Source organism: Mercenaria mercenaria, chromosome 12, assembly GCF_021730395.1.
Source record: "Mercenaria mercenaria strain notata chromosome 12, MADL_Memer_1, whole genome shotgun sequence".
NCBI classification, from domain to species: domain Eukaryota; kingdom Metazoa; phylum Mollusca; class Bivalvia; order Venerida; family Veneridae; genus Mercenaria; species Mercenaria mercenaria.
In genome coordinates, this window is record NC_069372.1 from 72,225,735 (window position 1) to 72,447,997 (window position 222,263).

Below are 222,263 nucleotides of genomic sequence, written 5' to 3' on the forward strand. Positions count from 1 at the left end.
TTGTGAACATAAAAAAGGCCAACAGAGTAGGGTCACCAGGCTAAATTGTATGTTAAATACAACACCTGTTCAGACGAAAAAATCGCCTGAACTTGACTAAATTGATTATATCTGCTAGAAGTTAAAAAAAAGCTTAATCCTTTATATGATTTGAAAAGAGATATTGTCTTATCAACACAAAGTTAATCGTGTAACATCATATATACAATACTGTCTTTGTACTCAAATGTACTGTCAAAACACATCCACAAATGGAAAGTTGCATGATACATGTCAGGCATGATACATGTCAATACAATATAAACCAGTATCAACATTTGATTGCTGATAAAACTTACTGAAAAATGTTATTTTATACAAGATTCATCATATTTAAGATTGTCTATTGATCACATGTTTCATCAAATGTTGACTTCACTTCACTTTTTCCCTAAATAGTATCATCGCAAAAGATCCGCATAAAAACAATAGGAATTCCCTTTAAATGTCTGTAACTTATATTTTCTTGAAGAATATTCTCAGTGCTGAATAAATATCAAAAGTAAAGCAGGGGTCATGATTGATGCAAGAAAAATAGTTTCAGTCAAATTCATGAACTGAAAAAAAAAAGCTAAAGAATGACACCCCAAATGTATGATCTAAGTAAGATAAGATAAAATGACATTAATTCGTGAATATATCTGTCATAGTAATCACAAAATATCACAGGCAGTTATCACAAAGTTCACATAGTTAACATATTTGATACAAATATTATTACATTATAGGAAATGGAGCTAATTAATAAGTTTAGAGACATATATATAGCACATATATATAGCACATGATACCCCATTAAAGTTTTGTAACATATTTGCAATGGGGTCCTTTCCAATAAGTATCCATGACAAATTCTGTCATGTTATTATTTCATTATGGAAATGCAAACTACATGTCAAGCATAGATCAGGCAGGTGTTTTAGCAAAATATTGCAAAGAAAATAAGGAAAATAGCCCTACAGAGCAAAAAAAAAAAAAAAAAAAAAAAAAAAAAAAAAAAAACTGAAGGTTCATCGATCGTTCAGATTCTTAAATATTTGACGCCTTCATCGTCCAATCCCCACTGAACTCTTATTATCCATGAATATCAAAAAATAAAATAAATAAGAAAATATGTACCACCATTTAAAAGGTATTACAAGGTAATTTATCTATATTAATTTTAATATTTTGGAAGAGTTTGTAATGTATAGCAATACTTTTTTTTGTAATCTACATTTTAGATACATTTTTTGTAAGATTTGCAGGTATTTTGTAGTTCTTTGCGCAGTTTTATTGTGAAAATGCTTCCAGATGCTACCATAGACGTTCTAGAAAAAAAATATTTACCGGACCCCTAAAGATCATCTGCGTACACATTTCCGAAGTCATAGCTATATAGCCCTATCACTGAACGTCTGTTGTGATCACATATGTGACTAAAGCATATATATAGATAAAAGGACACATATGTAACTATATAGAAAAAACCCGACGTAGCACAAATGTAACAAAGCGCACACATATGTAACCAAAATCCTATATGTAACTGAAACAGGCATATATGTAACTACTAACTACCATACCATAGTTCTGACGAACACTATGTAATTTAACATATCAATCATGATGTTTCTCTGGCGAAAATTGTATATGGTTTCGTTTTAAGAAAAATCGATTAATTGCATACATTTTTGATATATTAGGATTTTTTCTATCATTTAATAATAATAATAATAAAGAAAATGATAATAAATTCATCTAAAGAAGATAAAAAATTTGGCTGTAGCCAGTCTTACATATGGTCCTCTAACAAAATATGTAAAAATTCATCCTAAGTACGTAACAATGTATATGTAGTCAATGAAGTAAAAGGCATGAATCAAAATAACGTATTATGAACAAATTAATTCTTAGTGGCATAAACAGTATTAAGTACAATGAATAGAAATTATGATAAGATACAATTTTGTAAAAGTGATGAAAGAATAAATATCATTTGTAATCCGCGCATCAAAACCCTAAAAAGTAAAAACTCATATGTGAGAAAAATAGATTACATTTAAAGAAATCATATTGTTATTATGTCACACATGTAATAATAGAAATAGACTAAAGAAAAAATAACAACACATGGTCTAAAAATGTGAACAGTGCAAGGCTATTACATTTTGTGATAAAACATAAAGAGAGAAAAATATAAACGAGAAAGAAAAATAATGAAAAAAAAAATACAAATAGGAAAGAAAATAAAATGTTGTGACAGAATTGTCATATGAATTATACAACACTATGTCACTAAGTAAACGAAGTAAAAAAAAAAGAAGATGTGAAGAGAATAATGAATACATATATGTTTTGATAAATGTATATAAGAATGACTTTTCGTGAAACTTACAATATCTGAGAACTAATGAGTGGGAAAAATGAACAATATATACCTATGATTGATATTGTTGATGGTGGTGGTCAGAGAAATGATATGCACAAATCAGGAAATAAAGAAACGAACATCCATAACAGCACCCTTCCCCTTGAGGCTATCTTACCCCCATTACCGGATACCAGTGATTAAAGCCTTATATGGTACACCCAGACGGGCTGCATATAGAGGTACAACCTGCTGGTTAATGGTGCCATCACATATTATTTAAAAAAACGACACACTACCGCATGAGGTTACAATATCCGTAGATTCTATTCCAGCAAGTATGGAAAACATATAAATATGACACTGCAACACATTAATAAATTGTTCACAAATGTTTTCTACTCTCACAACAGAATTAAGGTCAGTCACAAATGAATATCTGAAAGTTCCTAGATCGAAAAAAGAAGACGCCAGTGGTTATCCCAATTATGTCAAAACCCAGGCTGATAAAGATATTTTCAAAATAGGAGAGACTATGTTCAGGCCGAAGGTGTCATCCTTGAACATGTGGAAAAGAATCCAGACAAAAGGGCCGTGGCTGAAGCCATGTTCAGTTGTCCCCCGGGGAAGAATGTCTAACAAATACTTGATGTATTCCTTATAGACAATGTTGCTCCATTCCTTTAAGTGACACATTTGATACACTTCAAGGACCTTGTAACTTAGGTTTAAAGACTTATTCAATTTCACCGAGGTCAAAACACTAACCAAGCCCCATTCCTCCTCTGAATGAGAACGGGTCTGAAGTTCTTTCTCTGTACATGTACGACACATGGTGTACACCATTTTCTTGTAGGACTGGTAACCATAAATCTTAAAGAGGTAACATCTTACACTTGGCCAAGCCAATGTATTTCTTTAGATTTGTGATATCAATTTCCTCATGACTAAGAATGACAGACTCCTGGAGGGAATACTTTTTGTATTTTTTCACAAAGGGATACAGTGAACAAATATCAACATACATGACCACTTAATTTGTGCTTTCATGTACTTCATGGTAATTGTAAGTATTTTCGTTATATATACTTGTAGCAAATTGAAGTAGTCCGTTGAAAACGGATTTCTAGGTTGGCTGAAGAGTTTCGGGAAATTAAGTCACGTCAATATAGATGCCCCTCGCAGTTGTAGGTTTGAACCACCATTTCTTTGATTTTGTCTTTCCTATTTGTTGGGTTTAACGTCACAACAAGACAATTCTAGGTCATACGGCGACATTCCGGCTTTTTATGATTCTGGAATGTCGCATGCTCCTTTGTGCATAATTTCAGGGACAAGCTGGAACCTGAGTAGAGCCATCGACCAACCGTAAGCCAGCTGGATGGCTTTTTCACATGAAATGATTTTACAACCAAAGTGTAATGTATAACAAACTGTTAACATACTGTTAACGCAGTAAAAGGGTTCAATTTTGAAAACAAAAAAAATCTCTTCTTGTTTTTTTTTTATTACTTAACGAACAGAATGGATTTTCTAAGGTATAAGATAATCTTATTCCCAGTAAGTTCTCGATTATATCAGACTACAATGAAATGAAAGTGATAGTTACGTCACGAGTTAATGGACTACTGTTGCGGCGTCCTGTGGGACTGTCGTGGCGGCGAGGCTCCTGTGTTGTAAAGGGGTGTATATTAACAATATAACACAAACTTATATTACTGTAATATAACGATTATAAACACATAATGGCAATTTCTTGTGATCCTATTTATGTTTATACTGGTATATGAATGTTCTAGTCAAAATCATTAGAGATGGTGCCAATTATTTGTTGAAGGTAGTCGGTATAGGACTACCTAAGGTTACTATGTGTTGGGTAGGGGTTTGTGGGTTTGTATTTGCTGGCGCCTTCGGTCCCTATACTGGAATATGTGCTTTTTGAGCACAGGCTATTACAGGGTTTTGGTGCTGGCATGTGTATGTGCGTAGTCTCTTGCTTTAGAGGTCATTGAATTGTGATGCATGTAATATTTGGTTATGTGTTTCTAATTACGGATGTTATGCGTTCGTGCACATGTGTTTAGTTCATGTGAATTGCTATGTAATGCAGTTTTTAAACTGTGTGCAAAGAGAGACTTTTAGTCTTCTATATGTAAATAGTTGTCCCTTGCGACAGTACAGTACAGTATTTTAATCAAATCGCGAGTATACTCTTCTAGAGTGAGACGATTACTGATGATGATGATGGTGATGTTGATGATACTTTGCTATGTAAATGTTATTATTTATACATGATTAGGGAACACAAATTGTTTTCCCATAAATTTCCATTATAACATTTTGGCGTGTACGGCCTTCCATAAATCGAAACATGTATATCTAATCACATTTTTTTCAAGAACTACTAGTATTCATAAAATGTAGTCAGAATAGTCGCCTTGATGAAATCTAGGTCAAGTTTGAATATGGGTAATCTGGGGTAAAAAACTAGATCGCTAGGTCGCTAGGTTAAATCAAAGAAAAACCTTGTGTATGCAATAGGGACTTGTACACTGGATCTTCATGAAATTTGATCACAATGTTTGTCTGGATAAAATCTAGGTCAAGTTTGAATATGGGTAATCTGTTAGTCCAACACCTCGCAGTATTAGCCTGATTTGCTTCAGATTTTCGCAAATGAACATGCTTGATGTGCAGATAACCATGAAGAAAGCACTTTTTTCTGTGACTATTTTACCGCAGTTACGACCCTTTGTGCTATATAAAATCTTGAAGAAACTCTTGTGTGTCCAACTCCTCCCACACTATTAGCTTGGTTTGCTTCAAACTTTCACAGATGAACAAGCTTGATGTGCAGTGCAGATGACCATAAAGGAAGGAACTTTTGCTATGACTATATTTTACTGCAGTAATGACCCTTTGATAGTTTTGTATATATATTACTCCGGGGTCTCCAGGGCCGAGTGGTTAAGGTAGCTGACTTCAAATCAATTCTTCTTGTGAGGAAGCCAACCAGATAGCTTATGGAAGGTCGATGGTTCTACCCAGGTGCCCGCTCGTGATAAAATAATGCACGGAGTGGCACCTGGGGTCTTTCTCCCCCATCAAAGCTGGAAAGTCGCCATATGACCTATGCTTGTGTCGGTGCGACGTTAACCCAACAATAAAAAAATAAATATATATATTATTCCAGTTATACACCTTTAACGGCATCCTTATTTTTTTCTGATAAAATATCGAGTTCTCACGCTGTCATTTAAGACAACTATTATTTGTTTGGTGTTTGCCGCTCAGTTTCAATAGTTTCGATTTTGACTAACAGTGTTATACTTCTGATGTAACGAAACACATCACCTGCCCTTCACCGATGTGGATTCGATCCTCACTCGGGGGGTTGATGAAATATTGCACGGAGGGCACCTGGGATTTTCCTTTACCACCATTAAAGCTGGAAAGTCGCCATATGATCTGTGATTGTGTCAGTGCGATGTTAAACCCAACAAAAATAAAAACAATACATAAACACAAACGTCGAAATAGCATTTTATTCTGGTTAACGTTACATTATCTACACAATAACAATACAAATATACAATGCATTTTATATCAGTGATCTTTTTAATTAAGTTTACAATTTTGAAAAATGAGAAAAAGGATAAAATTATTGATAATAATATATTATAATGGAATACGTCAGCAAATAGTTGAAGTCTTCGAGTCCTTTAATTACAATCACATGTTGTATCTTACGTATTTATTTTAGCATATGCCTTACAGGTTCACATTGCCTTGATTTATTACGTGGCTGACAATTTATTGTTACGAATATATATAACATGTATATAACTGTTCCTTATATATTTGTCATAGGTTTGAATATTTGACTTATATTGTAGGAAATATCCCTTAGTTCATTGCTTTTATAACCACCTTAAGGCTTTGACTATTATAAATTGTACAAGGAAATCATATATTACAATATTAAATACAAGTATTTAAACAATATTAAATACAAGTACGGGGAAATATTTTACGGCCGTCACACGGCACTTATACTGTTGTGATAGTTCTCTAAGAAGATCTTTTGAAAGCGTAGAATGCAACCAAGCAAAATAGTGGCAGACTTGGTATGAGCCTGTTCGTGAGCGGTAATAAAATGTGCAACATCCCTCACGTCCCTTGAAAGTAGTTTTTTCATCATGAATTTTACACATTCTCACATTTGGACAGCTGCTATATCTGTTTTGATGTAAAATTAAAAGGCAAATGGAACTTTAAGACTTATTCACAGTGTTTAAACATTTATGTAGAATTGCCCAATTTTACCGTTTTTACATAGTACGTCACTTCTTTTGTAGAATCAACATTAATAGCATTCAATTCATTTATCATTCCAAACACACCTTAACACCCGAACGATATAAGAGTTCTAAACGGACCCTATTATTCTTTTAAATATATTTTAATTTCATTCAAATTTTGATTATCAAAAAATTACGGAAAGAAATACCGTGTCTTGATACACTCAGCATCGTCTTTACATATTGCCTAGATACTTGTACTGATAACGAAAACAATAAAATAAAATTTATAACAAAAAATCTGAATAAATATTATATATTCTATGACAAGATGGCCATGATGGCCCTACATCGCTCACCCGAGTTGCTTGCACGAACAGTTAAAAGTTTCTACTAAATAAATAGAGGCACGTAATAAATATGGGCGTTGAGGTGGGGTAAGACATTGGGAAATGATGTGATATGGCAATACCATAATGAAGATTTTTTAAGTTTCCACTACAAAAATAAGGGGTAAAGTGATCCGACTTCCTAGTGGCTTTTTTCTGAGGAAACAGAATAATTTCTACAGTTTTCGTTAAGGGTCACTCAAGAAACGTTTGTGTAAAATTATTTTAAAACTGGACTTGTTTTTCTTCTGCTTCTGTGTGAGGTAGTGCGTCCTTGTGTCTTGGGCGGTACCCAACAGTGTTGTTATATCTTACTTGTCTTGTTTATCTATATGCGATGGTTGTGAGTGCGTGCGTACGTGTGTGTGTATGTGTCTTTTGTACGTAAGTGTTTGCGCTGCTGTGGTTTATGTTGTAGGTTTAGTGTGATTAAGGAACGTAGCATTTCCTTTTGAATATTCATCCTTGTTCCATTTTCCCCTTCAACCCCTATCCTTTCTACCCCTACACCTTCCTTCCCTTTTTCTATATTTTGAATAAAATTAAAATGTACTTGTTGAATTTTTTAAGCAACCCGTCTTTTTCCGTTACAGCTTCTTTTTGTTTTGAGCCATCTTTGCAAATGTCTGGCTCTAAGGCTGTGTTTGTGGTGCTCTGTTCTTCCGAGAAATCTACCCTTACCTATTATCTTTTGCTGTTTCTGACAGGAATATTTTAGAAGTTTCCAATATATGCATAAAGGGGTGAATGGCCATATTCCCTGGCGACCATGTTTTTCAACGAATCAAAATAACTTGAACAATCTTAGTAGTGGATCACACAAGGCCCATACGTGTGAAATTATTTCAAAAACGAGCCAGCAGTTTCATACTTCAGATTTTTAACATTTCCAATATAACATATCGTGGAAAATGACAATGTCCCCTGGCGGCCGTGTCCTTTTGACGAATCGGAATAATTTTAACATAACTAGTAAAGGATCACTCAATGACCAATTGTGTGAAATTATTACAAAATCGGGCCAGCAGTTTCATACAAGAAGATTTCCAAAATTTCCACTATATACATATAGGGAAAAATGGACATACCCTTTGGCAGCCATGTTTCCTTTTGACAAATCAGAATAATCTAAATAATCTTGGTAGAGGACCACACAAGGACCATTTGTTTAAAATTATTTTAAAATCTGGCCATCAGTTTAATATAAGAATATTTTTTAAAGCTTCCAATGAATCAAAATAATTTGAACAATCTAAGTAGTGAATCACACAAGGCCCACTCAAAAGGCCCATTTCAAAATCGAGGCAGTTTCATACCTCAGATTTTTAAAATTTCGACTATAACATATAGCGGAAAGTGACCACGCGCCTAGCAGCCTAGTTTATTGACGAAGCGTTTGAACCACTTTGAAAGAAAACCACCCAAGAAACATCAAGGCCAAGTTTCACAAAATGGTTTCAAACCGCCTCGGTAGCCTAGTGGTAGAGCGTCCGCTTCGAGTGCGGGAGGTCGTGGGTTCGATCCCCGGCCGCGTCATACCAAAGACGTAAAAAATGGTACTAGTAGCTTCCTCGCTTGGCGCTCAGCATTAAGAGGATAGTACTAGGACTGGTCAGCCCGGTGTCAGTATAATGTGACTGGGCGGGGTATCATGTCATGTGTCTACGGCGTGATATTCCAGTGAGGCAGCACTATAAAGTTGGGCATTGTGCTCACTGCTACAAGTAGACACCGTCGTTCATATGACCGAAAAATTGTTGAGAAAGGCGTTAAACCCGAACACACACACACACACACACACACAAAATGGTTTCAGAGGGAGGAGTTGTTGTTTGAAAAGGTGTGGACGGACGACGGACGGACGGACGGACGCGGCCGAACGGTAAGCGATCACAATTCCTCATCCTGAGCGCAATTTGCTCAGGTGTGCTAAAAATAAATGAATAATAGAAAAGAAACATATTAGACGATTGAAGTGACATTCTATAAAAATAAGATATATACACTGACATAACATATTGTTTCTTTTTATATAATTATAGACAATCTCCGATTAAATATGGATATTCTAGTTATAAGGACACTTTAATTACAATAAGGCTTAAAGACTACCCAATAAGCATATTTCATAGTTCTCATATTTTAGCAATCGATTTCTGATATATCTGAGTGTACATTGGCATGGGACTGTTTAGACTTTCTTAACTTCCCATGCTTTGCTTTTAGTACCCTTGGCACCTTTAAAGGTGTTCCTCCAGTATCGGTTGAGGCAGCATATCTACTGACGACATTTTTATTTTGATGATGTGGTGGAAGCAGCCCTCCTATCGGTGCACTCAAAGAAGAGAAGGCGCTTATGTCAACCTCTTTATCCTTATTAAACCCGTTAGGATTTCTCCAGATATTAGGTGTATGGGACCTACTGTCCGTCTCCTCAACTGTATGATCCTCTGTGTCGACCTCAATCGAACTACTTGTCAATGGTCTTGAATCTAGTTCATATGTTTTCTCAAAAGCACCAGGTTGTAGATTTGTACTATTGAAAAGAAATTGTAAGTACATAACTAAACTTTCATGACTTCATAATTTCATGCAAGCGTGGTTAAGGTAGCTTGTTTTGAATAACTTTTTACCTAAGCTATGTGATTTCAGGTTTCGCTCGGGCCGTGGTATGAGGATGCCATTCAGACTGCTTACAAAATGGTTCTATCCAGGCGCATAACAGTTCCTGACATGATGTTCTAAACATTACCCAGGGTCTTCCACTATCGCTAAAACTTGGAAATCACCATTTGAACTGAATTGTGTAAGTGTAATTCAAACCCAAGATTTTGCAACTGATTTATCTTTGTCCTGAAGTAGGAAAGAAAGCAAATTATAAAGCTATTATTGTACCTGCTTTGTGAAACCTTATTTCTTCTGAACTTTTTGCACCGTTTTCTCATAATTAACAAAATTCCCATCATCGCAATTATTGAACAACCTAGTATTGCTACCAGTTTAGGTATGTTGATGTTGCATCTGGAAAAGAAAAAACAAAAGTTATAGGTTGATTTCCTGGAAGAACAGAGCACATCAAACTCGGCTAGAGCCATGTATGGAAAATCAGCCATGCAGCAAGCTGCAGTTTAGAGATATAGCAGACTGATTCTTTCAAAAGGCAAACAGAAGTAATTATATGAAAGATACAAAACTTAGATATAAAAGGGGTTTTGATCTGGGGAAGGGAAAAAGCAAGGACGCATACAAGACAACACCCCCCCCCCCCCGCCACCCCTCCCCAAAGCATGAATACAGACAAGTCGTACAAAACAAACAAACAAACAAAGGAATACAGTGGGTCACCGGCAGCAAATAGAAAACACATTTTTGATCTTAGTTTTACAGGTAACATTTTATTATAGAGAAAGGTTCTTTTAATTAGTATGTTTTCATACATACCAGGTAAACTCTGTCGATGTATAATGATATCAAGTTAAGGTTTCAAACAGCACAGACGAGTTCTTTTAATGGAAGCTATTCATCTGAACAGTGAAACATTGTGGGTGTATCAAAGCGGTTAGAAAATCTGTGGTATTTCTACTACTGTCAAATCATATTGAAAGACATATCTTAAAAATCTATAGAATAATCAATTCGTCTCAAAGAAAGCCTCTTTACATGTTTAATCTTAGAGAAATAATGCGAAGTTTATAGCTTTTTCAACGTTGCACAAAAAGACTTGCCTGAACTTCCCTAGTGAAGTTCTCGTCTAGATTACAAAACTGTTCTGATTGACTGATGTTAAACTGTATGTCAGTCGTCGTTTAACTACACGAATATGCTAAAATTGCAGCATAATTGTGCAAAATGAATTTTAAGAAAAAAGTGCAGATATACACCATTGTATGATTTAAATTAAAAATCATTCATCATTTCGAGTTTTATTGTAAAACTGTGAATAGTTTGCACTCTGTGTTTATTTACATTTCGCCTAACATGTGCACACTGCTGTAACCTCTAGACCGGATGTTCATTAGGAAAGTTCACGCAATTTTTTTCTGTAACGTTGACGAAAGCATAGAATATGAGGAGTATCTCTGCAATATGTAATATTGAAATAATGTGACGTGCGCTTTCCCGTTCATGACCATAGTTAGAGATGGGGTATAACAAAAAAGAGGCGTTTTCTTTCTTGTCTGGTGCATGTGCGTACCTGTAATCGTTTGTTAAATCTTCGCAGTCATACATCAATGCACAAGGTTCAGGGGCGCATTCGTTTATATTATCCTGACACCACGCCCCATTAAATCCAGGATGGCAGTGGCAGAAGAAACCATCAAAAGAAGTAGCTCTGTTCTGACTGTCGCAAGTATGTGTTCCGTCAACATGGTCGCAATAACCATTTACACAAGGATTAGCAAGAACATAAACGTCAATAGTTACACTTGGACTGAAAATCCCATTTGCAGTGATGCCTATAAATTTCAGAGTCATATGGCCGTTGATATTTGGTGAAAATTTAAACGTAATATTGTAAGATGCTACGCTTCTAAATCTTGTGGGCAAGAACTTTCTATTTTGAATGAGTTTTCCCCCAACAGTTTCGTTTATTGAAAATGTTGAATTGCCAAGTGGGCTAAATAAAACATGTTTTGTAAATGTTTCATTTCCGTCCACATCACATAAAACAATAGTTCCTGCAAATATTGTGTCCGTACCGTTCGCTTCCACTGTAATCATATGAGAAAATGCAGGCCTTTTCTCACGAAATATGTTCCCTTTGTTGTCAATGAATACCCTTTCTGTTGAGTCTTCTTCAGGAAGGATAATCATTTTAATTGTTTGTTCTACAACATTAGCTGATATTGAAGAGGGAACATTTGTTTCATTAACTCTAATTATAATTTCATCTGTTCCATAAAAGTCAGCTTCAGTTTTACAATCTAAAATACCTACATCGTCTATCTTGCAAAAACTATGTAATGGCTGTTTTGCAATACTGAAAGCTACACTGTCATTTTCCTTGTCAGCAACTGGTATGGTAATTGGATCAAATTCGTCTTCCTTCACATAAATACTCGTCAGTGTAACAAATGGTTTTGTGTTCTGTATTAGATTTGCTATTCGGACGAGCTCGATGTTTCTGTATTGAGTTAAAGGGTCTGTTGTAGAACTTTTACCACCCCTTAGTACTTTTAGTTTCTGAAGACACAGCTGAAAGTAAAAAAAAAATAATTGCCATTCCGTTATAATGTACTATATTATAAATTGAATGGTCAAGGTTGCTAGCTTCGAATAACTTGCCTTTCTCCGTCGTCATGTTAGACTGTCATTCAGCCTGCTTGTGATTTTATCCTAGTGTTACTTTGTAGTTCCCGAAAGAGTTCTACAAGTGTTTTGTTTGTACATGAAATTGTTACCCATGATGACCCTATATTGCTAATTTAAATCTGAACAAAACTGGGTAAAGTTAGCAATATAAATTTTATAATTATGTGAACCAAATTTTCTGCAATTTACAACAGAAGAATATAAATATGGTAGACGATTTATTGCCAAAATGTTAACAAATTTCATGGTAGATTGGATCCACAATGGCAACCTGTGTACAGCAACCCTCTAATAGTCAGAATCTCGTTGGCCACCGTTGCTCGAATGCCGCATCACATTCGTAGCGCATGGATGAAAATGGTCGAATTGCGCTGATGTTTTTGGGTTTCAAATAACACGGTCTCTAACTTCTGTACGTTTCGTAGCTAATGTTGTAAACGTTGTACATGCCTGCCGTAGCACATCCCAAATGTGCTTTTTGGGGTTCAAATCAGAATACTTCTTAACGCATCACATTAACATTGTAATGTTTTACGAATCGTTCCGTGCTTCTGGCTGTATAACTGGCTGCCACATCTTGTATAACTTAAGCCCATTTTAAGCGGTTTGCGGCAATGTGGGAAAATAATATCATCTTGATAGGATATGCTTGCTATGCATTTTTTATTACCTTGCACTGGTATAGGAGCCGTTCCAGAGTTTATAGAAATTCCCAAACAAACTACAACTGAGTCGGTCAAGCCAAACTGACATTATCTATTACACAATAATTCTGGGCAAATCTTACTTTAGACTATAGACCCTAACACGCCTTTCAGCATGGGATAATGAAATCGGCTTCCGTCTGTGAACAACACATTTGACCAGTCTCTCCTATAAAAGCGCAGATTCTGCCCTATTTTGTAGACCTTGGCGCTGTAAAACTATCTCATGGTAAGGTCGTCAGCACGGATTTCTCGCTCATGGCGTCTATTTCAAACAGTTTTGATCTAATATACTGCGAATGTGAATTCCTATTGTGTTGGCAGCTGTAGAAGTGTCGTCCTAAATCGTTGGCGCACGTGCTGGATAACTGGTCTAGTTGTTACCCTTCTCCTTGGTTGCCGGGGTAAATTCTGTACATTTCATGTTCTTGCATACTTGTTGTGTAAAGGTTGTAGATACCGCCCAAGCATCCTAGAATTCTGAAATCATAGAATGTTGATAATTATTATTTCTGGCTGAACCAGCAGTGCTTTAACATTGCAATTTCTGTGAAGTAGAGAGACGGGAAGAGAACTTTTAATATATCGCAATATCATGCCAACATCTTATTACAAAACAGTTATGAACAATATCGATGTTTTAGCTACATTTACTGATCTGGTTCAATATATTCATATGCAGCCCGCACCCAAGCTGAACACTGGACATGTGCGACCCGGCCATAAACCATCATATGTTATATTCGTTTGTTTTAATGAGTTTTCACTTTTCGATTTCAAAATCAATGAAAAAGACATTAATGTAGGTAAAGTAATCAGGATACCTGTAAGGGAGACATCCAAGCACGGACCGTGCCTATTGCTCTCGCCCGTCTTTCAGTATTTAAACTTGTCATATTGAAATGTTTGTGTTTTTTTCCTTGCAAAAAGCGTGCTCGAAGATTTATTACGAAATGCATGTGTATTTCATGGTCAGAATTGTGAATGTGGTAGAACTTTTCTTTCCCCAAAAATAACACAAGGAAAGGCCAGTAGTGTGTATTCGTATGGCTTCTAGTATAAAGATGTTGCAATGTAAAAAAATCTATTAAGATGGTTTGTTTAGTATATATGAGAAGTCCAAGGTAATAGTCGAATTAAATATACCGTACTCAAACCGTACTCAAACAACGCAGTTTGCCTTAACCGAAAGTGAACGCGAGAGTGTTACCAAACATATTCAGATTCAGACAAACCGAGTCTACTATTATTTGGCTGCGTTCTATTCTTCCAAAATATCTACTCAAATTAGTTTTCAACCAACGGACATTTTTCTGATACACTATTACGAAGTCTGGACAATAGTAGCTGGTATGAATATTTTGAATTGCTAAAGAGAAATCTGCCTGGATTGCAGAGATTTGAATGTATCTGCAAAAGGGTCATCGAGTTAATTTTCCTTCAAAGTTTGTTGCACTGGTTTAGAGGACGAAATTGTTTGAAATAAATTGTTCTCAATGTACGACTAAAAACGGACAACAGACACAGGGCAATCAACAAAATATGGCACAAAATGTCTCAAATTAGCAGCGACAAACAAACATATCAAATATATCTAAAGGGGTTTTTGTATATACACACCTCTGCAGAGTAAACTTCTCCAAGGATATTGGAAGAGAGAATATCTCGACAGCCTTCATCTATGTGCATCCACTCCTTGGTGACTAATAAAATTATAAATAAAATATAACTATTGTAGCTGTATGTGGTCATGGGATTATAGAGTGTGCCAGATTGAAGAAACTTGAAAACACAAGATGGATATTTGATATGTACATAATAGTTTTGAAACTTTGCCCTTTACAATAATTCCAATTTATACGGTGTCTCTTTATTTTTTCTTTTAATATCATATTTTTAGAATCCGATCACTTTATATAACAACAACTGCATACGAATATTCTGATTTGTTGCATTGCGCATATGCACGTCTATTGATTAAATAACTACGTTAAGTGATATATGACATATGTTACCTGTACCTGGAATTGTCATGATTTGTTTCAGTAAAAAATACATTTATAAGATCACATTTAAGAAAAGGATATTTAAAAGATAGCTTTGTATTTGATGAAGTAAGTCTGAAATCAAAAATCTTCTTTGAAATATAGGCATTGAATATCAAAATTAGGCGGCCACCATTCTATGATCACATGACAAAAATAGGTGAACAAGTATACTGTGAGACGACTAATTTAATATCAACATATCCGATATTTATGTATACGAAAATATATATTTTGAAGTGTGATTTTCACATAAACCGCCATTACGAAACGTGTCGAGGGCCCAACATTGTTGAAATCGATAACATACCTACGGTGGCATATTTCTGCCAACACTAAACCAATCAGTTTTCAAGATATATATCTAGCATGTTGAAACTCGAAAACCTTCATGAAAACTAGAAAATTATCTTAACAAGAATGTTTGTTGTTAACTGACACCATATAATAAGTAAATAATTAGATTTTTACACGAAACTTGTTATTAACTAGAATGTTTTAGTATAACCTGTTATTCCAAAAAACTTATTTCATTAAATAAATTGGAAACCAGATATTTTTCACGAAACCAGTCACTTAACATGAAAGTTAAGTAGAAATTTCGATGATTGTCTTGATATCACTTACCTAACATGAAAGTTTTAACGTTACCAGTTTTGCGAAACGAAACGAGATATCTATAAATAGAATCACTGATGCTCAATTCTCTGGGCGGTGATGAGGATGTTCAGATGTTTTAAGCGGTTAAGTGGTATCATGAAAAGTATCAAGTTAATAACAGGCTTCGTAAAAAATCTAGTTATCCGCTATTATGTGGTGTCAGTTTATGGCACTAACAAGCAAAAATTCTTGTTAAGATAATTATCTAGTTTTCATGAGAGTTTTCGTGTTTCCACTTGCTAGATATATATCTTACATATCCGCCAATCGTGGTTAAGTGGTGACAGAAATATGCCACCATACATACCAGTTCATTTATATCTTATGCATACTAAGTATAAGAGTCGAAGAGTCGAAACGGAAACATAAACTTGTTCTTTTATTACCGTAGTTCCAGTATATAAGTCCAGGTTGATGTTCAGTATCCGCATGGCAGTCTTTTCTGAGTGAAATGTTTAATTGCATATGTTCCACCTGAGCAAACGGGGCCGGGGATACGAAAAAAGACGTATTACAAAACCGTTCAATTCTGTAAAAAGAAACAAAATACATTTCTGACCAAATATGTTTGTTGGTTTGTTTGTTTTGGGTTTAACGCCGTTTTTCAACAGTATTTCAGTTATGTATCGGCGGGCAGTTAACCTAACCAGTGTTCTTGGATTGCGTATCAGTACAAACCTGTTCTCCGCAAGTAACTGCCAACTTCTCCACATGAATCAGAAATGGAGGACGAATGATTTGAGACACAATGTCTGTTATCAAATCGTCACGGAGAACATATGCCTAGCCCAGGGCTCGAACTCGCGGCCCCGCGATCCGTAGATCTGCGCCCTCCCTACTGAGCTAAGTGGGCGGGCTGACCAAATATGGGTAACACTCCTTAATCATGTATAATACTTTTGAAGTACATTCTATGCTTCCAAAGGATCTTTTTACAGCTACTGATGCTAATTTTCACGTTTTCACTTAACATATGGGATTCAACCAACCACATTTTCTTTTAGTTTTTCAGATGGGGCATGATTTGCGGTCCAAAAAAGTCATTGGCAGACGAGAAAATACAGTACGATGTCCGCACAGAAATATATGATTTGCCCGAGCGGTGGTAGAGTATTTTGAAAAGTACTGACCATTGTTAAGTATGCCCGAAATTAAGAATAAATGATTAAATCTAAAATGTATTGACGTGGTTATTACATAATGTAGCATTTTACACTAGATAAAATAATTGCTAATCAGCTATACAAAATTATTTCGAAACTTGTATTTTTGCTGCGTGAGCCTACTTTGTGACGATCACTCATATATCAGAATATGTATATAGTGGATTTTATATGAGTATCTTTTCTTATTGAATTTATAAAACGAGTTGAATAAAATACGAGGCTCTGCAGGCATTTTATCGGTTTTATTCAACGAGTTGAATAAATTAAATGTGGAAAGACACAAATTTAATATTCTTTTTATCAAATGTAAGCTTTTCCTTTTGAATCATCAAACTTTCTTCCTTCTTTACCTACTATAGACCAAGCAAATACAACCAACGTCTCTTATAAATAAACGACGTCAATATCAAAGTTTTATTACACTACTACAGTAGCGTATTATCAAATTTATGTAATGTCATTATTTCACTCCCACGGCGTCAAACATATGATAAATGTATATAATTGTGAGAATTCCTTATCCGGTGTCAAGATTAATAGTAGAAATAACAGATACTTTCTGGTAACATGAAAACAATTGAAATACATGTTTGACGTCACGGGAATGAAATATACCCATCACATAAATTTGATAATACACTAGTGTAATGAAACTTTGACATCGACATCGTTTATAGTATAGTATAGACTTGTTTATAAAAGTTAAAGAAGAAGAATGGTTGCAGTTTCAGCAGGAAAAGCTAACATTTGATATAAAAAATATTACATTTGTGACTTTCACATAGAATTTATTAAACTTGTTGAATATAATTGATAAAATGTTCGGCAAAGCCTCGCATTTTATTATTTCATTCAACACGTTTAATAAATTCAATACGAAAAGACACTTATATAATATTATCTTTAAAAGTAAACATGTATTAAGAAGAACAAATATTCAGAGAGTTCTATAAAAAATTCATACCGGTTCCGTAAAAGCCTTGACGTTTGGGAAGCAGTCAGTTTTGGATCGGTTATGTATGGTTGGTATTCTGTTGACGCCGCACTTCCGTACATCTGTGTTTTGTCAACTTCCGTGATTGTTCCAAACATTAGCCTTCCATTAGTTACTTTTGATGTATAAAGAACGACTTGTTAGATGATAATTTTTAAGTTTAAGTAATAAGCATTCATATAAACAATTCTTAATTCCATACACAATTCCACGCTAAAATTATCATAAGAAATCGTAAAATATAAAATAAAATAATTCCAATAATCGTGTCAGTGTGTCGGAATGCCCGATCAGTGGATCTGTTGGTACTAATTAAGTACAACATTGCACAAAAATTCAATGTAATTTATCCGCATAACGTGCATAATGGAGTAAGATGTCAGGGATGTGCTTACTTTCTGCACAAGACTAACCTTTAGATTCTATTACTATTTCACTTCCTTCCATGGTGAAATTGCCAGTCTTCCATTTATTTGACCCCATTGATTTTGATGCAATGACCACTGAATGTGAGATGTTTTTCAGGAGTACGTCGTCTGGACCTATTATAAATTAAAACAAGACAATGCAAGAACATATTAAACGAAATAACAGAGAGGTTCCGATTTCACACCGATTTCCTTCTTTATTTAAATAAGCCTCAGAACAGTTATAAAGCATTAAACGTATAAGCGTTAGGTTGAAAGAAAACTATATTTACTTGTAACGCGCGAATCAATCGAAGTTATGGGACAATTTTTGCAGACTTATATTTTTATTTATTTTATGTATTAATATATTTAACAAAATACAGCACACGATATTTAGCGCACATGGATAACATTTTATAACGTTAAAACATCGTAGTTTGTACTTTTGCATCTGTGTGTGTGTGTGTGTGTGTGTGCGTGCGTGCGTGCGTGCGTGCGTGCGTGCGTGTGTGTGTGTGTGTGTGTGTGTGTGTGTGTGATATGTCGGACCAATTTCAGAAACGGTTTGTCGACACAAGTCCAACAAGCCACTCGGTGCTAGGTTAGACATTGAGTGCTATTATATTTACTTACCAATTTCAGATTTCGTACTATACACTTATTAAACAGCAACGCCGGACCTTTGGTAGTTATTAGTACGATTAAGCATACGTTTGCACGAGCTTCTGGCCCGAATGCAAAATATATGTTTACGAGTGCTAATACCACATAATGAAAATTATATCCGTTTAAAAATGCATTGTCCGTGATATACATAAACATAACATAGATTTCTAGATTTTAAGAATAAATTAAACCAGATTAGATATCGATGTTAACGAATTATCGCGACGATATCGGGTAAAATGTCAAAACTGGCGTCAAAACTGACGTCACTCATCCCTGGCGGTCCAATAACAGGCTACTGTGTCCGCTTACGATTTTCCGGTCTTGATTTCAGGATTCTGTCCTTAGCAATTTTATTACTATTAATATTAACAGTATGGTATCTAATAATGAAATATACGCACTTGTCCATAGATGTTATACTATTTCATTAGATTTTAATAAATAACTCAGGAATAAATCATAATACCAAAAGAAAAAATCCGTGTAACAGTAACTTACGTCGGACACAAATTGTACGAGATCTTATTTTTTGTCGCAAATGTGACCATCCTAAAGCATATAAAGACTGATATACACAACGACCGGGCTCTAGCATAAAATGCGATTTTTTAATAGCGCTTTTATTTCCGTTGGCTTCCATCTCTTTGTATGTCACATTTCCTGATTTTACGAAATCGGCAACTTTGAAATTGCTGTCCTTTCCGCCAATCTTCAGATGCCCCGAAACTATTGCTACAGAACCTTTCGGCGTATCTGCGACTGTACTTAGAGGGAAAATATCATCTTCATCTGTTTCGGAACCAACTTGCCATTCTAAAATATATGTAAAATCATTAATTTTATTTAACGTTTAAGACATACACATCAGTAGAGGTACACCAAAAGCCTAGAAGGAGGTTTTATAGTCGGATTCAAAATTAATTTAAAGTTGAAACTGTCTCAGCGGTCAACTGTCCCTTAAGTAGCCAGACAACTAACTCTCCAAACTGAACTTTTGTTCTAATTTCAACAGACTTAAGCAGCTGTCTGCCTTAAGCTGTCATTCTGTATCGTTCCCATGGCTAGCTGCTAAATACAGGTTTGTCTATATATTAAAATATGTATCATCGTGAAGTTACAAAACGCCCAGTGGATATCACATGCCCAATACTTAGGAAAGAATAAGTCATAAAATCTATTCACAAAACCATGAACAACAGTTGCAGAGTGGGTTTGATTCATACTGTTCAGCGAGTTTATAACATATGCAACACAACTCGCGTGTCTGGAAAATTTGTACCTTCAATACATACTCTACATCAAGAAAGAATAATTAATTGCAGTTTCTTGACTGAAATATTATAAACCTAAACTGAACGGGGCACTGGCTGTAAACTGTACAACTGCCAATCAGGAATATTGAGGGTAATCTAATTCATTAAATAAGAAGACGTGATGCTACATATATTGTACTGCTACGAAATAATACATACGATAAAAGCGTGTATCGTTATTTCCTCCACTCCATGTTAGCCCAATTTCTGTCTGAGATGACGTTACAGACGGAATATCTTCACTTGCTTCATCAACGTCTTCATCTTCTGCGAAAAGGGCTCCATATATGATATTGTCGGCATTTGGTGGAAATAAATCTACGGAAACTTGACAGCTATCAACTGCCTTCAAACCTGCTGTATTTGTTGCTTCTATTATAACTCGATATTCCTTCCCATGATGAAATGTTGCATTACCGAAGGTAAAATTAACACGTCTCTTTAATCCTACAAATGTGTTATTCATTACATTTTCCTTTGGAGAAACCTGCGTAATTGACACCGAATAGTATTCAATTTGACTTATATCCTCAGCACAGTTCCAGTACGCACCTATAACCGAGTTAGAACCCAAACGATCTGTCGGCTCGTTGTTACTATTTAAAGGATCTAAACACTTAACGTATTCGAATGTGGGTGCTGTTTGATCAATCTGAACTGGATTTGAATGCACTACTGTCGATAACCCAGCAAAGTTAACAACTTTTACGGACAGCAAGTATGATGATATATTACATGCCAGGGGATCATTAGTTTCATTTAAGCACGAGAGTGTTGTATTGTCTATGACCTCAAGTTGCAACCCAGAAATTGAAAGGTCGATTAATTCGAATGTGCCTACGCCTATCTGACTGCACTTGCTTTTATTAGTGATCTCGCATTCTTCTGCGCCTTTATAACAGAAAGTTTTATATAGTTGCATTGGTGAGATGTTGCCTCCGAAGTGTTCATTACTGGACACACCCAACCAAATTTCTTTAATAGAACTTTCGGGATCATAGAATCCCTTTCCATAAAGACATGCTTTGGATTCCGACTTTGGTATTTTAACAGACCAGAGAATAGCCTCAGTATAGAAAGGTGAATAGATATCAGTAACTGGTGGTTCAAAATCTTCTTCCATCCATGTCAATACAGCTGGTGTTATGGCAGTAGATACAAAATCAAGACCGCGTATAGATTTCATTTCTCTTTCGTTAATATAGAGTTTTAGATCAACATAAGTCCTCAAATTCTTTGAGCGCTTTTGAATACTTATAATATAATTTAACGCTTTATCTGTAGGGTTTATGTCCATGTCAAACCATACATAGGTATAAGCATACGTATTCCATGCCCAAAGAACATGTGACCATTTTGTTTTATTCTTAGTTTTGTAGCCTAAGATATGTATACCAAATCCATGCGGATTTCTTCCTAAGTATTGGTTGTCATAATTTGAAGATGCTTGCTGGTCAATACTGCTTTGTTCCTGCCTAGTGTTATTTCTTTCACTGATACTTTCATCAAGTGAATTCATTTTTATCTTCATGGAGTTGTCCTTCAGAGTAAAGGGAATGATTTCAATTTCAGTTACTGCGGCTACTGTTGTTATAACTTTATTGCCGCATCCGGCTTGTAAAACAAAAGAATAATTCCCAGTATTTAGTTCAAATTTATCATTTAGCATTCCAGATTTTATAATTTTGGTAAAGTCAGAGTTATACCCGATTCCTAACCGAGTGAATGTTTTATCAAATTTAATAAAGTCACTGGAAAAATTGTAACTGGGCACTTTCCACATGCCTTCATAAGACAGAGGAAAAAGATCCATTTGATTCGCGCAAACATAGTCATCTTCCGAGAAAGCTATTGCTAACTGTCCCGAAATATCTGTATTAGACCACTGGAAGAATTTTGGCTTTCCCCAGGTGTCCGATATATAAATCTCGCCAGGAAATGGAGCAATCAAATCGATTTCTATTGGTGGAGACAAGATGGAAGTAATCAGTTGGGCTTGATTCTTTACGCGGAGGTTGAGCACATACGTATAGACAAAGGACAGCTGGAGATCATAAAAAGAAGCTATGTTATTTGTACCTGTGTCAACCGATGAAATAACAGTACAAATATTCATAGGGTGTTGAGCTTCAGTACAGTTTCGACACTGGTAGAGTTTAGCCTCAAATGATTTTATGTCGGATTCCGGATCAACAAAGTCTGACCATCTGAAATGCAGCTCTGTCTTATCCGTAGCAAAATTTATATCATCATTTTCCATTCCATTTACTGCTATTTTTCCTGCAATCGGTGGCGTTGTATCAACTAAAATAGACGGGGACGTCACAGCTATGCACATTCCTGCTTCATCATAAGCTAGGACGGTGGTATAGTAAAATGTATTATGTTGCAGAGACAAGTTTTCCAATTTAAGGTTTTCATTAATGCCAACATCTCTCAGCTTACTTACATCAAATAAACTATGATTATTTTCAAATGTTTCGCAGTCAATTGTATCATTTGTTATAAAGTTTAAATGACTACTAGTTGCCACCGAATATTTTCGTATACCTAAATCAGAGTAAAAACCCTTCCAAGATATTTTTATTTCTTTTGTAGAAGACTGGTATTGATTTGTCAAGATGACTCCAGGTATTATAGCCTCAGAAAAGCCGACACGAATTCCGTTTGATGTACTTTCAGAAAAGCCACCGACTTTACTATATCCCCTTACTGTTACGTAATATCGTACTAGCTTTGCCGTTAGATTTAAATTTGAAAAGGTATATGACCGATTTAGTCCTACATTTACTGAAAAGTGTACATTTGATCTTGTTTTTTCATACCGCCTGTCGTTACCTATACTTATTTCATAATGTTCAATGACTTGTGTGGGATCATTTGTGTTCGTGTCTCCAAAGGCATCCCAATTGGCTGAAAGTTCGTATGTTGAATGTTGATAATCAAATTCTTCATTCTTACCATCTCTCACGCTCCCAGGAACTGGCGGTTGAATACGAACCGTAAACCCATCAGATCTCCCAACTTTAGTTCTATTCAAATGGTCAATAGTTTTTATTGCAATAAAATACTTCCTTCCATTTTGCAAATTCAGCTCGTCATTGTAAAACTCATGTACTGCGGAAATGATAGGCTGGTAGTCCTTTATTATTAAAGAATTGGAATCATAAATCATCCAATGAGCTTCGCGAATCAAACATTTATCAGAATATCTCCAAGATCCCTGGATAATGTTAGGCTTGGACACAAAATCTATATCTTCTATCTCGTTTCCGTCTTTCACCAACACTTCTGGCATAAGACTAATAACAACAGAGTCAGATGTTATGTCACTATAAAGACCAGCATTGTTATATATCCTCATTGTAACATAAATAAAATACCTTGAGGCAATGAAAGGTTTTTGATAAAAAATTGTCCATCAGCACGTTTCGTTGCTGGCGTAAATTGTTGAAGATCAGTACCATAACGCTTAGTTCCAAGCGCCACTACGTATCTGCAGTAAAGGAAACCTATATATTTTTAAAGCTTTGCTACGGAATATTTCGTTACTAATTCTATTTTACTTAACCTAACAAAAAGATATGGTTAATATATTGGTGAACATCTACATTTTAAACAAACTTGTCCAATGAAGTTAGTAGACGCATTCAGAATTTGTATGTTTTTCTTGCTATCTTTACAAATTCGTGTTTCATGTAACTTTAAAATATTTTTAAGATTCATAGCCATGTATGATATTACTATAATATTTATATAATGACTTCGTTCAGAATTGTAACAAACCATGGTATAAAGTGTTACAAAAACAACCAAATTGTAAAGTTTAAGTGGTCTACCATTAAAAGGCGAAGTACACAACTGTTCAGTCCGCCAGCTTAGCTCAAAAGAGAGAGCACAGATCTATGGATTGCGGGGTCTTAAGTTCGATCCCCGGGCACGGCGTGTGTTCTCCGTGACGATTTGATAAAAGACAATGTGTCTAAAATTTTACGTCCTCCACATCTGATTCATGTGTGGAAGTTGACAGTTACATGCAGAGAACAGGTTTTTACTGGTACAGAATCCTGGAACACTGGATAGGTTCACTGTCCACCGTTACATAACTGAAATACTGTTAAAACGGCGTTAAACCCGAAACAAACAAACAAACAACCATAACTGTTCAAAACGGTATTCGTTATAAACACGTACGAGGGCAGAAAATGTCATAGTGCATAAAATGTTACCTTGTATGGTCAATATTCGATTCTTCATCTACTTCATTATCTATAATCAATTCTACGTATTCTGTCGGTTCTTGACAAAACTGATGAAGTATATTCTTCCTCTGTCCTGTACTTGTTACAACAATTAACTTATTCGCTTTCGGAGTTGTATGATCAACTGCTACCTTTTCTCCATACGTCGTGCTTAGTTTCAAAACATTTTCTATCGTAATTAAAACATTAATTGCTGAAATATCTTTCTTTATGTAATCATACATATCTCTTAAAAATGTACGCTGATTCGAGGGAATGATGTAATTGTGTATTATATACAGACTGTCATTATTTTGAATGTCGTTCGAAATAAGCGAAACCTTAATAGAATCTATTTCGCTCTGTCTTTCAACTGACATGTCCCAATCACAATTAAGCATAGTGTTTAAATAAGACAAATATTCTGTGCATTGCAGATTTTGTAATGCTGGCGCTGATCCGTCTGTTGTTATTACGTCAGAAAATGACAGTTTTTCGTTTCTTGCTTCGTCCGTTACAAAAGCTGACAATAATATCGAAACACCGTCGGATATATTAACGTCTTTATCTATTAATGACCGAAAACTTTTGAACGATCCATGACTGCTCAGGGTAAGAGATGCCGAATTTAATGACCATTCGGCAGAGGCAGTTTTGATATTTTCAGAAATATTAATATCTACATCATCGATGTCAAACGATTTTTTGTAAGTAACATCTTTGTGTAGTCTACTAACAAATGCTCTACCGTTTCTTATGTTCTGTGTAAAGTCTACACTAGGCGCAATGGTGTCCACTGTTATACCGTCTGAACTTGATACAATATATTCTTGAGTGCAACCTGTTACAGCTCTGACAGTAATGAAATATTTTGTGTCTTCGAATAATTCTATATTAATTTGGCATTGGCCATGGGTAGCGTTTATCATTACAAGACCAAACTTAGTGAACTCTAAAATATCAGTCCTATATTCCGATGTGCCAACAGCCCACTGATAATTTATTATTCCACAACTCTCACTTTCAAAGCCATAGAAAGATGCTGCCAGGGACGACCGATCATTTGTAAATTTTTCGTCTTCGAACAGTTCGCGCCCATCAAAAACTATTCCTGGGACATTTGCCTTTTGAACGAAAATTTTTCTTGAGTAACCTTTATGAGACATTAAATTTGCGCCATTTGTCGCTGTTACTGAAACAACATACAATGTCTTTGAAGAACTAAACGGTTCTAGATAAATGTTGTCAATATATGCGGACGTTTCTGTACCATGATTTCTAAACGAACACACAGACTCCTCATCGGCCTCAGTTCCAACGGCAACGATGTAAGATATTATCTGACTTTCAGGGTCAGTCGAATGCCAGCTTACTCTTATTCCTTTCTCGTCGTTATGTAAAACGTTTCCTTCCTCATTTAATTCTTCATCCTCCTCAACGTTGCCTATGTGTACCTATCGAATTAATACCATTTTAGGGGAAATCTTACGATCTTACATGAACTATGGAATGCAAATAAAGGAAAATTATATTTGTTTTACAGGCAATGAAGCATGCTTATCTATTTACTTCAATCAAGAAAAAACAATATTCGTATAATTTGTTATCATATTAACCTGTTAAAACTTAATTTAAGTTTTAAAACAAAAATAATTACAATTAAGAATTCCAGTGTTTGACAAATACTCGAATTATTATAGGACACAAACAAGTTAAATTCCATAACATATTTTGAATAGATCCATTTGCTCAGAGCAATTTGTTGTTTTACCTGGATATTACGGCTATCTCGCATAGCCTTCATCAGCTGACTGCACTGAGTTCTGGTCAGTGGGTGTCACATGACTTTGAATCGTCACGTGACACCAGGAGAGGACTGTACACCGCTTGAAGCTCCAACCCCTCGTTCCGATTGAGCGATGGTCGCCGCTGCTTGATGAGTATGGCTTCTTTCGCCGTTTGAGATGAATGTCCTCTGACGTCAAGACTTCAGTGTTTGAGGATCAATGTGGTGTCCAGTTTGTGCACAGTGTTCATGTAGTGCCGAGTTGGATCGAAACAAATGCTCTTTCATTCTTGTTTCTAAAGCTCTTCCGGTTTCACCTACGTGACCGTTCTTTCATTGTTTACATTTTACATAGTAAACAACCCTACATTTCTTCATCTTGTCTGTTTTATCTTTCACATGTGTGACCTGCGAGCGAATAGAATTGAATGGCCGATGGTACATATTCATCCCATGTTTCTTAAAGTTCCTGTGTAAGTCCTCCAAGTTCCTCGAATGTAAGGAATGTTGAAATTTGGTATTTTCTGGTGTAATCGTTGGTGTGTTTTATTGTCTTTCTTGGTAGGTCTATTTGGAATAACATACATCCACTCTTGGCCCTTAAAGAACCGTTGATATGTTCTTTTTCCGCTTTCTTGTCCGAATCGTCCGGGTCTAGTTTTTCGGCCCGATGGAACAGGGTTCTCAAACAGATCTCTTATGTTCTAGATGGTGGCTGGAATCAAAATTGAGGCACTGGTCTGTATGACTGGGCTTTCTAGATACTGTGACTTTTGTAGAACCGTCATCATTGACATGAACACTAGTGTCCAGACATTGAATCCTTTTCAATGGCGTTCAGGTTGTTGGAAAACTCCTGTTTGTGGTATTCGTGGAGTTTGGTCATTGTGTCGTCCACGTATCTGAACCATAGGGAAGTATCCAACGCCTCTTTCTCAAAAAGCTTCATGTAGAGCTTTGCTACAATGGGAGAGACCGAGGTCCCCAAAGTCATGTGACCTTCACTGACCAGAAATCAGCCGATGAAGGCTATGCGAGATAGAACCATGTTCACCTGTTGCATATGTGAAGCTAAGCAATTGTTTACAACGATCAGTACTGGAAAAGGAGAACACATTAGTAAAATATGGAAAATATGAATTACAAATACCTCTGGCTTCGAAGGTGGTGTTGTATCTACTGTCACGCCTTTAGACTCACGAGTTGTTGAAAGCAGTGCCTTGTTAAATGCTATGACTTTCACTGAGAAAGTTGATCCGTCTTCCATATTAATGTCAGTTACGTTTAAATGCATTTGTCCATTATAAGTAATAAGTGGTTTCAATATGATGAATGACGAAAAAGCTGGCCATACTTTAGTTTTAACACCATACTTACTTTCGAAAATAGACAAGCGATACTCTTCAATGCCTGATTCATCGTCATGAAATTTCCAGTTCAAGAACATCGATTTATTTTGATTTTGAAATGACGCATCACCTAGATTGTCTGAAAGACCGTCATTTATTGGTGGCGTATGATCCACAACAAAACCATCACTACTTTTTGGCCAACTTAACCCGGCCCCATTAATTCCAAAGACATTAAACCGTACTTTATCTAAGTGCTGCATGGAAACTGTACGATCTTCAAACTCGTTTACATTTGCAAGGCTGAAGGACTGAAGCTTTTCGTTGTTTATATAAACATCAACATTATATTCTCGAATCCCACTTTCAGGGTCATGATAGCCTGACCACCTGACATTCTTTATGACTGTTTCTGACGTGAAATCTAAATCTTTTCCCACTTTGCCATCATGGACATAACCAGAAATTGGTGGGGTGAGATCTACAAGCACTGAATACAAATAAATACACTGAAATAATTGAAACATATACCAGGTTGTTAGATTTGAGTTAATTTCATTCAAAAACCTAGACTTTTCTGTTCTATCAATTTAATATTGGATTGATAAGTGTTTTTCCGGGATTCATAAATGCAAACAAATCAAAATATTTGCCGAATGTCTGAGAAAGAGCTTAAAACTGTATAGAAAAATATGTAAGTAAAACAATGAGTAGCCACACTAATGCTTATTACTTCGAAATAAGAAAGTAAGGAAGTTGTTGTAAATTTCCAAATATTTTACTTTCCATTCCACGAAAGCAAGAACGTCAAATTGACCATTATTCCAAATAAAACAACACACAGTGCAACTGATAGGTGAAATTTGCCGCATTTAACAGAATATGCCGTTTGAAAAGTAGTTTATCTTGATCTTTATCCGTCATGGCGTTTATTAATCTAGCCACATAATATATATTTGACCAATTAAACGCCTTGGTATAATCCTCATTAAAATACAAATACATCACCGTAGCAACAAAAAGATAAGAAGCCAGCAATATTCAACAAGACAAGATAGGACTATAAAACGTTACCTACCTCCATCAGACGTGTTATTTGTTGACTTCGAATTTAGTGCGTTGTTATAGGAAAATATAGTCACATAATATGTGACGTTATGCAACAATCTCGCTTTTGCACATTTTGATTTTTCGTACCTCGTCAGATTTGTAAACGGAACTATATCATCAAGAAACGGCTTTGTTCCAGCTCCGAATATGAATCTTAAAAATAAAAGTTATACTATTTATAAAGTGTAAAAGAACATATGAATTAGTCAAGACCGATTAGACTTCGAAACATGAACCCGTCAGTAATATATGTCGTTTTTTTATGTACTAAACATATCCAATATCCAAGCGTTCAACACTCTGCTACGTCATTGCTTATTAGTATTAAATGTGAGTTTCAAATTGCTGGAAGATAAATAAATTACAATTGATCTCGACAGCATGAAAATCAAAATCTAGCATTTATGCCACTAAGTATGGAGCACGATATCACATACCTATTTATTCCAGATTCCGGGTCGAAAAACTCAATCCACTGCGCGCAAACACGATCATTTTCTGATTGGTACATAGAATCTCGTCCAATGGCTGTCCCATCAAGAACTTGACCAGCTATCGGTGGTGATTTATCTATTAATATAGGCTCCTTCCCGTGTCCAGCAGTAAAAAGGTTCACTTTAAAAAACGTAACATGTATAAAGATTCATGACATGAGGTAATAGTATTATCCAGTTTTTGTCTATGAAGCTCAATACTTTAAGAGTATTTCTATATATTTCAAACTGATACTTTTGAAATACTGAATATTATTTGCATGTAAAAATCATAATGGGATAATAACAAATTAAAAGATAAGTTATACGTTAAAAACGGTAATTAAACTAATCTAATCATTGTTGAACGCGTAATGCTTAATCTAGTTATTAAGTGTTATTCTTTAACTAATCGACAGTAGCAAATCAAAACTTTTTAATGCATGCCAGTGGTGATAAATGTTCTTTCATACTTTTGAACAAGTGACAAGTGTTTGATCCAGATTTCAAACACTTGCTAGCAACAAATGTACGAGAGCTTCAAATTTAAACGAACCGTTATTTGTTACTCTAACTCTTATCCAGGCCGGTATTCCTTCTTGCAAACCAAGTTCTTCTATAGCCATGAACGGATCTTCCTCTCCTAATCTCCCATGTACATTATACGGCTTAAGCTGAACGTCATATTTTGTTTTTCCTAGTCCAAATTCTGCGACCGATATATTTGATAGTAAATCAAACGCATCGTAATAAATCGCAATTAAATCGAAATCTTCATCATAGATAATGTCAGTGACACTGTTAAAAACTGGTGCCGTAGTGTCAACGGTGAAAGGTGTTGAATGGCAAACAGTTGTAACCAGAGAGCCTCCAAGTTCAACACCATTTAACGCTTGAACTGTGATATAGTAGCGCCCATCTTCAAGATGAATATTTTTGCGTAGGACTGAATTTGTCCAGAACTTTCTGTTTGTTAAGTGGGCAAAAGGATCTTCAAACTGGACTGTATCATCTTGGCATACATTTGTCCCTACCGCAAAGGTATATCCCCAGATACCGCTCTCAGCATCATGAAATCCTTTCCAGTTTGCTACAAAATCGGAATGTAGCATACTCAAACCAAAAATAAGGAAATTGGCATATTATTGAATATTCTAACTATTTACATCAAATTGCGTGATTCACATTTTATTCGATTATCATAATTAGGAAAATATATGAATATCTAGAAAATCGTTTTAGAAATTTTTATCTCTACTTATTTGACTCAGTTTTCTGAGAGCAAATAAAATATTTCCATGTGAAAAATCTTGCGGATGAGTTACAAACGCAACCACAAAATACAAACGCAACCACAAAAGTTACTTTTATTTGTGTATTTATCAAAACAACAACAAATTCATAATAGACCAAACATTTGATAAAAATGGGTGTATGAAGTTAAGTCTGGATAAATGTGTTTTAATTATAAAACTAACACCCATTTGTTAAAATGCAGAACAACACAAGTATATATAAGTTAGCTAACCAATATATTACCACAAAACTTGCATGTTTAAAAGCAAGAACGTTCATACCGATAGTGTATGACGGAAGCAAGGACATTTGTGTTTTATGGAAATAATTCATTTAACGACACAAACACACTTCTGAATGTAAGATAAATTCATTACCAGCTGCATAGTGGTTGACCAATGTATACAATCTGTCCACAGCCCCTTCACTACCACTGAATACAGTTTCCGATCCCAATCCATCAACTATTATTCTTGAAGTAAAATAAAAAAAATAAAAAGTCCAACAGTTCATCCACTCGAACTCGGATTGCTCGAAGACTTCTTTTCAAATGCCTTTGTTCTGTCTCAGATCCCTCGAACACGGACGCCGGGATCTCTTTAACTATATCTCATATTTTAGTATAGATCACATCCTTTGGTTCGAACGAACAAAAATTGTGAGTCTAATCTCGAATATTTCAATCAATAGACAGGCTTTTAAATTCTCAAACAGACATGTTTTAATACCCTATCGGATGTTCAATTAAAATGCATGATTTGTAACCTATGTTCAATTCCCTGCAATAAGCTATTTCTAAAATACTGCAGTTACGATATCTACATGTTTTATGAACCAGAGTTTTAATTTACATAATTTTATAATCAAATTGCACATTATGAGGCCAAGAATTAAATTATTAGAATTTATTGATTGATATTTTTCTAAATCCGATACAACAATAATTTGGAACAGTGTTAACAACGTCCTTCGCCTAGATATTTTTCACAAAATATATTGCATGCCAATACAACATCTTCTTCTATCTAAATACGGGGGAAACATACTAACAATGTTTATAAATCATGACTATATAACATAAAATTAACGAGGAGCTTATGTAGTTTGAAAATATCTGGAAATCTATAATTGGTGAATACTCTTAAATGTTAGTATTTTTAAATTGGTAAGTTAAAAACATACAAATATAATTGAATATTTGATCTTATTAAAGGGAGGTAATTAATAAACAAATAAAATGAATGACATTTGCATGGTACTGAAAGGTGTTCTAACCTTACACAACAGACAAAGTTAAAACCAGGGTTGGTCAATGCAGAGTTGCACTACATATCAATCTAATGTATTGCGATCATAATAATGCTTTATTAACCTATATATACCATAAAATTTTAACTTGTGCCTGCTGGGTTTGCATTCTGGAAGTATGCAATTGTTAATAGCATTTTGTATCTATCAACACATATATCTTACTTCATCATATATAAAAGAAAAATAATTTCAAGTACCTACAAAAGGGAGGGATAACTTGGGTATCTGTGTCCTTGACATCAAAAAGGTCTTCTCCCCAAGCGTGACCTTGATCTTGACATAGAGGCCTGAGTCTTACATACGACTTATCCATTTATTATGGTGAATATTTGTGTCAAATTACTTGAATATCCACCCATGCAAAGTAAAGTTACTGACTAAACAAAAACAAAATGACATATCATCTTTGATCTCTAAGTATGACCGTGACCTTGAATTGGGGGTTGAGTCTAACAGGTGACATGTCGTCTTTTTATGGGATTTTGTTTGCCAAGTGAAGTTAAAATCCCTTGATGAATGTTACAGCTATAGACCGGAAAAGAAACTGATAAACCTGTGACCTCCAATTGTAATTTTAACCTTGGAACTAGTGGTCTGCTGCGTCTTACGCATGACACGTCGTCTCATTACAGGGAACTTCTATTCAAAGTAATATCAAAGTCCCTTGATGAATGGCAGACTTATTGACCAGACACGAAATATGCCCTGTAACCTTTGACGTCTAAGAATGAACTTGACCTTGGAGCTCTTGTGCATGACATGTTGTCTTATTGTATTTGTGCAAAATTATTTTAAAATACCTTCATTGATGGCAGAGTTATGGAGCGGATACGAAGTGTGACGGACGAACGGAAGGACAGACGGACAGACGTTTCTACATATGGTTTTTATGTGGGTACTCTTTTGTTCTCACTTTTGTTTCTTTAGCCACGTAAAAGAAAAATAGCCACATAAAGGCTTACGGAATGAATGGCATCAAGAAAAAGTACAGGTTCCGATTGTTCCTATATCCACCTAAGTATGCAAATGTAAACTCGAACGGAAGGGAGGATGGAAGATCATTTTTATGTTCCCTTCTTTTTCGTTTTTTTTTTTGTTTTTGTTTTTTTTTTTTGTTTTTTTTTTTATTTACTAAGACCTAATTGCTCGATCGGCTAGTTAGTCCATATTTATAACGTTTTGTCTTTGTCTTGCAAATAACATATGAATAGATACAAAAGGTAAAAAATATTTACCTGTGATTTTGTGCCGTTGTACATTCTTTGCAGCGTTGTGTGACTGCAGCTTTGCATCCAACAGCCTCCATACGATCGTTCTTAGCATTTCTTATAACTCCAGGTTCCGGCGGTGTAAAATCTATCATCGTTCCCTTTCCTGATAGATAGCCGATATATCCCAAAGCATTTGTTATTTTGGCGTTTATGAAATATTGTGTTCCGTGTCTAAGATCTAAGTTGTCTATTGTTATGAGGGCGTTGGATCCAGGTGTAAGACGTTCGTAATTATTAAACATCCCATTTACACTCAATTCCGAATCAAGACTTGAAACCCTATCATGGAGCTCACATCTTTCAGAATAGTCTTCATAGTCAAACGATACGCAGGATTTGCCATAATTAATACATTGTTTAGCACACTCTTCAGCAGATGATGTTTTAAATGCCCCTATAGCCTTTATTGTTAGCTTTCCAAAACGCGGTTCAGTGAAATGTTGAAGATTTCCTATTGCATATTTTCTATTGAGATTATTATCAAATGACAAATTTTGCCATCCAGTTAACTGGTTACCATACTCTCCTTGGCAAAGGCCAACCGCCTGAAATTGTGTGTCTTCTAACTGAGAGTCACCAATAACCAAAATAGTTCCATAAAGTTTAAATGGGTGGCTAGAATATCTGAATGGTTGTTCAACCCTCCCTCCCGGTAATTTGCTGTCGTAAGTCTCTAAGGAACAAATCGAAATGACATGTTCTCCTACGGCATTTAAGGCTTTTGTTGTCCAATATAATGGCCTTCCCCCAGGTAATAAAGACGGCATTAGAACTGAATTTCCAGACATTTCCTGCCAAATCTGTAGGTCAGTCCCACCCCTTGATGTACCTATAGCGTAGAAAAATGTCAAATAACCAATTGGATCCTCGGCATACATTTCAATCTTATAAGCGGGATCATAATACGGTCGACCTCGTTGTTGTTTAAGCGCACACCCTCGTTTACTCATTTTTGTCGAAAGTCTGGTCTCTAGCAATTCCACAACCCCATGTCTTACAGGATGTAGTTCTTTGTTAATTAAAGTTTCGACGACAGAGGCTGCTGACCAGCTTGCAAACACTTTTTCTCTAACAACAACACGAAGTAATGGAATACCGACCGCTGCATATCCGCTCAATTCAATTGTAAAAGGTGTACTTACTTTAGTTAGCTGCAACCTGAAAATGTATGTTTGATTTTTTTCTTATCCTTCCGTATATCTGATCAGCAAACAGTATTCCATTCAGAAAGTCAAAGAAAATCAATACATTTAGCAATACATTATATAGTGATCTAAAATACTCATCAAATAAGAACATTAGATTGATTTTATTATACATTTTGATTTTAATAGTAGGATACTGGTTGTGTGAATATTATTTGAAATGGAAACGTCTATTGTTTTATAATAGCATTAAAGTAAGCAATTTCTAACAGTTATTTTACGAAGTTCAGAAAGAGTACTTTTACCAGCGTAAATATTTATTATTTCATTTCACTTAACAATTTCTTCGGAGGAAACAAATAAGACAACAAACGAAAACGCACAAACATTAAGCATAACGAACTAATTAATAACTTCTTTCAAGTAATTGCATGTGAAAACGGATATGATGTTGGATGATAGTGCAATTCATTTTGCAATATTTCAAGGGTGAAAAAAAGAATATAAATAAATTAGTATAGACTAAAAGAATGGAAGAATATTAGATATCTTACAGTTTTAGGTGTCAGTTTGTCATGTGGAGTTGCATTATTAGTTTTGCAAGGACTATACTGATGGACATACAGTTTCACAAGTAAAAAATAGGTTCGATTCCTGGCCGCCGCTAACATCCCCAATGGTCTTCAGTACAGGGTGAAATGCTTAAAATGTTACTCTTCAAGCAATATTTACTGAATACTGCATATTTAAATATGACATTATCCATGGGCGGACATATAGTGTTCCATTCATTCAAGGTGGAGACTTTCTTTAAATTTTATTATTTTTGCGGTGGAACTTAAAAAGTTCATGCAAAATTTAACGTGTATACTTACGATGGCGAGGAATGAATTTTTGCAGCCTTTTTATAATCCAAGTACAGATCAATCGATGGTGTATATTGCGTGTCTAAAACATATCCCGTAAGCTTGAGACCTACCTCCACAAGCAGCAAATCAAGTGATATCGAACCATACACCCCAATCATGCCATGAAATGTAATACCCAGCTTCAAAAAAATATGATATATTTAATAATTTCAAACAAAACATATTCTTTCCGCATCCGTTACGTAAAAAGAAATAGCGATTGATTGCCCTTTCACGCTTCCGTAAAATCGACCATTTATTTTGAAAATATGTTTGAGATCTAGGTCAGCAGCTCTCAAATAACAGGGTGACCTTTGAGCGTGAATATAGACTAATGCAAATGCGACTTTCGATTTCAAGTTCAGCCTGTATACTTTCATTTTAATTACGTCCGGAAAATCTTAAGATCGTCTGACGTCATTTCCTGTGTTTTCACATTCATACATATGACTCTCGAAAGTGTATTTAAATGTATCCGGTGTTCTTAGTATATGTACATTGCAAAACAAGGGAAAAAACTACAGAAAATATATTTTATGTACAGTTTAACGTCAGTTTATTAGTAATTTAAAACCCGTAAAAAACATGTGCTCAAGCTATCCTATCAAAGATGATTTTTAAAAGCTGAATCCCACCTTTGCATTCATTTGGAAAATCCAGACATTGGCTCCTATTTGCAACTGAATCTTTGTTTCGAATCCGGTCGCTGCAATTTGGAAAATCTCAAATAAATAATTATTACATTTTATAATACTACAAACCAGAATAAAGATCCAACAAGAATAGCGATGTTCTAGGAAAGCAGTTTGATTAAGCTTCTATAATTGAAAATTTTGTTTGATTTTGTTTAATTGATGTCAAACAGACATAATGATAATGAGATTATATGGCGACTCTCCAGCTTTTGATAGTAGTGAAAAACTCAAGGAGCCCATTCGAGCATTTTTTTCAGGCATGTGTGAGCTTCTTGGTAGAACGAGCGCCCTTCCGTAAGCAAGTTAGATAACTTCTTCACATAAAAGATTTCTTTACAGGTATTATACCTCAGGCATTAATTCTAACACACCGTTGTGAGGGGCAAACGATTCAAAATCAGTAACCACTCGGCCACAGAGGTTCCGTAAGGAAAAAAATACAAAATATAAATACTCGCCAAATTTAACAGGAACAGGTCCAACAGGAAATACTAACGGTGTTATATCCGTCATAATGTTTAAAACCGGTAGTGTAATTGTCATATGACATTCGAATGTTATGAACTTTTTTTCCAACTCGTCTACTGCATTTGTTATAGAATTGGCTAGTGAGTCCTGAAAGTTAATGTCGAACAAAATAAATGTGAACAGTAAGCCCGTAATATAACGCCAAATAATCAATCTGCACAATTAAACGCTATTTCTGAATTCAAACAATAGTTAAATCATACTGCAGTTAATGGCATATTAGAATAATACCTTATTCGTGCATGAATATTTGAAACCATATAAATTTGTCAGCTTTTTCCAAAACTTTAATACTATATACTTCCAACTATTGTATTTTTTTTATTGTAACAACATAATTCCAGTAAAATCGTGAAAAAATAATTCAGAAAATGGGAAAAGCACAAAACTTGGAACTTAACTACTTTAGGGCAAAACCGAAAAAATGTGCATGAGACCCACACATTTTTGCACAGGCTATCGGGGGAAGGCCACAAGAAATCCGTACGGACGCTACGCGGAGATAATGCGGAAAACGTGTAATTTCAGTGCGGTTGCCATGAAGTCTCTGCAAGCTTCTCGCGGAAATTGTACGATCAACTGGAAAATGTTTTAATCATATCAAGGCAATGTACTTCCGCTGTAGGGTTGTCGCGCAATAATTGATCAATATCGGTTCGATTTCAAGGGTACTGCATGGGCATCGAGCGGCAACGTTGCGGCAGGTAATCGAGGGCCTTGCGAAGGATCAACGGATTGCGCAATGCCATCTGCGACATGTCTATGGGCTATGGGCTTTCGACTTTTCTTTTCAGATTTGTATATGTTTTGGCTATACAAAATCGTAGAGGCTGCGGAAATCGCACTGCCGCCTTCTGCCTATAGGTTTCACGGACGCATCGCAGGCCAAATGTGAAATAGGCATTTCCTGAGATTTTAAGTCAGAAGGAATGAGGCTGACCAGAGATATTTTGACAAATTGGAGCCTTTCTGGTATTCTTGCCTCAATAGCTTCTCAAATATATATGTGCAAACTATACAAAGGTTGTTGAGGAAGATGTAATGCCAAGTGCTGAATGGTCTACACAGCCTTATGCAAATTTACTCATGTTGTCTACCATCTTGTGATAGTGTGTACTCATATATGTACCTTTGTCACTTTGTTGAGTTTTATATATCACAGAATGGTTACTTTGTGTTTTCCAAGTTAGACCATGAAGGCAAATTCAATATTTTCAGACATATTCGTTTTTGTTACACAGTGTGTTTGGCATAATAAATACCAATGTATCATGCAGATATTGTGACAGTCGGTGCATAGTTCTTTCATTTGATTCTACTAGCCTGTCCCTATAATCTATTATAATAAATAGTACATTTTAAGACCCTAACCGAAAAGGGTATTTGTCATATTTGGTAACCACAAGTTTTGAATAGAAACTAAGCTAAAGGACCTGCATATTCTCCAAATTACTTTCCATCTATAAACCAGGTTTCATGAAGAAAACTTTAAAATTTGTTCTTCTAAACTTGTAGAAGAATTCACCATTGTTGACTGATGGACGGACATACAGACGGACGAACGGATTTACAAATTGACAAAATAAGATAGCTATCATGTTCTCACTTTTTCTTTCTATCTATGTACAAATTGTCAAGAAACATCTCCCTTACTTAAGAATTCGCAGGATGACACTTTTTTGTCATTGGACAAGTTTTTGCCATAGCAACCACATTAGTTGCCATAACAACAAATTTCAATGATTTTGGCATTCTCCACATTGTCAGCCATCTATGTACCATGCTTTATAAAAATTATATTGTACTTTTAAAGCTATCGCAGTATCCCACTTTGCATGACTTACGGACTGACAGGTATATGGGGGCAACGTATAAGCCCCCTCCGGCTAAACACTGGTAGGGGAATAACACTTCTGATATGTTGTAGTGGATGAAATATAAGATACATAATAGTACAAACTACATAAACTAAAATAAGATAGAAAAATGAAATATGATAACATGACAAATTTGTTTTGATACTAATGTTGGGTTTCATACCCTGAGCAGCAATGGACAAGTGATTCGTAATTAATCAGCACAGAACCAGGCAAGGTGAACTCGTGGTTTTTAGAATATTCCTGTATCCCTACTCATAAATAAAAGAAATATTTGTTTTGAATTTAATGATAAATAAAAAAGGTCGATTAAATGCAGATAACAACGCTTATAGATATCTCAAATTCAAAACATTTAGATACACTGTTTCAAGTGTTTCCAGGATTTATTCAGTAAGACAGTGTTAAATTCATTTTAAATGTTCAAACAGACTACATGCCTGATTTCAAAACTTTATTGTTTTATAATATTTCCAGTAACACATGTCAATGCAAATATTAATTTCCTTAACGAAAAGCTATCATAAAAGCTGTTTTACATAATAATTGGAGCAAATGCAGCAAGTTACATATCCTTGGTTCTTATACAGTTCAGAAAATGGACATTCAAAGGGAACCACCTTGTGTCCACTCGATCAGAACGGCAACATGATGAGACTCCGGGTTCTTCTACTGTTACGGGACTGGACGTAGAAAAATCACAAATATCAGTTCGGGCCTACAATGATGCCCGCTTATGAGAAAACAATTGTTTTCTCGGGATGACCGGTATGCAATATCCACATGCACGAACCCACTCTACAAAGGCAACCTGATGGGACCCCTTGTTCTTCTATGGTAACCCCTATGCAATCTAATGTTGAAGGAAAAAAAAGCGTTTCGAAGTGTTCCTAGCCAAACACACCAGCTAACCCTTGCTTGGACACAAGAGTTTTCCCGGGATTGCCACCACCTGGGCGTGGTTGACGTCAACCTCTCTACAACGCCTACCCGATGGGACCTCGGGTTCGTCTACAGTTACGGGACTTGACGTTTCGAAGATCCGTTCAGGGGTAACTTTGATGTCCACTCTCTCAGTAGGTTGCCTGTGCCTTTATTTTTAATACTTTACAGCTCTTCTTGTTTCAACTACTAATTAGCCGTTAAATATCAATACATGTAAAGGTCATCTGTGAGTCTTATATGAATAAAGTGCCCGGGTCACAATATGAACCTGTCCTATGCCACTGTACAAATCGGTATTTCCTACTTTCGTTTTAGTGAAATTATATCAGGGGAGGTAATTTCATGACAGGGAAATCCTTCGATGCATTTCCATTGTTGAAAAGTTATAGACAAAGTCTTCTTTTTAAACTAAATTAAATGAAAAATATCATAGGGATCATTGATTTAATTTGTCATCCATGATCGTTGTTGTACATGTACTTTGAATTAAATGTTGTAATTGCCGGCAGTTGTAGCAGTTACCTGCCTAAATGCTGTAACTGTTAACAACCCATTTCTCTTTGATGTCACCCCATGCATTTAACCCTGACAAGGCATACTTTTAGCTAAATGAGCGTGGAAGTAAATGTTACACAGAAAAGTGTATATATGGCCAGGTAGACTATGTTAGAAAATCAAAGGGCCATGGGGTAGTGAAAAACATTCAACCGTAAACCTTTAATATGCGTAGCTAGACTTGCTACTGGTCATTCCTACGAAAATTCCTTCAAATCCCACCAATAGTGTAGAAAAAGTACTCTGGCAAATTTTATTCCGAGCTGGAAGTGCTAACGAAATGCACGACTAAGTTTTATACACCAATCACCACTGTGGAGTTTCTTAGCAGTCTGAACAAGGTTCTAGAGATGATGTGCGGACAAGAATCTCTATGTAGAATGTATGATAATAATAAAATTTTCACAACTCAGGGAAAATCACACAATCTTAAAATCCATAATATATGCGTAACTTCGCTTGGCGCAATTCTATAAAATTTCAGGCAAATCCTACCAATTTTATAAGAGAAGTAAGTGTGAAATGATGAGATAGCGCCTACCGATAGATTCTACATACTACTTTGAGCCCAAGATTTTATTCATTCTCATCCATTAGAGGTTTATCAAAATACAGAGACCAACATTTGATTTCATTTATTTGGTGAACGTGCGCCCTCGTAATTACTAACGGTAGTGGTTTCAGTCAATCAGTGTTTTCCTATATTCTGTCCGCCAAACTGAATTTATGATAAGATATTCTTATGTAAAACTGATCCAGAATCTATATTTATAACAGGGCAAACTTATGAACTGATAGTCTTATTAACCTTTTACAATGCACGTATTCGTGTTTCGTTAAACGGCTTCATATTTGGCTGCATGGCATCAAATTTTGATACGCCGATCCAAATCACACAACACGGTTTCAGTACGCATTAGACGGCGCCAAGCTTTAATGAATCGTTTCATTTTACACTGCACGAACTCATGTTGCGTTAAACGTCTTCACATTGGACTGCATGAAATCAAGTTATTATACACCGCTCTTAATTACTCAAAGCGGTTTCAATATGCATTAGATGGAGTCAAGTTGTAACAAATTAGAGAGTTTGAGATTTCAACCTTCGCCTTCCCCTTCAACGTCTCTTGCGAAGTTAACGTATGAAGTTGAAGTTCGATTAAAATTCCTTGAGATTTCAAACTTTAGAATGAACCTTACTTCTTTTAATCCGTCCATTCAATTTATCTGTTATTATGATCGTTTTTCTCGTGCATTTTGATATCAATTGTCCGAAAGTGCAGGACTTTTACAAGAGGTTTTAGAAATGAAAATTAAATAAAAACATTTCAATTAACATAATTATCGCATGGATATTAGTGCGATTACAAAATAAATAAATAAATAAATTATATAAAAATGATGTCAGTATACAATGCATGATTGTAAATTATACATAAGAGGAAATAAAAATGATAATCATATCAACGTATTCTATTGTTGATGGTGTTCTTGAAAGATATTACAGTTAATATTTTTTAAACAAAAACATGAGACATCAACTACAACAAATGCATTTCTCGATATACTTTGAAGTTAAATACATGAGATAAAGCAAACACAAAAGACTGTTGACTAGTATTTCATAGCTTTTCTTAAAGTTTTTTTTTAATTTGAATTGGTACTTTGTACATCGAATTCCTTAAAAGACGCGCCAATATACACAATTTATAAATACATTTAACAAGCGATTTGAAACAAATGTAAGATACTCTCGTGATATCATACGTTTTGGCATCATGTAACTCAGTTTGACTATGTATAATACCAAACTCTCAGACAGCACAATATAATCGTGCCAAGTCACCATGTATCTAGCGGAACAGTCAAGAACTGTTAGGTGGAGACGAAAATTGTCGCACAAAATAACATGAGGGCATATACACGTATTTGTTTGAATATACTATTTCATAAGTAAAGCATGTGCAGATCAAGGAATTTTGGTTAGAGGGACACCAACTTTAAGAGGGGGTGGGGGGTCACCCATTCGGGGGCGGGGGGGTGGGGGAGAGGGGGTAGTCACACTGAGCTTCAAGACCGATTTTCTTTGTAAAATGTAAGAATCAAAGGGGGATTGACCCAAATGCCCCTCTGCCATGTTCTGGGTCCGTGCATGTAAAGAATGGAGCTATCCCATACGGCTAACAGAAAACCTCTCGCATCATGATATCATAAATCAAAAGTTGTCTGATACTTCAAAAAAAAATCCATCTTAATAGTACCATTTTATGTTTATAATTAAAACGCAATTGTCTTATTAAGGTAATATGCGCCACCTAACGAAAGTCAACGGACCGTTATGAAATTTTGCCGAATCAAAATTAACGATATTTCTGATTGACTGGTATTTTTTTCATTTTTCTGTTATTCTCCATTTTGCTGCTGTAAATCTTCAAACATGACCACTAACGTCATTTTTTCAGCAGAGCGCAAAATGACATACTTAACTAGTTTTTCGATTATCGTTTTTATATACAACTAAAATACAGCAAAAATTCTTTATTTTCAAGTTTATATTAAAATTATCTCTCCAATGATATATAATTTGTCATGTTTATTTCAAAGTCATATCAGAGGCAAACGATTTATGAACGCAAAACACGCAAAACAGACGTCGAGCTTCACCCAAAATTTTGCGTGAAGACGCCTATATTTCAGAAACTGCCAGATAGATTTTTGAATAAATTTGAGCAAGCGTCCAAAATTTCAATCGCTATCGATTCCGTAAAAGAAAAATGGGGGTCACCGTTTTAGATTTCGCTCTATTTACTGTGGCGCTTCCCCTACCCCCAGTAAAAAATAACAACGTTTTATACTTATTTCGTAAATTTTCATAAATTTTAATTCCGTTTCTGTTTCTGTTGGTGGATATAATGCTATTAAATTCCAGTAATGATAAAAAGAAGATATGATTAAATGAAATTATTGAAATAAATGAATGATTTCAGGAAATCGCTCTCCTATACATGACACAGAAACACACAGAGTCCTTTTTATTGAAACAGGATATACGTATCGGTAAAGTGCATTTTAGCCGAAAGTTGTATTCACCTAGAATACGCTGATTTTTATTTGTAGCTGCAGCTTCAGTTCTTAAGCAAACTTTGTTTAAATTTAATAAAATTAAAAATATTTGTCAAAACGCTAAAACCTTAGCAGAAAAGTGAAGCATATCAAATGTTAAAGTTCTCAGCAAAATGTTTGTAGGCAATCTTAAAGAGATTCTATTACCGGATATTTTGGTGTTCATCTAAGATTTCGTTTTAAATTTATTTTCACACAGGTATGCTTCATGCCAGTACTGGATATTTCCATGTCAGTGTATTTTTATCTTACTTTGGTATTCTGTCGAACGCATGATAGGGACAAAAGGAACCGTTCTAGAAAATAATACTGCACATGACTTGTGTGCACAAACCGTTATCTGGAGACGAAACAGGTAAAAGTTCGAACTTCCGGAAGTTCAGTTGGCCGGTTCTTGTGAGGTAAACAAGATTAAATGGTTTATAAGAAAACGCAGAAGACGGTGCAGTCTTAATAAAAATGCAGTTATTTCGATAAATGAGTGCAGTTTTTACATAGGTTCTATTAAAACAATAGATTATCGGGGCTAAAAGTGCAGTTTGGAAATATAAAGACTGATTCTTTGTTCTTACACATTCTTTTTTATATTTTAGTTGCTTTGTCATTCATGCTACTACAGTGACTGTTCAATATCTGTCACCTAAACGTCAAAACATATATGAGCCGCGCCATGAGAAAACCAACATTGTGGCTTTGCGACCAGCATGCGCATCCTAGCAGTCTGGTCAGGATCCATGCTGTTCGCTTTCAAAGCCTATTGCAATCAGAGAAACTGTCAGCGAACAGCATGAACCATGACCAGAATGCGTGGATGCGCAGGCTGGTCTGGGTCCATGCTGGTCGCAAACGCACTTGGATGGTTTTCTCATGGCTTGGCTCAAATGTTAAGATCGTCATCTAGATTGACTACACCGATGAAAGTTTGCGTCTGATATCAGGAGACGTAGGTTCAAACCATACAAATACCACAATTTTAAATGTCTCATTTTAAAGGCATTGAAAGCATGCGCACGGTAGATAGTTTAATTAAGCAAATGTGGCCAGGAAATAAAATGGAGACTTTGTAAAATATGACTGTAGTATAAAATTAAATTATAAAATAGGGTAATATATAAAACCGTGCTCACGTTTTGTGAGCATTTTATTCAATTTACTGCTTAATTTCCAGTAGACGTTTATAATTTTTGTCGGGATATATAGCACATGTACGAACCTGCGTCTTCTGATATCAGGCGGAAACTATCCTCGGTGTTGTTTGTAACATTTGTTTACCGGGATATATAAACAAAACAAGTATTTTGTTAAATTACTCAACATTAATCAAAAGTACCACGAGCGAAACTTTGCTGTGTGAACGTCTTGGAGATACATGTGATTCTTAACACCCTAAATAAACTTATGGGACAAATCCCTTTCACTCCTCATTAGAGTACTGTATGCGTAATCTAAATTTCTGTAAACTGTTTCTATGTAAAGATGGAATCATTAACTGCGCACTCTTCGAAATACTATATAGAGTGCACAGGCACTCAGGCAAAATTGTCTGTAATAAAGCATGTCTGTTTGTCATGTATAGAACATTTTCTAGAAAACATTCATCTGTTTGAAAAATTTAATAAACAAAAAACGTCTTCATTTTATCATTATTGTGATATCATTTCATTATATCCAACAGCAGAAACTGATATTATTTCATTATATCCACCAATAGAAGAAGAAACTGAATTTGAATTAATGGAAATTTACGAAAAAAGTATGAAAACGTCGTTACTTTTACTGGGGGTAGGGGAAGCGCAACGGTAAATAGAGCGAAATCTAAATCGGTGACCCCCATTTTTCTTTTAAGGAATCGATAGCAATTGAAATTTTGTACTTCTGTTGAAATTTGTTCAAAAAACTATCTCACAATTTTAAAGATATAGGCGTTTTTACGCGAAATTTTGGATGAAACTCAACGTCAGTTTTATGTATTTTGCGTTCATAAATCGCTTGCGTCTGATATGACGTTGAAATAAACATGACAAAATTATATATCACTGGAGAGATAATTTTAATATAAACTTGAAAGTAATACAATTTTTGCCATTTTTTAGTTGTATATAAAAACGATAATCGAAAAACCAATCAAGTACGTCATTTTGCGCTCTGCTGAAAAAATGACGTTAGTGGCCATGTTTGAAGATTTACAGCAGCAAAATGGAGAATAACAGAAAAATTAAAAAATTACCAGTCAATTGGAAATATCGTAAATTTTGATTCGGCAAAATTTCATAACGGTCCGTTGACTTTCGTTAGGTGGCGCATATTACCTAAGTGTCCGGCAGAAAATGTTCCACCAAATGATAATCGCGCGTTATCATTCATTTTTCAAGTAAAATGACTGTCATGCCATGTGCCTCCATCCCGATTTTAGTCTTTGATGCCGTGTATGTGGACAGTGTAGATGTACAAAGACTGAAGTTTTGACTTGCGTGATATCACATCTTCGGACGTTCAAAACTTCACTTCTTACGACAAAAAGGCCCATCTGGTATAATCAATACCGCATGAGGACACAAATATGCCGTAGTAGTTAAAGTTTGAACAAAATCTCAAAGTTTCTCAAAATAAGTTGATAACTTCATACTTCCAGGTTCAATTCAATGTATTTAGTTAAAATCATTAGCCAAACAAAACTTCAATATTCTTATACTTATTGATAGTGTTTCACATCAAATTTAGTCCAGTTATACATATGGATAATTGAATAACTTAATAAGCAGAAATCCTGAAACTAAGCTTTTTATTTCACATAGTAATAAAACGAAGTCTTAGGCTTACTTGAAATTACATGGAAAACTTTAGTAGATAAAATACACGCATATTGGTGACGTTTTACCCCAAATATATATGAGAGACGTTGAAGGGGAAGGCGAAGGTTGAAATCTCAAACTCTCTATTATTTCATTTTACACTGCACGTACTTATGTTGTGTTAAACGGCTTCACATTGAGCTGAATGGTCTCATGTTTTGTTGGATGATTTGATAGTACGGTGCATCGCAACAAGTTTTTCAATGCATCGTTCCATGTTTAGATGGATGAAATGAAGTTTTGTGTTAAAAGTTTCAAAATACAGTGCGTTGAATGCAAATTTATTGGACGGGATTGAGTTTTAGACTAGATGGCGTTGAAATGCACTGTACTGACTGATTTGTTTATGAATGGATTGTATATTTACTAATTCTGGCTGTAACCGCCGCCCATACCAATGTCATTCGTTAACAGCTAGGATAAAGAAGGGATATAAATTTACATTTTGTCTGTTAAAAATGCCATGTCACCAGTACAAAACGTAACTTTATACAAAAACAACAACAACAAAACGTTGGAATTCAAATCAAAGACAAAACCTCACTTTGAATTAGTAACTTTTCACTTCATTTTCTTTATAAATATCTCACTTATTAACTGCGCCGTTAATAATATACTTCCGATCTATTTAAAACACCCTATTTTTAACAAAACAAATACGAAGCTATTAAATTAAAGATATGGAAAACAAACACAAATATGTCTCAAACTACTTGAATGGTCAGCTGGCGTTCAGTGATGTAACCAGTGGTTTAATACCTTATCAACGAGAGATCTTCTATAGTCAGTTTGAATGGCGATATATGGCCTTTTTGTGTCGGTTCGCCGTAAAATCTAACTCACTCACATGCTTGGTACGCTTGATCATTGATAATTCATACACGACATTCATGAATATAGCTGTTTGTGGTGCGCATGAACATCTATTTGATGTGATTAGGAATGAAATAAAGATTCCACGATTGTTAGGAGTAGTCCTCTAAGTCTGGTAGCGGGTAAATAAAATATGTTGAACATGCCCTTAAAACTACCAAGAGGTATTTGATATTCTGCAACTGATATTTTTAGATCTGTTAAATGTTTAACTACAGACGTTAAGCATTTGTAACTTTGTTTATTTGAGTAAGAACATTCACTATTGTAGTATTCGAGCTAGGGCTTTTAAGACTAAGCGCGTTTTAGATAGCCCCATGCCTCTTGATAAAATTATAAAAGAAAAAACTTTCATTATCTTTTTAGTTATACTTTCACTTAACCTGTGTTTTCAACATTTACATAAATCGAGAAAAAAAACAATCATATAATTTCATGGTAGTTTTGTAACTTGCTTGCCTCTGAACATGTTGATCTCAAAGAAAAATAATATCTTACTTTCAATGTATCTTGCCCATCTGGTCCAAAAATCCTAAGTGTGTCCCAGACAAACCTAAGCATCTGTACGCTTTGTGACGTTGAATTGAGCTTCCCACTTATGATGTTAACGATTTCCTCACCGATGTTAGATCGACGTTTTATTACATGTCTTTTATTACATGCGAGCTTGATGTGTTCCCCGGTGTCTCCAAACACAAAAAGATAAAACGATGAACCTTTAACAATTTCTTCTCTAACAGTCTTTTTCCTTAACATTGAAGATGGATATTCTGAAAAGGACCAAACGATTGCCATTTTTATATACATAAACACTTCATCGATAGCATAAACAAAATACAAAATGTCATTTAATTTAAACTGCTGTTCATGTCATAAATTAGCTTCTATAACCAAAATAAACATTTTTTTTTCACATTTATAACCCTGTTATAGATCTTTGATTGAAATACCATGGATCGATGATCCACTGAGGTGTTCGTTGACAATATTATCATTACACGACCCCTTTAAAATATAAATAAATATAACATTACCATTAACATTAACCTTGGGTTATATATTCTCCAAACTTTTTAATTTATTAAAGGAACTATATGGAAATTAACAGCGCCGTAAAACTGAGAGAGAGAGAGAGAGAGAGAGAGAGAGAGAGAGAGAGAGGTTATGAACCACTAAACTTTTTTAAATCCCAGAGATGATTTTGCCACTACTCGCTCCATGGTGGTACTTCAGCTTTAGTTAGACCATAGATACACCTCATGAAATTATTTTAGGCACGACCGGGCATTTCGGTTAAACCACCACATCCCAAGCAAGGTTTCGAACATAGAGCAGAGAGAGGTTAGCGATTCGACTGTTATCACTAGCTCACGGAAGACCCCATTTCTGTACAAGTGACTGCATTCTATATATGTTGCGTTCCTGTTGGTCTTTTGTCGTTGTTTTGGGGCGATACAAGAACTAACTATATTGCTCCGTACAATACTGACCTTACAGGCACGATTATCCAATTGCAGGGATGACCGTAATTAGACGGAAATATTGTTACGAACAAATTTTTTGAAGTTCGTTTACCTGTCTTATATAGTAAATATTTAACACTTGTTACCGGCATAAAGCTATGGATTGAGATTACCTTTTGTAGTTTGGAGCAATTTAATATCTTCAAAAATATGTGTTGTTTCAAAGCAACTCATCATGCCATTGCATACATCCATCTCAATAGACAAAGTCATCGTGTTTGCAGCTTTTATTTTGATGTTTAGGAAAAGTTGAAATCCTTCGTAACTTATATTTGTCGGCAAGACAAACTCCTTACCTGTAAAATAAATATTGTTAAACCAATATTTTTGTTCACATACCTTATACTATGTTGAATCGTTAACCGTAATATCATAATAAATAATAAAATCTGTAAAATGATCCATTGGAAGCAAAGAATATATATTTTTCTCTTGTGACGCTCAATGAGATAACAGATTACACCAAATATACTACGAATTTTGAAAAGGGGCATACTTTTATACAAAACATATTTATTGGAGTTTTACATTGCATGCAAGATCATCGCAGTTAACCAGTGTGTGAAATTTCAGTCCATTCCTATTTGTAGATACTGAGATAGCGACACACACGCCTTCTGTTGCCTGGCGGGGATAACATTTATTTACACTGTCTTGTGACTTTGGAACATGGTGGGGGTGAGAGTGAAGTTAGGTGCACCATAAACCGGTTTAAACTCCCCAGTGGTGGTTTTGCCACTAAACGTTCCTAGGCGGTGCCCCACTGTGTTCCTTTATTTGTTTGTTTTGTCCTTGTGTGTTTGTTTTGTGTTTGTGTGGTGTGCGAGTGTTGTTCGTGTGTGCCTTTGAGGAGGCTGCGGTTTTGGAACGTGGCTTTCCCTGTTGGATATTCTTCCTTGTTTGTTTTTTTTTTATATTCAAAAGATAATCATACGTTTCTCAGTCGATATAGGAGTATAAATTTTTTGAATGCAAAATAGAGTTATGGAATCTGTACAATGTAAGATTATCACAATGAACAAATGTGTGAAATTTTTATTGATCCCTACAAGTTACTACTCAGATATCAGCTTACATACAAAACATAATCGAATCCGGACGCTCACGTTGACACCGACAAAAATGGATGAATGCAATAGCTTTAAGTATTTGTCGAGCTAAAACGAAATGCAGTTGAAATTCTGTAAATCGAACTGGCATATGCAAGTTTTCAAATCCTGTCAAATTTGTTATCTCGAGGTAAAATTCTTGATCCCTTAGAAATCGCGATACAGATTTTCAAATGTAATTGAATGATGTATGATATACTACATTCTTGCATAAAAACTACTTTTTTCACTGGATCCGCCCATGTATTAACGGGAGAAAAATCGTGTGCAAACAAGGACATATGTAAGTATTTTTGCGCACACTGATATTTGGCATCGGCGTCTTGTTTCTTCCATAAAACCTCTTCTTGTAGCATTATAGATACAATGTAATCCATAGTCTGTTTAGCTGTATCAGTTTCCAACCCCAAACGTACTACCCCCATCAATGTACGCACTAGCTTCTCTTAGAGTTCACTCCCTTTGTAAAGCGTCTGTTCAGTTATTGTAAATAACTGTGAATAAATAAGTATCGCGTGTAACTTGTGCTGTTGCTCGTTTTTAGGTATTATATTTATGGCTTTTGTTAGTATCAGTCGGTATGTTTTTACCTGATCTTTCGCCGAATTCATATAATAAACCTTGAAAGATAGTCACTACCCTCGTACTCAACCGTACTCTAAATGTGTTCGTACTCAAAATAATTCGAATGAAAATTTATTATTCTTAAAACTGTTCCTGTTAATGAAATTTTTAAGTTATATGCAAAATTATTGGTAATACAACGTTTGTAATAACTAGAAATAAAAATAAGACGCTCAAAAACCTTCAAATCACGCTTTTGGTAGTGTTGTTGATCTGTGTGCCCTGGTTATGGATATTTAAAACATGTTTACCGTTTCCAAGAACAACCGAATGGTAACTAAAAATGTACCGGAATCGCAAAGTCATCACAAATGCAACAATGCATTAAGTCGTCGTGTAATGTTTTTTTTCTTATGCAAGAATAGCGACAATACACGTTTGTTTTATGTATTAACGTCTGCAGAAACCGTTAATACACAAAAAACGTGTATTATCCCTACAATTTGATTGTTATGTGATCAACAATTTTGATCTTCTGGTGTCTTAGGCAGTAACGTTAGTACTTTGTCAAGTGATTCCCTTACACTTATAGTGGCAAATAATAAAATCTATGTTTAACGCAAGAACAAATGTATAAAAAGAATCGTATATATGTGTGTGTATATATGTGTGTATATAAATACCTTTGCAGAAAGCAGAGCCAAACAAACGCTTATACAGATATATTTGAAACAGAAACTTGCAAAACACGGACGAAAGAGCAAGGAGATGCACATTATAAAACGCCGAACGAAACATATCAAAGCTCTTCAGTCACAGTGAGCTTTGATATGATAGAGTGGAATGCCATAAAACAACAGAGATTAACACAAAAAAACTCGATTAATGTCAGAATACTCTGGTTATAACATTTATTGATAACATCTAGTTTTGTAGGTACACTTATCAATAAACAAATACAGTCTAAGCTTCGAGAGTTTTGGTAGTTTTCTAAAAATAAATCACAACCTTTTAAAAGCTTCTGACCATAATTTGATCCATCACATGCATAATAAAAAAGCGATTGTGCTATGCTCAATCATTTCCGATTGAGAAAATGTTTGAAAAATTTATTAAAGATAATTCATACTTTCAGCTGTTATATTGTGCGTTTCTTCTGCAGTTGATATGTATAAGATATTTTCAGCAGGCTCAATCATGACGCTTATCAACAACAAATGAACATATCCGACTGTCTTGACAGGCACATTGCATGTTATGCCTTCACAAGTTGATTTTGCAAAACAGAATATACCGCTGTCTTTGACAGCGCTGTGGAAATGAGGACACACTGAAAAATGGTTAATAATGGTTTTGTTCATAGATAAATTAACATTATGTAACAAAACACTATATACAGTGAAAATTCAGGGTAAAGTGTATGGCAGTATCTTCCTGAGACCACTTTAAATATACAATTTTCAAAGAGGATGTAGTTATATTCTATTCTAATCAGAGCGAGGCGCATTTAATGTTATAGTTCTGCGTACAATAACATTTCTTCGAATTAGAAATAACAAGGTTGGGAGGTTATTAATACAGCATACAGGTTATAATCATTATAGAACAAATATATTTTATCTCCTTTCATAAGATAAATGTAAACAAATGAAATGTAGAATTATGTTTATTGTGACATATTGTATACTTAGACAACAATGGTGCTGTAAATGATAGTTTTCAATTAGCGAGTTGACTACAGATATGTTTTAGTTGAATATCGATATCATTTCTGTTACATTTATGTTTTTTCATAAATGTTATTAAACTTTATGATTCGCATATATCATTGTCTTTAGCAGTAAAACTATCGTTAATGGGGTAAAAAATATTTTTATCTCATGAATACCTTTTTCGTAGAGAAATGGCGTTTCGTCAAATACATTCATTACAGATGCAGAATCATCAATGCGTTTAACGGTTCCCGTTAGAGCTTGAAGCAACCGCATTCTTTTCATTGTCATAGATATTACATTTCTCACCGGTACTGTCATTATTTCTGATACTGTTTTGTCGATTAATTTAAGTAAGGCTTCTTTTTCGTTGGTTTGATCAGAGACAATAGGACATTCTCTACTGACAAATTCTTCAGCGACTGGAAATTTTTAAAGCTCGGAATTCTCGGTCTGTTCATAAGACAATGATAAGAATATATTAATACAATCGCAAACATAGTTGTGTTGGCGGTGGTACAAAGCACGAGTTAGCCCAGAAAGACCAAGGTGATAACTACTTGTATAAAAGAGACAATGAACTTATACAGATATAATGCATTGAATTTATTATCCTGGTCAACTACAACTCTAAATTTCAACTTAAAAAAATACAGTAAATTACTTACAACTTAATATTTTTGAAAAGCTTTGTTTTGTTTTTGCTAAGAATAAATAGCGAGCCTGTATTCATATAAACAAGTGTAAGATTGTACCGCCTTTAAATCAAATAAATGTAAATTCAAAATGGTACAGAATTGGTATATCTTGACGTTGATTTTTCGAACAAAACCAATCAGCAAATACGTTACCCGGTGTCACTGAACAAGCTTGTTTCAAATATGTCGTTGAATATACGTGAGGTAGAAGAAATATTATCAATAATATTTTGCCGAAGAATATCTTTAACATTCAATGTATCCCTTTTGTTCTTTTTTGTCGCAGAGAGAGGGTCAGGCATGTCTTTACCGCATTCACTTGCAGAATCTTTTCTGACCGTTTTTGTTATATACTCGGAAAGGCTATCACATAATTGTCCACTGTCCGACACCTTTCCGAAAAAACTTGGACAGAAAGAGAAAAAGAAAAATAGCAGAATGCAAACTTCAAAAAATGTCTACTTGTAAATGACACCTTAAAGAAAATATCCTTCATGTGACAAACAAAACATTTAATGGTTGTCTCACATTCAGACTTTCATAACTAATAAATAGTAAGTTAAATAAGCAGTCACTATGAATTTCGAAAGAATAGTTATTGTTTTTGCATTTTAATATGATATACAATTATATTTTATTAATTTAGAGGCATCGAACATCTCTATAATTACCTGACCTCATAACTGTTGCACTCCTGGTTCCATTTTACGTCTCGAAGAATATCGTCAAATATTCTGTTTATAAGTCTAGAAGGATCTATAAAACTTCCAGATTGATCAGATCTTTTATTGCGGGTATGATTATATTTCCTATCCGTTTCACGTTCTCGCATGGACAGGTGAATGAAACTCGTCTTGCATATATTTGGCTGAAATGATCTTCCAATAAATATCCCGGATGGTACCCGCTTCATATGTAGCCCTGTATCTGGACTGATATTCTCAATAATAAATTCGAGTTCCCTGAAATCATCTTGCGTTGGTTTAATTATCACTGAAGTGTTTTTGATGAAAATGATGCCATCTACTGGATTAACAATCTGAAAAAAAAATATCGAGAAATTGTATGCTAAATCTATGGCGAATACACCATATAATATGAAATTAATACCTCTGAAAGATGGCACAAATTTATATCACATGTGTGACAGCATTATATTTTAGTGTATATTTCTCCGGTTTGATCATTAAGAGCTTTTACTGCCATCTGTTTCTGAATAACCTTGTACTATGAACAGAAGCTGATAAAGTAATATTTTTTGAAGATATATATGATATTAATGTAAGAAGTATGTTGCCTCGCGGCTGGATACAATGTTTCTAAATTCCTTAAAACGGTGGTTGATATTCTACAGACCTGTAAGAGAATGTGATCTTCTATGTTTGGCTACGTTTTGCAATTAGCAATTTCAGTCAATCATTACTTAAAGGCTAGTACAGGGATGACACATAGACTTAAGCCCAAGGACTATCATAAAACAAGTGTGTCATTTTGATCAGAAGACACACTCATGCCATTTATTGACCTTTCTATTATATACGTTGGTTTCATTTTCATCTTCGCATTTTCTTTTTCATATCGTCAACATAATGACCTGAATGAATTCCGATGCATTCTTATCTTTAAGGAGGACACCAAAGGTGAAACCTACAAGAAAACTTATATATATATATAACTTTGCTTTATAACATTGCCTTTAAAACGCGTAGGCATTCAGGTTTTCCGGGACGTGTGTGGTACACTGCACGATTATAAGTAGCTGAAAGGCAGCCATAATTGCCGTTTCAAATCGAATCTTACGTTATTATTTATTGTAATCTACATAAAGTGTTTTAGAATATGATTTGAGATCTATCAAAAATGCCGTCAAGAAAATCGACTTTCTGCTACAAAATCTGATGTTAACAATGGACGGACAAGCAATACAATGATGTAAGGCCAGCACATATTTAAGTGTGACCCGTGCTAAATTCCGACCCATTATCTTGATCTGTATTAAATACTACTTCGATCTTTCGTGGACTCAAAAACTGTCGTTTATTTGTTTATTTGTTTTTTCTTCTTCTTTTCTGTGCTATTGTATCATTACGAAAAGTAGACATTATTATTGTATCTCGATCCATATCTGCCGCGAAATATTCAAAATTCCATGGTAATTTCTTATCTTACTTATTACCGGGTAATATAGCGGTTATAGATACCATGAACAGACCAATATTTTGTCGGGACATATGACCATGTATATATGGACATGTAAGTATAGGTCCTTGATACAACTGGGCACAAGGAAGCTCATAGAAGGTACAAGGATATTGTTCAATATTATAACTCATTTTTCAATTTTGACCATACCTTGAGATTGACCCTCTATGACCACGATATATACCCATATATTTCTTTGGTGTGGCGTGTAGATGTGGGTCCTGATTACAGTTTAAAACCAAAATCAAAGACCTGTATTACTTTGAAGTTTGGTTCCTGTTACTTTTAATGAATGTCAGGAAATCAAAACACTACGTTTTTTCAACCCTTTTCCAAGTACCTACACGCCGGGCATCTACTATTACTATATATGGGTGAGTAGGTAGATGTATCCGTTGTTCGTTTTACTGTAAATGGGGTGAATGAAATGCATTCGAAGCTCAGAGTGGTCACGTTATTTTTGACGAAAAAAGCTGTTTTATGGAAGAGCGGTGGTACTTACTAAGCTAGCTCAAGCCAAAGGCTATAAGGATTGGATCCAATGGTGATGTATCACTTAGCTGAGATCATTTAAGCCCCGTGGCTACACAATAAATAATATTTAGAAATACTGCTGGACTACGACATATTTCACTGGACGCTTACGGGCCGGTTTGTTATCTAGCTTAATTTGAATCTTCAGTATATCATATAGGTCAATATGACATCAGGTTATGATTCAGAAAACAAAACAAAATACAAATATTAAAACATAACAAAATATGTTTAATAAATTTTTAAGAAATTGAATGACGTCCGATTTATATCTTCTGTTATATCTGTCGGCGGGAACGTATAGGGATTTCATGAACTTAAATAATGTTTTTTACATGAAAACGATTATCACTCTTATGAAATCTAAAATCATCTGAAATAAATGCCAGATGATGAGGTTACATCTTGCTGTGAAATGAGACTCGATTAACTAATTACGTAATAGTGATACGAGGGTAATACATTGATATTTCAATTACCGCATATAGAAATTTAACAAACCGAGCATGCTGCCATGTTGGGCGACCAGCATTTGCCTAAAATTGACGTTAGATTTACAATGGAGTAGAGTTAGGTAATTTCAAATATCTGTTAAAGTAGATCAGGTTTTGTCTTGATATTTTCCTGGCTGGTAGCACTTGATATTATCTAGAAAATATAGATTAAAACAAGAAGAACAAAAAGTATCAAAATTCACCAGTTTTGAACAGTTCTTTCTTAATAGATATCTTAAATGCACGGTGACAGCAACTATTTTTTCTTTTCATTTTGAAGTATTTTGGTGTCATTAAAGCTGCAAAATATTTTGTAATTTTGGTAGATCTAAATACGTTTTCTTCCATTGAAAATAAAGTAGGTGGGTTAATTATGGCAACATGTAAAAATGAAAGAGATTTGTTGGTGACATTTATGCTTATACCATACTAACACCGCCTTGTTTTTATATTAACCTGTAAGACATGAAATCCCTATAACATTAAGTGATATACTATATGTTTTATTAAGTACCACCATTTTTTCAATTTTACAAAATCTCAGAAATGCTTAAACAGTGGGTGAGGAATATGCTCTGTAAAATTCAAACGAGTTCGGTGACCTGTGTTTTTCCTACTCCTGTTTGTCTTAGAAACTAATGTTCTTCAAGCTCACAGAGTATGAAAACATTCTTAACGTCAGATAAACTTTAGAAGGTACAAGGATATTGTTCAATATTTAAAGTCATTTTTCAATTTTACCATACTTGAATTGACCTATACCACGAAATACCCATATATTTCTCACGACATATACCCATATATTTCTTTGGTGTGGCGTGTAGGTGTGGGTCCTGATTACAGTTTAAAACCAAAATTGAAGACCTGTATTACTTTGAAGTTCGGTTCCTGTCACTTTTAATAAATGTCAGGAAATCAAAACACTACGTTTCTTTTTAACCCTTTTCCAAGTACCTACACGCCAGGCATCTACTATTACTATATATAGGAGAGTAGGTAGATGTATCCGTTGTACGTTTTACTGTAAATGGGGTGAATGTAATGCATTCGAAGCTCAGAGTGGTCACGTTATTTTTGACGAAAAAGCTGTTTTATGGAAGAGCGGTGGTACCTACTAAGCTAGCTCAAGCCAAAGGCTATAAGAATTGGATCCAATGGTGATGTATCACTTAGCTGAGATCATTTAAGCCCCGTGGCCACACAATAAATAATATTTAGAAATACTGCTGGACTACGACATATTTCACTGGACGCTTACGGGCCGGTTTGTTATCTAGCTTAATTTGAATCTTCAGTATATCATATAGGTCAATCTGACATCAGGTTATGATTCAGAAAACAACAAAAAAGAAACAAATATTAAAACATAACAAAATATGATTTTACCTGCGAGTTTCCTACGATTTCAAGGTCAATCCCCTCTGTCTTAAAGTTTCCGTCTGTGTTTGTTGGAAAGACGCCTGCAGAACAGAGTTGGTCCGCCTTACGAGTCCGTCTTGGGAAGTCTGGGTGAAACTTTGGTCCGAATATCAAATTTACTCTTGCTTTACAAAAGTCAATTCTAAAATAATAATAAAGCTCTTTGTTCACTAATTGCTACAGTTCTGATATGTGTGTTGAAGGTTATCATATTACATAATGTGTCATACTGCCCATGCTTAATAAAAATAAAATATAATAACTGACACAAGGTTCGAGTCAAAAAGTGTTGAAAGGTAAAAGATAATCAGCTACAATATCCTCTTGTATTTTTGAACTCGTACAATGCAATTAGAAATATTTATAATAATGTACATTTTGACCGCACTGTGAAAACTACGTTAAAGAAATAAAACAATCAAAACAACACTTACGAGGATTTCGTGTTCATGAAGTCTTTTTTTAGTTGTTTTACTAAGTCGGAAAATATTTTGAATTTGTCCAGGAATGACTTTGTTACTCTATGCATCATTTTCAACGGTTCAACTTTCTTAGACAATTTGGTCAAAGTTGAAATAAGCGTGGTAGGGGATACCTACAATTCACATTAAAATACTTATCCATTAATTCAAAACTATGCACTGAGTATGGGTATTATTTCGCCGTTATTTCATTTAGAAGACTATTAAGTAAAACTGAGGTTTGTTTGAAATGTTTTTTGTAAATGTTTTTGTCAGGATTTATACATAAATCATTTACTATTGGGCCATGCTATCTGTATATGAGCTGTCAGATATCATTGCAATGAATGATTGTATGATACGGGTACTTACCGACATGTCCACCCTGTCGTTGAAGTCAAGAATATTTGTTTTCTTCTGAATAATATATTCTGTTTCTTGTCCAAGTTCTTTGAATCTCAAAGCAAGCCTTTGAATTTCTTTCGCGTTTTCAGTCCATGCCGTTCCTCCTGTTGCATAGATACATAAAAACAACAAACTTTTCATCACATATATGACACTTTAAGTAACATTACTGCTATTTTAGTGGTCAATATCTGATATTTCGACTAATGCCATCAACTCTTGACCTGATAATTTATTGTCGTACCGGCTGTATTATAACTTCAATTCAAGAAGCACTTGCAAGCCCTTTCAATTTTAAAGTGTTTTATAGTATACTTAGTATAGAATCTTTGGGTAAAAAAAACATTGAGGGTAGAGTAGTTACACTTTACTACATTCTACAAGTACATTAAATAATTCAACCGAGGAGGTTTTTCATAACTAAAATCTGTCTGAACAATTTAAGACACCTGTTTCATAAATAACATTTCCGTAAGTTAAATTATTTCTGGATTTGTGTTAAGGATATATTACCACAGTATATCATATTGTTCATTTCGAAACTCTCTATCATGCACGGACTATCGGCGATATATGACCATTTTGTGTCGATTCGCCGTGAAACCCAACTCACTCACTCACTGCACGGACTAATATCGTTAAAGGTACAATACTAAGGAAAGTGAACATTTTAATTTCTTTTAAAAAGCACAGAAACTATTTCTTTTTTATTGGAAAATGAAAGTTGGTATGTAGAAATTCGAAATAAATCGCAGTATATGTACAATTATTTTTCTATGAAGTATGAAGAAAGTTAAAAAGACCTGGGGGGTCATTCTGTCGATTCATTGAAATTTCAACATAAAACACATACATTTCTTTGAGTTCCAAAGACCTTCTGTAAATTTTGACCTGCCAATCTTCATTATTTAGTGTCTTGCAGAAGTCTATGCACTGGCTATGAAAAAAATTGCAAACTCACTTTCCCTTGGTAATGGACCTTTAATATCAAAAATATAGTTTAACGATTTAGTACCTTTATTAAATGACAAAGCATTTTCGATTTGTTGTTTAGCATTGGTAAACATTGCAATGGCTGACCGCATGCTGTAATATAAGATCGTATATACTTAGATTTTCTATTACAATTTATTGTCTAAAGGGTATTCTATATGAGACATAACGCTATAGTTTATTTTGTTTTCTTATACTAGCTAAAGGTTCGCTGATTCGATATTCATTTTTAAATTTTTTAATATTTTTCATTAATATTTGTCTGTAAAAAGTCGATGACATTGACAAATGTGTGTATTCTCATTTATGTTTTTTCTCCGGAATTGTAAAGAACATATTTTCAAAAAAAAAAAAAAAATTCAAAACATGTAACTTACTGTGACAATCCACGAGTCATTTTATCGACAGCCTGTGATGGTGAATTTATGACGGATTTCAATGCCGTACTAATTTCATTATAGGACATTACCAACCTTTTATGTGCATACGGAAGGTCCATCGCAATAGGATCAATAATATCCTGTAAATATAACGGTACTTTTAAAATATGTCAGTTTTGTTGTCCTTATTCTGCGTAAAATCTATAATATTGGTTTTAAAAATACTTTGTGAAAGGGCATTGCTGTTGGACATACTAGGTTTACTTTCGTTGTCAATTCATGGATGCTTTCAAAGCAATATATGCAAACATAAAGCTTAAAGCGACTGGCCTCAAGATCGTTCGACAACAAAACAAATATTTTTAGATGTCTTGAAATAAATGCTATATTTCGAAAGAAGACTTTAAAACTTAATTACTGACAAACTTTATTATGTTTATGTTACGGAAACACGTGGGAAACTGCTGTTTTTACTACTTTTTACGATGAAAATCGAAAAGCGTGTGTCACGCTTTTACTCCAAGTAAATTGTCTCGATTATAAATATCTATTATATTTTAAAGTCATAATTCACTACTTCAGCTATAACGCTTTCGGTTACGACGACGGGAAAATGTCTTTATTACTGCGGCGGTCCGGGATCCGATTCCCGACGCTGTCATCTTGTTTCTTTATTTGGAATTTTTAAATACTTTAGAAACAAAAATTCATATTCTAATATTCATAATATGACCAAACTTCAATTTAGAAGAAAGATTATTTTTAGCCAAATCTAGAGGTCACAGCCTTTAAAGATACCGATTGTATATGATTTATGCTTACCATGTACAGGTTAAGACTAGCAGATCGAGAGTCGTCAGCTAAATTTTTCATGCTCATTATAGTGGCTTTTAAGTCTGACTGTTTCGTACTTGGGAGATTTAACTCCTGTAAAGTTTCTTCAACGTAACTTATATTCGCAAAAGCCTCCGAATAGCTTAGTGGTATATCCTCACTTCCGGCTAGTAAGGACTGCACAACTGAATCACTGCCTTGACCTTGAAAAGATTCCAAAGTAGATCTAAATGTCCTAATAGCCACCTTCGTTGGCTCCATGGTCTGGACTATTTCTTCATCGTATCGTTTGATATTGTTCTGCAATTCATCTTTGTTAAAGCCCTGTAGTTGTGTAATAAATATCGATTAACAGAATTGAATTAGCATTAAGATAAATACAAACACAATGGATTCAATGTTTTTATTGCATTTGGATATAACAGCACATACGTTCATATTGTAATTTGTGTACGCCTTTAAGGTCATGAATGATAGAATTAATAATCGTGTCTAACATTTTAAACTTACAGACTACTAGGATTTGTTTCTATTTAAAGTAGATTTCCAACATGTATATATGGATTGTTTAGATATTTGTAGTGTTGAATTATTAACATTTTGGATGCAGTCTATCCCTGTTAAACGAGAATAATGATTATAAAGCTAGGTTACGACCTGTAGTACCATTTATGTTCAGTTTAGTACATATATGTAAATATGACTTCATGCAACTACGCTTATCTCTAAAACACTAAACTATTACCATCCCTTCAAATATTTTCACTGCTACTTTTGATGTGTATATTTAAAAATGATAGAAAAATATAAATATTTTTTATGTGCTTAAAGAAACTACCTATTGAAATGTATAGTTGATATTGATTTAACTTTTATATGTTTTAAAAAGTTCTGAGAGACTCGGTGTTCTGTTATGCAGCCACATTCTTAGTTTTGTGTAGAACTGGTTCGTATAAAAGTTTATTTGGCGAATGGAAACCAATGGTTGACAAATAATATCGCATAAACGCCTATTATAATATGACGACTATGTAATAAAAATAAATACTACCTTTGAAACACTGTAGTCCAGTCTTCCTTTATAGCAAACATCTGTGTGGAATATATTCGCCTCATAGTTAACTAGTCCTAGTAGGAAGTCAATGTCTGCTTTTGTTGATAGATCCACGTTAAATTTCATACTGCTTACATCTTATTAATATAAAATTATGAAGAATTTTAATTCAACATTTCCACACACATTTTATCACTGACGTATGGAATACTACTTAAACTATTTGGAGAAATGTACTGGATAGGCAATATATTGAAATTTACAAATTCTATTAATGTAGAGTTTACACACTCGGTTCCGTGTAATTACGTATTTTAGGCAATTCGGCATACCTCGGACGTAAATGTAGCTCAACTACCTTTATTGCAGCACTTGTTAGGTTGACTTACACCGTTATGTGTTTATTCTTCAATACGTTAACCTGTCACATATGCAGAAAAGTACACATACAATGTCTATGATACGTCTTTACAAAAATTATGAAGTATACACTGATTTTGTACTTTTGCATGTTTATATATTTAAGAATTGAAAAAAAAACATATCTTCTACAAATCGCTTATATTGCAAACAAACTTACCAATGGTGGCATATAGTTCGGCAGTCATGTCATAAGAAACGTCAAGTTTAGCAATATCAATATCAATAATTGATTCGTGGTATGGTATTTGTGTTTTATTTACGATAACATACATATGTTCATTTTCCTGCTTCGACCTTTTTAGCCTTGCTTTGTTAAACCTAGTGCTGCAATAAAAAGTAATTACATTTTTATTTGTTACCTAAACATGTAACACATTAATGTTACAATGCTAGGCATATATTGAATTGATTTAATAGGGAATCGGGATCGAGCCCTTTACGGTAACATGCGATATACCGAATGAGACATATACTATGGAATTAAAAATATGTACTTCCGGTACGTGCACAGAGCGTTTGTCTTGAAATCTTTGGACGAATACGCTTTTTCCTTGTGCCTAATTAGCGTCCACATGTCTAAACAGCAACGTCTTGCACATCAGTATAAATACGGGCAGTGTTGTTTTTATTCCACAATCTACCTTTAAATTGATAGTACAAAACCACGAAAATCGGAATTGATCCCTCTAAGGCAACATGCAATATACCAAATGGAAATTTACTGTGGACTTGGAAAATGTGTATTTCAGTCCTTGCCGTCATTAAATAGTTTCAAATGTTATTGGATGAGTTAAAGTCGGGGTCTATTCCTGATTGAGGCAGTGTATTTCCTATTAGCTTTAAAGATGAAGTAACATACAGTTTTCAACTGTAAATGACACAGGGACTACCAATTAGAGATAAACGTTTGTCTCCATAGAATTGTAGAAGAAATGTTTTACCATAACAAACACAGAACTATATGTTATATGTTTTAATGTAATAATAGACAATTTATACCCAGAGCCTTGTCCTGTTTTCTTGCAAAATAATGCAGAAAAAATGCAATAAAACAATACTTTGCATGTAAGAACAGTCAAACAGGATCTTAAAATTATGCACTGTATTTGCTTAATTCACTAGCATCATGAGAATATCTTTTAATACAAAGAAAGGTAACATTTGAGTAAACTTTATAGATATTATCGATTAAACATTGCGGGGTGTCAGTTACTGACGTTCCCTGTTAAAGAAGTTTTGGACTTACCTTTTCGGATAATAGTCCATGTCTTTAAGTGGATGATTTTTCAATACTTCTTCTGCAACTGATCGTATACTGTCATCTTCATCGAAGATCTTTATAGCCCTTAGAATGTTTGCAGACTAGGCATCCAAATAAAAATTCATGCTGAGTAATGATCACAATTATTTCGACATTTTTAAAAGTAAATATTACTTTCGATAAATAAATACACAGAATGTAATATTCAAACACATGCCAAATATCTTAAACGGTGCATTTTCAACTCTTTGATTTGTTTTAGAGACATTATGTTTTGGAATGTACGCACTCAGGTGGTGAAAAATGATAGGGAAGCGCAATCAAACCTAAATTTTGATTAATCAGTGTTATGAGAGTTCAGGTCACTTAGCGTTTTTCAAAATATACTTGATAAAAATAATATGTAGAGTATTTTGTCTTATTGCTTTCCTCATTTATTTAATGGAATATTATCCAATGAAAATAATTAAGTACATACTAATTTTATCTTACAATCGTTTGATGTAAGACTTACAATGGTCATTTGAGTTTTACAATCATACAGTAAAATAACTAGTATATGAATATTGTATCAGCTCCATCATTCATTATATGTAATTATATATAGAAATTGGCTAATACAACCTTTGACTAGTGATCTAATTTAGAATATAGATTTCACGGAACAAAAACCACTTTAAAGGGGCCAGAATTACGACTTTTGCGCTAGAAAATGTACCCTTTTACTTAGTCCACCTTTAAGCTAAATGATACATTAAATGCTTATTATTATGTTATTTCACAAAATGTTATACCAAATCCTTCTTACGTATTTACCTGTGTCGGTAAAGTGGTCAAGTCAACAATTCTAGAAACTGTATACCACTAGCTTTGTGTAATTGAAATTAAGCCTTTTTTAAACAAATCACTTGATCTTGTAGAGTGTATCAATATCTTTTCTAAAATTAGCGAATGCCTTGTGAAACAATAAATGGCTCAACTGACCTTAATATTTAGACTTTGAATATATATCATGCCAAACTGCATTGTTGACAGGTAATATTAATGTTACCACTAGCTTTGTGTAATTGAAATTAAGCCTTTTTTAAAACAAATCACTTGATCTTGTAGAGTGTATCAATATCTTTTCTAAAATTAGCGAATGCCTTGTGAAACAATAAATGGCTCAACTGACCTTAATATTTAGACTTTGAATATATATCATGCCAAACTGCATTGTTGACAGGTAATATTAATGTTTAGTATTGAAAACAGGTTATCCCGAAGTATGATAGACATAGGCAAGAAATAGACACTCAAGCCATTCTGAAATAAAGTCATGTTCAGACGGTTCCCCAAAAGAAGTCATTTCAAGGTATTTTTAAGATTAACTCTGGGGGCAACAAAACGCCAAGCAGAACCATGTAAGACCGATTTACCAAAATTGATGAATATCCATCAATTGGTTTATGAGAGTAAGTGCTTATTTTTTTCTATTTCAGCATTAGTGGTGACTATGTGCAGTAAGGCGGAACCATTTTAACAAGAGGTTGTCTGGCTAAGATTGGAAAACTATTATGAAGCGTCTCATAAGAACTTTTTAATGTATATGGTTTTCTATATTTTACCTCTATTGCTCGCAATTTGCAGACTAGCCAAACGATTTGAAATGTTTTAAAATGAACCAAAATGCTTTGACCGAATTTTGTAAACATTGATCAAATAGGTTATAAGAAAATGACATTTAAATGTATTTTTCTTATTTTAGCACCAGTAGGATCTCTGGACAATCGGAAGCACAAATTGGAAAATTGAGATATGGTCTTCCCAATATTGTTACAAGAGATGCGGTCAAGCAAAAGTAAGCGAACTAACTTGAGAGAGATACGTGCCAGGATGCTTCAGATCGAGTAAATAAATTAAGTTAGACGGCTCACGATAGACGCCTGATCACCCACCTGTACAAACATCTAACCCTGATGCCTTGGCTAAGCTATGCTTAAAGGTACATTGAATTTCTTGAAAAAAGTATTATAATGAGTTAATAAGACAATAATTCAATATGTTACAATTTCTCCATTAAACAAGCACCTCTGATACGACTGCGTATAAAAATCATATGAAATAAAGAATACCACATTATTAACTTATCACATTATACTTATGTTACGTTTGAACATGCGTTGGAATAAGAAACTAGTAGAATACAAAAACACCTATGAAATGATAATAATAAAGTTACAGTGATGTTTTCTTTGGTCAGCTGAACTGGTTTTATTTCATAGATCACAAGTTTCGGGTCTCGTCATATTTGACAGGGCATCAGGACATCACTTTACACAACGATTTAAGATATTTCAGAATTAGTTTTGAACGAAAACCAGAAAATAATCTTCTTTAAAACATACTTTAGCAACATGTGTCAAAAGGTAGGTGACACATACTATAATGAACTACTGACTGATAATTATTTAGGATTCCATCTATGCCTTACCTGTGTGCATTTATAATTTCTTAAACTTTGCACAGCAGCTTTACGCCACCTTGTTACACCCCTGTTTGGCTGTGCGTATGACGTTAAACATCCAACTGATTGTCGGAGTCCAGCGTTGCCTAAACTATGAATCAGAACAGCTTTATTTTCCACGTATCCGATAGCCTCTTTACTGTATTCTGACAAAGATCTTCGTAATCTTGGACCGATAATTTGTTTAGTATGTGCTGTAAGATGTACAAATATATCTCTATCTATCTTATGTTGACGTCAAACCCCTTGCGGGAACGTAGACGTTTTGCGCGTCAAAATCAAAAAGAGAAAGAATATAGTGATAAAAATTTAGAGTGGAAGAAACTAAAAATAACTTTGGTGATACAAAAGGTTAAAACTTGAATTTGCATGCTAACTAGGGCGAGGCATGGTCAAGGCTGCAAACTGCAGCACTGAACTGCTCCAGGGTAGGGAGATGGGCAACACCGGGGGAAGTTGGTTCCAATGGTACACTGTTCTCGGAAAAAAAGAAAACTTGTAACAGTCAATGGTTGCAGTAATTAACCTATAACTTAGGGAATGGCCATAGCGGACACATCGGGTCATTGGGGTCAGGTAATCTACGATTGGGATAGCAACCAGATTATGATGAATCTTATAGAAGAGTGATAACCTAGAATCTATACGCCTTAAATCCAGTCGACGAAGGTTTAGGGAGTGTAGCATATCTGTTACACTGGAAGTACGGCCGTAGTCAGTCTTGATCCAACGGGCGGCTCTCCTTTGGACGCTTTCAATTTGGTCAATTTGAGTTTGGGTGTGGGGCGACCATACCTCGGAGGCATATTCGAGCTGGGGTCGGACTAGAGGCTGGTAAGCAATGGTCTTAATGGGTTGGGATTTGACCTTAATGTTTCTTCGTAAGAACACTAGGGTTTGGTTAGCTTTCTTGGATGACCTGTTTATGTGATTATCCCATGATAGGTCATTTGCGATATCCATGCCTAGGTATTTAGCTGAGCTGACCGATTCAAGTTGGACTCCATGTAGGTAATACTGGGTAGGGATAGGATGTTTCCTTCTAGTGGCGTGGATCAATTTAGACTTGGAGGGGTTGAACTCCATATCCCACTCCAACTCCCACTTTTCTAGAAGTTTTAGGTCATTTTGGAGAATGACAGATTGGTCTGCAGATGACAAAGTTAGATACCGGTTGCCGTGTCATCTGCAAACAGACAGACTTTGGAACTGACGTTTTGTGGGAGGTCATTTATGTAAGCTAGGAAGAGCAGGGGACCAAGTACAGACCCCTGCGGGACACCTGATGATACTGGGATGGCATCAGAGGTAGTGCCATTTAGGACTACTGATTGGATCCTATTATCTAAGAAGCCTTTGACCCATCATAGTGTGTTACCTCTGACTCCATATTCGTGCATTTTAGAAGGACTTTCTCATGGCTAACCTTGTCGAAAGCCTTACTAAAATCTAGTAGTATAAGATGTACCTGTTTTTTATTATAGACTGAAGTGACCAGATAATTTACTAACATAACTAACTGAGTAACGCATGACCTTTTTTCCCTAAATCCATGCTGTAGGTCATACAGAATACCATGGTTGGTGAAGTGCTTAACAATAGATGAGGAAACAATGTGTTCAAGAACTTTGCATAGGACACATGTCAATAAAATTGGCCTATAATTTACTGGATTTGACCTATCACCTTTTTAAAAATGGGTGCAACATATGCGGTCTTCCACTGGGATGGAAGTGATTCTTCCTATAGGGATTTCTGGAATATGACCTCAAGGATGGGGGATAGTTCTACAGAGAGTGTTTTAAGTATTATAGGCTTGATTTTGTCAGGACCACTGGCAATACCATTTGTGCCTATCCTAATATCTGGCATAGTAGGGACTGAATTACCATCTGGAGTTAGTTTCATTTTGCTGAGCGAGGCGAGGATTAGTGGTTATTTGGGGCTAAAAACAGACTGAAACTGTTTGTCCAGTACTGTTGCCTTAGCTTGATCATCCAGATGGAGTTTATTTTCATACTTAAGGGGAGGGATAGAGGAAGATTCATGTCTCGAGTGTTTAATGAGCGAGTACAGTTTCTTAGTATTTGGTTTATTTGGGAGTGAGGCATCAGTGTTGTTCAAGTTTAGGATGTGCTCAAGATACTGGCTATAAGCCTCTTTTACCTTTTTCCGCACCAGATGCTTTAAGTCTAGAAATTCCTTTCGATCAGAAGATAAGCTAGTTTTCTTAACCTTTTTAAAAGCTCTGTTCCTCCTTCTGATTAGTTTCTTAATGTCCTGATTGGCCCATGGAAGGTGATCTCTTATAGTTGACTGTTTGGATGGAATCCATTTTTCTGTAAGGTTGTTTAGGGTATTTGAGAAATTTTCCCATAACTCTTCTGTGTTTAGTGCGGAGTATTTACATTCATTGGTCATAACCTGGTGGTAGTCAATTGATGACTGTTTTATTTCCTGCCAGTTTGCTTTTTTATACAAGGGAATTTTACGAAGCTTCTGGTAACATATCCTTGCAGATGTATTGACTTTTGCTTCTTCTATATTATGATCACTGATGCCCGGTATAATGTTGACCTGATTTACTAGAGTTGGGTTTGTAGTAAGGAATAAGTATAGAATATTATTTCCTCTAGTTGGTAAGTTGACCACTTGGGTTAGGTTTGAACCATTAAATGTTTCAATAACCTGACGGTAGAAGGTGGGGTGCTTACATTCAGGGGATGGACTGCTGGTGTCCCAGTCCATTTTTGGGAGGTTAAGATCCCCGGCCACCCAGACATTAGAAAACTTTTTATAAACCTTTTCAAGAGATTTAGTAAATTCTGCGAAACTGTCAATGTCTAATTCATGTGACTTGTAATAAGCACCAATAACTAGGGACTTATTACCTACCAGGACTAACTTTATCCAAAGGTCCTCACACTCGGACTGAAGTTCGGGCATTTCTTGGGCTGTGATACAGTTTCTAATTGCAATGAAGACCCCTCCGCCTGCCTGCTTGATTCGGTCGCCACTGAAGATAGAGTAACCTAGGTCTGAGTCAAATACCTCACTAGTGCGATGCTTATGTTTAAGCCAGGACTCGGTACCTATCACAATATCGGGCTTTGTAGAATTTACTAAATTATTAAATTCAAGTTTTTTGTCTACGATTGACCTACAATTAATTACTTGGACTTTAAGTGACCTTCTTATATTATTTTTCTTACCTTTTTGGGGCTTGTTTTTTGTTTGTTGGGTAGGGAGGTGACGCTTTGGAGTGGATGTGTGGGCCATCGAGAAAGACATATCACTCACGTTTGAGTTATCAAGGTTGGCGAAGGGATTCGATGTTTCGAATGAGTCCAGACGGGGGACAGAACCATTTGAGACATTTATATTCTCAAATATACTTGATCTAAATATTTATAATTTTCTGTTCTATCAATAATTATGATTATAACCCTGTTTCCCAAATTAAGGTGAAAAGTTACAGAATTTGATCGATAAATAGGTTAAAACTCCCTGGTGGTGTTTTTGCCACCGATCGTTTAAAGGCGGTGGTACACTGTGTTCCGTAATTTGTTCGTTTTGCCCTCGTGTGTTCACTTTGTGTGTGCACGCATGCGCATGTGTTTGTGTGTGCGTGTGTGTGTTGGTGTGTGTGTGTGATGTCAGCTGCGGTTTAGGGAGGCTGCTTTTTTCGAAAATGGTTTCCCCTGTTTGACATTCATCATGTTTTTTATGTAATCGTAAAAATATGTGTGCATATTGTTAAACGTTTCTTTAAGACTTAAACATGTGGAAGAAACATGTGATTTTAAATAAACATGTTAAACTTTCTCTACATTATTGAAAGACAGTAGGACTAAATGTTAACTTTATTATTATTATTATTATTATTATTATTACACCAGATTTATATAGTGCCCTTTTCATGATAAACACGTTCAAAGGCGCTTTACAGCAACTGCAGCCACACAGAGCGCGAAATCATCACTACTAGTACAGACACAGAGCGATCTGACCAGAGGGACAGAGTGAGATAAAGCCCCCAGAACAGAGAAATTTTCAGATACAGACGTGTCCGGCTAACTTAGCCTAGCTCTTTTCGAATAGACAGTCTGGTTCTTTAACGTGCCCAGTGTATAGCACAGACACACGCGAAGCCGTCTTTCCTGGGAAGAACCAGTACAGGCCTCTAGTTAGGTGGGAGACACTCGAGAGCATCTCAGAAATTCCAGTGCCTGGACCGGGATTGGAACCCCGGACCTCTAGACCACCGGCCCACTTATGTTATGTTACATTTTAAGTATGAAACAAATGTTCTTACAGTCATTGTATGGGGTAAGCCACTGTTCTAGTTTGTTGACTATACGAGCAGCTTCTGTGCTGTTGAAATTATCAATGACACTTGCAATAGATCCCAGAGACAAACATGACATTCTTGTTGTTTTTGGTAAAACATCGTGATATTGCTGATAATATTCAAAGCAAGTATCTTCAAGGTGCTTTACTAAACCCTGGAATGCAAACAATAAAAAGTTAACAAAAGGCTTATTTTGGATAAAATATGTTATCGCAGCATTTGTGATATCAGCGAATGTAAAATGATATAGTATTTTAAAAAATCTTTATCTATTGACAATGCATTTCATATAGGAGATTCAAAAATAAAATGAATAATTATTTGGTTGCATTGACAAAGGGGATTTATTTTTTATTTTATGCTAACTGATGAAATACTGTAATCTATCAGTGAGATATAATCCATATCACTCGCTGCATATCACTCACTTAAATGATATAGCTTTGCCGATCTACTCGTACATTGTGTATCAATTTTAAACCATTCACTTAAAACAGGCTGAAAATTGTAGTCGCACTTTGTTCTTTATAGTATATTTCTCGATTCAAATTATTATACTTAATGAAAATTTCATAACGTTATGTAGCAAGAAATAAAATAAAATGAAACTTTATGTCAATTCAACTTGCAGTTACACTTTTAAAAAAAGCATTTTCCAGGTTAAATGAAGGAATATGCTTTCATCTTTTAAGAATAACAAATATTTATGTCTACATCCAAACTTACTGGAGAGGGGTGAGTAATTCGCGCACAGTGCATAATGCATCTTATGCGATCTTCCTGCGACGTCTCGTTTCTTTCCAAAATATAATCTAAAATTATTCTCTGGGAAATATCACAACCCTTTCCCATAAAGATGTCAATGAACAACTCCCTGTTTTTAATACACTTTTGGTCAGCTGGCGAACACCCTTTAGAGAAGACCTCATCTCCAAATCTCCGTAAATCATCGTCATGTAAAGAAGACACTAACAGGCGCAAGTTGTGAAGACAGTTCGTTTTTAATTGTTCATCTGAATGCAAGGAAAGGGTATTTTTCTCTTACATTCTTGGCTACTGTTCTATTTCAAACATATTCAAATAAGCCAATATCTAAGTAAGATATGAATGGAATTGTGCTGTATTGTCTAAAAAGATGCACAGTATCTAACTTGAGAAATACCATGTCAAACGTAAAATATTTTTACGAAAATATATTATGGTTTGCTATTATTATGTTTTTATTAACTTTTACAATTTATTATCCTATCTCTTAAGTCGCATGTATTTATCTTTTATGTTTTTCGTATAGTTTTCTTTAAAATCATAATTGCAAACTACATTAATATCTTAATATCTCAAATAGAACAAGAAATTTATATGAGTATAAAGAATCTAAAATGCCTTACTTTTATTCGTGCTATGTATGTCTATGCAAGACAAATTAGTCTCTATTTGTTCTCGTATGTCTTGCAAGAACATTCTTATAGGCGGTTTCTAAATATTCCAGTAAAACATAAACAATAATTTTGTTATATTTGGGGAATATGACATTGTTATATAAAATTAGTAGCTACATAAAAGTCCTATTTAGCAATTGTGGAATATATCAAGTGTATCATGTAAATTTGGTTTACTGCCGATTTTCTAACAGTTCAACAGTACTAACCATAGATGGCGTGTAAAAAGGAATTAATGATAAGAAAATTGGACTTGTATTACATAAATATGCTTGTCATGAGTTTTATCAATAAAATGTTCATTCGTACATACCTTCTGTATTTCAAGCGTTTCTTTTGTCATATTCATCAAACTATGAGTATCATATTCTCGAAATGCTCTAAATGTACAATTTATTATTAATACATACATACATATATACAAAAACGAAAGGCCGTCATTAATTAGTAAGAAATAAAGGTTTCTTTGGCTCCATTTTATTTGTTTGGTTTGCATAGGTTTCTTTCAAATTGCAATTGTAAGAAGTTAAAGAGATTTATTACTATTTGTTTGAATATTGTATGTAAATACAGTTCAATTACAAATGCTCTCATAGAATGTGACCGATTTATGTGAACTTTAACGACTGTATACGTACATTTAATACGCGACTATCGACACAAAATGCATACGTATATTTTTATACACACAGCATGTAATGCAATTTAACTGCTTGAGGGCAATCAAAACATACATCTGAAATACGGTATATATATACAGAACTGTAGGCGACTTTCTTCCATGTATGTACATAATCAGATGTCATGTTTCTTTATTACTGTCGGTTCTAAACATTTAAATTGGAATAATTTCAATGCAGTATCATCCCTTCTTTCCCCAAACTTTATAAAAGGTCATTACTTCAAAGGATTCATTCTTTCTTCAGTAAACAAATGCAATTCTTTCATTATGTAAATGGTTCGGGGTATATCAAGCATTTCTATAGCCATTTGATGACTACCTACTCATGTCAATATTGACAAATATGGTGACATGCTTATTAAACAGTCTTTTCGGAACATTATTTTGATAAACTAAATAGAACCGTCTGTATTTGTTCTAAGGCAATTTGAAATAAGTAAAATCTATGTTATTTTCATTTTTGAAATACAGGGCCCTGTTTCATCTTACGAACTTTCTTAAGTATGGACCTTTAATATATACGTAATTCACAGGACATAGTTTGTATCTTTTAAAGAGCGTGTCATTATTCCAGTTTTATGAAAGTTTTACTTTTTTCTTTGGTTCATATTCTAAGAATAGCCGAATTCTACTCAACGTGATGTTCGAGAGGCACTGTAAGTTCATTATTTGTCAAGAATATGCTTTAGAAGCAAAAAGTTCAACCAAGCAATATAACAGCACACTCGGTGTGATTGAGTTTGTTCATGAGAGGCAACGGAAAGTGCAGCAGCCTTCATGCCCCCCTTATGAGCTTCTTGAAGGGGCCCCAGATAATTAACATATATTACATATATAGGCTTTTTAAATATGTATATTTATTTACTAGCAGTTCTTTATTTTGAATGTGTTTTAAATATCTGTGCCCAGGTTAGTACTTTTGGAGAAAATAGCAGCATTTCACCATGTTTTTGAAGCGCTAAATATTTAAAGCATACATATAGAATAACAAAAATATGTAAAATAGAGAAAAGTAGAAACTTCACAGGTCGCTCAACACGACAAAAACGAAAATGTTGCAGGCTCGGTTTGATTGAGCCTGTTCATGGACGGTAGTGGAAATGCAGCCTACCGTCCACGCCCTCTAGCCCCTGGTTGAGCAGAACTCAACATTTACACATGTTGAAAGTACATTAGAAATTTAGAGACATCCGCAGATGTATTCAAACGGCGGTGAACATGGAGCCTTCAATGATACACGTGTTAAGGCGTGTAAGCCGGTTTTAAAGAAATGTGGGCGACTGCAGTTGGAATTTTACTGTACGAAAAATCACAGTGAAAAGTGACGGCATTTGAAGCATAGTTTTAAAACCATACGTATACCTACTACACATGAATATAAACTTTTTTAAAGCAGTCACTATTACCCTGTCTAACAACTAACAGTTTACAGGTAAATATATTTATAGACAGTATGGTACTGGGAACTTTTTATATATTTTTAAATACCCTGTACCACAACAGTTCGTAGAAAACCCAATGTTTGACATGACTACATTTAATTCCAAATAACGTTGTTTTCAAAAAACGATTTTAGTTGTATTCAAATTAAGTGATTTCCTGTTCTCATATTTTTTCATTTATATTAAGATAACATATATGAAGTCATGCAACAATTTTGCTTCATTCATTTCTATAATGATGTTTAGAAAACATATAGTGCCTTTTAAACACTGTTATAAAATAGCTCTAATCTATAATAGCTTACTTACCGTTTAGCAGTAAGTTTCATTTGGCACCTTGAATTCGACGACAAAATTGGAACATCTGAACATACAAAAAGGAACAATAACTCTACAATAACTAAATTTAAAATGTAAGTCTACTTAAAATAAAAATATTCTGATTGTTAATTTAGACTACTCCAACAGTAAAGAAAAGAGAATTATTATAATTAAAATGATATTGATATTAAAAATATATTTACCACCAGTCTGTTTTATAGTTTCACTGCCTCTGCCACTAAAATGATAATCAACAGAGAAATATATAAAACGAAGTGTAATACTCAGACAAACAATTGATCTTAACTAGAGCTAAATGTGATTCATAACCCCGGTAAAAAGCATTGTTTGAAATGGTTATTATGTTCAGTCTGAGAGATAATTTTATATTTATTCAAGAAATAACTATGGTTCTTATAATTTTCATTTTATTTTATTTGTGTCTATCATTGTGTCTAGTTCCATAGAATTCTCTTCATTACCTTAGTCTAAATCATAAAATGTGAAAAAGTAAATAAAAACAAATAATACAACAATAAATATTATTTCAATATCATCACATGTCACTTCAAAGACCCTTCAGTGGATTGAATGTTATTTTTTCTTAAATATCAAAAATGTGAAAAATTAAGTACAATTAGAAATGGACACAATTTTGTATATAAAAATATCAGAGTTATGAAACTTGTTATATGAACTTCGTCCGAGCTAACAAGTTTATTCATAATTCCGATGAAATAACTTCATTTGTCTCACAACTATTAAAACAATTGCCACTACCCACCTAAAACTCTAAAAGGGGAATACCTTCGACAAAAAATGTTTATACATGACACTTGGCCTAGTCTGTAAGTAACTGCATTATGATCCGAGGTGTGTGTGAAGTTTCAATCAAATGCATGCAATACCTTCGTTACTTTCAGGGCATTTAAGGGAAAAAAGGAGATTTTGTCAATAAGTCTACGAAAGTTCAGGATAAATGGGGATTACTATTGTCAGTGTATTTATTGAGTTTGATGTATATATTATTGCATTATGATTCAACGTTTGTGCGAAGTTTCGATCAATTTCATGCATAGGTTTTATAAAAGGAAATTGCACTTTTATGTGCAAGAGAGGAAATTGTTTTATAAAAAAACAGTTACTGGACATTATATATCAACTTGTCTTATGATCCTGTCAACCTGTTTCGAAATTCAATGCTATACTAGCACTAGTTCAAAAGAATTTAAAAGAAAACTTTTGCTACATTATCTAAGTAAAAGTGGGAATACTTTTGTCAAAATAAAAGGCAGAGTTATGGATTTTGATAGATCTATATAAACTAGCATAACTGGTTTCAAAAATTAACAAAGGGATATTTTAAAGTAAAATGAAGGAAAGTTTTGTCAATACAGCTGTCAGAGTTACGAGTAATGAAAGCATCATGATAACGTCATGACGTCGTTAGTGTCGTTGAAAAAAGATTACTGTGTGCCGAGTTCGGGTAAGTGACTGTTGTCGAGGAAGCTTACTCCTCGCTGTATGGTAACAATCACGTCAAATATGCAGTTGTTAGTAGAAAAATTGAGATTCATGATGGTGTTTTTCTTGTTTTAGTTCATTAAAGTATATAAAGACTAGAGAAAAAGTCTACGGTTTTGTTTTTTAACAGCCCTCGTATGGGACCTGCTAATTTGATCTTAAATTATGATCCTTACATATAACCTGTTTTGAAGTTCCAGACGTTGCCCTGGTTTCAGACATGCTAAAAACCCATCAACGTATTTACATTTTCTTAGTTAAAAGGAAGAATTACTTCTGTCAGGATAAAAGGCAAAGTAATGAAACTTGATGCATTAATTTATATTATGTTCTGAAAAGTTTGTATGATATTTCAATCAAATGTATTCATATGTTTCAGAAATATTGAAAAAATAGTTAGTTTTGAGAAATATTTAAAACAAAATAGCGGTATTATTTTGTCAAAAGAATAGTAAGAGTTTTGGCATCTGGTAATTGGCTTCAGAGATGGTACGAGATGGAACAGGAACGCACGGCACGGACGGGACAGGGCAAAACTGATTCCTATATAGCACCCCTAAACAAAGTTTTGCTGGGTAATAAATATAAGGAATTTTCTCTCCAGTGTAAGAATATTGGAAAAGGTATCTGTATGCAGTGCAAGAAGTCTTATTTCTGTTATAACTGTTTAATAAATAGTCATTAACAACTTATAATAATAACTACTTAAAAATATGTAATTATTCATTACTTTTCACAGAAGACTCATCTAAAATGTGGGTATCTGTTTTTATCATGTACTTGTACCAAGCCTTTATGCAATCCTAGTGGTTTCGATTTGTGTTTTAATAGTGGATCTTGAAAAGGTGTGGTTTAAAGCGAACAGAATATACGCAAATACATATAGTCTTATTCAAATAGAAATGTTAATGCGTAATGTGTATGCCACGAAATAAGTAAGACATACCTGACCATTGGGCCCGATCGATGAAATGTAACATTGTCAAATGTTTCAACATGTATAGGTGTCAGTGCATGATCCAGTTTTACATTCTACATAGAAAGAAAATATTTTATAAATATATACATATTCCTTTGACAGTTTATTTATAATGAGAACAGTGTAAGTGAATAGAAAATGGAGACGACAATACAAAATAAACACAACAAAACAAAACAAACAAGAAAAAAAGAACTTTTTCTCTTCCAAGTTTTTTTTTATTATAGAAAATTATTTATCATTTTCTATTTTGTTGCAAACTATAAAACTTCATCACATACAACAAATGATATTTTTGAGAACTTAAAGTAATTTAATATTGTTCTTCTGTAGCATTTAGCTTGATATGTAATTATATGTAGCATGTAATGACCATATTTAAAAGTAAATTATAAGAATAAAGAAAGAAAAGACTAAATTTGTGTCAATAGGACACAGGTGCTCCCACTCCTGTCACTGTACATGGTTTCAGAACTGTATTGGAAATGTTTTATGATTATATGCAACCTAAACTTTTAAGCATATTAAGTTTATTTTTTACTTAATCAATAACCATAACTAGCAGGTGAACAACTTCACACGCTATATTACAATCTTTTGTTTTGTGACTACTTCGAGATATATGGAACTAACTTTTTTTGCCTAAGTCAAGGGTCATAGCTCTGGTCTTGCAGACTTAAATATAAACGTTTATTGAATAATATTCCTACATGGTTTCAAGACCCTTGGTGAAATATTTTAAGATATATGCAACACAAATTTTTGAGCATTTTATTTGTATTTTTCATTAAGTCAAGAGCCATAAATCTGGTCTGGCTAGTATTAATCCCAAACAGAACACAAACAGCACGATTTCACATGCTATGTTGTATGCTATTTACGCATATTTTTTACTTAAAAACACTTGTTGCAGATGGAACAAAAAAGTTCCCAATAATACAATTTGTTCACACTTTATATATGAACACAGTTTCATGGAATGCAAAATCAACCATAGGTCACCGTGCTTGTTTAGGAGTTGTCTGCACTTTAAACTGGATTTTTCTTCAAATTTGCATATTTAAGGGCAGATAACTCCTGGACAAGCACGGTGACCTTCGATTCTTTTCATAATTCTGTTTCTAACATGACACTGTGTTCATATAAAAAGTTTGAACAATATCTATTTTTGGGAAATTGTTTATCTAAAACTGCCGCAACCGTCCTTAATCAAGGACCAAACCTCCCGCCTGAAGGGCAAAACCCAGTGCAAAAGTTCAAATTCTGAATAATATTCCTAATCAATTTCATTAACCTATGTCAAATACGTTAAAGATACGCGCAGCACAAATTTAATGTCATTTATGAATATTTTTGACAAGGGTCATAACTTTAGCCTGGCTGAATGAAATTTCTAACAAAACCCAGGTGCACAACTTCACAGGCTGAAAAATATTTCGGTAATGTTTGAGATACATGCGACACAAATTTATGCCCTTATTATGCATATTATTGACTAAGTCAAGGTTCATAACTTTGGTCTGGCTTTGTGAGATCACAATTTAAACACTATCACGTGCTGAAAAACAATCCTGTGAGGTTAGATGACTCTGGGTTAGAAACTATTTGAAATATGCACGTCACAAATAAATTCGGACGGACAGGGGCAACTTTAGTACCACTCCACCCTTAAAAATTAGGGGGTTGGGGTGGGTGGTCACAACAAGATCATCAATAGATGTTAATGGATTTCATATTATTAACGCTAGCGTTTCCTTTTATCCTAAACTGTGTACCTTTTGTTATATAGTAATATTGTTTTCAGTCATCCTATTTACATTTATACAAATATTGCATTTATATTGTTATTTCACTATATTCCTAACCGTATATAGTTTTGACAGAAACCTTGTTAACAGCAAACTTGACTATCTAACTGAGTATGTAACAACGTTTATGATAGAAATATTTTTACTTTTATGTGATGTCTGTGTACGTCTGACACGCTTTTATGTGTGCGATGGAAGTTGACTCCTCCGGGCTGCATTTCTGCTTGATATATATGCTCAAGGTTACCTTAAATATAAAACAGAGCTTAAATTAAAATGCCTTCAAATACATGGAGAAATGATTAAAAGCTATACGACATCAATAATATTAAGTAAGAGTCATAATTCAAGTCAACATCATGATCAAAGTCAGTACAGTTTGTTTATAAAAGATTGTTCACAGTAATTGCTTCATTCAATTTGTATATTTTGAATCATTTGTTTTGAACAAATTAATACCGATGTGATCCAGGTCCTTTGAAAGAAATGTCCATCTGTTGCCCGGTTTATTTCGCACAATCTAAAAAGTGTTTTCTTGTTTTTATTAAAGTTGCAATGAAGTGACGACATATTGCCTAAATTAAATCATTACACAAACATTACTTATTTGTTTATTTGGAACAAATAACATTTACAAGACTTCATCCAATTACTAAGTGTAAAGTCTGGCATTAAACTCCTGTTTGTTTTCAAGGGGCGTTTAAACAAGAGTAGATGTGTTAATTATTCGTGTCTCATATCGAGACATGAGCGTTTAATTACCCTGCAATTCATGATTAAGACAGGAAATTTCGAAAGGAAATAAACACTTATAGCTTTCATTTCGAGTTTTACAGGTCTTATACCAGAAAGATATGTCATCTCTTCATTGCATGAGAAATAATGCGCGGTTCAATAGTTTGAATACAAACTAATCGAACCGCGATTCGCACTTTCCCCGATTTTATTCAAATTTTATTCTGATAATTCATGTGGGGAAGTTGGCAGTTACTTGCGGAGAACAGGTTTGTACTGGTGCAGAATCCAGGAACACTGGTTAGGTTAACTGCCCGTCGTTACATGACTGCAATACTGTTGAAAAACGGCGTTAAACCCAAAACAAACAAACAAACATAAAACAGGATAAAATTAAGTAGCTTGATTGTGCCCCTTTGTACAGTATAGCATACGTTTCTATGAAAAGTACATAATATTACGCTGTAAATGACTGGAACTAAACATTGTTATTTGTCTTAGAAACGTCATTACGTCCTTCCTGTTTACGGCCGTTGATTTCACACGTTTTATTTAGAAACGCTGCTGTAAAAAATACTTTAAAGAAAAACACACACACTGCTGTAAAGAGTACTTAAAAGAAAAACACACGTCTGATATTTATTAAGTACTATTTTTTAATATGACATGCATAAAACAGTTTGGCAGGGCCTGGTTACCGCCTAAACGGTCACCCTCTAACCATATATTCTCATCTGCACCTACAGCCTGTAAAATAATCTTGTTTTCAAACTTCAAACACTACACTATCGTAGACCTACAGTCATACATTCTATGCGTCACAGCTCTCCCGGACAAAATGACGGTAAATACGTAACTCTAACTAAATAATTATAAAAAAATGAACGCTGTGACATCCAGGGCCCAGTTGTTCGAAATTTTAACGGGCTGTTAAAGGTCCAATACTAAGGAAAGTGAACATTTTAATTTCTTTTAAAAAGCACAGGAACTATTTCATTTTTTTGGAAAATGAAAGTTGGTATGTAGAAATTCGAAATAAATCGCAGTATATGTACAATTATTTTTCTATGAAGTATGAAGAAAGTTAAAAAGATCTGGGGTCATTCTGTCGATTCATTGAAATTTCAACATAATACACATACATTTCTTTGAGTTCCAAATACCTTCTGTAAATTTTGACCTGCCAATCTTCATTATTTAGTGTCTTGCAGAAGTCTATGCACTGGCTATGAAAAAAATTGCCAACTCACTTTCCCTTAGTAATGGACCTTTAAACTAACCGCCTGTTAAATTTTTATTCAAAATACTATTCTTGGTGGGAAGCACTAGTACGATGTTATAATTTTACTGTAAAGACATTTTGGTATTAATAATCATTAGCTCAAACATTTGTTTTTCAAAGTTTTCTAAAATGTCGAAATATACCTCTAAAATTTAATCAGCTGTTAGCTTATTCGCCTGTTAAAGTTTTGAACAACTGCGCCCAGAATATTATATCCCTGAGATCAATAGATTTCAATAAACAATCGCTGTTTATAGTGTCACAGACAGAGACACATTTAGACTGTAAATAGTTTTAAGTTGATCCACAGAAATACATCATTTCCTTGATATCATATGGCACGTAAAATAATTTGTAGTTTCATTCATTGAGTCTAATCTTGAATGTAAGTAAACAAGTAAGTAAGTAAATGTTTTATTATACATGTACTGACATTTGCATTAACAAAATATACAGAAATATACACAAGTGGGCCTATAGGTCAGCTTTACGGATATGTATAAAGATCAGAGCCTACATTTACAAATATGCACATATTTACATCGGATGAAATGATATGGTTAAACTTCTATGACATACTGTTACATATTCTAATGTTTAAAGGGCACAACTCCAGCATCCTTATGATTATGTTCTTCATACTAGATTACTGTTACTTAATATATATATCGCATGCCTCTATGATTCAAGATTATTCTTTTGTTAAGCTTACTTCAATAAACATGTATTAATATACTTGGTGTTCATCTCTTTATACCAACAAAGTATAACACATACTATTATATTTCACGGACCAAACGATCTGTCAAATGCACGTGTAAATGTGACAAAAACATGTCTCGTAAGACTTTGTGAGCATGCAAATTTCATCGTCCCAGTTCTGGCCATTCACAAAAGTCGAAATAATGTTAAGGGACGATGAAAAATGTCTGCTCACACCGTCCCACGAGACAGCTGCTTCCAAAATATTGCGTTTGTCGCATTAACATATATACATTAGACTGAACGTTGTGGTCATATTTGCACAATCATGAACGTGACAATCATTTAAGACTTCATTGTATTATATGAAATAACGTACTATTTCCAAAATTGCATGAATAAATGTATGTATGTAAGAATTTTACCGTTGCGTTAACTGAAAAAGTACCAGCAAGAACTTTCTTTAAAACCAGAACTTCATCTTGATCTTCACTGTGGTAAACCAGACTAACAATACCATTCGTTTCTGTTACGAAGTAAAACCTGAAAAATATTTGAAAAATACTAATTATAGATTACAAAAAGAATGGTAAATTAGCGGATATAAAATCTAGTGTAGTTTTAGTGAGACAAATAAAAATTTATATTGATAGAGCCTCTGTCGAGCAGGATATCATTGTATTCAAAAGGTACAATACATTCTGTACTGAACAACACTGTGACTATATTAAGTATCACCTGCGAACTCAATTTAGAAAAGAAGCAAACCTTACCTTCACTCCGATACTATAAATATGAAAATATTATGAGTTTAAATAATTCATTTTATTTTGATAATTCATTAGAATTTGTGAACTCATCTTTTACTTATAATCTTTATAGTCATTACTAATGTAAAACGATTAATCGGCAGCATTAATTTGTCTTTGATTAGAATCTTTGTTTTGAGTTCAGACGCGAAAAATTTACACCTCGAGTGAGCAGCCCGAGTGATTAAAAAATTCACACATGAAAGACAATCATTAATTTTTTAGCTCACCTGTCACAAAGTGACAAGGCGAGCTTTTGTTATCACCCTTCGTCCGTCGTCTGTTGTGCGTCGTCCGTCGTGTGTCAACAATTTCTAAAAATGATCTTCTTCTTCAAAACCAATAGGCAGATTTACACTAAACTTCACAGGAATGATCCTTGGTTGCCCTCTTTTCAAAAGTGCCCAAATAATTGAAATAAGTGCAGAACTTGCTACGGCAACCGAAAGGAAAATCTTCAAAAATCTTCTCGTCAGAAACTGTTAGCCGGATTTCAAAACTATTTTGTAGAAATGATCTCTAGGTGATCCTCTACCAAAATTGCCCATGCCATTCTGTTTGAGTAAAAAACATGGCCGCCAGGGTGCGGGGTTTATATTCCCTATATGGCTAGACTGAAAATTTCAAAAATCTTCTTTTTCAAAACCACTGGGCAGATTTACACTAAACTTCACAGAAATGATCCTTGGATGGCCCCTATCAAACTTGCCCAAAGTACTGAGATCCATGCAGAACTCTGGTTGCCAAGGCAACCGAAAGGAAAAACTTTGAAAATTTTCTTGTCCAAAGCCACAGTAGCTAGGGCTTTGATATTTGGTATGTGTCATCATCTAATAGTCCTGTACCAAGTTAGTTCCCCCTAGGGTCAAATATGGCCCCGCCCTGGGGGTCATATGGTTTACATTGAATTATATAAGAAGATTTTGAAAATCTTCTTGTCCAAAACCACAGGGCTTAGGGCTTTGATATTTTGCATGTAACATCATATAGTTGTCATCTACTAAGATTGTTCAAATTATCCCCCTAGGGTCAAATATTGCCCCGACCAGGCCCGGGTCACATGATTTATATAGACTTGTATAGGAAAAAAACTTCCTTGTCTGAAACCACAAGACCAAAGCCTTTGATATTTTATATGTAGCATTGCCTTATGGTCCTCTACCAAGGTTGTTCAAATTATTACTCTGGGGTGAAAAGAGGCCTTGCCCTGGAGATCCGTACTTTTACGTATACTTATACAGGAAAAAAACTTTAAAAATATTCTTGTCTGAAACTGAAAGGCCTACGCTTTTGATATTTGGTATGTTGCATTGCCTAGTGGTCCTAATTATGCCCCTGAGTTTAAAAGAGGTCCCACCCAGGGTGCCCCAAGTTTAATATAGAGTTATATAGGAAAAATATCATTGTCTGAAAGTTTGAAGCCAAGGCCTTTGATATTTGGTATGTATCATTGCCTAGTTGGTTTCTAACAAGATTGTTTGAATTATGACCCTGGGGTGAAAAGAGGCCCTGCCCCGGGATGTCACTTCTTATATGAATTATATAGGAAAACTACTTTAAAAAATATCAAATAATATTTTCTAGATTGTTTAAGGTAGTTCTGCACGTTTGGATCAAAATTTTTTCTACAATGTAGAATTTGATTAAACTCTGGGTTTTCAAAACTTCAGTATATACCTAGAAAGTTCAGCAAATAAAAATAAGGTCGTGTGTTTGACTTTTTGCTGGACTGATTTGAAAAATTTGGACCTCACGCAATATTTCATAATGGGAGTCTATGGGAAAATGATAACTTTCACAACATTTTCGCGAATAGAAATGTTTCTACAATGTAGATTTTGATGAAACTTCTCACAGTTGTAAATAAACACATGGCTTATAATTTGGTGAAATAAAATGTATAGGCCCGTGTGCTTATTTTTAAGATATTTAACCATGATTAAAGTATGCTATGCTAATTTTAAGACATTATTTCGAATTTTTTAACGTGTCATATGTTTTAATATCGTATTTTGACTTTAGAAATGTAGCAAAAGTGCCATTGTAATAAATTTACTCACAGGTTTCGATTAATTCATAAAATGATTTTTATTTCCGTACGCCGAATCCAGGCTTTATTCTACGTTTTCCGGATAAATGACGTTACGCCATCACTTCCAGTTTATCAAACGTGCAGAACTACCTTAATTATAATTATCTGATGAAGTGATAAGGGGCACTTGACAGTGACCTTGACCTACTGACCTACTTCCTTGTTTTTTAAGATACAGCCTTGAAATTTGAATGACATGTACAGTTTTGCACACCGATCTTAAAATTGACTTTCGCTGACCATGAATGTGACCTACTGGCTCACTTTCTTGTTTTTTAAGACACAGCCTTTAAATTTGGGTGATTCGTAGAGTTTTGCACACTGATCTTAAAACTAACTTTCAGCGACCATGAATGTGACCTACTGACCTACTTTCTTAATATTTTAGCATCAGTTTGACATTTGATGCATGTAGCTCATAATACTCAGGTGAGCGATCCATAGTCATTATGGCCTTCTTGTATTTAAGGTAAAATCACTATTTGAGATACATTTTTAGTTCCTTACATTATTTTAAAGAAACACATATACTTACCTCTGCGTGAAGTCCCATCCATCAGGATTATCTGCATCTGAAATCATAATTACGTATAATGTACTATTTTTTTTTCTTTTACAAACATTATATTTATTGCATTTATCAAAATGAAATAAAATAAATAGTGATCACTTTTAAGTTATTGATAATACGTCCTGTAAAACATGTTAAAAAATAAAACTTACAACCACCATTCTGTGAATGCTGAATGACGCTCTCTACTATCATAACATTCAATACTTTTTCAGACGACAAGTGTCCTGCGTTTCTTATTCGGAACTGAAAATAAACGTGGTGTTGTTGTATTGATGTCAAAGTAAACGAAATGAATTCAAACATTTCCCGTTATGCTTTTTGTACGTAAACAAAACTGTAAAAGTTGAGTCGAGAAGTTGATACATTTGATGAAATAATGGGATTTCTTTTCAGTTTAAAAATAGTTGGATACGATATTGGTGATATAGAATTTAGTATGATTGTTTTAACAGTCCTTTGACAGCTTCAAAATATTTCCCCTTACTTTGACTTATTAGTTTTATATTTCCTAGTCTTTTGGAATCATGGAGTTCATTCAATGCTCTAAATAACAAATGTCCACTTAGGCTGGTGTCACGTTCTAGAGAAGTGCTGCACATTTCATTAACCCGCATGAACATAATCAATCTACCAGATTTTTGGGCAGGTTTTCATGTTTTCAATCTTATCGATTGCACATCTGCGTATAACGTTATTCAAAGTCTTGTAGTTGTTCAGAGGCCTCCGAAACCTTTGCTCACAGCACAGTGGACTTGAAACCTAACATTGGGTTCGAAATATTTTTATATTGAAACCATCCCGCAGACTTACGGAAAGTCGGTGCTTTTTTCATGTGCCCCGGACATAGTGCCCGAATGGGCTCCTGGTGTATTCCTCTACTGTCAAAAACTGAAATGACAATGTGACCTAAAAGTGTGTCGGTGTGATTTAAAACCCAACAAAAAACAAAACACAGAGACCAGCAACAGTGCTAAAGTGAACAAAAAAAACCGAACAGCAACTATTTAAGTGCTCTTTATACAGGTATTTCATCTAAATGTCTATAACGAACTAACTCTAAATATATGATCGAGGAAAGCTATATTTGAACCACAAAGGAAACAAAACATTCTTCACACTGAACAACTATTTGACGTAACGTTCGAAATGGTACAGAAAACGGAATCGGTTTTCATTATATGGTATCAAATAATTAGCACACTTCTTTTTAACGTTTGAGCTAAGATTAACGTTTTGAAAGTATTATTTCAACGGAACCCTTAAAGTGGCATTGACAAAGTTTATTTAAAATGATTTATTCTTTAATTTATTTCGTCAAAACCAATTATTATTTCGAACATACAAAATATTATTTGGTTAAAGGCGATTTATTACTTTTATTACTTTGTTTTTTTACAAGATTTAGTTCGTAAAATACGACATATTATTGCGCTTTTAAGAAATATTATTACTTTTGTACGAAATCATCTTTAAATTGTTTTAGATTATTTTACTTTTATAAATACGAAGTACTGTTTCGTTTAAACGAAGCAGATTTCGAAGTAATAGTTCGTTTTTAAGAAATAAAAGAACGAATACAATATTTAAAGCAAAGTTTCAGATATCACTTTTGGGGCTCCATAAATTGAATAAAGGGAATGGCAACATTCTTTAATGTCAAAGTATGAAAGACTGATACAAAATTGTAACAAATGGTACAAAGTTATCTGCTTACATGTTAGAAAGTAAATACATGAAACGATGTTGTATTATTTTATTATGTATCCGTCTTGCAAATACATTGTATACAGTCTAAATAAGCACAAGATGGGAGGGACAAGAGATCACAAATATTGAATACAGTAACCCTAACCCTACAGTACTTTTGCATATAATAAATTAAACGATACCTTTAAAACAGTAGTAACATTTTGCATGCCCAGCATATCTGTCACCGCCGAGTATGTATAGTGGTGGTCATAGCCAGGTTCAAAATATGTCGCAATAACTGCATTATTGATAAAACATAACGTTATTAAGAAACTATTTGAAAACAGCATTTTCCTTTCTTTCTACGAGAACATATCTATAAACGTATTAAGCAGCTCTGTGTTATCATAATGAATCCCGCGCATATAATGTCGTTCCGTACATTTTACACTTTATATTTTGTTTGAGACGTAAAACAAGCAAGTGTAATCTTGCTTCGTCTGTTATCATCAGGAAGTTTGGTGAAAACAGTTTTTTTTTAATTATTAGTCTGGGCACCAATCATACCATGCTATGTTTGTAGCCGTAAAGATTAATTTCTGATTAAACGTTATCAAGATAGATGTATTATGTATTAATTTTACATAGAAAAAGAATATGCGTATTCGGCGTAAGTACAGCCACTTCAATCTGTTCTTTTATTCAACTAGTGTTTTAACGTTATGGTTCTATTAAATTGTCTCGCAAAACAATTACTCAGAGATTTTAATCTTACCCTCTTAACATCATAGAGTAATTAATTTTGAAAAAAAAAACATAAACATACGCAGTGCTGATTAAATACTATGTTTTTGCTCAATTTCCATGACAAATTGTCTTTACTTTCGTTCAAACGCCAAAATTTATGTTTCAATGTTGAGAATGCTAAGGGATTTAAAACTCATTTTGTAAATATAAGTTATCTTGAATGATCCTTTGATCGGATGGTTACTACCAATAATAAATATCAGTTAATTAGTCGAATGATCTCAAATGCAATTCAGTTTCGAATCCTTACCCGATTTGTTTTCCTACTGATTACAGCAAGGGCAAAAATTTTCAATGGGCCATTCTATTACACATATCCGGTACAATTGATGTGAAAATATTTTTGAAAAGAATATAACATGGTAAACAAAAATCAATATGTTAGGTCTTTCAATCGGTGGTAAAATTTGAGAAAATTACACACAAAAAGTAGCATGACCTCTGAAATAAAGTACAGCCGAATGTATTGGTGTTCAGCCTTTACCTTCACTATGCTATACTGCATTACAGGCATAATAGGTAATTGTTGTGGAAAAGGTACAAGTGAGCCGTGCCATGAGAAAACCAACATAGTGGGTTTGCGACCAGCATGGATCCAGACAAGCCTGCGCATCCGCGCAGTCTGGTCAGGATCCATGCTGTTCGCTAACAGTTTCTCTAATTGCAATATGCTTTGAAATCAAACAGTATGTATCCTGACCAGACTGCGCGGATGGTCTGGATCCATGCTGGTCGCAAACCCACTATGTTGGTTTTCTCATGGCACGGCTCAAGTGGTTTTCATAAATTAGCCGTTCCGTGTTTCTTTTCGGAAATATTCTTTAGAAATAGCTATCACTCGGGTTGGAGACGTATTGAATATTAAAAGTTTAACAGCAATTTCCGTAGGCAGTGTTTTTTATTCAAGCAGTAAAAGGAATTTAACAACTTATGAGCACGCTCTAAGTCTAAAATACTAAAGAAAAGCATGAGTTCATAGCTTTAATTCTTCAATCCAGAGAAAAAAAAAGAATTTGATAGAAGATTTCATTACGGCAAACAAAGTGCTTATTACTATTAATAATTTATCGAATTCGAGATCGTGTTTTACTAGGGATTAAAGATTTTAAATCCTTCTGTTTCCTTGCACTTGCAAAATGCCGGGCGCCTAGGCACTTCCTACAAAAAGACTGAATTACGCAGATATAAGTATTGTTTGATCTAATGAATATACACATAACCTAAATTATTGTCTTAAGATTAAATAGACAGTGTCCCTTAGCACAAGAAGTTCTATTATTGTAAGATGTATATGAATATTCTTAGTTCAACGTACTTATATTAAAATGAAGATATGTATGGAAGGGAATTATATAATTCATAACCAATAATTTACGTTCCTCCATATTTGTTTTTGGTATACCGGTATCAAATTAAAATTAATACTTATATGAGAGATTTTAGTGTTTTAAATTGTAGTCCTCAGATTATACAGACATATGTTCGTGATGCAGCATCTGCTTTTAAGCAATAAATTGTAATGTTGTTATAATTTCTTTTTAAAGTATTATCAGTGAACTAAGGTAACGTAAATAATACAACTTTATGTCCCCATAATATCTTAACTCTGGAAGAAAGTTTCTGGTATAAATTTATTTATATCATTTAGATGTTTGTGAGAATAGTATAAACTTATTCTAAATGCAAAGACAATACGTTACTCACAGCATTAGTACCGCATTTTTCTAAAGTGTTGATTGTTGATTTACAAATTTGATTAGGCGCTAAATATCAAGCTTCATACAAACGATTTAGACTTTGTACGCAAACTTTTGTTGACGTTGCAATGACAGCTTTTCCCGGAAGTAACACAGGCTAAACTTGAAAACGAAAGTCGCATTTGCATTGTTAGGGTTCACTCGCTGTGGTTACCCTGTCTAAATGTATGTCAGCTTTTCGTCTAAACAATATTTGCACTAGGAAAACACACAAATCCCACAGGGTTCCGCAATGGAACAAGAGTATGTGCAGATTTTTGGAACTTCGTCAAATCGTTGAAAAGGTCCGTTTTGGTGTTGTCTAAAAATGTCAATATATGCCTCGGATGTCAGATATTTCTGTATTTGAGAGCTACAGACCTAGGCATTTCAGAAATACTTTCAAAATGTAGTTCGGGTTATAAATGTTGATTCTACGGCCATCAGGAGGTTAATACGTTTAGTATGTTACGGATACGGAAAGGATATTGGCGTTATCAACATTTTGAAGCATCCAAACAAAATGTACCGTGTAGGTGTAATAGGCCTATACATTTGTTTTAGAGCATCTACGAAATTTTGCCGTAGGCCTAGATACTTTTTTATTTAGCGTTAGTATTCAACACAATCACTGTTTGTACATGAACGCCACACTAATTACGTCATAGCCTCAATCGTCATAGCGGCACCATACAACAGGCAAATATTTGATAAATGTCGTCAATGATTCAGATAACAATCCTCGATATTGATTTAAAATCGAAATAATATATCTAAACATATGAGTTTGACGTTGAATAGAGTAATTCTTTGTCAGCTAGATATATGTATAATACCGGTAACTATATAATTGCTTCGAATCCGGATTTCAGATAATGAGTTATATTCAACGAGGAAATCACTGTTTGAGATATATTTTTCTTAATTCTACTTTCATGATACTGTGCATGTGGTACTTAGCATATAGGCAAAACTTATATTTTGAAATAATGTATTTCCAATTTTACTTGTACCTTACTTTATAAACTATTTCCATATGAACAAAATACTACTGCCAATAAAAAACGACTTTATTACTTCATTACTTTATTTACCTCTCATGAACAGACACAGTCAAACCGTGTCTGCTATCATTCCGATTATGTGCATTCTATGCTTCCAAAGGATCTTCTTACAGCATTTACTGATTGACAAAATTTGAAAATAATCGATCCTTTAGTTGAAGTATGTAATGCTTTCTTAAAATCTTCAAAAACGTGTACTTTTTATAACATTTAAAACGAATATAAAGTTATGAAAAACAAGACACGTCATTTTTTTTAAACGGGGCATTTTAAAGAATAAAAATGGTACGCATTTATCGTGTAAACACAGACATGGTTAAACTTGTAATTCACAAAATGCTTACTCTTCTAAAATCCAGATATTATTATCTATGAAAAAGAAAAAAATTGTTTCGGCTTATCAGCTAGGTAAAATTCCCTTAATGGTGACAACCACTAATATTTCTTTTTTATTTATGAAGGATCGATTAAGAGCTTAAATTGACAAAAACGGTGTCTTTGAAAAAGGAACATCATGTGCTTATCATCTAGACAAATATTCCTGCATTAAAACAACCACTCAAAAGGGCGTACAGACGCAAGTTCTAACACGGGCAAGTGTTTATTTAAACTAGTGTTTCAAGATACCTCAGTTTGTTTGTTGTTGTATTAACTTGTCTGAACACTTAAATCTCAAGCGGAAATTGATTTCAATGGAACACAGATAACCGAATATCCAGGGGAAACTCGGTCAGGTCTTTATCGACAAATACTAACAAGGTTTTTAAAGGTACCAAATAAAGACATCTTAAAATAAGACTACAAATTTTGAAATATACATCTAAACATTACGGCAGCCGTGCAATATTGCCTTCAAGTCGAAACATGTGCAGAGAAACGAATGATTTTTTTTTTGTATTTCCTTAGACTGACATGGGTGGTCATTTTGTCCTACTTTTGTGTTTATCGTTTTTCCGTAACCGATCGGAAATTCTTCGGGATCACGTGATTTTATAATTGATTCAAACGAATCTCCGTTTAAAGACGAGCCACAAAATAACTTTATTTTCATGATAATAGTTATACATGATTTGCATGAAATATATGAGATATACATGCTTTTAGTTAAAATTGACAGTGGCATATATTAGGCAAAGACAATGTGTTTAATGTATAAAATTTTATTGTGTATCAGTGTATGTGGGTAAATTTCAATCACGTTTTGTTTCTAGAGTGTAAGATAGCTATTCATCTATATTCTTAAAATCATTCTGAAAAGAGATTGACTAAATAAGTTTGCAGATCAAGTTGTGAGAGCACATTTATTCAGGAAGGGCCTAAATTGTCCACTCGAAAACTTGTAGTATAGCTGTATATTACCTGTATTATGAGAATGATTTTCATGAAGTTTTTGTGAGTTACAAAAATATTCCATGAAATGCGGCGTATGGTCCCCAGGTAAAATAATGGGTTTGCCCTAAACGAGAAAATAATGGGCAGAACTAAACAAACTTGAATTTAGAAAGGGGATCTGAGGTTATGGAGCCTGCATATCACAGACACTGCCAAAAGACAAAATTAAAAAGCCGGCACCATATTCATGGGGTGATTATACAATACCCAAAGGTATGAACGTGGAAGAATTGGAACCACCCAGGCCGAAATGGTCATGATGAGAACTAAACAGTACCAGAAACACGACATAAAAGTCGAGCTGAACGATCTCAGAAGATCGAAATATAACAGCCCTGATTGAATGTACGGGGAGACATTTTACGGCCGCCACACGGCACAAACAACGCTGCTGTGATAATAAAATAGAACTAAATTAAAATGAATGTATGTCTCAATAAGAGACCTCTACTTTAAAAGGATGATACACCAAGACACAAAAAGACCCTACTACTCGGAGGGATTAAAGGTCAAGTATGGAAAGGGTTATGATGATGATGGTAAAATATATTTTGAGTTTCAATTCATTATCTGATAAAGTACCAATGTCATGTCCAGAAAACGAAGTTTGTCAAAAAAATTAAGTATTAAAGGGGCATAATTTGGTAAAAAATACAAATCAGAGGTATAAGGATTATTACCACACATGCAGATGATGATGATGATAAAGATACATTTTAAGTTTCAAGTCATCATCTTATATTGTATATTGTACTACAGTTATATCCAGAAAGTAAAGATTGCCAAAAATCTTTAAGAATGAAAGGGGCATAATTCTGTCAAAAATACAATTAGAGTCATGGGGATTCTAACCACACATGCAGATGATGATTACTAAGAAATATTTTTAATTTCAAGTCATTATCTTTTAAAGTACCAAAGATATGTTTGTAAACAAAGCTTTCGAAAAAATAACATGAAAGTAATTCCAAGTGTAACTCCTTGGTGACCTTGACCTTTAATATAATGGACAAAGCCCCTGTACATACTTTGTTTGTATGCAGTAAAAAACAAAGAAAAATATCAAACAGGGAATGCCACGCACCAAAAGATACAAGCAATGGTAACAAAGATATGACAGAAAAGCAAAGGATGCCAAAAACCTTTAACCTTAAAAATAATCTAAGTATAACACCTTGGTGACCTTGACCTTGGGTATAATAGGCCCAGCTCCCGCACATATTTGGTTTGTATGCTGGACAATGTTTATGTGAAGTTACGGTTGGATATAAGCGGTAGTTAGAAAGATATGACAGAAAAACAAAGCTTGCCGAAAACTTAAAAATAACCTAAAGTATAACACCTTGAATGTATGTCTCAATAAGAGACCTCTATTCTAATCCCGTAGCTGTGTTAGTTTCAACTTTTTCTATTGTCTTTAATCGCACATCAATTATAAGCGCATATTTTTGGCTTAAGTATAAGCGCATATCAAAAATAGGCGCATAAAAGTGCCACTAAAATTATTATAAGCATATACGCTTATTTACCAGATTTTACAGTATTCTATTATTTATTTCTAACTTTTCATAACCTTATTGGGGCTACACCGCACCGAAATTTCGCTGTTACTGCAGTTCTGTGTTTGTAAAATGTTAACATCTTTTTCTCTTTTATAGCTTAACTTATAGTAATTATATGTTGACATCATTTGTGGTTTATAAAGTATTCAAAGACTCTATCAACATGTTTATATATTCATTCATTACAATAACGTGTAACTTTTATAAGAGCAGATTCTTAAACAAATGTATATGTTTCATATCAACATACTTATTCATGATATTTATATTTAAGAAATAATATATCTTATTAGATCTACTGATTTGTCGCCGAATAAATCATTGTTTGGAGTTCAGATGCGAAGGAATTATATCACGAAGGCGCAGCCCGAGTGATATGATAATACGCATCTGAACGACAATGATTTTATTCAATAGCAAATCACTAAATGAGATATATTATTTCGATTCTAACACGTTACCAAAGACTTTAAAGTGCATCCGTGACAACATTTATTAAATATTTACCCGTTTTCAGTTGGTTTCTTTTCCGGCGCACCGTTATGCCGTTTGGCACTATGACGTAATAATTGTGACGTCAGAACAATGAACAGTTGAATAATAATTCACTATTTTCAGCCTTCTTTGTTTAATAGTAAAATGAATCGGATTGTTTTAGAATTTCTCATAATATCTTGTAACGACAAGTGCCAATTCTTACAGCGTCTACAAGAAATATTCAGACAATAGTTTATCATTGTTTATAAACTTATAGACATCAGATTATACTGATTATAAATTGAAACAGAAGCATGCTTAAGTGCGGAACATTTCAATTTATCGTATCAGTATCGAGGATCACTTTGTATCACTTCCTTAAACATTTGGTATAAATAAAACAGCAGTATTAAATGGGTAGTTATCAGTGAGGTGTATGTCTTTTTAAACGTATGTTCTGACATTGTTTTTTACGGATGATGAGCTGAGGGCGTAACGGCAAATAAGGTAATCTATTTTATACATAGGTCAATTTTAACTATAAATTCTCTAAATACCAGAAGGTATAATAAGCGGCATTTCCTTTTTAAATTATCAAGTATTTTCAGACTTTAAACTGTCGTCTTTATAAACTGTTATTCTTAGCAATAAAGTTTATTATTGAAATTTAAAACCTTAAACTTAAACGTTACAGAATGATTGATATTTATATGCATTATGTCAAAAGCATTATATAACAAATTTCTTTATTAATTAATGGAGAGGTGTTTATTTTTTATGGAGAGGTCGGGCGTGACGGGTCGGGTCTAGTATGAAATTGAATGGAAAATAGTTTTAAGATTAGGTTACTGTTTATTTTATTTATGACTAATACTATAATAAATATAATTATACTGTGAAAATGTATGCTGTTTACACGATTTATGCACAACTAAGAATTTTAAACTTCTGACTGTTCAAGAGTTGTGTCTAGATATATTCCTGCATTTGTTTGTTCTATTCACATAGTTTTATGTTACTTTGAATATTTATCTAAGTGTAAAGTACTAAGTATTTATACAGTTAAAATAAGTTTTATGAAAGAACCTATTGGCGTCTTGATCCTATAGAAATAGCAAAAACTGTGTGTTATAAATTCGATATGTTCCATTGCAAACATTTGCTGCCTATGGGACTGCGTTGGGGGCTCGTTGCTATTGTCTTTTTTGTTTTTGTTGTGGTTGTTGTTTGTTTGTTGTTTTTTTTAAGTTTTCTTTGGTTTGTAGTTTAAAAGGCTCAAGTTTTCCAAGCCGAATGAATTATATGTATTGTGTCTTCTAGCCTTCTATGTATTATTGTAATTACCTCCCTTTTAGTTGAAAACATTTTTTTAAAAAGCTGTATAGTTTATTGCAATATGTATTTTAAAATTTCTGTTTAATAGCTATCAAGATATTTCAACTATTTGATAAGGCAAGTTTATTAATTTATTTTAATCTATCTGGGATGCGAACACAAGAGAAACTAAAAGGTAGGGTATTTAAGGAAAGTAACGTGTATTTCTTTTGAATGTTTCTTTAGACATCCACATTTTACGGTCGTTTAAACCTGCCAGTTATTGTCACATATGTAGCAAGTGCTCTGTGAATACGAATACAGATGAACTTACCTTAGTGGTTATTTATATCTGTCACTTGCCTTAAGGTATTAGGACCCTAATAGTAATGTTTAAAAAATGGCATTTGCTCGGTATATTCTTACAGTTGATAGTGCTTTGCACTTTGTTGCAAATTTTTAAAAACTTTTACCGTTCCGTTTTTTTTTTTCATAAATTTTGTGTAATTTATGGTATTTCCTCAAGCTCAAGTAAGACAAATTTCAAAGTGTCGGCCTTTAAACAAAACGTTTGCAGAGAATTCATTATACCATTATTTTTTTATGAAAGAAACATCAAACTATTGGTAAACAATTATAAAACTTAAAATAAAACTGTCAATATAAATTTTTCTAGGGTGCCTCAAGTAAACGGATTTAATGAGACAGAATTCTAACTCCAACATTGAAAAATTAAGGTCAAATCTTGCAGGTCAGTTTTGAATTTTGCTCACTTCATTCAAAAATAACCTTAGGGCAGAAGTAAAGCCTACCTACATTTCTTCCACAATATGTAATCTAAAGAATGAAGGCAAAATAGAGAACTTTTACCGCATGTAACTCAGTATTTTTAAATATGTCCAACTATACCCCTTCTGTTTCAGAGGTAAATTCACTTTGAACAGCAAGAAATCGCTTATCAAATGAATTTTTTCCTCTTATTTACAATAAACCAATAACAAGTCTTGGAAGAAGTACAAACTTACTAGAAAAAAAAGGAAAATAAGGCGGAAAAAATTTCGTCCCAGTGGGTCTTGAACCTACGCCCCCCTGAAAATTGCAGTCAAAGTAGGTTTATGGCAGGAATTGAATGCTCTTCAAAAAGGAGGTACTCTATTATGGGCCTAACACCTTAAGCAGTCAGTCAAAAATAATGTAAATAATGATCAGACGTTGAAGTTATGACCAATAAGTTACATAAAAAATCCCGGCAGTCTGCTAATATGCCATTCACTAGTATCACGGGAGGGGATCCAACATATGTATTCCCAAATGGGCACCGCTTAAAATCATATATTATGCTTCCGGTAGTACATATGTGGTAAACATTTCGCAGAAAAATACGTGACATTTTTATTTGTGAAATATTGTGAAAATGACATTGTTTTGCCAAAAAATCGCGATGCAGTGCAACCGAGTATACATTACCTAGCATGTAAGTGCATTTACCTTACCTGTATTTGTAGAAATGACAGAGAAAAACGTATCCTCCGTGAAGCGGTATAACTGAAAAATAGCAACATTTTTATCAACAGGTGGAAATATGTTGTTTAGTTGCCCTGCGCCTGCTTAATTTTGCCCTCGCAACCTTCCGTATGCTAAACCCCATCCAGAAGAAAAAATATTTGGCGATCACTTTGCTAGAAAAATATTGGGCTACATATGTTGTGCATGGGCTACATATGTGGTACATTAGATATTTTAGAACTCCACAGATCTTGAGCTTAAATGGTACCTGAATAAAGAAACGAACAGGAAATACGTGCCAAGTATATGTCACATCAGTCCAAAAATTATATACATTTGTATGAAAGGGATAACTTATAAACGAGCACAGCTTTAAGCTTATATTAGATGTTGTAGAACATTTCCACTAAGGAGTCAACGCATCTCTCCTAAATCCGAAGGCGTTAATGTGTTGCTTATGTGTGATGACCTGTAAATGTCGGAAATATGCATGTATAGTTTCACACATAAACCCCTTCAGGTTTAGGAGGGATGCGTTGACTCCTTAGTGGAAATGTTCTACAGCATCATATGTAAGCTTAAAGCTGTGCTCGTTTCTAATATGTTATCCCTTTAATATACATGTATATAATTTTTGGAATAATGTGACATTATACTTGGCACATATTTCCCGCAGTTCGTTTCTTTATCCAGATACCATTTAAGCTTAAGATCTGTGGAGTTCTAAAAAGTCTAATGCACCACATATGTAGCCCATGCACAACATATGTATCCCATTCGGTTTTTCGCCCAAAAACATTTTTCTAGCAAAGTGAACACCATAATTTTCTTTATGGAGGGTTTCGAGGGCAAATTTAAGCAGGCGCAGGGCAATTACAACATATTTCCATCTGTTGATAAAAATGTTGCTAATTTTCAGTCATACCGCTTCACGGAGGATACGTTTTTCTCTGTCATTTCTACAAATACAGGTAAGGTAAATGCACTTACGTGCTAGTTAATGAATACTCGGTTGCACTGCATCGCGATTGTTTGACAAAACAATGTCATTTCCGTAAAATTCAATCACAAATAAAAAACTCACCTGTTTTTCTGCGAAATTTTTACCACATATGTACTACCGGAAGCACAACATATGAATTTAAGCGGTGCCCATTTGGGAATACATATGTTGGATCCCCTCCCGTGAGTATTTTAGTTAGTAATGTTACAGCGGTCACTTCACCTAACTAGTCCAGTGTTTATTAATCATTGCACAAAGTGTTCCGCAAAATATTGGTTTTAAAATTCTATTTCTTTGATGTTTTATAATTGCATTGATATTATTATACTAGTAAGTGTGTGTCAGTGTAAATCATATATTAAGAGTTGTAACATGTCATTAAAAAACGATTTTCAATTGTATAACAATATGTGTTATTTTAGAATGTCACCACTGCTGTTGCAAACTGTGGTCTTGCTGGCTCAAGTTGTGACCATTGGTATGTATCTAGGTGTTTTTGTTAGTACTTAACAATATTGCACTGTACTGGTGAATGCAATATAGCGAACAATGGAAATTGAAATTTCAAACATGATTGATAGTTTGATGTCTTTATTTTGGTAATTTTCATTGATGTAAATTTTAAAGTATGCTTGGAATAACCTTAAAACGAACTGTAGTTGATTATTAAATATCATTTATTTTTTGACTATGTAATTAAAATAATGCCTTCGCAACGACGTATTTAGATGTCAAATCATAAACACTTCTGTTGTTACACGTCGCACATAATGTTTCAAGCAACCAACAAGTTATAATTTTATTTATTATCAGAAATGTGCAAAGCAAATACGTATCCACATTGTCACAGTTGGCATGCATGCTCAAAGCCATGCGGCGGAGGAACACGTAAACGAATGTGTGAATCGTGTGTTTTATATCAAGACAAATGGTTCTATGAAGACTGCAATGAGTTCTGCCGCTACGGTCATAGATATTATTCCGGGAGATGTCATTGTCCGTCATGGAGATATGGTGAATGCTGTGAACGTAAGATACTTTAGTTACATCTAACCGATTCTAGACACTTCTTACGATCATGTTAATTTTATATAAGTCTATTTGTAACTCGGGAGACACATGTTCTCTAATGTCCATAAAGTTATTACCGATATTGTGATCATAGTGAATAAGCACGGGGCGTTTTCAGTCATAGTTTTCTAATTTCCTCTAAACTCTAAAACACAATCTACATATAAATCTTTTGGGAATACATATGTTTCAGATTGCAGGCATATCAATATACAGCACTGCATACCTGGCCAACAAACGTGTGGGGGCTCTCCTGACAATATTAAATGTACGAAGTGTTACGATCCTTACTACCCAGCAGGTTATGGAAATGGCTGCAGAGGTATACATACCTACTAATCGATTTGACTTTTTTAACTATTCCATTCATACATTCATATATTTGCTTCATTAGTTTTACAAACATAGTTGAAAGCATTTTGAAATTAAATTAATGTACATTGCATAATGTCATATTTCAGTGAACTGAGTTGAACTGTTGTAGTATGTGTTTGGACATTTTTTTAAATTTCAAATAAGTGTAAAATTTAAAGTCTGCGTTGGATGCATTTAAAGTGAAAGTGATGAGTTCAAACTTCAGACGACCTGTGTTGAATCAGCTGGTGTTCTAACACCCTCAACAATGTGCGCTTAAAAATGCAATCTCTGACTAAGAGCTCGTATCTCCAATGGTGCTCAATCATTTTGGTTAATGTATTTCGAGATCTGGGAAGGCATGAGTGGTGTTAGATGTTAAACAATTCATGTTTGGACGTTTATGCAACATTTAGTGGTTACATTCTGCCTATACGTTCCATTGAAAGTTATACATATGGCCATATATGTATTCATGGCACTTTCTCGAGTAGCTAACCAGTCGACCAATGTTTGTAAATTGGCAGCACAGAATAAGTATACTAATACAATTCAGCTGCAATTATTATCCTATGAACGGCAATATTGTATGCAATATTTTGCACGTAAACACCATGCTTTATTTTTTTCTTGCGATGTCGTATGAGTATCTAGGACAAGAAAACATACTATTGATCACGAATAGCGCTGCCAAAGGGAGAATGCAGACGCAAGTACTGCTTGCGCCTGGAACTTCCATTCATAACGTTGTACGTCAGTTAAATTGTTATAGGAAAACAATTTTCCTTCTCTATGTACAAATTCGACAAACTTGAGAAATTCTGACAGGCGCATGCCAGGTATACCAAGGGTAACATTGACTAGGCAATACGGTCACATACACATTTACGCCAAATTTTAAAAACGGCATTCAACCGTTTGCAAGCCTATAGAGTTTCGATTACGCTCAGGAGACCGTATGTTAGAAGTATCCTAAACAGACGTAAACGCATGTTACGTCTGTGTTGGACAAGGCGTCATATACGTTGGACACGTTTACTATTGGCAATAGTAATTTTTGCAGGCGATAGGATTCTTGTTTATCGTAGAATTGGTGTTGGTTGCTAATAGACTAGTTTTCAGCGGAAATTTGAATGCTCAGCATAATCTGAATGAGTTATTGTTTCCTGTAGCAGTTCCATTTCTTAAACAGCACCCTGGAACTCTTAGGCACGATAACGCCAGGCTCCATGTAGCTGCCAAATAGAGAGGGTGGGGGGCGGGGGAAGACTTTCATGTTTTGCCATAGCCCGCTTATCCCCGGATTGTACTATAGTGCATATTTGGGATCTTTTGTGGAGGAAAGTCTGAAAGAGAATTGAACAACCTGTCGCCGTTTTTCAACAGTATTTCAGTCATGTAACGGCGGGAAATTAACCTAACCAGTGTTCCTGAATTCTGTACCAGTACAAACCTGTTCTCCGCAAGTAACTGCCAACTTCCCCATATAAATTATCAGAGGTGGAGGACGAATGATTTCAGACCCAATGTCTTTTATCAAATCGTCACGGAGAACATACGCCCCGCCCGGGATCGAACTCACGACCCCGCAATCCGTAGACCAACGCTCTACCTACTGAGCTAAGCGGATGGGCTTTTGAATCATTAGGTCATGTTGCATAAGGTCACAAGTTTCAAACATTCGCAAAGGGCTAACTAATGTTTTGGTCAGTTAATATTATACTATAATTTAGTAAATTTTAAATGATTTTTCTAAAACAGTAGATTGTGCCACTAACCAAATAGCTCTATTTCTAATAAAATATTTTGAATACATTTTTACGATTAGGAACATATTAATATTCTTGTAGTGATCGTTTGTTGTTACAAGAATCGAATCATGTATGAACGTCTTTTTTTTCTGATTGAATTGTACGATATGCACTTCAAAAGATACGAATAATGATCGATTTGTTGATTTGCTATTCTAAGTAGCTTTTAAGGAAGTCACTTAAGGTATATTTTGAAGTTTCTGACATTAGATAATCTAAACACTTTAAGCAATCAAGCAATCGAAGACATGGGGTTCGTTTTATCTCTTATCTCACTTTAGAGCTGAGTACTTGATGTTGACACTGTAAAATCGTGATCAACAGCTGCCGTCAGAATTTAATACTGAAAGAATTTCAATTAGTTTGCAATGAAAGTTTAAACGTGTATAATTATATTTAAGTATGAAAACTCGTATGTCAACGTTTTCTTCTTTGCCATTGTGCATTACTATTTGAATAAGCTTTTTATATCTCAATACAGTTCGAAAGAACTTAAGAATGTAAATATGTGCACGAAACCTTCAGTTGATACTTAAACTTTGCATATTTATGACAAACTTGTGTTGTTTTAAATTGATGTATACTAATGCAACACAAACATAACTCTAAATTACTACTATTTTCGGCTCAAATTTTCTAAGAGTATTCCATTGTATGTATCTCATACTTGACAAAACAATTATTGTGAAGAAATTATTATTATCATTATCATTATTATTATTATTATTATTATACCAGACTTATATAGCACTTTTTTCATACAAAATATGTGCGTTCAAAAGTGCTTTACAAAAACGTATAGAACACATACATACATACACATACATGTAAATATATTGGTAAAAGATTAAAAGGAATAGTAATTAAAACAAGATCATCCATAAATTATGTTCAACGTTAAATTGCATTACGCGGGCAATCCCCTTCTGAACACGAAACAAACCTGTCATGGTTTGATTGTTTTGGGTTTAACTCCATTTACAACAGTATTTCAGATTTTGTTATATTATGTAACATGTGTGAAAGAGATGCGTTTTCAAAGATTTCTTAAATGCGGACAGCGAGCTTGACTCTCTGATGCTTGCTGGAAGGGTATCATGCTTGAAACTTCTGTCACCATACTTTACTGTTCGACTCCTCGTTACGACCAAAGACAGCGGGCCATTTTCCGACCTTAAATCTCTTTGAGGCTTGTACATGTCCAGCACATCGACAATGTACTTGATTCATTGTGTATGGCTTTGTATGTAAGTGTTAAGATTTTGTGTGTTGTGATCGTATCGTGGAGTCTTGATTATGATGCGGGCCGCTGTGTTTTGTACACATTGAAGTTTTTGCAGTGTGTCTTTGAAGATTCCATACAGTAATCTACTTTCGATGTAACCAGGGAGTTCACAAGAGACTTTGTAGCATCCGCTATGATGAACTGCCTGATGTGGCCTATTTGCCGAAGTTGTGCATAACTAGCTCTACAAACAGAGTTAACATGCTGTGTCATGACCATATTTGAATCCATTCTGGCACCGAGAAACTTTACATAAATTGATGGTTTAGTCTGAGAGGGTCCTACTTTCACGCAGAGATCTTTGGGTATTTTTGTGTGATTTGTTTGATTTGTGTGAAACAAAATGACCTCAGTTTTGTCAGATTTGAGCTTCAGCATGTTCTGAAGCATCCAAGAGAATTTGTCATTGAGACAGATTTCAATTCGAGATAGGGCTTCATGTTGGTAGGAAATATTTTTTGGCTTAAACGACAAGTAAAGTTGCGAGTCATCGGCATAAAAGTGGTGAATCAGTCCATAGCCAGAGATCTACTTTCAGGATTATATTTACTTCACAACAGCGGGTGTTAAGTACTGTGTGGCGGTGTAACGTTGTAAACTGACCCCCATAGAATAATGACCCCTTTCTATAAAATACTGACGCCCCCTATTAAATAATAACCCCCCCCCCCCCCCATTTTATCTATAGAATATTGACCACCACCTAACCTATTACTAACATACTCTTTATCAGTTCAAGCCACTGTCGTATTTCTATTGCTTATATTTGTTGTTGTTGTTTCTGCTGCTGCGTCTACAGCTGACACAACAGCAGTATATCTTAGAGGCCCCGCTAAGAAATAAACGTACATCTATTGAAAAATGAAATTTAAAAGGGTTTCTATTTGAATTATCATTGTTGTACATAAAGAGAAGTATTACAATAATAGAAGATATACCTAAGTCGTTTTAAGGTTACTGCAGAAATAGAGAGAGCCGATATTTAGGCTGGAGGATAATTTGGTTTTCTTTACAAACAGTGTATTATCATCGTTTATTAGTCATCTGAAATGATTCTGGTCATGTTTTCTTGATTGAAATTGAAATCATCCTTTAGAAATAAAGCAAAAACCTCACCATACAAACTTTGGCGAGAGATTTGGCCTACAGAAAATGATTCAAACCACTTGTCACTTACAGTGATTTTGCTTAAGTATTTGGTTGGAGTTGCCGAGTGGTTAAGGTCGTTGACTCCTAATCCAGCGGCCCGGGTTCGATTCCCGGGCGGGGAAGCTGGAAATTATGAAACACATGTTTCCCACTCAACTAGAGGAGTTCTGGTAAGCAACCCAGCGTTACTGGATTGAAACCCAGGCATCCTCGCCGCCTGAAAACTAGCCAATTCTGGCTATCTAAAAGAGGGCGTTAAACTGAATATGAATAATATGGATATAAACAAATTTATAAAATAGAAAATAGGGGTCTTATTGTAAATTTTTTCACAAACAGCAATTACATTAAGATTTTGTAATTTTGAAACTGATGCACGCGATGCAAATATATGCTTCTACCGCATTTTGTGAAATATTTCACGGAAAGAGCCCCTTTTTTATTTCATAAATTAGTTCGGAATTTTCATAGCAAAACAGACTGCGTAAGTCGTTAGTAAATTGAATCTTTTTCCGTCGACCAAATCGTCCACCGAAGCTCGTATGGTGTTACCCGAAGATCAAAAGAATCGCGCATTTTTTAGAACATTTAACGCCCATCATAGTGACATGTTATGAAATTTACGATTGACAACACTGACTTATATCATTTTGTTTCACTTGTCAAGAGCATCCGAATGTTGTTTTTCTAAATTAATCCAGCGAAAACAATAAGCCATTTTTACTCCAGATACTTCAATATTTCATTAATTGTACGAAACAGCCCTTTGCTAAACAAAAAAAGGAATATAAAAGACCTGAATCGTACAAAATGAAGGAGAGGTACGTGTCCTTGTATATGAATACCAAATATCAGGGCAATACAGTATCTTTACTTTTTCGACCATTATTACGTCGACCGACGTCAAAGAAGACTGGCAAGCCAACTTAATTCACTCTATTCTTCGAATTGCGGTGGCATAACAACGCATCTAAAAAAACAGCTATCCCGGTTGAGGCCGAATTACGCATCCTCTTTTAAATACATGTACTTACCACTTTTGTGAGCCTCGGTGGCGCAATGGTAGCGCGCTTGCTTGTTAAAGCGGATAGGTCTCCCCAAAGGGATAATTTTTCGCCGTATCAAACCTTCGCCAATAGAAACAGATGGCCTAATGGAAGGGGGATACATAAAGGAATCCTTTTGCAACTTGGAACCCCTGCAACTTTCAAAGTACACGGTAGAACAGACTTAGAACATAGATCACGAAACTCCTGCTTTAAAAGGTGCATGACTTTAGTTTAGAACATGTTTTAGATCTTAATCTTTTTGTTACCTATAAAAGTTTCATGCTTGAAGTATTTCAATAGGCTTAAGTTTTATTTTCCCAAGATTTTTCCAAGATTCTTTAACAGTACCTTTAATTTAGTACCTTTTATAGCCTCGTAACTTTGTGACATCGCATTATATGCAAGGTATAACGTATAATTATGTTACGCATACATGTGAATAATTATTAATTTACCTTCTGTACAATGTAGTGTAAGCCTTCTGGAACTTATAATAATGGTGATTTTGTCCGAAATTTTAGAGGAAACATCATTTTGTTATTGCATCCTACATGTTGCACTTATTTCGTAATAGCATGGGCTCGCGGGCTTATTACGAAAAACTGCTGTAGACGGTAAAATAGTACAAGATTGTAAAAAGGCAATTTATATGTGGAAAAGCACAATGTTTTATGCTACCCCTGAAAGTGATGTCAAATACCCTTAACCTTCATTATGTCACCTATCCATATATACACTACAATATATACCTTAAAATGACGCCGGAAATCATTGGTATATGAGAAGTAGACTCCGGATGTGTTTTATTTACCTAGTGACGTTCCAAACGTCGTTGAAAATTATTACAAAGTTTTCAATATTGTATAATAGAAATATTCCTTCTGGTTGGGTGTTTGTATTTCAACTTTAGTAAGTAGAGTAATAAATATTATATGTTATATTTTTACGCATGCGATTTATTAAAGTGTATGTTTAAAATCAGAACAGGAAACTTTAATATGCAGTTGAATGACACTATATCCGCCATGATGAAAGACACTCCAATGCAATAGTTTGATTAATATCGAATGATCGATCAATCCTATAATGAATGAATAATGAATGAGGAGTTGCGGTCACAAAAAATTGCACTGTATTATATATATATGAAAGAAAAAAGTAACAAAGGGCCATAACTCCCGAACAAGTGGAGCAAATCCAAAATTGTTTTCTTCCTGCACAACTAAGCATCAGTAGTAGTAATCCCTGAAAGTCTGAATCAATTCCGTCCAATAACGAATGAGGAGTTGCACGCACGGACGCATGCATGGACCACGAACGAACGGGTGCCATTACCATATTCTCCTCCGATGCTATCGGGATAATTATGTTGTAAGTGAACCTTAGATGGTTAGGGTTAGGGTTTGGGTTAGGGGTCGATATTCTATAGGGGTCACAATTCTATATGAGGGTCATTTTTCTACGTGTGAGGGAGTCATAATATTATGACCCCCCGGTCATAATATTATGACCGGGGAGTCACTATTCTATATAAAATAATGACCGGGGGGGTCATTATTCTATGGGAGTCAGTTTACATCGTTACACCGGCCGTAAAATGTCGCCCGACTTCATCTCAGTGTTGTTATATTTTCTGGTCCTTCGGGATCATTGATTTTAACTCATTTAGATTTGAAAATTAAATACTGCTTAAGCCGGGTGCTAGGCGGGGGGGGGGGGTGGGGGGCGTGGGCAGTGTTGCATTTTCCATTACTGCTCATGAGCAGACTCAATTAAACCGAGTCTGCAATTTTCACTGATTGCATTGTTCCCGGTGCTCCCGAGGGATCTACTTTTCGGATTATATTTCTGCAGATTGAACCACCGGGTTTTGTGTACATGATGTAGGTTTTCGGTCCTAGGACAGATCCTTGTTGTACACTGTATTTCATGTGGACTGGAGTAGACAGTTCGCCCTTCACTGAGACTGTTTGGTAGCGGTCATTCAGATAAGAAGTCATCCACTGTAGTGGTTTTCCAATGATCCAGAAGTCCTTTTCCAGGCGTTTTAGTAACGTTTCATGGTTGATAGTATCAAACGCAGCTAATAAGTCAAGCATTACCAAAATTGTGATTTTGTTTTGATCGAGGATTGAAGAATGTCATTTTGAAATTTGAGAAGTGCAGTTTCTGTCGAGTGATGCTTTCTGTATGCAGACTGGTGCTGTTCATGTAGGTTCTTCGAAGTCAGGTGGCACTCAATGCGTTTATCTACTACTTTTTCCAGTACTTTTGAGACAAAAGGTAGGTATGATACAGGCCTGTAGTTCTTTAGTTCATTGGAATCAAGGTCTGTTTTTTTTTTCAAAAGAGGTCTAACGTGAGACTTTTTGAATTCTTTTGGAACACACGCGGTTTCCAGTGATGTGTTGATAATTTTTGTCAAAGCTGGAAGGAGCTCGTCAAGGCATGTCTTTAAAAGCCAAGTTGGTATTGGGTCTAATTCACAGGACCAACACGCAGATGCCTGAATAATATTCTTCACTTCTTCTGGTGTGGCTGGAGTAAAACTGTTTAGGCAGTCCTCCATTGGTGGTTGTGTTTCAGTGTCGTCAGAAATGTCAGATACAAAACAGGATGCTATGTCTGTCCGTATTTTGTCTATTTTGTTTTGAAAAAGTCACTAAAGTTTTTGGTAAAGTGATGTGATTTGTAGCACCTAACAGATGCTTTGGGATTTTGAAAAGACTCTTTGAATTTTTTTGGCTAGATTCTACCTTACCCGAGTAGAAATGTATTTTTGCCTTTTTTAGTGACCTATATACTGTTGCATATTGTTGTCTGTAAAACTGGTGGTGTATTGTCAGTCTTGATTTGTGTCATTTCTGTTCCAACTTGCGCCTTAAATGTTTAGCATTATGAAGTTCTTGTGTATACCAGGGACAGGTTGGTCTTTGAAAAATAACTTTTGTGCGCAATGGTACATGCTTATCAATGATTGATGTATGTTTACCTATTATCTCTTGTGTGTATGTGTTAACTAACTCATCAGCAACTGTCATTTGCATGATCGCTTTCAAGGACTCTGAGTTCAGAAGATCCCCTTTGAATGAGTCGACATCAATTTCCTTAAGTTTTCGAAAGGAAATAGTTTTTCTCACTGGTGGAGGTTTGGCAGCCTCTGCTTTGAAAGTCACTGAAAAATGATCGCGAGCGACCTTACCGCTGTTGTCAAACAGACCTGGATCGATCAGTGACTTCAATGTTTGACACGATGTTATCGTTATCTCTTGTAATAACAACATCCAGAATGTGTCTACCGACGTAAGTAGCTTTATTAACATGCTGTCTCCTTCCGTATGCATCAAAAATACTTACAAAGTTGGCTGTGTGTCTGTCAGTCGGAATGTAAAAATGAAGGTTTAAGTCTCCTACAATGATGATTTGTTTGTCATTTTGCAAATCTAGATAGGAAATTTGGCCGTTCATTCTCTAGAAAGTCTCCTATTTAAAGTCCATTTCCCCGGGATGGTGGTGGTCCATAAACTGCCACTAGACGCAGAATGTATTTTTCATGCTCAAATTGCAGTCCATGTATTCGAAAATTGAGAAATCTTCGTCTCGTGTTGATGCCAGAAGGCGGACATCTATAGAAGTTCTATGTATGATTGCTACGCCACCGACACGGCAATACGGATAAGAACTCGACATAATCCATGTCTACATCTTTTAAAGTTGAAATGTATTTATGACCATAAGTCAATGGGCAAAACGATTTTCATAATTATTGACAGTAAAACAAACTCTAAATTATTTTCACGCACGTATACTTTCAGAATTAAACATCAGAAATGAAATTACATGCAACAGGTTTCTGTTTTTTTTTCCTAAACGTCAAAAAGTGTTGTGTTTGTAAAGCGGTTTAAGCTGTATGAGGAAGTTAATATAAGTGTTTTCTAACCGTTTTTCATTGATCTTGATTTAAGAATGTCCGAAGATAAGCCATTGTATTTCTCGACATTGTACGACTCCATCCAACAATAAGTGCTTGATTTGTGAAGACAACAATGTGTTCTTTAAGAAGACTACAGCAGACACCAAGTGTGACCGTATGTATTCACCTTGTATTAATTAACAAGTTTTGTTTTAAATGATTTTAATGTCCAATACATGTCTCAATCCCAAGTTTGCGAGTTTTCTAAAAACCTCTTCCACTTTTTGTTAAATTGTAAGTTTGTGTCTTTTAAACGACCAAATAATTTCTGCTACCAATTTAGGAATGTGCTCCTTCAACAACCATTACTGTTGGCCTGGAAGTTGTGGACAAAGCTTAACAAAGAATTGCAACTGCGCCAAAGGATTCAAACAAAAAGCTACAGGAAACGAAACAACGTGTCAACCTTCGCAGCTGCCTGTGATTGAAACGTGTGACACTGTGGTAGTTGGGCCAAATGGCGAAAAGAGAAGAGCAATGAGTAGCAGCACATTTACTGCCTGTAAATATCTAGCTGATATGTATGGGAACTATCAACCAGCTTCTGTTACGACGGAAATGATGTCAACGTTCTTCATCGACGTGTCGAATGAGTCACGGCCTGCATTCATTCATGAGGAAAGGTTCGGTGTCACAGATACGAATGTCAATATTGACAAAAAGCTTGTAAATGGTAAATCACTTCGTTTATGTACCTTGCAAAGATAATTATTTTTATATCTTAGACGTGAAGTCTTTAAACATTAACTCGATGTTTTAAAAGGTATGATGTTTTTGCTGTTATGAACGGTATTTCAGCTGTGACATCAAAGTCAAACATTTACACTTCCTAATTCACACTTCATACTTTATATTTTACCCTTGGTAGCAAACACTTCATAAAAGTCAGATCAGATCAAACCCATTTGAATTGGCAAGCGTGCATAGATAAGTTAATACATGTAAATACACGAAGTTAAGTTGGTGCGTTGTATTTAGTGGTTGTAGTTTGCTAAATGATTATTGCGATGCCATAATGAGAAATCGGTGAGCACCGGTTACAATCATTAAGTTGCAAAATGTTAATATATTATAGCCGAAACAGGTGTAACCACAAGTTTTAAATAATGTACGCTCCTTAGCATTATCATAAACCTTTTAGACAATATCATTGCACATGTCAATCTTAATTGACATGATACAGCTGCAAGTTTTCCACATTTGCATAATGTCTTTCCTAGTAATGGCACAATTTATAGCCACTCCCTACCCCGTAGCTGCATTTGCAAAAGAGGGCATCAACCCTTTCGTTTGAAGAAGCAGAAAAAAAAAGCATTAAAAACTTCCAATTTAATCAAACAAATTTTACACGAGTCTGAAAAGGTGTAACATTCGAATAGTATCAATGGAATATAAGATTCTTTCACTGACTGTAGGTACAAATAGGAATTTCCTGCCTCGAGGGAAACTGTTTAGGCGGTAACGAGGCTCCTGCCAGTTACCCGAGAGCCGGATATTCCCATCTGCACCTATAACCAGTGACAGAATCTTTTTCTTGCATACCGATTTCAAACAACAACAATAAGAATAATAATAATAATAAAATCAATCGAACGGCTTTCTTTTTCTTATTTCATATGGCAGCACATTTAAATAAAGCGTGGGAAACCAACGTCCGTAAACAGGAAAGACGTCATGACGTTTCAAAGACAAAGAACAATGTTTAGTTCCGGTTTTGTTTTATCAGTTGCAGCGTAACGATATGAATTTTGCTTTTTTTTCTATTTTAATAAAACATAAATTACTTCATAAATCTTCTACATATATATAGTTCGCAATACATCATTTACAGCACGAGCGTCATCTTACACCCCGGGATGCAAGATGGATTTTTCAAGCACCGGTAAATTACCGGAAGTCCCCGTCTGGTATGCAAGAAAAAGTAAACACAGTATATACTTTAGTATATCTCTTTCCATCTTGAAGATATTTTGCTGGCTGTCAAACCGCTCACTTGTATCGTCATGGATTTTGGGTTCTGTGAAGTACGAAATATCCATTAATGTAATATGAACTTTACACAGTGAACTTGATAATATAATGTTATTAATCAAGCAATTTCATATTGGCCTTGTTATTTGTCCAAGGGTTGTCGTATTGGCCCGAGGCCATAGGCCGAGGGCCAATACGACTGCCCGAGGACAAATAACTAGGCCAATATGAAATTGCTTGATTAATGATAATATTATTATTCAACTTTCAACTGTTGGCGGTAACAGTACAAGAACTCTGTGAGACCTTATTGCAGCTATGCGGAAACAGGCTGATTCGGACCGTGGCTGATTCGGACCATGGCTGATTCGGACCAAATGTTTTTGCTGATTCGGACCACATACTTTGAATAAAAGTAGATAATGACCATATATTTTGGCTGATTCAGACCACAAACTTTTATTTATCAGTCAATAATGACCATAAATGTTGAAAGGTTCAGCAGTTTTCAGAAAATAATGTTGATTACTATTTATTTTCTTTAGTGAGTTATCTTAGCATTTGAACTGTGATAAAAACTTCTTTAAAAGTCATTTCCTTTTAGGCTGCAGGCAACGAGACACAAAATTGTACACATATGTGTTGATCAAGATAATAGAACCAACCAAGCACAAATTATACACTCCCATGCCTCGTTTAATTCTTATCCGAAATTGTTTGCAGTTCACAACTGACACTCTTGTTCGCCAATTTATTCATCCACTTTCCAGCATTTGAATCGCTATTTATCATTGCACAAATAGTCCACACTATCAAAATGTCTGTTAAAGATAAGCCTCATCCTTTTAATTAATCTGAGTTTCCGTATTTCCACATTATTTTCATTGACAACTGCCAGAATTTCTGACAGGAAACACTTGCATTTTACACAATACCGAATAAGCGAAAGTATCGTTGCAGTCTATGAAGACGTACATCCCGCTCAATCATACTTGGTTATTACATGAACATGTAAGATGATTTTTTGTCAAAATGTGAAAAAAAATGTAATCTATAACTCTGATGTAAAACAAAATGGCGTCATTTAAAAATCTAACGGAAGTGACTTCTCCGTATTGGCCCTCTCTTTTGAACCAATCAAAATGCTTGAATTCCGTATTGGCCCTGTTTTTCTCGTATTGGCTCTGTTTTTCTCATATTGGCTTAGTTATGTTTTGTATTAGCTCTGTCTGTTTCATATGATGTTTGCAATTGATCTTATACAGTGTGTAATACTGTAAAGTTGAATAATAATATGTAGTATTAACATAAAATATGAACTCTGGAATGTACCCGGAAAGGATGAAATGTAAAGGTGGAAGTCTGAATATCTTGATTTGTTATTTTATAGTTATGGTTTATGGTTTAACGTTAAATCGACATAATTATTTCATACTACGACTTTTCCTGCTTTTGAATGAGTAAAACTAGTTGTATCTCCATGTTAATTAAATCAAAATGTTATTACTATTCCAGGTACAAACAAAAGGCTTACAACTCATCCTCAACTGACAGATACCAATCACAGTACTCAAGCAACTGATACATACTCATCTACAGGAAACTTTTCAGCCAACTACACATTGACTAACGGAGAAGCGTAATTATTCTTATGCTATTCATATTTTAATTAAAACAAAGAGTTGTTAATCGAATACTTTCTGATCATTTGATTTGTGTTTCTTCCGAAAGTCACATTGCATAGATTTACACTGGTGTCACACAATATCAGTTTTGAAATACAATGTGAGGGCTTCTGTATCCGAGTGGTCGCTTACTTCGAATCACTTGCCCTTTACCGCTGTGTGTTCAAATCCTCGCATGAGGAGTAGAAATCTTTTACATGATAAAGCCGTCACCTTGGTTACTGAAGATCGGTGGTTCTTCCAGGTACACAACCACGTCTGAAATAATGCCGCGAATGGCATCCGGAATCTTCTTTTATATCTGCCTTGAAAAGGGCAAACTTTCTACAGTTCCATCGATGTTTAACTTTGAAAATGATCATAAGTTAACTGTAACTTTTATAGTATGCTGCATTCTATTCGTAGGAAAATGTCACTGTTGATAATTTTGAAATTAGCTCGTGAAAAAGAAACATATAAGTCATGTTCTACATTTCGCTTGACATGTTGATGTGTATTAACTAATCATTTACGATTTAGATTTTTTTTAAAAAGTTTTTATATGTCAATGAATAATAATGGATATATAAGTTAATTTTAATTCTATTGGTAAGTTTCATTTCATAAGCGTGATCTTTATAACTTTACATGAGATAAAATGCCTTCAGTATTTAGATATATATTTAATGAACTTGCACCTAATTACTTTTTACCTTATCTGTGTTATAATGCTTGATACACATAAAAAGATGAAAAAAGGTTTGTCACAAGTATTCTATGTATTTAATTGCAAGAGTAGCAATGACTGTCAGACGAAAAGTAAATGTCATTAACGAATTTAAATATACATTGCATTTTCATACAAGGAGTTCATCATTTACTTTCATTATATAATAGGGCATGTCGCAAGCTTAGTACACTTCTCATGAAATGAGATATAGGTTTATTCGTTTTATTTGGAAAGATCACATCAACGTTTTCAAGCAAAGCAATGTGTTGTTGTTGTTTTTTTTGCAATCAGGTAATCTCATTTTGTAGTTACAAACAAATATCTGAAAATATTTAATAAGCATCTCCCTTCACTGTTATTATTTGAGTTACTAGTAAATCAATGGTTACTGCTTATAGTTGATGTCTTATATATCGATTCCTAAATCGTTTACATATAGATAATATCTTCCTTTCGAAAGACATTTCTCAAGAATCAAACTATCAATTATCAGGTTATCAGCACCAACTTCAAAGTCAAATCATAGTCTTTGCCTAATAGCGTAACTACATGTGCAATGTGATTCTATTTTATACATTTTATATTTTAGACAAAGAACAAACGTAGTGTGTATTAGGTTAACAATACTACACTCTAATTTATGTATAAATAAACCCTGTAAAAACATCTTGAGTCACTAAAAGGTTTCTTTAACGAATGGCTAGTACTAGACATAATAATATATTACGTTCCACATTCAATTCTAATTGTAGCTCTTCACACAATGTGATCTTGATAGAATCACTAGTATATAATTCTACCCACCAAAGGATTTATTGTGTTGACCTATGAAAAAGTAAAGATGACTGTACAAAATATAAATATTTGTATGGCTGTCATACATAAACGGCTTTTGCAATAAGAAACCATTTGTTCAAATGTGTAGTTATAATATATAGGTCAATAACGAAAAGATATCTTTAAATATTACTTTTAATTCTTCAGACACGATGAACTTCGTTCGTGAATGTTTTTATTTGATCTTAAGAGAAACCGTGGAAAGCGCCTTAAATTTAATGTCTGTTCTTAAAATCTAAATCTTAAAATGTACGAAACTTTAAGTACTAGCCGATACTGCCATCAGAAATTGCATTTCTCAAAGATTCTGATAGGACAGGTTAACTAAATTTAAAACAGTATTATTTTGTTTAGCCAGACAATACAATCTGACTAAAGTACATCTCCTATTACGCTACGCATAGGATCTGACAACGAGCTATTGATGGCCTCGTTCTGACAACCCTTCCGCTAGCCAATCAAAAGCTACCTTACAACATTCTGTAAGCTTTATAAAGCCTTGAGTTTCGATATCAACAAGTTTTATGTCGAAAGATTTCAGATAGCCGGTTAGCTCAGTCGGTAGGGCACTTGCGCTGTAAACGAGAGGTCCCAGGTTCGAGCCCTGGATTAATTAAAACTTTTTCTTACTCTTTGACGTTCGAACAAGTTGTCTGATTGGTTCAAACAAAAAAAGATTTGCGAAAATAAAAATAGCAATATTGGAAATCCAAAATATACAGAAGACGAATGTGAATGTGTCGTTTTCAGATCTTCGTTTAGAAGATCAAGTACTTCAGTCAGATTGCCAGACAATAGGAAATAAAGGAAACAAGTTTGCAGGTTAGAATATAGACGTGTAAATTAACGTAGCTGTATATATATGTAGCAGATACATATGTGTTATTGGCCTCTTATTAAATTCCGGCATACGTTGGTCATGTTTGACATTAATATTTACAAAGTAAAACACGATATTTCAGAGTATGTGTTGTTTTTGAAGCTTACGGAGGAGGATATTTGAAGAATGTTGATATCACTTCCATATCCCACACCATATCTGAACCCGTTCCCTACCAAAAAATTAAAACTTCAAGAGAACTATGCTACAGGTTTGACAACGCGAAACCCGTACATTGTCAAGCAATTAACATTTGCAATATTGAACCCGTCTCTATGCATAGTCGAGTGACACGTTCGTCAGTTACCACACTTACATTCAATGGCTGGGTGGACCCAATACCTGATGGCGGGAAGAATGTGCAAGCCTCTGGAATAGAGAGCTATCAAGTAACGATTAATGAGGTACTCGCTTCGAAAGGAAACTTAAAAGTAGATACGGCAGTAGTCTATACTAATAAAGTGAATAAAACTACATCGACCATGGAACTAAATTTAACATCGGATAAACCTAGATTGTACAGTATAACTCTTGAGGTCAAAGATGTTGCGGACAATGTTCGTCAGGCCAGGCGCTTTATGCTCTATGACAACACAAGTTTCATTGAAACTCGGCCTGATAAACATTACAGGGTGACATCCGCTTCTAGACAAACTAACTTTGATTGGCAAACTCATCATCATGATATTTGTATATCATGGAATGATTATTTTCTAAATCGTTTCTATTTGGAGAATGAACTCCTTAACCCCATAGAACCTGATCCATTTGGACTTATCAATGGAACTTACGAGCAAAATTCTGGCGTTCTCCCAGTTTCCGGTACACCAAATGTATATGGCATCATAAGATTCATGCTGTCTTGGAGCTTAGATGGAGGGAGCTTTTCAACTGAGACAGAAGTACCAAATTTTCTCAACCAGTCCCTATGCAGAGAATTTAAAGTGAGCGATGGCCAAACTTACATGCTGAAAATTCGTGCAGTGGATATTGCAAATAACACATATAGCGAAAACAGATCTGTCCATATCGACCAGTCCGTGCCGCATATTAATAATATATGGCTAACAAAGGATGGGTATCGAACATTATTTGTACACCACAAAACAGATTTATCAACCATGCAACTTCATTTTGAAACGCTGGATCCGCATAGTGGAATAAGGACTATAGAATGGACATTTGGAACTACAGATTTCGGACAGGACCTGTTGACTGGAGCTTTGGCTGTTGGAACGTTATCTCAGGTAAAGCTTTTTCTGTTCTGTCATTTCATTACGATTTTAAACATACTGAAACACATATGAGAGTGATATAATATTATGTAATCAAAATATTTGTTTTTGTTGTAGTCTACTTGTCCAAAGACATTACTCAACTGCTACTGCCCAGATGTTGGGAAGTGCGAAATTTTCAATTATACAGTTCCTCTGAATAAGCTTGTTGCAAATAATAAGGATGAAGGAAACCACAACCGGAATTACTTCTTCACCATCAAGGTTACTAACAATGCATTCTTGTCTAACATTGAGCACATTGATATTCTTGTTGACGAGTCTCCACCGGAACCAGGTGTTATCTATGAAGGTAGTTATACTTTATTCATATACATAACTGTAGTTTGGTTGTTAACTCAAGTGTCAGTATACGGTTGCCGTTTTAATGTTTTATTATTTTACATTACAGGGCCGGAGTTCAGCAAAGACATAGATTATATAAGCGAAGACTCCTTCATAGTACACTGGCATGGGTTTATTGACCATGAGAGCGGGATCAAAAGTTACAGAATTGGACTCGCCAATCGCTGTCTAGGACAGGCAGAACTTTACAACTTTTCTATCAACGCCGATATTGAATTTTATGCGGACGTTCTTTATAGCGAAACTTCTATAAGGATTCCTGCGAATTTCACAGGCAAACGTTTTGTTTCAATAATTGCACTGAATAATGCCATGGATCCTTCCAAGTGTGTGTGTTCAGATGGTGTTACAAGAGACACATCTCCACCAGAACCTAGAAATATCTCATTACAGCACTCTACATGGTCAGAAAGTATTGCTTGTTTTGCGGGAAATACTTGGCTTTTGCATTCTTCTGTTTCAAAGGTACTTCTCCATAATACATCAACTTGTTTTGATCTTTGCTCCCACTCGTTCCATGACGATTCGATAGTTTCTGCGTTCCTGGTTAGGGATGAGAAGATAGACAGCGATATTTCCGATTTCTTGTGTCAAACATTACCAAAATACAACAATAACACAGTTATATATTTACCTAACGATCACATTTATCTCAGCTGGGATGTAGATGAAACTATTAGCCAACTTGAAGACTTCTTTGTCGGCATTGGCTATGACCCGACCGAATGGAAATCACCACATATTGATGACTATAAATCTACAGCTAGGAAGAAGAATTTCAAACGTCGTCACGAAGGCATCGGATCAAATTCGTTGTTCTATATATTCTTAAAGATTGTTAACAAGGCCGGTCTAGAGAAAGTTACAACCCTTGGTCCAGTTTTGATAGACGAAACGCCCCCGTTAAAACGAGGTATACCAGAAGTCAATATTGTTGGAGAAAACGTTGTTATAGGCTGGGAAAACGACACATTTTATGATATGGAGCAGTTGGAACAAATCAAGTCGGTGTTTTTTCAATTTGGTAAATATTTTTGTTACGTCATACAGACAATTACCTTGTATTTTGAGTAATGAATGCTTAAATGCTTAGGTCTAAATACAGAAAACGAGTTACTGACGAAACAAGAGACGCGATGCTATTTTGAAAGCAAGAGTAGCTTTAAATATTATATTAGTATTTATTCAATTTTAGGACATAATGGAAAGACGTTAACTCCTCTGTTTCACTGGCAGTTGTATATATCTACTCCATGCCCAAAATACAGTGGGGGATGTTTCAAGTATCCAGTTAGAAGATTGCAATCTCTTGACACAGATTTGGGACTTCTGTTTTACTTAGATATGTATGTGTATAATAATGCTGGTCATTCCCTCAAACTAACGCCCTCACGCTATTCACCTGGTGATGCAATAGTTCTTGACATCGACCCAGAAATTGAGGACAATATTCAAGATATTGATACACATTTCACGCCAAACACGCTATGTTTTGAATGGTACGGATTCAAACATCATGAAAATGTTCATGTTGAAGTAGGTGTTGGTTCAAGCAATATGACGGATGATATAATACCGTTCGTTGTAATTAATGATACCACTAGATATTGTTATCAGTCCATCGATATAAAATTTGATATGAGATATTTTGCGCTTGTGAGAGCTTCATGTTCCGGTGGTTCAACACTTTCATCTTCTGATGGCATCAAAATCCTAAATAAAGAAAAGTTGGTTAAAGGTATTGATATCGAACTTGGACAGGACTGTTCAACGAATAGCAAAGCTGTGTCTCTAATGGTTGTAAATCAAACATATAATGCATCATTTACCTTCCCTGCCAATATAGGAAGATCCTACATCATACATGCACCTCTTACAAATTTATCCACAAGTGATGGTATTCTTTCGGCATTCGGTAACGACAGACATGAATTTAATTTCATTTCATTCGTGGACAATCCGGCCATTGACCTGAGTTCACAAAACGACAATTTCACTGAAATAACTGTCCGCATGTGTCCGTCAACTAAATACATGGATGGAGATTTAACTGCACATATATACTATAAAGACTACAAGAGTATGGAACTATCACACGAGATTGCAATTAGCCGCATCTCGAATTTCTCCACAGAATACATTTCTCCATTTAGGAAGACTTTGGGCGATATTTCAGATGTTATGTTAAAAATGAACGAAACATATAGATTGGCCGTACGACAGTGTTCAAGGGTCCGCTGCTTGGAGCCAGTTTTCTCAAATGAATTCCACCTTGACACGATAGTTCCAGTTGGAAATGTCCTGACACCGAGACTGAAAACTATTAATGATAGATCTTGCTCTATCATTGAACTGGAATGGAATACATTCAGTAGTGGCAGCAAAATACTTTTTTATCAGTGGGCTATTAGTAAAGACGGAGGAGCAAATTATATTCTGACCAAATGGAAAACAGAAATGCCTGACGATTCAGGCTTGAATAAGGTATGCTTGAAATGTATCATAAATGTAGATTTATATTTTTCGTATTCTTATTAGTAACTGAATAACTGAAAGCCTGCGTAAGATGTTTGTGAGTAGAAACAGTAAATATTTTAATGAAATATTTTATCTTGAAAAGATGACAGATATTACATTAAAATGTTAAAATGTGTGTCGTGCTAACTATTGTCTCATAGTTTCATACACGAGAATCACACGTTCAGAACAAAGAAATATCCGAATTTTTAAGTAGTCAGATAGAAATGTGTAAGTCCATACAAAATGAACATACATAAAGTGCAAAAAATACTTTAAAATTCTTATTTTGATAGGTATCATCTTGTGTCACCCTGCCAATTCATCAGCATTCTACCATGTTTGGATGTGTGCGTGCTTTTACAGAAAGTGGAAATCGATGACAAATATGTAAAGTCATACGGATTTTTTCTGTGGAGGAATATAAGCTGACCCATGTCTATGATTTTGATTCTAATTCAAATGTCTGGGAGACTTTACTAAAGGTAAAACAATATGCTTTATATGTTTTAAGATATAAAAAAAGACTTGTGTGAATTGCATCAGAGTCATATGATTTATCCGCATCAATTATAGTTTGACTTTTCTAAGTACTTATATTTAACGGAAACTACATGTATTTGTTACTTATCTTTCAGGCATTACCAAGTTCTAATGTTGGACAACTTCTTACACTATTTCATGACAATGAACTTGACTTTGGGACAACATCTTCTGAGGTAGTAGGATGCATTTTGTACGCCACTGAACGAAATACTACATGGTATCTAATGACCTCCAATCAACCACCAGAAAATTGTGAAACAAACAAAGAGTGTGTCATATCCATGACTACTAGCACCGGCTATGTTTCTTTTAAAAAGAATTCAATTACACCGAACAAAATTTACTATATATGTGCATATTCCAATTCTACAGTTTTAGAAAGAGAACTTTTTTCTGAAACCCTAGCTGAACTAAATATCTGCAGTGACGGATTTGTTATAGATACTGTTGCACCGCTGCCTGGACGTATTGAAAACGTTTCTTCAACTGGAGGTTTTCTCAGCAATCAAGAAGCAATTGAAGTCGCATGGGATGGTTTCGTGGAGAATATTGACGCCACAAATCTTGGTTATATTGACAGACTAAAGCAATATAGATTTGCTATTGGTATTATTTGATATCTATATATTGGTAAAGGTGAAGCTTTATTGTTTAGCGTTGTTTGACGACTAAAGTCACTATTTTGAATGGAATGAATAACTTGTTTACAGCAGAGCCGAAGGCCTAATAAGTATGTTATTTACCTTCTCAGTGCCTAATATAGGCTGATACTGCTGGAAACAATACCGTCTTTTAAGATTTTATTAAGGAAAACATCCAATACTGAACACAAGTCAGGATCTCAACAGCGACCGGGCATATAACCCAAATCACTTGTGTTAAAGTACAATCTAGTCCCTGACTCCGTACTCCTGGTAGACTTAAGTAAAAAATTTATACTTACAGTATTATATTTAATCTCACCTACACTCAAAATAAAATAATAATAGTAGTTTTATAACAAAAGGGAGAAAAGCAACAAGGATAAAGACAAAACGATACGCTTGTATACTTTTTAATTTTTTTTTTCTTATTCAGGGAGCCGACCAAACGGAGACGACATCCAGGCATTTACAGACGTCGGTCTTCGTCAACGTATTGTAGTCGATAACCTAAATGTGACTGACGGTTCTTTAGTTTATTTTTCTGTTGCGGGTTTGTATTAATACATATATACATACATATATACATACTGGTCTATTTTCTTTATAAACAGTTTCATAAATATGTTTCTTTCATTTTCTAACGGCAGTATCACAAGTCGGTAGATAACAGAAACATATTTTATCATACTGTTAAACTATGTGATAACAATACCAAAAAGTACTTAATTCAATCGCTTTTCCCGCTGTATTATCCAAATATATATCTATATATACATAGAAGAAAAAACAACAACATTACATGAGTTACTTAATATTTGCCTACCGGTTTCGTTTTTTATTTTATGACGGCATATTGTATTACTTGCCCTGATGAGTAATAAACGAAACCGGTAGGCAAATATTAAGGGTAACTCATGTAATGTTGTTTATTTTTTCCTTATAATTTATTTGATCAATAAAGAAAATAGTAACTATTAACTACAATTCCAGAGAGGTTATGCAATAACGTCAATTATTAATGTGATCTAAATGATGCAAATGATAGTTTTATCATTTTTATCATTTACATAAGTGACATCATTGTTAACATCGATTCCTGACGACGACGTCATTATTCTCCTAATGGTCCATGTTAATTGTGAAACCGGTTTGGATATCTAAGCCGTAAGATTATACTATTTAACGAAGTAGTACCAGTATACCATTTCCCCCGCTATATATATTATATATTATACGGCCAAACAACGTCAAAAGTTAAAAAATATATACACGGGCGCTTTCGATTTGTATAAATGATAACTTGTGTTTTTGTTAATACATTCTAAAAGCTTTACAGTAAATCCCTTGTCTCCGTTCTGACTTTCAGCACTGGATCACGCCGGTAATGTAGCGATAACAGCTTCAAATGAATATAGTGTAGACACATCGCCGCCTTCTTCTGGTAAAATAACAACAGACAAACAAGATATTTACCAAACAACGGAATCTTATATTACAACAGACACAGTTGTAGTTCATTTGGCCGAGTTTAGAGATAAAGACAGTGGCATATCCCACTTCGAGATTGGTGTTGGCACCGAGCCATATTTGACAAACGTATTTCAGTTGTCTAATTACAAGGACGATAATATCGAATTGTTTTTAAACGACACACACCTCGTCGACGGGCACATCTACTATGTTTCAGCAAGGGTATTTGTGTGAATTTTGTATGCTATAAAATTTATTGAAACATAAATAAACTGGCAACTGGTTAAGTTGAATTTTAATATCGAACCCTTGAAAATTTTATACTTGAGTTTTGTGTTAGGTATCACCTTTGAGCGGAAGCTATCAGGGTCGTTACTTTTATCAGGTGCATAACAAGTTGACATATTTGATTTTACATTCTTTTTAATATGTATCGTCATTCATGGTAGCAGATTTTTTAAAACTGATTTATTAACGAGAACATCAAGTAAATTATTTTCGTCAATTTCTACAGTTATTATGCCATTTGTATATTCTGTGCAAGTGTGTGCTTGTATTATGATTTGCTATTTCAACTAACTCCCTCTTTTACAGGCCATAAATCGTGCAGGGCTAGGATCTCCGTTTGCAACACTGGAAATGATAGTTGACAGATCTTCACCAACAGGTGGTCACGTAATTGAAGGTCATTGGACAGAGGAGGTACATTCACCTTGTCAACATTGAACAAATAACGGGATATAATGTTCTCAAAATTCGGAAATTGTATTTGTTTATGCTAATTTTACAATGCTGATATTTTGTTTATAATGTAATTGCAATATTGACTGTTATATAGTCACTTTTAGATCCCTGTGGATTTTTTTTTATTCGAATTAAATAACTTGTTTCAGCCTTAGAGTTGTCGTTATTGGACCTTTATTGGGTTATCCCCGTTTGTACTTCCATGATGGGCGTAGAACATTTCTACTATACAAATACTGTACAGAAAATGCTAGATTTAATTGAAATAATTTCGTCATAGATACAGTGAACATTCGAACAACAAAATATGACCAGATGGACAGGCGAGTGTTTTGTGTTATCACAATTACAATATGTGTTATCACCATTTTAATACATGTAAAGATAACCTTCCTCTAAATCCACATTTATTTGATTATAACATCAGTCATTTTACTGATTTTATACATCACTGACATTTATATTTTAGAAAGATATAGATTTTCAACAGGAACTCAGCCATATCCATGGGTATTGGAAAGGTTTTACTGACGCCCATAGTGGAATTCTCTACTATAGAGTTGGGTTAGGAACAGAACCCTATATGGATGATGCAGAACCAATGATGGAAGTCGGGCTTACTCAGGGTATATTTAATTAATTTTAAGTTTTACAAAGAAATCAATGCAAAACTGTAACTAATTACATTTGACAGTTACAAGGTTGTGACGTTTGCGTCAGATTACCGCAATTTAGTTGGAATCATAATAATTGCATTTGTGACAGTTATATAGTAGATCTTAAGAAATTGTCAGCATTGCGTTGACTTAATTTTATATATAAAAGTTTTGTCTAGTCATTATTTTTGTCAAACCTTACAGAGGGTTAAATTATCTTATCTTAAGGTAACTTGACAGGGAAAACCAAGATGGCGTCACAAAATTAGGGTTGGTCACATTATTTACTGTTATAGACGATATGCTGCTACAGAGGTCTAAAGATGCATTTTAATCATTTAACACACACATAAACAATTGTAAAAATGCGTTTAATTTATAAAAATATAAAATCAAATGTTCTGAAACTCACCGTGAAATCTAGTCAATTTTTATGCGTATTTTGCAGAAAAGTTATGTATCCAAACTGAAAATAATTTATATCCTCATATGTTTGAATGTGTTCTTCAGGTGCTCCACCTATGAACAAAAGAACTTATCCACTGAGTTTTATGCTATTTGCCCTGGAATTTCATCAGTAAATTATAAATTTCTATATTTTACACCCTAAAAAGTTGAAACCTGCTTGCAGTATGAGGGTCGTTAAAAAAATTCGAAGTACATGTAAGTTTACTTTGTCCTTATTTCTGAGACTTTAAATCCTCATATATTAACAGTTTTGAGTGATGTGTTCATTTCTTAGTAATTCTACATTGTTTGTATTTAAATTTTATAAAACATTTACAATCTTTTCAATCTGTGTCCTACTTCAAATGTGTTTGCTACTGTTTGAATAACCCTCAATGTCAAAACTTTACTGACTTGCATGGAGATCTCATGGAAAGCATGTATCTTAGGCCATGCTAAATTAATATATGTTTAATGTAATTGATAAAGTACATTTTATTGATTTTCTGTTGCCTCCCAAAAAATAAAGAGACAGTTTAGATAAGGATTTCTTCATTTGAACATGAAGGGTCATAAAAAATAATGTAATATACCCAAAATCAGCTATGTTTTGGTTCATTTTCCATTCATAGGACTGGGTGAGTTTTACAATAAACATATTTTTGGAATTGCATAGCCCCTTGTTACTGAATTTATTTGCAACAGAATATTGACATTTATAATTTACTGATGAAATTCCAGAGTAAATAGCATAAAACTCAGAGGATAAGTTCGTTTGCTCATAGGTGGAGCACCTGAAGGACATATTCAAACATATGATGATATAAATTATTTTCAGTTTGGATACATAACTTCTCTGCAAAATACGCACAAAAATTGACTAGTTTTCATGGTGAGTTTCAGAACATTTGATTTTATGATTTTATAAATTAAATACATTTTTAAAATTGTTTATGTGTGTGTTAAATGATTAAAATGCATCTTTAGACCTCTGTAGCAGCATATTGTCTATAGGGGTAAATAATGTTACCATCCCTAATTTTGTGACGCCATCTTGGTTGTTCATGTCAAGTTACCTTAAAATAAAATTCTATCACACCTAAAATAGTGACTTTGCGATGCATGGCTCTACGGTTGTATTTAGGGTGTTCTGTGCTTTAATCTACACTTACCTATTCTTCTGTAGAGGCAAACGGGTTTGTCTGCTACCACACTTTGGGGTGTTAAGTTGTCGCATGAATATTACGTTGACTTACAATCTAACAAAGATATTTTATATCATAATGAAAATGTATTATAATACATGTTTATAGATATCTTTCATCTAGTAATCGTTTACGGTAGCTTATTTATTTTTGTTAGTTGTTTTGCGACAATACTAATAACAAAAAACATTATCTCCAACAGTATAAAGTGCTACAATACAATGCCAATAAGTCTGGTGACTATACAACCTTCCCAGTCTATAGTATGTAATAAAATAGAAAAAGTGGATATCCACAGGTCGCTCAGCACGGCAAAAGCGAAAAGTGTTGCAGGTTCGGTTTGATTGAGCCCGTTCATGGACGGTAGTGGAAATGCATGCTGCCGTCCACGCCCTGTAGCCCCGGGTTGAGCAGAACTCAATATTTACACATGCTACAAGTACAAAATTCTCCCTAATCTCCCTAAGGCAGACATCTGAAGGCACAGCTAATAATCCATTTGAGCTATTCATACAGATATTTAGGCAAATAAAGTGATTATTTAAGCATCGAGACAACCGATTTCAACGGCCCGATGTCTTCAGAGAGAAATGTACGAGCATACGATTTCTAAAGAGCACATTGATCTCAAAAAATAACTTTATGTATAACTAAAAGTATGTATAGTTGACAAAATGTAAGTTAAGCTCTTGTATCAAGCGCTCGTAACTTGCAAACAAACGGTCTGATTTAAAACTGTATTCAGGTCTTATAACATATAGATACTAATCTAGCATTATTGTAAATGTAGGTGTAAAAAATACAAAAAGTAAAGGCTTTCGAATTATGAATTTTTATGCCCTTCTACCATATATTAATGTATTTTACAGATATAACCTGGAACGGTCAATTTTACGATGGACAAATGTACTATATAACAGTTGCGGCTTGTAATGGAGCAGGGCTGTGTCAAAGACGTTCATCAAATGGGATAACACTAGACAATTCTCCACCTATAAAAGGAATCGTAATAGCAGGATCAGATATTTTCCATCGAAAGTACTTGTCACATACGTAAGTAAATGTTCGTTTAAGTAAGAACATTTTATTAAACTGTGAGGCTTTAGATGTGTCTGATTAGATTTTAAAATGTCGGTAAAAGTTTTGTTTTGTCACATTTACTTTATATTCCTCGTAATGTTCCTTCCTAAATAAGTTTCTCTCTTAATGGACTACTGTTACATACATAACATTAAAGGTTTTATTTACTTTCATTTATCACATAGATATTCTGTAAAATCTTGAATTGGCAGCTAAACATTATGGTCATATTTTCAAAAATTAAAAATGTTCAAATATATTTTCGAATCATTTTCAAAGGTCATCCTTGCACGTTCACTGGACAGGCTTTGAAGATCCACAATCAAGTATAGATTACTACCAAATGTGTATTGGAACAAGTCGGCAGGCTTGTAACATATTGTCAAATGTCAACTGTCTTTTGCAATCTAATATTGTCAAAACTGGTCTCAGTCTTCCAAACGATACGGATTTATATGCAACAGTTATTGCGTATAATAGAGTAGGCATGAATGTATCTAAGACATCAGATTCCTTTCGTATCGATGATACACCTCCCTATTTGTCTGTCAAACCAAACTTTCTTCTTAAATACAAAAGTATACCTGGCAGTATCGGACAATGGGAAAAGTCTTTAATAAGTATATACTGGGAATTCTACGATAAGGAAAGTCCAATCACAAGTCATGAAGTAAGTTTAATTACACACCATGAAGGTCATACCCCTGTTGAAAACATTCATCTAGGGTCTCAGAATGAATTGACGATTAATCTTAATGACATAAACTGGCTTCATAATGGTGATAAATATTTTGTTGCCGTCACTGCCTGTAACCAAGCAGGTCTTTGCACAACATCACATAGTGATAGTCATCTCATAGATTCTACACCTCCACACATAGGTGGGTTTAAGCAACCTATGTTCTGGGAGAATTTTAAGGACTCAAACGGTAAATTCAAATCAAACTTAACATTAACTTGGTATGGGTTTTACGATCAGGAATCGGGGATAAGTAAATATTACATAACTGCCAGCCGCACATATAGTGGTAATGAACTAACAAATGGCGTATCAGTTGTTGCTGCATCAAACAGAAGTACCGAACATGTACATTCTTTGTTTGCAACAGAACTAATTGAGCCAGATGACCTGATCGTTTTATCCATATGGGCCGAAAATAATGTTGGATTAAACAGTTCCGTCGCCCGCATTTCGGTAAACGCATTGTCATTCTCTCGTTCAACAGAACAAAAGCCGATGAAAGGAGTGTTAGAACTTGAAAAACACTCTTGCGATATTCATTTCTGCACTAAGGATTGCACGTGTGCAATAATAGGCAAGCCTTGTGCGCAAGCAAAAGTAAATACGTCCTGTAACTCAATAAACAGTTCATCCAAAGATACACTCATACCTCGGGTTGAAGTATACGGAGGATTGAATGAAGAACATGTCAATATAACCGCATCGTCTGCCTGCTTGACTGGAATATGGACCATTGATAGACAGAACAGTTCGTCCATGGACATTCTTCGCTTCGAGTGGAGTGTTGGGTTACTCAATCAACCAGTAGGCGAAGGTGTTTTTGATTTGAAACATGAGATTCCGTGGAAGGATATTGGTCTGGGAAATTCGTTTGTGCATTGCCTGCCTACAAATAGGTCGCTTATTCATTCTAGAAAGTATGTGATATATGTAAGGGCTTGGTTGACATTCGAGAAATATGTCGTGTATAAATCCAATCCCATTTTAATTGATCAAACACCACCAGCTATTAAACGAGGCCGGTTTATTATTGATTCTAATGAATTATGCATTGATGACTTCGACATCATTAATTGGATGAATACCATTACTGCATGCTGGAAAGGAGTTTTTAGTGATCAGCAAGGACAGATCATATATTATACTGTTTCTCTTGGTACTTCTCTATATGGTGAGATCTTAGATAGTTGTTACTGAACTTATTTTTTTCTAATTATAAATTGTTAAAATTTACAAATCTTAATGGTTTTCTCTTTTTTGATTTTCTAGAAATCTTTATTTAAGATTCATTTTATTTTGACGCAAGTAAGTGATATTATATTTGTTATATTCTCTTTTCTTTAATTCATTTCTGTATCTTTCTTTTTATTTCATACTTGCATAAAAACAATATTGTTACTTTATAAATCATTGTATTGTATGTTTAAGTATTGAGGACCAAGTCTGGATGCTTCTAGCCATATGTGATATCTTCTTAAATCAATCATTGTTATTATTATCAGTATTTTTATTTTATCATTTTATTATTGCTGTTGTTATTGTTATGAATATGATTGTTATTATTTAATCCTTATCATCTTATATTTTGTATTATTAGCGGACGATATACTTCGGACCACAAATGTGAATTTGGATACGAGCTTTACGTTACAAAATACCACATTGTCACATGGTACTGAATACTTTTTTACTGTGTCAGCATATAACAGCGTTGGATTACACACTATATCAACGTCTGACGGCTTTACAATAGATATGGACAATCCTATATCTGGTGTTATTTTCAATACTCTAAAACATAAAAACAAACCATTTCAGCCATCATCAGCAAGTATCGGTTTTTCGTGGCAGGGTTTTCAAGATGAATTCTCTGGGATTCGTAATTACTTTTGTGCTGTCGTTACCAGTTCATATGTAAAAACTGACTCGGTTAACTTCACAAAAGTTGGTTTGAAAACAAAGTACACTTTTGAAAATATGTCTTTACAACATGGAATGACCTACTTTGGCGTTGTTAAAGCTGAAGATAATGCTAGGCATACAAGCGATATCGTCATCTCAAAAGGCGTAACAATCGACACAACTCCGCCTAAGGGCTACAGATGCCTAAACTATGCCCTCACTGAGCAAAATACCAAGTATATACGAAATAAAGAAGACAATATGATTGAAATTCAAGAAAACCTGACTGTGAATGAATTATATAAAATATTCGGTAATATAACGTACAATGAGATAAAAACGCCCAAAATTATAATCCATATTGATAGATTTCACATGGCTCTCCCAATGGCACGGAAACATGATGGCTCTCTTAGTTTTGAATACAGTTTTCTCGCGTCCTCTTCAGGTGTTTTTAATATATCTTTGGAAATGGAACATTTTCATAATGTAACAGTTTCTGTTGCATTAAGCAAATGTAACAAAGTGATAGAGGACATGGACACAGCCGTTTTATTGCAGCAGATTTCTCGTTCAAGTGTAGCTGTTAATATCGTCGTTATAGACAGAGAGAGTTCTTTGTACAGGGTAATAAAAACATAATTTTAATGAGATCTTTGAAGAACATTTAAAACGATAAGTTTCTTATTTGGGATTTAGACGTTTTTATTTCCGATCAACAGCGCATGTCATTGAAATTTCAAATAGAATGAAAAAGTACGAATTGAGTTCAGTATTTTTTGTAGTACTAATATACCAATGTGTATGAACTGTAACACAGATTAATACGTTTACAATAAAGATTGACACAATTTTCCGAACCGACCTTCATTTTAAGAAATATATGTTCACAAAAATACAGGAGTTTTACAACAACGTAGAATAAGAAGAATCATTGTCATCGAAATTGTCAAAAATATAGTTTTCAGTTGTTTTCTGGCAAGATTTTAAACAAATGATCAATGATATGAACTAATCCAATTTCCCTTTATTCGATGTTTGAATACATAGTAAAACAATGCTTCATAAGAAATTTGTCGTCTGATTAATGTACCTGCAATGTTCAATGATATTATTATAACCTTTGAAATTACAGCTAGCGGTTGGTGCTGGTACGACATTCGGAGGATTCCAGATACAACCACTCTCCCCTGTACACCATCGAAACAAACACGGATTGATTTACGCAAATATCCCACATGGTAGTCCTGTGTACGTGACGGCAGTAGTTGAGAATCTAGCAGGCCTAAGTGCTGTCTTTCATGCCACACCAATTACAATTGACCATACTTCCCCATCAATAGGCGATTTAGAAGGTTCCATTAGAAGCTGGCAAGTCAATGTTACTGGCAAATATGAGTATTATTCCACTGTTACAGCTCATTGGAAAGTATCAGACGATGAAAGTGGAATTAAGTATTGTCTTTGTTGTTTAGGTAAGAAACGATTTTACACGTTTCTAGATGAATTTTATAGAAGTTTAAAGACAAAATATTCTTTATTGATGTAATGTGTATATTTATATTCAATTCAATTCTTTATTACTCTCATTTCATGATACACATGATAATATGAGGCAACTACAATTTCAGTGAGGCTAGATATAGAAACGTATCGTTAACATTTATTTTATTTTATAGGTCATGGGCCAGAACTATACGATATACAGCAAACATGGCTATCGCAATATGAAACTTCTTGTGTATCTCAGAAATTTCCGTCCTTTCACGGAGATGTCATATATGTCACTGTCAAATGTGTGAATAACGTCGAACTTGCAACTGAATCATCGACACAATCGTTAATTGTATCGATTAAAAATCCTACCACGGACAAGGCGAAACTGATGTTCATACCAGTCAATAACGAGGCATCACTATACACATCCCCCAAAAATGAACACTTAGCAATACAGTCGAACACATCTTGCCTATAGCTAAAATGGGATGGTTTTAACGACCCGTCTGGCTTTGCATACTTCGAATATCGTATTCTTAAGGGCAAATTTCCGTTTATTGATTGGAGAAAAACAGACAGGCAGATGGTAACTATCGAAGGAATCGATTTACCAAATGGAGAATTCACAGCAGAAGTCCGAGCAACGAATGTTGGACACTTGACTAGCGAAGCTGTGAGCTCGATGTTAATTATTGAAGGCGATTCACCATTGCTTACAGGTAAATGCACCATAAATGTTATAAAATGTTTCAGAATTAACTCCATTGGTTATAAATTACGTAATGAAACATCACAACTCTTAAACTTACGGTGTTTACTATTTCTAAAAATAAATATTCAGTTAGCATCTCTTTTAACTACGGGGCCGCTGAGACCGAGTGGTTAAGGTCGATGACTTCGAATCACCGGTCCCTCACCGATGTGGGTTCGAGCCCCACTCCAGGCGTTGAATTCTTCATGTGAGGAAGCCATCCAGCTGGCTTACGGAAGGTCATGACAGTGATTCTACCCAGGTGCCCGCCCGTAATAAAATAATGCACGGAGAGGCACCTGGGGTCTTCCTCCACCATCAAAGCTGGAAATTGACACACGACTTATAAATGTGTCGGTGTCCAATGTCAAACTCAACAAAACCAAAATAGAACAAATCTATTTTAACTACATTTAAACATGTATTTAAAGACCATAACATGAAAAGCAGCGTAATTGGTGTTATTATATACAATGATTAGAATTTACCAAAAGGTTTCATTTGGATTTCTGGAGAGCCACGCGGTCTCCATCCACTGTTTTTAGCACAGGTGTAACTGTATTGTATATGTGATGTGTAACATTATAAAATGATGTTTTATATTCAATTAGGGTATGGTATATTAATGGCAAGAAGTGGAAATACAATGAATATGAACTGGAGTGGAGTGTTTACAACAACCAAAGGCGTTCCTTTGTCTTATAGTTTAATGGTAGGAACAAAGGCTGGGATAAACGACATCGCCGACATAGACTACACAAGCTCTCCTAGTATATCGCTAGCGCTGCCTGAGTCTACCATAATTACACCACACCTGGAGGAGATACACGTGAGGTTGATCTGCACATATGCGACAGGACGTTATAAGGCCTTTTACAGCAGCTTCAAAACTGGCTGAATGATTCCGAACAAAATTTTACTTTTGATAATTTGTGTAACTATCATTTATATTTAAAATATTTTAACTCTAAATTTTGTGTTTTAAATGTCTTTTTGTTTATTTTCTCTATTTCTCTATTTCAATTGACAGAATGATGTAATTAGCATAGTATACTTATATTTAATCAGAATACATAATAAATGAAAAATGACATGTAAGACTAGTACTTTTAAAAAGCCTTTCAGAATATTTTAGTTCAAATTGAATTACTTCCAGCAATAATAGAATGTAATTAATACGATCAAGCATTTACCACCTAATCTAAAAAACATAAAAGTGAAAAATTAGTTTTTATGATTGCCATAACAGTCAAAAGAAATAGATTCACAACAAGCCGGTTTCAGTTTCATTATGATTTATTATAATGAACCACTGTGTAGACCATTAATTAAGGTCAATATTACATACTTATTGAATAACTTGCCAAGCCATAATCAAAACTATTGCCCAAGGCTCGAAGGATTGAGGATCAAAGTTTTAATCGATTGACAGGCAATCTTTTCAGTAAGTGTTACAGAAACAGAAATTTTTCGACTTTAGTACAACACAAAATTTAGTGTCGAACTATAGACCAATCGGTAGTACAAACTATAGACCGGCGATTTATATGCAAAATGTAGGAGTGACTAAAAGATAGTTGTTTACAAGAGGACTTTTTATACTAATTGCATTGTATGCTTTGACACTGACTTTATAAAATAAATCAAATTTCAGAGCCCTTTGGGACACCAGCAGATATATAATGAAGAGTCTGTGAATACTTTTAGATTGCAATAACCTTGATAATCTTAAGCCCATTGCAGAGTATTCCCGTCGATTCCATTTTGATTCATGTTTTAAAAAGCCTTTAGTTCCGGACCCAGCTAAAGACTATTAAGTCGAAGTAAAAGAGCACGCATATTGGGATTTTATTAACAAAAGAATTGCATAGTAGATGGTAGATATCTTATAAAAGGTCATAACTGGTTCTAAAATTCATTTTCAATTTGTACTTCCGTTTTATCTTACGAGCAAAGTTATTTTCGGTTATTCCATTTTGACACTGCCGCTAATGATTGCAGATATTTGGAAAAACTAAAGTGCCGTCCCATTCTTCAGATTTTGAGGGCTGGTCATCAAAAAGCTTCACCGGGCACATACACGCATAGTTAACTCAGAAGGCAAAATAAACTATTAGGAAATGAGTTATCGCGAGTTAGCCACGACGAGTTGAATAACCGTCCTAACAATTAGACAGATATACATGATGTGATTGTCTGGCACCTCTGATTCGAGTGGAGAAGTTGTCTATCTTTTCCGGGCTGCAAATTTGTTGTTGTACAGAATTCAGCAATACTGGTATACAATACAAATGTAAAGTATCTAGATACCCACTTGCGTCAAATATCCCCTGTTTACATTTCATATAGATCTATTCAAATGATTTCATATCTGAGGAGTAAGAATATGATAAATGTTTCAGCAATAATAAAGTCAATTGCAAAATATCGAAATGGCGGTCACCACGGCGGCGCATTAATTTATAAAGTTACTTCTTTCAACTGCTGATTTTATTATAGTATTTGTACAAACTGAAATTTATCTTAGTTCTTTTTGTCCCCTGTCGCGATACCGAAAATATAAATGAATGCTAACCGACCATCTGCCTGTCTGTCTGTATGTATGTATGTCCGTTTGTCGGTCTTTAAAACAGTTTAATCGGCTCATGGTCAGAGACAAGCAATTTTAAACATATTATACAGGCGAAGATCCAGGAATTTTGCCCAGGAGGGGTCCAGATGGGGAAGGTGGGGCAGGGGTGTCCCCCTCATGCTGGTGGGAGTAATGGGACCTCTCTCGAAAAAAATTTGTTTCTCGGGGTCAACGGAGAGCGAATTTCCAGCGTTCGAGAGTAAGAAAAACAAGAATCTGAATCCCATCAAAAATGTAATCATCGCTTCGAAAATTAGAAATCCAATATTACTTTACAAATTTACCCATAATATGAAAACGAGCATAATGGGGGTACAAGGATGAAAAATTCAATATTGGCCTTTAAGCCCCCTGCCAAAGACTCACCGACTTCTAAAGGGTTATTGAAAATATAGTATAAGTCATGTATTGCCATTATCGATGTGGATGTTTGCCGTTTGATCTCAAAAAGTTCGTGTTTCAAAAGGTAGGAATCTTTTCCAAGGGCTTTCCATAATGTTGTAAACGGTGTTGTAATTAATGTTTTCATTCTGATGTACGCAGTATGTTATAATATGATTTTGTACTGTTTGTTCAACTGTGAGAGTGCAGCTTTAAAAGTTTTCACCATTAACTTTGAAAATTCTTTTTTAATTTGATGTAGGTAATATATTTGTCTCGTGAACAGAAACGTTATTTGACATCAGCTATATGCATGCATGAACTTACAGTCGGTCGGTGTAAACACTCCGGGACACCCCGGGATAACTTTATTTTTATTAAATGCTTTGAATTAAACTGATTTATTACAGCTTTAACATATTAAGCAATAAATTGAGCATGAATATAGATGTATCATAAGTAGCAGACTCATAACACGAACCCCGAGACGCCCGATTCTTCTTCGCGATTACAGTATTAAACTGCATAAACTGCATTCTTTACCTAAGAAAGCTTGGAAAGACTTATTTTGTTATTTAGATGTACTTATTTCTGAAATAAATAAAGCATAAATTCAAGAATATTATAAGAACGCTATACTGTTCATAAAGCATACCCCGGGATGTCTGTTTCGTCACTATTATGCGGTATGCGAACCCCGGGACACCGTTTTTATAAAAATAAAATTGGAACTGATGGTTTTTTCATATTATTCCATTCTGCAAAACGTAAAAGTCCTTAATACATATAGAAATAAACTCTACAGGAAGACATTATTAGCCTCGAAACCTGGGGGTCTGATTGGCCCATGGAATTCAATCCAGACAAGTGTTAAGTCCTCAGAATCTTTGTTTGGGCTTAACGCCGTTTTTCAACAGTATTTCAGTTATGTAACGGCGGGCAGTTAACCTGACCAGTGTTCCTGGATTCTGTACCAGTACAAACCTGTTCTCTGGAAGCAACTGCCAACTTCCCCACATGAATCAGAGGTGGAGGACGAATGATTTCAGACACAATGTCTTTTATCAAATCGTCCTAAGAATCAGTCGCAAAAGAAACCCTGTAATCTTTCCTTATAAGCTGCATGACATCGAGTTAAAATCGGCCGATTCTGCCAAATATCTAGGTGTAACCATCAGCAAAGACCTATCATGGACCAACCATATCAACAACATAACATCCAAAGCAAAAAACTCCCTAAGACTCCTCAAACGAAATGTCAAAACCCCAGATAAAGGAGTCAAAGAGGTTGCATATAAAATTTATGTTAGACTCCTGTTAGAGTACTGTTCCACCATATGGCATCCATTGCAAAAATACCTAACCCTCTAAATAGAACAAGTTCAAAGATCTGCAGCAAGATATGTTTATAATGACTACAGTTACACCAGTAGTGGTTCCAAAATGTTAAACGAACTAAACTGGCAAACCCTAGAACAACGCCGTGAGACCAGTGCAGTTGCAATGCTGAACAATATCCAACAACACATTGTTTTCGTTGACCATAGTCACCTTAGAAGAACTAGAAACCTGAACTATTTGATACCGTATTCAAAGACACACTATCATGCAAACTCCTTTTCCCCCAGAAGTATATGTCTGTAGAACAGTCTCTCTGTTTTTTCAAGCTAGTCCCAGCTTAGAGATATTTGCTGGACAGCTGCCATCCTTCTATCAGTTCTAATTTCAACTTTCTGCTTTTACTTTTAACCTTGTCTGCAAAATAGTTATTTTACTTTATCTTTGGGATGCACATAATTTCAGTGTTTTTTTATACTATTTTAACAGCTATCCCTGACAACGCGCCTGCTAGTCATAATCGATAACGGTTGCTGAACAGTAGAACATAGAACATGGAACATAGAATATATGATTCTTTCGTATACGGTAACAATAGTGTTCATAACGCACATCCCGCGCTCCTATTTCATCAATTATAACCATGGATATTTGTTTGTTTGTTTTGGGTTTAACGCCATTTTTCAACAGTATTTCAGTCATGTAACGGCGGGCAGTTAACCTAACTAGTGCTCCTGGATTCTGTACCAGTACGAAGTTAACCTGTTCTCCGCATGAATCAGAGGTGGAGGACTAATGATTTCAGACAAATGTTGTTTATCAAATAGTCACGGAGAACCTACGCCCCGCCCGAGGATCGAACTCACGACTCCGCGATCCGTAGACCAACGCTCTACCTACTGAGCTAAGCGGGCGGGCTCTTATAACCATGGATAAGAGCATTCAGTTATAACTGTACCCTGTCTATATTTTAAGGAATTTCTATTTTTTTTTTTAGTTGAAATGACAATATTATTAAAAATAAATGATAGAAAACTGAATTTAGAAGATCGTTTTGTATCAGGGTACAACTACATCCGGGCCACACGACGAAGAGGCGCTCTTGTCGTGCGCGTGCGCGCGTGTGTGTGTGTGCAAATAAATTGTGCAAATACAATTTGAATTGACCTGAGACGTTCTGCTCTCCATTATCTGCAAGGTGCAGTCGTCGTGACGCAACCCCCGCCGGTATGACTAGATACCGGAAAGGGCCCTTTCCGTGGTATTTGATCGGAAAAGACCTAACTTGGTCGGAAAGGACCTGCTATATGTTTATAATTAGAAATTAAGGAATTATTTTTCCATGTTTAATTTAATAATAACATGATGGAAATCTGATCTGGGGTTATAATAGGTCTTTTAAAACCATTTTCTAGCAAAACACAGTTGTGTCCTTTTTCTTTTCAGTGTCTTACACAGATCTTTTTATAGCAGCTTTAAGACCCATGGGTCAAGATCAGCAAATCCAGCATAGTTTTAATTACGACCTGCTTCAGTTGTCTCTCTTTTTTACAACTTATATAATATGTTCTTACTGTTTTCATCATGTTGTTATAGTCGGTTCAAAAACTCTTCTGAATTTATGTTGCAATGTTGCTTTCTTGCTGACTTTAAATAAAACTTATTTCATCTTATGGAAAAGGGCCTGCTAGCCTGGTTCCCGTCGTGTACTAATAGTAGCAGTTAAGGGGAAGGTGATCCAGACTAAAGGGCCTGCATGCCTTTAGAAGGTATTGATTATTTCTTCATATTTCATTTTGACATTAAAACAGAAAATAAATTAACAAAAAAAATTAAAAGAATTATTCACATATCTTGAGTCAATGCATAAACGCGACTGATCGGAAAGGGCATAATAACTACTGATTAATAATGATATAATCGATAGGTGTGATAATCCAATCAAGCTCCATCACGACTAATCAGGGGCACGTGATTGTAACGCCGCATAGGTAAGAACGATGTGTGCTTTGACAATAATCGCATTTGCATTCCTTTTGTAATTATACATCAAACATCAAACATAAGAATAATCAAATATTTCGCAATAACAGACATATAGTATTTTATTGTTCGTTTCCCGAAGGAAGTGTCTAGGGGTACGGATCCGTACCTCTAGACACGCCTGTTAGGGGTTTTCTAGGGGTACGGACCTCCTTTTTCTAGAGATTTATGGGTTTTTTATATCTTAAATTTTGTTGAAAATGAAATAACAAATAAGTCTTAACCAGTCTTCTCTTAAAACTTGGATCTAATTGGTTTACATATACCAGCGTTCACCCGATTGTTTATCTTCTCTTTCAAAACCTAATTAACCGAGGAACTCCAAATGAATACACTGTTCCGTGCCGGTTAGTTTGTTGTCAAATAAACTGCTGATAACAGCTAGATTAATGAATCTATCCCCTAAATGAATTCTATTATGCAGGGGAAAAAAATTAGGCATAATGATATGCACCAATTTATTTTGCTATTTAACAAGGTATGATGATAATCGGCACGGAACTGATTGTTTAATAACCAATTAAGGGACATTAAGTAATAGAAACTGTTTGTGAAAACGTCCCATATATCTCGATCGTAACGGCTACCAAATGTGTAAAAAAACATTTACAATAAGGGTTAATTATCAATTAAAAATAGTTTTTTCCCAACATATTTAACATAATTTTGTTTACTCTTTATATCTTTTTTTTCTGCCATTTCGAATCCTCGTGATTTATTTGGTGTCCCTCGGTTATTTACGGTCCGAAAGAAAATGTAACAAATTGGATGAACGTTGTTATCAGTAAAAACAAAGAAAAATATCAAACAGGGAGTGCCACGCACCAAAAGCGCAGCCTCCTCAAAACGAACCCCCCAGCACGCAAACGCGTGCACCACACACACACTCAAAGCTTACACATCAGGACAAAACGAACAACACACACGCACGCACGCACGCACGCACGCACACACACACACACTCAAAGCCAACACATAAGGACAAGACGAACAATAAGCATACACACATGCGCGCACACAAAAAAAAAACAAAGAAAAATATCAAACAGGGAATGCCACGCACCAAAAACGCAGCCTCCCCAAAACGAAACCCCCAGCACGCAGACGCGTGCACCACACACCATTTACATCCAAGTTTAAGGTGAATTCTAATGAAATGTTATTTGTTTTTTTTTTCATTTTCAACAAAATTTGAAATGTAAATGACCCTGAATCTCTAGAAAAACTGATTGTCCGTACCCCTAGAAAACTCCTAACAGGCTTGTCCAGAGGTACGGATCCGTACCCCTAGACATTTCCTTTCGTGAAATGGAGTCCATTTCACTCTATTCTTCTCCAACCACTTGCGCATGCGTGGCGGAATCTAATGCAAACAAAAATGTCAAAAATTTAAAGATATACTTCAATTTTCAGTAGATTGTTTGATAAAAATCATCAGGATGGCTTCTGGTCAGTTGAGCGGACCACCAGCTGCACTTTTACTCCAGGGAAGCGACCAGAATACAGTTGAGGTATTGACTGATGTTAAGTTTTAACTTGCATTGTTTTCGGATAGGAAGAAGTATATGCCCTTTTCTCGTTATTCCGAGCCCCTAAGCCGGGTTTTCAGTGCTGGTCAGTAGAAGATTTAAGTTTCAAAAGAGTTTTTGCTATAGTTCGGTACTCCAACATCTAAACTTATAAAATCCCCATGAAGAAAAATTCTAAGGATTTTTGTAAATGAATAATCTAGGCTTTCACATGATGACCCTAACCCTCTGAAACAGCCAAATTCTTTCTCGTTTAAACCGAGACTTGCAATCATTTGTACTTGCTCTGAAAAATTAAGGCTTTTTTGAAAAAGTTCTTTGTTAAAATTAAGAATAGATATATTATTGTGTTAGCAGACAAAAAAGTTTTAAAATAAGTGCTTTCTGTTTTCTGTAAGAAGGTTATATATTACCCCAATGATTTTAGATAAGCAAATTTTGTGCCAAAATTTTCTGTTGTGTATATTTCTATTTTAATGCAAGTAATTCTATTTTCTTTTTACTTTTGTTTATCTGTCATATGATTTTTTACAACATACATAAAATTTAGAAACAGGAAATAGCTGCAAGTGCAAGTTTTCCAAAGGCTCGGATCAATGAGAAGGCTCGGAATTACGAGAAAGAGGCATACAATAAGATTTAGCTGATCAGTGCATATGCAATGATTTGCCTTAAAGAAAATCTGATTTAGCATCATATTACAGATGATAAATAGTAATATGGCACTGATGAAAGTCTGTTCCAGCATTCCCAAAAGTCACTTGCTTGCAAGTGTAACCGTTCTATTAGTCCAACTAATTGTACATGAGCCACGATATTGTGATAATTTTTGCATAGGTCAATATCTTTCCTCCACGTACAACATAGAAAGAACCTTTTCTGTGTTGAGCCTTCCGTGATGGTTCTGGGCGGCGATTTTTAAATCGCATTTTAACTAATATGAATTAAGGCACTGCCTAGCATGGGGATTTATCTTTTATATATCTACTTACGAGGAAATAATCAACACTCAAAAGAAAGTGAAACTTCGCTCTAAACAGTGAGGTTTACATTTAGTGCCATCATACCTTTTACAGCGAAATATCATACTTTGCAAAATTTATGGGAAGCCATGACGGTGACGTCATTCACCGCTTTCTCGCACTGGCATTAGGATTTTTTGTTTGTTTATTTGCACTCCACGTAGAAACTTGACGGCCTTTACACTTCCTTACTGTTTAAAAAGTGTTTTTCAGTTGCATGTACAGTTTTCATTACGAAAAAGAATCATGTTGGCGTGGTTTACGAATTTCTGTGACTGATTCAGGGTGCTCGGATATTCTTGCAGACAACCAGTCTGCGTTGTGTACATAAACCGGAACCAGAAAACATCGAAAAAATTGTCTCAGTATATGCAGACAACAAAGACGAATAACTATATATGGACGTTACCGTCTCGGGGATTTTCATCCCCTATTAAAAAACAAAAATATTAGTGAAATTATAAGATACCTGGAAAGAATATCCATTTTTTCCTTCCATTCAATTGATGTTTATGTGAATAAAAGGCAAAAGACAAGTTTTAAACAGCACACCCTAAAGTTTACACAAATTTTACATGGCTGATTCATGTCATGTGATCGAAAACGACCAACTGCACTGTTAGCGTGTATTGAGTGTAATGGCGGACGTGTAAATACAGCGAGATAGCCAAAATGAAACATATAGTGTTTACGCTTTATTAACGTGTTTTACTGTTATGATTAAACCATAAAATGATTCAGTTCTATTTTGTTTACGATTTCATCGTGTAAACGATGAAATATATTGCCTGATCGTGCTTTTACCTAAATCTAATTTCACCACGGAAAAGGTCGTTATTGGTTTTGACGTAAAGAGAGGGATTATGACCTATCACAAAAATATCTCAGAATCAGTTTTGACGTCAAATTATTTGGACTACCGTTCTATCTGCTCAGACTTAAATAGTGTCAACCCAAGCTGATCCTGTAGGATGCTCTTAAATAGCAACCCTCAAGTTCACTTAAGTTTCATGCAGCATGAACCTTTTCAGTCATGCTGTAGCTCCAAAGAAGATATATTTCAACAGGGCGGTTACTACCCTAGGATCGTACACTGGGTATATCAAGTTTACTTGAAGACCATGCTGAAGAACGGTTTTCAGATATATTTACAAAGCCCTTAACAGTAGTGAACAGCCAAATTATTATACAAGAATATCACAGTGCTCCAGCTAGGATTAAAAAAGGGCAGGGTGCTGGCACTGAAAAGGGCACTTCTGGGGTGGTGGTCGGTTCGGGAACGGGGGCCCCCCTGGGAAAAAAATATAACTGGTCCATGCATACACACACAGGCCATAGCTTTATCAGATCAAGTGGTTCCAACGTTGTTTGAGCGGTGAATTTTACGCAGATCAGATGGCGAAATATGGCCGATACTATAATTTTCCGGTCTTGTAAGTATGATTTAAAGGAATTTCTACCCGTTAAATAACGAATCAAATAAAAACGATGGGTGCACCTGAAGCACAAATGTATCCATCTTTTAGCACGTGTCCATTTAGCTGAGATTGGTGCCGTTTATTCAAACACTTCTGTACAGTCCGGTGGGGGAAGGAAATTTTTTACAGTTTTTGACAATATCGAATCAAATATAGTGTTTATAGGGAATAAGTAGTACTTAAAACACTTTTTATGTAAAGGGCTACCTCTTAAAACAAAGCATGTGTATTTTCACAGAATTATTTGGGTTTGTTTCTGAAAAATCGGCCGAAAACCTAATGCAACGCAGTTTTGAGTGGGTCTCTACGCAACGCAATCAAATGGATACCGTTCTGTGTCTTACTTGCGAAGTTTATCCATCTTAAAAAGTCATTAGGCTAGAGCCTGAACATAAAAAGCTAATGCCTGTATTACGTTATTTTCATATAAAACGCACCAGGTATTTATCCGTAACGTTGCTTTAACTATATTCTCAAACTATTGATGTATAGCATTTTAAATAACAGTAAAAATTATGGATAATCATGTGAACTGTAGCTTATCTTCGTAACAATGATTAAAGAATTAGTATCTAGTTTTAACATCATTCAGAATGAACAAGATTGGAAACGTAGATACCTCACTAATGGGGATGACTAGCTCAAGAACAGCTTTTCTTGTGATAATGAAGTGATGCTCTGTGGTTATATTTATTTCCACATTTTTTGTACTCATAATGTGTTCATTTAAATATCGTTTCTGTTTGAATTTTTCACACAAACTTCACATTCACAATGCATGTTCAGTCCGCATGACTTGATGTGTTCGTTTATAAAAGAATACAGTTAATACCCTGTATATATTCATCCTTGTTCTACTTTCCCCTTCACTCCCCCACCCCCATTTACCACTTACCACTCCCCCGTCTATTTATATTTGGCACAAAATTATATGTACTTGTTAGAGTCTCGAAGCAACCCGTCTGTAATATTTTTCCATTACAGCTTTTTTTGTGGGCCTACTTTGAAAATGCGTGGCCCTGAGGTGTTTTTGGTGATCTATGCTTCCGAGAAATCTACCCTTACCTATTATCTTTTGGAACATTTGTCGCACTTCTTTTTCTCTTCATGAACTTGGGAATATTTCCTCAGAGTTGCTGACGTTATGTGTCCATGTGAAATTTGCTTGAGGAAATAGGGTGCAGCCATGACTGCATCCCGACAGGAAATATATCTTGAATATAATTTCATAAAGAAATGATTTGAGAATGAATAGGTTGAAATAATTACGTCATATTATATATCAAACTGGCAACGTCATTATAGGTCAAGCGAACAGCACAGGCGTAGGATCAAACTTTTCAGGCATGAGGCCTAGGGCTGCTGGGGTCTTCCCCGGTGGGCCTGAAGGTCCTGGAGGCCGGAGGCGAATCGAGGCCTCCTTGAGCTCCTGGCTGTTAGCAACCACTTTAGGCATTCACAGTACTTCGCGCTTTTTTAATTGTCAGCCGTGTTATTTAGCGCCAACATTGAATCGTCCCTATTGTATTTAAGGGTTATGGTTAGGTATTACACAGGTTTGATAGTATACATTCTGCGTACACTGAATGTGGGAGATTTATTGCCGACCTTTATTCATTTGGTAAAGTCTTGTTTTATTAATCAAACGTGTCATTTTATCATTGTCTTCCATAAAACATTTACCGTACATATAAAACAACAATCACTTCAGATATTCCATTGTTTAATCAATATTTCCCTCAGGTTAAGAATAAAATGTAAATATAAAAGTAACATGTGTCCAGTACATACATCGTTTTTGCAGACGGCTGTATAGTATACTTTTGACCTTTCTTTGATAGCTCAACTCAGTAAATATAAGTCGAACAATCTTCATCGTGTCCTGGGCTAAAATTACTCACTTTCGGGAAAGACAGGGGATAAATATCAGAAATAAGGAACAGCCAGACACACGGAAATGTTCCAGATAATGCGATGCTCAATGCTACTTGAACGGAAAACTTCATTTTAGAAGGAAAAAAAAACAACTATTATTACATTTACAGGAAATTAAGCGTGCATTAATGGTAAAGATGGTGTCAACGTACATCATGGACGACTTTTTGTATGAGAAATAGAGCTCAAAAAGTAAGACACAGAACTGCATCCTCGCTTTATGTTGTTGTCCGCAAAAATATGTTAAATGTTAGCGACCATAACAGTGTAAAAGTACAATATATTAGAAATGGCGTAGGGATCATTTTAATGATATAGAACGCTCTAAATTTATTATTGTGAGGCTCTAGCCTAATGACTTTTTAAGACGGATAAGACTTAGTTTAAACATATTTTATTGCAAACGATACATGTTTATAATACAAATAAACACATGCGTTATTTTAACATAGATTAATGAGAATTAGAAAAGCATGTTAATGTATACATTGAAATCAGAAGCAAAAGGGTTGGACCACAAGTTTTTCCAACATTAGCGACGGCCCTTCCCCAAGAGTAGATTAAGGTACCAGATGGATCTAGAATTTAGTATAAACATATATTGTTATACAGAGAATGATGATACAACAAAAAAAATACAAAACAAAAAAGCTGAAGAAAAAAAAAAACAAAAAAAAAAAAAAAAAAAACTAATAAAGATTTTGAAACCTGACCAACCTCGATTCTCGTGCCTCGTGTGCCCCCGGAATTTACTGTTTTGATTGAGAACAGCGACTAAGTACGGATAAGACTTCGCAAGTAAGACACAAAACGGTATCCACTTGATTGCGTTGCGTAGCGACCCACTCGAAACTGCGTTGCATTAGGTTTTCGACCGATTTTTTCAGAAACAAACCCTAATAATTCCTTGGAAATACACATGCTTTGTTTTAAGAGGTAACCCTTTACATAAAAAGAGTTTAAATTGCTATTTATTCCCGATAAACACTATATTTGATGCGATATTGTCAAAAACTGCAAAAAAAATTCCTTCCCCCGCTGGACTGTACAGAAGTGTTTGAATAAACGGCACAAATTTCAGCTAAATGGACACGTGCTAAAAATGAACACATTTGCGCTTCAGGTGTACCCATCGGTTTCATTTGATTCGTTATTTAACGGGTAGAAATTTCTTTAAATCATACTTACAAGACCGGAAATTTATAGTATCGGCCATATTTCGCCATCTGATCTGCATAAAATTCACCGCTCAAACAACGGTGGAACCACTTGTTCTGATAAAGCTATGGCCAGTGTGATACAGTGCATTTTAACATACTTTAGGCATGGAATTTGGCATAATTTAGGCATGTTTTTTGGCACACTTTAGGTATGGTCTTTTAATAGGCTATGTCTGTCATCTCTAATGCACCTATTTATTAACTAAAAATTCTGCTGTTTGTATTTTACTTGGCATTGATTTTCAACTTGTAACATTTCTTTGTAATTGCCTACTGAATAACAATATCTATGTGTTTAGGCCTATTTTACTTGCTACAATTTCAGTACACATCTTCTCCATGTAGGCTACTTGATATTTATAAATTTATACCTGCAACATATTATATACAGAAAATAAAGTTTAAACTTCCACTTAAATAAATGAAATAAGGCAAAGTTTTTAACTTACAACAGTCTAAAAGCAAGTTTAGCACTTGTAATAGACATATTCCGGGTATCCAAAATTTTATATCTGGATATGGTTACACTTTTTTCTAAAAGTCGTCGAATGTCCAGTTTAAACAATATTTTTGAAAAAATATTATGATGCAAAGACAGTTTAACAGCATTTCACAGTATCTGACATTAAAGTGTACCCTGTCATTACATCTTAGTAAACTAATTCCAAAAAAATCTTCATGAAAAATCTGCAATTTCACAAAGCAGACGACAACTTACTTTCGATTTCAAAAACTTGTAAAACGATAAAATCAAAATATTTTCCTAGTTAAATTTGATTGTGATCGATTTTTATTAATTACATATAAATGTCTGTTGTCTGGACTTAAGTTTCAGTTGTGTATAAAGGGGTATTTACGACTATATTACCGAAAACGAAAGTACACTTTGACAGGTGGCGCGAAATGATAATGATTTCAGACTGGTTTGCAAACTGTTTTAACACTAAGGTTCAATGATTTTAATGCTAGTGGAGCAGTCTAAAATATCATGGTCTGCCTCGGGCACGATTACAGCAGGTAACTGTTTAATTGTTTGTTAATTATGTCAGTGCCCCCCGGCGTGTATCACTCGATAAAAAGGGGGCAATAAAGCAGTGTATTATAATCACTGAGGCAAAAAAGGGAAGTTTGGCTAAAAAAAAGAAATGAATGGTGGTAAAACGGGCAGGGTGCCTGGCGGGGCAACAGGGCAGAACGAATTTCGGAACGGGCGTTGCGCCCTGCTGTAAATAGCTAGCTGGAGCACTGTATCAGCATCATAAAATAAAATGTGGCAACAAGTAAAACCATGAATACTAAAAGTCATGGGGATCTGCTAAGGAACCAGCGGGTTTTGACGGAAGAGGGCTGTCTATAACCCAAATTGTACATACCATATCCTATTTTAGGGTTATGACAGAACATGGCTGTTTGTGCCCTTTTAGATATAGAAAATAAAGTGATCCCTAGGGTTATGACAGAAAATGACTGCCAGAAACCCGGGATTTGTGATAAACAAACATACTAGAGGTAGGGTCAGAGTTGCTGACCTAGATACTAGTAAGTTAGTTTTTGGGTTTAATGCCGTTTTTCAACAGTTCCAAAGATCGAACTCACGACCCTGCAATCCTCAGACCAATGCTCTACCTACTGAGCTAAGTGGGCGGGCTCCTCACTTAGATACAATAAATTACAAAGTATTTATATAAACTTTCAATAACAATCAAACTGGTATAAAATAAGCATATTAACATATTCATAAACAGTAAATGTTTTGCTCATATTGTAAATACAACTCTCTTTCACCTTAAAGATACATTAAATTGCTCTAAGAATTAATTTGTAATTTTAACAAACTTTATATTTGCTGTGTTTAGATGTTCAGAATAAAAGGGAATTAATTCATATTCATGCGATTGCAGAATTAAGTAAGAATTACTAAACTTCTAATTCAAAAATTTAAAACCGTTAACAGGGGTGTAAAAAAAAATTTCACACCACTCGCCCTGCAGGACTAGTAGCCAGTAATACCTACTCGCCCTTAGTGAACAGCCACTCGCCCTAATAATTGACACTTTTAATACTGTCACTTTTATGAAAGGAGTATTATGTACAATAGTATTATTTCCCGAAAAATATTTATTTTGAAAAGTGTCTAAAAAATTGGGCACAATAAATCATCGTCCATCCACCCGTGTTGAAAGAGAGGGAAAAAACGTTAAAGATTATCGGTAATTATGCAGCTGATAAACTAAGTAATTGACCTTGTTTTCATGATCAATTTACACCCCCTCAAAGAGCTAAAAGAAGTGTGTCAGACATCTGAAGTGGAGATCAAAGCGGTATTTTTGCTCGAGATTGTCATGGCATTACGTCATGTTTTCGCGCCATGTGACACATCACTGTCTGATCGTACCGCATCGGTTCTTAAAATTGCTGAGAAATAGAAATAGAAATCAATAAAAAGTTGACACATCACTGTCTGATCGTACCGCATCGGTTCTTAAAATTGCTGAGAAATAGAAATAGAAATCAATAAAAAGTTTCTTCGTTAATTTGTTATCAAAAGCGAATGTGCTATATCCCGTATAAAAGGTAAATGTCTCAAACGATAGTTACTATAGTGGATATCCTACCTCTTTGACCTATTTGCCCTGAAGGAATTTACATTATTGTTTGACAAAAAAAACTTTTAAGTTGTTGGTCAAAAAATACATGTACAAAGATTCATTTAAAACTTATTAAAAAAACCCCAATGACATCACATTGCTTTATTTTAAAATCGCATTTCTATTTACGTTCACGAGGTCACGTAACCTATTCTGCCGCACTAACAGAAATCTGTTTGCCAAAAATCGTTTTACTCCATGTATTGTAATTACTGCCGCTTTTTCATTATTTAAGATTTTTAGCTCACCTGTCACAAAGTGACAAGGTGAGCTTTTGTGATCACGCGGTGTCCGTCGTCCGTGCGTGCGTCCGTCCGTAAACTTTTGCTTGTGACCACTCTAGAGGTCACATTTTTCATGGGATCTTTATGAAAATTGGTCAGAATGTTCATCTTGATGATATCTAGATCAAGTTCGAAACTGGGTCACGTGCCATCAAAAACTAGGTCAGTAGGTCAAAAATAGAAAAACCTTGTGACCTCTCTAGAGGCCATATATTTCACAAGATCTTCATGAAAATTGCTCAGAATGTTCACCTTGATGATATCTAGGTCAAGTTTGAAACTGGGTCACATGCCGTAAAAAACTAGGTCAGTAGGTCTAAAAATAGAAAAACCTTGTGACCTCTCTAGAGGCCATATATTTCACAAGATCTTCATGAAAATTGGTCAGAACATTCACCTTGATGATATCTAGGTCAAGTTCGAAACTGGATCACGTGCCATCAAAAACTAGGTCAGTAGGTCTAAAAATAGAAAAACCTTGTGACCTCTCTAGAGGCCATATTTTTCATGGGATCTTCATGAAAATTGATCAGAACATTCACCATGATGATATCTAGATCGAGTTCGAAACTGGGTCACGTGCCGTTAAAAACTAGGTCAGTAGGTCAAATAATAGAAAAACCTTGTGACCTCTCTAAAGGCCATATTTTTCATGGGATCTGTATGAAAGTTGGTCTGAATGTTCATCTTGATGATATCTAGGTCAGGTTTGAAACTGGGTCACGTCCGGTCAAAAACTAGGTCAGTAGGTCTAAAAATAGAAAAAGTTTGTGACCTCTCTAGAGGCCATATATTTCATGAGATCTTCATGAAAATTGGTCAGAATGTTCATCTTGATGATATCTAGGTCAAGTTCGAAAGTGGGTCACGTGCCTTCAAAAACTAGGTCAGTAGGTCAAATAATGGAAAAACTTTGTGACCTCTCTAAAGGCCATATTTTTCATGGGATCTGTATGAAAATTGGTCTGAATGTTCATCTTGATGTTATCTAGGTCAAGTTCGAAACAGGGTCATGTGTGGTCAAAAACTAGGTCAGTAGGTCTAAAAATAGAAAAACCTTGTGACCCCTCTAGAGGCCATACTTGTGAATGGATCTCCATAAAAATTGGTCAGAATGTTCACCTTGATGATATCTAAATCAAGTTTGAAACTGGGTCACGTGCCTTAAAAAACTAGGTCAGTAGGTCAAATAATAAAAAAACCTTGTGACCTCTCTAGAGGCCATACTTTTCATGGGATCTGTATGAAAGTTGGTCTGAATTTTCATCTTGATGATATCTAGGTCAAGTTTGAAACTGGGTCAACTGCGGTCAAAAACTAGGTCAGTAGGTCTAAAATTATTAAAATCTTTTGACCTCTCTAGAGGCCATATTTTTCAATGGATCTTCATGAAAATTGATCTGAATGTTCACCTTGATGATATCTAGGTCAGTTTCGAAACTGGGTCATGTGCGGTCAAAAACTAGGCCAGTAGGTATAAAGATAGAAAAACATTGTGACCTCTCTAGAGGCCATGTTTTTCATGAGATCTTCATGAAAATAGTGAGAATGTTCACCTTGAATGATATCTAGATAAAGGTCAAAACAGGGTCACGTACCTTCGAAAACTATGTCAATAGGTCAAATAATAGAAAAACCTTGTGACCTCTCTAGAGACCATATTTTTCAATGGATCTTCATGAAAATTGGTCAGAATTTTTATCTTGATAATATCTAGGTCAAGTTCAAAACTGGGTCACATGAGCTGAAAAACTAGGTCACTATGTCAAATAATAGAAAAAACGACGTCATACTCAAAACTGGGTCATGTGGGAAGAGGTGAGCGATTCAGGACCATCATGGTCCTCTTGTTTTATTCTGTTTTTTTGTTCTTTCTGGTCAAAAGTCTGAATTTTATGCCCAGAGTATTCATTATTTATTTACTTTTAGAAAGAAATAAGTAACTAAGATCGCGCTGTTTGAATTTTTACAAATGATTATATGAAAATTCGACCGTTTTTATAGAATTTTGCCTATATTTCTGTTGATATCTTATTAAAATTATTATAGATTTCAAATAGTATTATTTCTCAAGAGGTGTTGAAAACTTGAAGCGAAAATGTTAAAAAATGAATGCACTACGCACGGTTTTTGTGTACGTGTTGGTGAAAATTAGATATTTAATATACGATAGGCTGCACGTGCTTGTGGAATGGAAAATTACCGGCATGACGTTTTGATATCTTTACGATTCGTGGGTAAATTCCAGTCAATCCAGGTAGCGACTGAACCATCTCAAAGTTTGTTGACGTTTTAGAGTTGTAATTTCTGAATTTTGGTAAAGTAAGGACGTAAAAAACCACTCGCCCGGTCGGTCGAGTATACAGCGAGGTCCACTCGTCCTACTCAGACTTTAACTCGCCAATGCGAGCGGGCGAGTGGAATTTTACACCCCTGCCGTTACATGCCTCCCTCTGTTAAAAAAAAAAAATATGACGAAGGAATGGTTTTTAGCTTGACTATTCGAAGAATAGTCTAGCTATTCTACTCACCCTGGCGTCGGCGTCGGCGTCGGCGTCGGCGTCACACCTTGGTTAAGTTTTTGCATGCAAGTACATACAGCTATCATTTAAAGGCATATAGCTTTGAAACTTATTTATTCTTTTTCTAGGTCAATTACCAACCTCTCTGGGTCAAGTCCCATAACTCTGACATGTATTTTGAGCAAATTATGCCCCCTTTTGGACTTAGAAAATTTTGGTTAAAGTTTTACATGCAAGTTACTATCTCCAAAACTAATGCAGATATTGAATTGAAACTTCACATGTGTCTTCGGGGTTATAAAACTAGTTGATAGCACCAAGTCCCATAACTCTGACCTTCATTTTGGCCAAATTATGCCCCCTTTTGGACTTAGAAAATTCTGGTTAAAGTTTTGCGTGCAAGTACATACAGCTATTACTAAAAGGCATATAGATTTGAAACTTATTTTTTCTTTTCCTAGATCAATTACCTACCTCACTGGGTCAAGCCCCATAACTCTGACATGTATTTTGGCCAAATTATGCCCCCTTTTGGACTTAGAAAATTCTGGTTAAAGTTTTGCGTGCAAGTACATACAGCTATTACTAAAAGGCATATAGATTTGAAACTTATTTTTTCTTTTTCTAGATCAATTACCTACCTCACTGGGTCAAGTCCCTTAACTCTGACATGTATTTTGAGCAAATTATGCCCCCTTTTGGACTTAGAAAATTCTGGTTAAAGTTTTACATGCAAGTTACTATCTCCAAAACTAATGCAGATATTGAAATTGAAACTTCACATGTGTCTTCGGGGTTATAAAACTAGTTGATAGCACCAAGTCCCATAACTCTGACCTTCATTTTGGCCAAATTATGCCCCCTTTTGGACTTAGAAAATTCTGGTTAAAGTTTTGCGTGCAAGTACATACAGCTATTACTAAAAGGCATATAGATTTGAAACTTATTTTTTTTTTTCTAGATCAATTACCTACCTCACTGGGTCAAGCCCCATAACTCTGACATGTATTTTGGCCAAATTATGCCCCCTTTTGGACTTAGAAAATTCTGGTTAAAGTTTTGCGTGCAAGTACATACAGCTATTACTAAAAGGCATATAGATTTGAAACTTATTTTTCTTTTTCTAGGTCAATTACCTACCTCACTGGGTCAAGTTCCATAACTCTGACACGTATTTTGGGCAAATTATACCCCCTTTTGGACTTAGAAAATTCTGGTTAAAGTTTTACATGCAAGTAACTATCTCCAAAACTACTACAGATATTAAATTGAAACTTCACATGTGTCTTCGGGGTTATAAAACTAGTTGATAGCACCAAGTCCCATAACTCTGACATGTATTTTGGGCAAATTATGCCCCCTTTTGGACTTAGAAAATCCTGGTTAAAGTTTTGCGTGCAAGTACATACGGCTATTACCAAAAGGCATATAGCTTTGAAACTTATTTATTCTTTTTCAAGGTCAATTACCAACCTCACTGGGTCAAGTTCCATAACTCTTAACATGTATTTTGAGCAAATTATGCCCCCTTTTGGACTTAGAAAATTCTGGTTAAAGTTTAACATGCAAGTTACTATCCCCAAAACTAATGCAGATATTGAATTGAAACTTAACATGTTTCTTCGGGGTTATAAAACTAGTTGATAACATCAAGTCCCATAACTCTGATATGTATTTTGGTCAAATTATGTCCCCTTTCGAACTTAAAACTCTTTTGATATTTAACATTTTGGGTAATAATTTCCTGCTTCTGTGACAATATTTCGAATAGTCGAGCTTGGCTGTCTTACGGACAGCTCTTGTTTTTAGATAAAATTACGAGATAAATATTAATTAATTATAAATGAAGAAAGCTAATGAACCCAATGTTTCATAATTATGCTAGCATGCTACAACATGAATTTTTAAGATTAAAATTGTTTCATAACTTGTAACTAAAAAGCTGACCCAAACAACACGAGGTCATACTGGGCAGGTATAATTCCTTAATGTGGAGATTGTACAGATGGAAGCTTTTATGAAATTTGTGTTTTTCTTGGGACTGAAAACTTAAATGCTTTTCTTTAGTATTTCAGATTTGGATTGTGCTTATAAATTGTTAAATGACTTTTACTGCTTGAGCATACGGAAGTCACTGTTAAAATTTGATATTCAGTTGAATCAGTATGTTTCCAACTCGAGTGAGTGAGCTATAAGTGTAGGTGGATGTTCTGGCATCTGTTGTGAACATTTTAAGGTAGTTCTGCACTTTTGGAACGAAATTCTTTCTACAATGTAGAATTTGATTAAACTCTTGATTTTTCAAAACTTCGGAATATATTAAGAAATTTCCGCAAATAAAAAAGATAGGGTCGTGTGCTTGATTTTTTGCTAGACTGATTTGAAATATTTGGACCTCACACAATTTTTCATAATGGGAGTCTATGGGAAAATTGCAACTTTTGTAACATTTTCGCAAATAGAAATTTTTCTAAAATGTAGATTTTAATGAAACTTCTCAGAATGGGAAATAAATATATGGCCTATGATATGGTGAAATAAAATGTATAGGTCAATGTGCTTACTTTTGAGATATTTAGCCATGATTAAAGTGATCTGCCCATTTCAAGCTATATTTAAGACATAATTTTGAATTATTTAACATGTCACACATTTTCATATGATATTTTAACTTTTGAAAGATAGTAACAGTGCCATTTTAATAAATTAACTCACATATTGCCATTAATTCATAAACCGATTTTCATTTCCGTACGCCGAATCTAGGTTTTATTCTATGTTTTCCGGATAAATGACGTTACACCATCACTTACGGTTTACCAAACATGCAGAACTACCTTTAACTTGACTCTTTGAAATTTTTCTAATGGTCAAATGGTAGTGCTTTTGTAATCGCCCTTTCATTGGTGTCTGCTTCAGAAAAAGTTAAAGTTGCAGGAGAAGATGCGCATGCAGCTGAAATCTTTTAGATATAGTATTTGTTTGCCTAAGAATGTGATATTTACCAGAACACAGATATATTTGGACAGGATGTTTTCTCAATAACATTTGAGCCTAGTTTGAAACTGGACTATCTGCAGTTCTTAACTAGGTCACTTGGCAGAATCATAAACATTCATGTTTCAATTCCAGAGGCTATATTTTCTTCCTGATGAACATGAAACCTGGTCAGAATATTTGTCCTTACATATGAAATTTAAGTCAAATTGGAAACTAAGTCATCTCATTCTGGGGTGAAATATTGGTCAGGTGAACAATACAGGACCTTCGTGGCCCTTTTATTCACTTACAAGGGTAAGATGGCATATCCTTATTTCTAATATTGTATAAAAAAATCAAAACACTAAAGTGGATATGAATTAAATTTGTTGTTTTATCTCTGGTGTCATTTATTTCAGAGCCTCTCCGAATATTTCCGATGTTTCATTTGTATGGAAAAGCTTCGAGATGCAAGACTGTGTCCTCACTGTTCCAAACTTTGTTGTTACACTTGTATCAGGGTAAGTACTTCATCACTTCTGATTTTACTCAAAGTATACACTTGCTATAACTGGTACTAATAAGATAAATAAAACAGTATTAAGAATATATTTTTTATAGATGCGGGAGGCATATAATGATTGTCCTGTCCGTCCATTCGTTCGTTCTTCCGTCTGTACGAGGTAAACCAAATGGGACTGTTTCGTCTAGCATCAATACCCCTTACTAGAATGACTTGATACTAATGCAGATGTAACCTGTGACCATTCCTCATCTTCAGACATCACCTGACCTCAGTTTGACCTTGACCTCATTTTGGACTTAGGTTGCTTTATATGGGCCATCTCTTGGTTAACCAAATGGGATTTTTTCGTCTAGCTTCAATACAGCTTACAAGAATGAATTGATACTACTACAGATGTAACCTGTGACCATTCCTCATCTTCAAACATCACCTGACCTCAGTTTGACCTTGACCTCGTCTTGGACTTAGGTTGCTTTATATGGGCCATCTCTTGGTTAACCAAATGGGACCGTTTCGTCTAGCATCAATACCGCTTACAAGAATGAATTGATACTAATACAGATGTAACCTGTGACCATTCCTTATCTTCAAACATCACCTGACCTCAGTTTGACCTTGACCTCATTTTGGACTTAGGTTGCTTTATATGGGCCATCTCTTGGTAAACCAAATGGGACCATTTCGTCTAGCATCAATACCGATTACAAGAATGAATTGATACTAATACAGATGTAACCTGTGACCATTCCTCATCCTCAAACATCACCTGACCTCAGTTTGACCTTGACCTCGTTTTTGACTTAGGTTGCTTTGTATCGACAAGGATGCCACCGGGGGCATCAAGCGTTTATTGAACGCAGCTCCTTGTTTATATTTATATATATATATATATATATATATATATATATATATATATATATATTTGATAGCTTTTAGAATGCATTGCTCAGGGTTGTCAATAAGCTTTTGCTGAACAGGCTGAAATAGAAAAGTAGGCGACCAGCTAGGGGGGTCCGGGGGTGTGCTCCCCTGGAATATTTTGAAATTCATCACTTCATTTCCTGCATTCTGGGGCATTTTTGGAGCATTTAAGAACATCTTTTCCACTGCATTTTTAGCTCATCTGATTTTTTTGAAAAAAAATGATGAGTTATTGTCATCACTTGAGCGGTTGTCGGTGTCGGCGTCGCCTGGTTAAGTTTTATGTTTAGGTCAACTTTTCTCCTAAACTATCAAAGCTATTGCTTTGAAACTTGGAATACTTGTTCACCATCATAAGCTGACCCTGTATAGCAAGAAACATAACTCCATCCTGCTTTTTGCAAGATTTATGGCCCCGTTTGGACTTAGAAAATATCAGATTTCTTGGTTAAGTTTTATGTTTAGGTCAACTTTTCTCCTAAACTATCAAAGCTATTGCTTTGAAACTTGGAATACTTGTTCACCATCATAAGCAGACCCTGTACAGCAAGAAACATAACTCCATCCTGCTTTTTGCAAGAATTATTGCCCCTTTTGGACTTAGAAAATCAGTTTTCTTGGTTAAGTTTTATGTTTAGGTCAACTTTTCTCCTAAACTATCAAAGCTATTGCTTTGAAACTTGGAATACTTGTTCACCATCATAAGCAGACCCTGTACATCAAGAAACTTAACTCCATCCTGCTTTTTGCAAGAATTATTGCCCCTTTTGGACTTAGAAAATCAGTTTTCTTGGTTAAGTTTTATGTTTAGGTCAGCTTTTCTCCTAAACTATCAAAGCTAAATTTCTTTAAAACTTGCAACAGTTTTTCACCATCATAAGCTGACCCTGTACAGCAAGAAACATAACTCCATCCTGCTTTTTGCAAGATTTATGGCCCCTTTTGGACTTAGAAAATATCAGATTTCTTGGTTAAGTTTTATGTTTAGGTCAATTTTTTCTCTTAAACTATCAAAGCTATTGCTTTGAAACTTGCAACACTTGTTCACCATCATAAGCTGACCCTGTACAGCAAGCAACATAACTCCATCCTGCTTTTTGCAATAATTATTGCCCCTTTTGGACTTAGAAAATCATTTTCTTGGTTGAGTATTATGTTTAAGTCAACTTTTCTCATAAACTATCAAAGCTATTGCTTTAAAACTTGCAAAAGTTTTTCACCATCATAAGCTGACACTATACAGCAAGAAACATAACTCTATCCTGCTTTTTTCAAGAATAATGGCCCTTTTTAGACTTAGAAAATCATGGGTAGGACAATATTTCTATTATACAAAAAAAATCAGATGAGCGTCAGCACCCGCAAGGCGGTGCTCTTGTTAAATACAATATACCCCTTATTTTCAAATTTTTTGAGCTCACCTGGTAAATTTGGAGAAAATAATAAAAATGAGTTTACATGTTCATGAATGCATTTTTCAAGTCCTGAAATGTTAATATCTAACTTTTCACCACACTTCAACTCTTTGTTGTACTTCTTCGCAAAATTAAATAGTTATTGCACTACTCTATATCTAAATTCAAAACTCTACTGAGAATTAAACCTGTACTCATATTTCTTTTGTGGGGAACAAGACTCCCCAGATGAATTTTTACAATTTTGAATGACAAAAAGTGTCACTGTTAGAACCATCAAAACGAAATATACAGAGTTAGAAATAATATAAGTTTAGGCAATAGAAAATTAACTGTTTGATTCTCATCCCCGCCTATCCGTATCCAAAACCCCTAGACTCAATTTTTTTATTGACCAAAATGGTATGTCCGGATACTGTTACACTTTCGTAAACATTGACCAAATCTCTAGTTTAAAGGATGTGTTTGACAAATTATGATGGTGCACAGACAGTTTAACAGCATTTGACAGTGTCTGATATTAAAAATTACCATGACATTTCCTCTTATTAAAATGATTTAAGAGAAATATTTATCAAAAATCGGCCGGCTGATACCGCGACAGCTACTGTACTTTCGATTTCGAAAACTTATAGAAAAAGGTAAAAGCCAATATATTTTCTGATCTAAATTTGATTGTGATTAATAGTTTTTGATAGAAATTAAATATTTGTCTCAGTTGTCACACATTATAATTATGTCTCCCCCAGGAGACATATTGTTTTTGCCCTGTCCGTCCGTCCTTCTGTCCGTCCGTACGTCACACTTCATTTCCGAGCAATAACTGGAGAACCATTTGACCTAGCACCTTCAAACTTCATAGGGTTGTAGAGCTGCTGGAGTAGACGACCCCTATTGTTTTTGAGGTCACTCCGTCAAAGGTCAAGGTCACAGGGGCCTAAACATTGAAAACCATTTCCGATCAATAACTAGAGAACCACTTGACCCAGAATATTGAAACTTTATAGGATGATTGATCATGAACAGTAGATGAGCCCTATTGATTTTGGGGTCACTCCGTCAAAGGTCAAGGTCACAGGGGCCTGAACATTGAAAACCATTTCCGATCAATAACTAGAGAACCACTTGACCCAGAATGTTGAAACTTCATAGGATGATTGGTCATAAACAGTAGATAACCCCTATTGATTTTGGGGTCTCTCCATCAAAGGTCAAGGTCACAGGGGCCTGAACATGGAAAACCATTTCCGATCAATAACTAGAGAACCACTTGACCCAGAACGTTGAAACTTCATAGGATGATTGTACATGCAAAGTAGATGACCCCTATCGGTTTTGGGGTCACTCCATTAAAGGTCAAGGTCACAGGGCCTGAACATTGAAAACCATTTCCGGTCAGTAACTTGAAAACCACTTGACCAAGAATGTTGAAACTTAATAGGATGATTGGTCATGCAGAGTAGATGACCCCTAACGATTTTGGGGTCACTCTGTGAAAGGTCAAGGTCACAGGGGCCTGAACATTGAAAACCATTTCTGGTCAGTAACTTGAGAACCACTTAACCCAGAATGATGAAACTTAATAGGATGATTGGTCATGCAGAGTAGATGACCCCTAACGATTTTAGGGTCACTCTGTTAAAGGTCAAGACCACAGGGGCCTGAACATGAAAAACCATTTCCAATCAATAACTTGAGAACCACTTGACCCAGAATGTTGAAACTTCGTAGGATGATTGAACATGCAGAGTAGATGACCCCTATTGATTTTGGGGTCAGTCTATTAAAGGTCAAGGTCACAGTGGCCTGTTCATGTAAAATCATTTTTTGGAAATAACTTGAGAACCACTTGACCTACAATGTTGAAACTTAATAGGATGATTGGACATGCAGAGTAGATGACCCCTATTTATTTTGAGGTCACTTGATCAAAGGTCAAGGTCACAGGAGCCTGAACAGTGACTTGAGAACCACTAGGCCAAGAGTGTTGAAATTTAGCGGGATGACTGGACATGCCAAGTAGATGATCCATATTGCAGCCAACCATCAGTGTCTCTTTGACTTTCGCTCCTGACCCCTATTGACTTCTTGCCTATAGGACTTTGCATTGGGGGAGACATGCGCTTTTTTACAAAAGCATTTTCTAGTCAACACCTGGCTTTGTTATATAATGCAATAAACAGCACTCAACAGGGGTAAGGTAAATAGGTGTGAAAATATCCGAAAATTGTTGTTTACAGATTAGTTATAAGCCATGTTGGATTATTAAATAAAAAGGAGCTTGTGGATAATTTCTTTGATTTGTTTTTTTGTTGTTGTTTCTTTTAAATCAACATAACATTTTAAATCTGGACCGACACTTATGATTCTTGGAAATTATCGCGGATGTCCCGTCACTCTTTATCATTCCGAAGTTTTTGCTGCAAAATAAAACTTTGACACTACGATAACTCGGACGAATATTTTTCATGTAGATCTCTAATATTTATTCAGTCCGTGAAACATGATTTTCATTTCTTTGACGTTAGCTTGGATGACGTACGTATATCATCATTTATAAAGGCGGAGCTTTAATAATTTTGCTGATAAAATACGTCACGCGTTCTACATCCAAAGCTGTCATTGGTTTATCGCATGTTTTAACTCCAGTCAAAGATGGACAGGCACGTGGCAGTGTATGAAATATGTATGAATATGGCATGTCACTTGGCAATTAAGATTGAACATCGCCCATGATGACACGCTGTGTATTATGAATGGAAACGGCCGCGGGTAATATCAATATTTAGACTGGATGGAGAGTTCTTTATACAAATTATATTTTCGTGACAGAATGGTGAAAATAACTACAAAAATACTATGGTCGGCGGGTTTAGCATTTTAGGCCCGATTTTTTTTTTTTTTTTGCCATTTGAACCGTCGATTTCGGCCGGCGGCCGGTTCTTATTGACAACCCTGATTGCTTTACTAAAATTGCATATTTGTGAATTTTTCGCTCTAAAATTGCATAGTTTTATTTGGGAACTAACTTTTCGCTTTTAATCTACTTCTGAATGGCTACATAAAAGGCATACACAAAAACTTCATTCTTTGGGTAGATAGGTTTTTAGGACAGGTCCTTGTGTTTAATGTTGTCTCGTTTAACACTTACATCATGCTGTTATTACCATCTGTTGTTAAGAAATGTAGTTGGTTTTAGCATCTGTTTATTTTACACAGTTTTATTGTTCCATTGACATTGTTACAGAGATGGTTGACAGAAACAAGAATGCAGTGTCCACATTGCAGGTACCATAATATATTAGAGTCATTATTAGATATAGATGCAGATTTCAGTAATACATATTAATGTATATGATTATAGAAAAATAAGTCTGCTAAACTCAAATAGATAAATATACCTTGCTGCATAGTTACACAAGGACTCAGTATTTATAGTAGTATAAAGATTTTCTACACACACTGGCAATTAGGTAGACTCAATCTTTGAAAAATTAAATCAATAATTTTGATCTTTGTTCTGCTATGGCATGGTATGCTTACATCTGTAAGGTACATCTGTAAGGTATGTACAGAAATGTCTGTTTTGCTATATTTTTTTAGTCACTGTTGACAGCTTATGTTAAGCTCTAATGCAATGATGAAATAATTAAGATCTATTAAAAGCTCTGAAACAGGTTTTGAAATCTGTGTGTTGTATTAACAAATATATAAATTCTCATACAGAGCGCCGCTACATATAAATGAGTTGGTGAATTGCCGCTGGGCGGAGGAAGTTACACAGCAACTTGATTTACTACAACATACAGTGCCACCGAAGTCTGATGGTGAAATGGACCAGTATGTAGATTCCTAAATTTATAATTCAGGCCTTCGTTTGTTGAAAAACTGGGACACTGCCTGTGTCTGTCCACTTCAGGAAAATTTGGCACATTTTTTTTGAAATATGGAAGAAATAGTGCTTACTTCTTGCATTCTGTCACTATAGCATGAATATTGATCTTTTCAGTGAATTTTTTATAGTTACTGTATTTGCTTCTATAACTTTGGTTTTGTTGTTTACAATTTGAATTATTTGAAGGTTGACTTGAGTAGCATATAAAATCAGTTTTTACAGACAAAACTGTGGAATTACGGCAATGTTATTTCTCAAGTGTAATTTCATAAATTTGCCATAAAAATTTCAGCAAGAGTTATTATGTCTCCCACCACACAGTGGTGTGGGAGACATATTGATTTACTCAAGTCTGTGTGTGTGTGTGTCTGTGTGTCTGTCACAAAGCTTGTCCGCACTCTAAATCGAACATTTCTCATCCGATTTTCACCAAACTTGAACAAAATGTGTTTGACCATAAGACTTCGGCCAAGTTCGATAAGTAGCCAAATCGGTCCAGGCATTTTTGAGTTACGGCCCTTGAATTATCGAAAAATTGGCCTTTTTACTCATGTCCGCACTTTTAATCAAACATTTCTCATCCGATCTTCACCAAACTTGAACAAAATGTGTTTGGCCATAAGACCTTACCCAAGTTCGATAACTAGCCAAATCTGCCCAGGCACTTTTGATTTATGGCCCTTGAATTACTGATTGGATCTACTCATCCAGACCATCTAATTGGATCCACTCGTCTAAAACATCTAGAGAAACTAACATTTTTCATAGGGGCAGTTGTGGGAGACATGCGCTTTTCTCAAAAGCATCTCTAGTTTTCAATTTTTTTGGAGAGAATAAATACTGGGAAATTCATATAAACCCTTTATTTAGAGTCTCTCATATACAAAATGCGAATGGTAGGTAACGGCACTAGGGCAGCATTTTAGCCCATGCTGTTGTTTGGAATCATTTGGGCTTATCGCTGATGCAATAAAACAAACTGACTATTTCGTCTAAGCTCAGCATATAAGCGAATTTGGGAAACTCATAATTGGGGGGGGGGAGGGGGGGAATTTCCCCTGTTTTTTTTTTTTTTTTTTCAAATTAGGGAGAGGCCGAATATCAGCCTCTGTTAAATAAGGTAACAAAGCCCTGTAAAACATTTGCGTACTGTGTAGATATTCCAGTGGTATGGATATTCCAGAGACTTGCTTGCTTTTGTTACGGCTTTTGGATTTTAAGTCATACCATTACCGGTACAGTTTAGGTGATATGGTGACTTGATAGCTTTTATGATGAAGAAAGACACCATGTCATTTTACCTATCTTCAGACACAAATAGGCACCTGGGTAGAACCATCAGCTTCTGCAATCCAGCTGGATGGATTTCTTACATGATTATCCGAGTTCATACACAAAAATCAGCAGGAGTTAAATTCAAATTGGCATCCATAACCTCTCTGTCATGGAGGCCCCAAGTTCTAGTGGTTCATTATTAGAATAGAAGTGACGTGTTACTGGTGGCAAACAAATTATATATTCTGGTAGAGGACAAAGATTTATGCTGTGGAATGCTTTTTGTAAGCTTTTATAAGTTATTGACCACTAAACTAGGCAAATCAACAGATGTCATTCCATGCCCCTATGATATTAGCATTATAGTGAAGTTTAAGTATTTACATATGATTCTGATACATTTTATCAATGTTGTACATTCAGTTAGTTTCACATGCCTTTTCCTTGTAGATGTCCAGAGCATAAAGAGAAGATAAGTGTGTATTGTATGACCTGTAAACAGTGTATCTGTCATCAATGTGCATTGTGGGGTGGAAAGGTAAGTACTGCTTAGTTCATGAATACTACAGTAAGATATAAGGTGTAAATTAATATGAGGTTTCTTTACTTTAGTCAGGCACTCGGGCTTATTTATTTCATTATTATTTTCTCTTGGCATTTTTCAATGGATTTAAAAAACAACTGTCAAAATCCATGCTTTAGTAGACTAGTTTATTGATTTTCGGACTACTAAAAATAGAATTTCAAGGTAGCCCAGGGGGCTCGCTATGAACATTTTTAATAGCCCAACAATATTTTTGTAGCAAATTGGCTCTGGACACGGGACTTCTGAAACCCTGTCTGGTATGTGTAGTTGTTGGTTTAAGAAACAAATTTATATTTCATGCGAAATGAACAGCAGAATACGATGGGTAAATCCATGAATTGCACTAGCAATTCAAGATTAATTTTCTGACCATATTCTGGCATTCATTTCTTATATTAACTTTATTTCCTTTCCATTTGTTAGTAAGCCTTTTTAGCTCAACTATTCGAAGAATAGGGGAGCTATCCTACTCGCCCAGGCGTCGGCTTGAGTGTCACTCAAATGTTAAAGTTTGCGTGCCACCCCAAATATTTTCTAAGTCCATTGAGATATTGCTTTGATATTTTGCATACTTGTTTACCATCATGACCCCAGTCTGTAAAAAGGAGGAGGCAACTCTATCAAGCATTTTGACTGAATTATGCCCCCTTTTCGACCTAGAATATGCTTATTGTAATGTTAAAGTTTTACTCATAGCTTATATTATACTATCAAGCACTGAGAATAGTCGAGCACGTTGTCCACTGACAGCTCTTGTTTTGTATATTGCACATTTGGTTGTATTCAACATTAGAATCTGCCTTCTGGTCATCTGCAGAATGAGAAAAGTGTCTCTCTCAAATCACTGAGCTTATTGTTGCTGTAGTAACAAGATGAATGTAACATACTCCTGTGATTATATATTTCAGCATTCTGGACACACGTTCAAGCCTATAGACAGTGAGTATGATGAACACTTGAGGAAAGTGATGGAAGAACTGAGTTCACTGAGACGCAGAAATATAGAACTGATCAGTCTTGTACAAGATGTTGTAAGTACGGTAAAATAGAAAATATTCATTACCAAAGCTAAGTCATGACTTCAAAACAGTCATGAATATTTAGCAAAAATATAGCTAGCAATGAAGCGCATTATCTTGACAGCATGACTGTGGTTGTCTACTTTCCAGATTATATTTACTTCACAACAGCGGGTGTTAAGTGCTGTGTGACAGCCATAAAAAGTTGCCCCGACATCATTTCAGTGTTATTATATTTTCTGATCCTTTGGGATCATTGATTTCAACTCATTTAGATTTGAAAATTGAATACTGCTTAAGCTGGTGCTAGGGGGCGTTGGCAGTGTTGCATTTTCGATTACTGCTCATGAACAGACTCAATCAAACCGAGTCTGCAATTTTCACTGTTTGCATTGTTGTCAGTGCTTCCGAGGGATCTACTTTCCAGATTATATTGACAGCATAACTGGTTGTCTTGACAGCATGACTGTTATCTTGTCAGCATGACTGTGGTCGTCTTGACAGCATGACTGTAGTTGTCTTGACAGCATGACTGTGGTCGTCTTGGCAGCATGATTTTGGTTGTTGTCTGTCAAGCTAGGAAATAACAGTAACTTGCAAAATGCACAATATTTTATAATAGCTTGAAAGTGCTGTATATAAAATACTTGTATGATTATCATTTAGAATGTCAGTATTTGGTTACTGAAGTTGTAAATGTATGTTAGATGTATCATTATACTTGAGAAGAAGATCATAACAGTTTACTATCAAAAACAAAATCAGTAAATGTATTTACCTGGATTAGTAATAACAAAGATTTTTATTTTTGTTTATAATTGTTTATAGGAATACACAGTTCTTTATGCATATAGCAAAAGGTATGAATACCTAAATATCAGGTTAGCTATCATCATATCCTAATGTTATGAAGCCATCCAGCTAGCTTGCTGCAGGTCAGTGATTCTACCCAGGTGCCAGCTCATGCCGGAAATTATGCTTTGATTGGCAGCTAGGGTGTTCCTCTACCATGAAGAGCTGGTAAGTCACTATATGACCTATAGTTGTGTTGGTGCGATGTTAATCCCAACAAAAAATTATGTCCTTAGAAACTACATCTTAAATTGAAATTAGTTTTTCATTTGCTTTCCCAGGAGAGAAATATTGAAAGTGTTAAAACTGCCAAAGATGAAAGAGTTCGGGAGATCAGGAATGCTGTGGAGTTGATGATAGCTAGGTTAGAGTCACAGCTCAAGAGTAAACTACTGACATTGATGGGTAAGTCAAGTTCCAGTTACTTTTGAGCCCTTTGACAGTTCCAGGGTTTTGTGTTACTGAGTGGTTAAGCTTCAAATTGCTTAACCTTTAGAGGTGTGGGCTCAAAACCTCACAGTTGATTTAGAAATCTTTGATCTGAGGAGCTGTCTAGCTGGCTTGTAAATTTTGATGGTTCAATCAAGATTCCAGTGTTAACCTATAATGATGTCATAGGGGCACCTGGAGTCTTGCTACACCATTTAAAAGTTGCAGAGGCAACTTAGGAACTGAATTTGTATGACTTAAAATCCATCAAAAACAGAGTTACAGCCCTTTATCATAAATAATAGAATATGCAGCAGGCTGTGTAATCTCAAAGGTACAAACTGTTATAAATTGTATAGGTTTAACTACACTAAATACAGTTCTCTGTATATTCTGTATAGAATGGATAATGTTCACAGCACTGTCGCACATAAAAAGATCCATTTCAGAGTACAAGTTGTTTCTCATTTTGAAGAAAAAACTTACAACTGATGTATAATGACAAGAACTGTAGGGGCTATATAAGTTCTAAGAGAGATTATTCCTGCCACATTTGTTCACTACAGAATTACATCAAAAATAAAATACTGTGACCTTATACTGCTTCTGACATACTAAGTATTACTTGACAAATACAACTTTCATGTTTCTTACCAAAATGTCAAAAATACATCCACAATGAAATTTAACCTAAACTTGCTCTTACACATAATCTGTCTGCCTATGTCATATGAAAAAAATAGTGTCCTGTAACCTGTCGGACACTCTACTGCTAGACCAGGTGGTCCCCATACTGGTTCCTTTACATCCTTTACACCTGTATGGAAATATTTATACTGTATTCAATACAAATGCCTCCAAAGGGGTATTCAGTGATAAAGTTTGGGTTTTACAGTAATTTTGATACTTCATACAAGGGGTAATTGGTGGTAATGTCATGGTTTTACAAAGATTTTACTGTTCCGTTAAAGAGATAATAAGATGTAGCTGAAGCAAATAATGATAAATTTTTGTGCCCCCTAAAGTTCTTTCCGTTGGGTGGGAGACACTTTGAAAATGTTTTTATCACATGTTTGACATCGCTAGAGTGAAATAAAGCCATTACATAAATTTGATAATGCACTAGTGTAATAAAGCTTTGACATCAACACTGTTTAAAGTATAGAAGACGGTGGTAGAATTGACTTGTGTATGATAGTTAAAGAAAGTAGAATTTTCAATGTTTCAGCAGGAAAAGCTAATTTGCAATAAATAGAATATTACATTTTAAATTTTGTGACTTTCCACATTGAATTTATTAAACTCATTGAATAAAATTGACAAAATGCTCTGCAGGTTATTTTATTCAACTGGTTTTATAAATTCAGTATGAAAAGACGCTCATGTAATATCCTCTATATATTTCTTGAAGAACTCTAGTAAACATACAGTGAATCTAACAGCTGTTATTGTTTAAGTTTCTAAGTTGTCATTGAGATGTATGTAAACTTGATATGTTTCTGTATCAGGTCAAAGAGGTCAGCTGACACAGGAAACAGAGTTGCTGGATTCATTAATACAGAAAGTTGAGAACCAGGTTGCTCACAGTAGTAAGGCAGAACTTATCTGTAGAAGTGAGGAGCTACTTGCCATATTTAAACAGGTAAACTATCACTTCTGTGTAAAATGGTTAACTGTCAGCATGGAAAACTGGCTGCCAGACTTAAACATGTAAGTCACAGCTTTCCACCTGTCACAAAAACGAGTCAGCTGTGTCATCATGTAGTGGAGAAATTGGCAGTTACTTGCAGAGAGCACTGTTTAGTCAACTGCCTGCTGTAATGTAACTGAAGTATTGTTGAAAAAATGGCACTAAATCTAAAATAAACAAACAAGCATTTTTCTCATTTCTGATTTTCCATTGCTGTTTCTTGACATCTGTCTGTGTTACAGGTTCTCTAAATGCTTCATGAGCTGTTTCCTCCTTGTGTTACAGTTTTGCACAAAAACTTGTTTTACACTTTTCTAAAAACATCAATCAGTATCATTATTAAATATGTTACAGATGCACAGAAGACCTATGGCATCATTTGTAACTGCTCCGGTACCCACAGATTTTACGAGTGAGATTGTACCACCATATGACAGCAGTACATTTGTCATGAACAACTTTGGGGCACTACAACAGAGGGCAGACCCTGTCTACAGTCAACCGCTACAAGTGAACGGACTCAGCTGGAGGTTAAAGGTTTATCCTGTAAGTTTGGCCTGTCTGTAGTGAAGTACATGACATAGTTATACCAGAATTAAAACTTCCATTCAGTCAAGTTTATTTGGAATATCATTTAGATAAAAAACAGTTTTTTTTAATATTTAAGTTTTTTAGAGAAGAAAACATTTTTTCAGACATTAGCTGAAGTTTCATTTTTCAAGCTTTTGTTTTAATTTAATAATTAATTTAAATGGAAAAAGAAAAGTATTAAACATCAGGATTCTCAGCTTGTACGTTTATTTGCTGTATTTATAGGGGTATACATTAGATATCATTTGTAGGATGGGAATGGTGTAATGCAAGGGAACTATCTGTCAGTATTCCTAGCATTCTCTAGGGTTATATATATATATACATTTGTTTGCAGGATGGTAATGGTGTGGTGAGAGGGAACTATCTGTCAGTATTTCTAGAACTATCAGCTGGACTGCCAGAAACTTCCAAGTAAGCCTCTTAAACAATTAGTTACTATCTGAATTAATAAGACGGCATCAAACTTGACTGTACAGTAGTTTCATTTACAACTTAAGCAGTGATTGATTGACTAATACTATATTATACAAGATTAATATTGTGCCATTTTCATGTTAAACATATGTCAAAGGCGCTTTACATAGTACAATACTCGTAGATACTTTGAGAATACCATTACTAACCCTTTCTTCAAGCCACAGTAGATTTGAAACATTTTTATTTAGAAGCATGGAATGTGTTGTTAAAGATGTAATAATGTGTAGTGATGCCTCTCCTTGATGTAGTGGCATTGTCTCACTGTAACGATCGGTTTGATTGTTCTGTGTATTCTGTAGATGTAGAGATACATGTACAAATTGTTGAGAGTCTGGTTAGTACTTGTAAAATATTTTATCAGTATTCAGGTTAAGAGTACCTAATGTCCTGTTGAACAATGTGAATGTTAATGTTAATTATTGGTATGATGTATGTATTTTCAGGTATGAATACAGAGTAGAAATGGTACATCAAGCTTCTAGGGATTCCAGTAAGAATATTGTACGTGAATTTGCGTCGGACTTCGAGGTTGGAGAGTGCTGGGGTTACAACAGGTTTTTCCGGCTGGACCTCCTGGCAACAGAAGGCTATCTCAACACAGAGACAGATTCTCTCACTCTGAGGTTCCAGGTTCGACCACCAACATTCTACCAGAAATGTAGGGACCAGCAGTGGTAAGATCAGGAATACTAGTTGTGACTTTTTATACGCTCATCTCTGAAAGAGCAGGGCGTATTATGTGAACATCCGTGGTGGCGGGCGGTCGGCATTCAAAGCATGTCCGCTCTCGAAGTCGAATAGTTTTCATTCAATCTTCATAAGACTTGCTGACAATGCTTGTGGGAATAATATCTTGGCCAAGATCGATAACAAGTCAAATCACCTCAGACACTCCTGGGTTATGGCCCTTGAATAACTCAAATATGTGCCAATTTAGCCTTGTCCACTCTCCAAGTCAAACAGTTTTTATCCGATCTTCACCAAACTTGCTGACAATGTTTCGGGGCATATATCTCAGCCAAGTTCTATAACCAGCCAAATTGCTCCAGGCACTCTTGGATTATGGTCGTGAATTAGGCTAAGTTCGATGACAGGCGTGTTTTGTGACAGCCTGGCTCTCTTATTTTTAATATAACTTAGTCACTTTTGAAAATATGGTAGAATTATTGGATTAGTTAAGTAATACGTGCTCCTGTTTGCCAGTGTTGTCCTGAATGCCAGTATGCTTCTGAATGTCAGTTTGGTGCTGAAAGTCAGTTTGTTCCTGAATGACAGTCAGGTAATGAAAGCCAGTTAGGTCATGAAAGTCAGTTAGGTTATGAAAGCCAGTTAGGTCGTGAAAGCCTAGGTCGTGAAAGCCTGTTAGGTCATGAAAGCCAGTTAGGTTGTGAAAGCCAATTAGGTCGTGAAAGCCAGTTAGGTCATGAAAGCCAGGAGTTAGGTCATGAAAGCCAGTTAGGTCGTGAATGTCTGTGTTTTCCTGAATGCCAGTGTGGCTCTGAATGTCAGTTTGGTTTTAAATGTCATTTTGGTCCTGAATGTCTGTGTTTTCCTGAATGCCAGTGTGGCTCTGAATGTCAGTTTGGTTTTAAATGTCATTTTGATCTGAATGTCAGTGTTTTCCTGATTGTCAGTTTGGTCCTGAATGTTAGTTTGGTCTTGAATATCAGCTTTTTTAAGTGTGGAATCCATGTCACAAAGATTTTGCTTGTAGGCAGGTTTCTCAACAGCTACTTTGCCAAACGCTTTCAAACTTCACACATGTCTTTAGTATCATTGGCAGTGACTGGGAAACCCATGAGACATATGCCATAGTCACATAAAAATAAAAAATGTCATATAAGTTTTAAGTGCCGATGAGCCCTGTGTCACATTGCTAAATTGTATTGAATGCAAAAGCACGAAACTATTTAATAGTGCAAATTTTATGTAAAGAAATGTAATTAGTGTGTGGATTCAAAGTGCTTCCAGTGTTTAAAAACATGTGTTAACATAGTATTTTATTCTAGACTTTGATTTTTGTGTCAGTTTTCAATGTTTGTCCCCAAGAAATTGTTGCTAGTAAAAGGGCAAAAAAAGTTACCTTTTAGTTTTACAAAAAGGATATCAACAATAATGAGTAATTGACCTGCGACAAAAATAACAACACCCTCTTTTTAAATAGATTTATATTTTGTTGAAGTTTTTATTATAAATAAACAAGCAGTTTGTGCTCTTAGTGTAATACCTAATCTAAAACTGAGTGGATGTCTACTGCTACATGTAAAGTTCTCTGTGTTTTTAAATGATTGTTCATAGAGGTACCGGTACACTTAGTCTGCTTATTTTACTTTTGTCACATACAGGTACATTGCTGTAAAATTCTTTTAAGAAATTGTTATCCAGGGTATGATAAGAGCATTGTTTGGAAGACTTACATTTATTATCAGTGGTATAAAGGAGTACTGTTCAGTTCTACCAGGAAAGTAGAGTAAACTAACTCTGAATTACCCAGTATCAAATATAAACTGCTTTGAATTTTATTGACATTTAATAAAGCTGTGAAGCTGTTACAGCTTTAGTTGCTGTACTTGTATTTAATTAAGAGCTTCTTTAATCTGAAATATATACAAACTACAGTGCCAATTCCTTGTACAAGTCACAAATGTCCCATAGAAATTTCTGAATGTCACATAGAATTTTTTAAATCTTGGCCAAGTTCGATAACCGTCAAAATCCCCCCCGGCACTTTTGTGTTATGGCCCTTGAATTACTCAAAATCTGCAAACTTTGCCTTGTCTGCTCTCTAAGTCAGTTATTATCGAATCTTCTTCAAATTTGGTGACAATGTTTGTGGGCATAATATCTCAGCCGATAACCAGCAAAATCCCCCCAGGCACTCTTGAGTTATGGCCCTTGAATTACTTGAAATATTGCGTATTTAGCCTTGTCCGCTCTCTAAGTCAAACAGTTGTCATCTGATCATCACCAAACTTGCAGATAATGCTAATGGGCATAATATCTCAGCCAAGTTTGATTACCAGCAAAATCCCCCTGGCACTCTTTAGTTATGGCCCTTGAATTACTCGAAAATCTGCAAATTTAGCCTTGTCCGCCCTCTAAGTCGATCAGTTTTCATTCGATCTTCACCAAACTTTGTGACAAGTTTTGTGGGCATAATATCTCAGCTAAATTCGATAACCAGCAAATTCGCCACAGGCACTCCTGGATTATGGCCGTTGAATTACTTGAAATATTGTGAATTTAGCCTTGTTCGCTCTCAAACAGTCAAAGTCAGCAAGTACAATATTTTCTGATAAAAGAACACATTGTCATGTTATAAAACATCGAGATTTACAGTTTCTAAGTTATCCGTGTCAAACAGTTTTCATCCGATCGTCACCAAACTTTCTGACAATGTTTATTTCCAAAATATCTCTGCCAAGATCAGTAACCAGCTACTCTAGGATTACGTCCCTTGAATTAGGCAAAATTCGATGACGGGCATATTTTGTGACAGTCTGCCACTCTTCTTAAATTAGAATTTCAGGTTAAAGTTTTACATGTAAACAGGTTTCTCAGAAAGGACTAGGGCGAATGCTTTCAAACTTCACACATGTCTTTTGCACATAACTGACCTCCAAGGACAAGTTACATAACTCAAGCTTTTATTTTATCAAAATTATGGCCCCTCAAGACTTTCAGGATAAGGTTTTGCATGTAAGCAGGTTTCTCATAAATAACTTGGCCAAGTGCCTTCAAACTTCACACATATTCTTAGCATCATAAGTTGATCTCATGGGAGAAGTTGTGTCACTGTAGCTTTTATTTTGTCAAAATTATGCCCCTTTTTTAATCAAAGAAATTTTGCCTAAGGTTTTGCTTGTAAAACTGTTTCTCAATAATTAATTAACCGGATTCTCCATACATAATTGGCTTTCTGGGATGACTTCACCTGGCAAGTTTCATAACTCTGGCTAACATTTTAGCAAAATTATGCCCCTTGTTCAATTTAGAAAATTTTGCTAAATGCTTTTAGCTCGACTTTTCAAAGAAAAAGTAGAGCTATTGCACTCGCCCCAGTGTCAGCGTCGGCATCGCTGTTAGTTTAAGTTTTTGAACAAAGTCAAATATCTATGTTAATATCAAAGCTATTGACTTGAAACTTAAAGTAGTTATTTACTATCAAAGTCTACACCAGGAAAAACAATCCCAATAACTCTGATTTGAATTTTGACAGAATTATGACCCTTTTTAACTTAGAGTTTTTGGTTAAAATTTTTGATAAGGTCAGATATCTCTGTTACTATCAAAGCTTTTTGACTTAAAACTAAAGAATACTTACTTACCATTAAAGTCTACACCAGGAGAAACAATCCCCATAGCTCTGATTTGAATTTTGACAGAATTATGCCCCTTTTTATGCCCCCGAAGGGAGGCATATAGTTTTTGAACCGTCTGTCAGTCTGTCGGTCGGTCAGTCTGTCCGCAATTTTTGTGTCCAGTCCATATCTTTGTCATCGATGGATGGATTTTCAAATAACTTGGCATGAATGTGTACCACAGTAAAACGACGTGTCGCGCGCAAGACCCAGGTCCGTAGCTCAAAGTTCAAGGTCACACTTAGACGTTAAAGGTCATTTTTCATGATAGTTGGGCGTGTTCGGTCCATGTCTTTGTCATTCATGCATGGATTTTAAAATTATTGGGCATGAATGTGTACCACAGTAAGACGACGTGTCGCGCGCAAGATCCGGGTCTGTAGCTCAAAGGTCAAGGTCACACTTAAACGTTAAAGGTCATATTTCATGATAGTGCATTGATGGGCGTGTCCGGTCCATATCTTTGTCATTCATGCATGGATTTTAAAATAACTACGCATGAATGTGTGGCACAGTAAGACGACGTGCCGCGCAAGACCCAGGTCCGTAGGTCAAAGGTCCTAAACTCTAACATCGGCCATAACTATTCATTCAAAGTGCCATCGGGGGCATGTGTCATCCTATGGAGACAGCTCTTGTTAACTTAGAATTTTTTGTTAAAATTTTTGATAAAGTCAAATATCTCTATTACTATTAAAGTTTTTGACTTGAAACTTAAAATAGATATTTACTATCAAAGTCTACACCAGGAGAAACAATCCCCATTACTCTGATTGAATTTTGAAAGAGTTATGTCCCTTTTTAACTTGGATTTTTAGCTCACCTGTCACAAAGTGACAAGGTGAGCTTTTGTGATCACGCGGTGTCCGTCGTCCGTCCATGCATGCGTGCGTCCGTAAACTTTTGCTTGTGACCACTCTAGAGGTCACATTTTTCATGGGATCTTTATGAAAGTTGGTCTGAATGTTCATCTTGATGATATCTAGGTCAAGTTCGAAACTGGGTCACGTGCCGTCAAAAACTAGGTCAGTAGGTCTAAAAATAGAAAAACATTGTGACCTCTAGAGGCCATATATTTCACAAGATCTTCATGAAACTTGGTCAGAATGTTCACCTTGATGATATCTAGGTCGATTTCGAAACTGGGTCACATGCCTTCAAAAACTAGGTCAGTAGGTCTAAAAATAGAAAAACCTTGTGACCTCTCTAGAGGCCATATATTTCACAAGATCTTCATGAAAATTGGTCAGAATGTTCACCTTGATAATATCTAGGTCAAGTTCGAAACTGGGTCACGTGCCTTTAAAAACTAGGTCAGTAGGTCAAATAATAGAAAAACCTTGTGACCTCTCTAGAGGCCATATTTTTCATGGGATCTGTATGAAAGTTGGTCTGAATGTTCATCTTGATGATATCTAGGTCAAGTTTGAAACTGGGTTATGTGCGGTCAAAACCTAGGTCAGTAGGTCTAAAAATAGAAAAACCTTGTGACCTCTCTAGAGGCCATATATTTCATGAGATCTTCATGAAAATTGGTCAGAATGTTCACCTTGATGATATCTAGGTCAAGTTCGAAAGTGAGTCACGTGCGGTCAAAAACTAGGTCAGTAGGTCAAATAATAGAAAAACCTTGTGACCTCTCTAGAGGCCATATTTTTCATGGGATCTGTATGAAAATTGGTCTGAATGTTCATCTTGATGATATCTAGGTCAAATTTGAAAGTGGGTCGCATGCCATCAAAAACTAGGTCAGTAGGTCAAATAATAGAAAAACCTTGTGACCTCTCTAAAGGCCATATTTTTCATGGGATCTGTATGAAAATTGGTCTGAATGTTCATCTTGATGATATCTAGGTCAAGTTCGAAACAGGGTCATGTGCGGTCAAAAACTAGGTCATTAGGTCTAAAAATAGAAAAACCTTGTGACCTCTCTAGAGACCATACTTGTGAATGGATCTCCATAAAAATTGGTCAGAATGTTCACCTTGATGATATCTAGGTTAAGTTTGAAACTGGGTCACGTGCCATAAAAAACTAGGTCAGTAGGTCAAATAATAAAAAAAACCTTGTGACCTCTCTAAAGGCCATACTTTTCATGGGATCTGTATGAAAGTTGGTCTGAATGTTCATCTTGTGGATATCTAGGTCAAGTTTGAAACTGGGTCAACTGTGGTCAAAAACTAGATCAGTAGGTCTAAAATTACTAAAATCTTTTGACCTCTCTAGAGACCATATTTTTCAATGGCTCTTCATGAAAATTGGTCAGAATTTTTATCTTGATAATATCTAGATCAAGTTCAAAACTGGGTCACATGAGCTTAAAAACTAGGTCACTATGTCAAATAATAGAAAAAATGACGTCATACTCAAAACTGGGTCATGTGGGTATAGGTGAGCGATTCAGGACCATCATGGTCCTCTTGTTTTTACTGGCAAAGCTCTAGTTAAGAGTCAAGCACTGAGAAAAGTCGAGCGTGCTGTCTTATGGACAGCTCTTGTTTATGTAAGCTAGTATTAGGTGGAAGGACTTGGAATAGTCTAACATGCTGTCATTGGACAACTCCTGTCATGGCTCTAATGACATTACTTTTACACAAAACCTCAAATTAATGCACTTCTTCTGTCAAAATATCAAGAATTGTAGGAACTTACGTGCAGTTTCTAAGTTATCCGTGTTCATTTGTATCAGTAGAAGACTTTTTGATGCATGTTTTGTAAATCTTGATGTTTTATAACATGACAATGTGTTCTTTTATCAGAAAATATTGTACTTGCTGACAGAAATTATTTTGTATGCCAGGTATATACACCAGCTAGAAGCCACCAACAGTCAGTGTATGGCACAGAATAATGAACTCAAGGAGGTATGTCAGTCTTTATATCTACCGTTACTTTAATTATTGTGATATTTTTCTGAAAATAATGGTTTGCTTCTTTGTTAGATGTGACTCAACACTTCGTATTTTCTGTTAACAAGTTCTGTGATAGTGAACGCCTAGTTAAACAAAACTTCTGTTTGACCTGCCTAATCAGTGATGGGGCATTTCATGACTTTCAACTGTATTTTGCATGATCCAGATATAAATTATACATCCTTTTAAAGGTGTTACAAGGTGACATTAGGGTTTTTTAATGGTTTAAATGATGTCAGTTTTATTGCCATAAACATTTATGTCCACTGTAAAAATTGGGAAAAATCACAGTGCCTACATATTTTTTTTTCTGAAATTTTTGCATAGAAATGTTGCTTTTATGCTTACTTAGATCTTGAAAGTTTTATATCAGTCCACCAAGAAATGAAGTCAAAATTTAATTTTAAAAAAAGATGTGTAAAAAAATGGCTAAATTTACGATGAAAAAAATTACCCAACAAAATCATTTCTTGATGATAAATTCAGCGCTAATCAAAATATTCTGAAAATATAAAAAGTTCCTATTACAATCCTTAGAGTATATATATGAATGTAAAATATCAATAGCATTTTCTAAAAAGGTGAGCAAGGAAATACTTTATTACAGAAAAGTTGAATCAAACAAAGGGCTGTATCAAAGCCAGTTAGATGTTGTAGTAACCACATATTACAAAACTGTTTAACCCTTACCCTGCTAAATTTCTGTAATGTACTTGTCAACTTCCAATTTGAACAGTACCATTTACTGTCAAAAGGGGCGCTTACCAAGAAGATACTTACTGAATGGCGAACAGTGCAGATCTTACTTAGACTGCACGGATGTTAAGGCTGATCATGATCTACACTGGTTGCAAAAAAGTGATTAACATTTATTTACTGCTGATATGATAATATGAGTAATTTAAAATGTGAACATTTTTAAATTGATTCAAGAAGTACAATATCCAAGATGAAAATCTGCATTTAAAAGGGTGGGGGGGGGGGGAGGGTAATATATGACTTCAAGGCTTATTATTGTGGCAGTTTTATATAAACCTGTTTTGTCAATTTTTTTTTCAGAGGATCACCCTAGAAATTCTCCGAAACAAACATTCCAGCAAGAAGGGAAGTTCTAGAGGTAAGCTTACTCAATAAAACTGTTGTCTTGATTTAGAAAGGAATATCATGAACATATTCTCAGGGTTAGGGTGATATTCATGAGTCTAATAACATGATTTCCTCTTTGTACAGCACCTAGGCTTCAATTGGAACACTGTTATTACACTCTTGTTAAGTAAATCTTTGGAAATATGATTAGATAAATACAAGTGCACGTCTGATATTTATATTTTCAAACTGTAGTGAACAGAATCAGTTTAGAATAGAAATAGACAGGAGTTTTTGATTTCTTTCACTTTGGTGGATTATCAAGAAATGAGTTTGAAATACTTACCTTTTAGTTTTAGATACATAGTTTTCACTGCATACAGTTTAGTCTAATTTGTTAACACCCTCAGAGAGCAGGCACCTCACCACAAAGATGCTTTCTATGCTTTCTAACCAGACTGACAAATTTCATAATAAGTTAACCCCTATCTTACCAGTTTTGCTCGTACTGTATATGTGACATATGTTTTCATGACATTGTTCCTATTGTTTCAGATTCACCAATACCTCTGGTTGATGATGGTGTTGTAGATAATTTATATTCCAAGTATTCTCAAGGTGACCAGCCAGTTAATGGAGGAGGTTCTGAGATAGAGATAGAACGTTCTGGCGGAGAGAGTGACAGTGACACTGATACTACAGATAGTAGTGAGGTAAAGTATAGACTTATATTAAAAATATTGTTAAAGGAGAAGTTTGCAAGATTGAGGTAGAATATTCTGGTGTCTGCAATTTAAATGTTTTGTGCTGAGAGCTCTCTCAATTTTCCATCGACTGTAATGTAGCTAATGTACAGGTGTTGAGTCAGGAAATTAAAGTATCTCTGACTAACTGTAATGTATCTACTGTTTACAGGTATTTAGTGAGGGAACTCTAGTTTCTCACAAACTTTAATGTATCTACTGTTTACAGGTATTTAGTGAGGGAACTCTAGTTTCTTACTTACTGTAATGTATCTACTGTTTACAGGTATTAAGTCAGGGAACTCAAGTTTCTCACTAACTGTAATGTATCTACTGTTTACAGGTATTTAGTGAGGGAACTCAAGTTTCTCACTAACTATAATGGCTCAGTGTTTTTCACTAACTGTAATGTATGTATCTAATGTTTACAGATATTTAGTGAGGGAACTCTTGTTTAAATTAAAGTATCTCTGACTAACTGTAATGTATCTACTGTTTACAGGTATTTAGTGACGGAACTCAAGTTTCTCACTAACTGTAATGTATCTACTGTTTACAGGTATTTAGTGAGGGAACTCTAGTTTCTCACTTACTGTAATGTATCTACTGTTTACAGGTATTAAGTCAGGTAACTCAAGTTTCTCACTAACTGTAATGTATCTACTGTTTACAGGTATTTACTGAGGGAACTCGAGTTTCTCACTAACTATAATGGCTCGAGTGTTTCTCACTAACTGTGATGTGTCTACTGTTAACAGGTATTTAGTGAGGGAATTTAAAGTTTTTCTCACTTATTGCAATATTTACAGGTATTGAGTCAGGGAGAGTCACTGTCAGTGAGCCACAATGAAGATGATCTTGAGTGTTTCTCACTTACAGAAGAAAATGATGTGGATGAAGAAAATATGTGAGTACATCTTTTAGGGAACTTTTGTTTTACCATGATACCAGAATATGGGTATGAATGTAACCAATACAGTTTTCTGTCACAACTTATGACTAGTCATCATCTTTAAAACATATTGAATTAGTTAACGATATAAGGAACATGTCTTAAAGCATTCAAAATTTGGCTTAGTTGTTTATATATGAAGTTTATACAAAAATGTTCGAACAAGTGTTTTGCTTTGTCTTAGGCAAAATATGTACAGAGTAGCTCATTCCATTACAAAAATGTCATTTTCTAGGGCAACTCTTGAAAGTGTTGAACCAGTAAGTAAAAGGTACAACACAGTTGTTGCCTTAAAGGATTAGTCACAAGATTTACCTGTATTTAACAATATGTGTCAGCAAGCTGGCTTACAGGAGGTCAGTGGTTCTAGCCAGGTGTTTGCCCATACCTGAAACAATAGCTTGAGAGGCACCTTGGATCTTCCTCCACATTATAAAGCTTGAATAGTTGCCATATAATCTTAATTATGTTGGTGTAACTTCAAACGAACAATATGAATCAATATGTATAACTGTGTACAGGTGTTTGGACAATGATGTGGAGAACTCGTTGAGGGAAGACCACGAGAGTAACAACCTGGACAGAGAAACTTCCACGTCTAACTTACCTGTGTCGAGTGCCATGAATATTCTGGAGCAGAAATCATCCAGGTAGAAATTACTGCAAGAATACAAAGTACTGTAAAATCATTTAATTTAGCGATACCACCACAAAAATTAGTCTTCCACAAATATGAATGGTTTCATAATAGAAATTTCTGTGAAAAAGTTAAGAAATTAATTGCTTTTAAGCAGTTCCCCCTAGGCTATGAAAAACATGGGCATGTTTAAAGTGTTTGGAGGCCAGTAGCCTTTAGGTTACACAAAGCAATGTATTAACATAGGAACAGGAATTACTCACACTGTGATTAAATGTAAAATTTTATTCTTTTTTTTCCAACAATGATTTGGGGGCCTCTGTGGCCAAGTGGTTATGGCCACTGACTTCAATTCACTTGCCCCTTATCATTGTGGGTTTTGAACCTTACTGGGGGGTGTTGAATTCTTCATGTGAGGAAGCCATCCAGTTGGCTTATGGAAAGTTGGTAGTTCTACCCAGGTACCTGCTGGAAAAGCTGGAAAGTCGCCATATGACCTATAATTGTGTCAGTGAGAGGTTAAACCCTGCAAAATAAGTAAATAAATTCACAATGGTTTAATATATCAAGTGTTGCAAGCATTTGAGGTAGTCTCATCCTCAACTTACAGCCTGTGCCAATAAAGCAAATATTTTTCAAGTTACACCATTATGCACACTTTCCATGGGTAATGTCTGTTACACCATAATGCACACTTCCCACGGGTAATGTCCATTACCCCATACTGCACACGTTCCATGGGTTATATCTATTACACCATAATGCACACTTCCCATTGGTAATATCTGTTACACCATAATGCACACTTCCCATGGGTAATGTCTGTTACACCATAATGCACTCTTCCCATGGGTTGTCAGTTACACCATAATGCACACTTCCCATGGGTAATGTCTGTTACACTATAATGCACACTTCCCATGGGTTGTCAGTTACACCATGATGCACACTTCCCATGGGTTGTCAGTTACACCATAATGCACACTTCCCATGGGTAATGTCTGTTACACCATAATGCACACTTTCTTTGGGAAATGTCCATTACACCATAATGCACACTTTCCATGGGTAATGTCCATTACACTATAATGCACACTTTCCATGGGTAATGTCTGATAAAATATGCAGTCTCTTGACAACAAGATTAACACTGTGACCTCTGAAATATGCACCTTTGAGGTCAGTAGACTTTACAGACATTATATTGTAATTGCTGATTAAGGAAACATTTCAATTTAAACATGGTATGATGTGCAGTCTGTTAGTTCGGGGTTTATTGCTGTTTTTTCAACAGTTTTTCAGTTACATTATGGCAGGCAGTTGACCTAAGCAATGTTCTTTGATTCTGTATCTGAACTAACATGTTCTGCACTAGTAATGGCCAAATTTTCCACATGAGGTGGAGGATAAAATGACTTCATATGGAATATCCTTTAACAAATCATCACAGAGAACTCATGCCTCGCCTGGGGATTGTACTTATAAAACTGTGATTTGTAGATCTGCACTCTTTTCTTTAGAAGTTGGTGGGTTTGAATGCAGTTAGAGTAACCTTGATTTAAAACTGATATGCTTGTTCATTGTCCTTATAACAGGTGATTTTCTCTCTTAAGTTTTACGTCATTTGACAGGTCAGTTTTGTTGAATTGATGTAGGAGTATATATAGTTTGCAGGGGGAGTGTGTATGGAATAACAGAGGAAAGTTTGTATATTTTAGGAGTGATGACGAGACGATGCTGTTACAGTTCTTACAGGACTCGGACAGTCAGTGGCCACGTAGATCCCGACCAACACGCCATACAACACTGTCTAGTGCAGGTAAGTTTTGCTTCTGTCAACATCTAATGATTGTAGGTTTAATGTGCAACACAGTGTCTATAGACATAGAAATCTGTCATAGCATAATGTCACAAATTAAGAGTCATTTTTTACTTGTTATAGTAACAATTTTGCCTTTTTTATATGACTAAAAGTGCAATAACTGTTATTTACCAAACAAGGTATCTATAATGTTCTTGGAACTTACCCAAACTGATTTAGGAAAACACACTTTAAAATATTTTGTATGTAATTCTAATTCAAAATCCTGTTGAATTATTTATACGAACATTCTTCATATTGCACAGATTTGCTGCTGAACATGGATCTTGGATTTTATGTTCCATGCCCACCAGGATCCACAGCAACATCAGTTGCCGCAGCAGCAGTGTCAGAAGCTACTGCATGCCTTTTATCACCCAAATCAGATAAATCCAGCAGATCAACTGATGGTGACACATCAAAAAAATCTGATAAAGTCTCTGGTAGGTTTTTACAATTTTCAGATTCTGGTTAGATACCTTAAGTGAAATAGAGAAAAATGAAAGACTTTCCACTTGTCAGCACAAAATTAGTGATTGCTCTTTATATGCCCTTAAAACAGGACAAATTATGGGAACCCCTGTGGTGATGGTTGGCATCCTCAAACGTTTTCTGTTCTCAAACTCAGCCAGTTTTTGTTCGGTGTTCACCAGACTTTAGCATTATGGTTATTTGCCTAATATCATAGATAAGTTTGATAACCAGCTGGATGCTCCAAGCACCAAGGAGTTAAGGTCCTTGAATTATTCAGTATTGCGAAAATTGAGTGTCTGCTCTCTAACTTCCAACAATTCTTACGCAGTGTTCACCAAGCTTGCTGGCATATTGTCTTGGTCAAGTTTGATAACTAGCTGGATCCTCCAACTCTCTGTAGATAAGGTCCCTGAATCAATCAAAATTGCCAAAAACTAAAAAAATAATTTCCACTCTCTTATTTTAGCAATATCTTATCCAGTGTTCATCTAACTGTGTCATAGTGTTTGTTGGTAAAACTAATTCAGCCAGTGGTGATGCATTAAAAATGTCTGGTGAACTCTCTAGTAGATTTGAATAATTTTCAGATAATGTAAGTCAACTGGAGAAAATTGAAAGTCTGGTCATTTACCAGCCTTAAATTAATGGTTGCTTTTTATATGCCCATAAATCGGTCTGGATAAATTATTGGAGCACCTGTGCCAGTGGGTAGTATCTACAATCTGTTAGCATTATGAAAGTTTGGCACTCTTATTTACATTCACATTCTTCACCCGTCTCACATTTGTTTTGTTTTTTGTCAGGTAAATTCAGTTTTGTTTGGCCTTTCATATTATTATTCCAGGCTTCAAATGTTAGTGAATACTGACCCAGGTCGGTCTGAAAATATTTTCCTGCATATGTATTATACTGTCTTACTGAAGTGTCTGACACAATCTTATAAGCATCCATTTGTATATATGTATCAAGAGATTTCAGATTTCTTACAGCAGGTCTGTGATGTATTAAATGTTCTACAGTATAAGTGGTCTGTGATGTATTAAATGTTCTACAGTATAAGTTGTTACAGTAGGTCTGTGATGTATTAAATGTTCTACAGTATAAGTGGGCTGTGATGTATTAAATGTTCTACAGGATAAGTGGGCTGTGATGTATTAAATGTTCTACAGTATAAGTTGTTACAGCTGGTCTGTGATGTATTAAATGTTCTACAGTATAAGTTGTTACAGTAGGTCTGTGATGTATTAAATGTTCTACAGTATAAGTGGGCTGTGATGTATTAAATGTTCTACAGTATAAGTTGTTACAGCAGGTCTGTGATGTATTAAATGTTCTACAGTATAAGTTGTTACACCTGGTCTGTGATGTATTAAATGTTCTACAGTATAAGTTGTTACAGCTGGTCTGTGATGTATTAAATGTTCTTCAGTATAAGTTTTTTTTCCCAGGCTCAGCATCAGCAGAAACCCTACAGGATATACAGGCAAGATTTAACCGTTTATCTGAGGCTGATACATTAGAACATATTCAGGCACGGTTCAATGAGCTGGCAGCAACAACCTTCAGCACACTTGCTGCAGCTAATGCTGCTGTTTCCAGTGAGATAGAGGCCAGAGCTAGGGCAAACATTGAGAAAAATGGTACGTTCTTCTTGTGTTTCTGGGTGATGTTTATTGTATCCAAACCTCCCATCCAAATCACCTGACTCAAGATAATATAAAAGTTTTCTTATTCTTGCATCGTCAACAAGTAAATTGATAGCCATACAATGACAGTAAGTGGGGGCACCAGTGTTCTACTTACCTAGTATTTAAAGTAATTGTTATTTTGTAATTAAATTTGAGCACCTATTCATCTGTTAGGTGCTACTGCAGCAGATCTTAGATTTTAAAAAATTCTACTTTATATGCAAAAATACTTTCCATGAAGATAGCTTAGGAATACAAATTAATCGTTCTTTAAGATTATTGTTACTTCTAAATATTTTCAGAAAAGAAATCAGCAGTAGACCACAGTCCTAATGCCAAATCTAAGGATGATTCTAGCTGTAAACCACATAAAACAAAGGATTCCAGTAAATCTCCACGCAGAGCATTCTCTGTGGGAACTCTGTCTGGTTTAGGTATTCTATCTTTTAATTTTTGTTGATATTTAATGTTAAACTGACATAGTCATAGGTCATATGGTGACTTTCCAGCTTTTGGTGGTGGAGGAAGGTTCTCGTTGCCCTCCATGCATGATTTCAGAAACAAGTGGGCACCAGATTAGAACCACCAACCTTCTCTAAACCAGCTTGATGGTTTCAAACTCACAGTAGTAAGGGGCAAGTTATTGAAGTTGTTGACCACAAGGGCCGCAGATGTCCCCTGAATAAGGTATATGTAGGTAATAAGTTATATGCTGCTGCCTATTACCTTGGGGCTATTTAGACTAAAACAGATTTAAACACTTCATAGGTGTGCTTAGTTCATAGAATTTTAACTGGTTCATCAGTTTGAGAAATTGAATTTGGATATAACTGTTATATTGTTATTGAGGAATAAGGGACTGATTTAGCAGATGTTTAGTGGGATGTACTTAAAAGGAGTTGTTACTGTCTGTGAACAGGTATCCTATAGCCATACAAGCCAGATTGTAAATGGCATGCTTGTATGTATTGGGGGAAAACAGGTTAGTTCTTCCGCTAGAGAATTCTGCTTTTGTTCCATTTGAATCAAAGTAGGAAAACAGTATGTGACCTTTTAATGTTAATAGAAATATAGTACATGTATTTGATATTTCAGACAAGCACCTGAGTCTTCACTCAACTGACCTGTCCCTGGAAGAGGGACCGTTATCTGACCTTGACCTGTCGTGTGGACCTCTACCAGACCTAACACTAGAGGGAGCCCGAGGGACAGATGTACCCCAACACTTAGAAATTCACATCCCAACAAGTTTTCTCTCAGATGACAACAAATCTGTCGGCGAGAAATCAGGCAAAGGTTTGTGTTAGTTACACAGTCAGTTAAATAACAAAAAGAAAGTATATAGATCTACTGTATACAGAATTATAACACATCTAGACATCTGAGTAGAACATATTCATTTATCTCGGTAGGACAGGAAGCATTTCCTAACTCAAAAATTAATGATACAGTTTCAGTCATTCCTTCTGTGATGCAGTTAACCATAGAAAATAATTGTCAACAGTTGTAGCTAGTTATATAGAGAATATTAGGTTACAGTCTTTGTTAACTTAAATTTATTTGCCAAGTTGGAGAAAAGTTTACATACCATGTGGCTTGCCAAGGAGGATAAACTTTTCGGAGACGAGGCGAAGAAACTAAGTTAACAAAGACAGTATCCTAATATTCTGTTTATCCTGCAGTCAATAAATTCTGTGTATAACATAAATATATTTGTTTAAAAAATGTTTTTCGATACAAAAATAATCCACACAGATTTTTACTCATTTGTAAATTCCTACACCCTTCTTGATTCAGTTACACATGATTCCTTACAACAAAACATTATTCCTTACCTCATACTTTGCCTTCTTTACATTATAAACCAAAGGTGCTTACAGGGCATTCATGTACATAACAAGCAAAGTGGTTTTGACTCGGATAAAATAAAGCCGAAAACCACGCTTGAGATGAATTCAAATGCTCACAGTCTCTGCCTTAAATACTCCATTTCTGTACACACAATGTTAGGTAAACGATAATCTGTCCACCACGAATTGTTTAGATCTGTCACGGTACGGACTTGGTCATGTAAGGGGAGAATGTGCAGTCAGTCTGGTGCTCGAACCCGGGACCCCTCGCTTAGCTTGGCTGCCTGAAACACTATACACAAAGTCAAAGTCAATTCAACCAGACTTTAAAAACTGGCACTGTACCATTCTGTATTGAGGTATACTGGGATAGAGTCAACTTATCTTTGATTGTCACCGTGGCTTTCCTCATAAAATGATAAAATGTTTGAGCTTCGAACTCTTGACCTAGTTTACACTGCCTAAAGTACATATACTTCAAAAAGTAGTTCGTCAGTTTTAAGCTCACCTGAGCAATGCTCAGGTGAGTTTTTGTGATCGCTCGATGTCCGGCGTCTGTCTTTCAACATTTAGCTTGTGTATGCAATACAGGCTGTATTTACAATTGATCTTCATGAAGTTTGGTCAGAATGATAACCTTGATAAAATCTAGGCCGATTTCGAAAATGGGTCATCTAGGATAAAAAACTAGGTCACTAGGTCAAATCAAAGAAAAACCTTGTGTATGTGAAAGAGACTGTATTTTTATGCCCCCGAAGGGAGGCATATAGTTTTTGAACCGTCTGTCGGTCTGTCAGTCTGTCCGCAATTTTCGTGTCCGGTCCATATCTTTGTCATCGATGGATGGATTTTCAAATAACTTTGCATGCATGTGTACCACAGTAAGACGACGTGTCGCACGCAAGACCCAGGTCCGTAGCTCAAAGGTCAAGGTCACACTTAGACATTAAAGGATAGTGCATTGATGGGCTTGTCCGGTCCATATCTTTGTCAACGATGGATGGATTTTCAAATAACTTGGCATGAATGTGTACCACAGTAAGACGACGTGTCATGCGCAAGACCCAGGTCCGTAGCTCAAAGGTCAAGGTCACACTTAGACATTAAAGGATAGTGCATTGATGGGCGTGTCCGGTCCATATCTTTGTCATCGATGGATAGATTTTCAAATAACTTGGCATGAATGTGTACCACAGTAAGATGACGTGTCGCACGCAAGACCCTGGTCTGTAGCTCAAAGGTCAAGGTCACACTTAGACTTTAAAGGACAGTGCATTGATGGGCGTGTCCGGTCCATATCTTTGTCAACCATGGATGGATTTTCAAATAACTTGGCATGAATGTGTACCACAGTAAGACGACGTGTCGCACGCAAGACTCAGGTCCGTAGCTCAAAGGTCAAGGTCACACTTAGATGTTAAAGGATAGTGCATTGATGGGCATGTCCGGTCCATATCTTTGTCATCCATGGATGGATTTTCAAATAACTTGGTATGAATGTGTACCACAGTAAGACGACGTGTCATGCGCAAGACCCAGGTCCATAGTTCAAAGGTCCTAAACTCTTACATCGGCCATAACTACTCATTCAAAGCGCCATCGGGGGCATATGTCATCCTATGGAGACAGCTCTTGTTCAACTTATTTTCATGAAATTTTGTCAGAATAATAACCTTGATAAAATCTAGGCAAAGTTCGAAAATGGGTCATTATGATTTTTGGTCAGAATGGTTACCTTGATGAAATCTAGCCAAGTTTGAATATGGGTCATCTGGGGTCAAAAACTAGGTCACTAGGTCAAATCAAAGAAAAACCTTGTGTATGCGATAGAGACTGTATTTCTCAACTTATTTTCATCAGATTTTGTCAGAATGATAACCTTGATAAAATCTAGGCCAAGTTCGAAAATGGGTTATCTGGGATAAAAAAACTAGGTCGCTAGGTCAAATCGAAGAAAAACATTGTTAATGCAATAGAGGCTGTATTTTTCAATTGATCTTCATGAAATTTGGTTGGAATAATTGCCTTGATGAAATCTAGGTCATGTTTGAATATAGGTCATCTGAGGTCAAAAACTAGGTCACTAGGTCAAATTATAGAAAAATCATGTGTATGCGATAGAGACTTATTTTTCGATTGATCTTCATAAAATTATTTCAGAATGATTGCCTTGATGAAATGTAGATCGAGTTTGAATATGGGTCATCTAAGGTCAAAAACTAGGTCAAATCAAAGAAAAACCATGTGTATGCGACAGACTGTATTTTTCAATTGGTCTTCATGAAATTTGGTCAGAATGATTACCTTGATGAAATCTAGGTCGAGTTTGAATATGGGTCATCTTTGGCCAAAAAGTAGGTCACTAGTTCAAATCAAAGAAAAAACCTTGTGTATGCGATAGAGACTGTATTTTTCAATTGATCTTCATGAAATTCGGTCAGAATGATTGCCTCAATAAAATCTGGGTCATCTGGGGTGAAAAACTAGGTCACTAGGTCAAATCAAAGAAAATACTTGTTTAATTTCAAGAGACCACATTTTTGTTCCAATTTTAACAAAAATTGGCCAGAATATTTGTTTCCATGAAATCACAGACATGTTTACACTGTTACGGTGTGCTTCTCAGTGAGCGACCTAGGGCCATCTTGGCCCTCTTATATTGACCAGATAAACCCCTTTTGGCTGAATAAACCTCAAATTCACACGGCAAGCAGATATTGGCCTGCTAAATGCATAGTGGTAGTATAAATATTTGTATTTATGGAAAATAACTTAACAATCATATCATTTTCTATTTAAGTTCAGGTGTTCAATATTTTCATGAAAAAGTTAACCTGTTTGGGAGGTCTGTCAGAGCAATGCCTTTATAACGGAATTATCAAATCTTGCTTACCTGCCTAATTTGAAAAGGGACCACTGTTTATTTGATGAAAATTTCCCAAATACAGTTTGTTTATTAGCCCCTACTGGTTGAAAACCAGTTTCGGGGACTATAGGAATGCGCTTTTCTGTCCGTCCGTCATTCCGTCCATTCTTCCATCCGTCCGCAATTTTGTGTCCGGTCCATAACTGTCGTCCATGAAGGGATTTTAATATTACTTGGCACAAATGTTCCCCATGATGAGATGACGTGTCATGCGCAAAACCCGGACACCTAGCTTAAAGGTCAAGGTCACAATTTGAGGTCAAAGGTCAACAGTGCTTTTTTCCTGTCCAGTCCATAACTCTGCCATCCATGAAGGGATTTGAATATTACTTGGCACAAATGTACTTCATAATAAGACGATGTGTCGTGCACAACTTTCAGGCCCCTACCTCAAAGGTCAAGGTCACACTTGGCAGTCAAATGTTAACATGGCATGAACAGGGTCTGTTTCCTGTCCGGTCCATAATTCTGTCATCCATGAAGGGATTTTAATATTACTTGGCACAAATGTTCCCAATGATGAGATGACGTGTCATGCACAAAAGCCAGACCCCTAGCTTAAAGGTCAAGGTCACAATTTGAGGTCAAAGGTCAACAGAGCTTTTTTCCTGTCCGGTCCGTAACTCTGTCATCCATGAAGGGATTTTAATATTACTTGGCACAAATGTACCTCATAATAAGATGATATGTCATGCACAAGTTTCAGACCCCTAGCTCAAAGATCAAGGTCACACTTGGCCGTCAAATGTTAATATGGCATGAACAGGGTCTGTTTCGTGTCCGGTCCATAACTCTGCCATCCGTGAAGGTATTTTAATATTACTTGGCACAAATGTTCCCCATGATGAGATGATGTGTCATGCGCAAAACCCTGGCCCCTAGCTCAAAGGTCAAGGTCATAATTGGAGGTCAAAGGTCAATAGGGTTTTTTTCATGTCTGGTCCAGAACTCTGACATCCATCGAGGGATTTTAATATTACTTGGCATAAATGTTCCCCATGATGAAACGACATGTCATGCACAACACCCAGAACCCTAGCTTAAAGGTCAAGGTCACACTTGGAGATCAAAGGTTATTGGGACATTTTTCCTGTCCGGTGTATAACTTTGTCATGCAAAACAGGATTTGAATATTACTTGGCACAAATGTTCACCACTATGAGAGGGAATGTCATGCACAAAAACCTGGTCCCTAGGTCGAAGGTCAAGGTTACACTCAGATGCCAAAGGTCAGATACAAGAATTACTTTGTCTGGAAAACTTCTTCATGCATGGAGGGATTTTGATGTAACTTGACATAAATGTTCACTATCATGCGACAGATTGTTGTGTGCAAGAACAAGAACCAGGTCCCTAGGTCTAAGGTCAAGGTCACGCTTAGAGGTCAAATGCCAAATTCAAGAATGACTTTGTCCGGAGCATTTCTTCTTTATGCATGGAGGGATTTTGATGTAACTTGGCACAAATGTTCACCACCATGAGACACTCTTGTTTTTATGCCCCCGAAGGGAGGCATATTAGTTTTCAGCTGTCCATCCGTTCGTTCGTTAGTTAGTTAGTTCGTTCGTTAGTCACAACGTTAACTTTTTGCATGATGGCACTTTACTCGTGAACCACTGCACCCAGGACCTTCAAACTTCACATGCTGATAGTACTTATTGAGTATACCACCCCTACTGACATTGGGGTCACCAGGTCAAAGGTCAAGGTCACAGGGGCCAACGTTATCTTTTTGCATGAAGGCACTTTACTCGCGAACCACTGCACCCAGGACCTTCAAACTTCACATGCTGATAGTACTTATTGAGTATACCACCCCTACTGACATTGGGGTCACCAAGTCAAAGGTCAAGGTCACAGGGGCCAACGTTACTTTTTTGCATGAAGGCACTTTACTCGCGAACCACTGCACCCAGGACCTTCAAACTTCACATGCTGAAAGTACTTATTGAGTACACCACTCCTACTGACTTTGGGGTCACCAGGTCAAAGGTCAAGGTCACAGGGACCAACGTTAACCTTTTGCATGAAGGCACTTTACTCGCGAACCACTTCATTAAGGATCTTCAAACTTTACATGCTGATAGTACTTTATGAGTACACCAACCCCACTGACTTTGGGGTCACCAGGTCAAAGGTCAAGGTGCTGCGGGGGCATTTGTCACCATTAGTGACAGCTCTTGTTTAGAGTTATTTCCCTTTGTTTTTACTATAAGTAGCTTATATTGTAACTTACTTGTTACAGGCCGTAGGGAAAAATTGAGACCAGTTTTCTGTGGTACAACATGCATGTTACATCCAATTTTTAGGTGTATTTTGACCTATCTCTACCTGGTAAAGAGTTTTATGTGGACTTATATGGATTTTTTTTTTCTTTTTACTTTAAATAAACTACCTTTTTGATAATCGGCCAAATATGCTATATGAAAACAACTATAGGGTTTTATATATACAAATTTTAATCCAAGTCTTTTGTTTATAGCATACTGTATATATAGTACAATATTGTTTATACATCATTGACAGATATCAGTTCATTATGCTATACTGCAGTAGAGAAAATTAGGTGCCTTCCAGTAGGGGACTTTGTATTGCATGGCAATACTTCATTTACTTGTTTCTTCTCTAGTTGGGGTGTCTGTGGACGAGTGTTTAAGGTCGCTGACTTCAAATCACTTGCCCCCCATGGCTCTTGATGAAATTTTGGTGGAAAGTCCTAATATGACCTATAATTGTCGGTGCGACATTAAACCCAGCAAAATAAATAAATTCTTCTCTAGTCTATACAATTTTCTTTCAAACCTTAGTTATGTAGACAGGTAGAATAGTGAGTTCTCAGCATTTTCACCACAATTTTCAGACAGGATAAACACTTCAAAATGCACTTCTGTAAAGTCAGCCTGTGATGGAAGAAGTGTTTACATAACAGTTCATGTTATATAATGCATTACAGCAAGCAAAAGCAAGACAAAATGGGGAGAGAGACCAAAGTCAGAGAAGGATAAGGAGAATTCTAAGACGAAGGAAGAACAGTGCGAGGAGCCCTCTAGTGGTGATAATTCAAGGGAAACAACTCCAAAAGGCATAGATGATGATGGAAGTAGTACAGGTGGCCCTCTGGTGGAGTTTACACAGACAGGGGCAAGTAATTCAAGGTGAGATAGGCTGTTTCTATTGTGTAACCTGCAAACAGTGCTGGTGTATATAGTTGCACCTCAGAACCGTAAAGGTTAGTTAATTAGTAAATGTTTTCTGAAGGTATATCTCCCAGACTCTTTAATGACTTAAACAATTGCACATATTTATAAATATTCACTATGACAATACAGCACATACACACAAACCTGGTCAGTAAATCCAAAGCTTCTGGGAGGTTAAATATAGTATGGTTTACCTCATTAAGGCAATGTGCCAAGTGCAGAACTTTTTAAATAGTTGTCAGTAATAGCTCTGATTCATCTACTGGTCTGTGCTCTCTGATCAGTTTTAAACAGTTTGTCTACTCACAATGGCATCTCTGTCCACATCACGCAGACTTCCAGGTTTAAGTGTTGATGTACTTTTACCACTAAAAAAGTCTTTAACTAGGCTCAACCACATGCCATTAATTGTGCCCACCATTTTACTTTTAATCAGGGCTACAGAATTTTGAAAAACTTTGGTCTTGTACTAAGTAAATTCCTTTCAGTTAGTGCTACCATACCCGTCATATTAATTTTATACATAGTAATATAATTATGTACATTTATTTTTAATGCATGGCATGATTTGTCATGCACAAGTTTCAGACCCCTAGCTCATAGGTGAAGGTCACACTTAGCAGTCAAACGTTAAACTTTTTAATATCACTAGGCACAAATGTTCCAATGATGAGACAACGTGTCATGTGCAAATCCCAGACCCCTTGCTCAAAGGTCAAGGTCGCAATAGGGGGTCATTTTTGCTGTCAGGTCCATAACTCGGCCATCTATGAAGGGCTTTTAATATGACTTGGAACAAAATTATGTTCCCCATGATGAGACAAACCCGGATCCCTAGCTCAAAGGTCAAGGTCACAATTGGAGGTCAAGTGTCAATAGGGTTTTTTTTCCTGTCCGGTCCAGAACTCATCAAGTGATGACAATATTTGTTGGCATAAATGTTCCCAATGATGAGACGATGCGTCATGCGCAACACCCAGAACCCTAGCTCAAAGGTCAAGGTCACCCTAGATCAAAGGTCAGTAGGATTTTTTCCTGTCCAGTCTATAATTTTGTCATACAAAACAGGATTTGTCATATTTATTTGGTCAAATTCAGCACTCTTTAGGCCACATTTTTAGCTGGACTATTCGAAGAATAGTCTAGCTATTCTTCTCACCCTGGCGTCGGCGTCACACCTTGGTTAAGTTTTTGCATGCAAGTACATACAGCCATCAGTTAAAGGCATATAGCTTTGAAACTTATTTTTTCTTTTTCTAGGTCAATTACCAACCTCTCTGGGTCAAGTCCCAAAAATCTGACATGTCTTTTGAGCAAATTATGCCCCCTTTTGGACTTAGAAAATTTTGGTTAAAGTTTTACATGCAAGTTACTATCTCCAAAACTAATGCAGATATTGATTTGAAACTTCACATGTGTCTTCGGGTATAAAACTAGTTGATAGCAGCAAGTCTCATAACTCTGACCTTCATTTTGGCCAAATTATGCCCCCTTTTGGACTTAGAAAATTCTGGTTAAAGTTTTGCGTGCAAGTACATACAGCTATTTCTAAAAGGCATATAGATTTGAAACTTATTTTTTCTTTTTCTAGATCAATTACCAATCTCTCTGGGTCAAGTCCCATAACTCTGACATGTATTTTGAGCAAATTATGTCCCCTTTTAGACTTAGAAAAGTTTGGTTAAAGTTTTACATGCAAGTTACTATCTCCAAAACTAATGCAGATATTGATTTGAAACTTCACATGTGTCTTCGGGGTTATAAAACTAGTTGATAGCAGCAAGTCCCATAACTCTGACCTTCATTTTGGCCAAGTTATGCCCCCTTTTGGACTTAGCAAATTCTGGTTAAAGTTTTGCATGCAAGTACATACAGCTATTACTAAAAGGCATATAGATTTGAAACTTATTTTTTCTTTTTCTAGATCAGTTACCAACCTCACTGGGTCAAGTCCCATAACTCTGGCATGTATTTTGGGCAAATTATGCCCCCTTTTGGACCTTGAAAATTCTGGTTAAAGTTTTACATGCAAGTTTCTATCTCCGAAACTAATGCAGATATTGAATTGAAACTTCACATGTGCCATCAGGGTTATAAAACTATTTGATAGCAGCAAGTCCCATAACTGATATGCATTTTGGTCAAGTTATGCCCCCTTTTGAACTTAAAACTCTTTTGATATTTAACCTTTTTGGGTAATATTTTCCTGCTTCTGGGACAATATTTCGAATAGTCGAGCTTCGCTGTCTTATGGGCAGCTCTTGTTTATCTTATCATTATATATTTTTGTCAGAATGTCTGGTTCAAGTTCAAAACTGGGATGCATGAGGTCAAAAACTAGGCCACTAGGTTAAATGATAGAAAGACCTTATTAACACCGTAGAGGTCACATTTTGTACTTGATCTTCAAAAAATGTTGGCAGATTGACTTAGTGAAAAGTATGCATCAAGTGCCTAAATAGTTATGTTACACATACTGGAGACTTTGTGGGAATGTTGTTCAGCATGTGAAATTGTGCACTTGTGGTTTTATTTATCCCCCCGCCAAAGGCGAAGGGGATATTAGAAATGCTGTCCGTCCGTGCATCCGTGCGTCTGCAACAATCTTTGTCTGGAGCATAACTCCAAAAGTATTGGAGGGATTTTCTTCAAACTTCATACACTGATAAAACACATTGGGAGGAAGTGCAGTGTGCAAGAACAATAACACTACCTTGCCTATTTTTTGAGTTATTCCCCTTTATCATATTTTCTTAAAAAATTTGTCTGGGGCATAACTCCAAAAGTACTGGAGGGATTTTCTTCAAACTTCATACACTGATAGAACACATTGGGAGGAAGTGCAGTGTGCAAGAACAATAACTCTACCTTGCCTATTTTTTGAGTTATTCCCCTTTATCATATTTTCTTAAATCATTTTGTCCGGAGCATAACCCCAAAAGTACTGGAGGGATTTTCTTCAAACTTCATACACTGATAGAACACATTGGGAGGAAGTGCAGTGTGCAAGAACAATAACTCTACCTTGCCTATTTTTTGAGTTATTCCCCTTTATCATATTTTCTTAAAAAAATTTGTCCGGAGCATATCTTCTTCATGCATTGAGGGATTTTGATATATCTTGGCACAAATGTTTACCACCACGAGGCAGAGTGTCATGCGCAATAACCAGGTCCCTAGGTCTAAGGTCAAGGTCACACTTAGAGATCAAAGGATACAAGAATAAAAACCTTGTCTGGAGCATTTCTTCTTCATGCATAGAGGGATTTTGATATAACTTGGCACAAATGTTCACCACCACGAGATGGAGTGTCATGCGCAAGATCCAGGTCACTAGGCCTAAGGTCAAGGTCACACTTAGAGGCCAAAGGTCAAATACAAAAATGACTTTGTCCGTAGCATTTCTTCTTCATGCATGGAAGGATTTTGATGTAACTTGGCACAATTATACACCATCATGAGACGAAGTGTCATGGGCAGTTCCCCTCTTTAGAATTACTTCCCTTTGTTGTTACTTTAAATAGCTTTTATTGTAACTTTTTCATTACTAGTCGTAGGGAAAAATCGAGACCACTTTTCTGTAGTACAATATTTACAGAGTGCTATTTCTACTATTTCACCGTTTGCTTGTTTCCGTTTCCGTTTAAAAATTTACGTGGAATAATAACTCGCAATTTTTAGCAATTTGCGAGTGTTTCCAGTGAATTAAAATGTGTAAGAAAAATAAACATCTTTACTCAAGTAAGCGGGAGACAAAAGACGAATATAAACAGTGGCTGAAGCCCTATAGAGCAGACAGAACGAAATGTATTTGTACGTCATGTGACAAAATTTTGAGGTATCATTAGTAGGAGAAGTGCGCTAAAAAATCACAAGAAAAGCGTTAAACCTCAGCAAAATCACATCAATCTTATAATCAAATTACGTCATTTTCAAAGGTGTGACAAGTGATGGTTGTTTTATTTTTGCATTACATAATAAAAGTTGTTCAGATTAGGTCGTGGTTTTGAAAAAAAATAGTGCTTGAAAAATTGTAAAATGTCCTTGAAAAGTCCTTGAAAAGTACTTGAATTTTGTCTCTGATATTCTGTATGAACCATGATAGCTATACTGTTCATGAAAATTAATAAAATTTAGCAGTAAACCACCTCACTACTGACTTATTCTTTCTTCCACATCTTAAAACCCCTGATGTGGACCACAACTAAACGGTTCTTCAAAGCTTTCCCCAAAATTAGTACTTTCAGACACTAACTTGCCATGAACTTTAGCCTTCAATTATAATATGCCCGGCGGGGGGATTAGCCATGTGTAACATGGCTCTTGTTTTGGATTTACTTTACCCCCCAACCCTGCACATGCAAAAAGAATTGAAAATGAATAACAAATTTAATATTTATTTACTATTCCAGTTTCTTTTATCTTGTGTTTCTAGTACACAAGGTATTAAAGGTCCAATACTAAGGAAAGTGAACATTTTAATTTCTTTTAAAAAGCACAGAAACTATTTTATTTTATTGGAAAATGAAAGTTGGTATGTCGAAATTCGAAATAAATCGTAGTATATGTACAATTATTTTTCTATGAAGTATGAAGAAAGTTAAAAAGACCTGGGGGGTCATTCTGATGATTCATTGAAATTTCAACATAATACACATACATTTCTTTGAGTTCAAAAGACCTTCTGTAAATTTTGACCTGCCAATCTTCATTATTTAGTGTCTTGCAGAAGTCTATGCACTGGCTATGAAAAAAATTGCCAACTCACTTTCCCTTAGTAATGGACCTTTAATGAAACTTTACTTGTATTGTCAGCAAGAAACATAGGACTGTACAGTGACAGAAATTAGGGGCACCAATGTCCAGTGAATGCACATCTAGCTAATAAATGTTCAGTTCCTGTATTAGAACATTGACAAGTAACATATTTTTTAAATGAAGATGTCTATTTATAACTCAGGCTGTATGCATATCTATTTATAACTCAGACTGTAAGACTGTATGCATGTCTATTTATAACTCAGACTGTATGCATGTCTATTTATAACTCAGACTGTATGCATGTTTATTATAACTCAGACTGTATGCATGTCTATTTATAACTCAGACTGTATGCATGTCTATTTATAACTCAGACTGTATGCATATCTATTTATAACTCAGACTGTATGCATGTCTATTTATAACTCGGACTGTATGCATGTTTTCATTTCTGTCCACAGGGATGATGAAGATGACACATCTGTTGTTTGAAATGTTACCATGGCAACCATTGCCAGGTGAAATATGGTATTTGTGATAGAAATAGTTGCCAAATTGGACAGTGACCTTCGATTCCATTGCTATGCTTATTGTGCTGCTAGCTTTGCTAGCTATGGGAAATTGTGGTAGATTGTCAAGAAGCTGACTGTCACAGATAGTGTTCCAGCGACACCAGAAAGACCTGTTTAGAAGATCGCAGTGTTGAGAAACAGTATTTTATTTATAACTGTAACAGATACTTTCAGTTTTGTATGCTTGTAAACTGTTGCTATGGGGACACACTGTTGCTATGGTGACACATAGAAACTAGCATTTACTGACAGACCTGCCATATTTAACTTTGTGTTGTGATTACAGTGAGGCATTAAACATTATATTTGTTATATAAGGAGTTTATTTCTGTTGCTGTTTTAGTCAGGGCCCTTTGCTTATTGTGTTGATAGGTAAATGCTTATTTTTAGGAGATTTAGCATTACCTTCACAGAATCAATGACAGTTACCTGTGTGTACAAGCAAGATGTTGTTCTGTGTAAGGTCATGATAGCAGACTTGTCAAAGTTTTGTTTATTTACAATGCAAGAAATAAGCAAGCAGTACTTCAGACACAAAAGCTTTTTTTCATGTCATATATATTTTTGTGATTTTGGTTTTCAAAGATTAAGAAATCTCAGAATTTTGTGGTAACATTTCCTTACATGAAATATACTGGTGTATAAACGTTATTGTTTCTCGGATAGATAGCAGTCTGCTCAATGGGAGCAATACTCGTAAATGATTAACCAGATGTTCACTATCTGTACATCAAACTTTGCCATTTTGCCATATCAGAGATTTATTTTGCAGTATTGTGTTTCAATATGTTGCATTCAGTGATATGTATAAATATTTGTTTCATCATGGACTTGAGCTCGAATTCATCAACTAAACATTTGGACTTCAACTTTAAAATGTTAAATTTTCTTTTTGTTCTCTCATTGTATTGTAATGGAACTTTACATGAATGTGTAATCTGTACCTACAGACAGCTCAGTTTGATCAGTACAGGTACACTAGAAACAAAGTTATGGTTAACTGAATATTTAGCATCTCTAAAGTCCCAAGTTTCAGATGTTAATTGTTGATGAATACGGACCCAGGTTGTATTCATGTGTGTTTTTGTATGTTGTGCTATTTTCTCACCTGTGATATTGTTTCATTTTCACCCATTTGTTTACCTGCTACCATAGAGGCTTGAAGATTCCAAACTTAACATTTCACTATACTCTAGGTTATAACATACTGTACTGAAAGTTAACTACATTTTGTGGCTGTTTTTGTTTTTTGATAGGCTGCAGACTTTTGTTATTAAAACTCTTTGGATTGATAGAAAACACAATGGTGGTTGATATTCACTTGTTATTACAAATTCCAGAATGTGGGAGTGATAGCCTGCTGGCGGCAAGTGATTCTGCCTATGCGACCAGTGCAAACCAAGGTCAGCCTGTACATCTGTGCAGTCTGATCATGATCTGCACTATTTGCCATTCAGTCAATGTTTTGATATGCATTCCTTTTAATAGTTAATGGCAGTGTCCAAAATAGAAAAAATAGACAAATTCATTATAGAAATTCAGCAGGGTTAAACCATCTCACAAATATTTTCCTGACTACTGTATTTAATTGTGAGAAAATGGAATACAAAAATGTCTGTATAGTAACACTAATTGCTTGGGAGATGGAAAAAGCTAGTTTGGGTATACTTTATTCTATCAAAGCTCTTGAATTAGTAGAAAAAAAGAACTTCATTTTTGTCCATTTTTGTTTAGAAAAATAGTTTGAATGCTTTTGTTGGTCCATTCAATGAAGATTCATCAAGCATGTAGAAAGAAAATTACAGATATTGTAACTTGTAATCCCCTGTGGAATCAGTACATGGTGTGTCTTCAAACCCCTGTGGAATCAGTACATTGTGTGTCTTCAAACCCCTGTGGTATCAGTACATTGTGTAAGTGTGTACTCAGTTGTGATCTGTTGCATTGTGATAGTAATAATTATTGTAAAATTGAATAATTATGTTTAACTTTGAAATTTTTCATTATCTTACTTTGAAATACGAGAGTAGTATTAGTTGAAAATGAATTCTAAACTTCATTCATAATTAATTGTAGTATATTGCATTAACTGTATAAAAGTTTTTCTGCCATTTAACCTTCAAAATGCCCTCCTGCTTGGGTTAATTTTTTTTTACCAAGAGGGGATGGGGCCCAGGTCTGTGATTTGGGGGGAAAATAGGCCGGTATCTGGGCAAAGGGGAATAAAAAACCTGATGTAAAGTCAATTTTTTTGGGAAAACTGAATGATTTAAAAGAAATTTTCTGAAGGCAAGGGGTCTGTTAACAGCCCCTATTATAGAAGGGAAAAAAAACCTGCCACTTACCTCAATAGGTAGTATATATCTATGAATCTTTGGGTTGCAAGTTTTATCACCAGGCAAGGCATTTGCTGCTGTTTGTGATGATTTGTTACTGGAACGCGTGTCTAAAATCAATCCTCTCCACCTCTGATTCATGTGGAGTAGTTTTCAGTTATATGCTGAGAACAGGTTTGTACTGGTACAGAATCCAGAAACACTGGTTCGGTTAATTGCCTCCTGTCACACGACTGAGATACTGTTAAAAATGGCACTAAACCTAAAATCTAACCTTTAAGAAGCTATCCGCTTGATTTTGACCAGAAAAATTTCCTTCTGAAAATTATTTAATACAAAATACTTGAATAAAGTTTTTTTTTTTTTTTTTTTTTTTCAGTTTCTTTTTCGTAAAATCTGTATGGACGGATATTGAAATAACAGTAAATGCATCATCTCATTGGAATAACTATGTTGCGCTAAATAAAAGATTAAATTATAAATGAAGAGTTTTTGTTTTGTCATTGATTCCCTGGTAAGCCTAGAGCTGGAAGGTGAAACACTCCCCCTCCCCCCCCTCCCCTCCAGGGATTTTTGAAGCCACTTGTCTGTAGATCATATTTCTGAATTCTGCTATCTGGCAAGCAGAGGTTCTCCATGAGTTACAGCCTGTTATTTACGTTACCTTAACACTTATTTAATAAATGATAAAACTGGAATGTGGTAAATTTATATGGTAGAAACAATCATAATCATTACTTCATTAGCAAGTGGGTTTAGTAATATGCAGATTATGCCGTTGTCAATGTTCCCGCTTAGGTTTGTTCTCTCAGTCGATCAATTCATTTTGTAGTTTACGTTACCATATGTTTTATAAAAATACTCGGTCAATTAATTCAATAGTGTCAGAAAATATCAGGTATGTCTAAAGTATAGTATTTTCGGATACACATTACATTAGTATTTAAGAATTTATCGTTCAACAGTTTTAAGGGCCGCTAGAATTGAAGAAAGAAATACCTTTGAATGACTTCTTCTAAAGACCCCCAAGATGGATCTTCATCAGACTTGATCTTTAGCATCATTTTAAAGGTCCTCTCTGAAATGGAGGCGCTTGACCCCTTCTAGGGGCTGCAAGAGCTAACAATGGAAATATCATTAAATGAAGTCTACTAATGAACCTCTTGAAGGATCTTCATCAAACTTTAGCATCTTGATAAAGCCTTCTCCAGAATTTGCCCAAATGAGTGCATTTGGCCCCTTTTAAGGGTCCTTAGAACTAAAACTAGAAATACCTATAAATTACTTCTTTTCATGAACTGATCGCTGGATCTTCAGCGAAGTTAATCTTAAGCATCATTAGAAAATCTTCTCCCAAATTTATTGAAATGGGAGCACTTGGCCCCTTCTACGGTTTGCTTGAGCTAAAAATAGAAAACCTTTAAATGACTTCTACTTGTGGACAGCTTGTCGGATCTTCATCAGACTTGGTCTGTAGCATATCATTATAAGATCCTCTTTCAAACTTGTTCAAATTGGGGAACTTGAACCCTATTAAGTGCCACTAGAGCTGAAAATATAAATACTTTTAAATGGCTTTTTCTCATAAACAGCTTATGATGTCATCAAATTTGGGCTGTAGCACCATTATAATGTCTTGTTCAAAGGGTGTTTGGCTAGCATCATTATATGGTCCTCTCCCAAAGGCCCGCTTCATACCAAAGGGTATCGTGCCACGTGTCTACGGTGCGATATTCCAGTCAGGCAGCACTATAAAGTTGGGTATTGTGCTCACTGCTACAAGTAGACACCATCGTTTATATGACTGAAAAATTGTTGAAAAAGACGTTGAACCCGAACACACACACATATTTTAGGGGTTACCAAAGCTCAAATTAGAAACAAGAGGGCCATGATGGCCCTATATTGCTCACCTGAGTTAAATTGCTTGCTTGAACAAATTTCTTAGCTAAAGCTTAAACAAGAGGGCCATAATGGCCCTATATTGCTCACCTGTTATCATTGCACTTAAGGACAAGAAGTTATTTATAGTAACATAAAAGGGAAGCAAAAGAAGGATCTGCCAAATAAAAACAAGAGCACTGCAATGCAACGCAAATACAGAGCAATATACACACAAAACAAACTCATATGACCTTTGACCCCTAATTGTGACCCTGACCTTGAAGTGAGTCATCCGAAACATGCGCTCTGCACGTCGTTTCGATGAGGTGAACATTTGTGTCAGGTTTCTTGGAAATCCTTCAAGGGGTTCAAGAGTTACAGAGCAGAAGGGAAATTGCTAACCAACAGACAGACGGACACCGAGGTGATAACATAATAGGAATTGAGATCTTATGGTGATACAAGTTGTGTGCAAGTTTGATTAAAATCAAACCATAAATGAAGCTGCTATTGTGCAGACAAGGTCAAAATAGCTAATTTTGGCCCTTTCAGGGGCCATAACTCTGGAACCCATTATGGGATCTGGCCGGTTCAAGAAAGGAACCAAGATCTTATGGTGACACAAGTTTTGTGAAAGTTTGATTAAATTCAAATCTTAATCATAAATGAAGCTGCTATTGTGCAAACAAGGTCAAAACAGCTAATTCTGGCCCTATCAGGGGCCATAACTCTAGAACCCATAATGGAATCTGGCCAGTTGAAGAAAGGAACCAAGATCTTATGGTGATACAAGTTGTGTGCAAGTTTGGTTAAAATCAAATCATAAATGAAGCTGTTGTTGTGCAGACTAGGTCAAAATAGCTAATTCTGGCCCTTTCAGGGGCCATAACTCTGAAATCCATAAAGGAATCTGGACAGTTCAAGAATGGAATTGAGGTCTTATGGTGATACAAGTTGTGTGCAAGTTTGGTAAAAATCAAATCGTAAATAAAGCTGCTATTGTGCAGACAAGGTCAAAATTGCTCATTTTGGCCCTTTCAGGGGCCGTAACTCTGGAACCAATAACGGGTTCTGGCCGGTTCAAGAAAGGAACCAAGATCTTATGGTGATACAAGTTGTGTGCAAGTTTGGTTAAAATCAAATTATAAATGAAGCTGCTATTGTGCAGACAAGGTCAAAATAGCTAATTTTGGGCCTTTCAGGGGCCATCACTCTGGAACCCATTTGGCATCTGGCCAGTTCAAGAAAGGAACCAAGATCTTATGGTGATACAAGTTGTGTGCAAGTTTGGTTAAAATCAAACCATAAATGAAGCTGCTATTGTGCAGCCAAGGTCAAAATAGCTAATTTTGGGCCTTTCAGGGGCCATCACTCTGGAACCCATAATGGCATCTGGCCAGTTCAAGAAAGGAACCAAGATCTTGTGGTGATACAAGTTGTGTGCAAGTTTGGTTAAAATCAAATCATAAATGAAGCTGCTGTTGTGCAGACTAGGTCAAAATAGCTAATTCTGGCCCTTTCAGGGGCCATAACTCTGAAATCCATAATGGAATCTGGACAGTTCAAGAATGGAATTGAGATCTTATGGTAATACAAGTTGTGTGCAAGTTTGGTAAAAATCAAATCGTAAATAAAGCTGCTATTGTGCAGACAAGGTCAAAATTGCTCATTTTGGCCCTTTCAGGGGCCGTAACTCTGGAACCAATAATGGGTTCTGGCCGGTTCAAGAAAGGAACCAAGATCTTATGGTGATACAAGTTGTGTGCAAGTTTGGTTAAAATCAAATTATAAATGAAGCTGCTATTGTGCAGACAAGGTCAAAATAGCTAATTTTGGGCCTTTCAGGGGCCATCACTCTGGAACCCATAACGGCATCTGGCCAGTTCAAGAAAAGAACCAAGATCTTATGGTGATACAAGTTGTGTGCTAGTTTGGTTAAAATCAAATCATAAATGAAGCTGCTATTATGCAGACAAGGTCAAAATAGCTAATTTTTGCCCTTTCAGGGACCATAACTCTGGAATCAATAATGGAATCTAGCCAGTTCAAGAAAGGAACCGAGATCTTATGGTAATACAAGTTGTGTGCAAGTTTGGTTAAAATAAAATCATAAATGAAACCACTATCGTGCAGACAAGAAATTGTTGACGCACGCACACAAATTTTGGCTCTTTAAGGGGCAATAACTCTAGAACCCATAATGGGATCTGGCCAGTTTTCGAAAGGAACTGAGATATCATGCCAATACAAGTTTTGTACAAGTTTGATAAAAATTGCTTGCAAATTGTGGTCTCTATCGTGTTCACAAGAAATTGTGGACAGACGGACGAAGGGCGATCACAAAAGCTCACCCTGTCACTATGTGACAGGTGAGCTAAAAAAACAAGAAAGTAGGTCAGTAGGTCATATTCATGGTCAATGAAAGTCAGTTTTAAGGTTTGTGTGCAAAACTGTACATGTCACCTAAATTTCAAGGCTGTATCTTAAACAAGAGGGCCATGAAGGCCCTGTATCGCTCACCTGACCTATTGACCTAAAGATCATCAAGATTAACATTCTGACCAAGTTTCATCAAGATATGTTCATAAATGTGGCCTCTACAGTGTTAACTAGCTTTTCTTTTGATTTGACCCCGTGACCTAGTTTTTGACCCAACATGACCCAGATTCGAACTTGACCTAAAGATCATCAAGTTTAACATTCTAAGTTTCATGAAGATACAGTCATAAATGTGGCCTCTAGAGTGTTAACAAGCTTTTCCTTTGATTTGCCCCCATGACCTAATTCTTGACCCAACATGACCCAGATTCGAACTTGACCTAAAGATCATCAAGTTTAATATTCTGACTAAGTTTCATGAAGATATAGTCATAAATGTGGCCTCTTTAGTGTTAACAAGCTTTTCCTTTGATTTAACCTAGTGACCTAGTTTTTGACCGAAGCTGACCCAGGTTTAAACTTGACTTAAAGAGCATCAAGATAAACATTCTGACCAAGTTTCATTAAGATATGGTCATAAATGTGGCCTCTACAGTGTTAACTAGCTTTTCCTTTGATTTGACCAGGTGACCTAGTTTTTAATCCTACATGACCCAGATTCAAACTGGACCTTAAGATCATCAATATTAACATTCTGACCAAGTTTCATGAAGATATAGTCATAAATGCGGCCTCTACAGTGTTAACAAGCTTTTCCTTTGATTTGACCTGGTGACCTAGTTTTTGACCCCAGATGATCCAATATCAAACTCGTCCAAGACTTTTTTAAGGATAACATTCTGACTAAGTTTCATTAAGATTGGGCAAAAATTGTGACCTCTAGAGTGTTAACAAGCTTTTCCTTTGATTTGACCTGTTGACCTAGTTTTTGACCTCAGATGACCCAATATCGAACTCATCCAAGATTTTATGGAGGGTAACATTCTGACCAAGTTTCATTAAGATTGGGCCAAAAATGTGACCTCTAGAGTGTTAACAAGCTTTTCCTTTGATTTGACCTGGTGACCTAGTTTTTGACCCCAGATGACCCAATATCGAACTCGTCCAAGACTTTATGGAGGGTAACATTCTGACCAAGTTTCATTAAGATTGGGCCAAAATTGTGACCTCTAGAGTGTTAACAAGCTTTTCCTTTGATTTGACCTGGTGACCTAGTTTTTGAACCCAGATGACCCAATATCGAACTCGTCCAAGATTTTATGGAGGGTAACATTCTGACCAAGTTTCATTAAGATTGGGCCAAAAATGTGACCTCTAGAGTGTTCACAGTCAAATTGTTGACGACGGACGGACGGACAACTGACGACGACGGACGCCGGACACAGGGTGATCACTAAAGCTCACCTTTGAGCACTTCGTGCTCAAGTGAGCTAAAAACAAGAAAGTAGGTCAGTAGGTCAAGGTCACAGTCAGGTGACACCTTATCACTTGGGGTCATCCGGTAAATATAGGAAATATGATACAATAATGTTTTAAGTATTTTTCCTGTATAACTCGTATATCAAGTGACCCCTGGGATAGGGCCTCTTTTCACCCCAGGGGCATAATTCGAACAATTTTGTTAGAGATCAACTAGGCAATGATACATTCAAAATATCAAAGGCATAGGCCTTGAACTTTCAGACAAGAAGATTTTTAAAATTTTTCCTATATAAGTCTATGTAAAACTTGGGACCCCTAGGGCAGGGCCTCTTTCACCCTAAGGGCATAATTTGAAAAATTTTGGTAGTAAATCACTAGTCAATGCAACATACCTAATATCAAAAGCATAGGCCTTGCAGTTTCAGGCAAGAAGATTTTTGAAGTTTTTCCTATGTAAAACTAGGGACCCCCGTGACAGGGCCTCTATTCACCCCAGGGTAATAATTTGAACGATCTTGGTAGAGAACCACAAGGCAATGCTACATACCAAATATCAAAAGCCCAGGTTGCGGTGTCAGACAAGAAGATTTTTAAAGTTTTTTCCTATACAAGTCTACATAAACCATATGACCCCACCTGGGCGTGGCCATTTTTCGCCCTAGGGGGATCATTTGAACAATGTTGGTAGAGACCCACTATATGATGCTACATACCAAATATCAAAGCCCTAGGCCCTTTTGTTTTTGACAAGAAGATTTTCAAAGTTTTTCCCTATATAAGTCTATAGAAACAATGTGACCCCCGGGATGGGGCTATATTTGACCCTGGAGGGATAATTTTAACAATCTTGGTAGAGGCCCACAAGATGATGCTATATACCTGTAACCAAATATCAAAGCCCTAGGCGTTGTTGTTTTGGACAAGAAGATTTTTTAAGATTTTCCTTTTGGTTGCCATGGCAACAAAAGTTCTGTATGGAATTAAATTCTTCGAACAATTTTTAAAGCAGACCATCCAAGGATCATCCCTGTGAAGTTTCATCAAAATTGGCTTGGTGGTTTAGGAGGAGATGTTGTTTAAAGGAAAGTGTGGGCAGACGGGTGGACGGATGCCAGACGGTGAACGATCACCTTTGGCTCAGGTGAGCTAAAAAGGTTTAATGACATCTTCTCATGACCACTTGTTGTATGCATCTTCACCAAACTTTGCAAGGTCATTTTTAAGGTTTTCTGCAGTTTCTTAAAACTTGGGCACTTGGCCCTTTTTGGGAGCCACTAGAGCTGAAATAGTAATACCTTAAGACTTTTTTTCATGAAATGCTTAATGGATCTTCATCAGACTTTGTATGTAGGACCAATGTAAGTTCAACTCCAACATTTATTCAGATTGGAGCTCTTTGTCACTAGTGCTAAAAATCTAAATACCTTTATACGACTTCCTCAAGAACAGTTCGATTGATCTTCACCAAATTTAATCTTTTAGCATCATTATAAGGTCGTTTCCAAAACTTGTTCAAAGAGAGCACTCCGACCCCTGCTTCAAACAACCCTTGTTGACAGAAGACACTTTTTATGTGGAATCCATGCTTCTAGTTAATTTTGAGCTGCCCTGTGCTCCGAGGTACTGGGCATGGTTAAAGGTGCTACAAGGTATCCTTGTGTTAAGATTTGACATGATGGCCCTAAATCGCTCACCTGAGTCCCATTACTTAAGTTTCATAATGATCATAAGTTGTGTTAATTTATTTTGAAATCAGGCCAGTCGTTTGTAAGATTATCAAAGTTTTCTATACAGATATATAGGGAAAGCTAGTGCTGTCCACTGGGACCTTATTGTCACTTTGTGTAATTGAAAGAATTAAGTAAACAGTCTCTTACAAAGGAACATTTGTGACAAATTGGACCAGTCACAGGTTTATCTTTTGACTGTATTTGTTCTGGGACGATCTGTGTATGAAAAGAATTGGAACCACTGCCTTACCCTTGCATGATCGTAAGAGGCGACTAATAGGGTCTTAACACTTGGTTTTGCAGTAACTCTGTGATTCCAGCAGGTTTGCAAATTTCGACTCCATACCTCATGTTTTTATTTCGATGTAAATGAGATGTTGAATGTCACAAATTGACATACGGGCCTTATTTTATCTGTATTATAAATGCAGGTATTGCATCATCTTTTTGTAAATTTTTGAGTTATTGAGGTAAATGTCAGATTTCACGCATGAAATACCTCTTATATTTTTCTGTATTTCATAACATAAATTTCCATGTAAATTTCATTAAATTCGGTTCAGTAATAAGAAAGTTGATATTTTATAAACTTCAGTAATTCGTGCTTTTATCCCCAAAACCACTATAATGGGCCTCAAATTGTCAATTTAAATTCGCGCCAAAGTAGTTAGATTTCCCGGCTATTTCGTGAATCCCGTGAAAATGACAATAGTCGGAGTCCATGGCTTAACCGTGAATCCCATGAAATTTAGTATTTGGCGGGACATTATCCTTTAAATAGACTGGACTAGATATGCCTTGCGCACACCACCTTACGACTTTATAGACGAATCTATGTCTGAATTATTTTCTTGCTAGAAATTTATGCTCGATCGAGGTAAGAAATTTATTTGTTAGATTTTTGTATGATTTTTGCATTACGATTTTTATTTGGTAAATTTTTGTTCATTCTACAGAATTCTGTAACATTTATTTTTCGGCATATGATTTTGGCTAGTTTCGGTATGTCAGGATGATTTATTAAATTTTTCAGACTTTTGTAAATTATTTGGAAAGAGGAATCTAAAATGTTTCATTTATATAAGATGTAAAATTTATACTGAAATTTGTAACATGATATTTATAAAGTACTTTGTTTCAAAAACTTATGTCAAACATTTTTGTTAATTATGGAACGCCATTACTGCATTGTATGGTTATGTATAAATCTATATGGCAAGTCTAGTGCCATGTTTGTAATATATTATTGTAATCTGTAATTGTGTGCCAGTCTATAGCACATCTAATTAATGTCCGTTGTAGTGTATGGCATTAGATATTATATGGATGCCAACTCTCATATAACGTTTGATTTACATTGAATTTTGTTAATTTGTAGTTGTAAATAATAGCTGCAGTTTATCATGTCCGTATCTGTAATGTTTCATCATATACTTTTCATATCTTTTTCATACTTTAACTTTAGTCTTTTAAGTAAGTAATCTTTGTAATAATGGAAGTAATAAGTGACGTATTTTAATCATGTGACGTTTGAACTTAGTAGCACATATATTTTGTATAAGTAGCACGTATTATTTATGGGAGCCTACGGAGGTATGGTGTACCCAAAGGAGCAGTTTTATGCCCTGACTTATTTGTTTTGCTATGGTGCTTACCATATGTTATATATTTTAGCTTCTTCCGCCAGACGATTTTTCCTGGTGATGTCATAACCCGGAAGTACAATGCCCGAGGTTCACTTGTCTTCACTCGCCTGGATGTGATATTCCCAGCGCAGAGCTTTCGTCCCATGGTTGTGCCGTAAACCGCAAAGACGATGATTTTTGTTATCCTCTGAAGTCAGCTCAGGGATGCAATCACCTACCACCATAGGGAGCCAACACGGAATCAACGTATTCACGGTTTAAAGGGACTGTATTTTGAATTTAGAAGCTATGTTTTGTTTGTGCTACTTAAAGTTCACAATTGAATTAAAGACCTGTGTCACGTCAGATTAGAATGGACTATAAGAACTTTTGTATCTAGAGATACTGAACTTTCTTTTTTTTTCTTTCTTATAATCAGTTTTTTTTTTCTTTTCATATCTATTCATTGTTAATAATCATCTTATGTAAATAAATTTGTAAATATTGTAAAGGGTGTTGATTTGTTTTGATGGTTACTGTCGCCGGTACGGCCTTTCCTGTCACATTGAACCAAAATTTGTAGTCCTGTTTGGCGCCATATAACCTATACTGTGTTGGTGCGCCGTAAAACCCAAAAAAAATAAAATAAATAAATAAATGACTATATTTTATTCAATTTTTAAAATTACTGCCTGTTATAGTCATATGGTCTGTATTTCATAGTGTTATCTAATTTAAGTACTTCAAACTGAGCACTGCTGATTTACAAGTATGGACATGCATTCTGTGTGATGTTTAGAAATATCCATTCTGTAGAAAGATGCACTGTCTTTGAATATATATAATTTGAACAATCTTGGTAGAATTCCATTACACAATGCAACATGCCAAATATCAAAGCTCTAGGCCTTCAAGTTTCAGAGAAGATTTTTGAAATTTACATTACATCCATACCGGGAAAATAAACCCGATATGTGGCCATATTTTTTTTTTTGCTGAAATAGAGCTGCTTAAGCAATATTGGTAGAGGGTCACCTAGAGATCATTTCTACAAAATATATTTGAAATCTGGAAGACAGTTTCAGAGAAGATTTAAAGGTTTTCTTTTCAGTTGCCATGGAAACAATAGTTCTGCATGGATTTTAATTCTGTGGTCAATTTTGAAAGGGGGGCACCCAAAAATAGTTCCTGTGAAGTTTGGTGTAAATCTGCCCAGTAATTTTAAAGAAAAAGATTTTTTTAGAAATTGTTGACAGACAAAGAGGCACGACTGACGACAGACATCAAGTGGTCACAAAAACTCACCTTAGGCCTTTCACTCAGGTGAGCTAAAAACCATAAACTCGTGTCAACATGTGTATAAAAAGCAGTTTTGCCATAATCTTACTGTTTTAAGGCCTACAAAAGAAAAACTGATTTCACAGCAGATGACTGTTGGGATATTCAAATACAAACACTTCAATGTAGTACTGACATACCATTTATTTTCATATAAATATATAACATTTCACCAAAGCACAAACAAATATATACATGTAGTGTAAACAGAAAAACAATGCTAACATTATAACATGTAAATTTACAAGCATCAGAAAATCAAACAATTTTCAACATGACTGTAAACTGACTTCTTCATAATATCTTGAAATGAAACAGTTAAAATTGCAAATATTAGAAGGCAACACTGGCCTTGTCTTGATGAACTGGAAAAAAAAGACCAAAAAATGAACAAGAGATCACAGAGTGATCTTGGCGCCCACCAATGTGCCATTTTTGAGTGTTCCAAATTTCAAGACTTATTGACTAGCTCAAGGTCAAATTTCATTTCCGTACACAACACTGTGCATGTGGTCCAAATTCGAAAGCTGTAGCTTGAGAAATGTGAAAGTAGGTCACTAGATCAATTTCAAGGACAAAGATCTTTGTACACAAAACTATGCATGTGCATCAAGTTTGAAGGCTGTAGTTTGAGAAATTTGAAAGTAGGTCACTAGGTCAATCTTAAGGTCAAAGTTTATTTTGGTACACAAAACTATGCAAGTGGTCCAAATTAGAAGGCTGTAGCTTGAAAAATGTGAAAGTAGGTCACTAGGTCAAAATCAAGGTCAAATTTCAATTCGGAACACAAAACTATGCATGTGATCCAAATCTGAAGCCTGTACCTTCAAAAATGTGAAAGTAGGTACTAGGACAATGTCAAGGTCAAAGTTTTTTTCAGTGCACAAAACTATGCATGTGGTCCAAATTTGAAAGCTGTAGCTACAGAAATGTGAAAGTAGGTCACTAGGTCAAAATCAAGGTCAACTCATGTCAAGGTTCATCTTGCCACTCAAAACCATACATATGGTCCAAAATTTGAATGTTGTAGGTTATTGACAAGAAGATTTTAAAAGCTTTTACCCTATATAAGTCTATATGAACAATGTGACCCCCAGGGCGGGGCCATATTTGACCCTTGGGGGATAATTTGAACAAACTTGGTAGAGAACCACTAGATGATGCTACATTACAAATATCAAAGCCCTAGGCTTTGTTGTTCGGACAAGAAGATTTTCAAAGTTTTCCCCTATATAACTCTATGTAAACCATGTGACCCCCGGGGCGGGGCCATATTTGACCCTAGGGGGATAATTTGAACAATCTTAGCAGAAGACCACTAGATGATGTCACATACAAAATATCAAAGCCCTAGACCCTGTGGTTTTGGACAAGAGGTTTTTCAAGTTTTTCCCTATATAAATCTATGTAAATTATAAAAATAAACAAAGGGCCATAACTCACTCAAAAATTGTTGAACCAGTCTGATTTTCAGAGGTACACAACTAGGGTACCAATACATCATTCTGACAAAGTTTGGTCAAAATCCCCCAGGTAGTTTCTGAGGAGATGCGAGATGCAATAACGAGAAATTGTTAACTGACGGAAGGACGGACCACGGATGCAGAGTGATTTGAATAGCCCACCATCTGATGATGGTGGGCTAAAAAGTCGTTTAATGGAATGAATTTATGTACTGAAAACTTTCGGGAGGGATTTTGACCGGTCGTTTAATACAAAAATTGCTTAATAGAGGTGGTCGCAAGTACGATGTTGACTGTATTTTTATTTTTTGTAAAGTAAGGAAAAGTGTAACAACCTTCAGTTGTTTGGCAATTTCGTATTTATAATTTGCCTCTCAAAATGTATATGATACAGAGTCTCAAGACATCACCAAAATGTTTCTCAGTATGTGAAATTACGCTACAAACTAGTATCTGGTTAACCAGAAAATATACTCTACCGTGGGGGTGCATCCCAAAATAGTAACCACCCTGTCAAGGGGTGAGTGGGAACTGTTGTTTCAGCTAATATGGGACTTCCAACACCTAGTGGGTTTCAGGGAAGTCGGCCTGGATAGGACCAATAACTCTTATGAGTGGGTGGCCCAGGAGAGTTTTTGTGTCTACAGTACTTCTGTGCGACTATTCCATTTTAAGTGACAGACACATATAAAGATAACAGGATTATGTATAAATGAATGTTATGTGACCCAAGAAATCCTTTGGAAGAAGAGTCACATAAAAATTTGGTCACAAAATATTCCATTAGTTGGACGTCAGTCACGCATATTCTTTTGATTACTTCCCTTGCACCTTTCCTCGGTACGTTTTCATCGAGAATCATCGGGTATTTCCAACACCCCGCAAGGTGTTGGCGCATGTGCATGCGCAGTACATTTGGGCATGCGCAGTATATCACTGATGCAGCACGTGGAGGACCGCGAAGCACAAAAGGGAATTACTGGTAAAGTATCGTTCTATTTTCAGGTTAAACAGATTGTTATGTGACATTATTTGCCTTTTTATGTGTGTCAGTCCCTGGTTTCGACTTTTTATGAAGTTTTAATGAAACTGAAACTTTTTTCGTTGATTCTGGATAATGAATATTGGGTATCATAATTATGTTTATGCGATCGGTTGAGGATTCGAAACGTTGGTACAATGTGCATTAAAATACAAAGTTGTGGACAAAGATGGAGAACAAAGACATACCACGTGGAATTTTATTCTTTCATTCAAATTTTGATTTCACAGACGCCATCATGTTTTGTTCTATCAACAACTCGATTTTTATTCATCCTTTGTAAATGGGTGTGATGTTCTGTTTTTGTTCAAAATTGAAGAATATTATGAATGCCTACAGTTTTGTCAAATTAATGGTATCTGCATCTCAAAGTTTGTGAAGTGTTACTGACAAGTTAATTTAAGATGACAACCTTCATACTCATTAATCTCATCATTATCACAGTACTCTTACTTAGTATGCTTCTTTGTGGGGTTTATATTGCAATATACATACAAAGGATTTTCAGGAACTGGAACAGATGGTTCTGGGCCTGGAATGCTGACATGCAATGATTAAGGTAAGTGACAAGAAAATTTTAAAAAGGTTCATGTTTCTTTGTAGTTCAAACGGACTATTTCAGGAAATATCCACCCCACCCCCACCCCATCTCTAGTCCAAATAATATAGAAAGTGTCTAGCTATCCGGTAACCGGACCCCTAGCCTGCGTTCTAGCCGTCCGGTAATAGATTTCTTAATGAATAAGTAATGATACATGTTATTTACCATACTAAAGATATCGATACTTATCTGCAAACAGAATTTTGTGTGAATACATATTAAAGATTTACCTCTAAGGCTTTAATCATCTCAAATATTTCACTGTATTATTCAGCAAAAAATAAACGAAAGTTTGCCAAAATCAATAATGGTGAGATGGCCGTGACGTCACTCATGAAAATCTGTTCATCTGGTGGCGGACAAAACAATGTTTTTATGGGATCGGAATTTTCAAATTTTAATAACTTTTTCACTGGATTTTCAAAATTAAAACAGTTTTGAAATAGCTTCTACTTGCAATTTTTATATTATAGTATTCAAATATTTTTTAAATGAATGACTGTTTTAAATGACATATAATTTCAATAGCTAATGAATTGCTTGTTTTATAAGCTTTCCATTTATCAAAAAAATTATCTATGAATTTGTGTTTTAAGTATTAAAGTTTAGGCCATTAGAAACCATCACGTTTTACAAAATAACATGCAATGTTTTATCATTTCTAAAAATAGAAAATAAACAATCTCAGTGAAAAATCAGTAATCTATTTTTTCTACATATAAAAGGGGCCATAATTCCTGCAAAAAGCAATGTAGAGTTATGGTACTTGTGGTATAGAGCCAGTGTTCAATGGCAAAGAACTGCTCTAAGTTTTAAAGAAATAGCTTTGACTGTTAAGAAGAAAATTTGACCAAAAGGCAAAACTTAACCAAGAAGAAATCTGATATTTTCTAAGTCCAAAAAGGGCCATAATTCTTGCAAAAAGCAGAATGGAGTTATGTTTCTAGCTGTACAGATTTAGCTTTTGATTGTGAACAAGAGTTGCAAGTTCTAAAGCAATATCTCTGATAGTTTAGGAGAAATGTGGACCCAAACACAAAACTTAACCAAGAAATCTAAAAGGAGTCATAATTCTTGCAAAATGCAGGATGAGTTATGTTTCTTGCTGTACAGAGTCAGCTTTAGATGGTGAACAAGTGTTGCAAGTTTAAAAGCAATAGCTCTGATAGTTTAGGAGAAACGTTGAACTGAAGTTGATTTGAGAAAAGAGAAAAGGAGTCGGCTAGATAGTTCATCAGAGAGAATTGTCTACAGCGAGAGATGAACTACTGATGTGTATAATATGTTTGTCGGCTCAGAAAGGACACACACAAGTGCCTTGCTGACACGCATTTTGCCAAGACTGTGTCAGTTAGATACAGGTAAAGGGCAAGTGTTTATTTTGCCAGGCGGAAGTAAAACTGAGCGTGAGAATGAGACTTACTGACGGAACAGCCCAGACTGCTGTACTACAAACTGTATAAAGTTACTCTGCTGGAAGTTGGGACTTTTGTTTTTGCACCACCAGTTTGTTTAAAGCTATACATTCCATATGAAATTCAGTGATACTATTAAATAAAGTTAAAATCTATTTTGCGGTTTATTTACCTTACTATGCAAAGTTGCTGGACAATTTTTTGTGCCATCTGTTTAAAAGCGACACATTCTGATAAACAAGAGTGCCTCCCTTGATACATTCAGGAACTGTACAAGGAACAAAAATTATTTGGTCACTGTGTGCTGGACTAAGTACTGCCTATATATCAATAATTATAGGTAATTTACTAGTCATAAAGTGACCTCTGTACTAAATGTGATCTTAGTCCAAAGCATTCACTAGTTATTTGGCAAAACAAGTTCTACTGTTCTTGTCAATTTGGCCTTGACCTTTAACCTACTGACCTCAGAATCAATAGCGGTTATCTGCTGGTCATGATCAAACTCCTTAAGTTCCGTGATCTTAGGCCCAACGTTCTCAAGTTATCTTCTGGAAACATTATGACCTTGACGTTTGACCTACTGATCTTAAACATTTATAGGGATCATAATATTTTATTATTATTATATTATTTAATGCTAGTCATTATAAACCTCCCTATTAAGTTTCTTATTCCTAAGCCCTAGTGTTTTCAAATAACTATCCAAAAACGTTTTTACTGATTCAGGTCACTGTGACCTTGACCTTTGACCTCAGGGTTTTTTTCTAGCTACTTTGGGAACATAGCCTATACCCCCAGAATTGGGAATTTTGACGCATAAACGTTCCAAACTGGGAAATATTTAGTCCCATAGGATATAGTAAGGATGTGTGTAAGCTCTTTCTATTACACCGTTTCACATTGTACAACATCTTTAACATACTTCCGTTATGAAATTGTCCATAACTTGGTCAATTTTTGTGCAATTTTGATGAAATTTTTTGCAGAATGTAGATTGGGAATTTTTGCATTAATTTTGGGGAAAATACATACTTTTTGGCATTGGAAATATAGCCGAATAACGGCTATAAAAACGGCTGAAAAAAAGCCCTGGACCTACTGACCTAAAAATCATTACAGGTCATCTGCTGGTCATGATCAATCAACTATTAAGTTCCATGATCCTAGGACCAAGCATTCTCAAGTTATCATTAATCATAAGGAAACTGATAGGTCTACCGACAGACAGACAGACCGACCGTCCAACATCTGCAAAAGAATATCCCCTTCATGGTTCATAAAGAAGACCTCAGAAAGGTTTAAACTTCTCTCTCAGTCAGGGTCAGAAATGATCTCAGGGTGTAACTTACAGAAGGTACTAAAACAGGCAGCATTCGGAGCCTCAGCTCATCCCTCCAGAAGAAAGTGGCGCCTATGGTTCAGGCTGTAGAATGAGGGTAAGGGCTAACAGAGACTAGGTCAGACCTCTCAGAGACAGAGCCAACAGATGAAGACTCTGTGGAGGAAAGTCTGAACACCACGTACATGTTACTGTTGTTGGACGACAGGTTAGAAGACTCTGTGGAGGAGAGTCGGAACACCTGGAGGAGAGTCGGAACACCACGTACATGTTACTGTTGTTGGACGACAGGTTAGAAGACTCTGTGGAGGAGAGTCGGAACACCACGTACACGTTACTGTTGTTGGACGACAGGTTAGAAGACTCTTTGGAGGAGAGTCGGAACACCACGTACACGTTACTGTTGTTGGACGACAGGTTAGAAGACTCTTTGGAGGAGAGTCGGAACACCACGTACACGTTACTGTTGTTGGACGACAGGTTAGAAGACTCTTTGGAGGAGAGTAGGAACACCACGTACACGTTACTGTTGTTGGACGACAGGTTAGAAGACTCTTTGGAGGAGAGTAGTCACCACGTACACGTTACTGTTGTTGGACGACAGGTTAGAAGACTCTTTGGAGGAGAGTCGGAACACCACGTACACGTTACTGTTGTTGGACGACAGGTAAGAAGACTCTTTGGAGGAGAGTCGGAACACCACGTACACGTTACTGTTGTTGGACGACAGGTAAAAAGACTCTGTGGAGGAGAGTCGGAACACCACGTACACGTTACTGTTGTTGGACGACAGGTTACAAGACTCTGTGGAGGCAAGTCTGAACACCACGTACACGTTACTGTTGTTGGATGACAGATTAGATAGAATGTTCACCATTGACACTTGGGAGTGTTCGAACAGAACATTCTTAGTAAATGAGTATACAAACTTGTGAAATTCACAAAATGCAATTCTATTTACTAATTTCAAGACTCGCGTGGATTGTAGTTTTATTTAAATACTCTATCATTTCTTTTTGTTGTAAGTTTAACTTAATATTTTTATTAGCATGGGTATTCAAGCATATTTCTATCTTGATAATCAGCAACCGGCAAATGTTTGTCGAAACGTTACTGTTAAATACTCTCTTACCGCTTAATTTGTACTATGTGTACTGAGCATAAAATTTCTTATGAGACTAAAGCGTGTTCATGGCTTAATTATTATTTATAACCTAAATTCAATTCTCCAACAGATTTATGTTACGATGTTTTGTACTGGTTTACTGTATATATATTGTGTATTATGTTGACTGTATATAATTTAATATGTTGTGTATATGTTGAGACCCACATGGAAGATTTGGGAAACCGAATGCGTAAGCCTCATAAAATAAAGACATTATTTACTTACTAACAAGAGTGATAAAAGTGTGAGTTTTGAAGACTTCCTTACGGAAGCAGAACTGACATAATGAACAATACATTTCAAGTGTCCGTTCACTAACAAAAAGAGAGAAAGTATTTTTCCAGATGGCTTCATGACACATCTTTTCATTTGACTTTGGTGTCATTATTGTTATATTTTTCTCCCTGCCAAAATCAGTGATGTGTTGTTCAGCTCATCAAGCTTATAACAAATGTTGTAAAGAAACCATGGATCCAATTTCAAAGCAGACCAGACAATGATCATTGATATAAAAATGTTTCATCAAAATATAATTATATGCTTTTCAACATGCATTATTGTATCAAACACTTGAAGCGTTGTTACTGACATCAGTAAATATAATATTGTATTTTACTTTTACTTGCATTATTTGATATAATATGTTATTTTTTACTTTGACTTAAACTATTTCCATGAAATAGGAGACTATTTCCATGAAATAGGAGATATATGTTATTTTTTATTTTTACTTACACTATTTCTATGAAATGGTAGATCAATTATAATTATGTTTATTTTATATTATATGTTATTTTTTACTTTTACTTGAATTATTTCTATGAAATAGTAGATATGTTATTTTTTATTTAGTTAATCACTTGTAGACAGGATATGTCCTGTTATTCAGTATGAGGCATGGAACCAAGCTTGAAAGCATTCCATACACTTTTGTGTCATGGCTACATCAAGCAGCTAGAGAAAACTTTGTTTGGAATGCAAACTTCCTGTGTTTCTTTGTCAGAATTTTGACAAAAGTTTCCACAAATTCAAAAAAAAGCTTTACATCAACTGTGAGATTTCAAGACTGGTTTGTGAAGAAATGCCAAATTTATTGTTTCTGTGAAAAATGTACTTCTTTTTGGTCTTAGAGGTTCATGCAGTTATTTAATGATGGAGGTTACATTTAAAAGGTTGCAATTTTCAAAACTGGATGACATCTGAGCAGACAACTATCTTAGAAAAATGCATTTACTTTTAATTTTATGTTTATTTTTTATTTGTTTTTTTTTTTCTCTAAAAACATTGTAATGCATGACTGAATTTTAATATCATATATATATAAATATATGGAAAAAATAACAACAAATATGTAACTATCAGGATTATAAACATTAAGCAACCATCTACATTACATGTCAATGTTGAAGACTGGACCGAAAACAAGGATACACAGTCCTATGATCATGAAGAGGAGCAACCACCTACTTTACATTTCAATGTTGAAGACTCAACCAAAGACAAGTGTAGTTTTATTTAAATACTCTCTCATTTCTTTTTGTTGTAAGTTTAACTTAATATTTTTATTAGCGTGGGTATTCAAGCATATTTCTATCTTGACGATCAGCAACCAGCAAATGTTTGTCGAAATGTTACTGTTAAATACTCTCTTACCGCCTAACCCTTTCCCACATGGATACGTTTATCACCGTATCTATCGATTACCGAACAGAAACGTATTGACCCGAGTCTATCGGTTCCCCGATAGAAACGTATTAAACCGATTAACAGCCATTTGAACAGAATCGTTTTATCCCGTGTCTCATAATCAATCGCTTTATTTTCGTTCTTTTCCTAAAGAAACAAATTCCGGATGTTTACTAACTCAAAATATGGGATTTCGTCATCATTATTTACGTACAAGATCATGTGGTTACTATTTAAATTTATCGAGTACTTTGCAAAGAAAGACACCGGGGTTTTTTCCTGCATGTGCACGACGCTACGTCTTGGAAAATTACTCAGAAAACTGCTTGCAACTGGCCGGTTCGCGGGCTTTCCTCGTTCTAAAAATAACAACCATTTAACATCAAAGTATTTTTAAATGTGTTAGGTCATGAAGGTCACGCGTGATACATGCGGATTTCCCCTAAACAACAATTTGTGTATACGATGGCTTGGAATTTATGGCCTTACATAACGGGAAGTGTTAATCAAAACAGAAGGACCGCGGCTTTCAAATATTTTATGACACCCCAAGAGTTAATTGCTGCGGAAGTCACCCGTGATGTACCGACGTTTGATCATCAAAATATTATGTAATATTATCTTAAAATTTTTAATTTTTAGCACAAGAATACTGTAGTCGGTTACGAGTCTCGATCTCAGCGATCTTTTTGCACTTTCAGAAATTTTATGATCCGTTATTTTTGTAGTGTTATTCAGTTTGATGGTTGTTTTTTTATATAAATACTTACCGATTCCGATTCGGAAGATAAGTCTATTAACTATAAATCAAACTTTCAAACATCAAAATGAAATTGAATATGAATTTCAATGTGAAAGTAATCCAAAACAGAATTTTATGCCTAAAAATATATATTCCCGTACTTTATCACTTTATATCTTCGAAACTCAAAGAGAAACTACAATAAATTTTGTATCATCGGAAAGAGAATTTAAATTGCTACAAACTTTATATTGACAAAAATAATGTCAAACTTACAGAAAATATTAAAATAATGACATTTTTAACATAAGTGTGTGTAATCACAAAATAATGCCAACACCTCTGTTCAGATAAGACAGTCACCTTTATCAGCCATATACCGATTATTGATTATTGATTATCACTTATCAGTGTTATGTAAAAGAGGTTACTAAAATTTGGCTTCTGTTCTGTGTGGTAAAGGGTTAATTTGTACTATGCATACTGAGCGTAAAATTTCTTATGAGACTAAAGTGTGTTCATGGCTTAATTATTATTTATAACCTAAATTCAATTCTCCAACAGATTTATGTTACGATGTTTTGTACTGGTTTACTGTATATATATTGTGTATTATGTTGACTGTATATAATTTAATATGTTGTGTATATGTTGAGACCAGCATGGAAGATTTGGGAAACCGAATGCGTAAGCCTCGTTAAATAAAGACATTATTTACTTACTGACAAGAGTGATAAAAGTGTGAGTTTTGAAGACTTTCTTACGGAAGCAGAACTGACATAATGATAATGAACAGTACATTTCAAGTGTCCGTTCACTAACAAAAAGAGAGAAAGTATTTTTCCAAATGGCTTCATGACACATCTTTTCATTTGACTTTGGTGTCATTATTGTTATATTTTTCTCCCTGCCAAAATCAGTGATGTGTTGTTCAGCTCATCAAGCTTATAACAAATGTTGCAAAGAAACCATGGATCCAATTTCAAAGCAGACCAGACAATGATCATTGATGTAAAAATGTTTCATCAAAATATAATTATATGCTTTTAAACATGCGTTATTGTATCAAACACTTGAAGCGTTGTTACTGACATCAGTAGATATAATATTGTATTTTACTTTTACTTGCATTATTTGATATAATATGTTATTTTTTACTTTTACTTAAACTATTTCCATGAAATAGGAGATATATGTTATTTTTTATTTTTACTTACACTTTTTCTATGAAATAGTAGATCAATTATAATTATGTTTATTTTATATTATATGTTATTTTTTACTTTTACTTGAATTATTTCTATGAAATTGTAGATATGTTATTTTTTATTTAGTTAATCACTTTAGACAGGATATGTCCTGTTATTTCAGTACGAGGCATGGAACCAAGCTTGAAAGCATTCCATACACTTTTGTGTCATGGTTACATCAAGCAGCTAGAGAAAATTTTGTTTGGAATGCAAACTTCCTGTGTTTCTTTGTCAGAATTTTGACAAAAGTTTCCACAAATTCAAAAAAAAAGCTTTACATCAACTGTGAGATTTCAAGACTGGTTTGTGAAGAAATGCCAAATTTATTGTTTCTGTGAAAAATGTACTTCTTTTTGGTCTTAGAGGTTCATGCAATTATTTAATGATGGAGGTTACATTTAAAAAGTCGCAATTTTCAAAACTGGATGACATCTGAGCAGACAACTATCTTAGAACAAGAGGACCATGATGGTCCTGAATCGCTCACCTATCCCCACATGACCCAGTGTTGAACTGAGTATGACGTCGTTATTTCTATTATTTGACATAGTGACCTAGTTTTTGAGCACATGTGACCTAGATATCATCAAGATAAAAAATTCTGACCAATTTTCATGAAGATCCATTGTAAAATATGGCCTCTAGAGAGGTCACAAGGTTTTTCTATTATTTGACCTAATGACCTAGTTTTTGAAGGCACGTGACCCACTTTTAAACTTGACCTAGATATCATCAAGGTGAACATTCTCACCAATTTTCATGAAGATCTTGTGAAAAATATGGCCTCTAGAGAGGTCACAAGGTTTTTCTATTTTTCGACCTACTGACCTAGTTTTTGATCGCACGTGACCCAGTTACAAACCTGACCTAGATATCATCAAGCTGAACATTCTCACCAGTTTTCATGAAGATCCATTGAGAAATATGGCCTCTAGAGAGGTCACAAGGTTTTTCTATTTTTAGACCTTCTGACCTAGTTTTTGACCCCACGTGACCCAGTTTCGAACCTGACCTAGATATCATCAAGGTGAACATTCCGACCAATATTCATGAAGATCTCATGAAAAATATGGCCTCTAGAGAGGTCACACGGTTTTTCTATTTTTAGATCTACTGACCTAGTTTTTAACCCCACGTGACCCAGTTTCGAACTTGACCTAGATATCATCAAGGTAAACATTCTGACCAATTTTCCTGAAGATCCATTGAAAAATATGGCCTCTAGAGAGGTCACAAGGTTTTTCTATTTTTAGACCTACTGCCCTAGTTTTTGACCGCACGTGACCCAGTTTCGAACTTGACCTAGACATCATCAAGGTGAACAGTCTGACCAATTTTCATGAAGATCCATTGAGAAATATGGCCTCAAGAGAGGTCACAAGGTTTTTCTATTTTTAGACCTACTGACCTAGTTTTTGATCCCACATGACCCAGTTTCAAACTTGACCTAGATATCATCAAGGTGAACATTCTGACCAATATTCATGAAGATCTCATGAAAAATATGGCCTCTAGAGAGGTCACAAGGTTTTTCTATTTTTAGATCTACTGACCTAGTTTTTACCCCCACGTGACCCAGTTTCGAACTTGACTTAGATATCATCAAGCTGAACATTCTGACCAATTTTCATGAAGATCCATTGAGAAATATGGCCTCTAGAGAGGTCACAAGGTTTTTCTATTTTTAGACCTAATGACCTAGTTTTTGACCCCATGTGACCCAGTTTCGAACTTGACCTAGATATCATCAAGGTGAACATTCTGACCAATATTCATGAAGATCTCATGAAAAATATGGCCTCTAGAGAGGTCACAAGGTTTTTCTATTTTTAGACCTACTGACCTAGTTTTTGACCCCGCGTGACCCAGTTTCGAACTTGACCTAGATATCATCAAGATGAACATTCTGACCAATTTTCATGAAGATCTTGTGAAATATATGGCCTCTAGAGAGGTCACAAGGTTTTTCTATTTTTAGACCTACTGACCTAGTTTTTGATGGCACGTGACCCAGTTTCGAACCTGACCTAGATATCATCAAGCTGAACATTCTGACCAAATTTCATAAAGATCCCATGAAAAATGTGACCTCTAGAGTGGTCACAAGCAAAAGTTTACGGACGCACGGACGACAGACGACGGACGCCACGCGATCACAAAAGCTCACCTTGTCACTTTGTGACAGGTGAGCTAAAAATGCATTTCCTTATAATTTCACGTTAATTTTTTATTTGTTTTTTTTTTGCTCTAAAAACATTGTAATGCATGACTGAATTTTAATATCATATATATAAATATATGGAACAAGAGGACCATGATGGTCCTGAATCGCTCACCTGTCCCCACATGACCCAGTTTTGAACTGAGTATGACCTCATTTTTTCTATTATTTGACATAGTGACCTGGTTTTTGAGCTCATGTGACCCAGTTTTGAACCTGACCTAGATATCATCAAGATAAAAATTCTGACCAATTTTCATGAAGATCCATTGAAAAATATGGCTTCTAGAGAGGTCACAATGTTTTTTATTATTTGACCTACTGACCTAGTTATTGATGGCATGTGACCCAGTTTCGAATTTGATCTAGATATCATTAATGTGAACATTCTGACCAATTTTCATGAAGATCCCTTCAATAGTATGGCCTCTAGAGAGGTCACAAGGTTTTTCTATTTTTAGATCTACTGACCTAGTTTTTGACCGCAGTTGACCCAGTTTCAAACTTGACCTAGATATCATCAAGATGAACATTCTGACTAAACTTCATGAAGATCCATTCAAAATTATGGCCTCTAGAGAGGTCACAAGGTTTTCTATTTTTAGACCTACTGACCTAGTTTTTGACCACAGTTGACCCAGTTTCGAACCTGACCTAGATATCATCAAGATGAACATTCAGACCAACTTTCATACAGATCCCATGAAAAATATGGCCTCTAGAGAGGTCACAAGGTTTTTCTTTTATTTGACCTACTGGCCTAGTTATTGACGGCATGTGACCCAGCCTTAAACCTGACCTAGATACCATCAAGAGGAACATTCTGACCAATTTTCATGAAGATCCATTCACAAGTATGGCTTCTAGAGAGGTCACAAGGTTTTTCTATTTTTAGACCTACTGTCCTAGTTTTTGATCGCAGTTGACCCAGTTTCGAATTTGACCTAGATATCATGAAGATGAACACTCAGACCAACTTTCATACAGATCCCATCAAAAAAATGGCAAGTAGAGAGGTCACAATGTTTTTTTATTATTTGACCTACTGACCTAGTTTTTGATGGCACATGACCCAGTTTCGAACTTGACCTTGATATCATCAAGGTGAACATACTGACCAACATTCATGAAGATCCATTGAAAAGTATGGCCTCTAGAGAGGTCACAAGGTTTTTCTATTTTTAGACCTACTGACCTAGTTTTTGACCGCAGTTGACTCAGTTTTGAACTTGACCTAGATATTATCAAGATGAACATTCACACCAACTTTCATACAGATCCCATGTAAAATATGGCCTCTAGAGTGGTCACAAGGTTTTTCTATTATTTGACCTACTGACCTAGTTTTTGAAGTCACATGACCCAGTTTCGAACTTGACCTAGATATCATCAAGGTGAACATTCTGACCAACTTTCATGAAGATCCATTGAATAGTATGGCCTCTAGAAAGGTCACAAGGTTTTTCTATTTTTAGACCTACTGACCTAGTTTTGGACCGCACGTTATCCAGTTTCGAACTTGACCTAGATATCATCAAGATGAACATTCAGACCAACTTTCATAAAGATCCCATGAAAAATATGACCTCTAGAGTGGTCACAAACAAAAGTTTACGGACGCACGGACGGACTGACGGACGCACGGACAGACGACGGACGCCGGACGCTGCGCGATCACAAAAGCTCACCTTGTCACAAAGTGACATGTGAGCTAAAAAACAACAACAAATATGTAACTATCAGGATTATAAACAGTAAGCAACCATCTACATTACATGTCAATGTTGAAGACTGGACCGAAAACAAGGATACACAGTCCTATGATCATGAAGAGGAGCAACCACCTACTTAACATTTCAATGTTGAAGACTCAACCAAAGACAAGAAGACACAGTCCTATTATCATGAAGAGGAGCAACCACCTACTTTACGTTTCAATGTTGAAGACTCAACCAAAGACAAGAGGACACAGTCCTATTATCATGAAGAGGAGCAACCACCTACTTTACGTTTCAATGTTGAAGACTCATCCAAAGACAAGGATACACAGTCCATTGATCATGAAGAGGAGCAACCGCCTACTTTACATTTCAATGTTGAAGACTCAACCAAAGACAAGTAGACACAGTCCTATTATCATGAAGAGATAATGTCTGTGGTAAGTGCTATACTAAAATGACAACTCTTGAAAACTTGCAAAACAGTGAAATCATCCTCTTCTGAAATGGTTCTTTAAATATTTTGTTGTATACTTTTAAAGAAAAGATATTTACAGAAGACCATCCTTGAAATACTGTTAAATTCAGTTTGCTTAACCAAAAACTTTTGGATTGGTCAGTTAAATGAAATACAAGCCAATAGGTAAAAAATACTGAGATATTTAAAGTTGCATTAGTGCTAATCTGAAAGTGGTTCTGACATTCTGCATGATTTCATAAGTAAATCACTGGGGTGTAATACAGGAATATTGACAAAAGAAGATGCATCAGGCTGGTATTTTTGGCGTGCATAGCAACACACTGGATAACCGGCTATCCTGGCACCCACCGGACAAAAAAAAATGCTGGAAAAGTAACCCCTCTGTAAATAGGTAGGTAAAGTTCTTCATTTATTTCTATTGATACGAAGCCAATTCTTGCCAAACAACTTGACAGTTTTGTTAAGGAATGGACATGGCTTTGAATACATCTGCGGATGTCTCTAAATTGCTTTTTGTACTTTTAGTATGTGTAAATGTTGTTTGTTTGTTTGTTTGTTTTGGGTTTAACGCCGTTTTTCAACAGTATTTCAGTCATGTAACGGCGGGCAGTTAACCTAACCAGTGTTCCTGGATTCTGTACCAGTACAAACCTGTTCTCCGCAAGTAACTGCTAACTTCCCCACATGAATTATCAGAGGTGGAGGACTAATGATTTCAGACACAATGTCGTTTATCAAATAGTCACGGAGAACATACGCCCCGCCCGAGGATCGAACTCGCGACCCCGCGATCCGTAGACCAACGCTCTTACCTACTGAGCTAAGTGGGCGGGCTGTAAATGTTGAGTTCTGCTCAACCAGGGGCTAGATTTCTTTTTGCACTACCGTCCATGAACAGGCTCAATCAAACCGAGCCAGCAACATTTTAATTTTTGTCGTGTTGAGCGACCTGTGAAGTTTCCACTTTTTGCTATTTTACATCTACAAATTCTGGGCTGAAAACGATCATTATGTTTCTAGAAATCCCCTGACAATTTCTTCAGTTTGAAAAATTTAACAAAAATCCAAAGTTGTGCAAAATCTGTGAATTTTTTTTATGTGTATGTGTGTGTTCGGGTTTAACATCTTTTTCAACAATTTTCAGTCATATAAACAACAGTGTCCACTTGTAGCAGTAAGCACAATGCCCAACTTTAGTCTAGAGTGCTGCCTCACTGGAATATCACGCCGTAGACAAGTGACATGATACCCCACCCAGCCACATTATACTGACACCGGGGCTGACCAGTGAAGTGGACGCTCTACCTCTAGGCTACCGAGGTGGTATCATCTGGTTTAACAGACATGTCCTTTCGGTGCACCTGTGTGAAATTTCCAGGTTCTAGGCTCTTTCTGAAAAAATATATTAGCTGTTAAACAGGTATATGTGAAAAAATATGACTGTCGAAAACGGCCGCTAGATATGCAAAAGGCAGTAGT

The 222,263-nt window shown here is 35.4% G+C and overlaps 5 protein-coding genes across 6 annotated transcripts; 2 read left to right on the forward strand and 3 right to left on the reverse strand.

Annotated features, from left to right (window-relative positions):
- Window positions 1-5,920: 5,920 nt before the first annotated feature.
- LOC123534370 (uncharacterized) lies at window positions 5,921-23,845 on the reverse strand. The gene is made up of 9 exons (XM_045316591.2): window positions 20,513-23,845; window positions 19,539-19,853; window positions 18,375-18,503; window positions 17,932-18,076; window positions 16,188-16,330; window positions 14,717-14,799; window positions 11,275-12,275; window positions 9,975-10,100; window positions 5,921-9,615 (listed from the first exon to the last, which is right to left on the reverse strand). The coding sequence occupies exons 1-9, from the start codon at window positions 23,715-23,717 to the stop codon at window positions 9,222-9,224; spliced, it is 5,541 nt and encodes a 1,846-aa protein (XP_045172526.2). The 5' UTR covers window positions 23,718-23,845; the 3' UTR covers window positions 5,921-9,221.
- A 12,557-nt stretch (window positions 23,846-36,402) lies between these two features.
- On the reverse strand, window positions 36,403-62,503 carry LOC123534565 (uncharacterized). 2 transcript variants are annotated; one of them, XR_008366557.1, is made up of 14 exons: window positions 61,654-62,503; window positions 61,071-61,210; window positions 60,008-60,343; window positions 59,183-59,325; window positions 58,828-58,898; window positions 57,780-57,916; window positions 57,381-57,541; window positions 56,914-57,088; window positions 52,451-53,336; window positions 51,776-52,052; window positions 51,017-51,217; window positions 48,328-48,510; window positions 47,190-47,461; window positions 36,403-36,553 (listed from the first exon to the last, which is right to left on the reverse strand). XR_008366557.1 is itself a non-coding variant. In XM_053520322.1 (9 exons), exons 1-9 carry the CDS (start codon window positions 61,766-61,768, stop codon window positions 52,965-52,967), a joined length of 1,650 nt encoding a protein of 549 aa, XP_053376297.1. In that variant the 5' UTR covers window positions 61,769-62,503; the 3' UTR covers window positions 52,062-52,964. The 2 variants fall into 2 exon arrangements, 1 of the variants encoding a protein (XP_053376297.1); XM_053520322.1 differs by lacking the exons at window positions 36,403-36,553; window positions 47,190-47,461; window positions 48,328-48,510; window positions 51,017-51,217; window positions 51,776-52,052 and having other exon boundaries at window positions 52,062-53,336.
- A 12,843-nt stretch (window positions 62,504-75,346) lies between these two features.
- Window positions 75,347-86,128, reverse strand: LOC123533475 (uncharacterized). Its single transcript, XM_053520642.1, has 8 exons — window positions 85,893-86,128; window positions 84,153-84,246; window positions 83,965-84,001; window positions 80,954-81,071; window positions 78,269-78,329; window positions 77,956-78,056; window positions 75,969-76,054; window positions 75,347-75,353 (listed from the first exon to the last, which is right to left on the reverse strand). Exons 1-8 carry the CDS (start codon window positions 86,040-86,042, stop codon window positions 75,347-75,349), a joined length of 654 nt encoding a protein of 217 aa, XP_053376617.1. The 5' UTR covers window positions 86,043-86,128.
- A 6,976-nt stretch (window positions 86,129-93,104) lies between these two features.
- On the forward strand, window positions 93,105-130,261 carry LOC123534121 (uncharacterized). Its single transcript, XM_053520643.1, has 22 exons — window positions 93,105-93,237; window positions 96,976-97,031; window positions 97,367-97,582; window positions 97,818-97,946; window positions 107,238-107,360; window positions 107,529-107,918; window positions 110,732-110,855; window positions 113,410-114,574; window positions 114,680-114,914; window positions 115,014-115,991; window positions 116,163-117,451; window positions 118,123-118,636; window positions 119,108-119,224; window positions 120,041-120,366; window positions 120,739-120,846; window positions 121,358-121,514; window positions 124,066-124,249; window positions 124,556-126,189; window positions 126,616-127,547; window positions 128,056-128,395; window positions 128,600-129,136; window positions 129,780-130,261. The coding sequence occupies exons 2-21, from the start codon at window positions 96,977-96,979 to the stop codon at window positions 128,893-128,895; spliced, it is 9,312 nt and encodes a 3,103-aa protein (XP_053376618.1). The 5' UTR covers window positions 93,105-93,237; window position 96,976; the 3' UTR covers window positions 128,896-129,136; window positions 129,780-130,261.
- Window positions 130,262-136,910: 6,649 nt separating this feature from the next.
- LOC123533631 (E3 ubiquitin-protein ligase TRIM37-like) lies at window positions 136,911-195,705 on the forward strand. The gene is made up of 23 exons (XM_045315360.2): window positions 136,911-137,073; window positions 151,599-151,700; window positions 157,289-157,329; window positions 157,768-157,881; window positions 159,662-159,749; window positions 160,706-160,828; window positions 161,950-162,073; window positions 163,606-163,739; window positions 164,142-164,333; window positions 164,716-164,792; window positions 165,302-165,532; window positions 172,020-172,083; window positions 173,191-173,248; window positions 173,773-173,930; window positions 174,770-174,867; window positions 175,434-175,562; window positions 177,268-177,368; window positions 177,677-177,853; window positions 179,333-179,524; window positions 179,875-180,006; window positions 180,668-180,868; window positions 187,302-187,503; window positions 192,771-195,705. The coding sequence occupies exons 1-23, from the start codon at window positions 137,002-137,004 to the stop codon at window positions 192,799-192,801; spliced, it is 2,841 nt and encodes a 946-aa protein (XP_045171295.2). The 5' UTR covers window positions 136,911-137,001; the 3' UTR covers window positions 192,802-195,705.
- The last annotated feature ends 26,558 nt before the right edge of the window (window positions 195,706-222,263 follow it).

Bases quoted from the DNA above. Each gene is read 5' to 3' on its own strand.
- LOC123534370 (XM_045316591.2), bottom strand. From the start codon at position 23,717: ATGAGGATATATAACAATGCTGGTCTTTATAGTGACATAACATCTGAC. The intron at 19,854-20,512 runs GTATGTATTATT...CATATATTTTAG, and splicing joins TAACGATACACGCTTTTATC to AATGGCAAGTTGGTTCCGAA. The intron at 18,077-18,374 runs GTTAGTCTTGTG...ATACATCAAAAG, and splicing joins AATAGTAATAGAATCTAAAG to TAACTAATGGAAGGCTAATG.
- LOC123534565 (XM_053520322.1), bottom strand. From the start codon at position 61,768: ATGTATGTTATCGTAAATAAAACACAAATACCATACCACGAATCAATT. The intron at 61,211-61,653 runs GTAAGTTTGTTT...TATATTAATAAG, and splicing joins CGAACTATATGCCACCATTG to ATGTAAGCAGTATGAAATTT. The intron at 57,542-57,779 runs GTAAGTACCCGT...TGTGAATTGTAG, and splicing joins ACGACAGGGTGGACATGTCG to GTATCCCCTACCACGCTTAT.
- LOC123533475 (XM_053520642.1), bottom strand. From the start codon at position 86,042: ATGCTGTTTTCAAATAGTTTCTTAATAACGTTATGTTTTATCAATAAT. The intron at 78,330-80,953 runs GTAAAATTCTTA...AACACTTTTTAG, and splicing joins CTTTTTCAGTTAACGCAACG to ATTGTGCGAAATAAACCGGG. The intron at 76,055-77,955 runs GTAAAAATATTT...CTTTCTATGTAG, and splicing joins TACACAGACATCACATAAAA to AATGTAAAACTGGATCATGC.
- LOC123534121 (XM_053520643.1), top strand. From the start codon at position 96,977: ATGTCACCACTGCTGTTGCAAACTGTGGTCTTGCTGGCTCAAGTTGTG. The intron at 114,915-115,013 runs GTAGTTATACTT...TTTACATTACAG, and splicing joins ACCAGGTGTTATCTATGAAG to GGCCGGAGTTCAGCAAAGAC. The intron at 127,548-128,055 runs GTAATAAAAACA...TTGAAATTACAG, and splicing joins GAGAGAGTTCTTTGTACAGG to CTAGCGGTTGGTGCTGGTAC.
- LOC123533631 (XM_045315360.2), top strand. From the start codon at position 137,002: ATGGCTTCTGGTCAGTTGAGCGGACCACCAGCTGCACTTTTACTCCAG. The intron at 164,793-165,301 runs GTAAGCCTCTTA...ATGTATTTTCAG, and splicing joins GGACTGCCAGAAACTTCCAA to GTATGAATACAGAGTAGAAA. The intron at 165,533-172,019 runs GTAAGATCAGGA...TTTGTATGCCAG, and splicing joins AAATGTAGGGACCAGCAGTG to GTATATACACCAGCTAGAAG.